The sequence below is a fragment of the Urocitellus parryii genome, chromosome 8 (genome assembly GCF_045843805.1).
Source record: "Urocitellus parryii isolate mUroPar1 chromosome 8, mUroPar1.hap1, whole genome shotgun sequence".
Taxonomy (NCBI): Eukaryota; Metazoa; Chordata; class Mammalia; order Rodentia; family Sciuridae; genus Urocitellus; species Urocitellus parryii.
In genome coordinates, this window is record NC_135538.1 from 138,451,067 (window position 1) to 138,739,424 (window position 288,358).

A 288,358-nucleotide genomic window follows, 5' to 3' on the forward strand; every position below is an offset into this window, starting at 1 on the left:
TTAATTAAAGATGAAAAAGATTTTAAATTTCAAAAGGTTATAAAACTGGAGTGTGGCATCAAGTGAAAGTGACTAAAGAAACCTAACTTTAAAATATCACTTTAATAAACAACTTTATTAATCTTAAAGAACTTTTCCAGTTTTACCTGCAGATTTTAATTTCTCTTAATTTTACTTTAATTATGACCCCCCAAAATTAATTCTAGTTGGACTAGTATTTACACAGAGAAAATCCTTATAATATTTTATTATCATAAAATAACAGGACACATTGGCATGAACTTTTTAATAATCTTTTAATAGAATGGTGCTTCTCATCATAATCCTAAACCCAGGAACCATAAAGAAAAAAATGATCATCTATTCAATTAAAAACTTAAAATATCTTTATAGCAGAAAACTTTATAAAACCACAATTTTATTTACAACATAATTACATTTAATAGTTTGATTTATACAAAATACACAGGGACATCTTTTCAATTAATTTTTAAAATATGAATAGAAAATGGGAAAAGTGTCTAAATAGGCAATTCACATAGAAAGAAATGCAAACGAACAAGAATATAAGATACAATACCAATTATCAGAAAAATTCACATTAAATCTTCACTTTTGCAAAGGCAGGTCATTATTTTTAAGGAAGCATAATACTTTGAGTTGGCTTGCAGAATTATATACATTATCTATTTTGTAATTTATGTTTAGTTTATATTATATGTAATTTGACAATTATCTGAATTATATATAGATCTATAATCTTTTCCTGAATTTTAAATTTACCATACACACTTTCAGAAGAATTTAAGTGACCTCTTCACCAATTAAAATGGCTTTTAAAAATATGGTATGTGTTAGAAAGCATGTTGAACAACTGGCTTTCTCACCCATGCTAGTAAGGATGTAAATGGTACATCTACTTTGTAAGACACTTGGATAGTTTCTTTAAACATAAATTTGCCTTACAATCCAGCAAACCCTTTCCTAGGCTTTTACCCAAGAGAATAGGAATGTTATTCCCCTAAAAATTATACATGAATGTTGATAAACACATTCATTCACAATCATTCCAAAATGGAAACCACCTCAATGTCTCTGAACTAGTGAATGCATACACAAACCATAGTAATACAACATCATTCAGGAATAAAAGGACCAAGGTATCAATGCATGTAACAACATGTGTTAATTTTAAATTCATCATGATAAGAGAAAGAAGCCAAACTCAAAGGACACAATTCCATTTATGTGACATTCTGGAAATGTCAAAATCATAGGAAGAGATCAGTGGTTGTCGAGGGTGGAATGTTGGGGCAGGACTCTTAGTAGGTAAAGCTATATTTCAAATTAATTTTCTACACAACTAAGCATAGATAGCCAAGTACCAATGGGGAGCCTGGACTAGAACTAGATAATCACTATGATTTTTTTTTTCCCTGGGTCTCAAATTTGGAGTCTAAAAGTCGAGAGAATTGTGACACACTTTTTGTTTGAAATACATCTTTGGCTAACCAAACTAACCATATTTTTTTTTCTCTCAAAGTTAATCTAAAGGCATTTGGGAAATGCACACCCCACTGTTTCTTTATGATCTATATTTTTCTCCAGTATTATTTTCCCTCGAATGAGTAGACATCAGTCTTAAACTTGGCCTGATATACTGATCCTGTCACATGATAATCCTTGGTACTTCACCAAATGATGATCTATGAACTTTTCCTGCTTTGTTCTTTTGAGATCACACTTGACTTTTGCTCAGTGATATTTAAAACTGTGGGGAGAAGAGACTTTTTGAAAAATATGGTACTGAAGCCTGCTCTAAACTTGAATATTTGGAAATCTCCAGTAAAAATAAATCCATATGGCAGGTCTAGTCTCAGCTTGACTTCTCGATGATTTGGTCCAAGATCCCTCACGAATCTCTGTGAGCACGTGTGTGTGTGCATGCACACAATTTTGTATGTGCTCTTTGTGGTGGAAGTCAATTATACTGGGTTTTGTTTTTGTTATTCTTTCCAGTGAGAGACACTGGAGTATCAGTTCTGAGTTTCAGGGTTGGGACAGGTTTTATTTTCCTAGCAGTAACCATAGCACAAAAGTGAAAAAACAATCCCTGACACAATTCAAAAATGTCTTGAAAAATAGTATCAATAACAAATGCAAACTTTGAAGAGTCCAGCCTATTTTCCAACTAATGGAAATCCCGAATTCAGTATTACGCCCTTAGATCCTTTTTAGGAAGCCCAATGGACAGGTTGCTCATTCCATCGGTGGGATCCACACAATCACACAGTTCAAACGAAGGATGTCTCCCTGCTGGGTGTGACCAGCAGTGCCACCCTAGAATTCCTTGGTTATTACAGCTCAGAAATGTTCAGAGCACTGGCTTTTGCAAACAAGGCTCTTCCTCCATTGCCTCTCTCCATCTTTCTGTGTTAGGCTCCCAAGTCAGTTTCTGGCCCCACAGTGAGAGTTTTTTTGGTTTTTGCTACTATTATTACTAGTTTCTAATTTTAGAACTTGGTACAATTCACATCTATAATTATAAACAACCCTGATAAAAGGTGGCACTTAGGGTCTACAATTAAAATCATAGAATGTTAGCGTCGGAAGTCAAATTCTTTTCATTCTGCAAATGAATCACGTACTCAATGAGAGCCCATGACTGACCTGAGGTTCCACAGACAGTTAGTGTCAGGGGAAGATTAATATCTTGGAAGTCTCCAGTTTTCCTGTCGAGCACTCTTCTCCTGTATTATTTTTCATTCTCTAGAACATTCGGAGGAAGGTTGGGATTGTCGCAGTTGGAAGCACATATGTGGAGTAGAGTTTCGGGCATTTCAGTTAAGATGTTTAGTGAAAGGGACTTATTGGATCATGCTAAAGGCCCTTGTTGATAGTCTGAGGGAGAGTGGACTTTAGGAATGGTTTGATTGGCAGGTCAGTGGTATCTTCCAAGACGAGGCTGCATTTCTATCTTTTTGTTTTGGCCTTCCATAGTGTAATCAAGCTTTTTCGTCAGGACCTACGAAGTGAGTTGAGGGGGTCATTTTGGAAGCTTCCGGAAGACGTCATCAAGGGTTCCTTCCTCCCATCTCATTGGCTTCAATGGCTGACGGTTCCCGGAATCTTCACCACTCAGCTATGGATGGGGGATCGGGTTACACAGATGAAGCTAAGCCTGAGTCCCGTGTGTGCTCAGAAGTCACATTCCCCTAGAGCCTGTGTGGGACTCTGAGGAAGGGTGGTTGGCAGAAGGAAAACCCAGGTGTTGCTGGAAGGGGAAATACAGGTCGGAGTGACTCAGTGCCTGCTAGAGCTGAAAACAGAAGTCAACCTGGATTAGCTTAAACAAAGGGTGGGGACTTGTCACACAGACACAGGCTGGTCCCCTGGGAGCTGCAGGGGGTGGGGGAAGGGGCCAAAGTCAAGAACCAGAGAGCCACCAGGAACCAAGACCTCCTCTCTTCTCCTCTCCTCTCTCTCTCTCTCTCTCTCTCTCTCTTCTCTTCTCCCTTCTCCATGGTTCCTTCTCCCTTCCCCTCCCCTTGTGTTTCCCCTCCCTCCTCCCTCCTTCCCCTACTGACTAGCAGTCTCTAGTGCCTAATTCTTCATTCCCAGGAGAATCTGGTCACCCTGGGTCTGTCGTCCACCCTGAGATCTGCAGAGTATCCTGGTACAGCAAGGTTGCCAGACCCACCCGTGTGGGGTTGTGGGGTGACACAGGGGACCTGGTGGCCGGAGGTTCCTAGGGAAGTGAGGGTAAGTCAGCACCCCGAAGGCACCACTAGAAGAGAGACTCGGAAGTCTGGAAGGGGGTGGTCCCCCAAGGTGTTCAAGGGAGGGTAGTCGATGGGGGAGATGGCTCCAGGAGGAAGACGTCGTCTTCTGCCAGCTGATCCCCTGCTCACCCCCGCAGGTTGCAGGGTGAGTGTGGAGGAGGAGGTGTTGGAGGGGAGGAAGCCGACGGCCTGGGTAAGAAGAGGATGCTCGCCTCTAAACAGCACCAATGGAAACTTGAGGAAATCCTCCTTGACAGCCATAAAACTGAAGGGAGCTAGGCCAACTCTGGTAGCATTTGCAGCTAAGCCTTGGCGACGTGAAGGAGAAGCCATCCACAATGATCTCTTTCAAACCCGAATCTCTCCATGTCCACACCGGTGACCTTCAGAGGGGCCAGGGAGCCTCCTTCTCAGGACAGCACATTCCCAAGGTCCTCGGCTCAGGTGCCCTGCTCTCTGTTTGCTCTCAGCAGCCCCACCCTTTCCTCCGGGAGCGTGAGTCACCGCGTTGGGGTGGCAGTGTCTGAGGTCTGGGAGGCAAGTCAGGGATGACTCTCTTGGGGGCACGGAGGGGTCGGGTTGTTTCAACCTTACCTTTGGGGATAAATCCAGAGAGGGTTTTTTTTTTTTTTTCCTGATTTACTGTTTTATAAGCTCCTCCTCAACTTAGAACAGAGCTTTATAAACAGGCAGGAGATCCTCTGTGTGGGCTGCAGGGGAGCAGGAGGGAAGAGAGTGGTCGGGCCTCTTAGGACATCTCATTTGGTGTAGGCTGGGGCCAGTCAGTTTGAGAAGCGGGAATTTTCAAGAGGGTCTCATCCCCGAGGGACTTGATGATTTTGAGAGGCCTCAGGCCAGCAGGAGGTATAGCGGGCGAAGGCTAGTGGAGGGTACACGGAGGCTGGCCAAGGGTGGAGGGGGACGGGTTCAGGTTAGCCAGAGTGGAAGGGTGAAGACCGGGACTAGACTCCAAGGTAGATCTTGGTGAGAAAGCAACCACAGAACTCAGGCAGCTCGACAGGAGCGGAGGGAAAAGTTGGGAGACCCGAAGAAGATGGGACCAGTGACTGACACGGTCACACCTAAACTACCACCTTCTGGATGCAGATGCTTGTTACTGGGAGCAACAGCTGCGCAGCGACTTTTTTTTTTTTTTTTAATAGTATCTTGGACCTTACAAAGCTCTTTTTTTTTTCACATTCATGTTGCTTCACCTTCACAGCCACATTCTGAAGTGTGTGTTATCCTCATTTTGGGGATGGATCAAATGAGGCTCAATAAGGTATTTTGGTCCCATGTCTCCTATTGTGTCAGTAAGTCCTCCATCACTGTGAAAAAACACCTGAAATACTCAACTTACAACAAGGAAAGGTTGTGTTTTGGCTCTTGGTTTCAGAGGTTTCAGGCCATGGTTAGTTGGCCCAGCTGCTTTGGCCTGCCTGGCCCCGTCTATCAAGGCAGAAGCATGTGACAAGGAGGCCTGCTCACATCAGGGCAGCCAAGAAGCAATTGAGAGGAAGAGGATGGGTTGGGCTCCCCACATCCCTTTCAAGGACACGCCCCCAATGACCTAACTTACTCCCACTAGGCCCCACCTCTTAAAGGTTCTACCACCTCCCGTTAGCGCCTTGGGCTGGGGACCAAGCCTTAATACATAGCCCTTTGGGAAACACCCAAGAGACAAACTGCAACACCTGTCCAGTGGGTTTTGGAGATGGAATAGAGACTCAGGTTTTCTACTGCATTATGCTGTCTTAATACTTTCTCTCCACACCACAGGGAAGCAGGTCAGCCTTGATGCTCTCATTCTGTTTTCCTAAGGATTCAGTAATACAGATTTGTCTCTAATAATGCAGATGAAGAGATTCTTGCTAAATGAAAACAACACCTAACATGTTCTGATTCCAGGCTCCTCCCAGTTCTCCACAGGATGCACACCATCTCTCTCTGGCCTTGAGCTGCCCATTCTCCTTCTGGTTCTTCCAGTGCTCCTCTCTGGTACAAGGTATTCCAATCAGAAAAGAACTCCCCTCCTCCTTGATGGCTCTTCTTACTCTCGCTCCCAGGGAGCTCTGCCTTAGCCTCTGGATCTCTGCTCAAATACGACTTACTAAGGTCTTCCTTGTTTAGGTCCTGCCCTCTGTCAATATTCTCTAGAAAGGGAGATACTCCCCCTGCGAAGAACCTCATCTCAGTTACTTTGTCAACTTTAAAAATAAATTAATTGATACACAATAATTGTAGAATTATTATATCACACAGCATGGGGTGTATGTAGTGTGATAACTTGATGCAAGTATAGCATTTGGGGTGATCAAATCAGAGTAGCATTTCTTTATAACAGCCCCAACTGGAATCAATCAAGGTGTCCGTCAACAGATGAATAAAGAAAATGTGCGTACATATACCTGGAATATTATTTGCCCATAAAAAGGAGTGGAATTTTGTCATTTGTGGCAAGGTGGATGGAGCTGGAAGACACTCTGTTAAGTCAAGTAAGCCAGACACAGAAAGACATAGACTGCATATTTCTACCCATGTGTAGAAGCTCAAATTGTTGTCAGACTTGTTCTGGTGGTTCTTTGATTCATGTCAGTCTTTCCCACTGAATTTCTGGCCACAAGGGCAGGGACAGTATCTCATGCCTTGTTACTGGCTCTTGAGTGCCTATAAGATGACAGGGAGTTAGCCAATATTTGTTGACCAGCAAAATGGATCAAGGACAAAGTGGAGTGAAAGGGAAAATCGGAGCCAGACACACCCTTGCCAACAGATCCCAAACTAAACATCACTGTAATAGAGGAAGCATTTCTTTAGAGCGAAATGGGCTTATCATGATGAACCCGAAATGATTCCTATAACGCACAGGATCTTGTTTTGTTTTGTTTTGTTTGTATTTGATGGGGGAGAGGGAGAATCCCATAAATGAGCAAGCCTCACCTACGGACATGATAGATGGCCATTATGTATTTTTTTCCTCTCCCTGTATTTTTCTTAATGGAAGCAAATGGAACTTTCCAAATATCACTGTAGGATTGGAAAAAGTGAAGCAGTGTGTAGTGCCATTTTGGGGGAAGGAGGGGGAAGAAGGGGAAAAAAAAAAGATTCTGAAAAGCGTTTATGTTTTCTAATGGAAGTCAGATGTAGGACTCATTTGATGTTGCTTAAGTAACGTGCTTCATTTTCTCCATGAGTGTTCCTGTCCCAGAATGGGATGTTCAGTAAGTCATCCCTCGGAGAGGGCCCTAAGGTACAAACGACATCTTTATACCTTAGTACCCTTCTTCCCCTTCCAGCAGGGCAGAATCGCCGCTCTCAGCAAACCCCAAGATGACTTCGAATAAAAAAAAAAAAACCTGCTTGAAAAAGATGTCCCTGACAAGCTAAATGTTACATTTCCACTCAACAGAAAGGTGCTGCTGTGTGGCCGTGAAAAGCTGGCCAAAACCCTGTAACCTTTCGCAGTTAGTCATGTTATTTTTGGTTTATGCCAACACGGATCACAGCTGTGACTCAACAGAACCACTGAAGCAAGAATTCAAAGAGTTGAAAGAACAGCAAACTCAGAAATGGCTTTTTTATTTTTTTTTTCTCCCCTCGATGGTGTCATTACGCAACGCATCTTGGAGTTTACCTTCACAGATTCACCGGCTCCTCCGTACAGATGAGCTCAGTTTGTTGTTTGGCAAAGGAGATTTCTGAGTTGCGTCAGAATCCTCCCCCAAATCCCACTGCCAGGTCGAGGATGATGAAGCTTTCCTTTCTGGGGTGTTTGTTTTACGTAAGTAGTGACTGACTTTTCAGAGGTTAAAAAAAAAAAAAAAGGAAATCTGTGTTGATATATTCTCCCTCAAATGAACCAAAAATAGGATGGGGGGGGAGTGATTGAAACGTTCCCAATTCCCCACACCAAGATGACAGAAAGCCCCGATCACCTGGTTCTGTTTGTTCTTACTTTTCCCCCAACCTGTAGGAATAAAAATGAAATCATGGGGTTAGACCCCACCAAGTGGAAAACAGGCATGGGGTTCAGAAATTCACCTATTAATATATTTATCAACCTCCTGTAGATGTTTGCCTTTCTTTCTTTCTTTTTTTTTTTTCTTTGCTGGGAATGGAGTGTGCATGCAAAGCTAGCGCTTATCAAGTGCCATTCCCTGCCCTCCTTCATTTTATTAATTATTGCTTTAATTTGAAGAATGCCCCAGTTCTCTCAAGTGGGGAAGCCCGGGAAAGGGGGATTGAGGAAAAGCGACATCGCTTATCTACTAAGTACTGACTTTAATTTAATTCAGTTTTTTAATTTTTTTTTTTTGCATTGCTGGGAATCATACCCAGGCCCAGATGTGTGCTGGGCGAACACTCAGCTGCTTAGCTGCACCCTCAGGGCTGCTTTTCAACTTGGAGGTTAGATTCAAGGATCCTAAGTACTCAAGTAGGAAGGGGTCGATCTCGTTGTTATTTGCTCAGTTCCATCATTCATGAAATGGGTTGCAAGACAAAAGAAAAAGGTGGCGCATCTCATGCATTCCTCTTTGAGAAAATGGGTCCAGCTTTCATACCCTGCTCATGGGTTAGCCTCGCCACTTAGCGAGCGGAGAACATATGAAGGGCTGCCACCGAGACTAAACTCGGCTCCTCATGTGAGAACTTCAGGTGAAAACATCATTCTGGAGCTTTCCTTCTGCTACAGTTTAGATCTGCAATGTCCCTTCCAGGTCCATGTGTTCAAGGCTTGGTCCCCGGCTTGTGGTGCTACTGGGGGTGGTGGAAACCTCAAAGTCCCCAGGGGCAAGTTGGAGGAAGTTAGTTTACTGGAGGTGTGCTCTCCAAGGGGATATTGGGGCTGCAGTTTCTTCCAGTTCCTTGATTTGTTTTGGCAGCTCTGAGCTCCTGTCATGATGTACACAGGCCCAAAGCAACAGGGCCAACCAACCATGGACAGAAGCCTCTGAAGCCACGAGCCAAATTAAACCTTTTTTTTTCTTATAAGTTGATTATCTGAGGTATTTTGTGACAGTGATAGATAGCTGACTGAAACACCTAATAGCAAAGCGTTGACCTGAAAGAGAAAATATTTCTATGGATGTAGTAGGGAACTACTTCCATAAGGGCAGTGTATAAACCTTCAGGAGCTCTGTTCAAATGCTTCCTGTAAGGGAAAATGTAGGACACTCTACTGTCTCACCATGGGTTGGTCCAGGAACTGGTTTTCTACCTATGTAGCAGCTACACCTGCTTAACTTAAACTGATGGCACTTCTGCTTCCTTCTGCCTGATCCTCTGGTTTTTAGCAAGTTTTCACTTGAAAACAATTTTTATTGGTGCATTATAATTTTATATTAATAGTGGGATTCAGTATACCATATTTGTATAGGCACATAACGTAATTTGCTCTATTTCCTTCCCTAGTACTTTCCCCCTGATCTATTTTCTCTACTCTATTGATGTCCTATTATTATTATTATTATTATTATCATCATCATGATCATCATCATCATTATTATTATTTTAATATTGATTTTTTTAGTTGTAGTTGGTTGGACACAATATCTTTATTTTATTTATTTTTATGTGGTACTGAGAATCGAATCCAGGGCCTCACACATGCTAGGCGAGTGCTCTACAGCTGAGCCACAACCCCAGCCCTCGTTATTATTATTATCAATGAATTATAATCAAATATGAGTGGGATTCATTTTTGTTCATTCGTATGTGGACAGAGCATGATTTGGTAGATTTTGTTCCCCAATACATGTACTCCCTCCCCTCCCCTCCACCTTCTCTCTCAATCTCCTTCCTCTACTCTGTTGGTTTTCCCTTCTATTTGTAAGAAATTTGAACTAGACTTTTTAAAGGAGAGACTGCAGAAACCATGTAGGTTTATCTTTTTATTTACAGATGCAGAAAGTAGCACAGAGAGGTTATGGAACTTGCCTGAAGTTATGCAGGTAATCTGTGGCAAAATTGGGATCCACATCTGAGTTTGGGATGTCCTTTGAACTACACTGTGACCTGCATTGGAGCAAATGGGTCCGTAGACGACTGCTCCAAAGAATTTGGATTCTTAAATCCTAAGACAAATTATTTAGGTTGCATAATGTCAAGAGAGAAAACTCTGGGACTATTGAGAATATTAGCATAAAAGGAAATTGTGCCTATTCAAGGAAAAATAAAATATTGCCTCTATCCCAAGGTGTACAACGAGGCTTAGATTATTTTCTAAATTGCTGAAATCCAATTTGGCAAAGCAATTAGCTTGAAAAGACTTGCTAACGAAGCCAAAGTCTTCCTGATTTTCTATAAACTAATATACACTGAAATGTTATGTCTGGAAATGAAGATCCATTTGTTCCTCCAACGCAGGGGAACTCTGTAAATATTTGTTGAATGATTGAATAAAAATCATAGTGCCAGAGAAGTTAGAAATTGATTATCGACATATTAATAAAGCGCATAAAACATAGCGTTGAGAAAATTTGCACAAATTTGCTCACTGTGTGATTCCTTTTACATGAAGCACAAAAGCAGACAAAATTAATTTAAACTTTCAGAAGTCAGGATGGTAGTCATTCTTGGAATGGGTTGCTGGAAGCTGCTGGAAGCTTCTGGAAATTGCTGGGAGGGAACCTGCGGGGCTTGTCGTGTTGTTTCTTGATCTGGGTGTTAGTTATACGTGTGTTTTCAGTTGTAAAAACTGAGTTATAAATACGTATTTTACTGTAATAAAAAAATTCAAAAATATGGATAGCATTTCATCATAGGAACAAAATAGTTAAATACTGAGCTCTTGGAAGAAATTCCTATAGCATAAATTTTAAAAGAACATGTTGGGGTGGAGCGTTGACTTTCCATAATGCGGTCAAGTTTGCAACACTCACATACTGTCACAGAATAAGTAGAACTTTGAATTTGGTTTCCTAAATTTTTCAGCCACCTCTAGACTTCTGACAGCTTTATCACATATCTGATAGTTACAAAGCAGGTTTTAGTGCTTGAGATGACATGGGGCTATGTCAGAGGGTTTATATAACCATAGAAGCTGAAAAAGTTTTGTAAGCTGAAGAAGTTTAGTAAAACACAAACCGGGATGCTCGTCAATTGGATTACTTTGCTAGCATTTTTTTTTTTTTTTTGCCTAATTCACTAAATGCATAAGGTTGATAGAAAATCTTTCTAAATTAGTAAATTACATCTAAATAAGTACCCTTTTTAGAAAGAGGATGATGTTAGGCACATTAATGTGTATAGAATACAGTTTGAGAAATAGTTGATAGGCTTTAAAGCTTATGGAAGATGAGCAAGGACAGTCTGATTTTCAAATGCCCTCCCCCACCCCTTTGGGTTAAAGCAGGAATATTCTACAAACCATTGAAGAAAAGGGAAACAGAGATCGTGAGTGAAATAGGTGTGGATGATGTTCCTGAGAAAGACTTGCCTAAATTATCAGCAGCTTAGCTAAAAAATTCCTTTCGGTGAAGTTTTTATCAGTTTCCTATCTAAGCTCTTCTCCAAGTGAAGCCGATGTGTATTTATGTAGCTATCTCTTAGGATTTAAGAAGCGTACAGTTTCAAAAATCTCCTGCAGGGAAACAGGCCCTATCGGTTTCTCCAAATACGCTGCACTTTGGAGCAGGGTACCTTTTTAGTCTAGTCAGAACAAAGGAATCCTTTCCTTCAAGAGATCTGTTCATTCAGCTTTTGATAGCTGAGCTTCTTGTCTACTGAAGTTAAAATGTAGGTGAATTCACATTCCACCATGATGGCCTCAATAAGTTAATTCAATTATTACATCAAAAAAAAAGCTCCTTTTAAATAGAGTCTGGCCACGATTTCTCCTCCATGGGATGTGCCGTGTGTATTTCAAAGGGAATTAAAAACTGGATGTAAACTAGACCCAGGTGGCTGGTGTATATTTTTGTAGTATTTAAACAATTAATTGGCTTATTTCTTTTTAAGGAAAGCTAAGGAGAGGAAAAAAAGCCTCTAAAGAATTAAACCTGGGACCATCAACATATTAATAGCTACATTTAGCTGGGACGGTGGTGCACACTTACATTCCCTGCAATGCGGGAGTCTGAGCCACGGCAATTGGGGTTCTAGGCCAACCTGGGCAATTAGTCTCAAAATAAAAAATAAAAAGGGCTGAGGTGAGGCTCAGCGGTAGAGCTCCCCTGGGTTCAATCCCCAGTACCGTGAAAAAAAATAAATAACTATGTTTACTTAGCATTTTACGGTGCACCAAAAAAAAAAAAAAAAGAATACTATTTTTTCCCTTATTTGATCCTTACAACAATTCTATTAGTATTAGTTAGGTATGATTATTGTTTTTATTTTAGAAATGAGGTAACCCTGACTCAGAGGGCAGAAGTGGAGGTGTCTCTCTGTGTCCCTAGATTTCCATATTATACAGTCTTGTGACCAGAAAGGAGAAGAATATTTTTCTGAAAAACAAATGTTTGCAAAGATATAATGGACTATAACAGATAAAATGAGAATGTTGTTTTTGAATTACACAAAGTTTCTTCAAAATAATAATTTATTGTATCCAACAAATTGATTTTATTTCCAAAACACATACACGTGCGCGCACGCACGCACGCACACGAGCACACACATTTTGCTGTGCTGGCAAAAGAACCCAAGATCTTGTGCATGTTAGGTAAGTCCTCTATCCCTGAGCTAACAATTTTTTTTTTTTCTAAATTTTCTGTCACAGTTCAGCTCCCTTTAAAAGAAAATTTAACAGATATTTGTCAAGCATCTCCTGGGATTCACAAAAGATGCTAGGTTTAGTATGGGTAGAGGGTAGAGAGAAATATACATGGTCCCTGTCCTCTTAAAGGTTACAAAGTCATTAGCAAGACATAATTAAACAGTCCTGCACAAATGAATAAATACAGTCACCCCTTCACATCCATAGGGATTTGGTTCCAGGACCCTCTTGGATACCCAAATCCTCGGATGTTCAAGTCACTTGTCCCTGTACTAGATGGCCCAGAGTTAGCAATGTCAACCCCACACATCCTCCCATGTGTTTTAAGTCATCTTAATATCTAACACAATGGCAATATTGTTAGACTGTCTTGTTTAGAGAAGAGTGTCAAGGAAAAAAGTCTGTACATGTTCAGTACAGATGGCAATTTTTTTTTCTTATAATATTTTTGATCTGCCATTATTTGAATCTGCAGATGCAGAACCCATGGACACTGACGGCAAACTAGTTAAAATTGTGATAAATCCTACCAAGAAACCATGGAGGGTGCTATGAGAGATTATTACTGAGGAATTTAATGTAGACAGGGAAGGCCTCTTGGAGAAAGTGGCATTTAAGAATTAAAGCAGGACTTAGCCAGGTGAAGAGTTGAGATGAGGAGAGGGAACAGATAGAGTGTGCCAAGTCCCTAAGCCAGAGAGCTTGGGACACCTGAGTGACGGAAGGAGTTCAGGTGTAACAAGAGCATCGAGAGTGGTGGAGAGAGACACTGTTTGGAGGCTGCAGAGGTCAGAGGGTTTTTGGAAATTTTGAACAGGGATATGGTCTTAAGATCTTCATGGCTGCTGCAAGAAGAATGGATTGGAGGGGGAGGGAGAGGGACTAGAAGGAGGGATAAGATAAAGCCAGAAAAGAAGGGTTTCATTAAAGCCAAGAGATGAGAGCATTTGGGAATGAGGCAGAGGTCAAGAGTGATAGGAGCCATGAGAAGTTTCCAAGGAAGCTCTTGGACTTCTCACAGGGGCCCACAGGGTAGGGGTGGAAGCCAGACTGGGGTGAGCCAAGTGGAGGCAGATATGTAGACCACACTTCAGGGAAAGTTAGACTTCAAGGGCAGGGGAATGTTGGAGAAGAAGCTGGAGGGAGTGTGAGATGGTGTGAATGTTGGTGCCCCTCATATGTTGAAATCCTAACCCCAAGTGACAGTTTTCAGAGGTGGGTCCTTGTCAGGAGGTGATTAGGCCACAGGGACAGAGCCCCATGAGAGGGGATTGGTGCCCTTATAGAATAGATCATATGACCCAGCAAGAAAGCACCATCATGAGTCAGAGCCCTCTCCAGATGGGTAATCTGCTGGTGCAGGTATGTTGGCTTTCCAGACTCCTGGAACATTAGAAATTAAATTGCTGCTGTTTATAAACCACACAGTCTATGGTATTTGTAAATCGCAGCCCAAGCAAACCAAGACCAGGTGAGAATTAGGAGATTAAAGGGAAGATCTTGATAGTGGAACCCACTTTGGCATTCCCCTCAATGATGAAAGGCATCTACCATTGAGGACACGGTGGTGGCGGTGATGTGCGGAGTCAGTGTCATGAAGACACATGTGGTTGGTTAACCAGAGGACTAAAGTCCTGAGAAGTCCCAAGAGGATGTGACCACAGTGTGTGTGTGTGTGTGTGTGTGTGTGTGTGTGTGTGTGTGTGTAACACTTTATATAACTTTACCCTGCTTCTGGGATGGGGTGAGAGACACTCCCATTATTGTGATAAGAGGGGAAGGAAGAGAAGATGAGTTTTTAGATTTGGTGTAGGAGGATGGAAACATTTCTTCCCAGTAGGTAGACATTTCTTTCCTCTCTTTCATGCAGCACAGAACAAGGTCATAATGAAGGGCAACAAGAGAGCTGGAGCAGATTGAGGACATAGATATCACCATTGTGTAAAAGTGGAGAGAGAGCTCGAGAGGCAAGGTCCTTTGGAAACAGTGGAGATGACCTTAATATGGGCCCGCACTCTGGGTGCTTTCCTCCTGCAGTGTTCAGCCATGCCATATTTGGGGTTCACCTAGGTTTGGGCATATATTGGAAGAGTTGTAGATTGATTTAGGTGATGAATACATTAGGCGTCCTTTTGGAGATGCTTATGGGAAGTGGATACATCCTGGAAGTGGATATGATACAGCAAAGGGAGCTGAACTCACAGGACTTTAGCTGCACCAACTTGAATTTCTGACTTCTCTAGTTTTTTTTTTTTTTTTTTTTTGGTACCGGGGATTGAACTCGGGGGCATTTAGCCAATGAGCCACATCCCCAGCCTATTTGTATTTTATCTAGAGACAGGTCTCACTGAGTTGCTGAGGGCCTCGCCATTGCTGAGGCTGGCTTTGAACTCTCGATCCCCCTGCCTCAGCCTCCCAATCCACTGGGATTACAGGTGTGTGCCATCATGCCCGGCTCTCTGGTTCTTTTATGGGGAACCAAGGCACAGATTTAGGCAAAGAGGTGGAATATAGACATTGTAAATTTCATTTCTGGCTACTGAGTTTCCCTGAAGGGTCCCACACTCTGTGAGACTGTCAGGGAAAGTATAGTAAGTCCTATGATGAGTGCAGAAGTGTACATCTCTAGAGTTCATGGTCATCAGAGGGGGCAGAACTGCAGCGAGCTCTCAGAGTCATTCTCTGGCCATTTCTCTGGAGTAAGTAGAACCACCAGGCTCCCCTCTTGCCCAAACACAGCTCCTTCCCCGACCCTGCCTCCCTCCGGAGCTTTATCCTCTCTCTTTCCTTCACAGTAGCCCTGGGACTCCTTCTGCCTTCTCCACTTGGCTCTTCCCTCACTGGTCAGCTGCCTTCCACACCAGCTTGCACCCTCCACAGGGCCGACTCCTGGCTTCCCTCTCCTCTCCCTAGTAGGTCCACCATGGAATCCCTCGCTCACTCCATGCTTGGTATGAGTCTCTCCTAGTCACCTAGCTCTCTAAATGGCCAATTCTTCCCAACCTTTTTTTCTTTTTTTGTAATTTCTTCTTTATCTTCTCACTCCTAATATGTCAGAGGTCCCTAGAACCCTGTCCCGGGGTTCCCTTATCACTCTGTCATGGAAGGCCATTCCTGGAGTCTAAACAGGCAGTTTATCTCATGAGTCTCCAACTCAAACTTTAGATCTAGACTTCATTCTCTTCTGCTCCTGAGCCCTCTGTCTTGGTAAATGTCACACTCTCCACAAGGTCCCCCAAGTCAGAACCAAAGGATCCTTGTGAATTTCTCTTTCTTCCTCTTCCTCTCCATCGTACTCATCACCAAGTCCCATCTGGTCCAGGTCCTCGACATCCCTCACCTCTGTTCTCTTCTCACATCCCAGGGGGCTTTACTCCTGAACTGAGATGTGGCAACACCCACCTTTCATTTCCTCCTACACCTAGCTGCGTCTCCAGAACCTACCTATTATTATAGTATGCAAAGTAAGTCTTGTCCGTCCTTTGCAAGAAATTCTTCAATCGCTCTGCATCACCTAGGGGTATATAATTTTTACTCTTTCAAAAGGCATAGAAGACTGGAGGTAGAGAAAGTGCCTAGCCCAAATGAGGCCCTGGGTTTGATCCCCAGTACTTTGAAAAAGAAAAAAAGAAAAAGAAAAAGGAAAAGAAAAGAGGGATAGAAGTCTGTTCACAATAGGGCCATTACTTTTGACTCAGGTCTCAGAGCTCTTACTCATTAAGCAAATGGGTCCACTTATCAGCAACCACGGTCTCTTGTGTTTCTTCCTTTTTGCATATGTTGTTCCCTTTTCCTGGAATATCCTTCAAAGATTATTTGTCACACTAAGTGGAACATTGATTGTTTTCTTGGCTTAATACTTGAGGATCCAAAATGGAGATCAGAGTAGCAATAAGTACAGTAGTCCCATCTTAACAATGGTCTTACTTTCTGCAAGTTCAGTTACCCATAGTTAAGCATGATCTGAAAATATTAAATAAAAATTCCTGAAATAAACAATTCATAAGTTTAAAATTATGCCCTGTTCTGAGTAGAATGATGAAATCTCGCACTGTTTCATTCTGTCCTGTATCAGATATGAATTGTCCTTTCTCCCAGTGTATCCACATTGTATATGCTACCCACCTGTTAGTCAATTAGTAGCTATCTGAGTTATCTGATTGATGGGTCTGGGATTGCAGAGCTTATGTTCAAGTTAACCTTATTTTACTTAATAATGTCTCTAAAATACAAAAGTAACAATGCCATTGCTAATTCAAATATGCCAAACAGAAACAATACAGTTCTTCCTTTAAATGAAAAGGTAAAAGAAAAATGTTTTCAGGGAGGAAGATCATATTCTATTATAGTGTATTGTTACAATTGTTCTACTTTATTATTAGCTATTGTTGTTGATCTCTTATTGTGTGTAATTTACATTTGGAAGAAAAATATAAAATAATTCTAGTGTTTGAGAGTCCTTTCTTGCTTGCTTGTCTTTTTTTTTTTTTTATTACTGAGATTTGAACCAGGGGCACTTTTCCCCTGAGTCACAGCCTCAGGCCTTTTTGTTTTGAAAGAGTCTCATTAAGTTATTGAGGGTCTCACTGAGTTGCTGAGTCTGACCTCAAACTTGCAATTCTACTGCCTCAGCCTCCTGAGTTGCTGGGATAACAGTTGTATATCATCATACCCAGCTTGGTGTTAAAGAGTTTCTATAAAGGAGCCTATCATAGACTTTCTCAAGTGTAAACTATACCTAAATTATACAATGAATACAAGACTAGCAGAGGAACATGAAATATTTTGTACGCTTGTACCAATATAGTGAAATATTGTCTCACCAATGAATTAGCCCCTTCAAGAAGTTATTCCAAATGTAATCATATCCATTTAAACATTAAAAATCAAGGCTATAATGAATTAAGAAGTGCTCATCTCCATCAGTAAGCAGATTAGACACCATGTATTCATGCATGTGGTAATCACACTCATTGATTACCAGCATTTTATCATTTTTTAAAAGGCAGATTCATTAAGAATTATGAAACATGCAACTTTATAATGCAGTTACATATTTTTTTCTTATACTTTAAGTGTCTTCTATAGAAAATAAAAATAGCATATGCTTCTTGTTTTGTTTTGGCAGAATTTGGAAGAACATGCTCAGAAGCAGTAGTGTTCTGTGGGATATAGTTTATGAAACACTATTGTAAGGTTTAAACTACCACTAACCCATGCCATAGACAAAATAATGTGTTTGGGGTACCTCCTTTAAAATATTAGTCAGACATTTAATAGAAGATACTGCAGGGTTACAATTATGAGGTTTTATTTTATTTATTTTTATAAATTAATTTATTTTAATTAGATATATATGACAGAAGAATGCATTTTGATTCATTGTGCACAATTGCAGCACAACTTTTCATTTCTCTGGCTGTACACCATGTAGCACTGCATGCACCATCTGTGCAGTCATACATGTACCTAGGGTAACGATGTCCATCCCATTCTATCATCTTTCCTGCCTCCACAATCAATGAGGTGAAAAGAGAGCCTACATTTTGGGAGCAGGTTTTTGCCACATGAACATCAGATAGAGCATGGATCTCCAGGATATTTAAAGAACTCAGAAAACTAAACACCAAAAAAGCAAACAACCCAATCAATAAATGGACTAAGGAGCTGAACAGACAACTTCTCAGAAGAAGATATATAATCGATCAACAAATATATAAAAAGTGTTCAACATTTCAAGAAATGCAAATCAAAGCTACTCTAAGATTTCATCTCACTCCAATCAGAATAGCAGTTATCAAGAATACAGACAACAATAAATGTTGGCGAGGATGTGGGGAAAAGGCACACTTATGAGCTTTTGAAATGAATGTGAGTGGCAACTTATTGAGCAATGGGGATTCGAGAATGCATGGTTGAATACATAGATTAGAGAAAATTCTACAATGTTTTTTCATTTTCTTTAATTTTTTTTATTATTAGTTGTTCAAAACATTACAAAGCTCTTGACATATCATATTTCATACATTTGATTCAAGCAGATAATGAACTGTTTTTTCATTTTGACTGCTTCTGAATTAGGACTTCTTAATAAAGGTTACTTAACACGATTCGCCAGTCCTAACAACACTAGTCTAAACAACTTGATTTACGTTCTTTACTATCTCCTCTGTATTGGTTTTCTCTCGCTGTGCAGCAAACACTCTTAAATTTAGCAGCTTAAAATAACAAACATTTATTATCTCTCAGTGTTGGTGGGTCAGGAATTTGGGTGCAGCTTAACTGGGAGTCTTGGATTCCAGGTCTCTCGTGAGTTTGTCTCAAGCTGCTACTTGGGCTGTGGTCTCATCTGAAAGCTTAATTGAAGTAGGATCTTTTCCAAGTTCCCTCCTGCGGTTGTTAGCAGTTTTCAGTTCCTCATGGGCTATTGAACCGAGGGCCTCAGTCCCATGTTGGCTGCTGGCCAGAGTCCTCCCTCTGTTCCTTGGCAGGTGTGTTTCTCCCCAGGGCAGCTCACGCCATGGCAGCTGAGATAGGGAGGGAGATAGGGAGGGAGGGAGAGATCCCACCAGGGAAGCCATTTTTATTTTCATAACCTAATCTCAGAAGGTGTATCCCATCACTTTTACCATTTCCCCCCCATTAGAGGCAAATGAGAGGTTCAGCCCACACTCAAATCCAGGTGAATACACAGTTCAAAAAGGCCAGAGCAGGGATCCCTAGAGGACATCTTCATAACCTCTCACCAATTCACCTCTCCTAGTCCCCACCCTCCCTCTACCCAGTGCTCCCAAGTCCCACCTGATACTGGGACTCCAGTTCTTCAGGAAAACAGATGATAATATAATTCTCACACCTTCTTTATTTCAGCCAGTTTCCCCTTCTTTTCTCTGGTCATCGCTGACCAATTGCTCTTCTTGTCCTCCCCTCTCACAAAGAGAAAGGCTGGAGGGGCTGCTAGTCCTTCTCTAGCCGTCACCTCAGGACTCTGCTGCCTTTTACAAAAGGCCTGGAACCAACTGCCTTTTACTGTCCTCTCCACACAATCCCCACTCCCTCGCTCCACCTCTTCTGCTCCCACCACTTTATGGAAATGGTGTTTGTCAAGGTCACCAAACGTTTCCCTGTTGCGACCTCCAAGGAGCGTGTTCTTGACTGGATTCAACATGGCGGGCCATTCCTGTCTTCTCTCTTGGTTTCCCAGTTCTATATTTTTTTCCTGATCATTCTAGTTACTCCCTTCTACTCTCTTTGGTAGGCTTCTTTTCAATCCAGGCTCAAAATGCTGATGATGCCTAGTTTGTGTCTTCATTTTCTCCCTCTTTCCATAAATGATCTCATCCATCCCCAGAGCCCTAAATATAATAGTTCCTTTTTTCCGTGGGGAATATATCCTAGGATCCCCCAGTGGATGTCGGAAACTGTAGGCAGTACTGTATATGTACATTTATAAATTTAATGATTTTCCATCTTAACTAAGTGCTATGGCCATAACTTTTGTAGCTTTAGGTGTGGCAGCAAAACTGGCATGAATTTCTTTTTCCTTCTCCACAACTTCAGATAGAAGATTTGTTCTTACCATTGATCTTAGCAACCACAGCATATGATTTTTTTTTCCTTATTGAGTCAAGAACTTTCACTTTTTTTAATTAAAAGAAGCTCTTCAGGACTTCTCATTGGTATATCTGAACTGCAAACATCACTATTCTATACTTTAGAGCCATTATTAACTAAAATAAGGGTTACCTGCACACAAGCACTAAGATTTTGCTCCCGTTAATCTGGAAACTGAGCCAGCTACTGAGTCATTAAAGGGTAGGCAGCATATACAGCATGGATACACTGGTCAAAGGGATGATTTCTGTCCTGGGCAGGATGGAACAGGATGGTGCAAGAGTTCATCACACTACTAAGACTGGTGTACAATTTAAAACTCATGAATTATTTACTTCTAAAATTTTCAATTTATTACTTTTATATCATGGTCGATCAAAGGTAACTCAAGTGGCAGAAAGCAAAACTGCAGATTGAGTGAACTACTGTGCACTTCCATGTAGATGAACATGGAATTATTCAGTCAATACTTTCTCCTAACTGTGGAATGATTTATTTAATTGTTTACTTGATTATTCTATTTGGATATCTCAAAGGAACCGCAAACCAAATGCCCATGATAGAACTTCTGCTTCCCAACTTCTACCTGCATAACTTGTTTTTCTCTGGAATTCCCCAACTCAGTAAGTGGAACCATCAACTATTTCTTTTGCTCAAATATGAGTCTTTGGTTCTTCCTGTTCCTCAATCCCCCATTCCAATGTATCACCAAGTACTATTTTCTAAATATAGTTCCAGTCTGTCCATTTATCTACTATGTCTGCCCCTCTACTGGTCTTCCTGCTTTTCTGCTCTGCAAAGCCACCTATTAAATGGTTTTAGAAAGGCATTGAGCTGTATTTCCCTCGGTTGAAACTTTCTGGTGTCCTCCCATTATACTTTGAAAATCGGAATTTCTCAGCCATGTGTGATATGTCTTGTCCTTTACAACCTCATGGTCATCCCACTCACCCTGCACTTATTGTGCATCAGTTGTATTAGCTTTCAACATTTCTTAAGTGAACCAAGTTCTGAAAGGCAAGTCTGCCTGGATTTTCACAAGCTATTCCTTCATTTCCCCCTCCTCCCTAGCTACTTCCTGCATTTATCCAAACTAGTAATTACAGGTTTATTCATTTTGTTTACTTATTGCCTACCTCATTATACAGTAAGTCCATGAAGACAGAGACCAAGCCTGCTTTGTTCACAGTTGTACACCCAAGCACCAAGCACTTCATAGTTGAGTAAACGAGCAATCTCAGAGTCAACGTTCCAAGTCTCAACTCGAATCTGCTTCCTTAATAACCTTTCCAGCCCAGAAGCCTTAATGACCTAGGGACTCCTTCTATACATAATTTGTAAATGTTGCACACTTACCCTGTAGCAATTGCCTTGATGATTTGAAAAATCTTTGCACTCCCATCTCCACAATAGCCATATACCCATCGAGGGCAGGGACTTTGCCTCCTCATCCCTGAAACCCCAAGCCTGCTGTGGAGTGCCCAGTGGACACAGTCTCTGCCGGACGCGTGCTTGCCTAATGGTGTGAGAGTGAAGGTCAGTGTTTGCAGCCCTCCCTGGCCCTCAGGTGGGAAGAAAGAAGCTCTTTTTTTTTTTTGGCTCAGGAACAAAACCCAGTCCCCTGACTCTTGTGCTAGGTGCCTCCTCCTGGAACTTGCAGCAGCAATCTTTGAAGCCAAGTGTTTGTCTCTGGGAAGTGCCCTTTGAGGCCCTGTGATTTTGCTTGGGGAAACATACTTGCAGTAAGAAAGAACACAGGAGTCCTAAAGATAAATCCCCTTCCTAAAAGGGAAGAGAAATTGACATGGGGCAAAGGTAATTATGCTAAAAACACTTAGCATGGGGCACACAGGTCCCTGAACTTTTGAGTGACAACACCGCCATTTGAGAAATTTAAGTCGAGTGGCTTTTTCTTTCCCTTCAGTTAACATCCAATGACATGGACAGATTTCATGCCTTCCTTAGTAAAGTGTGTCTGGGGACAGCAGCCCCAACCTGCTGGTGTCCCCCGGAAGGCTGGTGCTGGGGAGCCTGAATGTGAGACAGGTGGATGTGTGTGCATTTGAACAAATCTGTTCTACATGCCAGAAGATTCAGTTCTGGTGAGGGACGTGAAGGAAAATTATGAGAACAAGTGTCCTATTCACATGCTAGGAAAATAAATGTTTTACTAATCCTTAAATAACATTTTACTCTGAGGTGTATTGGCAAATTTTAGTTTTATTTCTGTATGAAAGTCTCATTTTTAGAAGTGTGATTTATACACATTTTGGTAGTAGAGGTGACTGCTAAAATTAGTTTCTGTCGGCCTATGCTAATGTCTGTATAGGAAGAGGATAATATAATTTAGAAATCCTGATGTTTTTGTTCTGTTTAATGAATAGCTTAGCATTTATTATCATTGGCTGTGATTTAGTTTAACTCTTGTAAAGGTGCATGTTTTTCAATGCTTTGGCTTCTTCTGATAGAGAAAATATGTGACCCAGAAGGTCCTCCATACATTCTCTTTCCCCACCCGCAGGCCCTGCAAGAGAACTCCATCATTAAACAAATATTTACTCAGCACCTTTCTATGTGCCAGGCCTTGTGCTGAGAGCGGGGATACAACAATGCCTGCAGTCTGGATTTTGGGCTAGGTGGGAGTGGGGTTGGTGGATGCTCACCTGCGCGGAGCAGACTAGCTGCTTGACACTTGTTCTGCCCCAGCTCACTTGTTTATAGAGCCAATTTGACGAGCTTCCATAAAGTAAAATTGGGAAAATAATGCCACATAAAAGCCAAACAGTAGTTTCCATTGACTTCTGGAATATATCTTACGGATCTTATTGGAGGAGATCAGGCCTATTTAATATATTTTATTAAATCAAAAGAAAAACAAAATTAGCTTGTACTCATTGAGGGGAGGAGAAAGGACAACCACTCCCATCAAGTGGCTGTGTTCGTCCTGAAGCTAAAATTTACTGTAGATCATCATGACACTTACATTTCACTCTAGATAGTCAAATATCCAGGTATCTACATGTAGGCTCCAGGGAAGCCTCTTTACCCCTGAGGGCCTGACTCCATCCCCCTTCCACTGAGGGGTGAAAAACTCATTTCCACTTAGTCTCCTCTACCTCCCCGCTTTGCAATATCATCATCTCATTGTCCTGCATATAAGATGCTGCTGCAATTTTTGTTTCAATCATTAAAAATGATTCCTAAAACTCATAATGAAAAGGACAGGCTGAGGCCTGTGCTGATATTCCCACTCCTCTGATGCTCCAAGATCCTTTCTTTTACCATTTCCTCTCTGTTGGAGAGAATTCCTTTAGCTATTCTTTAAGGGTAGGCCTCTCGTAAAAACCTCTCTTAGTTTCCCTGTGTCTGAGAAGGACTTACCCCAAAGAGTTGAAAACATATTCTCCCAAAAATCTGCACACCGGTGTTTACAGTGGCTCTGTTCATCACTGCCTAACCCTGGATGCAACCCACCTTCAGGAGCTGAATGCTTCACCCAAACAGTGAAATATTATTCAGTGCCAGAAAGAAATGAGCTCTCAAACCACGGAAAGTCGTGGAGCAAATTTAAGTGCCTATTACTAAATAAAAGAAGCCAGTCTACAAAGCCCACAAAAAATACCCAATTCCAACTACATGCCATGCGGAAAAGGAAAAACTATTTTTTTTAAAAAAAGCAAAAAGATATGAGGTTTTTTGAAATTGGTGGGGTGAGAGAGTGAGGAATGAGAAGGTGGATCACAGGGGATTTTGGAGGCAAAGAAACTACTCTGCATGATAATGCAATGGTGAATGTGTGTCATTATACATTGTTCCAGACCCACAGGACACATAACACCAAGAGTGAACCCTGGGTTGGAGTTGTAGCTCAGTGGTAGAGCGCTTGCCTGGCACACGTATTTGTAATGAAATATATATATGAAAGATGGAACCCTAAGGCAAACTATGTTCTTTGGGTGGTCTTGATGTATCAGGGTAGTAACAAAAGTACTGCTCTGGTTGGGGAAGGGTATGCATATGTGGAGGGTATATGGGAAATTTCCATACCTTTCTTCTAATTTTAATAGAAATCTAAAACTTCGTTAAAACAAAGTTATAAAAAAGACAATCAACTAACAGCAACACAGAGATCAATCAGATGTGGGAATCATCCCGAATTATCCAAATCATCAAGGATTTCAAAGCAGCTGTCGCTTCCACCGTCAATTACACATTCTCCAAACACAAATGAAAAAATAGAAAATCTTTGCAAAGAATAGAAGATACAAGCACACACACAGTGGGGTTGTGGCTCAGTGGTAGAGTGCTCGACGAGCATGCACGAGGCACGGGGTTCGATCCTCAGCACCAAATGAATGTAAAATAAAGATATTGTGTCTACATAAACTTAAGAATAAATGTTTTTTAAAAAAATAAACACACACACACACACACACACACCAAATGGAAATTTTAGAACTGAAAAAATTCAATCACAGACATAAAAAATCTTGCTACATAGGCTCAATAATAGAGTGGAGGTAACAGGGATAGTGTCAATGAACTTCAGGATACGCATTGATCTGAAAAACAGAGAGAAAATAGACTGGGTGAAAAATAAATCAATAGAACCTCAGCAACGTGTGAAAGATGTAACATTTTATCATCAGAGTCCCAGAAAGAGAGAGGCAAGAGTCAGACTGAAAGATGATTATGAATAAGTAATGGATAAAAAAACTCTCCATATGGCTTGGAAGACCCACACCTTCCTATTTCAGAAACCAAGAAAATCCCAGATGAAGTCAACTGAAAGAAATCCCCTTGAAGTTTCATCATAATTAAACACCTAAAAGTCAACAGGAAAAAAAAAATTGGAATTCAGCTAGCGAGAAGCAGCCTGTCGCCTACAGGGGAAACTAGTTGAATGACTGCAGGTTCTCATCTGAAACCAAGAGGCCAGCAGGAAGTCACACAAGTGACCGAAAAGAAAAAAAAATGCCAGTTGCAAATTCTACATCCACTGAAACTATCCTTTAGGAATAAAGGGAAAATAAAAATACACTGTCTCTCAGCATCTTTGAGGGATTAGTTGTTAATTCCAGCCCCCACACTCTTGAGTCCTTGGATGTTTGAGTCTCTGATTCAAAAATGGAGTAATATTTGCATAAAAACTATACACATCCTATTGTATACTTTAAATCATCTCTAGTGTACTTATGATACCTGATACAACGTCAATACTACATTGCTAGTTGTTGCACTGTATTGTTTAGGGAATAATGACAAGAAAAACATCTCTGCATGTTCATTACAGACATACGTTTTCAAAATTATTTTTGATCGCTGGTTGGTTGAATGTGAACATGCAGAAACTGTAGATAGGGAGGGATGACTAATTCTCAAAGAAAAACTAAGAGAAGTTGTTGTTAGCAGACCTACCCTTAAAGAATGGCCAGAGGAAGTTCTTCAAACAGAAAGGAAATGATAAAAGATCATGTAGCATCAGGAAGGAAGAAAGAATAACAATAGGAGCCAAAAGTTGGTAAAACTACAGACTGTCCATCTCCTTATGAGTTCTAGAAATCATATTGGATTATGGGAATGAAAAGTCAGGACAAAGAAATAAAGAGAAAACTTGGAAAGCAGAGGGGACCGAATAGGAGTAAGATCTTCACACCTCACTTAAAGTGGAAAAAGGATGATGCTAATGAACTGATAAGTCACATGTTTGTCAGTCACCAGAACAACTGCCTTGAATACTATACAAAAAGATTGCTCAAAAATGTCACGAACAAATTGATCACAAAGGAATCCTAAAGAAGTTCATGAAGCACACAGGAAGGCAGGAAAAGTGGATGGTAAACTCGGCATTCCCAGGAAATCCCATAATGTAGAGATAGAAATGAACTCTGGAAGAACTCAACAGAGACTGACCTGAAACTTGGGTTAGGAACAGTAGATTGGAGAGTCAAGAAGCTTGGCTTTGGATTAATAACAAATAATTAAATACCAATAAGTAAACGAAACAGTGAATAAAAGCTTAGTGATACAATGTAGCCATTACTAATCTAATCAGAATAAAGGCTTGTATTACTTTCTATGCAAAGGCGGAATCTTAATTGTTACATCCTAAGATTAAAGCCAAAGGAGTGCTTTTTCTTTGTAACATTTTTAACAGATTCTGTTGATTTTCTTGGAGGGCCTCTGGTCAGGCTTCAGGAGGGCTCTCTGGGTTCTCCCATAGCCTTGCTTTGGGCTGCTGTGGCTTGCTCAGCTTTTGCACCTCCTAGAAAACCTTGTGCACAGAGACCTTGTGGTCACAAAGCAGCAGAGCAGCCAGGTAATTCAGAGCAGTAAAGGTGTAGGCGGTCCCTAGCTCCCCACCCATCTTCTCAAAGCCATCATGGCTGTCCTGTGCAGGTTGGTGAGCATCTTTTCCTTTTGGTCATTGCTCATCCGCACACAGCATTAGTGGTCTCTATCCTCTATTCTGCATGTGTTCTTCATAACTGTGGATCTTGATGGTCAGGATCACCATTGGAGCTTCCTGGGATCTGGTGTTCTGGGTGTTTGCCACGAGTTTGTTTATAAAAAAGCTTTTGTTTGATTTTCAGCTCCTCTCTCTGGGGCGTCACTTTCAAAGGCCGGACTCCTTTCACAGCGTCATCAGCCTTCTCAGTTCCAGGGATGGGCTGGTAGTCTTTGGGAGGCGTCATGGAAGGGAGTGGGTCTTGGTCTTGCTTGGGCTGAACAGGTTTCTGGGTGGCATGTCCACCTGCTGCCTGTAGAATGAGATTTTGGAGCCATAGTCCTAACTACTTCGAGGGAGACCTGATGTTCCCTCTTCTCAGGGGGCCGGAGGCTGGAACCTGGGTCACTGCCTGGATTGGAATGGATCTCAGTGCAACACATGGCCTATGGTATACTTTTTCTTTAAAAACAAAAAAACCCAAAAAACTTGGCTCACACCTGTAATCCCAGCAGCTCTGGAGGCTGAGGCAGGAGGATTGCGAGTTCAAAGCCAGCCTTGCAAATGCGAGGTGCTAAGCAATTCAGTGAGACTCTGTCTCTAAGTAAAATACAAAATAAGGGCTGGGGATGTGGCTCAGAGTCAAGTGCCCCTGAGTTCAATCTCTGATACTAAAACAACAACAATAACAAAACTATATGAGGCTTACAGAAAAGTTGTGAAGATAGTGCAGAGAGTTCTGGATATCTCAAGCCTGTGTCTCCTATAATTATACTGCCTTACATTATTATGGTACATCTGTCACAACCAGTGAAACAATATTAATACATTATTTTAAAACTGAACTCAATTTAAATTCCACGAATTCAATATCCTTTTCCTTAATATTCTCCCCCGAAACCTCTGCCTACTCCAATATCCCCTCTAGGATACCACATTTATAGGAGTCTTATTTGGTTTTATTTTTTTTTGACATGGAATCTCACCAGGCTGGCCTCCTGTTCATGGAGTCCAGTGATGCCCCTGTTGCAGCCTGCTGAGTACTGGAGCTACAGGTGAGCACCAGGGAGCCAGCTTATAGGAGTCCTCTTTAAACTAATTCTTAATGGCCAAACTTCATATCACGGAGGAGATTATATATTCAGAAACAGAACTAGGATATTACCACCTAGGGAATCTTGTGGGAAGGCTCTTAAAGGGACTGGAGGTTTAGCCAGTGGGAGGGCATTTATGCAGCATCCATGAGGACCTAGGTTCAATTCCTAACTCTCTCACACACACACACACACACACACACACACACACACACACACGCAGGCTATTAAGAAACAGACCATTTATCCATTTTTTTTAGTCCATGTATTATAGTTGTACATAATGATGGCATTTGCTGTTCAATATTTGTATGTGCACACATTACAACAAAATAATTTAGCCCCTTTCCTTCTCCTCCTCCCTAATCCTGCTCTTTTTCTTCTCCTTACTGATGTCCCTTCAATTTTCATGAGATCCAACCCCCCACCTTCCTTTTCTTTTTCCTCTCTACCTTTCACATTAAAGAGAACACATATGACCCTTGCCCTTCTGAGCTTGGCTTATTTTGTTTAAAATAATGGTCTCAAGTTCCACCCATTCTCTTTATGACTGAATGAAGCTCTGCTGTGTGTATATACCACGTTTTCTTTATCCATTCATCCATTGATGGACACCTAGGATGGTTTCACAGTTTGGCTATTATGAATTGTGGGGCCATAAACATAGGTATGCATGTGTCACTGTAGTATGGTGACTTTTAATTCTTCGGCCTAAATACCAAAAAGTGGTGTAGCTGGGTCATAGGGTGGTTCCATGCCTAGTCTTTTTGGGAACCTCCACGGTGATCTCCATAGTGGCTGCACTAATTTGCAATCCCACTCACAGTGTGAAAATGGTCCTCTTTCTTCCGCACCCTTTCTAGCATTTATCATTATTTGTATTCTTGATGACTGCCATTCTGACTGGAGTGAGATGTAGTCTCCAGGTAATTTTGATTTGCATTTCTCTTAATGCCTTGAGGAATTCTTCGAGAAGCTATTCTTGCATAGCTAACCTCTGATTGTTTACTTTGAGTAGCTTTTGAGATCTGGGCCCTGATAGAGATTATAGCTAAAGGCCTTCTGCTGTTCCTTGGCACGATCAGTGAATTAGCCCATAATCATCAGGGCATGAACACTCCTTCCTTGGCCTTTAGTCAATTCATACTACCACTTGAGGCTCCGTGCAATGGGGGAGCCATGCTTTGCTGGCCCTTTTCGGGGGGGGGGGGAGAGGTTGTTAGCCCGGCTTGTTCTTACATGCAGTTAGCACATTCTCTGGGCAAGGGGCTGTGCCTCCAAAATGTGTCCAGAATTCAACCACTTTTCTCTGCCTCCTCTGCTTCACTCTGAACCATCATCATCTCCTGTCTGACTGTGAACAAGACTTTCCTAACTGGTCTTCCGGATTCAGCCCTGGCAGCTCTATCGTCTACTCTCCACCCAGTGACCTGAGAGATGCTGTTAAAATCAAAGTCCATTCCCACCCTGACCATCCTCTGCTTGAAACCATCCAGTAATCCCCCCCCGTTTCCTAGTTCTTTGCGGCTCCTGTTTTTCCTGTGTTTAATTGCTTTTCAATCAACATGTCAATCGCAGTACAACATACAGAAAAGCGTATGGATCCCATGAACACCACTCACCTAATTGTTAAAACTGTCCTCACTTGTATATCCAGCCCCATGACAAGGAAGCAGACTAACTCTCAGGAAGCCCCCACTTAGTTTCATTTAGTGTTATTCCCACTCTTCTCTCCAAAAAGAACCACTAACCTGACCTTTAGATTCATTTGGACTATTTTTGAATTTTATATAAATGGAATTATGGGTATATATTTTCTCGTCTGGCTTCTTTTACCCAATGCTATGTTTCTGTGATTTTCCTACATTGTGTTTTATAAAAGCCAAAATCTTCATCAGGATGTCCAGGGCTCTAAATCCTGGCCCTGTTAGTATTCCAATAGAATTTCCTACTGTTATTTTCTCCCGTTTCCTAACTCTGACCTCGTTGGCCTTCTTTCCCTTTTTCAGATTAAACAGGCATCCACTGAGGCAGGGCCTTTGCAATGACTAATTCCCCTGCCTAAAAGCTCTTTCCCCAGATATCCTCATGGCTGGTCCTATTTACTCTGCTGGGTCTTTGCTCAAATTCTTCCTTCTTCATGAAGACTTTCCTGACCATCCACAAGCTCCATAATCCCTTTCCTTGTTTGAAATTTCTCCATGTACTTGCCATTGCACTAAATATGTATTAGTTTCATCTTGCTGCTGAAACAAAATATAAATTTAGAGTCATATAATGACACAAACTGCTCTTCTCATGGTTCTGAGGGTGGGAAGTCTGATAGATGAGGCTCCTTTCTCTGTCTCGGGCTCTACCAGGCCAAAGCTTGAGGGTCTGTTGCCTTGGACTCTCCTCCAGAGACTCTGGGTAAGAATCTCCTTCCAGGCTCATTCTGGCTGTTGCCAGAATTTGCAAGGATGACCCAGATTGGTGTTCTTTTGATGTTGTCATGGGGGTTTGTTCTCAGCTTTTAGGGCCACCTGCATTCCTTGGCTTGTGGCCTCTTCATCTTCAAAGCCAGCAAGTTGAATCAAGTCTCTCTTGGGCTAAGCATTTCTCCTGCCTTCCTCTTTACTTTACTTGTGGTTATGTTGGGTTCTCTTGGATAATTGGGATAATCTTCCTATTTTGAGATCACCTGTTGAGCGATTTTAATTCCATCTGTGAAGTCCCCTTTGTAACACAAGATCCCAGTTCTATAGGTGAAACCACCTGGGGCAAAAATCATGGGGGCCAATATCCTGCCTACCACAGTGTATTTGCTTATTTTGCTTATTGTCCATTATCCTGTCTAGAATCTAGGAGGGCAAGGTCTCTGACTGTTCAAGTCTCCAGAACTCAGAGCACTACCTGGTAGGCATTCAGATTCCTTGTTGGATGGATGGATGCATGCATGCATACACACAGACTGAGCAATTAGTCTTTTTCTTCTTTGGAAGTTGAAAGCCCATGACTTTCATCCTAACTGGCTCTTATTCAGTGTGGTTTAACCTGGCCCACGTGCCACTGTTTATGGATCTGCTAGTTAAAGGGATGGGTAGCACAATATGTCATATTTTTATGTGACCTCCTGGTTGACATAAAGACATATCTGGGACAAGGGTGCAGGGCTGGACACAGAATGGAGTAAAACTCAGAGGCCAGCAAAGCCCAGGCAGCCTCATGTCTTACCCAGCCCAACCAAGCGTCCAATGCTTTCTTGGAACAAAGGTCTTTAGGGATAGTAAAACTAGCCATGGGAATGTGTTAAGTATTGTTTTGCTCAGTTAAAAAAGTAAGGAAGAAAGAAAAAGAAAAGGAAAAAAAGATTGAAGACAGATTGCATATGTTAATTGTCCAATGAAAGTTTCAAAAATGATCTAGTCATTTGGATCTTGAAATACTTTGCTGCTTAATATTATGTAGACAGCCTAAATCCATGAGATCTGAGCTTGTGTGAAGAGTTTGAAACCTATACAAGTAACAGATTTGCTATTTGGGTTACAGTGTGGAAAAAAAAAAATCTCTGGAAACAGATTTATGTATTAGTTTTTCACTCTGCCACCAGATGTCCTTCATGAGTAGGAAAATATGATGGCTTGGCTATTTTGAAGTGTGAATGCCCAGCATTTTTGAATAGAGAGTGAAGGGAGAGTGGTAGTGAATGTAAATGTACCTCAGACTTTTGAATAAGACACATATTTTGGAGATTGCCTTATAGGTGTAGCTTTCAGAAGCACTATTTATTTAACTTCCAAATTTTTATTTCTCATACTCTGCAAACATTTACTTAACATATTTCCTTTTCACTTAACTCTGAACTGATATTTTTCAAAGTTGGGCCAATTTTTATATTTTGAAATTAATGTTCAATATATTCCACTCCTTATGCTAATTGTCATAATGTAAATTTCATTTTCGAGTGGAGCTTCCTGAGGATTCAAGGAGGCCAGACTGTCCCCTGCCCCAACCCCAGACTTTTTATGGCCACATAGTTTATACATTTTTATGTTAAATTAATTCTAAAACAGCAACTTAATAGCTTTAGGAAAGTTAGTTGAATGAGACCAATGTGTAATTTAATATCAAGTCAAACTGCAGTTGTAGCTTACTGCTAATGATATAATTCACAGGAAAGTATAGGGTATAACGTATTTATCATATCAAATTAATAAGTAGTTATCTTTTCAAAATAGAAATTATTTGGTCAAGTGTGCTATAAATGTATAACGAAAACCTCCATAAGATATAAGGAGCAAGGACAACTATATTCTAAAGAATTTGATATGTGAATTCTACTGGGCTTAATAACATATGGGTACAGGATTACCACCCTGATCCCAGCACCACTGTAGGCCTGTGGTGGCTTGTGCCTCTACATGAAGGTTCCTCACTTCTTCAAGAGGTAGGGCAGGGGTGGGACAGACGACCTATTTCCAGAAACTGGAGGCCATCTGCATGAAATGTCAGCCAAGCAACCAGATGTTTGCTATGGATTGGCTCCCACATCTGGCTCCTTGAACAAATTCCTCTTCTTTTCCCCCCCAGATGTTTTAGAGACACATACAGAGAACTTAATGAAGCTTGTCCAGAGCTCCCAGAGGAAGGGGCAGTAATATTTTGGTGTCCTGCAGGGGGCGAAATTACCTCTGATTTTCTTAAGGTGGTTCACACATTCTAGCTAACTCCAAAGACAGATCTCTCCTCTCCCTTCAAATCTGTCACATCTCATCACATGTATCTTTTCTCTAGCTCCCTCTTCTAAAAACTCTGGGTAGCACTGAGATGTCAATAGGGAGTGAGTGAGATGGAGGATTAGGGGTTCCTTTCCCACCCACCCCATGTTCCAGTTGATTTGGAGAAGCAGTGGTCCAATTTTGAGCTTATTCTAATCTTAGAACTGTACCTCTTTACCCATCCCCTTGGTCCCCGATGGATATAAAGGTTTGCCTGGATGTTTGCTGACAAACGTGATGTGTACAGGTTGGGAGCGCATAGTGAGGATATCAGAAGACATCTCTTAGTTGCATGTCTCTATCCTCGTGATCATTGTCCTGTCCCACTTAACCTACTTTTCAGTCTTCTGGGTTCTTAAGGGAGATGTTCATCATTTAAAGCCCCCTCCCCCCCGCCTTATTGTAGCATTCCTCTTTACTCTAGCACTGTTCAACAAGAACTGAAAGTCCATCTTGGTGAGGGTGGCAGCCCATACCAGACCTGAATCAGAGCTTCTCATCAGAGCTTAATTGATAATGTATCACTAAATGGCATTGGGTCTTTCTCCTTATAATTCAGTGTCTAAATAGAGGGGGGAAACGGCACAGGTGTGTGTATCCGTATGTATTCTGCACTAGATTTATCCCCATAGATGCATATGTAACAGGTGGGTCACATCCTGATTTTGTGTTTCTAATGGCATAGCTCTACTAAAGTGTCCCCATCTATGTCAAGAATCTTTAAATTTTTCATAGCTTCCCTCACTGCATTTACAGCTTGGAGCTTCTTTACTTGCTTATATTTTACCAGAAGTCTTATGAAAAGAGTGCAACTAAGTTTTGTAAAAGGAGGCTGCCCTGGAGGGGATACCTCTTCCTAGATATACCTGCTGGGATCTCAGATCTTCTGGATGGAGTTTGTGTCTGCTGTGGCTAGCATGGCCATGATTTTATGCTTGTAATATGTCCTGGATAGAAGAAAGCAATGATGCAGTCTCTTGAATTCTAAGAGTCTTGGCATCCAGACCAGGCAGTGATGTTTTCTCTTTCAGGATGAAAAGAATTCCTGTAGATGTTTAAAGACTTACTTTCAGCATTGCTGAAGTTGTGTGGCCTCATATCAACAACTGTTGGACATTTGTAAAATTATAGACTGTCCTCAATGACCACTGTGCCTGTGCCAACATAAAACTAGAAAGATGAATCCAGTGGATTGTTAGAGGTTAAGACCCTTGCTCACTCAAAACAGATTCTTTGAAATAAGATAGGAATGTTTGTAAGATTTGGACCAGCAGAAACCCCATGACCTCATAAGTCCATGAATCTCATAGTCTATATTTGGTCTCACTCCCAAATACCTTGGATCATGTGAGCGGAGGCTGCCAAATCAGCAAATTGCAGTTTTTGTTTCTAATCCACACACTTTTTAACCAGGTAAAAGGACATAATTTAAAGGGAATTTACCTCTAGCATCCACAGATGACTGGGTATTCTTGGACAATGGGCAGGCAAGTGAATTTGCAGCCTTTTTGGTAAGTGTTGGTGTTGTCAAGTTCATAGCACCCTGTGTTTCAGGGCCTTCCACCACTCCCCCATTCAGGATGCATGCCAAGCCCCTTTCTTTACTGGGCTCATCTTCATTCACCACTCCTCAAGTTTTATTTTGCACTATGTAACTGTGTTGTATTTCAATAAATTAAAATGCAACATTAGCAGACAAACTGAAGAAGCATGGAGACATTTCCAAGAAGTTAGGGGTAGCTTTTCCATTGTATTAGCAGATCACACCCTCTTTGAAAGCCCAAACGAAGAGATAAGTCAAAATATTCGACCCCAAACCCTCAGGACACTGGTCTGGCTTATATTTGGCCCTCTCTGCGGCCAGTTTGTGAGCAGCTCCGTTGGAGGGTGTGTCCCAACTTGCAGCAGCTGCCTTTGAAAGCCACGTGTCCGCTAAACGCCTACATTACATCAATAAGAGAAACTAAGGAGGGAATGGGAAAACGATCATTTTTCTTTTCTTCCTCAATTATTTCAGGAATAATTGATTTAATAGCTGTGTTTACTTGTATTTAATACAACTTAGGTCTTTGACATGACATTAAAAGAGACAGGTTCGGATTGGGGAGTTGGTTAAAGCACTCTTACTAACGGTGACCTCTTTGCCTTTGGTACCTCGCAGCTCCTCGGGCGCCTCCAAGAATTCTCTGTACTTGAAACCTACCCGCCGCGGAGGCGACGCCTCTCGGGAGGGGAGGGTGAAAGAAGGGGCGGGCCTATTTAAATAGCCCGAGAGACTCGTCTCTTCATTGGCTGCCAGCTTGTCGGTTACCCAGGAGGGCGGGGAGTCCCGGGGGCTGGAGTGCGGTACCTGAGCTAGACGCGCAGCAGAAAGCCCACGTTGGCTGCTGCGGGGAGCGCTGCTCAGAGAGGCGGGAGACTGCGAATGCCGAGCGCCGACGTCGCAGCAGCCGCTCCCAGCACGGGTCCCCTTCCCTCCCGTCCCCTCGGCCAGCGGGGTTTTCTGGGCAGCTGGGAGAGCACGGAACGGAAAGCAAGATCCTCGCCGCCTCCGCTTGGGGAGGCGAGAGGGGCGCGATTTTGAGGGGGAGAGACAGTGCCCAGGCGGAGGGGCGCGGAGTTTGTGAACAAGAAGGAAGTTAAGCCTCTCGGAGAAGACTGGCGTTTCGGGACGCCTTGTCGTCACAGCCTGGGCCCTGCGACGGGGGAAACTTCATCGTGGCCCTGCGAACCGGAGAGGGGCGTGCGCTGGGGATGATGCGCGACGTCGCCTCCAGCTCGTGAGAGGCCCCGCTTCCCTGCCGCCCGGGGTCCTATTCAGCCACCGGCTCCGGAGGGCGCGGGGCAGCGCACGTGTGCGGGCAGCGAGGCCCGGGAGTGACCGCGCCGTGACCCGCCCAGGGGCTGGGGCGCCGGTTGCAGTGCAATACTGACTTGGGCACACCTGGCTTAGACTTGCGTCTCTAGAGACCCGCGCGGAGTGCGGGGCTCTAGTGATCCCTCCTTCGCCTTCCCTCCAGTTACTGGGGGCTCCCCGGACGACCATGAGAGATAAGGACTGAAGGCCAGGAAGGGGAAGCGAGTCCTCTGAGAGGTGGCGGGGGCTGTTCTCTCCAAGGGCCACAGCGGCCACTCTCCAGCCTCGCACAGCCGCTCGACGCCTCGCGGGGCCCGCGGAGGCAGCCCGGCCGGGCGGGGATGCCGGGGCTGGGACGGAGGGCGCAGTGGCTGTGCTGGTGGTGGGGGCTGCTGTGCAGCTGCTGCGGGCCCCCGCCACTGCGGTCGTCCTTGTCCGCAGCCGCGGCGGCCGCTGCTGGGGGTCAACTGCCCGGGGACAGCGGGAGCCCTATCCGTGCAGAGCAGCAGCCGCCACCACCGCAGTCCTCCTCCTCCGGCTTCCTCTACCGGCGGCTCAAGACGCACGAGAAACGTGAGATGCAGAAGGAGATCCTGTCGGTGCTGGGGCTCCCACACCGCCCCAGGCCGCTGCACGGTCTTCAGCAGCCACAGCCCCCAGCGTTCCCACAGCAGCAGACGCCTCGCGGGGAGCCACCTCCAGGACGGCTAAAGTCCGCGCCCCTATTCATGCTGGATCTGTACAACGCCCTTTCTGCAGACGACGATGAGGACGGGGCGTCGGAGGGGCACAGGCGGCACCCTGGGCCCCACGGAGGGGCCAGCTTGTCCGAGCTCCAGCAGCCATCTGCCAGCGCCGCACACACTCTCAACCACAAGAGCCTCTTGGCCCCTGGACCTGGAGGCGGTGGCGCGTCCCCACTGACAAGCGCGCAGGACAGCGCCTTCCTCAACGACGCGGACATGGTCATGAGCTTTGTGAACCTGGGTAAGAATTTGGGGTAACGTAACTACGAGAACATCTCCCTCCTTTCCAGTTTCCCAGGCCCAGGGTGGTGGTGGGTGTGAAGGGGTGGAGGACCATGCAGATCCCGCCTGGCACTGCGGGCATGCGGGGACCAGCGGGCTGCGCTCCTGCCACCTGCGCGGCAGTAGGAGGCACGTGCGCTCCGCGCTGGTCCTGGGTCAGGCTGCGATCTGCAGCCGTGAGAGACTGGGGGCGGGACTAGGCTCGCGCGGGTGCCGGGCTCTGGGAGTGTTACCCCTGGATAGCTCCTCTTCACCAGGGCCCGGGCACGTTCTGCGCTTTTCTCACTGCTGCTTGGCTGGGACCACTTTAACCCGACTCTGGCCTCCGTGGGAAGCTGAAGGCTCTTGTTTAGCACACTTTCCCCTCCGAACTGTCTGCTTTAGGCCCCTTGACTTCTGGAGTGTCAGTTTTCCCACCGCGACTTTTAGGGAATCCGAGAGGAGTTGAGAACTTTGAAAACTTGACATGAGTGTTTTAAGAGGAATCCACAGACTTGGGAAGGTAGCGCTTTGGTTCCAGAGGAAGGTTCTGCAAGACCGCGGAGGGCGATCCGGAATCCCAGTCCAACTGGGGTCATCCAGTCGGTGCCCTCGCTCACTTGACCCCAAAGGCTAAAGCTTTAATCAAGGCTGCCAAATCTACACGGACGAGAAAGGGTGCGGGGGTAGGGTCGGGGTTGGGCGCTGAGCTGGTCTGAGCCCGTTGCCAGGCAACGGAATGGAAATTCAAGGGCGGCTAAATCGGGCTGTGCCACAAATGTTCTGTGGCAACCCGGACAGAGTCATATCGCCTTGTTTGCCCTTAAGTTTTCTCATCTGTAAATGTGAAGGTTGTGAGGAAGACGCTTTGCAATCAATGCTTCTTATTTGTGCTATTCATTCAAAAACTGATTCAGTTTAGTGTGGGCAGAGGGACATAGGGGATGCATCCTTCTCAGGGAGAACTGAGGAGGCAGCATCCACCCCCCAAGTGGGTGCAGTAGCTTTGTGGGGTGAGTCTCCACGAGCATCCTGTCCCGCATGAGATGCGTGACCATGCCCAAGGCCCCACAGTGGGTTAACAGACACTTGGTAAAGTAGCACACAGGTTTCCAAGCCCTGTCTGAGACATCCGCTTTTTAATTGCATTTATTTACTTGAATGATTCCCGTGTAAAATATCTGGGCGATTTCTTTCCAACGTATCTATGATTCTCAATTCCCCTGAGCTTTGGTGGGGGAGGGTGGAGCGATAAAAAGTGAGGGGTAGGAGCGAAGGAGGAGGGGGAGGGTGAAGAGGCTGGAAGATTGGCATCCAAGTGGTGCAAAAATCCTCCTGGGAAATTCATGAAACAGAATCTCACAGGGAGTGGAAGCGCAGGGCCTGCCAATCTGGCTACTTGCACTGCCAGGAGATCTGATTGGACAAAAAAATTTTCACAATTTATTGGAAGCAAATCCAAGGTTGAGCCACCTCCAGGAAGCAGTCTAAGGAAACTCTCTCTCATGCCAGTCAATAAAATGTGGTGATGGGGGTTGGGATGGAATGGGGAGGGGCCGCCAAGGATTAGGGCTGTTTCTTATTCTAACTTTTCTGCTTCTTCTTACCTAATAAATTCTAACCCCTATTCTCTCACGCACCCACCCACCCACCCACGCCCTCATGTTTCCTGACAACTTTTGGGGAAATGTTTTATTGCTTTTAGCGGGAGAGACCTAACCTGGGTAAGGAAGACTGGTTCCTTCATGGAGCATCATGTTACAGTCTCTGAGAAAACAGTTCCTGACCTTGGACCCTGGTTTTCAGCCTTGTCTACCCATTAGCATTGCCCCAGGGCACTTGAGGAACTCTGGGGTTCTGGGGCGGCTTCCTAGATTACTTCAGAATCTTTGAGGGTGGGGTTCAGGCATCCTCCTCCTCCTCCTTCTTTTTTCTCCCCTAAGTGCCATAGATTTTTCTAATGTGCTACCATGGTCAAGAATCTCTGGAACAGAAGATCTTGATGTCTGAGGAAAATCTATGTATCATTCCCAGAAATGAAGAGCAAAACTTCCAAACATCGACTGTAGACTTACCTGAGAGCTTTAAAACATCCTAATGCCCAGGTTGTATTCCATCTCAATTCACTCAGAATGTGTGAGGGTAAAAGCCAGAATCTTTCCAGGATTCAGGAACCATTGCCTTGGGTGGTATTTGAAATTTCAAGAATGGACTTGAGGCAAGTTTGTAAAGTACAGTCATGTTTATTGTGCTTAGTGACTTCCAAATTCCTCTGGTTCCTTGCTTTTCTGACCTTTTGTGGTCTATGGGTACACACTCCTTCTGAGTCACACTGTTTGAAGCTGGTTGACAACTAGTCTTGCCAATGGGGTGGTTTAACATAGTATCTCCTTAAGGATATTATCTTAATATCCTTAGATATTAAGTTCAGACATTTAGAACATTAGACATTTTTCATAAAAGATTTTTAAAGATATGTAAGTTCCAGGAGAACTCACCAATAGTGCAATTTCAGATCCAGGGGACAGGCTGTCATGGAACTCTGACCTAAGCCCCTTATATCCTATCATTGGGCTGTGTGACTATAAGTAATACCTAATATAGGTCTAGTCCTGGACTCCCGTGTGGGTAATTAAAGAAGAAACCCTGTTTTAAGTAAGTAGAATCCAACCTAAAAGCCATGCCACCTGCCAATCAAACAGTTCTATTTCATCTTAATCCACTTAGAAGTGAGAAGGGGAAATTATCACATTTCACAAAATGTGATAAAATCTGATACCATGACTCTGAGCAAAAGAAGGACAGTTCACTTGAAGAAAGTAATTGCTTAGTAGCGTGGATTCTCTGAATAAGGATGTGGGGAGAATTCCACAGATTTCCTGATTTGTGTCAATGTCATGTTAACTGTTGTATTACAGGGCTCATCTATTAAAGAACCTGCAGAAAGACAAACGCTACAGTACTGTATTTAGAAATACTCTTATCTGCTGGGCCGAGAAAGTTGAACCCTGGAGGTATAAGGGAAAGTGTTACATAGTTGTAAACATTCCTCTTCTCTGAGACTGGAGGAATAATTTACTCATGAAATACGTTTAAAACACCCTGAGCTTTGTCATCAGCAGAACTATCAGGAAGTATGAATCAACAGGATGAATCTCTCCTAGTCCAAACGCTGGTCATTTGACCAGTTCATTGTTGTTTATATTGCCTGCTTAAAACTCCATCTGGGTGAATAGTCTGCCACTGAGACTGGTCTACAGAGTTCCCCCGTGAGCTCGTGAACTTGCATGTAATCAGGGCCACAGATGCCATTTCTGTTTGTTTTCTGCTAAAAATGTCTTGGCAGTCTAATAAGCAAGCCTGCCAATGTGGTGACCTTGGAGAGGTGTCCTGAAATATCCTTGAGGTCCTAGCTTAAAATTCACCTTCTTAGAGAGACCTTTTTCTGCCCCTCTACTTAAACTAGGGTTGCTCCATCCTGGACTTTACCACCCCAGCACCCTGTTTATTTCCTTCCTTTTGCTGATCACAAGGAGTTTTTCTTTTTTCTTTTGGAATTTGCTTACTCATTTGTTTGTGTCACCTCTAGGTTGTCATCCGTCAAAGGCTGAAGTCTCACCAATCCACCACTATAGCCTGCGCACATAATATAATGCTGACCACGTGGCAGGTGCTTAAAAAGATTGAATTAATGAAAATGGAGGCAATACCCCATATTTTTAATACAGAAGATCTGATTCTTTAGAAATACCATGTCTGATTTTTATTGAGTAAAAAGTCTGAAGTTCAGACATGTAGAACATTGAGGTTCATGGCATTTGATGCATATCATAATGTTCTATTAACTTGCCTCTTTTTTCATTAAATATCCAAGTGTGTATTAATTTGTTTTATGCATTACATGAGAGAGATGTAACAGTGCTTCTTTAAACCTCTGTATTTTAGACTTCACTTACTTACTTTGAATTAATGAGGTGTTGATCTCCAGATGCTAGGATTAAATGAAATAATAATAATAATAATAAAAACCCTCCAATCATGCTCAGAAAAGGGAATCAGTATGTCTTCGTACAAGTAACAAGAAACTTATTGTACTAAAAATACTGGCAATGTTCTTGACAAAATTACTCCTGGGAAACATAAATTAGAAGAAAAATTGAATACTCCCTACTCATATTTCTAACCAGATCCATGGTACTGTCGTTTTCCTCATCAACACAGTATCAGTAGGTACTATTTTTCATTTGAGCTGCCTGTACTCAAATGAAGATTTTTATTAGCAGAAAATAAATCCATGCCTGCAAGCTACTCACAGCAAAAAAGAGTTTGGAGAATTTGCAAGAGCCCTGTTCAAAGAAGCAGTAGAAATCCTGCTAAAGAGATTTAAATGTGAAATTCAGTTTTATTTCAACAAAAAACCTCGTACAATGTGTTCTTACACTAAGATGAAAGGGTAAGCAGATACCATTGTTTAGACCTCAGATGGTGTTTCCTTTGGTTGTCCTTCTAAGAATGGGTACAAGTCCCTTTTTAAATGTGCTGAATCATGGTTAGTTCCTCTATTTAAGAGCTCATCTCTGATTAGCTTGGAGGAGGGCTCCCCAGGGATAAGAGAATCTAAGTGGAAACAACAAAGTTCAGCACTTTATTTAGCATATGATAACTAAGTCACATCTCTGTGTCTTCAGAGTTTTTCTGTTTATATGTTAGACTTCATTTTTTTTTTTTGTGCTAGAGCCTCATGCACACGAAGCCCAAGCTCCACCCCTGAGCTACACCTGCAGCCCCAAATCAGTATTTTACATGAATATGGGTGGGAGCTGGGAATACCTGCCGTAGGTAGTTTAGCAGACTCTAAGATAAGTGCTCCGAACTATTTGTCTCTAAGAAGCTGAGTTAGAAAAGGAAAACGAAGAGGATGCAGTTTCTTGGATAATGAATCAGCTCTTTGTAACTTTTTCAGGAGAATGCTGACTTTTATACTTAGAATAAAGTCATTTTGGTTTAATTTTTCCACATGGAGCCTGATTCCCCACCTCGCTTTTCTTTTCTTTTTTTTTCCTGAATTTTAGTCAATTCACCATCATTGGTGCTTCTAGCAGTAGAAAGAAAAGGAGGAGATATTTTTAAATCAGATAATTGTGTTTTTTATGAGAAACTTCCATGCGGATCTGGTTAAAAGGAGTAGTAATCAATACAGAACCTCCTTCAGATATGAGCAGTCAATTTACAAAGTCTTCATGCTTGTAAACAGGTGTTACAGATTAACTCTTCTGTCCCACCCTCAGAGGCTGCAGTCCAAGGACCCCGGTGCCTGCCAGGAAGCCTGTTGCCTGGGCCTCAGACTGTCACCCAGGGGCTGAGATGGGGAACTTCAAGCACCCTCTTTTTTGTGTTCCTTACACAGAAGCAGTGCACTCTGTTGTCCTCTTTCTTGGTTTTATTTAAGCACATCTCTTTTCATAATCTCCTTAACCTCCAGTTCAACACCCGTCTCTGTTGATCTCTGGCCCTCTGGAGGTTTGTGAGCCAAAAAATAGTCCCAGTCTCTCTTGGAATATATGAAAGTGAAGATGGTTGTATTGAGGAGAAGAAAAACCATCATCACATTAATAGGATTTAGGGTTATTAAAGAACCAGGGCTATCAAGTTTTGAGAGCACCAGGAATTCTCAGAATCTGAGTTCCGTCTGCTTATCACAAGCATTAGAAATCTACCCATTGATTGCTAATCACTGAAACTTACTGGAATTTTTTTTTTTTTTTGGTTCAGCTACCAGGATTTTGAAGGTATTGTTTTCTATAGTTTCTTTTTTCAGTATAAATATTAGTATTCAGCACCCTAAGGATAAAGTTAGATGCCAGGGCCTGGTTGGGAAAACAGCTACCATTCACAAGGTAGTTTTTTTTTTTTTTTTTTTTTTTTTTTCTGGAGAAACATGTCCAGCAACAGATAACCCACTCTGGGTTTGTTGGTTGACCTCGTTTGGGATTATTGGTGAATTTATATTGTTCATAGAACTTCGAGCTTGAAAAGTTTTTGCATATCATCTAATCTTTTGTGTTTTCAGTTGAATTTGTTAGATTTATTCAGGTCATTTTCCCCTGAAGGACCATTCACAGACCTGCCAAGAGGTCCTCCTGCATCAAAACAATAGGGCCTTTGGTCAGGCAGGAGTGAATACTTAAGGAGTAATTACAAAAGCATGCCAGAGCACAGTCCTGGAAAAGAGGTGAGGAGATCCAAATCTTCTGAAATTTTGTTGTTTTTGTTAGTGGATATCATTCTCTCCTAGCACAGTGGCTTTGAGAAAAGAAAATGCTATGTATATCTATAAACATCCTCTTGTTCAGTAGGCCGAAGTGCTGTTGACCCCAGTGAATTGTTTTCTGCTTGGAAACTGAATTGCAAGCCACTGTGCTCTGTAGTGGCAATTGTTCCACTGATATCCACAGGCACCGATTCTCTTCCTGCCCTTCCCATCTCCATTATTTAAGAGATTGGGCCCATAATAGAGATGGTATCTAAATTGCATCAGGTAATTCCTTGATGGCTCCCCACGGTCTTGTTATCTCAAACGCAGTCCCAGATGACTGAGTCCAAGAATCTCTTCAAACATTTTTGCAGAATGAGGCTCTGGTTCCTGGTTCCGAGTGAGAGAGGCTTCCTGACTTTCAAGTTCATGGGCATACGCCCTTGATTGCTGATCCTGCTGGAGAGGCTGGGATTGTCCCGGGCCCGAAGAAGAAATGTCCTTGCTCCTCAGTGTAGGTTTTGTGTTCAGATTGTTTTCTCATCACGGGAGAGTTCTGCCCTGGAGGGGGAGGAGTGTAGATTGACAGCAGGCGGGGACAGTGCCCTGGGGGGAGGGGCCCCTCCAAGCTGACCTTTGTCATCCCCCAAGTTCCTTATTATCTCTCTGTTTCCACTTACCCTTTCACCTTGTCCTGAAAGTGACTTCCAGCCTGCAACATCTGCGTCTGTCGATTGTTGTTCCTGTGTTTACAGGCTTGTGGGTTTCCTGTACATGAACATGGGCTGGGAAAAAAAAAATTCCAATTTGTGTCTTGTCAGAGGATGAGCCGACCATGTCATCTGTGGGTGTGAGCTCTCACGTGTCCACAGGAACAGGAGATTTAAAAATAATAGTAATAATAATAATTGACTTCGCTAATTCTCGGAGACAAGTTATTTTCCCTCCCTTCTTTTAAATCGATGAGTTATATTTAGATAGTCCAAAGTCTGACTTTTGTAAATCACGAAAACGAAGGACTAAAATTTTTTACTTGATTTTTTTAAAAAACAGATTTATTTGCCTACTAGCATAGCAGAATGAGTTAACAGAGAAGCTGTATGCTTTTAAAAATTAGGTTTATTTTTTAGAGCAGTTTTAGGTTCACAGCAAAACTGGGCAGAAGTTTACAGAGGTTTCTTTTTTTGTTGTGCTAAATAGTTATACATGACAATAAAATGTGACATACATATATGCAGTATAACTTCTCATTCTTCTGGTTGTACATGATGTAGAATGACTTTGGTTGTGCAATCATATATGCACATAGGATAGTCGTGTCCGATTCATTCTACTATCCAGAGATTCCCCTTTCATTTCCCTCACCCTTACATATGCTTAGCCTTTCCTTTTATCAACCTCTGCCACCAGAGTGGCCCATCGGTTAAAATCAGTGAACCTACATTGATACATTACGATCACTGGGAGACTCTGGTTTACATTAGGTTTCACTCTGGATGTTCATTCTGTGGGTCTGGACAAATGCACCCGCCCTCATAGTGTCAAACAGAGTAATTTCACTGCCCTAAAAACCCACTGTGGAGAAGCTGTCCATTTAACAGGGAAAACCAAATCCATGAAAATATGCAAAGTTTGGGGGCAAGAATAATAAAATTCCTTTGTTGAATCATACTTTGTTTCTGGAATTTTACCCCAGTGGTATATAAAGAAGTAATTTTGATCGCCTGTGAAAATGTAGGGTCTTATTTTATAGTGCTTCTACGTGTTGACAACAAATTCATCAGAAATCCTCCTTTCTTTCTTTTTTAAAGTCTAGGAGTTAAAAATCTTTTTTTTTTTTTCCCCTACATACTTCCAGTGAGGTGTCTGTCACCATAGTACCTAGACAATCCCTCAGGCAGAGACATGAGTGATTAAATTTCTCCCTGGCTTGTGCCCGTTTGATCCATGCTCGGCAGGATTGGAGGGAGTAAAATAGAGAAGCCTGAAGAAGGAACAAGAATTATTGGAATTTTGTGCTTGTAAATTATTGAAATTGAGAGGGGTGGGTGTTAGGGGAAGAGTTAAATATATTTCCTTCCTTTTGGAAAACTCATATCGAAATGGTGTGCCTTTAGGATGGAGAAACTTATCAAAAAAGAAAAATAAAAAATCTTACTGATCCTAGAGGAAGGATCAGGGAACTTTCAAATACTTCCTCGGAGAGATTATTGAGAACTGAGTAAAACTGAATTAATTGAGATTCCATAAATTCAGAGGTCTTTGTAAAAGAATATATAAAAAAGGCTTATTTTCCTTTGAACTGTTTCCCATGTCAAAGGGTGACAAGGATTAATGGTAATCCAAAAAGAAAATACAAGAGCATGAACAAGAAACACGGTAACTCTAAAAAGTGCTATTGAGCACATAGCTGTCAGTTCCTGTGAGATATGTTGGTGATTTGGGAGCGTTCCTGGATGAATGTCATACAGGTGACACATTTTGTGAATTCTCCCCTCTCTGTGTTAACTACCCATCATAGAGAGATCCTTTCTCACTTGCTCATCTCTTATGGAGTAGCCTGGGGCCAGGGCAGTATTAGTGAGCTTGAGAAATTCAACCTTGTCCGGTACATCTGACTTGGAATATGCTGTGGTTTAATACATCTGAGTGTTGGAAGTTTAGTCAAGAAAAAAAAAAAAGATACCTAAGGACAGGGCAAAGGCTTATGGTCATAGGGGCCTTGAGGTGGAGATATTTGGTTACCTGTACTTCTCCCACAGGGCCATGGAACAGGTTTGCATTTCTAGGGGGACAATTTAGGGTAGAGCCCTCCAGCACCATGGGGAACACCTCCAACACATATGGCCCCTTAGTTACTTCATTTGCTTAATCAAAGTTGTTTGATTCTCCTGTTATACACATGTGTGTCATTGTATAAGATGTGGAGTCCAACATGGTGACAGGGATGTAGGTGGTACCCAGTGGATGTGAGTTGCTCTATTTCTTTGGCTTTCATTGCCTTCTCTCTTTTTTTCCCTCTCTGTTTAACAAATTTGGCAACCTCAACACATTCATTTCCTTTTTCATATGTTCTTTACCCCTAGTTTTGGTGTCTCTGTCACCAGCAGAGCAGATTATACACATTCCCATTGAGTTCTATACCACAGGAATGAGTCATCCTCCACGATTATGGTTAAGTAGTTAGATTTCTTGATGGTTCTAGAAAGTGCTTAAGTATAGAGTGGAGGAATGAGCACTCGATTACAATTCAGGAAGCTTAAATTGAACCTCTAGTGGTAGTAACATCCTTTTTATAATATCCAGTTCAAAACACTCAACCAAGTTTCTAGTTCTCTTTCTTTATCTATACAATTTGAATATGTGCAGTAGATCTGCATTTTCCAGAAGACGTCTCATGAACACTGTTTTTCCAAAATGTTCCAAAAAGATCACGGAAGCACTTAATATTCTATTCTTGTCTTTGAGATTTACATGTCTATCAGCATATTAGAGCTGTGAAAAGACTGGCAGGAGAGAAATTGCTAACTTGTTGTAATAGTTTTCTTTGAATTTACTTTAGCTTCACAACCCCTTATTGCTGGAAGCTTCTTGGGTCAGACCTGGCCTCTCTGCCCCCATTCTGGCTCTGGTTATTCTTACAGAGTAGGACAGTCTGCGTTTCCAGATGCCACTGCTTTCTGTGGCTCCGGCTCTTTCTGGATGGGTCACCTGTTTCACCTTCCATTGGTGAACCCTGGGACCTCTGCCCCCCTTCCTAAGGGGGAGCATGGCTTCCTGATATTGCTAATTCATGGGTTACCACTCCGTGATCTGCTTCTCCCACTACTGTGGCACCAGCTCCCCGCGTTAAATACCCTGTGTTGGAAACACTTGCAAGGGATCCTTTTCCCTGTTTGAACCCTGGGTTAGTCATTTTTCCATAACTATAACAAATATCTGAGATAATATACTTATTAAAGAGAAAAGGTTTATTTTGGCTCACAGTTTTGGAGGTTCCAATCCATGATTGATTGACCCTGTTGCTTTTGGCCTGTGGCAAGGCAGTGTATCGTGGTAGGGAGCACATGGTAGAGCAAAGCCACTCAGCTCATGGCTGAAAAACGAAATAGAAGAAGAGAAAAGGGATGGGGTCTGACTATCCCCTTTAAGGGCACACTCTCAATAACCTGAAAACCTCCGACCAGACACACCTCCCAATAGTGCCAAGCTGAGACCAAGCCTTCCACACACGGGGCTTTGGGGGATATTCTAGATATAAACTATAGCAGACTCTGAAACTCTAGCCTCCTAATTGCCTGGAACACAGTTGAGAAACTCAAACAAGATAATGCTCAGAACTCAATTCTAGGGTTGTTCCTTTCTGTGTTTTTCTGAATGTTTGTTTGTTTGTTTCTTTTTTAACAGCTCTATTGAGGTATGATCAACATACAATAAGCTACTTATTGAAAGCACACAGTTCTATGAGCTTTGCATAGGTAGGCATCAATGAAACCATTTGAGCAATCAAGATAGTGAACATCTCCTGAGCTATTCTAAGCAATTGTGCGTGTGAGGGCATGAGACCTTCCACCCAAACACAGAGAAGAGCTGTACAAAGTCCCAGCTTTCATCAATGTCATTGCTCTCTTGCTTTTATCTTTAAGGGCTTTGGCTGTCTTAAGAATGGAATGTGCTGTAGATGTTTGTGAATGGTTTTCTTGGATCAGAGAACCATAAGGTCAAGTATTCATGGGGTCAAGCCTGCTCTTTGCAGTTGTGATTGACCCTAACTCTGTATCTCACTTTACACATTTATTTTTGAACCAAACGACCCTTTTGGCATCTTGTTTCTAAATGTTCAAGTTGAGAAGCTTGGATTCTGTTGGAGAAGAGCACAAAGATGCTTTCACGGGTTTCTGTTTTAAATTTGGGCAATATTGGTAGGGCACCAGTCCAAGAACTTTAAGGAAGTAAATCCCAACCTATTCCCAACATTTCCCCTATGTTCCCCATTCTCCAAATATTCTGTGAGCTTAAGTAGATATTGCTTCCTCCCCGAGACAGCATCAGTATTGTATTTCTTTATGACCTTTTGCCTTAGAGAATGACTGATGTCACTCATCCTGTTATCTCAGAAAGGCAAACACTTTTCTTGCTGCAAATATACAGTGAGTGCTAGGAAGTTAGGGGAGAATTTGGAAGTCTTACAAGAGAACAAATATTTCAGGTGCCGTGAAATGAATGTTTCAGATAGCACCCAGTGGCATCGTAGGTTTCAAAATCATGTGGCCATCTCCCACCTGTCTGTCATTCAGGGATGTACCTACATCCTTTCCATGTCTCTTACCACCTGACTCCTGTCCCCCTCACTTTGCTGAAGTGGCTCTATTAAAGGCAACTCGTGACTGTCCCAAGTCCTTGTCCTCCTCTCCACCAGCCTCCATCACACTGATGTTCCTTTCCCCCAGCTGGCCAGCCTGTTATTTGGGGGGACAGTTTCTGAGACACAGCGAGAGGTTCAGAAGTGTGGGCAGGTGGCGGGAAACTTCCATACGGGGGCCAGAGAGGACCAGGGCAGGGGGTGGTCACTCTTAGGTACAGGAGTGGAGAGATGTGGTCATTAGGCAGGATGGTGGGCAGTTACAGGCTCTTAGGTGACCCAGCATGGAGGCTGGTGGCTGGTGGGACTGTCAGTGCAGTTATATGGAACTAGCGGTCAGCATGTTTGGATAGAGCTGGAACATCGGCTCACACATTCGATTCCCTTTTCTTATACTGACCTGTCTTTTCTGACTATTGCCCAAGGGTGGTCCGGCACCAGAACCATGCGGTGCAGCGCTTACAGTTGTGTCTCAGTGCAAAAAACTGCTTTGTTTTCAAAAAAATTTAAATTTCTACAGACTTGTACTTTTGAAAAATTGACAAAAAAATGAATTATGAGAATAGTGACATGCAAAATGCTAAACACACACAAAATCAAACCTTAGCTTTGAATTATTAGATGCCACTTGTATACATTTGTTCGTGAAATTGTCATCAGAACCATCTAAACACTTTCCATTTCCTAGGTATCAGAGTTTATGAATCAGCACGGATCTGTTAACGTGGATCTGCCCCCGACCTGGGTGGGGGCTCGGGGTGTGGGAATCTGCGTTCTAACAAGCTGTCTTGCTGATGAGAGGGGTGATTGACGTTTGAGAACCCAGTGTTGGTTCCTCAGGTTTAAACTTAATCTGGGCCCTTGTTCCTACATCCAGTGAATTGCCACACTTACCGTTTCCAGGATTTCCCACTCCCACGTTCCCATCCTCCTCCTCCATCATTCCACAAGTTCCCTAGATGAGCTCCTTGTGATGCTTGGCCTTGACTTCTGCACCGGCCTCCCTGTTGCTAATCCACCCTGCATCTCTGCCAGCTCTGTCTCTCTGTGGTGCAGATGTGATCTGTTATCCCCCTCCATCACCTTCATTGGATCCGTATGGTCTACTGAATGAAGCCAAAAGGCCTCTCACTTCCATCCTTCAGTTTCCTCTCCTCCGCTCGCCTTTAACACGTCCTATTCTCTCAGCTGACTCTGTTCCGTGATTTCGTCCGTCCATCTTGTGAAACTCTCCATTTCAATGCTCTCAATTCCACTCGATTCTTAGCTCAAGTGCCATCTCATCAGGGAAACCCTTCTTTTTCTTCCTTTCTTTTTTTTTTTTTGTGGTTGCTGGGGTTCAAACCCAGGGCCTTGCACACACTGGGTGAGTGTGCACTGAGCTGCACCCCCAGCGCTCGAGGAAGCCTGTCTGACATTTGCTCATCTGCATGCATTACTCTTTGCAAGAACATCTGGGTCCAGATGACAAGGGACGTTTCCCTATGCAGAAAGTCACAGAGCAACATTCTAACTTCAGATACCTGTGTGCAGATGACCTCTGGGTGGCTTAGAGGAAGGAGCTTGGAGCCTTGAGTTCTGTTGGTTGGCTCTGCTACCCACCACTGTGTGCACTGGGCCAGCCCTTCAATGCTGACTTTTCCGATTCCTATCCTCTAATGTTTTATCCATCTTTGGTACATTTTCCCCTCTCTAAAGTACCCAGCATCATACCTTAGTCGAGACACAGTAAGTACTCCTTACAAAGGTACTCATACACAATAAGTACTCAATTAAATCGGTATATGCTGTCTTAGTCTTATCTCTTGTCACAAATAACATCAAACATCTGGAAGAAAGAATCATGAACTGTGAAACACCTTGGGCAGGTTTGAGAGATGCTTATTGGATTCTGTGTGCACCAATGGTTATTAAAAAAAATAAGGTTACCTTCCCCTTTCGGGGCTTATGGTCTGTGACTTTCGTGATGGTTGGAAAAAAAAAATCTCCAGGAAGAAAAAATATTATTTCCCTTCTATCTGATGTCATGATGACTTTAGTAAGAATTAATAGGAGTCAGTGGTTGCTGCTGAGTCTAAATTTAAATTTCCTGCTTGTGCCAGGCAGAAGGCGTGCATGCGGGCAGGCACGGAGTCCTTCTGCAGGTGCACATGCAAAATACTTATCTTGTCAGCCTTTGCTTGGGGCTGGCTCACTTGGCTCACATTGTGGAGGTGTTAGACAGTATGTTTACATAAGGGTCAGGGGGTGACATAATGTCTTTTGAAGCAAAGCCACTTACCGTCCCACCAGGCAGCAGAGAGCATTTAAAAACTGAAAACGGATCAAAGCTGTGTGGGCTGGGCTGAGATACCCCTCCTCCGCATATGTATTAGCCTTGGGATGGAGAGAAGAATGAGAGAGGGGTGGGGGAGAGGTGTGTTGGGGGAGATGGAGAGAAGGAGAGAGGGGGATGGAGTTGACACAGGTCATAGGAGTAACAAGTCCAGATGTCTTTCACATTTTATTTGATGGAAATGGAATATGGAAATCAAATGGAAGGGGAATATGGAAATAATTTCAGACTCATATTTGTAAGTCCTATCAAGCGATAATCTTGCATATTTTATTTTGCCTTACTTTTCTGTGCTGGGGATGGAATACACGTGAGGCACATGCCACGCGTGGGCTCTCCCTAAGCTGCACCCCCAGCCTATTTTGTGTATTTTATACTTTTAAAATAGATGTACATGTAGAGGAAGGGGCATTGTGCAAGGTGTGTTCCCTTTACCTTTTCCTACCTACCCCAAATAGGATTTACCATTGTTTTATTTCTTATTTTTGGGCTGTATTTAGCAACAAGTAACCGTGTGTAGTGTTGCACTGTCCAGTATTTACAAGGTTAATGTGTCTTGTTGTTGGAATATCTGTGGCCCTGTTCTCTAGCTGGCTGGCTCTTGCTGGGATCATTTATCTTGTGTCTGTAGGAGGTGAGCCAACCACAGCACTCTGTTGTCCTCTCCGTGTTGGATGATACGAGAGATGCTTGTTTTCAGGAACAAATGGATTGAGCATCCCTTTGACTTCTTGTTGATCCAGAGGTCTTTGTTTTCGGGCCAGTTTTTCTTGATCCTTTTGTTTTGAGGGCCTGGGGACTGAGCCCAGGGCCTCACCCATGCTTAAACCCATGCTCTAACCACTGAGCTGCACGCAGCCCCTTCAGGCCGGTTTCAACCCTGGCTCCTCCTCTGGCCTGTGAGTGCTGCCCTCTCTGGTCCAGTGTTAGATCTTCATGGCCTGTCCGGTCCTTAGGGCCTGCTCCAATGCAGCTGAATTCAGAATCGAAACTTCTGAGATGCCCTCTAACATCACTAACCACAAGACTACCGGGGTAGCCCTGTAACACTACAAAAATAAAACATGTCACCAGAACATTTCACGGAGATGAGGAACATATTTCCATGATTCTCTAAGGTCAACTCTGGTACATGCTTTTTCCTATTGGGCAGCAAACGTGTTTTAACAAACTCTTACCTAAGTGCTTTTTGTTTACAATTCCACAAGGAATTCCTGGCTTCCTTTGTGTTGATTCTTGTGAATAACTTTTTTTTTTTTTTCATGGCACTGGGGATGGAACCCAGGGCCTTGTGCATGCTAGGCAAGCACTCTATCACTGAGCAATATCCCTAGCCCAATTCTTGCAAATATTGTGATTTACTTTCATGCCTCTTTGAGGAGAAAATTTCAAGTTGCAATGTGTTTTTAACTTTTTTCCATACTATTGTGAAAAACTTGTATGTAGATATCTATCAACTCTATTAAAAAATGAAAGATTTTAGAATCAATATCTGTTGACTTGGCAACTTAGATTCTACCATTAATGGTTTATTTTATCTGCTTTATCACAGATATATTTTCTTTATCCACCTCTTTACTGGTTGGTCAATTCTTCTTTTTATAAAGATGCATTTTGAAGTAAGTTGTAGGCACCAGTACACTGTCTTCTCAGTACTTCTGCTCGGATGATTAAATTCAATATACACTTTTTTTTTTTTTGAGAGAGAGAGAGAGAGAGAGAGAGAGAGAGGAGAGAGAGAGAATGAATTTCAATATTTCAATATTTATTTCTTTTTAGTTATCGGCGGACACAACATCTTTTGTATGTGGTGCTGAGGATCGAACCTGGGCCACATGCATGCCAGGCGAGCGTGCTACCGCTTGAGCCACATCCCCAGCCCACACTTTTTTTTTTTTTTAGGAAAAATTTCTATAGAATGGAGTGCACATTTCTTCATGTTCCATTTGATGAGTTTTGACAAATGCATATACCCATGCAACCCAAACTCCTATCGAGATGTAGACCATTACTAGCACCCAGAAAGTTCCTTGAGGCTGCATGCTGTCTGCCCTGGGTATGGGTGGTTCAGGGATCACACAGAATTCAGATTTCACCTCTCTGTGCCTCCCCTTCTGAGGTCCCCTCCCTTTCTGGGACGTCTCCCTCCCTCGACTTGTGGTTATTCCAGGCAGAAAGACAGTGGGACTCCTTTGGTGATCCAGCTGGGCCTCACAGTGTCAACCGGGCACACTTTACACTCTAAGTCGTGGAAATGGGGAGACCCATCCCATGCTGTTTCCTTTTTCTAAGTGTCAACCCTCTGAATCTGCCTGTTCTTGGTCAATCTCTGGAGCATTCATGTGTGTGTGTGTGTTTATTGCTTTTACCAGAGTTCATATTTTTTAGTTTGTGTGAGGTTCAGGCCAGTAGGATCTTGTCACCCATTATCAAAAATGAAGTCCCGTTAAATGTCTTAACGATTTTTGTGTGTAGAAGGCACAAGAGATCTATACATGTCCTCTATTTGGAAGGGTTTGATGTCATGAGTTTTTCAACATTACAATGGTGCAAAAGCCATTTGCATTCAGTAGAGACCATACTTGGAATTTTGAATTTGGATTTTCTCTGGGGCTAGAGATATGTATCTGCTGATGCTTGATGGGCAGCAGCAGTGACTGCAGCTCTCAGTCAGCCCCACGATCATGAGGGGACACAGCCAACGCTCTACAGTATGCTGTGCTGCTAAGCTAGTATCTGTGGTAAAAAGGCAAGAGAGATCCTAAGCATCAGTCTTTGAAGATGGAGAAGGGGGCTCAGACCAAGGGTAGTGGCCTCTAGAAGCTGGGAATGGCCCTGAGCTGACAGCCAGCAAAGAAAGACAGGGGAACCCCCCTCTGCAGACTTAGGATATTTTCAACTCACAATGGGTTTATCAGGACATGATTCCATCATAAATTGAGCAGCATCTTATTTATAAAATGATTTCACCTAATGTATGCAGAAAACAGGATAGAGGTTCTGTTACTGCACATTCCAGAAGATAAAGTAACAGCCTGTCTCTAATCAAATGGAATCGGAGGCACTAGTTAACACACCTTGAAAATGATGTTTCTTCAATTCAGGCAGGTTTTCCATATTAGACATGATGGATTTAATTTAGTTGTCCAGAGTTTATTGAGCCCTTTCAAGTCACGAGGGTAGACCCTGGCTGTAGCTAGAAGGGAGCAAGATGAGGGTACAAAATACAGGGAAATGTGGATGATGGCTTGAGAGGGGGCAAACGCATGGACCAGACCTTGACCACAGAACATGCTGGTGTTTATACTACAGATAAAACCAGAATTTTATAGGAGCACTCAGGAGGGTGAGATTGCTTTGTTGGGGGACATGACCTTCAGACTGAGTGTGGAAAGAGAAGTTGAATTTCCGCTGGTACATGGGGACAGGAGAGATATTCCTGCCTGAGGAATGCACCAGGGGCCATGGCCACGTGTCTTGGGGAATGATACACTCTCAGGTGTGTGGTTCCCAGGATGAGCTGTTGCTGGCAGTCGCAGAGAACTCAGGTAGGGAAGAGATTGGAAAGGCAGGCTAAGACCAGCCAGGGAGGGATGCAGAATCCCGCCCAGGAACTCTGAATTTTATTTTATTTGGTGCTAGGGATTGAACCCAGGGGTGCTTAAACACTGAGCCACATCCCCAGTCCCTCCTCCCCCCATTTTTAAAATTTTGAACAATGGGGGGAGGGGGGCTGGGGATGTGGCTCAGTGATTCTGCATCCCTCCCTGGCTCAGGAAGGAATATCTTTCCTGTCCCCATGTACCAGCGGAAATTCAACTTCTCTTTCCACACTCAGTCTGAAGGTCATGTCCCCCAACAAAGCAATCTCACCCTCCTTTATAATATAAAGTAACTATTCACAGACATAATACTAAGGAGCAAAGATGCAGGGGCTGGAACCCTGCCGACTGCAAATACCACCCTCTGAGGTCAAGCATTTTTGACCTCGGCAACAATAATACTTCATGAGTGTCTGAACTTCTTGCTGTCATCTCTCATATACACGGCTGTCCTTGCTTTGTAGCTAGAGGCAACCAAGTTTTGAGAATTGTACTCTGTAAATAAATATTCCATAGGAGCAAGTCATTGCATGATTAATTTGAAAGGTAGAAAGGAGGCAAGCATGTCACCTGCTTTAGTTGCCACTGGCTAAATCCAGCTCCTGGAGATGAAACCCACCTTTTATACTACCTGGGACCAGTGTGGGTTTGCCAACCGAGCAGAGACAAACCAGGTGGAAAAGGAGAGTGACCTTCAGTTGGGTCATTTTGGTTGGCTGAGCAGATTATGAACGAGACTCGGATCCCGAATGAAGTCTCTCCATGGACCAATTATCTTCACAGCCAGGAACATTCTCTGCACCTTGACCAAGGTTGCAACACACTGCTAATTCTAAGCAACCAGCTCCCAAATGGGTGTTTTTAATTGTAAGGAGAAATGAGAGAAAGAGTTCCCGGAAGACAAGTCTATTTAAATGTCTATTTAAGTCAGAACTTTTCAGATTTTAGTTACTGGAACTGAGAGTTTTTCCACAAGTTATAATCTCTTGGGTGCTATTCACAAATTCATCACCTAATTTCTCCTCTTGATTAAACCTTCTAAATTTAATTGCAGGAAAGGAAAAATGCAAACTATTTTTAAATTTCAAAAAGACCCTCAACTGCTGCAAATATAAGTTAAATGGAGGGGGTATCTACGTAATGAGGTAGCTTTCCTCATGCTGCTACCAGAAACATCTTCCCCCAACACGCATCAGTCATTCCAAAGTCTTACTAAAGAATCATAAACAGCTCCTCACCATCTACAAAATAAAGTCCAAAACCAGACATGATGGCACACACTTGTAATCCCATCAGCTTCGGAGGCTGAGGCAGGAGGATTGCAAGTTCAAAGCCAGCCTCAGCAACTTAGCAAGGCCGTAAGCTGTATTATAAAGGGGAATTATGATTGCTCAACAGTTGATCTTGAAGTAGGGAGATCATCCTGGATTAGTCATCATCTTAGAGTTCCTTAAAAAGAGAGGAAAGCCAAGAAGTCAAACGGCGCAGGTGGAAGAAAAAGGCAAGAGAGATCCTAAGCATCAGTCTTTGAAGATGGAGAAGGGGGCTCAGACCAAGGGTAGTGGCCTCTAGAAGGTGGGAATGGCCCTGAGCTGACAGCCAGCAAAGAAAGACAGGGGAACCCCCCTCTGCAGCCTCAAGGAACTGAATTCTGTCAACAATCTGAGTGAACAAGGAAATGGATTCTCCTTGGGGGCCTTAGAAAGAAGGTCATCCTGCCCTGATACCTTGATTTCAACCCAGTGAGACCCCTGTTGGGCTGCTTCTGACCTACAGAACTTTGAGAGGATAAATTTGTGTTGTTTTAAATTGCAAGCTTGTGAAGGCAGCAATTTAAAAAAAATGAATTCAGTGTTGTTATTTATTCAGGGTCTGTTCTCTCTGGATCCCCACCTGGAGGGTGATCTGAGCTGGTGGCGCTCTGGAGAGGTTAAAACCCGCACGTGCCAAATCAGTCTGCCTGTGTTAGAATTTGGGCTTGGCTTTGCAGACACCCTTGTCTCCTGGGGCTGGCGGCCATCAGTCTTGGTCAGCCCCACTCTGTTCTCATGGACTGCAAGCCCTGGGGCCGCATCTCCTTTGAGCTGTTTGCAGACAGAGTTCCAAAGACAGCAGAAAACCTTGGCGCTGTGATCACGAGAGCAAAAGGACCTGGTTACCAGGGATCCTGCTTCTACAGTTATTCCAGGATTTGTGTGCCGGCATGGTGACTTCTCATGCCCTAATGGTGGCCAGTTCACTGACTGGGAGAAATGTGCTAATTAGAACTTCACCCCGGAGTAGACAGATCCTGGTGTTTTGTTTGTCATGAATGCTGGACTGGACACAATGGCTCCTAGTTCTTCATGGGCACTGCCAGATCTGGGCGCTTGGAAGGCAAGCATAGGAAGTCTTTGGAAAGGTGAAAAAAAGACATGAAGATCACAGACGCCGTGGAGCCCTGGGGGTCCCCGAATGGCAGGCCAGTGAGATGACCGCTGGCCACAGTGAGCAGTTCTAATACGTGTGACCTGTGTCCCATCTTACCCACCAGACATTCCTTCCGTAGCTCAGGAGAGCACCCCTCCGCCCCACCTGCTTCCCATCGACCATGATTTTTGTGCTGATGCTGCAGTTCTTTGGATTCTTTACTTCTTTCCAAATCTCACCAGATTGCAGTTAAGTTTATGATTATGAAATAAAAATTGAACAACAACAAGAAGAGGAAGAAAAATGTGGGCTTCATCTCTTCTAAGTTGTGTGGCTTTAGGAAAATTGTCTTCACTGTGCTCCAGTTTATCACCCAGAAAATGGAAATAGTAATTGCACTTGGTTCTCAGGGGGGTTGCCAGGATCGATTCAGATAGTATTGGTGAAGAGCCTACTCCAACGCATGGCACCTCTTAAGTACTCAAGACTTATAAGCTCTTACTAGATTTGTTTGCAGTAAGGGGCCGTTTCAAAATACCTTCGTGTTTCTTGCCTGTCAGACTATTTAACACACCGTCTTTTTAGGCTGAGGGTAGGAAACCATCAAAAAAGAAATTGGGAAACTTTTAGGCAGTAACTATTTATTCTTAAGTTCTTCCGGAAAGCACTTCTGGAACTTGAGTAGGTAATGAGGGAAACTTCTAAAGCTAAAGCACTGTATCAGTGTAAGGTAAGATAAAGTGGGGTGGTCGGGACCCACAGTTGGGACCACAGACACCGTGAGATTTAGCTCAGTTCCTACACACAGCTTCTAGCTGGGTCTGACTCGTTTGCCATTATTAAGTTCTCCTGAGCTGAATGATGAAGATTCATTGTTGATGTCCAAGGAACCATCGTGTGCTGAGATGATTTTATAATTTTATAAAATTATAAATTTATAATTTCATAAAATCCCACAGTCCCGTAATTCTGGATTTCCATACTCCCATGATTTCCACAGCCCTGTGATATTCTTGCATCTCACAATGACCCTCAACTCTGTGATTGCAAGTGGGCTGTTATGATAATATATCCTCATCCTGGGATCAATACAGGAAGGATTTGTAAAACAAAATATCTCAAAATCCATACGCTCTTCAGTCAAATTAGGTGTCTCAATAAAGGAGGAAACAAAATCTCTAGTACTGATTGAGCATCCTTATCTAAAATGCTTGGAAACAGAAGATATTTGGATTTCAAAGTTTTAAACATTTTTCGACTATTTCCATAAATATAATGAGAGATCTTGGGGGGATATTATTAATCTATGTTTCATATACATCTTAAACACATAGGCTGAAGGTGATTTTATAAAATATTTGAAATAAGTTTGTGTGAGAAGCCAACTTTCATGGTATGGAATTTTCTACAGGCAATGAAAATGTTTTGCATTTGGGATTTTCAGATTGGGAATGCTCAGTCTGCACCACCATTTATTCTCCCACGTTGAGAGATATTCCACCCTTCAGTAAAAGAGTCTAGAACTTTCCTATAGATATTCATGATCTATTGCATGTTTCATCTACAGAAGGCAATCACGGAATATTCCTATTTCCACACCTGCTTGACGTTTATTCTGTAAAACCCTATTTTTATAAGTTATCTCAGGTTATTTTCAGAAGGAGACAGGGGAGACACAAATTACTGCTCAAGATCAATAATGAGTTGTCAAAGAAGCCACTGTCTGCTGTCAGAAGAGCAAAGGGTCCTGTGTCTGCCTCTAAGGACATGCCTTTGGGACCTCTGTCTAAGGATGAGCCTGTACCCTGTATGAGCGTAAGGCTGGGGTCTTTTGCTAAGTGTTACCTGCATACCCAGACCAGAGTGCTGATGGGACAATTGATGTCACCTGGTTGGTTCACTGTGAAGGCATCATTACCAGGTTTGATTTGACATTAAACATTCTTAAAGTGTGAACCATGGTTAATGAACATCGGAATCAATCAAGGAGTTTGTTAAAAATTCTCAGTACTGGGCTTTGCTCCCAAAGGTTTTGATTCTGTGTATCTAATGCGGGATGGAGGAATCTGCATTTTAAGAATCTTCTTAGATGGTTTTTAATCAAGTGGTTTGTGGACAGGATTTTGATAAGTACTATAGTAAATATTGGATGGGACTTAAAGAGGCAGAAGTTACATGCTCTAGATGATATTCCTAGTAGAAACAAAGGTTTAGATTATGGGTAAAGGGCAAAATGGGTGACACACACAGGCTTAAGGGTGGATACCATGCATGTGGAGAGCTCTTTCACTCACTGTCAATGCCGTTTGCATACCTACTTAAACACCGAAGCATTAAACTGAAAACATTTCAGTGTACCAATGTGTCAGTCAGCTTTCCATTACTGTAACAACATACCTGACATAATCAACTTAAAAAAGAGGACAAGTTTCCTATTAGAAACTCACAGTTTCTGAAGTTCCAGGCCATGGTCATTTGGTTCTGTTGCTTTGGGCTTGTGGTGGGGAGCACGTGGTGGAGCAATCTATTCCCTTCATGACAGTCAGGAAAGTGCAAGAGGGAGACGGGAAGAGGCTGAGGTCCCCATATCCTCTTCAAGGTCATAGCTCCAGTGACCTAACTTCCTCCGACTAGGGCTCACCTCTTAAAGGCTCCACCCCCTCCCACTAGTGCCACAGGATGGCAAACAAGCCTTTAGCATATGGGCCTTTGGGGCCTTTTATCAAACCATAGCAACCAGCTTAGGTACGAAAATATATGGGCCACATTCTTCTGGGAGAGTGTTGTTCAGAAGGATGAGGTTACTATGAAGATGCTCTGGACTTGTGCCCTATAGCAGGTACCAGGACAGAAATATATCTGGGGACACATCAACTAGGAAATGACAGGGGCAGCCAGAGAAGCCAGGAGAAAGAGTTGTTGCAAAACTGAAAGTTGAGCAGAGACTTTTGTTCTTCTGAGCTTCTGGAGTTGAACCAGGCCATGGTCTAGCGTGAGATTCCCACAGTGACTTTTGCAATAGCAATAACATTTTATTTGGGGGGAAAGTTTTCTGTTTTACCAGTCCCCCTTTTAATATTAAATGAACTAAATAAATCTATCAGTCTTGACTAGATGTATCTTGAGATTTTTTTCCATCTGGTCTGGAACTTGAAAAAAATTTTTTTTTTAAATTTTAAGTCAAAAGCCTTTGACTTTTCATCCTGCCATTCTTTGAAAGCAAAGTGAACATTCTTTATTTGAGAGATTAAAAATGGCATGATTTTTTTTTAATAAGTCGGGTACTCTTTCTTTGGAAGTCTGGTTTCCATGGTCATAGAATACGCTAAGGTTCAATATCAGGTAACATGTGGGCTCCACTCCATTTGGGTCCATTTTGGAGCCAAATGTCTGGGTTCCCATCCTCTGCACCTTGCATCCTCACCGGTGTCGGCTGTGAAGGCTGGTAGATGGATCTGCCTCAGGATGCTAATTAAGGGGCTCTAATCCAGAGCAAGAGCTGAGCGTCTCAGCCTCCTAGTGTCTGCTGCAACCCAGCGCTGCGCATGCTGTTGGATGACTCTCAGCCACGTTGAGCTCCGGGGGCCTTTGATGTAACTCAGGCAGACTTGACCAGATGGCAGTGCCTCTTGCTGATGTTTAGGTGGAAGCCAACCCCATAAAAGTGAACGTCTTTCTGAGAGAGCTCGCTGTGCTACCTGCAAACCCAGCCAAATCGGTCAAAGGAAGGATTGGCTCCAGAATCGCAAACTGCATTCCCTTGGCCAAGAAATGGAGCTCAGATCAATCTCTTGGGGCTCCCTAACTAAAATGCAATAGACGCATGAAACGTTTTAATGGGAAACTTCCAAAAAAAAAAAAAAAAACCCTTAGTTTGTTATATTATAAAAGCAATTTGGATAAGAAATAAAAAACAATGACAGATCTTTTACCGCTTACACCTTACTTCATTTCTTCATTTTTTATTTAAAACAATACCGCTGTTTTACAAGATTCTAACAGGACAGCAGGTTATTTCAGTGTATAATTGGGTTGAGGATATATTCTGTGCTTCTGCCTTCTCTATGAGATTGGGGAAAGATTTAGCAATCTGGATTACACAGAGACATCATTAAATTAGGTTTACAGATCCCTGAGGAACAATCGTGGCATGTTAAGAACTATAATGGCCACAGAATTAGACATGGCTTCTGTCCAGGAGAGTCACTCCTGTGGGCCAATTATAGAACTGGCCACCAGAAGATATGCAGGATTCCCCTTTTGAATATGCATGTTTGCTTTTAGGCTTCTTTTTATCGATAATGTAAGATGTTTTTCTTGGTTAGACAAGTGAAACTATTTTACAAGAAGTCTAATCTGGACCTCGGAGCAAATTGACAGAATGAAATGATGCAGAATCTCACAAAGTGATGGAAAGACCCCTTTGAGTGGTGCACGCATCCCCTTTATCCCAGGCCTTTGAGATCAGTCATCTAAGAGCAGCTTGGATACTGCCACCTAATGCCCTTCTATTAATCTTATAACATTTTTATGTCCCCCCCCCACTTTTTTTTTTGGTGGTACTGGGGATTGAACTCAGTGCTCTCCCACTGAGCTACACCCCCAGCCATTTTAATTTTTTATTTTGAGTCCAGATCTTGCTGAGTTGCTGAGGCTCGCCTCAAATTTGAGATCCTTCTCCCTGAGCCTCCTGAGTGTCTGGGATTACAGGTGTGTGCCACAGTGTCTGGCTATGTCCTTATCAGTCTGTTTTGCTACTATAACAAAATACCTGAAGCTGAGTACTTTATAAAGAAAAGCTTGTGATTTTGATTGTTAGAAAGTTCAAACATATGGCCCCAAGCATCTGACAGGGTGGGGGCACTTAGCTGTGTGACAACATGGAGGATGAGCATGTATCTGGGGAATGAGCACACGTATGAGAAAGTGAAAACAAGATAGCAAGCTGAGAAGACCGAATTTGCTTATAAAATCTGCTTTTTTGGGTAACTAAGCCAGTCCCCAGACACCTAACCCAGTCTTAAAAGAACTAACCCAATCTCTAGAGAAGAACATTGATCCATTCATGAAGGATCCCACATAACCACAAAAGACCCCCATCACTTCGATACCACTGCAATTAAGCCTCAGCATGAGTGTTGGTGGGTCTTACCACATTCAAACCAGAGCAAGTCCTACATAGGAGTGAGTTTGCAACTGGAATTATCTGATGTTTTAAATGTGCATATTATTATTATGGAATGCAATCTCATTTTTTAAAAAGGGGTTATTTTTATGCTGTATAAGTTTTCATGCCAGGAAACTGTAACTTCTCTGGAAGTTACATTTTTGGGTATTCTTGGTTGGGAGCTGGCAATTTGGAGATGCGTTCCCCCAAGCGCAAACTGTATCTGTGGTTCTGAATACATTCATCCTTTCAGAACTGTGGATTATGATTTTGGATGCACACATAGAATGGCCACACGGAGCGTGGTGTGTGTGGTTTTCTTCTTTCCTGACTGGCTTCTTCTCTAGGTCCAATATCAGAGCCAGACTGCTCTCCATTGGGTGGAATAAACACATACATCTAGCTCAGGGGATCAAGAAACTGGGTCAGCCAGGAGTTAGCATCTACACGTTGCAGGAGCAGGTAATATTAAGCACAGAACCAACCCCATTTTTAATATTTCACATCATATATGGTAAGGGTACTGCCGAGATATTTTTTTTTTAAAAATTACTGGAGTGAGTCCAAAGTCATTTTAGATGTTAAAAAATATAGTCTCAGAACATTTTAAGTAAGTTGCTAAAGCTAGCCCTGACCTCCACCCAGCACCTGCTATTTAATTGATTGAATGGTTGCTGGGAAGCCCTGTGTCTCTGTACTAAGTCAGTGCACCCCAGCCACCCACTGGTCCTGGCTCAACATTTTCTCCAGAGACAGGAAAGGACACAAAAGGAAGTGGAAGATTGGGTTTGGTGGGAGAAGCTGTTCCTGGTTAGAACAAGGCTCAGGTAGCCGGTTGCCTCTGTGTGGCCTGTGCCCCAGCAGCGTCTGCCTCCCAAGGGAGCGTGTTAGGAAGGCAGCTTGTGCCTTCTGATTGTGAATCTATATTTTTACCAGACCCCTAAGTGGCTCATAGGCACTTTAAGGTCTGAGGACTGTGGATCTAATTCCCAGCCTTCCTTTCTCACTAAGGTGACACAAGGCTAACTTCGTTTCAGAAACGCTGCTATTACAAAGAGTGTTTCTCTCTCTCTCTCTCTTTTTTTTTTTTCCTAAAGGAATGAGTGGACTGCTCTTCTTTCAAGGATCATAACTTATTATAGAGAGTTACTTGGGGAGAGAAGCCAGGCTGGCCGTGGCATCTCAGAGATCTACAAAAAGGAATCTTTCTGAGGCCAAAATGATCAGTACTCTCTCTCACTGCTCTTCTTTGTGTGCTTTTCTTTTCTAAATCCTTATCAGATGGTATCGATTTTCCTCAAACCACCAGCATTTTTTTTTTTTTTGACGTGTGGTACTTTCCATTTTGCATTCAGGTTCAAGATATTTTTTAAAAAACTCACTTGTGACCACCATTTGACCCAGCTATCCCTCTCCTCGGTCTCTACCCAAAGGACTTAAAAACAGCACACTAGAGTAACGCAGCCACATTGATGTTTATAGCAGCACAATTCACAATAGCTAAACCGTGGAAGCAACCTAGATGCCCTTCAAGAGATGAATGGATATAGAAACTGTAGTCTATATACACAGGAATACCACTCAGCATTACAAGAGAATAAAATTATGGCATTTGCAGGTAAATGGATGGAGTTGGAGAATATCATGCTAAGCAAAGTAAGCCAATCCCCAAAAAGCTAAAGGCCAAATGTTCTCTCTGATAAGTGGGTGCTGACCCATAATTGGGGGCGGGGAGCATGGCAAAAATGGAGGAACTTTGATTGGGCAAAGGGGAGGGAAGGGAGGCGAGGGGGCATGGGGGTAGGAAAGATGGTGGAATGAGATGGACATCATTACCCTAAAAGCACATGTATGAAGACCCAGATGGTGTGACTCTACTTTGGGTACAACCAGGCAAACAAAAAGTTGTGCTCCATTTGTGTACAATGAATCAAGATGCATTCGGCTATCGTGTATAACTAATTCGAACAAATAAAAGGAAATAATTCCCTTGTGATTTCTTTTTTGACCTGTGGATTATTCAGAAGTATGCTGCTTAATTTTGAAATCTCTGGGGATTTACTGATTTCCAGTTTAATTCCACTGTCATTAGAGAACATTTTATATGATCTCCGTCTTTTAAATATCTTGTTTTGGGGCCATACCCTGGTCTATCTTTGTGACTGTTTCCTGAGCACTTAAAAATTATTTGCTGGGTGTGGTGGTGCACACCTGTTATCCAGCTACTCGGGTCTGAGCAGGTGACTGAGAGTTCGAGGCTAGTGTGGGAAGCTTCACAAAATGCGTCTCACGACTTTTAAGCAAGAGGGGGTAGGGAGGCAGCTGAATGGTGAAGTGCACCTGGGCTCAGGCTTCGGAACTGGTTTTCTTTTTCCTTGCTCTTTGTGTTACTGAATATTGAAGTCTCTGACTATAAACATGCTTCTGTTTTCAGTGGTATCACTTTTTTTTTCCTGTGTGTGTTTTGAAGCTCCCTTAATAAGGAAGACACATTAGGAGAGATGCATCTCTTGAGAAACTGAACTTAGGAAAACATTATGAAAAGTCCCACGCTTTGTTCTGAAGTCATCCTTGCTTGAAATTAATAGACCCCAGCTTTCTTTGGATTGATGTGTGTATGTGTGCTTGCAATGGGTTTCTTGTGTATATCATATATTTAGGTCTTGGGTTTTTTTTTTAACAATTTAGTAATTTTTGACTTTTGATTGGAAGGTTTAAAACCTTTACATTTAATGTGACTGTGTTGATAATGGCTGGGTATAAATCTTGCTGTTTGTTTTCTGGGAAAGCACTTCTTCCCCAACCTGAGGAAAATTCTCTTGTATTTATTTACTTACTCACTGTTCTTTTTGCTTTTCATCCTTCTGTGTGCCTCTAAATTTCCATCCAGAACCATTTTCCTTCTTCCATTGAATACCCATTTGCTGGGTGCTAAGTCCTCTGGACTCAGGACTGCACATTTTGTCCGGAGAAGTCTTTATCTCCATTTTGGAAAGGTTTTACCTGGTTCTAAGCTAGAATCTCTTAATCCTTTGAAGATATTATCCCTTGACATCTGCCCGGAACCTCCAGATAAGAAGTTTGAATCTTTGTTCCTCTGTACATAATGGGTCTTCTTTTGTCTGCTGATTTTTAAGACTTTATCACTAGTTTTCAACTATTTGATTATCACATACCTTGGTTTTGGAGCTCTTTAGAATTAGGAGAGGCCGGGGCAGCTACACCTCATTTCTTCCTAGCATTTTTGAGTTTAATGGCTTTTTTTTTTTTTTTTCAAATTCAGAAAAAAAAAATCTAGCCATTACTTCTTCAAATCACTTTCGGTCTTCTTTTCTTCCCCGGCTGGGAATGTTGGATGGCATTATATCCCACAGTTTATTGAACTCTGTTCATTCATCTTCAGCCTTTTTTTTCCCCTCCCAGTACTCTCATTTGGAGTAAGTTCTACAATGTTGAATTCATTCCTATTTTCTTCTTCAGTATATAAATCACTACTAATTCCACCCAGTGTATTTGATTTCTAGATCTTTCATTCGCATACTTTCAATGTCTTCTATATAGTTCCTCCTCACATTTGTGGTTTTCTTTGAATCCTTGAACACGTTTTTTTTTTTTTTAAGATTCATAGTAGTTATTTTAAGTTCCTTGTCTACGAATTCTGTTACCTCTCTCATTTCTATTGAGCCTGTCTCTGTCAATCGACTTGTCTTTGGTGGGTGGATTATATTGTCCCATATCTTTGTCTTCCTGTTAGTTTTTTGGTGGCATGCTGTGGCTGGATTTTCTTATATCTCTCTAAAGAAAGTTGGATTTCATCCTGGTGGGTAGTTAAGGAACTTTTAGATCAGTTTGATGCTTTAGAGGTTTACTTGTAAGCTTCGTTATGATGGATCCAGATCAGTCCTTCTTCCAGGATTACCTTATTTTTTCAAGGACTCTACCCAATGTTCCGTATAGTACGAGGTACCTATGCACTGTTTTCAGGCACCCAAACTTTCCCCAAGCCTGTGTAGACTGTTTTTCTTTTTTTCTTTTTTGCCAGTGGGTTTCCTATAGTTCTTTTCTAGAATGTGAGCAGTTCCAAACTTAGCTAAGGACTAGAGAAGGGTCCTCTGCAGATCTTTGGGGCTCTCGGTGTAGCTCCCCCTTTTCAGGGTTCAACTCTGAGGTGTAGCTGCCCTGGCCCCCTCTTAACTCTATCTTCCCAACTCGGTGAAATGATGGGTTTCTGTTTGGAAGCCACCTCCTGGGCCATTGCCTGAACAGACTGCCGTCCCGTCTGGAGCGACCACCAGGGCTCAAGTCACTTATTTCATGAGCTTGAACAGTTTTCTAATTGTGTATGGCAGGAAAGCAGTTCCACAATGACTAGTCCTTCCTGGACAGAAGGGGAGGTCCCACTGTGTGGGATAAGGAGGTCAAATTGACCACGGTACTGTGTGAATCTTGTTTCATTTACAAAGTGTGTACTATGGTCTCTTAGTTTCCTAGGGCCTCTCTAACAAAGTACTGCAGACATGGTGGCTTTAGAAGGTCTCTTCTAGTTCTGGAAGCTGGAAGCCTGAAACTTTTAAGGTGTTGGCAGGGCTGTGCCATTTCTGAAGCATCTAGAAGAGAATATGTTCCACGCTTTTCTCTTAGCTCCCGATGTTGCTGGCAGCCCTTGGCATTCCTTGGCTTGTGGGAGCATCACTCAACATCTCCTTCCATCATCACGAGGCATTTTTCATATGTCTGTTCTGTGTCTCTTTCTCTCCTCTTTTAAGGACATTAGTCTCGTTGGATTAAGGGCCCATCCCTTTTAATGATGTCATCTTAATTAATTATGCCTACAAAGACTCTATTTCCCAATATCACATTCTGAGATTCTGGGAAGGCCATGAATTTTTGGAGGACACTCTTCGACCCAGGACATGTTGGCAACTATGAGTCCCAATGTTCCTTTGATCCTTTGATAAGGAAATTCTTTAGGCAGAAACAAGACTCGTTCCTGATATGCTGCCTGCCTCATTTCCAGCTCTCTCCCCTCGTCACACCCCACCCAGCAATCCCTCGGTGTTCTTTTACAGTTGCTCAATGCACCCCAGGCTTTATGTTCGTAAATAAGGAATGTCTGTTTCCCGGTAGGCCCTGGAGACCCCTGGACCTCAAAGCAGGGAGGCTGTCCCACTCCCCTCCATTCTCTTAGTCATGACGACAGCCAGTCTCCTCCACTCCTTAACCCCGCTAATGGGGGACGCTCTATAAGGGCTCACATATTTTAGAATCCTGCCTCAGATTATCTTTGTGATGCACTCCCTAGCAATGATGCCTATTCTACATCAGAGCTCAGCAGACAAGGAACAGAATCAGGAGAGACCGCTCTTGCTGATAGAGAAGCAAGCCTCCACATTGGGAGATCACAGATGAGATCAAATGGATGCCATGTTCCAAACACTTCCTATATTCCCTCGCACAGTTATAGCTCAGCTTCTTTGTGGAAAGGTGACGATCCACACAGCTTCCAGTGTCTTCGTGAGCTCCTATTGAGAAGGTGAATGCAGGTCAAGTAGCCGCCACACTTGCAGAGAAGAAACAGATTCTCATTCACTGTTGCATGAAGAAACAGATTCTCATTCAAGGTTGGAGAGAACTGGCAGCCTCGGGAATAGGTTCAGTAAACCAGGCACTTTTTTAAAGACCAAAGAAATCCGTCTGGGTTTCTGTTCAGTCTTTGCAGAACCTCATTAGATCCGTGTTTGGGAAAAGCACCAGACTGACAACTAGGGTTTGCAACCAAGCCTATTTGAAACCAGCCCCACAGAGCCCCTCTCTTCCCTACAGGACCTTGTGGCATTTTGCGTATTCATTTCGCCTTCTTTTGAACAGCTGTGGAGGTGGTAGCTAACGGTGCAGCTCTAAGATGCCTGAGAGGGGCCAGTCACAGGAGGCTGCTGGCCACACTTGGCACAGGAGAAAAGTGTGCGGCCCTTGGGTCAAGCGGTGCCTTGCCATTTTGCCATCCTGTCTTCTTTGCCCTGAACACACCCCTGTACCCCTCTCCATGTGCTCACATGCATAGGAGGTGGAGCCCGTGTCCCCTTCTCTGGGTGCTTGTCTTGTCCCCACTTGTGGTTTGAGGAGCAGCCGAGGGGCACAGGTGGAATAGACTTGCCCGCATCGACTACCATGAGCTCTTCTCTGCTTTCCACCAGCCCTAGGAAGCTCAGACATTGCCACAGAATAATTCCATGAGGTGTGAATTCTGCCACCTGGGTCTGTGGGTTAGCTCCAGGCAGAGGGGACCCATGAAGACGTGGAGTGGGGAAAGAGAAAAAGCAAGTGATACTTTGGCCGTTGGAACTCAGGCCTTTCCCCACAGGGTCCCCAACCACCACCTCGTTTGCAGAAATCCAGCGCACACCGGATCTAGTCCTGGTTTTGCCACTGACAACGTGGTGACATTAGAGTCACTTAACCTCACTAGATTCCAGTCCCCTCATCAGTGAAAGACATGCTCATTAAGACCCTTCTAGCTTTAAACTCTTGCCAGGAACCTGTTTTGAGGGTTTTTGTTTTGTTTTGTTTGTTTTGGTACCAGGGATTGAACCCAGGGCTACTCAACCAGTGAGCTACATCCCCAGTCCTTTATTTTAATATTTTATTTTAAGACAGGGTCTCCCTAAGTTGCCGGGGCTGGCTTTGAACTTGACAGTCTTATGCCTCAGTCTCCTGTGCCATGCACCACCACGCCCGGCCCATTTTGAGTTTTAAATAACGGACACCTTATGGGACTACACAACTCAGATTTATTTATTCCTTTAATTTTATTTATTTTAGAGATGGTTCCCCCAATGTTGTCTACGCTGGCCCCAAAACTTCTGGAATCCTCCCATCTCAGGTTCCCCAAGTAGCTGGGACTACAGGCATGTGCCCCTGCACCTGGCTCATATCCAATTTAAACAACTTGAGTGAAGTAAAAAAATATATATATTTTTGAAAGAAATACATTTAAAAGACTTACTGATTCTTTTCTTGGTTATATGTTTAAGAAGCCAGAATTTCGATTTATTTATTTATTTTATAGCTGGTATGATAGACTTGAGAAATGGCAACATGAAGTATCATGCATAGGCCCCTGTTCTGGACGTCCCTGTCTGTTTGCCTGGGGTGTAGGGAGGGGGTGGGGGTCCAGGGAGGAGCAAGGCTTCTCGCCTCCACTTGGCTGCTCTTTGGTCTCAAGTGAGCCACTTAGTTCTCTTAGACCATCATCTTTTCACATGGAAAAATGGGTGCCTGGTAAATACAATAAAAAGTCAAAGTCTCAGGTGCATCACAAAATTCTCTGTAGAAAAAGTGTGTTGCTATCTTGAGGGGCATCCCAAGTGAGCTTCCTTTCCCAGGGCCTTCCTTCGTGGGTTGAAAGTGTCCATCTGATTCGTAAACTGAGCCTCTGCCTACATGGCTCCGTCTCCCTGGATTCACAGCTCCAGCAGATCTGGACAGCAGGGCACACCTTGTTGGAAAAAAAACTGATTTAGCCCTTGTCTTATATTGAACCCCAGAGTCGCAGTGTGAAACAATATCCTCTTCCAAAGGTTCCAACTTTCTCCTCCTATTTAATGCTGTTCTATGTAACATTTCTCAAAGACTATCTTTGGATTACTTATACACACAGCTGTTTTATGAGACTATGTTGGAGTTTATGAGTCAGATTACTGTTACCAAAATGTTTGTGAAATCACTTCTTAAGTCATATATTTGCATCATGTACAACCTGTTTGACAATCAAAACATTATGCCCTTCAGCACTTGGCTGGTCATGATAGTGAGTTTTCCAGTTGAGTGTTCCAACGGAATATAATTGGGCAGTAGACAGAAAGAGCTCAGTTTATTATTTTAGCATAGAATTCCAAGGGCTTCTCTCTCTCTCTCTCTTTTTTTGTAAGATTGAGAAGGACATGCGATATTCTGTACTAGACTCAGTGTGATCTATTAATGGCATAGAAAAATTCTAGTACGGATGGGGGAATAACCAAGCCTCGAGTGGTTGCTGTTTTGTGCAGCCAACACAGGCGGAGGAATGGACTGGCCCGGGCAGAAGACAGTGACGGAGCCTCTGAAACGGTGAGCCAAGAGCCCTGCCTGCCTGTGACTGTCCCTCCATCTTAGGGTCACACTGACACAGATTCTCTTTTATTGGCTCTCGGCCAAATTCCAAGGCAACCTCATTCAAGGCAAACCTCTTGACACCTTCAAAGTAGGCCCAGGCTCCCTTCCTTCAAGTCTTGGGAGCATTTTATTGGTACTCTCTGATGGCACGGTTGTCATTTACTGTCTCATGGCTCCCCACTTGTTTGTAACCTCCATGAGGACAGGAAATGTGTTTTTACTCACCTTGGATATGTTATAAGGAAAAACGTTGTACCTTTATGGAGATGAGAGTAGCTGTGTGTCAGTGTTATTTTTCCGAGGACACAGCCAGGCCCAGCTGATGATGACTTACAGGGTGGATCCTGGAAGGTTCGCTTTAGTCACAAATCATCTTCCACCGTCGTATGAGGCACCTGCTATGGCTAAGGCACAGTGTGGGGTAATTCAAACTTTTTTTTGTGTGTGTGGTGGTAATCCTTGCCCTCTTGGAATCAAGACATGACATAAGTATGCTGTAAATGTTCACAGAATAAAATACTGAGCGCTTTCTATAGAAATGTCAACTTAGTCCATAGCTGAACTAACTTTCCTGTTCTGTGGCTGCTTTCATCTGTGACAATGCTCAGATTCGGATTTAATAAGTAGATGCAGCTCAGTGTGCCTGTCCCAAATGTGTGTACCCACATTTCTTAAGTGTTTTTCCGGTGGCCGGCCTCACAAGTTGAGCATCCCTCATGTGAAAAATCAGAAATGCAAATTGTTGCCAAATCCAAAGCTTTCTGAGCATCAGTGTGGTGACCCCGGTGGAAAATTCCACACCTGACCTCACGTGACGGGGCACGGTCAAAATACAGGTACATTGACAATATTACCTCTCAGCTACATAGATTCAGTGCCTATGAGACATATAAGGGTTTTATATTTAGACTTGGGTCCCCTTCCCAGGATATCTCCAATATTTGGCAAATATTTCAAAACTGGGGGAAATCCAAACATTTCTGGTCCCAAGCATTTTGGATGAAGGATACTCAAACTGAAATATGTCCTAGCAACATACTGATGATGCACCTGATTCTTGCATTTCTCCTTCAGCGAAGTTAGCAATATGATGGCAACTGGGCCCTGATGGTTGGCTTGGTGTGGCAGCTGCCTGGAGACACAGTTTGCAGCCAAGTGAGTTCCATTTTTGCAGCTACAGCATTCTGGGAGACTGGGGAGGGGCCTTTGGCCCGCTAAGCAATGTAGCCGCAGCTCATGAAATCGGACGGTGCAGTTGAGGCCCAGGGTTTCCACCTGATCGCTGAATGTCTGTGCCTGTGCGCCTCCGGATTCTCGGCTGGTGCTCCTGAGGTTTCTGCAAGCCTGGAACTCACAGGTTTCGCTCTTAGAAACCTGTGTCTTAAAGTACAAAGCACGCCTCTCAGAAGTGAAGCTTAGAACTTGGAGAAAGTTCTCCAGTATTTTTAGCCTTGGCTGTTTGTGGCCAACCCTGGGGGAGGAGTAACACAAAAGAGATCTCACAGAAAAGAAAACTCCAGACAGCCTGCACTTTGAAACAAGAGCACTGTTCCTATTCACTTTTAAAGAATGCTAATTTTTTTTCTCTCTCTTTGTTTGTAACAGTATTAATCCTCTTATTACTTTTATTTAAAAAAAATTAGGCGGGAGGCAATCTTAGGAGAATAAAAAGACACGAAAAACAAAGCAAGAAGAAAAAGTATTTTTCTAAACAGGAAAAAATAAATAAATAAATAAAAACCCTCCCAGGAAACATCCCTATTTTCTTTTGTGCACTGACCTTGACCCTTGTCCTTTTTAAACACCGATTTAAAAGAAAGAGGCTGATGGATTTTTGTGCAAAAAAAAAAAAAAATTGTCTGCTGCAGAGAAGGAGAATGTGCTAGACACAAAAGCGTGGTTTGTGGTTGTTGACATCCAAGTCGACTGTGTCATGTCCAGGCAGAACCTCCGATGGACTCCACAGGACTCCTCGTGGGGCTTCCCCCTTGTGTCTGCAATGTGGGGACACCGCCCCTCCTTGTAAGCAAATGCAGGTGCAGATGGTGAATGCAGGTGTGGCCACTGGCCCTGCCAAAAAGAAAAAAAAAATATCTGTCCGTCTATAGCATTTGGAGTAAATAATCCAAGATTCCCTTGCACGGCCACCTTCTCCCTATCCAGCTCTTGGCTCCCCGTGGCGGCAAGCTCTCACTGGGCTATGAGGACTAGTATATTGTGTAGTCTGGAGGGGCAGATGCCAAAAGAAAGCTCCGCTGGCTCGGGTGCATGTGTCTTGTGTTCATTTCTGGGCCTGTAAACAAACACAGCTGTTGAGTGAGGGACCCATCTTGAGCCACGGTGAAAACACAGGCTGCCCTGCCAGGGGACCGCAGCAGGGGGGCTTGTTCTGGGGGCGGGCGGGCGGGGCGCCCAGGCTGGGTTCCTGGTCCTCTCTCTGTCTTCCAGGATGAGCTGGGGTGAGGAGAGCTGCGTCTGTGTCTCCAGCCCAGGCAGATGCGGAGTTCAGGGTGGAAAGGCTGTGAGGGAGAAGAGGTCTGAAAAGCCATCTGCTCTCCTCTGATTAAACCTTGGGGTCTCATCTCAGGCCTCGGCCGCCTTCTTCTGAAGGTGACGGAAGGGAACTTTTCTTTCACCCCTTATTTTAAGACAATCTGCAGCTTCAAATAAAGAACCTGAGGAATTCGTCGACCCAGTGGCTTATAGACGGATCATTTTTTTTTTGCTAAGAATTCCTCTCCAGCCACGCGCCTGTTTCATTCTTAGTGCGGCAGAAACAGGTTTCCGATATTGAGAATAGGCCCAGAGCATGTTGGCACCGTGGGTCCATCATGGGCATGTTGTTTGTTTGTACTGATGACGTTGTGTGGAAGGTGAGACTTCTGCATTGTGGTGGGCTTCAGGCTTCTGGTTGCTGGGATGGCAGGTTCCTCAGCAACCACTGCAGCAGCAGGAGGCCCAAGGGAGGGGGGGGCGGGGGAGGCAAGAAGGGATTGGCTTTGTGCATGAAAATGTTGTTACCTTGGCAATTGATGACTCAAGGAGTCTATTCGTGTCTTCAGTATTAGTAGGCATTTTTTAAGTACTTACTGCATACAGGTAATCAGTGCCTTCATGGCCAGCTCTTTTGTCGGTCGTGTGAGTTTTGCGATAGACTTTGAGTTTGTTCATTTCCAATGATCTTCCTCTCTATTTCCTCCTTTCAATGTCATTTTCAAGGAAACCCTTCCCTTGAAGGCCTCAAACTGAAAGAAATGATGAGGAGCTGGAAGTGCTAATTACCCTGATTTGGTTATTTCACATTGTGTCCGTGTATCAGGTTACCACACTGTACTCCACAAATAGATACAACTAATAGGTCTCAATTAAAAAGTAAAAAAGGATCCCTGCCCTGGTGTGGTCCATTCTTAAGATTTGCAGGCCTTGAATCCCTCCATGATTAGTGTACGTCTGTCTCTCTGATGGCTTAGGGTGGTTGGCTGGCACAGGGGTGCTCATGAACAGGGTTGTGGATTCATTCCCTAGAAAAAGTTCAAGTTTCCCAGGGATGGGGAGTCCCAACTCATTTGACCACACTTATGACTTGCTGTCTCAGGATTATATTCTCTTTTTTCTTTTATTTCCTTTTTGTGGCCGTTTCACATTGATGAAATGGGAATGGAATCCAGGGTGTGGTGCATGCTGGGCACATGCCCTATTATTGAGCTTACACCCTCAGTCCCCCCACCCTTCTTTTTCTGAGACAGGGTCTTGCTATGTTGCCCAAGATTCCTGAGGTGTGGGGACTGTGGACGTGTACCACTAAGCCTAGCTTGCCTCTGCATGGTAGGAAGGACAGTGTCATCATGTGATGGCATCAATATCACCATTCCAAGTTAAGAAAAAAAAAAAAAAAAGACTGACCTTGCTCTTGAACTTGGCTGCTCTTTGCTTGGTCCAGTTAGGTTGACTGTGTCTACTCCCATACCTACCACTGATATGAATGTGTAAGTGCATCGAAAGTCCACACTGGCCAATGTATACTTGTTACTGTGCCACAGTATCACCTCCCAAGGACATCCCTGATTGCTGTCCCTTCATGAGCACACCAGCCACTGCATTTTAGCACATGCTGCTAGATGCCAAACGTGTTACTGATGGCTGTTGCAATGGATGACCACAGACTACTTGCCACAAGAGAACCCAAATGGATGACAATTCTGCAGAGCGGAGGTTTGACATGCGTCTCACTGGATGAAGGTCGAGGTGCCCACAGGGCTGGACCTCTGGGGAAGAACCCACATCCCTGCCTTTCCAGCTTCTACAGGTCACCTGCATCTCTTGTCTGGCGACCCCTTTCTTCATGTTCAAATCCAGCAGTGTGGCATCTCCGTCTCTCCCTGGCTCTCACCTCCTCTTCCCCCCTCACTTCTCCTCCCCCTCTCTTGTCTCTCTGATAAGAGCTCTTGTGTGGCACTCAGTCCAGCTGGAGAGTCCCCGAGGATGTCCCTATCTCAAACTCCACCACTTAAGTCTGCCTGCCTAAGGTCCCTTCTGTCATCTCTGGTAACATATTCACAGGTCCCAGGGTTTGGGAGAGGACACCTTTGTGGGGTTAGAGATAAGCTCGGGTGGCACTATTCTGGAGGTCTTTATGGTGACCTGTAGTTTCTCAGTGGGAGGTTCTTTGTGCATTTGGTGTGTGTTTCCGGTTGGTGTTTGAAGCAGATAGACTCAAGATCCTGTGGAGAATTCTGAGGACAGCATTTGGTCTGCACATCTTCGGAGTGACTTCGCAGTCTACCTCTGATGAATTAGATGAAGTGGGTTATTAGACACCATGACTTCCAAGGTCCTAGACGGTTTCCTAATGTAGACTTGTTGATTCTAAGAATTGCTCTTGAAATAACAGCAGGATGTACTTTGAAGGCGTATCCTCTATGTCTTTGTGGCCACATGAAGACATTTAAGATACCTTCCCCCGTCCTATTGTGAGTTTGCTATTCCATTTTGAAGACTGAAAAAAGTCAAGTGAAAAACAAGAACAATGAAGTACTCTGGTAGCCTCTTTGCTGCTGCTATAGAAGAATACCAAAGACTGGGTAAATTTAAACTGATAGAACTTTATTTGGCTCATGGTTCTGGGAAGTCCAAGAACAAGGTGCCAGCATCTGGCGAGCACCTTCTAGATTTGACACCACGTGGCAGAGGGTGAGAAAGCAGGTGAGAGACCCAGAGAGGGGCCAGACAAACCCATCCCAGCCATAACTTCCCCATTCCTTTGATAAGGGCATTAATCCAGCCCTCCGTCTTAGAGGGTCTTACCTCTTTATACTGTTACAATGACAATTAAATTTCAAAATGAGTTTTGAGGGGACCTTCACACCATAGCAGGTACCTTCAGCTAATTACAAATGCTTCAGCAACATATAGACCAATGTTAAGGCAGAGTGCCTGCCGGGGCTTCACCTGCTGGACTGGAAACCAGAATGGAAATTACTTGTGTCACTTGCGTTTGCATTGGGTGCTTGCCTTAGTCGGGACGGGGTCTCCTGGGTTTTTCCAGAACCCAGCAGGCCCACTGGGTTCTGTTGCTTTTGCACCTGCTCCTCTGGGTTGTCCTCTGGGGTTTGCCACCTGCTCTGAGCTGAGGGCTGCAGCCTGGGCTTGACCTCAGATCCCTCTGTGTATGTGCCCACTGCTGCCCCCGTTCTTGTTGACTCTAGTGGCTCCTTTGAAAAGTCATCACCCCAACCAGTCTGGTGTCACCTTGTGACATCTGTCCAGGCTGCAATGGGACCTGAGGGGTTTCTGTTATTTCAGCAGCTCACCCACTTAGTGCTACTTTACCCTGCATCAGCATTTCGAGGGTCCAAGAAACATTTCTCCCTCCCTTGAGTTCCCCTTACCTTTGATTTGTGCTCTCCCTGTGCTCATCACACCTCATTATGTTATGTCATTTTATAGTTACTGCCATCCTTTCCTACCATAAAGTATAAAACCAGGAAGCCAGAGACAGGGCTGTCCTCGTGGCTGGGATGCCTCTTGCCTGAAATAACACATGGCATCCAATAACTATCGTATAGCAGCTTTATTATACAGCTAGATGAAACTAGATAAGGTGTATACCACCCCACACTGTAAATACCAGTCAGTGGGTAATATGTAAAGGGAAGGAGCTGACTGCGGGGAGGATGAAGCTCGGCCGACCAGCTAGCTCTTCATAGACTAGACTTCCAAAGTGACGAGGAACTGGGAATGGCTTAGGCCATGGCCCCCAAACTTTGTTTGACATTAGAATCACTTGGGGGAGCTTTAAAAAGTCCCATGAATGTTGACCCCCATCCTAATTCAATTGTGATGCCTGGGACGGGGGGGTGCCATGTCAGGGGGCTAACTGAATGTCAGAATCTTTAAAGATTTCCCAGGTGATTCTCCTCTACAGCAGTTTGAGAACCACTGGCTTTTGCATTCAGGTGTACTGAGTTGGGGTCAAGTTCAGCACAGGTGTATTTGAGTTTGATGTTCTTCACATGACCTCTGCAAGGTTTTTGTTCTTCATTTTCTGCCTTTTATCTGAAAGATATTGACCAGATTCTGTTGTTATATTGTGTGCATGGACCAATATGTAGCAACAAATACCACCATTATGTACAACTCTAATGCACCAATATGGAAAAATAAAGACCTAACTGGTAGGATCACATAGATATCACATATGGGAAAATACTTATAGTTGTTGCCACCAGAGTTTTGCAATTTCAGAGGAAAATATGTGGGGAAAAATGATTGCAACATGTAATAATGCAAAGAGGTGGATTTCCCTGGATTTTTATGGTCTGCCATCTTCTACAAATACAGGCATTTTTTTCTTTCCAACATGCATAACTGGTCTTTCATTGTCTAGGACCTCTGTTAAATATATAATAATAGTGACCATGGGCATCCTTGAAAGTAGTGATTTATGTAAACAGATTTTCTAATGTTGAATCATTGTTGCATCCTGGAATAAACCCCTAGTCGTCATATATAATTATTTTAATAAATAATATTTAGCATCTTTGGATGTAGTCAAATGAGATTGCTTTATTTTTTTGTCCTATGCTTGTCCAATTGCGGCATTTTAGTGCCCCTTACAGAGTCCACTAAAAGAATGATCTTGGAAGCTTTCTGCCCTTCTTTATTTTAAAATGCCATGGAACTGTTTAAATAACACAGTATAAAACTTACTTAAAATAGGAAAAAAAAGAGAGCCACATCCTGTTTTTAAGTGGTTGAACATACTTTCAAGTGAATCGATAGCTAAATGCTTATTCAGTGATGCGAACGTAGCTGACATCATTGTTAAATACTAGGTCCTGGTGGTTTGGTTCAAATAATGGGGAAAAAAAAAAAGTGACCAGCAAGGAAGGATGGAAACCATATGTAACAATTGGTTCCCCTTTCCCCGGGCATTATGGCCCACTGAGTATGGACTGGGTATTCTCAAACCTGGGTTATCTGTGTGTGTCTCTGTGTGTGTCCCTGTGTGTGTCTGTGTGTGTGTGTGTTCATGCACACATACATTTGTTTTTTGTCTTTTTTTTTTTTTCCTCCTGTTTTGCCTGTCATCTAAGTCCTGGTCCTAGGATGGAACTGGAACAAAACCCAAAGGGAGATATTCCAGATCAATGAATGTAAATATGTAGACTTGAGTCATCTTCTCAACATTACTTTCCTATGGATTATGATATCACCCACATACTTCCCTAAATATGCTCCTTGTTTTTGGAAATTTTTGATTCTACACATCACCTGGGGTGCTTGTAAACCTACAGATTCTGGGCCCCATTCCAGACTCAGAGATTCCAGGAAAGGGGGCTGCAGCTCTGATGTTCAGCAGTTACCCCAGGTGACCCCGACTATTAGAGGAGCTTGGGAACAAAGTCCTTTGTGAAAATATCTTAAAGTCCATGATAGCTGGGGTTCCCAGCCTTGAAAAGAATCACTGGGGGAGTTTTAAAAATTCGGCTGTCCAGCCCTGCCCCACATGAAGTGAATCCATCTCTGGGAATGGGTGCTGGGCATCAGAATTTTTTAAATGTTCTGCCATTATTGAGAGCCACTGCTTTTTAGAATTCCTGAGAACTGAGTGATAGTCTTTTTTTTAAAAAAAACTATTATTTTTTATTTATATGTGACAGCGGAATGCATTACAATTCTTATTCCACATATAGAGCACAATTTCTCAGCTCTCTGGTTGTATACAAGGTCTGGGCGATAGTCTTTGAGATACTTTTTGATTCCTGTGCTCATTGGAGAGTCAAGACTGGTTAAAACCAAGTGGACTGTGTCTTTGCATACTAAGGAAAGACACAGAGACTTTTCATCTACTCTGATTTTTAATTTTCGCTTCCTTGTCCCGGATTTAATTCTGCTTCAATACATTGGTTAACCAAGTTAAACCTTTGCAGAAAAACAAATGTGTATGTAACGCATAGTAAATATTCAGTAAATGTTGATTACTGCTGGTAAAATCCAGATGTCAGCTACTCGCCAGCTCCCTAACTGGGAGGTGGTTAGGCAAAAGTAGGATTAGAATGCAAGAAATGATCAGACAGACACACAGAACAGCTATTTCTGCTCAGAATTCCTGAGGTTAATTCTCCTTAACTTTAGACAGTGCTTGGGTAGAACTGGTTCCTATTAGTATCTGGACCCTCTTCCTAAGGTCCAGTGACCAACAGGTGACCGGTACTCCCTTCTCTAGCTGATTAGCACATTCCTTCTTTCGATATTTTGTGGAACACTTGATCTGCTTACTCTCATGCTTTGCAGGCCTGGGTACTAATCTATCTCTTTATGTTGGCTTAGCTTGTCTTAATTGGGTTCATTATGCGTTGATTTTTAAAATTTAATTTTCTTTTCTTTTTAATTTTTATTATTGGTTGTTCAAAACATTACAAAGCTCTTGACATATCATATTTCATACATTTGATTCAAGTGGGTTATGAACTCCCATTTTTACCCCGTATACAGATTGCAGAATCACATAAGTTACACATCCACGTTTTTACATATTGCCATACTAGTGACTGTTGTATTCTGCTACCTTTCCTGTCCTCTACTATCCCCCCTCCCCTCCCCTCCCATCTTCTCTTTCTACCCTATCTACTGTAATTAATTTCTCTCCCTTGATTTTTTTCCCCTTTCCCCTCACTTCCTCTTATATGTAATTTTGTATAACAATGAGGGTCTCCTTCCATTTCCATGCAATTTCCCTTCTCTCTCCCTTTCCCTCCCACCTCTCGTCCCTGTTTAATGTTAATCTTCTTCTCATGCTCTTCCTCCCTGCTCTGTTCTTAGTTGTTCTCCTTATATCAAAGAAGAAAAATTTAATTTTTTAAAGGCAATTTTACTTCTAGTTTCTTGGAGGGGGATTCCTCACCAGAGCTTCCGTGTGCTGTTAACATTCAGGAAAATGACAGAGAAAAATACATAGGAGAACCTAACGGATCCTGTTTTCATGGGATTTTGTCCAACAAATGCCATTTCTGTACTTTCTGCTATGAGAGCTCCTGAGTAGGGCATGGAAAACCCCAGTGTGACCCTCCCTCTGCCCTTTGCCTCTGCACCCACACGGATTCATCCCAGCAACAAAGCAGTATTACTATTGATTATGGTGTTTTAGGCAAAGCCAGAGGTGTTCCCAAATTCCAAAGGGAATCAGGGAAGGAACAGAAGAACAGGCAACATCTGGAATTAGTAGGATTCACTCACCCCAATGCATTTTCCTAGAGAAGGTGGCTGGACAAGGATCTAGGAAGTTAGGGGGAATGGGGGGTCACTATGCAATGTATCTATCAGACAAGATCAGGAGCAGGGCAAGGTAGGGGACCCTCACTACACCATGCATCAGCGTACTCAGAATGAACATGCAAATTATTGAGAACGACTTCAGAAGGTGCCTGCTGGATTATTTCCATCCACATGTACTTACGTGTATTTGGAGACTTGCAGAAAAGCACCCGAAAGCCAAAGGTTTTATAATGAATGGTGATAAAGGGAAATCTGATTCATGGCTAAACTTAAGCATAGGACTTAAAAATTTACATACTAGATAATTCCAAGGGGAGCCTTCTAGTTTAGCTTATCCGTGGGCACGTGACCTTGTCAAAACAGCTGGGTAGATAGGTTGGAATTGCGCCTCGTTTCCTATCTCTTCATATTTAGGCTGGAGTTAAAGGGACAGGTTCTCTCGCTTCATTTCTCTCCTTGGGAGAGAGCCTTTTCTTGGGGCTCTTTGGAGATCTGGGGTTTTAGCATATTTACCGGGAGGTCATGGTTTCCTAGGAATGTACAAAGTGGTCAGTGTTCCTGGAGGAGGTCACTCCTGGAGTGTTGTACTGGGCACTATCATTGGTCAGGAGCTCTGAATGCTCTTTACCATCACATCTGTTATTTCCAGAGGGCTCGACATCATTTCAGTCCAAGGGAGGGCTAGTCCTGAGCCAGGGTGGGGAGTGGATGGGTGGTTAGTGGTAGAACCTGAAATGGCCCTTGCAGACTAGCTTAAGGTTCCCTAAGACACTGGTTTTGTTTGTTTTTTTTTTTTTTGTTGTTGTTTGTTTGTTTTTTTGACAAAGAGGCACACATGGTGTGCAGTCTACTCCCAGCTCCTTTAGGTCTGTGATGGAGATCACCTTCAACTTGCTACCTCTCTTTCCAGCTCTTCCCTCCCACCTGGGTAATCATATCAAAATGTAAGTAGGTGGGTGAGGCTGGTGCTAATATAGGGGCAGCTTCAAATTCTTATTTATCTTAAAAATGTAAATTGTTGGTAAACAGAAATATTTTATGACATCTGATTATGCCTCCCTGTGGTTGAAAAACAGCTGGCTTGAAGGAGGTCCCCCAGAGGGGGCTGTGACCTAGGCCACTCATTGCTCAGTTACAGGCAGCGAGAGAGGTCTGGAGAGGTGGGCAGTGGATAAGCGCAGGATGGCAAGAAAGACTGGGAGCCAGCAGAAGGCTCTGAGCCAAAGCCAGTCAGAGAATGCGGGACCATTTGCCTCCCTGCCATGAGCCTGGCCCCCGGGGAACTTGAGTGTACTCCATCTCCGCCCCTGCCTGAGCCATCCTGGAATCACCCTCATGCATATTGGAAAACTAAAGCCCGGCCGGCCGGGTGAAGTTCCTCTTTCGGCTTCCTCTAGCTGTCAGTGGCAGAGCCAGGATTTACACCCGTTTCTTTCAACTGAAATTAACCAAGAGCTGCCGGCTCACTTGGTGAAGGAATTCATTTCAAGGATGAAGGGGGATTCCTAGGAATTCTGAACAGGGAGATGTTGTGGTTTGGATCCTAAATGTCCCCCCAATATTTATGCATGGAAGACTTAGTCCCCAGGGCAGCAGTGTTTATAGATGGGGCCTTTGGGAGGTGATTGGATCACCAGGGTTCTGACCTCAGGAATGGGTTAATCAATTATGGGTTCATAGCTTACTGGGTTTTAGGGGAGGGGTTTTGTGATCAAATCTCTCTTTGCTTCCTGGTTGCCATGTGGCGAGCAACTTGGCTCTGCTACATGCTTCCCCTGTGATGTTCTGCCTCTGTGTACTCTAAAGAGCAACCAGACCAAGTGACCACGGGCTGAAAACTCTGAAACTGTGAGCCAAAATCGACCTTTCCTCTTTTTAGGTTGATCTTTCTCCGGCATTTTGTTACCGTGATGGAAAGCTGACTAACACAGGAGAGTAGAGCAGGATCTATCTCAAAAGCAAGATTAAGAAAGTGTCAGTATTGAGAGGAGGTGGGGAAGGACAGAACGTACATTTGATGACAGTTGCTAGCATTGTCACGAGACTTTTCCTGGGCAGAGTGGCATGGTTGGAGTGATGGGCATTCCAGATTTGATTTCAGCTTACTGCTGCTAGACAGCTGGTATAGTGGTTATTTTGTGGAGATTTGGGGAACCAGAAGATGGCTTGGACTCACACTGGATCCCCTAGAGTGGGGATGATTCAGGGTAAGATTGGACTTCCTGCTCCCTGCCTGCTGAAGGATTGCCTTGTGGTTGGAATGCTCTCTCTGGTCTCTGGATGCAGCATGTACAGTAGCTGGCTCCTTCATCATTGCTCCACCCTCCTGGTGCCACATCCTGAGCCTCCAGCCAGTTCCAGGTCTTGGTATGATTCACATTTCTCCAATCAGAGGTGTCTTTGGAAGAGCTGAAGTTGGAATCACCTTGGAGAGTGGGGGAAAGGCAGGTGCTCTGAGCACCCATGTGCTGGTGGTGCTGATCTTGCAAACCCAGCATCAGCTTCCTGTTTCCTGGATTGTGCCCAAGATGGCATGGGGTCCTGGGGTCTGTGCTAGGGCAGTGGTTTCCACACTGTTTAGAGAATTGTTCCTTGAGGAGGTCACTCCTGGAGTGTTGTACTGGGCACTATTATTGGAGGACCAGCCTCAAGTGTGTGTCTCTAGTACTTCCTAGGACTTGGTAAGAATCCAGTTGCCTAAATTAAGATTCTTTCTAGACTGGAGTAGGGAGATCACTAGAGCCTGGTCTCCAGGTTTCTTGAAGCTTCTGGGCTACTGCAGAGTACCAGTTGGGGACCAGAGAAGCAGGAATAGGGGCCTGGCAGCTTTGGACTTACTGTGGTACTTTAAGAACCTGAGATACGGGGGCTGAAATTTTCTGTATAGTCAACAGCTCATCAGAGTAAGAAAATAAATCAAGACTCATTCTTTCAGGAACGATAAGTTCCTGCTTTTGCATCCTTTTGCAAGGTTTGCATTATATGATAGGCATAGATGAGAGAATCCCCAAAACCTCGATTGTGTGCGTCTGGGGTGGATGGAGACGTTAGGATAAGTTTGTATCCTTGCCTCAAAGAATTTGAGAAATTGCAAAGAACAAATACACAGCACAACTTTTAAAATGTATGCATTTGGTTTATATAAAAGATCATTTCTATTTTAAGTTTGGGGTTTTGTGGTGCTAGGGATCAAACCCCTTCGAGTGTGCGAGGCAAGGGCTTTACCACTGAGCCACACCCCCAGCCCACTAAGTTTTGTTATCTGCAAACTCTGAATGATACAGACTAGTCAGTACATGGTGGTCCCCCAATAGTCTCCTGGCTTGGATTGCAAGACAAGCAGAGCATGGGGGCTCATGGTACTGTTCCCACCTTCTCTCCTCCTCTTCTCCCCAGCTTTCTTCCTACCTTTTTCTTTATATTACACACACACACACACACACATACACACACATAACCCACACACAAAGTTTTAAAAACTGAGATAAGTTCAGACTTTAACAAAGCTATGAAGTCTCTTAAATGGTTTGAACCCATTGGGTTGAAGAACTTAAAGCAGCTGTACGTGTTTTGCAACAGCCCACCCTGAAAGTGCCATCTGCCTTCCCATCTTTCCATCACAAGAAAGGCGTTTGCAAAGTACTGGGGAAAAGAACTAGAATCTACGCAAAGACCCAAGCTTGTGTCGGTGCCCTGTGATGTGCATGAAGCAGGAGCCTCAGGGGGCGTTTCTTGCTACGGTGGGTGTCTCCCTTCAAGCCACATCAGTGAAACTGCTCATCTGATTTTTGTTTTGATATTTTGTTGGTGATAATTTTGCACGAAGGCAGGAATGAAATAGGTGTGGGCATGGCAATGAGTCACGGCAGCAGGATGTGAACAGCGGGTACCTGTGCGATGCAGTGGGGAGGTGGCTCCGGAGCTCTGCTGCTGTTCTCCGACAACTTGAAAGAACGCGAGTGCGTGCTTCCAAGAATGGCTTCAAACTCTTTCACAACACTTGTAGGAGAGTGTTAGCGGCAGGTTGACAATTTAAGCAAAGCCCGAGCAGACTGCTGTATTAGGAAACACATCAGACTTGGACACAGACGGGCTCCACTTAAGTCTTAGCTCTGAAACCCTAAACCTTCAGTTGCTGTTTAATAACTCTTGGCCTTGGCGCTCTCATTTGTTGAATGATGGGGGTTGAGTGGATCATTCTGGATTCCTTTCTGGCTTTAAATGTCTCCGTCTGTATTTATGACCGACCCTGGTGGCTGCCACTCTCTCATCGTGTGGGTTGACTGATTTATTCTTGGGTGGGCTGTTGGGTAGAACCTTTGGTAGGAAGTCTCCCTGTGCGTGTGGAATTTGCGTTTTTCTGATGCTACCCCCTGTCACAGGCTGATGACAGAAGAGTCCCCACTGAGTTTGAGTTCAGGCTGTCTGTTGGAAAGGTTGAAGTTGGCCTAAATCCACTGTGTGGCCCCTAAAGAGTAATGTGTAGTGCCACCTTTGTGCTTTCTCCTGATCCTAGGGGGAAATTGATTCCTTGTTTTTTTTTTCCTGAACCAAGAGTTTGAGATCCCGGGAGAGCAATGCCTCTGTAATGGATCTTTACCGTAATTGCTGGGAGGATAAGTCCCAATGAAGGACAAAGCGTGGAAGTGCCCATGTTTCAAGTGCTACTTTGCACTTTCATTCATTCATTTATCCCTTATCTATCCTGCAGATAATTATTGGGCGTGTTTTAGGTGCTGGGCACTCTGCTAGGGGAGGCAGGAGAGGTAAAGCTCTGGGTCCCTGGGGTTAGAGGACGAGGGAAAAGGGAAATGCCAATCGGTACTTCTTAGGGCACCTCCAAACGGGGTGCACGTCCAGGAGAAGCATCCTGGCTCCTCCAGCTGACCCGAGTGTCACTGAAACCAGAGGCATTTGGCGGGCACCGGAGGAGGCGGAATAATCCCACCATCCTTGTTTGCCTTGACAAGAGCGAGAGACGGACGGGTCATGGCAGGATGAGCCTTTCACACCCCTTGTCTCAGCCCTGCTTCCCTCTGGACGGCCACCTGGGAGATCACAACTTGTCCCCGGTGCTGTGACAGTGGTGGGGAGGGCAGGGCCGACGCAGGGGTCCTGAAAAGGTCTCCCCACTCGCCACTTTCTAAACCGTGTGCTGCAAAGCTACGGCGGCTGTATTAATAGAGATTATACTTTTCTTTCTTTTTTTTCAAAACAGGATTCCAAACAGTTGAAAAGATTTATTGACTGCGAGACTTAAAGTCTTTGCACATTAAGTGGCATGTGAAATTCATAACGCTGGCTCTCGGGTTACAAAAACCAGAAGAAGGAAGGAACAAAACAGGTCCAGTCAGTCGATGCTAATTGCTCGTGGAATCAGAGAAGGCCCCTAGCGGGGCAGTGGAAGGGTGGAGGTGTGATTCCAATCAGAAGGCTTTGGAGATGGTGGGGATTTTGAGTTCATCTAGTCCAAAAAGGCAGTGGGTCCACAGCTGGCCAGTGGGGGGAATAGAGCCCAAGGCTCCCCCTTCCAGTCTACGGTAGCTTCTCCTGCTAAAACAGGGCAACATATCCTCGGAGGGCTCCTGTCTCACTCCATTTTCTGTTGCTGTAACTAACTACCACAGACTGAGTAATTTAAAAAGAATAAAGGTTTACTTGGCTCATGGCCCTGGAGGTCTGGAAGTTCAGATCTGGTGGCCACATCTGCTGAGCTCCTTCTTATGGTGGGGATTCTGTACTGTCTTGGGGCAGTGCAGGGCATCACATGGTGTTAGTTCAGGCCTCTCTTCCTTTTCTCCTAACCTGATGGATTATGGCACTGCCCTTATGGAGTGTTAACCTTTAGTTACCTCCAGAAGGCCCCACCTCCAGATTCCAAACTTGGGTTAAGTTTCTACTCTATTCACACCTTACAAGGGGAATGAATTCAACATGAGTTCTGGTGGAGACATTGGAAACAGCAGTTCCTAAGGCATAAGGGTCAACACAGCACATCTCCCTGGACCCTCAGTTTTTCTCATTGATTAAGATCTCAAGGCATTATCCCTTGATTCAAACAAACAAGGATATATCATGGAAAAAAGTGGAAGTTCACTTGACTATTTTAGATAAGCATGACATGTTAAAGAATCTGTGGACTTTTGACTCAGCTGGTGACCTCTAAATTCTCAACACTTGCTCCAAAGATGACCTTGGTGGGGAAATTTGAGGATCACAGGGCAAGCAGCCCTATGGCTCTGGAGACAAAGTTTGTGCTCTGGAAAGGCCCCGAGTACCCACAGCTGCCACCAGGATTCTGCCACCGTGGTCCCCCCGTCCTTACATTCCTCAAAGCATTGTGCAGATATTGCTTTTGCCAACAGCAAAAACTAACATTTTTAGTTATGTCTTAATGAGCAAAATTAAGTCTCCAGGAAGATGTTAAGTGCTCATTAGCCTGTGAGACTGCCCCCCTGCTGGTGGTAGTCAGGGGACTAGTTCATGTCCCCGGTTACAGGAGTCGGGCAAGGTCAGCTCTGCTTCAGTTCCCCTCCCCAAAACTTAGTTCAGTATTTATGATCTCTGATTCCAAAATCAAACATCGGAGGCAGCAAAGACGGCATCCTTCTGTCATCTTTTAAGGGAAATTGTATTTATTTCTGGTAAAGTTAGTTTGTTTATGTTAAGATGAGATAGCACTTAAGATGCAATGCTTTCTACACTTTGAAAACAACTCTAGATCATGACCTTAATTTGTTATATGACCTGGGAAGGAAATGAAAGGTAAATTTTATGATGCTTGGAGATGGTTTTACATTTTAGGGGTGATCACCCAAGGTCATTAAGCAAAATTCAACGCCATACCTAAAGAATTCAGTGGTTGAGATAATTACCTAAGTTATACATGAAGGCACTGAGAATTCTCGCACTGCCTTCCTTCCTCTGGTTTGGTTTATGAGCGTTAACCCGTTGAGCCTGGACTGGAACATCTCAAGAGATGGTGTAGCAAGTTTGGCGTACAGATGGAGCACCTCTCATCTGAAAGCCTGAAGTCCAGAAGGCTCCCAAATCTGAAACCTCTTGTGTGCCAACATGACGCTCAAAATGGTTTTAGAGTTTGGAATGTTTCCTATTTTGGACTTTCAGATTAGAAAGGGATCCAGTCAGTTTATGAAAATATCCACTGCCCCCACCAAAATCCAAAATACAGCTGGTCCCAAGTTCTTCAAATAAGGGCTACTCAACCTGTAATAAAAGATGAATTAACAGAAGAGTAACACGAGGCTTGGTAGACTGGTAGAACTTCTTTCTTGGGGCCCAGGAAAAGGGGTGGCCACTAAGGAACCTGTCCATCTTCCATAAACAGCAAGCCTCCTTCCCGAGGCCTGTCTTCCAGGGTGAAGAAGTTCATGGTGTTGGTCAACTATCTAGTCACTAGGCTTGTTTCCTCAGTTGCCTGTTCCCCAAAACTTATTCTGATGTCTCATTCCCCAACTTTACTATAGGTGGCTATCAAAAGAGTTAACACTTTGGACATTTAAAAAAAAATCAAAAATTTTTTTAAAAGTGCACTATTTTTTAGATGCTGTATATTAACCTTTTTATTACTATGAGTGGTTATGCAGGCTGCACCAAAATAAGGTAGGGTGAGCATTGAGTCCTTAGGAATACAGTCTGGCTGCCACTAGAATATTTAGTTCCAAACTTTCTCCTTGAAGATCAGGCATCCACGTTGCCACAGCGAGGAGGTGCATTTGGAGATTTATTCATGGTGTGGGTCTTACAGCCTCCCCCAGGGGTTCCATCAGGGAAGTGAAGTTCATATGCCATGATCAAAGAAGGAAGTCTTCCATTAGGGAAGGTTCCCCCCAAGGAACTGGAGGTGACTTCTGGGTCCCTGGACGTGTGAAGTGAAGGAAGTCAGAAGAGCTGGCTGAGAGGGCCAGGGCAGCCCTGGGTGCCCGCAGGTGGCTCTCATTTGCACCTCAGCCGTCAAGACCATTAACACTTCACGTGTGCATAAGTCACCCATGCACACATGGACATACCCCAAACAGGCAGCCATGGAGGCCCGAGGGAGGGAGCCAGGCACAGTGCCACTCACTGTGGCTTTAAAAATGATGTAAATGCTACGTGAACGCTTGCTTTACCAAGAGCATCTTCTTCAGGCAAGTCTCAAGCTCCTCCAGAGAAACTATGTGCCAAAGAAGAAGTGTCCCCTCTCCAGCTTCAGTGCATGCACTGGAAAAAGGAGTGATGCAGAGGAAATCAAAGGAAGTGCCCTGTTTCTTAGAAGACATCTGGCATTTGCAGCTCTGGGGAGGGAGGCAGAAGGGGGGGCCTGGGGAATGGAGCCGGGAAGGAACTTAGGTGAACATTAAAACAAACACATAAACTGAATGAAGACCTCTATCTTTTCTAGCATCATTCTGTTTTTTAAAAAAATAAATAAACAAGGAAGAAAAAGCTGAAAGTAAAGCATAAAGTATAAATAAAACCCTGGTAAACACATCAGAACTACCAAATTAGTCCTCTGTGCAAACAAACCTTTCTATTTGGAGCTGGAACCATTTTGGGGAGAGACCTTTCCCAGAGGTTGCTTGCTTAAGGGGCAGGGGTGACTCTTCCAAACACTCTTCAGGGCCCTGCCCGAGATGCAGCCGCATACATTAGTTAGTTGGTATTTTCTTTGGCTTAAGGACTGGTAAGTAGTGACAACATTACCCTTCTGGTGTTTTTAAAAACTCTTTTTTCCTTGTCCCTAAATGAGTACTAGCAAGTTCTATATAAGGGACATTACCTGTTAGTTCAGAAGTCTGGTTACATCCTCCTCGTCAGAGGTGCATCTCCTTAGGGAGTGCACGCATAACGTTTGGAAATTATTTTAAATGACTGTTTACTGACTGGTCATTAGAGCACAATATGAACCTTTGTGGGAGGAGATGTATCATAGAAGTCTTGTGGTGTCTTTTAGTATCCTCATCTCAAAGCAGTGGCAATCCACCAGACAAAAGCACAGCTGCTCATGGAGTAGCCCTCATCCAAAATGCTTGGGGCCAGTACTCTTTTAGATTTTGGAATATTTGCCTAGATTTCACAGGCCTAGGTAACTCCAAAATCGAATTGTTAGGGTTTTTTTTTTTTTTTTTTTTTTTTTCCAGTGCTGGGGAGAGAACCCAGGACTTCGAATGGGCTAGCAAGCACTCTACCACTGAGCTATATACCCTCAGTCCTTAATCTGAAACTTTTTGAGCATCAGAAAGTTTTGGTTTTTGATCTCAGACTCAGGAAGCTGAGAAAGGAGCATGGTAAGTTCAAGGCTAGCCTTGGCAGCTCAGTGAGAGCCTGTCTTCAAGTTTTTTAAAAAAATTTAAAAGCGCTGGGGATGCAGCTCAGTGGTAGAGCACCCCTGGGTTCAATCCCTGGTACTGCAAAAAAAAAAAAAAATGTTTTGGATTTCAGAGCACTTTGGAATTTGTATTTTTGGATGCCCATCCAGTATATAGATAAAAACATAAATACTCATAACAGCTAGCCTGTACTGAGTCCCTGCTATGCACTCAGGGATATATTCCATTCTTGAAGTGTGTTTTCCGTTTGATTTCCTCAATCCTTGTTATCGTTGCAATTATTCCCATTTTAGAGATCAGGAAACTGAGGCTCTGAGGTTTTAAAGAAGTTTGGCAGTGCCTTGCTGAAGGTCACATAGCCAGCTGTGGACAGTCCAGGTGTTTTGGGACCCTAAATCCCATCTCTGGCCCCAGGAGGAATTTGCCTCTCTTTAAATAAGCAAACATGGAGCTCTTCGTAGAGACATTGTTTCAGTTTTGCTGTAAACTTGTCAGATTTTAAGATTTGTTTCTCCAGATAGACTTGAAAGAAGTGGGGAAATGGGAACAGATGCTATCACCTTAGGATTTCAGACCTAGAAAAGAGTTTGAGATGATCTTATCTTACCCTCACACTGTTCTACAAAGTGACTTTCCCAAGTCACTGAGTTGGAGGCAGAACTTGAATTAGGCGTGGCACCCCACTCCCACGGATGCCATCTGGCCTTTATCTTATCCATTTGCGGGGGCATTACCTGTCCTTCCTATTACCTCCATTAGCCATTTGGTATTAGTCACCTTCCGGCCTTTCTGATGATTTTCTCCAAATCCATAGATGCCCAAGTCCTTATATAAAATGGCATTTATATAAAATCTGCATTTAACTTGTGGACCTCTTCCTGTGTACTTTAAGTCATTTCTAGATTACTTATAATACCTAATAATAATATAAACACCATGTTGATAATTATTATTCTATGTCGTTTAGGGAATAATGAAAAGAAAAAAAAACATGTTCAGTACAAATGCAGTTTTTCCCCAATATCTTCCACCTATTCTGTGGTTGACTCTGGGTGGGGAGGCTTCAGCTCTGGAGGGCCACCTTGAATCTGTGATTTTAGTGTTGCCGTAGGCAGGTCATACAACTGGGTAGCTTGGGAAAGTCCTGTTGTCTGGCTCTAGGACTGCTGGATGGATCATCTTGCCAAGGTCTTTGGTTTGAGTTGGTTTGCTTTATTTTTATTTTGTGGTGTTGGGGATGGAGCCTCAGGCCTTGTACCTGCTGGGTAAGTGCTCTACCAATGAGTTACACCCCTCGATCTGGCTGGCAAGCTTTAGATCCCTTCAGGTCTCCCTAAGGAACTAAGTAAGAAGACTGGTGCTTGCCCTAGGGCCAGGGGCTAGCCCAGCAGGTATTGGAGTAGGTGCCTCAGAAACCTGAAAAGTGGTGTCCCAAATGCCAGGTGACCTGGTACCCTCTGGATGCTCACATGATCACCGTCTCACCTGGGTGGATTTCATCTCTAATGAAATTGTAATTTCCAAAGGGTGGACTCATTAAGACTGGTATAAAAAAAAGTTATCCTCTTCCATAGAGTTTTACAGGTTCCCAACTGTCCTCAGGTACACTCTTCAGGTCCTCTGCTCCATGCTCTCCCGGGACCATTAGCCTCATTTTAGAGATGAGAAAACCAAAGTAGGGAAAGAGAAGGTACTGAAATAGCAAAGAGGTGCCATCTGAGGTCGAGAAGGGATTAGTAAGAAGCAACCTTTGACTGGCCCCTCTCGGGGCCGGCTGTGTCTTTGTGGTGTCTGGTGAGGGCTTGGGTGCTTATGGTCTTTCTCCCTCAACCACAGGCCACCGTTTAGAACCGATCTGTGGCTTTGGTTCACCTCATTCTACCTTACTTCATGGGCCACGTGTGGTTGAGCGTGTGTTTGCATTAAGGAGAATCTAGATAGTGCACACCCAGCTGTTTATTTCTGTCTCCTTCCACTTACCTGGGGTGCTAATCGGTCTTGGCTTTTTCTGGAGAACCATGATGTTCTCTTACTTGTATTTCTGAGACCCATTTAATTCTTGACCTGCTGGTGGGTGTTGCTGGTTCCAGACTGTTTCCTTGCCATGATGACACTTCTAAGTCTTTTTAAAAAGTAAGGAAGATTCTTCAAACTCTGTGCTTTCCTTAATCTTTGAATTAATCCAAGTTCTTCTTTATGCCCCCCAATAGCTTCTAACTTAGTAAGGGATCGATGGCTCTTTGTTAACGGTGAGCAAGCCGATTCTGTTTCTTAATCTGTAACTTTTGGGAACTTTCTAATCCCCAGACAGTACAATGCTTCATGTTACCATCTTTTACTAGTCCTGATGCCATCATTAAAGCTATTTCCGCAGTTACTTCTAGCTTCCTTTCATCGAATGCTTGGAATTCAATAACCAAGAAACTATGTGCATTCTACATAATCCTTACCAAATTTCTGTAGGTACAGATTGAGGATCCCAAATGCTCCAAAATCCAAAATGTTTTGAGTGCTGACACAAAGCTCAAGGTTTCCAGGTTTTGGAGCATTTAAAATTTTCAGATTAGTGGTGCTCAACCAGTAGAGTCTATGCAAATATCCCAAAATCTAGAAAAAAAAAAACCTGATTTCTAGTTCCAGTTTTTTCAGGTAAGGGATACTCAAATGGTACTCTTGTTACTTTGCTACTTTACAGATGAGGAAACGGAGGTACAGAAAGATCGAGTGCTGAAGTTTACCTAGCCAGTAAGTGATGGAACCCATACCCCCTCATATGTTTCCATGCTACTCTCTGTCAGCTTCAAGATTGCTCTTTGGCGATGTGGTCCAACACATAGTGAGCTAGTCTGTTTTCAACGTCTTACAGAGCAGACTTCAGTAAACACCCAGGGAGTACTACTTGCTATGGGGGCAGTATGTGCAGAGGTAGGAGCAGGGCCTTCTGCATTTGTTAGGTCTGGCCCCGAATTATACTCCTGTTACCTATTGGCCTAGCACATTACTTAACCAAGTCTCTCATTCTTTCATTTATTCAACTAACAGCTATTTATCAAGTGCCTGTCAAGTATCAGGAACTTTGTGCAGGGGTGCAATTAAATATAAGACAGACACAGGTGTCAACCAAATAGTCATAGTTCTAAATATAATAAAAAACTGCATTTAAAGGAGGAAAAACCATTGGCGAAGACTGGGAGCCCAGGGCGGTGTTCTGGAATGTGTGGTGCTCCCACAGAATCCCTGTGTCAGCCAGGAGTGTGTTGCTTTTGGAGAACTGGAAGGCGGTGCACTAAATGGGAAGTCTTATGTTTGGGATTCTCATGTGTAAAATGTAACTGGAAGTCATGAAACCAAGCAAGGGGATGGGAGTGAGGGAGGAGGAGTGGTGGTGGGCCTGACTTGACCCAAAATGCATTTGGAAAAGGACCACTGTGGTTTGGTGTGAAGAGCACAGAATGGAGGGGATGGAGAGGAGGACAGGGCTCCCCTTTAAGAAGCTGCTTTAATAGCTGGTGGGGGGTAGGGGTAGGGAATAGTGGTGTCTTCAGTGATGGTGGGAAGAGGGAAGTGGATGAATCTGAGAGATTTAGCTGGATGTGACAGCAGATCAGATGCAAGGGCATGTGCACAGCCTGATGCCAGGCATTCTGGTTTGCACACCTGGAAGAGAGTGTTCTTCACTGAGATGGAGAACTCTAGAAGCCCCACTCCAGGTTCACGGGGAGATAATAATAAGTTTAATCATGCTCAGGTTGAGTTGGAGCTGTCGGTGGAGTTCCTCAGGCTGGAGGAGAGGAGTGGGCAGGGAAAGGGCTTGGTACGTACGAAGTAACTAAAGCAACAGACATAGAGGAGAGAGAAGGCCCAGGACTGGGTCTGCCAAAGAAACTGAGGAGGTAGCAGGAAAAACAAAAAGGAGCACTGAGCAGAAGGAGGGGTGGTTTTTTGTATTTTGGAATATTTGCATATATATAATGAGATATCATTGGAGTGGGATCCAAGTCTAAACATGAAATTCAGTTGTTGCCTGTACACCTTGTACTTATAACTAAAAAGATAAATTTATTTAATATTTTAAATAATTTAGTGCACTTAATAATGTTTCTGTACATTGAAGTGCGTTTTGACTGTGACCGATCGTGTGAGATCAGATGTGGAATTTTCCACTTGGGGGTGTCTGGCAGTGTTCAGAGAGTTGCTCATTTGGGAGCATTTTGGAGTTTTAGATTAGGAATGCTCAATTCAGACATGAACCATCAGCATAAGGACTTGAAATTGGTTATCACGTTTTGCAACAATGAGATTATAAATAATTGGGATCCACTGGTGGAGAGAGGTAGTCAAAGGACAATTGCCAGGGGTTGGTGTAAGAACGAGAGGTGAGGATATGCAGACAGAGTGGAGGTAACTTTCACAAAATCTGGCTGGAAGGTGAGGAGAGGAAAAGGTCAGTACTGCCGAGGATGGAAGGGCGAGGGGGAGTTTGGTTAGATGGGAAGGGAGGTGTCTAGCATGTTGAGATTGTTCCTGGGAGAGATCCAGTTGAGAGGGAGGGGTTGACTGTAGCAGATCCACTAGAAGCCCAAGAGCCTAAAACTGGAAATATCATCCTCATGAGATGATTGAGAAAAAGAACTGAGATAACACATCAAGTGCCCAGAACAGCTGGTATTCCTGTCTTCTGTGACAATGGATGTTTTTCCTGGATCCCTTCCCAAGTTCCATCTTTCTGGTTTGAAAAGCTTAACTATTTTTATTTGATTCTTACATAGAAAAGTGACTTCTTATAATAACATCCTGAATTTTTAAAAGTTCAATATTTTTTTTTATTGCTTAAGTGGGTATAAATATTCTTCAGGGATTTGGTTATATCCTCTTGTATATTCTATGGAAACAGAAGGTGCTGTATTTCTAGCCTGCTTATTCTAGAGGTCACATGGAAACCAAAGGGTTCTTTTTGTCTTCCCCATTTCTGTGTGTGATTATTGACTTTTTTATTGCATCATTGTTTATGATTTATCTTCTCATACCTCTTGCTTATTATCTAAATCCATCTTCTCTATTTATCTAAGGCTTATGAAGGGAATTTTTAGTGCCAGTTTATCTTTCTTTCTTTCTTTCTTTTTTTTTTTTTTTGGTCTTTTTGGTACTAGGGATTGAATCCAGGGATACATCCTCAGTCCTTTTTAATTTTTATTTTGAAACAGGGTCTTCCTAAGTTGCTTAAGGCCTCACTAAGTTGCTGAGGCGAGCCTTGAACTTAAATCCTCCTGCCTCAGCCTCCCAACCTGCTGGGATTACAGGCATGCACAACTGTGCCTGGCTAGAGTCAGTTTCTTTCAGAATGAATTGGCTGTCCTTCAATAGAGCTCAATGGGTCTCTATGAATAGTGTGTGTGTTCCCATCATGTGACAGTAAAGTGAGTAAAGTGTTTGCATTGTTTTCACAGGTGTTATTACAAAACAGGGTTTTATTTTATTCTTTTTGTGCTGGGATAAAGTTTTATGTTAAAATTCAGCTTTTTTAAAAAAATTGACACATTTGATGAAATTTTTTTTTCAAAATTCTTTGGACTTTCAATAATAGTGTTTTTTTATGAGCACAGAGAAGATGAAGCACGAAGAAAAGGAAGGGCAGTAAGTTGACCTTGGACCAAGTACTTGGAAGTCATTGTCTCAGTTGGATGCTAACCCAGGACTTATAGGACTCTCTTCTTATCTGGGCTCCTGAGCATGGTGCAAAAGAGAAGGAGGGATTTGTATTTTTTACATTCTGGGGTTTGTTTTTGTTTTTGTTTTTTGTTTTTTGTTTTTTTTTTGTACTAGGGATTGAATCCAGGAGCTATATCTCCAGTCTTTTTTATTTTTTAATTTCAAGATAGGGTCTCGTTAAGGCTGAGGCTCACTTTTTCAGGAAGGGAAATCCCCCTAGAACTTTCCCTACTTAGCAAGTACCATAAAATGGAGTATCCCTTCTCTGAAATGCTTGGGACCAGAGTGTTTCAAATTTTGAATTTTTTCCTCCCCAGATTTTGTAATATTTGCATTGATAACAGTGATTTATCCTGGGGATAGGACCCAAGTTCAAATTCTAATTTATGTTTTGTAAACACATGATACAAATAGCCTAAAGGTGATCTTAAGCAACATTTTAAAAAATAATTTTGTGCATGAAAACAGTTTCATGGTGTGGAATTTTCCACTTGTGGCCCACATTCATAAGGGTATAGATTTTGGAAGATGTTGGAGTTTATATTTTTAGATTAGGAATGCTCAACATGTACTTGCAAACCAAGAAGAGCCGTCAAGGAGACAAGAAAGCATGGGTGAATTCTGGAGAAAACCCCTTCCTATACCCAATCTAAGCATCAAGAGTCCCCCTGTAGCAAATTAACCACAAAGTCACCCTGGAGAGCTCTTCGTGGGGATCTTCTTTTGGTATTTAGTAAAATGGTGACTAGCATGTATCTTGTACCCACAAACACACCTATAGGAGGGAAAGAAGATAACAGGTCTTACTGAGTCAGGTGTTCTTCAAAAAGGAATGTTAAAAGTGCATGGGAATTACTGCCCAATTGGATAAATCCATAGAGCTGAGAGAGGGATGGTTAATTTGCTTGTTGCCTTCATTTCTTTCCCGGTGTGACAACTTTGAATGCTCCAAGTCAGCTCCTTTGTGGTAAGTCAGAGAGAGTTCCTTGCTGTGTGAAATTCAGAACTGTCCCTACTGGGAAGAAGTGACTTGCCATGTGCCATATGACTTGATGTCACCGCTGTCTTTTTGAGCCATGACAGGCGAGGGAAGGCCTGACGTTGTGGGAGAAGGACCTTCTTTTGTGTTTCAACTCCAGTTTCTCCTCAAACTATTGAAGCCATACATGTAGGCCCTGCAAGTGTTACCATGTCTGCTGGAGAGCAGTTTAATATTTTGTTGGGTCCTGCCGACTTTTTTTTGCCTTAGAAAAAAAAAATGTCTGTTGGTGGAGGGGGAGGACGTGGCTGAGAAAACACTTGTACATAAAACAGCTGTTAAGCGAATCTCCACACACTGAGATCAAGAGAACGTGAAGAAATATGTCCTTCCGAGGACCCTTCTGCCAACTTGGAGCCTCCTTCAGAAAATAAATACAGCCACGCTACAAGTTTCTGGTAACTTAGTTACTTGAAAAATAAATTGAGCTACTTAGACCCTTGAACCTTGATTTAAAAAAAAAAAAAATCTCTGAATTCTATTACAGTGATGCAAAGGAAGCCAAAGAAACTATGCAGAATGTTCCTTCACTCTTTTTTTTTCTTTAACAAATGTACCCCCAAAGAGTCTCAAGTGCTTCAGGCAGAAGCCCAGAAGAGGGGGAACAGGTCCACGTGGTCTGGGTTCTCTAAACTCCATCCACAGTGAGAAAAGGACACCTCGGAGCTAGCTTCTCTGACTTTCTTCCCTTCTCCATGGTGACAGAGGACAGTTGTGCTCAGTGGCTTCCAGGAGCCCTGGACAGTCCCCCATGATGACACCTCTGGGCATACCTCTTTTGTACCCAACTGGGAACCCCGAGAGGGGGTTATCACTCATGGTGTCTGCTGGGAGTGCTCTTTCTGAAAAATGAGGTCCCTGTAAAGTTTCATGGTCACGCTTAGAGAATTCTGGTCGTGTGCTACAGATGTTTTACAGTTTATTTCCAAACAGCTGTTTTTCCCTTCTTTCGTCTGTTTTTTTTTCTTTCTTTCTTTCTTTCTTTCTTTCTTTCTTTCTTTCTTTCTTTCTTTCTTTCTTTCTTTCTTTCTTCCTCCTTCCTTCCTTCCTTCCTTCCTTCCTTCCTTCCTTCCTTCCTTCCTTCCTTCCTTTCTTTCTTTTCTTTCTTTCTTTCTTTCTTCAATAAAATCCCTCCGGAACCCTTTCAACTCACATCCTTGGCAACACTTCCAGCCATGACATGCTCCTGATGAGCACCTGTTACTAAGGGGGCAGGCCATCGATTTCGCAGGTTGCTGTTCTGAGAATTTTGTGTGTGGGTATCAAAACTTGTAGATTCTAGGGGCCCCCAAGAAACAACCCCAGTGACCAGTGAGCCCTACCTAGTGTTTCATGAAACAATGCAGACAGTGGGAGAAGATGCTCAGTTGGGGCATCAGATAGGAAAGCTTTATGCAGGTGACTTAGGTGCCCTGGGGAGGATGTGCCTGACTGTACCCTGGGCTGGCCATCTGTTTCCCTTCAGCCTTCACCAGCAAGCAGCCAGATGTGGATAACCTTGAACTTGGAGAGGCAGGGAGTGGAGGAATTAAGATCCATGAGTAACTCTCAAATCTTGGAGATGATTCCCGCACCCTTGTCCCGGGGAATCCTTTCCCCCAGACCTGCTGTAGGGACCGACGTTGACTAGTTGGGAGTTGAGTCTCCTTTTAGTCCTGTTGCATTCATCCTCTTGACAAAAATATCGGAGGGAAGTAAAAGTCCTATCAAAGAGAGCAGCGTCCGGGAGGGTCGAGAAGGTTTGGGAAGTCATTCCTTGAATAACTAAGTGTTGATCAACTCTGAGTCGAAGAAAATGTGTTTATGTGCCCCCCCCCGTTTTTTTTTTTTTTTTTTTGCCAATGCAAATGCACCATCTGGGCTGGAAAATGTGTGAATCTCTCTGGAAGGGCCTCAGCATGTCAGCGTCTGTGATGGAGTCACACCTCTAATACAGCTATCAAATATTTAGGGATGAGGTGCTGCGAAGCCCTGAGAGTGAAAACAATCCATAAAGGCGTGTTTGGCCAGCGCTCAAAAATCTTAGACAGTTGCAACACAGTCTTTGGCTCCGATGCTGGATTTTTCCCATTCATGCACTTTTTTGACAGATGAATTGTTGCAGGCTGCAAAAAAGCTCTAGGAGGAATCTGTTAAACTCCTCACTCTGAGCGGGGGTCTCTCTGCTTGCAGCCTTGCCGTTAGCACACCCAGGTGCCATTCACTTTGTGTGGTGTGCACTTGGCCACTTCTCAGCCATGGCTTGCCTCATCCCAGAGGGTCAAGGTCACACTCAGCACTAGCATATTTTTGTGCTAGCTTGGAATGGACTCTCAATGGAGTAGATATGAGACACTGGTATTACTTTTCTGGAATGCCTATTTCTTAACTCCTATGGAATGTTTATTACTTTCGTTATACTAATAGCAAGGTTTCTTATTTAGAATCCTACAAAGCCACTTGATCTTGGCATTTGCCCTCTAGAACTGACCTTCCTTTCTACTGATGGGTGGGTTCACAATTTTTTTTTTTGCATAATATATCCTCCTTCTAAATTGCTGACTGTGTAGGCTTTTTTTTTTTTAAAGCAAATCATTTGGTGTAATAAGCATTCTAATCTGATATCGCTTTACCTATGGCTTCACAGTTGATAAATGTGACTTCTTGGAGATACTACAAACTGATAATTACATCTAGTTACCAGAATGGTTCAGTCCCCCATGATTGGGCAGTCTGCACAACTCTGGAATTTACTTCCCGAATCACTGGAATAAGATGTAGTCCTTAATCATATCTTGCCAGGGGCTTAATTAAATAAATTTAGATCCCCCTAGTATTCTTGGGCAAAGTATTGGTTGTAATCAGTTGAGGGCATTAGTGATAGACCTTAAATTAGAAGTATAGCTCAAACCAAAGAAGAGTCCTCCTAGGTACCTCAAAGGGAAAGAAATGGGAGTCTGTGTTAGTCAGCTTTCTGCCACTATAACAAATACCGGAAATGAATTAACTAATAAAGAGAAAAGGTTTATTTTGGCTTATAGTTTGGAGGCTTCAGTCCAGGGTTGGTTGGCCCTGTTGTTTTGGGGGCTGTGGTGAGGCAGCACATCATGTAGGGAGTTCATGAAGGAGCAAGCTCCTGGTCAGGTAGTGGGTCGGGATGGGGAGGACAGACCAGCCTTTGACAGTTTCTTCAGGGTATACCTCCAGTGGCCACAAAGCCTCCCACTAGAACCCACCTCTTAAAGACTCCACCCTCCCCCGTTAGTGCCATGGGCTGGAGGCCAAGCCTTTAACACCAGGGCCTTTGAGGGACACTTAAGATAGAAACTATAGCAGGGTCAAATATCAGTTCTCCCAACCATACTCTACAAATACCAGGAGCAATTTCAACCTCAAAGAAGAAACACGGGCATATGCTATTTTATGTTGGTACAGAATGGGGGAATGAGTCTCCAGAAATTATCTCTATGTGTGAGCTCAGTGTGGGCCCATCGGTGCTTTTAAGTCAAGAACTAATGGTCTTTTAAAATGAACTTGGATAGTTTTAGAGAGTGTGCAGGATATCCTATAGACGGTAACACCGTGGTCATGCCTTAAGGGTAGCTTCATCCAAACGTTCAAGTTATGGGGTTTTCTCCTTCCTATTGGGGAAAACACCCATCAATTGGTGGCAAAGCCAGTTCTCAGGAAGCACATCAGGCAAACCAGAAGTTGTTACTTTTTTGTTTTTTTCTAATTTAAATAAACTTGTTAACACATATCCCCCAGCCACCATCTCACTTCTGTATTTAAACTTTAAAATAGAGAGAAAAAGCAAAGGCCCTGCCCTGGATTTGTCGCCTGGCAGAGAGGATTCCTCCCCACCCCTTGTGATAGCACATCTCTATTTGTTTTGAGAAGAAATGTTCTGAGCTTTGCTCTCCCAGGCCTTCCTCAGGAATGTGCTCTCCAATTACTTCTTGTGTTTGGCACCAAGAGGATTCTCCCCGCCCCCCAGCTTTATTGAGGTACATACAGCCGGCAATTAATTGGATTGGTTTTAAGCGTTCAATTGATTTGACGTAGGTATATGCATTGGGCAGTATTTACTGTGGTCAGGCTGAGCCACCTGTCCATCACTTCACAGTTACCCTTGTGTGTGTGTGGGGGGGGGGTGTATGTGATGAGACACCTGAGATCTAGTTTCTGGGCCAATTTCGAGTACGCAGTACAATATAATTAATTTTGTCACCAGTCCGTACATTGGGTCTCCAGAATGTATTCATCTTCATGGCTGAGACTTCACACCCCTTGCTCCACATCTCCCAAGACTTTTCCATGCTGGTCAGTGCCCTCTAGGGAGGGGACTAGGGGAGGTGGAAAAGCAGAAACCACCATCTCAGGCTCATCTGTCTCAGGAGGAGGAGAGAAAAGGGGGTGACATCTCTCCCATCAGAAGGGTCATGGCTGACAACTTGGTAACAGAAGGCAAGATAATAAGAGAAAAGCACAACAACCTTTTCAACCCATTATGCCTCATTGTCCCATTCATGAGACATCTAAAAATACTGAAACTGAGCAACAAGTACGCCACCTATCATTACTTTGAAATAAGAATGTTTTTAGTGGTTTTAGAGTTCTTTTGAGAAAATGGGTAAATGACTAGTGATAATATTCATTCATATTAATAATGGTAATAAATTATATGATAAGCTCTAGATTCTGATTTCCAAGTTCTTATATTGCACCTGTATCAATTAATTTCCTTCCTTCCTTCCTTCCTTCCTTCCTTCCTTCCTTCCTTGTACTGGGAATTGAACCCAGGAGCCGCACTTGCTAGGCAAGTGTTCCACCACTGAGCTACATCCCCAGCCCATGTTTATTTTTTATTTTGAGACAGGGTCTTGCTAAGTTTCCTGGGCTGGACTTAAGACTTGAAATTCTGCTACCTCAGCCTCCTAAGTAGCTGGGATGACAGGGGTGTGCCACCACGACTGGCAGACTTCTGTCAATTTCATTTTACAGACCGAAAACTTGGGATTTCATGAGTTAAAATTCTACAGGAACCTTCAGACTGAGAACCCAAGGCCAACTGTGCGTTTTTCTGGTTAGATTCCACGAAGCCTGGACGGCTGTGTCGAAGTACACCTGGACAGAAGGGTGTGAGCTGACATCAGTGACCTGAGAAGGGAGGCCAAGCCTGACCTCTCTGGTTACTTTTTTGTCCTTCAGTGGTAGCATTTCTTCCTCCTCTTTGTGGGGCATTTCCCTGCCTGGAATGGGGCCCTTATGAGCTGGCGTAGAACCATGGAGATAGAGAATTTCCGTCTGGCCAGTTGTTATACGCAAAGGCAAGGGGAAAGTTAGAGGAATATTTTTAGGCTTTTTGGCTGGCTTCGGGGAAGACTGGTTTCTTTGACCCACATTGGGGAAAAGAAATTTTGGTTTCTATGCTTTACTTGGGGAAGAATGTGGGGCCAAAGCCAGGAAGGCAGGAGAAGGTCAGAGAGAAAATTTGCTTCTGAGATCTTCACTTTGTGTGTGTGGGGGTCTTTGTTTTCTGGGCTCCAACACAGGAAAGGGTTCATACAACACCGAGTTTCCAGAAAAATGGACTTTTCAACACCAGCCATGGTAGTATCCACTCCAGATAGTCTTTGTGAACCCCTCGGTGGTTGCGTGTGCCAGGTCGGAGGTGACTGATTGGGATCGCATGCCTCTTACCAGACACACGTGGGGGAGGGGAATGTCAAGGAAGAGCATCCCCAAAGACAGTGGGAAATTTTTTTGATTAGTTACGAAATGAAAAGTATCGATGGGAAGTGAAAAATGGAGAGAAGGAGACCCCTGAGACCTTGGTTCACACAGATGGCTGAGTTGGAGATGTCCAGGGGATGTGGAGAGAGAGTCTCACAGGGTAGCAGGTGCTCTCGGGGAAGGGGGTCACTTGCTCCTAAACACCCAGTTCCAGAATGTCTTGTCAGCCTCCCTCTGGAAGTACACCTGGATGCTGATCATTGCCCAGCTGGTGGTCCTTCTTAAAGATATTCCTTTGATTGGCCTAGTAAAAAAATGGCTCTCCTGCCCAGCACGGTGGCACACTCCTGTAATCCCAGTGGCTGGGGAGGCTGAGGCAGGAGGATTATGAGTTCAAAAACCAGACTCAGCAATTTAGTGAGGTGCTAGGCAACTCTGTGAGACCCTGTCTCTAAATAGTATATAAAATAGGGTTAGGGATATGGCTCAGTGGCTGAGTGCCCCTGAGTTCAATCATTGGTACAAAAAATAAAAATGGCCCTCCTATCTTTTCAAGATGAAGGTTCTTGGCTCTGACGACCCTGGCCAGCCCACAGGGAGCCCTAGAGCTCAGGGGGCTAGCTGCCTTCCACACCCTCCACCTGCCCAGAAGCAGGGCCAGCCCTGAAGTCCTCCCTAGGTGACTCTTTCTCAGGGATACGGATCCTGGTTGGGGTGCCCGTTAAGCTGTTGCTCGGGCCGTCCCTCGTGTCCAGCATTCTGAGTGACATCCTGCCCTGTGCCTGGTGCCCCTCCCCGGAGCTGCTTGTATTTTGCCCATTACTTCAGTTGGTTCTGAAAACCAGGCCACTTGCTTGATGAAGCGGTGTGTGTCTGTGTGTGTGTGTGTGTGTGTGTGTGTGTGTGTGTGTGCGTGTGCAGGTTTGCTTTCAGGGGTCCTCCACCTGCCTCTTCCACTTGGTGATTTTGCTGGCATCTGGCGAGAGTGTGTGTCATTAGTGTTGATGGCCTGGCAGCTGTCATGGTCCTGAGGCCTTAATCAGTAATCCAGCACCAACTACCAACTTCTGTCACCCTCATGCCCTGTGCCTGCAGCAGCTGGTGCTGCCCCCCACCACATTCCCAAGCTTCCCTAAAGGAACGTCTTTCCTCCTTTGTTCTGGTCAGTGGAGGAGCTGATACTCCTTCTGTGAGCCACTTCCTGCTCCTGCTTCCTCCTGACTTGTAAATGGACTGATCTCTTTTCTCCTTCTGTGTTCAAACACCTGTTCTACAGACCCCTCCCTTGAGAACTGGAACCGGCTCACTTCTGCCTTTTGCAGATACCTCCCTTGACCCTCCCGCCCTTAGCACGTCCCCTTAGGTAAAATTCACACTTCTTCTACAGTCACTCTTCCTGCCTTTTCCTCAGCTGCCACTGCCCTCTGACTTATCCCCATCAGAGGGTGGAGGGCAGTGGTTATTTGCATGAGGAAGGGGGTTGCAAAGCTTTCTCTTCTCTTTTTGTTAAAAATTTGCAGCTTTTACATCATCCCAGCAGGGAGTCATGCCTTGTTCCACAATATTCTGCACTGATTTTGGCTTCCATAGGTAGTTCTAGAGCATTTTCCAGTAGTCCTGTCCATCACCTCTGTGCTTGCCCCACCACTTTAGTGATAGCTCTCATGATGACATTTGCTCTGCGTGGGAGCATCACCCTCCTGGGTTTCTGTGCCTCCCTACTCTTGCATTTCCTCTGCCCTCTCCTGCTCCGGGCCCTGACCACATCACCTCTCACAGCCATGCTTCTGGACTCTCAAACATTGGCATTCTCTGGGCCATGCCTTTTGGTGCTCAATCTTCGTGGTAGTCTCGCCTCCTCCCAGGACTTCAATTAGTCATTGACCTGTGTCTGTTATCACAGACTCACTCTCTCTCTCCAGACCCTCCTCTTTAACTGCCTTCTGAACATCAGGGCTTGGACATCCTGAGAGCTCCTCAAATTCAATTCTCTGTCCAGTGAAGCTGAGTCCTCAGATCTCCAAGCCAATCAAAATGGCACCATCTTGGATTCCTTCCTTTCTCTTCTTCTTCCCTACCCATTTCAATCACCGATTATATCAACTCTGCCTCCTTTGTATATTTCGCATCTACACACTTATTTGTATCCTCTCTCACCTTTTCACCTCCTACTTAAATGTCAACAACCTGGAATACCATCTTGGCCTTGCAGCAGGTTCAGTTCTTGAATTAGTCAGAGAGGTAGAACCAAATAGATGGGTAGATGCACAGTAATTTATTTTTAGGAATTGCCTCATGTGATTGGGGCTGACAGTTCCAAATCTGTAGGGTAGCCAGCAGGGTGCAAACGCAGGAGCTGATGCTATCATCTTGAGGTAGAATTTTTTTCCCCCTGGGAAACTTCTGTTTTTACTCTTAAGACTATCAACTTGATAGGACCCACTCACATCAAGAGCAATCTCCTTGATTGTAGAGTCCACTGACTGTAGATGTTAACTTTATCTGCAGAATATTTTCTTAGCAAAATAGCTGGCCTGAGTTGACACATCAAACTGACCATCGGGATTCTTCTGGTTGGATGTTCCTATAGTACTGATGTGTTCCAGTGTTGAAATGGGTTGTGTACCCAATGGACTGTGTCTTATCCACCCTATGCCCACATGAAATAGGAATACAGGTGACAATGATGCATTGATATAGGTTTCATCAACTGCAACAAATGGGCCACTCTGGTGGGGACTGTCACTAATGGGGAAGACTGGACCTGTGTGGGGAAGGGAGTAATGAGAAAGCTCTGTACCTTCTTTTCATATGACTATGAGTCTGAAAGTGCTTTAACAAATCAAGTCTAGTTAAAAAAAAATTAGTCATGCTCCACGGGGTTGCATTTCATTTATGGCAAGTTCACGTGACTTCAGAGAGGTCAGGTGGAGGATTTGTCTGTCCTTGGCTGCCATCTTTGTGGGAGATCTGGATGTTGCCTTTCCGATCTGGTCCCAGGCCCTGTCATCTCCCTCCTTGATATGCTGATATTTCTGCATATTGATCCAGTTTGGGCTGTTATAACAAACTACTGAGACTGGTGATTTATAAAAAGGTTTATTTAGTTTTGAGAAGCTAAAAGTCTAAGATCAGGTGGCTCCATCAATTCCGACTCTGGTGAGGGCCCCCTTGGGCTGTGTAACATCATGACAAAGAGCATCATAATGGTGGGAGCCCCTGGGGACATGATTACATGGTCAAAAAAGCCAGGGCAAGAGGAAAATTCAGTCCCACTCTTTTGTAACAAAGTGTGCTCCCATGAGAACGTCTTCCCGAGGTCAGCACCCCAGTCACCTCCACAGGGCCCTGCTCCTTACAGGTCTCGTCACCTTTCAGCATGGCCACACTGAAAATCAAGATTCTCACACATGATCCTTTGGGGGACAAACCACACGCAGACCATAGCAGCCTGCATTTCTGCCTGACCCTAGCCACTAGTCCAGGCCAGAATCTGCTGCCTTATCAGCTAATTTCATTCTTGACTCTATGGGGGAAAATACCATTCTCTGTGACTTTCCCAGTTGCTCAGAGAGCCGTTTCTGTTCTGCTCCTCTGACCCTTCGTGTTGTGGCAACTGTGTGGGTGTTGACGTCTCCCGGGGCTCGGAGGACAGGATCCACAGACCTATCTTGATGTTCTGTTACTTTCATTCCCAAGCTCAGACTGAGGGTGAGACTCGTCCTCGGCGCCCCGTGTGAGCGTGGCTCTTTCTTGTTCTGGGTGGTCCCTTGACACAGAGACTCATTTCCTTTCAGATGTCGGAAAGAGAGTAGAGGAAGGTGCACCTGGCTCTGCGCGTGCTTAATCAAAGCTATTAATTATGGACGGGTCCTGACTTTGGAGACTGAAAGGCCCTCGTTGGGCTGTTGGGTTCTCCTGTTCTGCGGTTAATGATTTCCCTTTGGAATCAGGGGCTGCTTTGTGTCTCGTAGCCCAAATGGAAGAGAGTCAAAGGGTAAAGAGAATCATGTGAAGGGGCATGGGAAAGTAATAGCGCAGCGGAGACCTCACCATGAAACTGCCACTCTTACAACCCGAGGAGATGGTACTCTCCCCTCCAGGTGGAAGATGAGGAAATGAGATGCGGGGTCTCAGTAGACATCACACATGGCCAAGGTCACAAGCACACGGATGGGGATTTGGATACAGGTTGGTCTGACATCACTATGTCATAAAAAGAAACCATTTTCCAAGGGCCACCTGACACAATGTGGAGAGAACCTTTTGTGGTATTTCTTACCTCTGGAAGGGCCCTCCCTACTCTACAGAGGAAAATTTCTAGACCTCAGGTTCCCAATATTGTCCTGGGAGGCAGAATAGTACTGTTCAGGAAACATTTTTTTTCCAGTGTTTATTTAACTGAAAAATATCATAATAGCTACTCTATTAAAGGGGAACAGAGCACTTTTAACCTCTTTGTCAAGGGCTGAAGATGAAGCATGTTCTGGGGGCTAGGTTTTGAGGACACAGTGGGAATGAGGCATCGTCCCTGTGTCTGAAAACTTTCATGGGGACAAGCAGAGGGGCATGTGACTTTAATATATACACAATCTGACGTTTGGAAAGAGGCATGCACAGAGCCAGCAGAAGCCCAAGGAAGGCCCCTGACTTGATCTGAGATGGTTGATCTGGATTCTCAAGGTCAGAGTCAAGTCCTAAGGAGAGAGGAGCTAGCCAGGGCAGATGACCTAGAGGATGTGGTCGAGCATGCTCCAGGTGGAAGAGATGGAGGAACAAGGCTACGGAGAGGTACAGCCGCCCTCACATTCACAGATCTTCAATACAGGGATGTGTCTGGTCCAGGAGGCAAGGTACATGTAGGGACTGGTTCGTTATGAGGCCATTTGGATCCAGTGGTGACAAGCCACTGAAGGAATTCAATCTGACTGTGTTCTGTGGTACACTACTGGGTGACAGAGAGGAGAGCGGATGGGAGAGTACTTGGGGCTGGGAAGCCATCCTGTTGCCCTGCAGAGAGATGAGGACATGGCATAAGATAATGACAGTGCAGGTGGAGAGCCAGAGATGGTTTAAAAATGCCAGGGAAGCCCACTGCTAAGTGGAAGAGGATGGTGATGGCAGCGAGTGAGGTAATAGAGAAGACTCCCAGGCACCTGTCTTCAGTGTCGGGGTGGATGGCAGTGCCTCCGAATGAATTAGAGAATGAGGAGGAGCAGTCGGGTTTGGGGTGAGATGATGTGGTCTGTTTGTGGTAGTCAGGTTTGACTACCCTTGGGGAATATCAAGTTGCGCCTGGAATGAGGTCTGTAATTGATAAGAAAGGTCAAGACTGGAGGTGTAGGATTTGGAATCTACAGCCTGAAGGGGTGGTTCAGACCATAAAAGTGGGAGAGGTTTCTTGGGGTGTGTGTGTGTGTGTATGTATGGGGGTGGTATCTGGGCTGGACAATGTACCTGTTTCTGGGATAGACTAAGAAGCAAGGGATGGAAGGGATCTTGGGAAGGAGGTGGATTGTCATCAGAAACGTGCAGAATCCCAAAGCAATGAAGGTCAGTGGGCTCAATAGTACCCCATTCTGCAGAGGAGTCTTGCAAGAAAAAGACAATGCTGTCTTGACTGTCAGAGGTCCTTGCTGGCCCAAGGGAGGTTCCTTTGGGCAGACTTAGTGACAATAAAGCCAGAATGCAGCCCTCATGGCCAAGAAGGTTCGATCTGTTGTAGGCAAGTCCCATCTGTGCTTGGTGGAGACGATACTTCTTCCGTCCTGTCCCCACAATGTGGCACTAAGGCAGGCTGAGCAGTGTTTTCCTTTCTCATACGTGGGGATATTAGTTATGGCTTTTGTCTTGATGCTGGGGTTTCTTGACTAATTTTTTTTTCGCCGAAATTGTTATTTGGCATATAGTGAACAGAGTCTATTTAGAGAAAACTATCATCTGTGTGTCTTGAATGTCTTAATTTTTACAGGGCCTAGAATTCATAGTGAAGAAGATTTTATTTTGCCAGAAAAAAATAGTGGTTTCCAAATAACATTTTCTCTCTTGTTGTTTTCGTAGACTCAATCTCTCTACTGCTTTAGTATCATCACTACATAATGGAGTTTTCATTGCATTTCAGCCAGTATTTATTCTGCAAGCAAATTGAAGCCGACTTTCTTTTTTTCTTTTAAACAAAAGAAGGTTGCTGGATTTGCAATGGAATGAAAGCTTTACATTGGTACACACGTGATATAATGCAGAAAATAATCATTCGTGACTATCCAAGTCTTTTTTGGATAATTGGTTCTGTTTTACAAGTCTCTCAGCACAGTCTGAGGCTCATAAACAGTACTCCAAGTGTATTTTTTTTTGTCGTGGGTTGGGGATTATTTTTATTATTTGTCAATACAAATTTATATCCTGGATCTATGTGTCTCCTTTAAAGAATACTTTAAGTGCTGACTATTCATAATATGTTTTAATGTAGACCAACCAATCCAAAAACACAGAGCACTTGGTGAAGCAACAGGAAACTGCAGTAACTACAACAAATATACATCATCCGGCTCTTTGTGGAGATGACACGCTGGAAATTTCAGGTGGTGCTTATTTTTAAATGTATGCTCTATTTAATGTGTCCCTAAGTTCTCAGTCTCCAAAATAAATCTAGCGAGGGCAGCAACCCCCTCTTCCATCCACCATATAAAAAACATGGTCTGTTCAGATCCCAAGCCATGAAGTGTATAGTCATTTCAGCTTTCTTCTGGTTTTTCAAGCTAAGAAGCTAGTCTTCTAACAGGTGATGTATTTTAATCTTAATAAGCACCTAAGAATTCATCGAGTGAAAAGTTAAGGTTAGCCATTGACCTTGGCAAACTGATGCTTATAAATTATATCAATGTAAAAATCGTGTTTTAGGTAAGAAACGAGAGTGGGTGTTGAGAGGGATTAATAAACCATCAAACTGCAAATGGTGACATTTCATCACACCAGTGTTCTCCCTGGACATTATTCACAAGTGTACCTTTGATTTATTTTTCTCCCTGGGTTCGTAAATCTCTTTCTTGGAGTGAAAATTGCATGAGTAGTAGATTCCATGGGCGGGAGATGGCTTGGTTCATCTCTTAGACTTTGACTATTAAATACAACAACAAGAACAACAAGTGGATGAACCTGAGTGTTAGAGAACCTCAACATGAAAAGATGTATTTTAGATTCTACTTTTTAAATATATATATATATATATATATATATATATATATATATATATATATTTCTTTGGTACTAAATCATCTTCTCTATGATCACTTGTTCCACTATGATAGGTTGAGAAACACAGAGACTGGCAGTTGAAAAGATCCAGTGTATCCATTGGTCCATCTTTCTCTTGGGAAAGGGTGACTTTGGCTTGCTATCGTACTGTGGATCTTGTGCTTCTCATTTATTCTTTCTCTTCAGCTAATATGCTTCTGGAACTCTCTGACAGTCTAATTTTGGTATGTTAACTAGTTGACTTGTTTTACTGCATGAAGTTCCAAAAAATTGAAGAATTTAATGACAAAATTCACTCATCTTTTTTTTCAAATATATTTTTTTAGTTGTTGATGGACCTTTGTTTCATTTATTTACTTATATATGGTGCTGAGAATCGAACCCAGTGCCGCACACCTGCTAGGCAAGTGCTCTACCACTGAGCCACAACCCCAGCCCTCACCCTACCTTTTACGGAAGTGTATGTCACTGTAGAGTCCATCCATCTTCTATGTGAAGACCATTGGCTACATGGCCTATAGCCCAGGTACTACTTGGCCCTTAGGCTAAGTTGGCCCAGTCCTTCTTATGAGTCTTGGGGTTGACTGGACCAGATGCAAGACCAGAGGGTGAGGACTGGGAGCCCTGCAGGAACCTCAGGGCTGATCTGGGTCACTGCCCTCACCCTAAAGAAAATAAACTCAGGGCCAAGGTTGAGGTCCCTGAGTGTTACCAGGCCTCTTAAAGTTGGTGCTGGCTGACCACCTCTCCAGCCTGGAAATCCTCCTGGTACCGTGTCCCCAGAGCTCTCAGCAAACATCCCCCATCGTTGTGAACAAGCAAACACGCACCAACTAAGGGTTCAAGTTTTATACGTTCCCAACAGTCAGTATTTCCCCGCTCCCAAGGCCACCGGCATTTTGTCAGCCCCACTCATAACAAGGGTGGTTGATACTCGGACATCCCACACCTCTTCCCTGAGCACCATTGTGGGCCACATAGTTTGGTAAGGGTCAGGGGATAAGGACAGATAGTCACCCTGTTCATCAGCGATCCTTCAAAATAGCCCTTGGCCTCCATACTGCATGTGGCATTAAGGAGATGATCTATAAACAAGTTCCCTTGGATTCAGACTTTGTAATAACCAGCTCAGAAACCAAGGAAATCCCTGCCAGGGTTAGAAGTGATTTTTATTTCGCAGATTCCATGGGGGAGACGCCAGAGTGATACAGGGAAGCTCGGAACGTGGTCGCCGTTGGGCCTGCTGGCAGGCCTGGGGAGATTGGATCATCTCATTACATCACTTTTAATTATTACCTCTTGACCTCATTCACTCACTTTCTCTCACCACAGCATGTACTGTTTTTAATTGGTCAGTAGCCGAAGAGTAACAAGCTTACTCGAACTTTCCAACCTAGAGCATAAAAACTTGGGCTACTGCGGATTCCAAGGTTTCTGGATGGCAAAATCTGGCCAGGAGTCCAAAGTGGACAGGGAGGAGAGGGCAGCTTTCTCAACAGAGTAACCTCATTTGGAGGCCCGAGTGCCAAGCTAATTGGTTAAAATTACCACACTTAGTTCTCAATTATCCATTTCAAGGATTATTTATGCGCTGGATTTTTCAATAGTCACCATGTCCCAGCCAATCAAAGCAGGGGACAAGGTCAGATGCTAAATCAGTAATTGTATATAAAGCAGGACTCACAGAAACACTAGTGGCTTGGATTACTTCAGAGAAGGCCCTGTTGAAATGATTGAGGACATTAAAGTTAAGATTTTTTTTTTCTCCCGAAGAAGAGCCGTTTGAGTCTAGTTCATTGTTATTATACGGTTACCTGTGTCTTCTAGGCCTCAGCTTTTCCATGTAAATAAGGAGGATAGACTACAGTGAAATTTTAAGGTCTTGTCTAATACCAACGTGCTATAAAAGCACAGAACGATTATTTGAAAATACCAAGGGCAACTTGTAACGAGCAAGTCAAGTAATCCCCACCAGTCAGCTTATTTAATAGATAGTCATGGTTCATGGTTCACAAAACCACCAACCCAGGTGTATTCTGACTTCTATGTAGTTACACTATTTTTTTTTAAGTCCACAGTGCTTGAAAGCCTGCAGTTGCAGAATCTTTCACACTTGGAAGATGTTTGGTTTTAGTCTCCACCCTTACTAAGAGTTAAGCTACTTCTTGTATGTAGGTTTCGACTCCACTTGTTTAAGGAACTGATTGTTTATCAGTCAGTACAAATTCTGAAGGGTCAGATGTTACTAAATACCCATTTCAAATTCATGAAGCCCTGAATTGTCAAGGTCCTCTGCAGGCTGCAGTTTGGATGCTGAACTTCCCTCAGAGACCATGTGTTACAGGCTTGCCCCCCAGGCTGGTGCTCCTGGGAGGTGGGTCCTACTGGGAGGTCCTTAGGTCACTGTGGGACTTGGCCTCTTCCTGCCTTTTGCTTCCTGATCTTGAGGTACTAGTCTGCTCCATCACCTGCTCCCTGCCGTTACAACCAGAGGGCCCACGAGAGGCCAGAAGTAATGGATCCACCAAATCTTGGACTGATACCAACAAAATTGGGAGTGAAATATAAACCTTTCTCTTTTGTAAGTTAATTCTCTCAGGTATTTTGTTGTAATGATGGAAATGTCTGATGGTACATGATGGTTTTTCAGTTACTCTGTTTTGATCTTCTCTCTATGTTTTACCAAGAGATGAATGTTATCACAATAAAGGGAGGGGGTGGTGTGAGTAGATATTGTTTTACCTAAAAGTCTCACTGAGGGATGTGGTTACTAATCTCTTCTTATCCCCACATAATCTCCTCCAAACATGTCAGGTTTACTGCAATTATTTATCTTAGATGCCTAGACTATAAAATGGGATAATCTTTATCTGTCCTACTTTGGTGGAGAAAAATGAGATAATAAATATTAACATTCTTTGAAATCTTAAAGAGAGAACAGAAAAAATACAGATTTGAAAAAGCGTAGAGTCCAGTAATTCCAGTGGAAGACTTTGTAGATGATCAATTATGTTTGTAAAATGTTACATTTGATCTCACATTTCTCTTCCATGTTGACCCATGTCTCCATATCCCAAATGTCCCATAAAATCTGTAACATTCATGCTCTGAACAAGCTCTTTCCTGCCCTCTGCCTTGCCTGCAGAGTCTGGGAAGCCAGGTCTAAACCATGTCTGTGCGGCAGGATCTCTTCATTCTGTTCTTATTAAGCTCCAGAGGGTTGATGGTAGCTTGCCCTCATGTCCTAAGGAAATATTTTTTTTTCCTCGTGTGTGTGTGTGTGTGTGTGTGTACTTTTAATTATTATGTATACATAACACACACACATATATATATGCATATATATGTGCGCGCACGCGCACACACACACACACACATACACACACACACTTTTAGTTATTATGGGATTCTTTTATTCCCATTACCCAGGCACATAGAAGCTCTTATTGTATTGACTTTGTTTTACAAACCAGTTGATCAAATTGATTTGACAAAACTTCATTAAGCATATTCTACTCACATTTTCTGGTGGCAGTGACTCTTTTCGCCAAACTGGTCAGGGTTAGGTATTCTAGTCATGGCTGTAAAACAAAGCAAAGCAGAGGTGACTACAAGTCACCTTGGCCACAGTCCGTTGGGTTAGTCAACCTCGACTGTATTTCCTTCAGTTTCATGGAAAAGAAGCGCTTGCCTTGGGTTGGAGGGAGCTGTATGTCAGCTTTTCAGAATGGAGACAGTTCTCATCTGACCACTTAATTTGGAAGAAGAAATGCTTCACAGTTCTGGAATGCAGTAATCAAGGCAAAGATGATGAAGCAAAATATTTCTAAATTGACAACCTCTCCTGCACACACAAACAGTGTTCCTTCATTTGGGTTGCTTAGCATCAACCTCTTACTAGAGCATTTGAAAACTTTCTTGCAAAATTTCCAAACTGCTCTGTTGATTGTTTTCTTGAAGACCAGTCCTCTTATTTTTGGCATTGCCTGATAGCATTGGACTTCAACCCAGCTCTTCATCACCGAGCGGTGACGCACTGAGAAATGTGATAGAGAAGCACCTGCAGAGAGCGAGGCCCTGGGTGGGCTCTGCCAGGCTGGATCTGAATCCGTCCCTAAGAACAAACCCAGGTGAACAGGAAATCATTTCCTTCTGCTTAACACGGGACTCTGAGGTCTATAGTGATCAAATGCCAAGGCCCAGGGCAGTTATGTGTGGCCACGTCATGTATTCCCCACAGCCTTGCCACCTTCTGTGACCTCAGGGGGTTTCAGGACAGCTCAGGGACTGAAGGGGTCTGTCCAGGTAATAGCACAGAGTCAGAGTAAAGCTTCCCCTCCCAACTTGGGAAGTGCATAGCAAACCAGAGTAGGTGAGAAGCCTGGGTGGCCTGCAGAATGCATAGTGCTCAGAGAAGTTTCTCTCTCTCTCTCTCAGTGGGGTCTGTGGAGAACTTTGACATGGAGGTGCCTGTCATGATTCAGTGGGCTCCTAAGCAGGTCCTTGCTGACAGCAACAGCAATGGCCAATGGCCTGCCTGACCAGTATTGGGCAGTGTGGGGTGCAGATGGTTCTCTACAGAAGCTGATGAATCAAGATGGTTTGATCCAGGTCAGGGAGACATTTCCTGCACCCAGGTCTCTAGATGGCCCTTTCAGGATGATATGGAGTGCCCTTTACTGGATGGAGACCCAGAGGATACATTCTACATCAGCTTCCCAGACACAGAGGACCTGTGAAGAGGCCATTTAGGAGGTGAAATGCTCAAGTGATTTGCAGTTTGGAGAAGAACCTGGGGTAAACCAGTTAATTCACTACTGTAATTCAGTCCATCCCTTTGTATCAGATATGAAAGAATCAGCTCCCATGTTCGACAATGTTTTAGATTTAAGAGGAAGCTGTGATTGATCCTCTTACTGAGCCTCAGGGGGAAAGTACCTTATTCAAAGTTTGCATTCAACCCATCAGTCAGTATTCATTGAATGTTTCTGTGTTCTCAGCACAGGCTGTCCCATGCTGAATTGAACAGGTGTGTCCTTGTCCTCCCACAGCCTGTGGCATCCTTTGACGGAGCCTCATGCAGAGGCTGAGGATAGCCTCAAGGGTCATTTTTCTTCTTCTTCTGGACTCTGGTGTTCCAATGTTGTGACAGTCACAAGGGATTTTTCATAAGGCAGTCAGGATTCAATTGTGACACCACCTCACGTGCCTGACTGAGATAGGAGAAGACTTTTGATCAGCTCCCATTAGACTCCATCAGGGACAGGGAAGGACAAGGCATTCACTTGACTGGCCTTTGCCCCGGCCACCACTGCCACCTGGTCCTCCTGAGCAAGGCTGCTGAAAGGGGAGGGCGGCAGCCGTGTCCTCAGAGGAACTGATAGGACTTCTTGGATTGTCACCTGATGACCAAGAGTCCTCATGCTCTCTTCAACCCAGAGGGACATTCTTAGGCCGTGTCTTCCTTCCAGAGGGTGACACCGAGTCTGCCTGGCACACTGACATAGACTGTGTCTGCTGGAGGGGAAGAGTGGGGACACCCGACAAATGCTCACTGAGCGCCTGCTTTGTGCCAGAGGCGTCAAGGGGCTGGGACACACCAGAACCTGCAAGAGATGTGGTTGGTATGTGGAAGGACTTTCTTCAAAGGAGGAAGACAAACTGAAAACGTCGCTCAGAGCCGTGAAGGGTGCTTGGAAAGAAGTCGATCATGGGCTAAAAAGGAGAATAATGGGCTTTGGTGGTGGTGGCCAGGGCAGGTCCCTCCTTCTAAGGAGCTGCCCAGATCTAGGCAGGGTGGAAGGGCCAGCTGTGTGAATATTGAGGAGAATACAAGAGAGAGCAGCATGCTCCGAGGCAAGAGGGACCTGGGCCAGCTCAGGTGCAGCTGGATGTCCAAGGTCATGCAGGAGAAGAGGTGGAATAGGCTGAGAGGGAGGGGGCAGCCAGACCCTCACAGGCTTTGCCTCTGTTGGAAAAGAGTTTGGATTTGGTGCCACTTGAATTGCAAAGAAGGGTTTGAACAGTGACATTACCCTAGATACCATCACCAGGTTCACGGTCTTTATGGGTCATGATACGACGTGAAAATCTTGAGGACCCCCCAACTTGTCTTATCTTTCGTTTTTTTCCCCATCATGCAAATGAAGCTCCAGTCTAAAGTCAACTTCTACTCCTTATACTCGGTCTCCTCGAGGGTAGGCCACTCTGTCCACCTGTTATAGGAAGCTCCCCACCCCTCCAGGCTCCGTTCCCATGGCAACCCTTCCCTAGGCCTTTCTTCCATAGTTTTCTTTAAGTTTCTCTTTCTTCTGTGGTCTCTCTCAGTGACCTACTTCTCTACCACCCCTTTGTAACTAACAAATAGCCTTCTATTTCATTGATTTCAGGATGCATGGTTTTTTTAGAATGCTACTTTTTAAAATTAAAATATATATACATAATTTAAACTTATCAATGCATAGGATGGCCCGGAAAGGATATACAAGACACATAGATAAGAGGGATTACTCTGGAGAGGAGACCGGAGTCTGACCTCCACTGAGAGGTTTACTTTTTATTAACCCATTTTCCTATTGTCCAGTATTATCAATTTCCACTAGGCATTATGTGGTAATCAGTACAGTTGCATTTTTCTCTCCTAAAATGAGAACGCTGAGCTCAGGGACCGCTTGTTACTCTTCTCTGGATCCCCAGCTCAGCACACTTGCTGACACAATGCATCTAAAGTGACAGAGGGGAGAAAACTAGTGCAGGAGACAAGGAGGACTTTTTTCCACCTGGACCCGAGGGACTCAATTGGAGCTTTAGAAGAGATGGAAATGTCCAGAGTGGTGGTGGTGGGGGGTGACCCAAATGCCAAGCTAAGGAATGCTGATCTCCTCTTAGGGATTATCCTGGCCTACAAATTAGAGGCAAAGCCACCAAGGTAGGAAATGAAAGCAGAGCTTCATGTAGCTTTCTTTTATTTTTTAGTGCTCACTCTAGATAATTTTCTCCTTGGTTCCCTCCACTTTAAACAGATTGTGTAAAAACTTACCTCCTTTTTCCCACTAGCTGTCTTTTCGTGTAAACTGGCTTCAGTACTCCATTCCCCTTGGCTTTTGTTCCTTATTATTCTGCAGAGGTCCTGGGTTTATTCCTGGTGACTGTCAGATCAGTTTTGTGACAGCTCTGTGACCACTGGGAACCGTTTCCAAAATTCTGGGACAAACTTCACAATAAACCAAGACACACGGGTGATACAGAAGCCTCCTTTTCCCTACAGTTGGAGAATCTTCACCCAACAAGCATCTAGTGCTTTCCATGCGTTGGTTGCTGTGGTGGTTCAGGGAACCCACAAAGACATGGTCCCTCCCTTCCATTAATTCGTGTTCTATACATCAGGAGTTCATGGGTGTATATGCAGAGTCAGGGAGAGGAAAAGCTAACCTAGGACTGCTGTTAAACATGTAGACCACCTTCTGGACCAGATGGATTTAAATTATGTGATTTCCATGGCTAAACTGGATGGTCCAAAAGCTATTTTCCTTCTCTATGCTTTTTGTATATGTAGCCACATTCATACATCTATGTGTATATCTCTCTCTGTGTGTGTTTTATATGTGGGTACACAAACACAAACCATGCCATTACCAGAGTCTGACCTCCACGGAGAGGTTTACCTGAAATACTGCCTGCCCCTTCCCCTCAACCTCATGCTTAAAATCTTACTCCCAGTTCATGCCAGAGTGATAAAATCTTTCAAAGAAAGAATACTACTACATTCTAAGCACTTGTGTTGTTTGAAGTTCAATCTTGTTTATACAATATTATTGTCAAGCTGATGTACATTTTATTTGCCCATTTCATTTTTTTTTTACCCCAAATATAAAGATTCCATTAGTCTGTCTATTAGACAAATAGCATTAGAAAGAATTATGAATCCCATCGAGGGCCTTTTCCAGATGAAAGCACTTTGTTGGTCTCTCATCTGCCATTCTCCCAGAGCCAAAGATAACCATGAAGCTCACTGTCGATTCCTTGAGCAATGTGGCGTTCATACGTGCTGTATTCTGGGTGATGAAGCAACACACTGACATACAGGTATATGAAGTGATCTGTATCTCTACCACACACACACACACACACACACACACACGCAGGGTTAGGATCTTGGTTACAGTCCTTTTAAAAAGCAGAATGAACTTGTATCGTTTTGAGTTGCTGAGATGCTCACACTCTTTGTGGTCTTCCGTTGTGTTTGATTAAAGATCCGAGTCTGCCCTGCTATCTGTTTTAATGGTTGGGGATGGATGGAATTTTAATTGTGTAGACGTATCAGCTACTCAGGAAGGAAACCAGATCTGGCCCCGTTAGCGTTTTGGAGAGGTTTCAGGTGACAGGAACGAATGGAAATCAGGGAGCACATATTTCACCACTACTGGGGAAAGCAACCACTGTCAATACTGGGTTCAAGAGCTCGGCAGTTTTCAAAGAGCCCTGGTGGGACCATGTGAGTTGAAATAAAACTCCACAAAGAGCACATCGAGGGTCAGTAGAGATCATAAAATATTCCCAGCACAGAAGTCAGAACGCCTTTAAAATCTTAGGTCTTTGTGGAGACCGCCTTTGAATCTGTCCAGTTGGGATAACATGTGGCCCTAGTCACATCCAGTTATGGAAGGTGTCGTTCTCTCCCACGTGAGGAGCCTGGCTGCCTTCTGAGGTGTGGGGGTGGCTGGTGTGGGTGGATGCTTCCTGAAGGATTAGCCTGCAACTTGTTTCCACAAAACCAGCTCAACACATCCAGCGAACCCCTTGGGGTCAGCATCCCAGGGGACATGTGGCAAGCACTGCTCTTGGGATTCCCAGCACCTCAAGGACTTTCCCATGGACCTCACACATGAGGGAGAGAGCCAGGTCTTCAAATGAAGGGAACACATACATTGTCACCCAGTGCAACTTGGTGAAATCGGTTTCTCTGGCTACTGATCACTTCCCATAGCAAATGGACAGCCTCGAAGTTAAATTCCCTGTGTCCCATTTCTAGGTTTGATAACCAGGGCATTATCCTATATAAAGACATCTTTACACTCCCTTACATTATGCTCATGAAGGTTTATGTAGCTCTAAGTGTAAATTGTGACTTCTTTCACATAGGAAAGAATTTTACAAGCAAATATATGGCTGTTATGGTTGTAAGAATATATTCTTTGGGCTCTTGGTATTTTCTCTGCTTCTGAGGAACCCATACTTCTGTTGGTCCAGACAATGAGAAAACTAATCATTTATTTTTGATACTGGGGATTGAAATCAGGAGTGCTTTATTACTGAGTCACATCCCCTGTCCTTTTTAGATTTTTATTTTGAGCCAGGGTCTTGCTAAGTTGCTTAGGACCTCACTAAACTGCTGAGGTTGGCCTTGAACTTGTGATCCTACTTCCTTAGCCTCTGGACTCACTGGGACTATAGGCATGTGTCACCATGCCTGGCTAACAAAGTATTCTGAATAAATTGAGCCCATCAGGGTAGTCTACATTTTCTTGTTATCTTTTTTCTTTTTTTAGGTTAGGTGACTTTGAATTTTTTGCATCCTCATGAAATTCATATTTTCCACTCAAATTTAAAATAGTTCACTTTCTCGAGCTGGCATTGGATTATTAAGTAATTTTTAAAAGAAAATGTCATTGTGGATTGAAGTTCCATGCTTTATCAAGAAGCCAATTAATCTAGTAGAAATGGAAAAATCTAGTAGGTAGGTAGGAATGGAAAAAAAAAAATTCAGCTCTCATAGGGTATAAGTGAACTGGTTAACATTCCCTGTCCAGTTTAAGTCACACCATTGAATTAAAAGTTTCCTTATTTTAATAACTTCCCGGAAGAGGGTTCTGCTGACCCTACCACCCAAGTCAATGCTGAACAACTCTACAAACATCTGAACATCTCTTGCTCCAGTTTGTTGATTCTTCCATGAATCTTAGAAATATTAAGCAGTAGGTATTGTCCTACATAATACTCTACTTAGGATTGTCACTGGGGGAGAATCCCATAACCTCATACTCCCATCTCCATCCTTTTGATACACATAGGGCAGCAGTTCTCAAAGTGCCATTCACAACGAGGCAGCACCTGCATCTCCTGGGAACTTGCTAAGTGTGTGAGTTTGGGGTCCTACCCCAGATCCACTGAATCAGAAGCTCTGGAGATGGGGCCCAGCAATATGTGTTTTTACCAGCTCTCCAGGGGGATTCTGATGTGTGCTGAGACTGAGAACCTTTCTATATCCGAAGTTGAGGAGATCAGTTACCAAGAAGAGAGAGCAGATCAAACCACCACAGTTAGGCTTCTCCCTCCTCATGCACATCAAGTGCACTGGGAAGACGGCCGTGGAATGTAGCTGTCCTACACCGCGCGCCTGTGAATGATCCCAGTTCTTTCTGGGTTACTAACCAAAAGTCTTTAAAAATTGAAAGAGAAGAAAATAGACGTGCATACAAAGAGATTACACTTTGCTTGTGCTTTTGGCTGGTAGAAGAACTTTCGGAATATTGAATGCTTACCGACAAATAGGGAAGGACCTCTGAAATCTACCTGTTAACCAACATTCACGTTTCATTTACCAGAATCTGCTCAAAGGCTGCTGGGAAAACCACTGCACACTTACCAAATCAGTTGCCTTGGAGTTGCTGTGCTGCGGGTGACTTATCAAGACCGCAAGCCGAGTTGAGAATTTTAAAATTTGCACTTATTGTTAGGAAGATCTAAAGTAGATTTAGCATACTGTTTTGTTTTTGTGTTTTGTACCGGGGGATTGAACTCACGGGCACTTGACCACTGAGCCACATCCCCAGCCCTGTTTTGTATCTTATTTAGAGACAGAGTCTCACTGAGTTGCTTAGTGCCTTGCTCTTGCTGAGGCTGGCTTTGAACTCACAATCCTCCTGCCTCAGCCTCCTAAGCTGCTGGGATGACAGGCGTGTGCCACTGCACCTGGCCTAAAGTAGATTTGGATGGTCTCTGTAACCCTCTTCCCTTTTCCTTTCCAATAGACACCAGATTTGTCAGATTTTATTGACCCTGAAAGAAATAACACAACAATAACAAATGCTCAACCACTCTGATCAGCGGCATCCACTTCCCATTGGCACTTTGGTGCCTAGAGATTCCTAAAATCTTGTGACTGTCAGGAAAGTTTAGGGTTAATTTTTTAAACCGTAGAGCTTTGTTTGGCCGGGGCCTCATTTCTCCCAGTGGGCATGTGGTACAGATATATACCCCTCTATACTGTCTAGATTGGTAGAAATTTAGAAACAGTGGCATAAACATTTGTCCTTTAAGAAGTTTTGGCCTGCGTTGATTTGCAGGGAACTTTCTGGTAGCTTCCTGCAACCTGTAGTCAACTCACTGGAATGAGTGGGAAATAGATATCATTTGTCTCCCGAGCTCCTTCCTTAGACCCATGGCCAGGGAAGAGCTGCCGTGCAAGGGTTAATGGTGATTAGGGATGTGCAAAATGTGCCTCTTGCTCTCAGTCCAGGTTTGTGGAAGATTAGCTGTTCTAAACAGAAATGGAAGAACAGCCCCGAAGAATTGGAAAAAGAATGCGTAGCATGAGCAACAGGATTTTCCCCCCTGTGTGTGGCTCTGTAGAGACGGAAAAAGATGAAATGCGGTTTAAAAATTAAATGCAGACTAACTGCTCTCCTCCTCTGAGGAATGCCAGAAAACATTTAATCCAGGGGATACTCCTGACCATTGACCGCATTCCACCCACCACCATTCAGTAGAAATCTTCTGACTCTGTGAAACAGACAGACACGGTTATTACTGCAGATACTATTTGTCAGTTTTTTAGGGTTGGCATCCCCGTGGGTGAACACTGTGTGACTGTGTTTGAATCCGTGCTACATTCAGCTTGAGAAAAAGACTTGCTATGTCCAGAGTCCCTCCGAGGTTTGAAGGCTTAGGAAATCTCCTAGCAGAATAAAGCATTATCAAAGAGCAGATTTAAGGGAAACTGGATTTGATCATAAAAATGGACTGAAATGTCTTCCACCGAGAGAGCCTCTTAGGCATGCGTTTGTCTACATTCTCTATGCAAAGTGAGAGATGATTAGCCCAAAGTCTTGAAGCTGCTTTTAAAAATAAAGAAATGTGTGTCCATACTCTTACAAACTCCTATAGTGGAATTTTATTTTCTTAGTTTGTTGTATATATTGATGGGGATTTTTTTTTTGATAAATGTTATATATTCAATTCTATTTGGTTCTCTGAAGGGTAAGAATTGAACATTTTCTCCAGGCCATAAATAGCAAAGTGCTGCCCCACAAATTGTATGATCCCCAAAGTTTAAGAAAACAGCTACATGAAAATCACAGGATTCTTCAAGCTCCAGGGACATTAGAGAATATCCATTTCAGTATTTCAGACTTAGCCTAAGTGGCCTTCACAAGGTCACGGAGGCAGCTGGTAGCACAGTCAAAATGAGGGAGTGTAAGTCCTTTTTTTTCTAGTTACATCCTTCCCAAAGAACACTTTGCATGCACCAAATTCTTATGGCAACTCACTGGGTTCCTAGCACTTAGCATTTGAAGACTAAAACAATAAATAAAAAAGAGAATCCACGTCTTTGAGTAGCTCTTTTTTATTTTGTACCAGGGATTGAATCCAGGGGTGCTGAACCACGGAGCCACATTTGCAGACCTTTTTTTTATATTTTATTTAGAGACAGGGTCTCACTAAGTTGCTTAGAGCCTCACTAAGCTGCTGAGGCTGGCTTTGAACTTGCGATCCTGGTGCCTCAGCCTCCCGAGCTGCTGGGATGACAGATGTGCACTACTGCGCCCAGTTTCTTGAGTAGCTCTTCATATTTGTGTGTCTTAGCTCTTTGTCTCCCTTGTGTGACAAACTGGGAGCTTCTGACACATGAAAGTTAAGCAGAAGGTCTGTTAGGATCCTTCAGACTGTTTTCTGGGGGATTCGTTCTTAACGATGGCATTCATTGTATCTTACTCAGGGTTTATAAAGCATTAAAATGCACTTATTCTACAGAGAAGGGAAATCTCAGAGAATGAGAGGCTCAACTCTCTCTCTCTCTTTCTCTCTCTCTCTCTCTCTCTCTCTCTCTCTCGTTTTGCTATCGTGGCAAGTGCTGATTCCTGTTGATAGGATGTGTGAAAAGAAACATCCTTAAACCGCGCATTCCTATGGGAAAGCAGTTTGGAGTCAGACTCTGCCATGGCCATACTTGGAAACTCTGGGACTGAAACAGAGTCCTCTTTGAACTCTCTTCCCCTTTTCGGAAAAGATGCCACGTGGAAGACCTTCTATGTATGTGGTGACTTCAGGACAGCTCACATCATGGGCCTGAATAATAATTCCGTTTGGTAAATTAGGAAGCGCCTGCTAAATGTGCCGAAGCTCAGTTGGTCAACCCGACTGTGACATGTCCTCCGTCACTGTAGCCACGATGCCCGACATGCGCTCTCCATGCCCAGTAACTCCTGGTTCCAGGAACCCAGGACACCCTGCGGGGGCATCGCGGGTTCCTGTCAGGGGTGTGAAGTTGGGGGTCCCGAGGATTGGGTTCCAGGAGCAAAAGTCAGCTGAAAATGGAGACCCTTGGGGGAAAGACTCAGAGCATCAGATCACGAAGACAGAAACGCACGCTCAGGGGACAAAATGGCCAGAGGAAGACTCCCGTGGTGGAAGAGGAGATGGGGCAGAAGAGTTGGGAGGAAGGTCTGATTTGGAGGGATAAACGTTGCCATGGTAACGAGTGGCTTTCCTCTAGTTGCCACGGGAGTAAACCCCTGTTGGGGCAAATGTATGTTCCCCAGAGGGAAGAGCTGGCAGGGGGAGCTCCCGACCGACCCTCTCCCTGCACGGACTGGACCTGGGAGATGGAGGTGACGGAGCTGCATTCTGCAGCGGGGTGTGAGTGCAGGGCAGTTTTCTCCTCCACTCTTCCCCCTGACTGCGACAGGAGGGGTTCTGCCGTGCACCCCAGGGGTTCATCTGCCCTAACAGACTCCTGGCCTCGTCCCTGTCCGTGGCACACACCTTCAGCCCCTCTTTATTAAACGCACGTGGGTTCCCTTTTTCCCTGGGTTCAACTTTTCCAGTTAAACTCTTGGAGAGGCCAGGGTGTGATCACTTTTGTGGTGGAAGCACTTTATTTTCTTTTTGGGCAATCAGAGCCCCCGTGATGAAAATATATATATATGGTTTTTAAACCGGTATTCTTAACACAATGGAAAGTGCTCTGCCAACGGTGGTGAGAGGACAGAGTAGGGCCTCCCTTCAGCACTTTGTGTCAACACAGGCAGGTGTGGAAATGGAGATAACAGGAGGGGTGGCAATCCCAGCACCAAATTTCCAAATTCAACATTGGGGTAGTTGTTTTCATTAAGGGTTGAGTTAAATCAAGGCTTGGACATTTTACGTACTTTGATAGAGTTGTGTTATAATTGGATTGAGAAAACGGAAGGACTTGGAGAGAGGGAATTTGTCTGTTTGTTCTCCAAACTGGGGGAGAATTCATTTCATATAATTCTTTAAAATTTCAATCTTAGAAGAAGATTCCTTTTGTTTGCATACAGAGCACTCCATTTGCTGGGTGTGGTGGCACACACCTGTCATTTCTGCAGCTCAGGAAGCTGAGGCAGGAGGATCACAATTTCAAAGCTGGCCTCAGCAACTTAGCGAGGCCCTGAGCAAAACTTGGTGAGACCCTGTCTCAAATGAAAAGATAAAAAAACAGGCTGGGGATGTGGCTCAGTGTTTACATGCTCCTGGGTTCAATCCCTGGTACAAACAAAACAAAACAAAACATAACAAAACAAAACAAAACAACTCCATTTTGATTTTTATAAATGTTGGCTTGAATCTCAGATGCATTTTGAAATTCAATAGTTAATGCAACTGAGAGATTTACAAAATTAAACCATTGCAAACTGGAAGAAAATAAAGGTGATTATTTTACTGGCCTCAGATTGAAAAATACATTTTGGGTGTACAATCATAGACTGTATTATGTAGTATCAGGAATATATAGACACATAAGTTAGATTGGATGAATAACTAAAATCTAATCATGTCTAAATATGAACAAAATTAGGCTGGGGATGTAGCTCAGTTGTAGAGTGCTTGCTAGTAAGTAGGAAGTCCTGGGTTCAATCCCTGGCACTGCAAAAAAAAAAAAAAAGTCACACTAAATACATTGGTGACATTAACTAACCCTTTGGTGTATTTATTGAACTATGGCAGACAATAGGACTGGGTAGAGCTCAATGGTGAAGCACTTACCTAACATGCAAGAGGCCCTGGGTTTCCCAGCAACACACATACATAGATAAAAATGTGATAGACAATCAACATGGCAAAAAGCTATTCTTATGTCCAGAGCCTATGCAAGTTGAGAAGAAAAATATGAAGATTGAATTAAAAATAGGCAAAACACATAAAAAAAATTGAGAAGAAAAGTAAATGTCTGGTACATTGTCCGTCCTCTGTGAATTTCACTATTAGGATCATCACTGTTGTAAAGATCTCATTCACAAAAGTGTGGCGTCCCTTTTGTAAGCAACCCCAACAAGGACTTTCTCCCAAGTCTAGGCTTTTTTCCTGGGCACCTTCTCTGAATTGGGTGACTGGCCACAGACCCTGGTTTTCGGGGCTTGCTGGGAAGGTTGAAAACCATCCTGGGCGTGGGTAGAGGGTCTTAATTATACAGGGTCTGCTCCTCCTGGTTCCATTTTCTTTCCTCTTCTCCAGTTTCCTCACTTACTAATTTCTACCTGGTTTGACTTTGGAAAACACCTCCAGTCTCTCTGGAAGGGGTTGAAGTGAATCACTATATAAATCATACAGAAACGCTCCCCCACTCACAGTGGAGTGCTGACCATTAGACTCTTCAGAAGTTGAAACCATGAGTCTAGATGGCAGGGGACCCTCCCAGCCTACTGAATCCACTGACCTCGCCTGGCAGCACAGCACAGGGCCAAGCCTCTGTGGCTGCCCCTGGGGATCAGGATCTCTGGGCTGACTATGACCTGCGGCCCACTGCTGCTGTCCAGCATCAAGAGACCAGCAGGGAATCACTTGGCCCAGGAAAAGATTGAGATTCAAAATTCACAGTTTCTACTGAAGGCGTACCACCTTTGTACTGTCATGAAGTCAAGGGTAAGTCTGCATGTCTGTGTTGAAACCCTCTACAGGTGTGTGCCCTAGTGTCTGTCTTCGGTTTATCTTGGGAATGCCCTTGATTCTGAATACCACATGTACATGTAGCCCTAGACGGATCCTCATACCCCATACCCCTTCCCTGACTCCCTTTCTTCTACTTTACCCAGAGATTCAGAATGAAAACTCAGCTGTTCCTGGATGGTGTCACCCCCTGGTGGTGAGTTTGGGGGAATGCAGCTAGCCCAATTCCTTTCAGGTTGGAATCATTCCGTTCCTTGTGGTTGTAGGACTGAAGTTCCACTTTCTTGCGGCTGTCAGCCAGGGCTGCTCTCAGATTCTAGAGCTATCCATATTCCTTACCAAGTGTCCCCCTCTTTCTTCAGAGCCAATAAGTAGTTCATCATCCTTGCAATGTCTCTGCCACATTCTTTTGGGACCAGTTTGTTAGTCAGCTTTCAGTCACTGTGACAAAATACCTGAGATAAACAACTTATCAGGAAGAAAGCTTTATTTTGGTTCACAGTTTTGGAGGCTTCAGTCCATGGTTGGTGGGTTCCATTGCCTTGGGCCTGTGGTGAGGAGTACCTGGCACAGGAAACAGTTCACCTCAGGCACCCAGGAGGGGAAGAGAAAGGGCTGGAGTCCAGCCCTTCCGGGCACACTTCCAAGACTTCCAAGGACTTCACTTCCTTCCACTAGGCGCCCACCTGTTATGGTCCTGCCACCTCCCAGTAGTGCCACAGGCTGGGAACCAAGCCTTTAACACATGGTTCTTTGGGGGACATTTAAAATTCAAACTGTGGCACAAATTCAAATTCCCAGCCCCCTGGGAATCGATTAGGTCCACATGGATGATCTCCCTTTGATTAACTCAAAGTCAACTGGTTACCAACTCAAATCACTTTTGCTATGTAATATGACATAATCAGAGTGTAATACAGTGCTCTGGGTAAGAACTCTTCGATGTCCATTTGGGAAATTTGCCTTCATCGTTGGAGGCTGATTACTCTTAGCTTTTCTTTGTTGTTAAGGTTGTATTTATTGTGTTCTCCATTTTGGTCTTTGTATTTGGTCACTAGCTTCTGCGGGTTTTTAGTTTTAGTTCGGGATGGACTTTTGTCTTTCACATGAGGAGCTCATATCCTCTGTTACCCTTTTCTGCCATCTCTGAACTCTTCACTAGTAACCAAAAAGCTCTCTCTCTCTCCCTTCCTCTTTTCCCCTCACTGTATCTCGTGTTCTTCAGGCCCCTGGGTGGTGGGAGGATGCATAATGGTCCAAGAGCCTGGAGACCCACACACCAGCTCCAGTTCTGTCCCTAAAGTGAGTCTGTAGCTCCATCTTTTGGCCCGTGGTTTCCTCGTCTGTACTAACTAACGTGCCTCCTGCTTAACCTGTTTGAACTATAAAACGAGTTGATTTACATGTCTTTGAAAACACTGAGATTATGTCGTGCCAAGCTGCTACATCTTTGCAAGGTGACTCGAGGGATCAGTTGTACCAAACTGTAAGAACCTTTACTCAGAATGTCTCCAGGAGTCTATGAACTGCAGATCTCCATGGGCACCTGCAGGACCTAAGTTCCGATAAACTGATGAACTTCTCCAAGTGTTTATTTATTTGTTTTTCTTTATTTAGTTGTAGGTGGACACAATACCTTGATTTTATTTACTTATTTTTTATGTGGTGCCGACGATCGAATCCAGCACCTCGCACGTGCTAGGGGAGCGCTCTACCACTGAGTCCCAACCCCAGCCCCACTCTCCAGGTATTTTTTTAAATGTGTGGTAACTACTCTGGTGGCAGGATATCAAGGTGGTTATTAGCATGAACTTTATGATTAAAAAAGAAAGAAAGAAAGAAATCTGGCCTCAAATCCTGGCTGTGCCATTGATAAACTTCAGGAATTGGGGCAAGTTTCTCATCGGGAAATCAGGATAATAGTGGGAGTTGTGAGGCAGGAATCAGATGTTTGCACAGAGATCATCCCTGTGTTTGGCATCGGGTGAGTGTTTAATTAATAGCAGCTACTGTTACTTTTGCCACTAGGATTCATGGCAAAGCCTTAGCTGGGGCTGAAATCACTTTATAAATGAGAAAATCTCAAAGGTTCAGACGATCGGAGGAGGGTCACACAGTGGAATCATCATGCTGACTTTTGAACCACAGAGAACACGGATGAGAGGCCGTCTAGGGAGGGAAGAAAACGGCTTCATTCTTTCCTCTCATAATTAACAATGAGGGTCCAACAGAAAAGCTGGGCTTAGTGGTAACATTTTCCTGTGTCCAGTTGCTGGACTTCCTAACTCAACCCATTCATCCAAAAATAGAGCAAGAGGAAACAGAGTGTGTGAGCACGGCAGTTGGTATTTCTGGCTGGAAATCAAGGAGTTGTTGGCGGCGTTTTGCTGATCGTGTGCGTATTGATAGGGCCAAATCAGTGCTCGCGGGCAAAATTGTTAGGATCTGACCCTGTGATGGTGCTTCTGTTCCAATATTTCACACGGGCAAGGACTTGAGGAAGTCCTGCCCTCTGGGTTGCAAAGCCATCAATTCATAGGAGGGAAAATGGCTAGAGAGGCTGTGTGCCCATCTATACCACCAGGCAGCTTTAAGAATGTCGTTCCCAACAAATAGATGGGAAGAGGGGTCAGTAGTGGGAAAAGGAGAGAAATAATTCCAAGTGGGTGAAGAGGAGGCCTTCACACGTGTGCCACACGGGGCTTCTTTGACGTTGAATCCCCTCAGCCGTCCACAGAACAGAAGCCCGTCTCTATTTTAACAGCTCAGAAACGAATAACTCTAAAAGGTCATTCTGATTGATAAGTGGTGGAGCTGGAATCTGCACCCTGGTCTGTAGGATCACAAAGCCCACGCATTTTCCACCGAGATGACTTTGAATCCCGATTGAAAGTAAATCATAATATGGAAAGTAAATCCATACTTCAGCCAGGACACTGGTGGGGCAGATGAAGTGAAAAAAAAATTCTAGAGATCCTCTTCCAGTGGAAAGCCTGGGTTGGCCTTTACTTCTGTGTTAGTCAGCTTTCTGTCACTGTGACCAAACACCTGAGGAAATCAACTTATAAGGGGGAAAGTTTTATTTCGGTTCATGGTTTCCGTCCATGGTCAGTTGGCCCCATGGCTCTGGGCCAGTATCGAGGCAGAACATCATGGTGGAAAGCAGGTGGTAGAGCAGAGCTACTCACCTCATGGCTTCTGGGAGAAAACTAGAGACGGGACTGGAGTCCCACTGCTGTCCTCCTTCATGACCTAACTTGCTCCCCATAGGCCCAACCATTAATGCTCCACACCTCTTAAGGGCTACCAAGCCTCCAGTACCTCTCAGCTCATGGTGTACTCTGGGCATTGAGTGTTCCCCAGAGATCCATTTATTAAAGGTACCTTTAAGAGGTGAGGTCTAGGAAGGCTGTAGGTAATTAGGAGTGTGCCCTTAAGGGGGTATTGAGACCCCAGTCTCTTTCTCCTTTACTTCTTGGCCATTAGATGAACAGTTTTGCTCCACCATGTGCTCCTACCATGATTTACTGCCTTGCCACAGGCCCCCAAACAGCAGAGCCAACTGATTATGGACGGAAACCTCCGAATCATGAAGCAAAGTCAAACTTTTCTCTTCGTAAATTGATTCTCCCAGGCATTTTGTTGTAGTAATGGAAAGCTGACTCACAGGTTAAAAAACTATGATGACACTAGGGGAAAGAACTATAGAGTGCTCTATCAGCAAAAACTATATATTCTACTGTTTCTGATATGGGTTTTAGCTGATGGATCTTTTTTTATTAGGGCAATAGTTCAATTACTAAGAGAAGATCCTTCAGTTAACCAGGATTATTTACTGTTCTGAACTCAACTTTGAGAAGAAGGAGATAAATTAGCTCAGAAACAAAGGTAAACAAGGACCCAGCCCTGTCTCTTCATCAATCACCATATTCACTTTGGAGAAACCAACTTTTAGGTAGATCCTTGAGGCAAGCACTTATTCTAGTTCAGGAATAAAGCCTTATCTTCAAACTTCACAGTGTGCAAAGTGTTCTGACATGTGTCAGTGAGCTCATTTGATTTTTTTTTTCAGTTTTTGAGAGGGGGCTAGCATTCCCAGGCCTCTAGCGATCACCTTTGATCACCTCTCAGCTCCTTTGTCAATAGGTGCTGACGTTGAAGTTCCATGGAATACTCAACCGGTAGAGAGTGATGTGATGATACAAATATGGAGACAGAAAGTTGTGTCATGTTTTAAAGCTGAACTAAGAGCACTATTGCAGGTGCATTGTGTTCTTTAATTTAACCTTCATCGAGCCAGAATATCAGATGATCCCAAAGACCTCTTGTGATTCTAGAAACGTAGTGTGGGGATGGGCTTTGGGGATCTTCTTTCACAACCACCTCACATCACACATTGAAGGAGCTGAGGCCTGGATAGTAATGGTGAGCCACTTGCCCAGCGTGGCCCAGCCAGCCAGTCCCACCTGGTCTGGGTGATCCTGTTGTGGGTCCAACAGGTGGACGGCCATCTCTGTGTGCACACATTGTTTTGTTTTTTAAAAAACACATTTTTAATTGGATCATTTCCTTGAAAATGTTTCAAAAGCATAAAATAGACCAAATCCATGGCTTAGACTGTTTGGTTCTGCTGAATTTTCTCAGAATTTACATAATACAGAGAATTGCAGCGGATTAAAAAATAAGCAGATACGTACAAATCAGGGCCAGGAAAGCTTTCCAGATTTCCTAATCTCACCGCTCTAGAAGCGTTCCTAAACATTTCTCCCTTTCTTGTACAACAGGTGGCAACACGTGTTTGGTTCACAGTCGTGGGACATGTTCTGTCTCACCCTGCTGGAGTGGACTTAGGGAGAAAAGGTTTTGAAGTCTTTAACACTCACGGGAGAATCATGTTATCTAATGCTATTTAATGCTGTAGCCACTCGAGGACTATTTCAGCACTTCTAATTCTGGTTTGAAGAGTTTCTCTGCCTCCCTCACCCCTGTCCCGCATCCACCCCCCCCCCCCTTGGTAGCAACTGTAGGCCATGACTGGCATTAGATTGTCCCAAAGACCCCTAGTTGTGTATTTGACAATGTGGGACTTTCTGTCTCAAGTCCCACATGGTCCAACACACAAGTGGAACAAGTCCTTTTTTGTGGTCTGGTTCTTTTAGATTTTCGTTCTAGTAGTTTAATCACAGACGAAAGGGAGGTGCTTCTAACCGTCTTGGTCTCAGACAGAGCCAGAGTGTTGGCTCAAACCCAGGGCCCTCATGGAGAGACTGGGGTCCCAGAACCCCATTCCACAGCCCTTCTATCAGAGCAAATGGAGCTTATAATTATCAGGCCCAAATCCCATTCAACTCTCAGGGTCTCCCCTCTCCAGATCAGAGGCTCACTTTATCAGGTACATTCATAATATCTACACTAGTCGGTTTTCTGTCACTATGACAAGATACCTGAGATAATCAGCTCAAAAAGAGTCAAGGTTTATTTTAGCTCCCAATTTCAGAGGTTTCATCCATGATCAGTTGGCCCAGTGGCTTTGGGCCTGTGACGGCACAGAATATCATGGTGGAAGCATGAAGCAGAGGTGGTCTGTTCACCTGGTGGAGACCAGGAAGAAAAGAGAGAGAGAAAGGGGCTGGGGTTCCCATATCCTTTTCAAGGGCATAGTCCAGGGACCAACTTACTCCCACTACACCTCACCTCTGAAAGATGTCACCAACTTCCAGTAGCACCATGGGCTAGGGACCAAGCCTTTAACACGTGGGTTACACCTACCTTTTCACACCTGGGAAACACTTACCCAAAGTGTAGCACTGTCCAACCAAGGAAAAGTTCATCAGGATCTGGGGAACTAGAGCCGATGTTGGCAAGAACTTGGCCAGGTGACATTTTCAGACTTCAGAGAGGGCAGTGCCACAGCCTAGCACACCAAGACTCAAGGACATCAATAATTAGAGGAGGAGATGTCACATGGGATGCTAAGGTGGTATTTGGGGGTGTGGAGTACACGTGAGAGTCTGTGACTGTGTGTGGGCAGGTGTGTCCCTTGCCTGTCCTGTAATCTGGGTATCTGCTAGCACCAGTGGGGTTTTGTTACAGTAGTAGTGGTGTGGCAGTAGGGTGACCAAGTTGTCCCCGTTTTCCCCAGGACTACCCTGGTTTTAGTACTGAGGGGCCAGCATCCTGGGAAACCCCTCAGTCCTGGGCAAAACAGGATGACTGGCCACCCTGCATCTTATTTAGGGTCACGCTTAAGATCCAGCTGGAGCACGGGATCCAGGGGAAATTCAAACCTGAGTGTACAGGGTATAATTACATGCGTATGTCATTGTCTCATTACTCACAGTGAGCGGCTGGAGTCCATCCAGGTCGGTTTATGTGCTAATGTTTTAGGGATTGCGTGCCTGGCAACGGGACTTTGGACTATCAGATCCAGAAAGAAAAAAAAAAGTTGTTTAAATTTGAATTTGGCAAGCTGAAATAAACAAACACAGGGAGAAAGAGAGAAATGAAAAGGAGACGTGAAGGGGAGAGACGGGGAGACAGGGAAGGGCTGGGGAAGTCCCCTGGGGCCTATCAGGAAGGTCCCGCAACGGTACCAGGCCAGCATGAGCTCAGCCGTGGGCACCAAGAAGGTGATCTGGACAACCTTGTCCGTGGTATTTAATTCCGCCCCCCCCCCCAATAACGATATGCTTCCCAAACTCAGAATGTAAATGAAGACGGTCTCTCGATCCCCAGTGCTGTTTTTCTGCCTTCCAGCTGGAGTTGAGGTAATACTGTGATTTGCAGGCACAAACAGAAGCCTCAGCTTTTGTTGTTTGTAGCAAAGTTACCATAAATTGGGCTACAGTGAGTAATCTTTTAATCAGATGGAAAGAGGCATTCCAACTATGCTCCTGGTCATCTGAGAGTATTTAACAACTCCTTTGAGAGGCAAAGTTGAGTTGGTGCGGTTGGGGCCATTAGAGGCCCATTTAAGCAATATGCTTTTAAATTTTTTTTTTCATTTTAAACAATGTAAATGTGTTTATTTTAAGTATAAACAGCGCATTGTGGGTGATTTGTAGAGATTACAAAACATAGTACAATAGAAAAATTATCCGTCATCCTTCTATCATCCCAGCTAACCAGATCTTTTTCGTTGTATATCTTTTCAGGTTTTAAGAACATAACTATATGTACTTTTAAATAATCCCATGTGCATATAAGCAGTATTGCCCTAAACACAATCTTGTGAATACAGTTGTCCCAGCTCCAATATCTGTGGCTTCTGCACCCAGGAATTCAATTGTAGGTCAAAAATATTGGGGGAAAAAATTGAGTCTGTGTTCTCCACGTGCAGACTCTCTTTATCTTGTCATTATTCCCCAGACGACATGGTCTGACAACTACTGGCAGCACTTAATATCGAATTAGGTGTTAAAGTCATCTAGAGGTGATTGAAAGAGCGTGAGAGGGTGTGCAAATTCTAGCCATTTTACCTAAGGGACTTGAGTAGGTGTAGATTTGGGCATCTAAGAGGACATCCTCAATAATCCACTGTGATACCAAGGGACAGCTGTAGACAGCCTTTAAAGGCTGTTGCTTTTCTGTGATGTAGGATGGCTCTGGATGTGGCAGAGAGTCCAGTGCAGCCTTTTGCCTAGAGGTGGTAGATTCCATCCCAGGGGGGTGTGTGGCGAGTTGGGAAGTGGTTGGACGTGCTGTGATTAAAACACAAGTCCAAAGCTTTCAGAAGCGTGCTTTTCTGGGTCTTGGGACCTGCTGATGACCACCACCCTCTCTTTTTCCTTCACATGGCCTCCTCTCTGCACCAAGAGGACCCTAGCTGGACCTTTGATAGCTCTCTGGTAGCTTTAACCTGGGAACCCTGAGCATCCCTGCATCTGCCATCTGTCCATCCCTCAGGCAGGGAAACCATCCTGAGGAGGCTGAGCTCACTCCCCTGGTCTCGGAGTTGCTCCATCTTGTCTTTTGCGTTTCCTCTGGTGCATCTGCCTGTAGACCGTGACCCCCACCTGTCTGTGGGCCATTTCTCCACCGGTTCCTTCCTGTTTTCCCTTGTCACTTCAGCCTCCTTCAGCAGAGCAAGACACGTGCCCTGGGGAGCTCTCTGCCCTCCATTCCACGCAGCTTTCACATTTGAGCCAAGAACTGGGATGTGGGACCCTATGTTTTCTTTCCTGTCTCCATCTAAGGAATGGTATCTCTTGGTCTGAGGAGGAGACCTGAAGTTTTCTTCTAGGGCTATTGAGCCGTGCACATCAAGAATGCTGAGCCAGGAGCCATCTTCTGTCCTGGGTGCTCTGGGCATGATTCCTGTGGCCTCCTGGGGACACTGTGTGTAATAATCACTGTATAGGTCTGAGGATTGGGTCCTGGATCTGCTCCCATCAATCACAAGACCTTGAGCAAGTTCTTCCCTCCTCAAGAGTCAGTTTCCCCGACTGGGCAGTGGGCACAACAGTAGTCCCTACCACCCGCGACTGTGATGGAAATGCATGCATGTCACTGCAGACTCAGCCACGCTCTTACACTCAGCGCACCCGAAGCAAGACATTCTCTGCTCTCGAAGAATGTTCAACGCTGTGCACATTAGGAAGGGGTATGTGAAGGGACTTTGGCTGTTTGGAATTTGGGGAAGGAAGTTGCTGGGAATGAGGTTGAACTTGAAATAAGATTTGAGGTCATGCATTTCCGCCATCCATGCTCCATCCACCTCGAGAAGCTGGGAACTGACTTCGTGTTGTTCTGACTGTGAAAACTTTTGCCACCCGGGAGCCTAGGTCCTGCCTACCTCCTCCCGGCCTGCCTCAGTGCTGCTCTGCTGACTGATTTCCAGGGGCTTTATTTACACCCCCCCGGGGGGGGGGGTCTGCATGGAAACATCCCCCTCCCTTCCCTCCTGGCCCACCCGATGCTAAGATCCTCCCTTCTCACTGTGTCATACAACCCCCAAGCCTCTTTTTCCCACCACCTCCCAGACTCCCCCTCCTCATTGTTCCCACTCCCCTGGGAACAGAAGTACAAAGGGAAACAAAATGGTACAAATTACCCAAGGAGTGGTGTGACTTTCAAAAGCCCCAGTTCCAGGAGTCCTTGGGCCCGCCTTCAGAACGCTGCTGATTTGATGGAATCTTAAGCCATAGCAACTAGTTCCTCCAGGCCATCGGGTTCTGAAAGCCGCAAGGGCACCTCAGCACTGCAGCGGGATGGGTTCTGTGTGTGTTGGTTCCAGGGACTCCGCCTCCCCCTTGTTTGTGGCTTGGATCCACTAGGCAGTTTCTGAATATGGAATCACATACCGCAGCAGGCTGCTCACATTCTCCGTAACAGCCCGTTTCATCCTAGATTCTCTCACATCCCGATTTTCTTTGCCCATGGAAAATGTTCGCAGTTAGGGACCACAGCTGCCACCATGATGCGGCTCAACCCGTGTTTTCCTGAACAACCATTCAGGGATCTTGTACAGGGTAAGGCTGATGGCAATTGTGAAATCTGCTTTGATCCCAGGCAGGTGGGGGAAAGGGGATGAATCCTGCTTTTCACTTTTATCATATTGTACTTTATACTTTCTAAAAGCTTCCACATATTTTATTTTATTTGATTGATTGATTGATTGATGTGCTGGGGATTGAACCCAGGGCCTTGTGCATGGGAGACAAGCCCTCTCCCAACTGAGCTATACCCCCAGGCCCAGCTTCCACATATTTTATCTCATTTAAGCATTAAGCATCTCTGCAGCCCATGATTGTTAACGTTGTTTTGCTTTGAGAAGGGAGGGCATTTGAAGGTTGCTTACTAAGAATATCATCTAATTATATACTAGAAGACTCATTCTGGCTGCTGGGTGGAGAATAGGCTATGGGGCAGACTCAATAACACAACTTAGGCGGCTATTGCAACAGATCAGACAACAGATGGCAATGGTTTGGTGCACCGTGTGCAGAGGAGATGGTGGGCAAATGGAGTCTACAGGTTGGATGATACAGCAAACAGGATTTGCGGGTGTCACAGGGGCATCTGCGAGAGGAGAGAGGAATCCAGGAAGACTTTAAGCTCAGAAACATTTAAGAAGTAATAGAATCAGTTTGAGTTGTCTGGACCTTCCAATTGACCTAGGTCCCCTAGAGACCTTTCCAGAACACTTTGTGCAGGGGTGAGTGGGGAGCAGGGTCTTCACCTGGCTTCACGGCTCCTCCCTGTGGCCATGGTGAGTCTACAACTGAGTGTCTCCTGTTGTCCCTCTATCTAACCCAGTCTTTTTTCTTTTGGGGTGCTAGGGGTTGAACCCCAGTAGTTCTCTACCTCTGAGCTACGTCCTCAGCCCTTTAAATTTTTTTTTTTTAAATTTTGGGCTGGGTTTGTGGCTCAGTGATAGAGCACTTGCTTAGCAAAGGTGAGATACTGGATTTGATTCTCAGCACCCCATAAAAAACATAAATAAAATAAAGGCATTCTGTCCATCCACAACTAAAAATATTTTTTTTAAAAAAAAATATTATTTTGAGACAGGATCTCACTAAATTGCCCAGGATGGCCTTGAACTTGTGATTCTCCTGCCTCAGCCTTCTGAGTCACTGGGATTACAAAGGTGTGTCACCCCATAGGGCTCAAATCCCCTATTGACCACAGACATTTATTGATCCTGACTGGTTGACAATAGTGGGGGGAAGTTGGTAAGTTATTGTTTTATTGTTTACTTTATTTCAAGGACCTGGGGGAAGCCTTAGAATATCCAAGTAGCCTGATTCCATTCGATTTGGGGTGTCTTTAAGGGTCCACCAGGGGCCTCTAAAATTATTTCATGTGCAAATATGCATCATCTGGAGGTTGATATGGTAATCCTAAAAGCTGGCTAGTATAGGTAGAGAAGGATGTTCAGTAAAATTTGTCAAATTTGGTGATTTGGGGTTGAATACTGAGCGTTGGCATTTTCTTTCTTTTTAATTAATTAATTAATTAGTTCTGGTTTGTTATGCATGACAGCAGAATACATTTTGATTCATAATACACAAATGGAGCACAAATTCTCATGTCTCTGGTTGTACACAAAGTAGAGTCACAACCATTCATGTCTTCATACATATACTTAGGGTAACAATGTCCATCTCATTCCACCGCCTTTCCTACCCCCAAGCTCCCTTCCTTTTCCTCCCTCCCCTTTGCCCTATCCAAAGTTCCTTCATTCCTCCATGCTCCCCCCCCCACACAACCCCCCTTATGGATCAGCATCCACTTATCAGAGAAAACATTTGGTTTTTTGGGGGGATTGGCTTATTTCACTTGGCATGATATTCTCTAACTCCTTCCATTTACCTGCAAATGTCATGATTTTATTCTCTTTTAATGCTGAGTAATATTCCATTGTGTATATATACCACAGTTTCTTTATCCACTCATCTATTGAAGGGCAGCTAGGTTGGTTCCACAGTTTAGCTATTGTGAATTGTGCTGCTATAAACATTGATGTGGCTGTGTCACTACAGTATGCCTTTTTAAAGTCCTTTTGTTATAAACCAAGGAGTGGGATAGCTGGGTCAAATGGTAGTTCCATTCCAAGTTTTCTAAGGTATCTCCAAACTGCTTTCTAGATTGAGTGCACCAATTTTCAGTCCCACCAGCAATGTATGAGTGTGCCTCTTCCTCCCACATCCTTGCCAACACTTATTGTTGCTTATATTCTTAGTAACTGCCATTCTGACTGGCATGAGATGAAATCTTAGAGTAGTTTTGATTTGCATTTCTCTAGTTGATAGAGATGTCGAACATTTTTTCATATATTTGTTGATCTGTTGTATATCTTTTTCTGAGAAGTGTCCATTCAGTTCTTTAGCCCATTTATTGATTGGGTTATTTGTTTTTTGTTGTTAACTTTTGAGTTCTTTATAAAACCTGGAGATTAGTGCTCTAACTGATGTGCATGTGGTAAAAATTTGCTCCCATTCTGTAGGCTGTCTCTTTACCTATTTCTCTATTTCTTGTGTTTTAGGAGTCTTATTAAGGAAGGAGGGGCTTTATCCGACATGATGAAGATTTGGGCCTATTTTTTCTTCTATTAGCACAGGGACTCTGATTTTAATTCCTAGGTCCTTGATCCACTTTGAGTTTTGTCCATGGTGAGAGATGGGGGATTAATTTCATTTTGCTACATATGGATTTCCAGTTCTCCTAGCACCATTTGTTAAAGAGGCTATCTTTTCTCTAAGGTATGTTTTTGGCACCTTTGCTTAGTATGGGATTTGTGGGTTGATCTCTTGCCCTCTATTCTGTACCATTGGTCTGTGAGTCTATTTTGGGGTCAATACCATGCTGTTTTTGTTACTATTGTTACTATTGCTGTAGTATAGTTTAAGGTCTGGTATTGTGATGCCACCTGCTTCACTCTTCTTGCAAAGGATTGCTTTGGCTAGTCTGGGTCTCTTATTTTTCCAAATGAATTTCATAATTGCCTTTTCTATTTCTATGAGGAATGTCATTGGGATTTTTATTGGAATTGCATTAAACCTGAATAGCGCTTTTTGGTAGTATGGTCATTTTAACAATATTAATTCTGCCAATCCAAGAACAGGGGAGATCCTTCCACCTTCTAAGGTCTTCTTTAATTTCTTTCTTTAGCATTCTGTAGTTTTCATTGTAGAGGTCTTTCCCCTTTTTAGTTGATTCACAAGTGTTTTTTTTTTTGTGAGACTATTATGAATGAGGTAATTTTCCTAATTTCTCTTTCAGAAGATTCATCACTGATGTACAGAAATACATTTGATTTATGGATATTGATTTTATACTTTGCTGAATTCATTTATTAGTTCTAGACGTTTTTCTGGTGGAATTTTTCATATCCTCTAAGTATAGAATCATGTTGTTGGCAAATAATGATAGTGTGAGTTCTTCTTTTCCTATTCGTATCCCTTTAATTTCTTTCATCTTTCTAATTGCTCTGGGTAGAGTTTCAAGGACTCTATTAAATAGAAGTGATAAAAGAGGGCATCCCTGTCTTGTTCCAGTTTTTAGAGGGAATGCTTTCAATTTTTCTCCATTTAGAATGATGTTGGCCTTGGGCTTAGCGTAGATAGCTTTTACAATGGTGAGATATATTCCTATCATCCCTAGTTTTTTAAACATTTTGAATATGAAGGGATGCTGTATTTTGTTGAATGCTCAATTTGCCTTAATTTTATTGGGAATTTTTACATCTATGTTCATTAGAGATATTGTTCTAAAGTTTTCTTTCCTTGATGTGTGTTTGTCTGGTTTTGAATTCAGGGTGATATTGACATCATAGAATAATTTTGAAAGTGTTGCCTCTTTTTCTATTTCATAGAATGATTTGGGGAGTGTTGGTGTTAGTTCTTTGTAGGTCTTGTAGAACTCAGCTGTGAATCCCTCTGGTCCTCGGCTTTTGTTGGTGGGTAGACTTTGATGACGTCTTCTATTTTATTGCTTGAAATTGATCTAACTTATGCATATCATCCTGATTCAGTTTGAGTGAGTCATATGTCTCTAGACATTTGTTGATATAATCAAGATTTTCTATTTTATTGGGGTACAAATTTTCAAAATAGTTTCTAATTGTCTTCCGTTTTTCTGTAGTTTCTGTTGTGATATTTCCCTTTTTATCCTGGATATTACTAATTTGAGTTTTCTTTCTCCTTCTCTTCATTATTGTGGCTGAGGGTTTATCAATTTTATTTATTTCTTTCAAAGAACCAACCTTTTGTTTTGTCATTTTTTTTTAATTGTTTCAGTTTCATTGATTTCAGCTCCGATTTTAATTATTTCCTGTCTTCTACTACTTTTGGTGTTGATTTGTTCTTCTTTTTCTAGGGCTTTGGGATGTAATGGTAGGTAAATTTATTTGTTGACTTTTTCTTCTTTTAAGAAATGAACTCCATGCAATGAACTATCCTCTTAGTACTGCCTTCTAAGGGTCCTAGAGATTTTGATATGTTGTATCAGTGTTCTCATTCACCTTTAAGAATTTTTTGATCTCCTCTCTGAGGTCTTCTGCAATCCATTGTTCATTCAGTAGCATATTATTTAGTCTCCAGGTGTTGGAGTAGCTTCTATATTTTATTTTATCATTGTTTTCTAATTTCATTCCATTATGATCTAATAGAATGTAGGGTAGTATCTCTACTCTTTTTGTATTTGCTAAGAGTGGCTTTGTGGCATAATGTATGGTCAATTTTGGAGAAGGATCCATGTGCTGCTGAGAAGAAAGTGTATTCACTTGTTGATGGATGAAATATTCTGTGTCTGTTAAGTCTAAATTATTTATTGTATTATTGATTTCTATAGTTTTGTTTTTAGATTTTGTTTGGAAGATCTGTCCAGGGTTTAAAGAGGTGTGTTAAAATTATCCAGTATTATTGTATTTGGTCTATTTGACTCTTGAAATTGAGAAGAGCTTGTTTGATGACCATAGATTCTCCATTGTTTGGGGTATATATATTTATAATTGTTGTGTCTTATTGATGTATATTTCCCTTAAGCAGTATGAAATGGCCTTCTTTATCCCTCTTGATTAACTTTGGCTTGCAGTCTGCTTTATTTGATATGAGGATGGAAACCCCTGCTTGCTTACGTAGTCCATGTGAGTGGTAGGTTTTTCCCAATCTTTCACCTTTACTCTGGAGACATCTTTTCCTATGAGATGAGTCTCTTGAAGGCAGCATATTATTGCATCTTTTTTTAAAAATCCAATCTTCCAGTCTATGTCTTTTGATTGATGAGTTTAGGCCATTAACAGTCTGGGTTATTATTGAGACATGGTTTGTATTCCCAGTCATTTTTGTTTATTTTTGGTTTTTAACTTGACTTGGTTTCTTATTTGATTGGCTTTTCCTTTTGTGTAATACTTCCCTTTGCTGATTTTCATTGTCATTTTTTCATTTCCAGCTCATGGAGTATTTTGCCGAGGATGTTCTGTAGTGCAGGCTTTCTAGTTGTAAATTTTTTTAACTTTTGTTTATTGTGGAACATTTTTATTTCATCATCAAATTGAAAGCTTAATTTTGTTGCATATGATTCTTGGTTGGCATCCATTTTCTTTCAGAACTTGGTATATATTATTCCAGTTTCTTCTAGCTTTGAGGGTCTGGGTTGAGAAATCTGCAGAGATCCTAATTGGTTTCCCCTATATGTAATCTGATTTCTTTCTCTTATGGCTTTTAAAATTCTCTCCTTATTCTGTATGCTAGGCATTTTTATTATAATGTGCCTTGGTGTAGATCTGTTGTGATTTTGTACATTTGGTGTCCTGTAGACCTCTTGTATTTGATTTTCCAATTCATTCTTCAGGTTTGGAAAATTTTCTGATATTATTTCATTGAATAGATTGTTCATTCCTTTGGCTTATAATTGTATGCCTTCCTCTATCCCAATAATTCTTAAATTTGGTCTTTTCATGTTATTCCATAATTCTTGGATGTTCTGCTCTTGTGTTCTTATCATCTTCACTGAGTGGTCAACGGTATTTTCAAGATTACATATTTTGTCTTCATTATCTGAGGTTCTATCTTCTAAGTGATCTAATCTCTTGATGATGCTTTCTACTGAGTTTTTAATTTGGTTTATTGTTTCCTTTATTTCAAGGATTTCTGTTTGATTTTTTTCAGAATCTCCATTTCCTTATTGAAGTAAACTTTTACTTCCTATGTTTGCTTATGTAGCTCTTTATCAAAATAATCTTTTGCTGCCTGTGTTTGCTCTCTTATATCATCCTTTAATTCACAGAGCATTTTAATTAGGTACATCCTGAACTCCTTCTCTGAAATTTCTTCTGCTATGCTAGCCATGATTCTAATAATGTAGAATTATTAATTAATAATTAATTAATTTAATTAATAATTATAATTATAATTATTAATAATTCTTGGTTTGCTTGGGGCACTTTCTTCCCTTGTTTTTTCATGTTGTTTGTGTGTCTTCCCTTCTAGCACTGAGGATCCAAGGTGTTACAGTTTTTACCCTGTAGACTTACAGTGCTGGGTTCCAATACCTCTCCTTTAAGAGGGAAATCAATATTAACAGATCCCAATACAAACAGTAGGCAGCCTTAAACCAGATAGCTCCTATTAAGTTGTTCACAGTTTTGTCACAATAGACAGAAATAGTGAGTTCAGTTTTTATCTACAATATACATAGTAGGTTTGCAAAAAGGTCTACAGTTTCTAATAGTGGACAAAGAGAGAATGGGTTGGGGTGGGTTGTAGGATGAAATGTTAAGAAGGTAGGAGGTGCGGATATAGATTTATTAGATCTTAGGAAGCATTAAAGAGAAATCAAAAGAAGTTGGCTAGTAGTAGGAGAAAATAGAGAAAGAGATTTTGGGGAGACCAGTAAATGGGAAGGTAACAGAGAGCGTACAAAAACAAACATAAAAATTAAGAAAAAGATAAAGTTCAAAAATAAAAAAAGAATATACAACACAACTGTAATATACTATTCAGACATCCCAGCCCTCAGTAGCCTAATGCATGAAAAGTACTTGGTTTTACAAATGTTGGAGATGTAATGGCGGGCACAGTGGGAGAGAGAAAAAGAAAAAAAAATCTTAAAAGACTGTTTCTCTTGGAGTTCAGCATCTTTCCTGCTTCCCTTCTCATCCAGTAGGTGGGGTTGTCTGTCACCCTCAGGATGGTGAAGGTTATAGGATGGGAGGGTTGCTCTTGGAGGTGGAACTCCTAGAGGTGGGCTATAGCACTTGCCGGTCTCTGGTGGAAGATTGTGATGTGGGCACCTGGCCTTATCTCTGTATATCACCTGTAGACCTCACAATTCCTGGTCTCTAAACTGTATCTCACTCACCCCCTTTCTACTTCCCAGTCAGGGACCTCTCTCTCTGGAGGTCTTGTGGGCTGCACTCTGTGTCCTCTGTACCTGTCACAGAGAGCTGTTTTGCATCCAGCAGGTCAGGACCAGGCTTTGTGAGCTATGGACTGGCATGTAGCTTCAAGCACTGTGCTGGGTTAGTGGCTGTGAGGGAGACGGGAGAGTTGGGGGACTCTAGGTACCTTGATATTGCTTCTAGGCCCCAGCCGGTGTCCCAAGCTGGGAGTTGCACCAACTAAAAATGGCGATGGTGGTAGAGAGGATAACCCAAGATGGGGACAAAGGTGTCCCAAGATGGAGGCAGCTGCTTTCAGAGATGGGGCATCAGGGTGGGCCAGGCAGTGGCATTGTGTGGCATGCTTGGAGATGCAGCTCAGTGGTGTGCAGTGCTATGACGGGCAGCTATCTCCAAACCCTGTCAGGTGTCCCCAGGTGCAGGCTACCACGTGGAGGGGACTATGGCAGCAGTTGAAGGTGTCCCAAGATGGAGGCCCCTGGGAGAGCCCCATGTTGGTGGAAGGGGTTCATACAGGAGCAGCAGTCGGGTGTCTTGTGCAGAAGCAGCTGTCAGGAGTCCTCTACTAACTCTCAGAGAAATCTGTACTCTGATGCTTAAATCCTAGGTCACAGAGCGACAAGGAATATAGCCTCCCTCTAGCCACCATCTTGGATCCTCTCCTTGGCATTTTCAATTTTCCTTCTTATATTGTGATGAGGGTCACAGCTCGCTTCCAGGTGGAATTAGTTTGCAGTATTTTTCTGAAAACGTGAAGAAGGGAGACCCCTCACCAAGCCATTTGGGCCCATCACACAGGAAGGTCCTCTGACGGGGTGACAGGCGTTCATGTCTGGATTCAGTGGGCAGACTTTAATCCACCCTCGCCTTCTAGGTTTCTCTTTGGCTGGCCTTTGGTGACAGTATTATGGCAGGATAAAATCTGGCTCTCTCTGGTAACTTACAGAAACTGTAGTGGTCTAAAGAAACTGAGTGTTTTCCAAGTTGTTATCTGAAGGACATGCTGTTTCTTCCACCCACGGATCAGAGGCTCTACTGTGATCAGGTGGCAGCCCATCAGAGAGAATATTCCCCAGGCTGCTCATTTTGCCCTGTCAGCATTTTGTTTGAGACCACACACACACACACACCCCCACACACACATACACACACACACACACCCCACACACACAAAGGCAAAGTAACTTCAGACTCTCTTAAGGTAATTCCTCTGTTGCATACCTCTGGTCCCTGTATCCTGGGCCCAGCCTGGTCACTCACATAAGGTCTCTAGCCAAAAGCAGGATTGGGCATGATCTGTAGGGATGAAGTGGACCCCACTTATCCTGGACTTTGGGACCACAGTCCTCCTATAACCTGCAGCTACGCCTGGGTTGGCTGGTGGTGGTGATGCTCCGTCACCTGTCACTGTGTCCAAGCCTAGGTTGGGGGGCTTCTTCCTTGGTTCAGAAAGGCTGTCAGAATCAGATTTCTCTTTTCCACCAGGTCACTTCTAGCCAAGTCCAGTCCTTTCCTCAGGTCTCATCCTCCCTTTTTCTTGTTCCGACTGCTCCGTGTGTCTACCCCTTTGCTGAGTGGGTCTCCCAGGGGCCTTTCTCCTTGTCAGGATGCAGCTGAGCAGAAGGGCAGTCTCATCACACACCTTGGGGAGGGGGCTTGAAAACCCTTTCTGTCGACCTCTGAATGACCCGAGGGCTAGTTCTGCTGTTCATGGTTTATTTTGCTGAGGGCTCATTCCTGCCAACTTCGGGCCATTTGAAAAGAGAAAAACGAAAACTCAGTCAGTTGCACTGATTACCAATTGCTTTGCTGGAAAATCCTGTGGGTGAGAGTAATGGCCAAAGGTAGTTTGAAGAATGATCTGTAATTGATTCTCATTCCTACTGTCTTGACGGCTCATTGCTTATACAAGACGGGAAGAGAAAGGCAGGACCAAGAATTGCAGGCAAAGATGCAGTACCAAGCATACACAGGCCACCCTGTCACCTGTGAAGTTACAGCAGTTGCTCATTAAGTGGGGAGTAGGCTCCAGCCTCTGCCTGCCTGCTGATCTGTGCACAGCTGCATAGTGGATGTCTTTCTTAATACCATGCTTCTGACCTACCTGGATGCTCCTTGGCATCGTGAGCAGCCCCCTTTCCCTTTGCTCTCCCTTTGATTCCGTTGCCTATTTTATTTTTGCCCTCAGAGTCATGACTTTTTAACACTTGGTGCTCTTGTGAGGCTGGAACCTCGACCCTGATTCATCACAACCTGAAAAACAGAGGCAGATGCTGCCAATGCCTTCCCCCAAGTCTTTAGCCTCTCTCCCCTCCTTTCCCCAACCTGCGGAAACGCCTGCTTGCTGATGTCACCCAGCTGGGATCTGAGAGCCTGGAAGATGCAGTATCTTGTGACTTGGAGAGCCACCCACCAAGTGGAACCCCCGGAGCCCTCTGTGGACCTGGCAAGCTGCAGCAGAGGGTGGCGGGGATGGGGGACAAGGGAACATTGAGTGGGCAGTTTAGCTTGGTCTTCATCTGAAGGCAGATCAGTCCCTTCACATGGAGATATCCCTACCATTGTGTTCTCAGCAAAACCAAGTGAATCACCAGAGCAAGGAATGTGCTGTTTGGTGCTGCCCCAAGAAGACTGCATCGTGTTTTGAATTAGAGGAGGGAGAGAAGACAACTGGGAAGCCTTCGCCGGTCACTTGGTTGTTATGGCTTTGGCTGCCCCCCCCCCTTTCTAAGATACATGCTTGGATAAGGCTTTTCTGCTGCAGCCTGCTTTTCCCTAAACTCAGTCCTGCAGTTGAAATGACAAGGCCACGTTAGACATGGAAATTACTGCCGAGCAGCAAATCCAAGACTATTATTTCACCGAAGGCCCCAGGAAATGGAGACCAGGAACCTCTGAGAGCATACGCCTCCAACTCAACCCAAATATGTTTTCCTTGCCCCACTTGTTAATTAGTAAATCAAAACCAAATGAAAAATATAAATAAGTGCATACCACCAATCTGTCACACTTGAAAGTTTCCCAGCGACGAGTTCAAACACCAGAAAGTACCCTATAGAGCAACGTCATTTGGGGCCATATAAATTAAGACTGTTTAAGGAATGACCTGGTTCGGGTAGGGATGATCTGGTTAACTCAGTAGTCACGATTTTTTTTCCATTTTTTTTTTTTTTTGAAAGAACAGAAAGATGGAAGCAATGGACATGATTCCCCCACTCCTTTTAAGCTCTTTGTAGGTGTTTTGTATTTTGTTTTGTTTCAAATCGTACATTCAAGCGCTCAGGCCTGGTGAGTTTCTTGGCTTGGTTTTTGTAATTTAGGAAGCATCACTATTCAGATAAACACTTAGAATCAAATAAGGCTCAACTAGCACTAGCTCAGCTATGGCTCAGAGGGACCAGGAGGCCTTATTGCCCCGGAGACGGCCGGATGTGCTCTGAGAGCTGTGCTGGGAGAAGCATTTTGTTGTGTTTTTGCAAGGATCTGGGGATCCAAGTTTTTCCTATTAAAGGAAAGGAATGGGCCTGTTCTGCTTGTGTGTTCAGATCCCACGGCTTTCCTGGGGAGACATCTGCACCACCCCCATGGTGTTTTTCCAGCCTCTTGTTTAGCCCCCCGGGGCATGAACACACACGCACGGCCCTCCACATCCCTGGTCCTATCTTGGATTAGAAATGTGGGTCTTAGTTTGACCAGGAAAGGTTCCAGTGTCTGTCCCCTGCTGCTGCCACGCAGGCTAGTACTTGATAAGTGCAGCTGTGTGGCTCCAGGGGTGGCTGTCCCTTCATTCAACAAATGCACGCTAGCCACCTGCTCTGTGCCAGGTCCTGTGGGGGGCCCTTGGGCCACATGAGGGCATGAAATAAGATTCCCTGCTCTTGTGGGTCAGGTCTTGGAGGGGAGCTCCAGCCCCCAGTGGGAGCATGACTGGGTTTCGTTTGTCACTAGGCACTCGTGCGAGTGTGTGGAGGTGAGGTTGGGGGCGCCACGTACCAGATGCCTCTGATTGGGGGTGTCATGCTGGCCTGCTCCCTGGAGCTCCAGCCGGCCTCCCACCATCACCCGGAGAGGTTGGAAGGGATCATGAGAATCGGCTCTCCCCACATCCCGGTGTTTGGCACACACGGTGCTGTGCCACGAATAATAATAATAGGTCATCTGATGCGGTGTAATTTGATAGGAATATGAACCCCTGGTAACCCTGGGAACCAAAGCAAGGAATTGGCCTCTCGGTTCCTTTTTTTTTTTTTTTTTTTTTTTTAACTTTCAAAACTTGAATGTTTCGTTAAACCAAATAGTTCCATTGTCATGGTCAGAGGTCCACTGTGAAAAAAGGCAGGATTTAGTGTTTATTTAAGCTGCCACCCAATGAGAAAAACTGTTGCCCAACATAGCTCAACTCTCAATTATTCAAGGGATGATTTTCTATCTTGAGGATTCTTTTTTTCCTCCCTCCTCTGTCCCCAGAGGTTTCATGAAAGCAGTGAAATTTATCAGCAGGTCAGAGGGTATATGAAGAAAAACCTCAATGACAGGTAGCCTGATAAGTAAGCCCCCCCCCCTTTTTTTGATGCCAGGTATTAAACTCAGGGTGCTCAATTCCTGAGCCACATCCTCAGCCCTTTTTATTTTTTTGTTTTGGGACAGGGTCTCACTAAGTTGCTTAGGGTCTAGCTAAGTTTCTGAGGCTGGCTTTGAACTTGTGATCTTCCTGCTTCAGCCTCCCACGCCACTAGGATTATGGGTGTACACCACCACGCCCGGCCACAGTAAGGCTCTTACTAAAAGGAAGCATGGATCTTCTTGCTTCTGTTACCTTGCAGGTGGATATTCTTGACCCAGGTGAAGATACAGCATCAGTAAACACAGGCAAATCCACGATTAGTGGGTTGTGGGTGCCATATCCCAAAACATGATAAAACTGTTACTAACTTCATTCCCAGATTTCATGGCCATTCTGTAGCCACCTCAAGAGACTGAAAATGTCACTGGACATGGCTAAGAAGAGTTAGTGCTGCCTCTTGATCTCCATCTTCAGCCTCCTGGTCCCGAGTCTTTCCTGCATGCTAGGCTCCCCAAAAAAGAAAAAGACAGTAGCTATTTGATTAGAGTTCCTTGCTTTTCACCTGTGCCAGGATTTCTTTTGGCAGGATGTGCCCTCTCTTGTCCCTGCTTATCTCTGGCCTCCCTTGTCACCCTTCCCACGGTGTTGATCTGGGGTATCCTTTTCTCCTCTCCACTATCAGTCGGCAATGCCCGTTTCTCCTTCTCTGAGTCTTCTCTGTGATTCCCCTGGATTAACCTCATTTCCATGCAGGTTCGGCTGACTCTCACTAGGAGCCTACTGTGTGTGGGCCACGGGGCTCGATGCTCGGCCTGTTCTTGGGTGACATCAACTCCCAGCCTCATCCTCTCAGGTGTCTTGGCAGTTCCCCTGGGAAGAGGGTGCAGCTCATCGCCCCTGTGTTTAGTGGAGACCATGCATAGACTCTGAGGTAGCCATCAGCTACTTTAGGTTGACACTGGGGATTAATTGCTGAGGAGAGACGTAGAAGAGCAGGAGAAAGAGAAAGAGAAAGAAAGAGATCAGTGCCGCAAACTGAATTACATGTAAATGCGTGTCCATAAAAACACTATTCACAAGGGCCACATGGTAGAAAGGGCCTGTGGCAGGGCAGCAGGCCATGGCAGGACACAATCCCTCACTTCAGGGTTGGGAAGTGAAAGAGGCCAAGGGGCTGGAGTCCCACAATCCCCTTGAAGGCCACACCCTCAGTGACCTAAAGACCTCTCATTAGGCCCCACCTCTTAAAGTGCCCACCACCTCCCAGTGGCTCCATACTGAGGGCCAAGCCTTCAGGGACTTTTGGGGGACACTTAGGATTCAAATTATAGCAGAAGACTTCCTGGAATTCAGTCTTAAGGGAAGATTTAAAATATTACTGTATTACTGAAACAGACTGAATGTTGGTGCCCTCTCACCCAAATTCACATGTTGAAATCTGATCCCCAGTGTGGTGGTGGTAGAAGGTTATCAGGCCATCAGAGCAGAACCCTGATGAAGAGGGCTAGTGCCATTTATTTATTTATTTAGATACCAGGGATTGAATTCAGGAGCACTTGACCTCTGAGCCATATCCCCAGCCCTATTTGGTATTTTATTTAGAGACAGGGTCTCACTGAGTTGCTTAGCACCTCACTTTTGCTGAGGCTGGCTTTGAACGGCCTCAGCCTCCCAAGCCACTGGGATTACAGGTGTGCGCCACTGCACCTGGCCAAGGGTGAGTGCCTTTCAGAAGAGAACCCACGGGGCTGAGAGCATAGCTCTGTCCAGGAGCTCATGTTTAGCATGTGTAGATCCCCGGTTCAATCCCCCAGCACCACACACTCACACACACACACACACACACACACACACACTCACACACAAACACACACACACAAATCATCATCATCATCATCTAAAGGGCGAGTAGATTGGATTGTTTGAGAAATACAGAGGCATGAGGTCCTGGGGAGTATGGCCAGAAAAATAGAGCAGTTTAATGTCCCCCCAAAATAGAATTTAAGGCAAGAAAGATGTGATGACCCTGGAGATGCTCAGAGGACAGACTAAAGGGCTCTGCGTGGCCACAGTTCAAGTCGGGTGTGTGAAGAGGGTTAGTGCGATTTACTTATTTATTTAGATACCAGGGATGGAACTCAGGAGCACTTGATCACTGAGCCACATCCCCAGCCCGATTTTGTATTTTATTGTGGTGCTGGCGAGGTGCGGAGCGTGGACCCCGAGGGCTTCTCTGAAGGCTCTGCCCAAGGACAGTGGTAGTGGAGAGAGCCCAACAGGTGAGCTTGAGACCCTTCTAGAGGAGCGCCATCCAGGAGAACTTGCTCTTCAGAACTGTATCCACCAGCCACGTGGGGCTATCAAGCACTTCAGATGTGACCAGTGTACCCCGTATGATGTCGTCATCCTGGATACTTGTCATACATTTGTCCAAATTCATGGCATGCACACTAAAGGGGAACCCTCATGTAAACTATTAACTTTAGTTAATAAATGTATCAGTGTAGACTCCTCAATTGTAAACAATGTGCTCCTGCATGAATGCAAAGTGTTAATAACGGGGAATCGGGAAGGGAGATATGGGAACTCTTTGTGCTTTCAGAGTAGTTTTTCTAGAAACCTAAAACTTCTCCAAAATATAAAATTAAGCCAGGTGTAGTGGCGCATGCCTGTGATTCCAGTGACTTTGGAGGCTGAGGTAGGAGGATTACAAGTCTGAGTCCAGCCTCAGCAACTCAACAAGGCCCTAAGCAACTTACTGAGACCTTGTCTCAAAATAAGATATATAAAGGGGCTGGGAATGCAGCTCAGTGATGAAGCACCCCTGGGTCCGATCCTCAGCACCAATAAATGAATAAAAGAATAACTAGATAAAAATAAAAAGAAATGCAAAGGAATTTAAGTGCATAATAAAAAGTTGACTGTTCACATTGATTTCTCATAATACTCATGACGCGATTGTGTTCAGTTTTTAGGACATCGGAAGACAAAAAAAAAGTTAAATGTGGCGATGGTGAGGAACTGAGTTTTCAATTTAAGTAATGGCATGAGGCTCTGGCTACTGTATTGGAGAGTGAGGTTCTAGAAGGTAAAGTCAACAGGAATTGGTGATGAGTTGGACAATTTGGAGTAGCAGGTGGACAGAGGTAGAGTTACAGGGACAGGCTGATAGGGAGAAAGCACGTTTAATTTTGTGGATTTTGTCCTCAAATGCAGGGGTTCTGGAGGAGGAAGGGTATCTTCAGAAAGAGCAGTGGGCTGGAGCGGGGTGTTGGGGAGGTATCAGCATAGAGAGAACAGTTGGAATCAAGGTAAGTGGCGTGGGGAGGCCACACCACTGCCACTGGCCAGGTTCCCGTTGACTTGATCTGGCGCTGCTTGCCCGGCCCACCTTCTGGGACTGTTCTGGGAAACGGATGAGATAATAACGTGTGTGAAACTGCTTTGTAAACTCTTCGGACATTAAGCCAGTTTTCCAGTATCTTTAGGAGTTGAGAGGAATGTGTCCCAAATGTTGTTTCCCAAACATAAGAGATAAAAACTGAATTCTGGAAGCACTGCCGAGCAGATAATCCAGGAGGCCTCCTGCTAGAATACAGCAGGATCCAGGATCAACAGGCCTCAGGCACCAGAGTCTCTGAGACACCCCTGAGTGGGTTCCCAGGAGCAAACAAACACAAAGGCTGCGTTTCTGGGTGCAGAGACCAAGGCTGTGGATCCTGAGTCCAGCTCAGGGCCTGGGATGAGTGGGGGAACTGCCCCGGGGCTCATGCATGAAGCTGAGACTCTGCAAGAGGATCAAGAGATTCCAAGTTGGCAGTGTTCCTCACGAAGGCAAAAGTCCTCTTTCTTCTCCTCTCCTCCTGCACCTCCTCCTTTTTCCTCTCCCCCTTCCCTTCCTCTTCCTCATCCCTTTCTCTTTTTTTCTCCTCCTCCTCCTCCCCCCTTCCTCCTCTCCTCCTCTTCCTCCCCTCCTCCTCCTCCTCCTCTTCTTTCTTTCTTTTTTTAACCAAAGAAACACTGATTTAAATATTAAGGGTGGATATCAATCAGAAATTACCTATAAACAAAACAAAAAAAATCCCCAAACACTCAAGAAAACACACCACCCAAATGAGCATCATCAGAGGGACAGTAAAGCCACAGGGCTGAAGCACCCCAAGGGTTTCACATATTCGAGAACAGACACCAAGTTAGATCGAAAAAGTGAGACAATTATGTACAAATACAGAAAGGGATAATAGTATAACAAATACTACGGGATTAAAAATTATGAAGAAGACCTAACAATAAGAAGTAGAACTATTAAAAAAGAATTTAAATCTTTAAAATGAAAAAAAAAAAAACCTAATAGATGGCTTAAACTACACATGAAACATGGTGAAAGAGAGAATTGGTGAACTTGTAAACACACCTGAAGAAATTTTCCAACCCCGTGACCAGGAGACACATGATGCCAACAAGCCGTGAAGAGATGTGGACGTTAGAAAGTCTAATACGCATGTCACTGTCATGTTTAAAGGAGGCATTAAAGAGAATGGGGGAAGAGGCCATAATGACTGCGCTGATAGAATTTTCCAGAATTGATACAAGGTAGGAATCCACAAACAAAACTATAGCATAATTCAGGTGGGATGAATGAAAAGAAACGCAACGGGGTGTGTTGTTGTCACGCTGCAGCATCTCAAAGACAGCCACCTTATCAGATCACTCAGAGAATTGGGATATTTTGTATAAAAGAAGTGCCAGTCTCAAGTCGTGAGCAGGGTTTAGTTTCTTCTCTCCCTCACAGGGAGGACGTTCTGCCCATTATGGTCTGCTGTGGAAATGGGTGTTGTGGGGAGGGAGTCTGTGCTTTGCTTTTGGGCTGTTCCATCTGTGTTTTGACCAAAGATGTTTTAATAACTTTTTCTCAGTTATGAAAAAAAATTCATGTTAACTATATTGATTTTTATCAGATGTGGTCCGATTGCTCCTTTATCTCAGTCTTTGTAAGTGGGCAAAAAATGTGGTTATTGGACATTAGTTGCATTCTGTGATTAGTAAGTCTTTCTTCCTGAAGTATGTTTATTGATTAAATATGGAATGCCTTCTTTGATGATCACTGAGATCAGCTACTCATTTCCCCAGTAGGACACGTATAGTGTTAGCTCTTGAGCACCTTCCAACATGAAATGACGTTAGTAACTATATTTGGGTATGAAAATGATTTTTAAAAATGTTTTAAAAACAATAAATGACTTGGTTTACTCCCATTACTAATGACAATATGCAAATGCTTAATGTCAGTCCTGAGACTCTTTATCATATATGCACTGCATCTAGTCTGAAGAATTCATTGGAATAAAAGTAGAGCCCAAAAGATTCCTTTGTGGTGACAGAAGGGTCCTGGATCTGGATGTCAGTGGTGGTCACATGAACCGGTCATGTGATGTCATAGAATACACACAGACCAGGGCACGCACACGGGAAACCTGGTGAAATCAGAGCACGTGTCGCCTGGTGAAGGTGTCGTGCCAATGTTCTCTCCCTGATACTGATGTTGCACTCTGTTGCGTAAGATGTCACCATCTGGGGAAGCTGGCCTGAAGGCATCGCTTGACTCTTTTTGCACCTACTTGGGGGTCTATAATTACATAAAATAAAACATAAAGCATACTACACGAATGGAAAGTTACACTCTATGTGTACACAATATGTTAAAATACACTCTTCTGCCATGTATAGCTAAGAAGAACAAATAAAAAATTTTTAAGAATTTTAAAAAGTAATAAGTAAAGCATTTAAAAAGTCATTTGGAGTACATCATCCAGGGAAATAGATTCTTGACATCTTTGATTCTCACGAAATATGAACATTGATAAGCACTTGGTGAACCCCAGAAAGTGAAGTCTTATCTCACTGTGGTTGAAAAGTGAGTTGGAGAGTTCCCCTTAGTGTCTGTCTTGCTATTCAAGGTCGTGTGCATGTACAGTTTAAAAGTCCAAAGGCAGCTGTTGGTACAACCCTTGGAAGAATGACCTGAATTGTCCTGTTGCCTGAAATTAAATGAATTGTGCCGTCATGTGAAAAACTGCTCACACTGGTCAATGGAGTGAACTTTAAAAAAGAGTTTTGAGTTTGTTGTGTAACCGTCAGAGAAACAAAATATTTGTAACATGTAGAATTTACTGGGAATTAATATAATTGCCTTAGCTAATTAGACCAAGTTACCCAGAGTGTAGTCTAGTAAATGAGGAATAAATAAAATAAATGTTTTAAGTAGATTTTTGGCTTCTTTTTCTCCTTTCTCATTTCCTTTTTTATTTTCTCTTTTGTGTTTGCAATTTAAATAGTTGGTGTCTTTATTTTCCTCTAGACAACATTAGTTGAAATAATTCAGATTTAATGGAATGCTATTAGTAAAATACCACTATTATAATGCCTTTATTACAGTCAACCAATAGTGAGGAAAAAAGCGACCCCCCAAGAAGATCAGTCAGGAAAAAGGAAATATGCAAGTAAATACTATTAGGAATGGAAAATAGAAATAGCCATTGACAGAGCAGAGATTGCATAATACTATGGAAAAAATTCATAGCAACAAATTTGAAAAATTAAACCAATATTGAGAAACCTGTAGATAATGCACACTGAGTTAAAAAAATAGCTTGACTATTTCTGTAAAAAAGACACTAGTATTGCTGTATTGTGACTGCATGACCCATGTGATTCTGCAACCTGTACACTCAGAAAAATAAGAAATTATACCCCATTTGATTCAAATGTATGATAGGTCAAGATCATTGTACTGTCATGTGTAACTAATTAAAACAAAAAAAAATTTAAAAAAAGGAAAATAAATGAATCGTTAAAAATCTTCCTCCAAACACCAGACTCAGATGATTCGACAGATAAGTTGGCTGGACTTTGAAGACGGAGATCACTTTTTGAAAAGAGAGGGGTTGCAACAACAGATCCCACTATTGCATTTAATTATAATTTTTTTAAAAAAGCATATGAGAGGACCAGTCCCCAATAGATTCCTGAAGCAAGTCTAACTCGAAGCCTCACGACAACTCGGGGGGTTTGTGTCCCTGGCAGTAAGTCCCAAGAGTACCTACAGATGAAAGGTGGCAGAACAGGCAAGGCACGGTCAGTCAAGGGAGCCGCCACTGAGCTTGCTTCCTGGGCCCACAGCTGTGGGACCTGCCCCTTCCTGTCCGTCTTGGAGTACTGAACCAGTCTCCAGGTTTTAAAGGCAGCTTGAAGTGGTTTGAATGGGTCATCATTAAAAATGTTGTTAGTTGTATGGTTCTTTATTATTTTGGAGCTAATGGAGCTCTTTAAAAAAAATTCTGATTGGGTAGGTTTAAAGAGACTTCAGGGAAAATGGATAGAACTAGAGATGTAATTTTTTTGGCGGGGGGTGGGTATTGGGGATTGAACCTAGGGGTGCTTTACCTCTGAGCCACATTCCCAGCCCTTTTTATATTTTATTTTGAAACAGGTTCTCACCGAGTTGCTTACAGCCTCACTAAGTTGCTGAGGCTGGCTGAGAACTTGCAGTCCTCCAGCCGCAGCCTCTCGAGTTGTTGGGATTACAGACATACACCACCGTGCCTGGCTAGAGACATAATTTTGAAGGAAATAAGTCAGACTCAGAAGAGTACCATGTGTTTTCTCTCATATGTTGAAACTAGAGGGGAAATGAAGGAAAAAGGGACCATGAAAGTATAAGGGTGACGGTTAGGGATGAGGGAAGGGTCACAGGAAGGGAGGACAGAAGTATTTGGAAGAGATTGATCAAGTTATATTGTTAGGTACCTATGAATTTGCCACAACAAACCCACTGTTCTGTATAAACAACAAGCACTAATAAAAATGAACTTAAAAGACAAAAACAACCAAATATAATGGGTCAACCCTATTAGGATCAGGATCCTGATCCCACTAAACCAAACATAGAAAGATGATATTTGAGATATTTCAGGAAATTTGAGGATGGATTGGATATTAGGGGATGGTGAAGAATTGTTTTTAACTTAGATACAATCATATTTTAAAAACTGTTTATTTTTAACAGGTTCTTAAATTATGGTCCATATGCATAACATAAAACATAAAACATTTTAACAACCTTAAGTGAGCAGTTCAACAGTATTAAATCCATCTGTACTGCTCTGCAGCAGCACCACCATCTATCTCTAGAACTTGATCTTCACACTTTGAAACTCTGTACCCATTCAATAACTCCCTGTTTCCTCTCTCCAGTCTCTGCAACCCCATTCTGTTTTCTGTCTATGTGAACTTGATTACTGTAGGTGCCTCATTTAATTATTCCATACTGGTCCATTTGTGACTGGCTCATTTCACTGAGCATGATGTCATCAGGGTCCATCTGTGATGCAGCATGTCATCATTTGCTTCCTTTTTAAGGCCAAATAATATCCCATTGTTGTATATATATATATATATATATATATATATATATATGTGTGTGTGTGTGTGTGTGTGTGTGTGTGTGTGTGTGTGTCTCACATTGTGCTTATCCTTTCTTTTATTGGTGGACAGTTGAGTTGCTTTCAGCTTTTGGCTTCTATGAATATTGCTATGAATGTGGGTATAGAGATTGTTCAAAGACTTGCTTTCAGTTCTTTTGCAAATACATTCAGAAAGATAAGGTAATTCCATGCTTAGTATTTTGAGAGCTTCCTAACTGTTTTCTGCAGTGGCTGAACCATCTTACAAACCCACCGGTAATGCACACGTGTTCCAGTTTCTCCACCTCCTCACCAACGCTTGTGAGGAAGCACTCATATTTTTAATATTCAAGATGGGCGAGGACTGAGAGGTCACCCCCATTTGCAGAGCAGCCCCGCTCACCATGGAACTTGAACCTGATGGGCAGCCTGGCTGGCCTTGAGGGCTCCCTCTTTGCTCTGTGACCACGCCTATATTTCTACACGGGCCTGAACAATTCCCATCGCGCCTGCCCAGGAGAGGCTTTAAGGAAAACAGAAAAACTACACACTGTAATTTAGTGATTCACACGCGTGTAGTAGAACTATTCATTTTTTTAAAGCAAGGTCATGATCAACACTGTTTGACACAAGGTAGCTTTGGGGCAGAGGCGGGAGGGGATGGAGAGGGAAGGTCATGTTCTGGTGTTGAAGCTCAGTGCCGGTTACTATAGTCATCTGAAGTATTTAGGAGTAAAATTGGTCAAATTACGTTTTTATGTACCTGGGAACATGCCGCAGCAAAGTCCACTACCATGTATAGATGAGTTATTAATCCTCAGTACCTTTTGTGAGGGAAGCCATCTGTGAATTATATGAGGGTCTTCTCTCGGTATGGTAGCCAGGGAGATTTAGGTTTGGCATTGTGCACTGTCCGGGGTTCTCCCGTGGCAATAGATTGCCCAATGCACGTGACCTATACCTCTACTCTGCTAGGAAGATACTGATCTGGAGATGGGTGCAACCCGTTGGGAACTGAACAGCCCACCTTTAACCTTTTTGGGTGAAGAACATTCTATGGAAGGTCTTTGATATTTCCCAATATAAATAAAGCAGGCCCAGGCTCCATTTTGCCAGAGTCTAGAAGCTCCATATGAGGTCAGATGGGCTTGCCCATCCTGCCCCCACTTTTGAAACTACTTTCTGTGTCATGTGTGTGTTTTTTTTTTCGTTGTTCTATTTTTCTTAGTTTTTATTTCTCAGCCAGCCGGTTCCACCAGGAGGAACCCCATTTCCACCCCCTGCATGGGACCCCGGCGAGACTTTTGTATGTATGATGTTACATAATTTACCTTTTCCATCTTAAACCAGTAGCTTTGATTCCTTGGGCCTACAGTTCCTACATATTGGCCAAAGATCTAGGACTGACCTAAAACTTCAACTGGAAGGGAGGGTCTGAAGCCAAAAAGAGAAAGGGAGATTTATAAAGCCAAGTGTTTTTTTCAATTTAGAGGGTGGTAGTGTATTCTTCAATTAGGTCCTTTCTGTTTTATTTGGTATTAAAAGGATTTCTAGAAATGAAATCATAGCTAAAGGAATGCCATTTGTTGTTTTATTGTCCTTACAAAGAGCAGACAGAAGATGTCAGTGACCTTGTATGAGGTCATCACCATTCTTTGAAAGTGTTTCAACTTGTCCTCGAAATTAAATTCTAGGAACTCTTGCCTAAGAGAACGCAGCAGCACCGTTCACTAGCTGAACACCAACAATGCCGAGATTTCACTGTGCGTTTTGCAGAATGCATTGTTCCAAAGCCAGTTTAGGGAAAGTGTTAATTGGATGTGTGGACTGAGGAGTGAATTTGAATTGCTCATCAAAGGCGCACTCTAAGTCCAGAGGAGCTAGATTCTCAAATAACAGCCAGTGGCTATCACAACTGTCATTTATGGAGCACTTATGCCATGCCACGGGCTATTGATGTAGAATGTTTCACGTATTCTTCAGAATTCTTCCCACTTAACTAACCCTGAAACTTTTGACTAATATCACATACATAAAGGGGAAAAAAATAAGGGAGCTTGAATTCCAAACAAGTGTCACAATTTGTCACTTCCTTACCATCTTGGTCCCTACTTGGTTGTATACCACATTGGCACCACCATTGAAAAGACGAATACTAGGGTTACAGCTAGGTACTAAGACTGAATTCAAAACTTGGCCCTTGTTCTTTCCCTTGTTTTCCTACTTACTGAACTATTTGACATTTAAGGAATCCATAGTCCTATAACTTGAATTGCTAAGTTCACTGGAAATGTTACCATTCTCCCATTGTGGCCTTCAGATGCATATGGAAGTAGTAACCACATTGTGTATATTTCTATTAACCACATTGTGTTAATCCCCGTGAGACATTCGCAAATGCATTGTGCAAATCCTACCACAGGCAAAAGAGTAGGGGAGAAAGGAGAAGTTCCAGAGAGACTTCAGGGATGGTGGCTGAGTTGTCTGGCAGAGTGGGGAAGGCCTTCAGTTGGGAGCTGAGAGACACCAACGGGGCATTCAGAAGACCCAGAGTAAGGGGTAGGTTGAAATCAGAGACGCGAGGGGCAACAGAGATCATAAGCGTCCCCCAAGAAGGATCCAAGAAAAGAATGTGCAGAATGCCTTGAGACTGTCTTGGTAGAGGAGAAATGGGAAAATGCCCTTAAAAGGCAGCGGGTTCTAGTTCGCATTGTGATAAAATGAATGCTTTGAACTGGGCTTCTCTTTTTCACATTTTTAGGATCTTTATCTCTTTGCATCTGTGAGAATTTGCCAGGATTCCTCCTTAGTCATACACACTGCCTTCCAGCATTGCATAATCCTTATCCTCAAGAATTGCACACACTCTTCCCCTTCCTAGCATGGTCGGATGCGCCTGCGCTCTCCTGCTCCCTCTCTTAGCCTCTCCTGTCATCTCTTCTCTTTTTGTGTTATCCCGTTGTGACTGCAAAACAAATCCCCCCAAAACAAAGTGGCTAAAACCAGCGATGCATTGTCATCCCTCACAGTCCTCTGAGATGATGGGTTTACCTGGGCCATTCTTGAGAAAGGTTGCTCCTGTAGTTGCAATCAGATGGTGGGAACCAGATGGCCACTGGACTTGATGGCCCAGATGACCTTTTATAACATGTCTGATGCCTCTGCTGAAGTGTTTGGCCAGTTTGTGGTGTGTTCGTTCATATTCTCTCTCTCTCTCTCTCTCTCTCTCTCTCTCTCTCTCTCTCTCTCTCTCCTCTTCTCTTCTCTTCCTTCAACCCTTCTCACTCTCCTTCCATGCACTTCTCTACATGGCTAGCTTGGGCTTCCTCACAATATGGAGGTCTCTGGGTAGTCCAGCTTCTTACATGGCCGCCATCTTTTCTCACACAAGTGTGGAAGGAAGTTCAGTACTTACAGCCTGACCTAGAAAATGGCTGAGTTCCACTGTTGCTGCATTCCATGGTCCAAAGCAGATTATGGATCGTATTACGGGACCACTCGAGTGTATGGACACAGGGAAGGGTGATTTATTCTTGGAGGTGCACCTGTCAAAAACTAGCTACCACATTCCTCATATATGGAAATTTTTGTATCTTGAATCTTTGTAACTGAAAAGTCTTAGTTACTATCCTCTGTCTCACTTCACATCTGTATTTTTTTCTCCAACTCTTGATTCATAGTAAGAGAGATTGAAAGACTTCTTATACATGCTCTCTGTATTTTCATGTAGCAATGTTGAAATTAAGTATCCAAAAGACTCTATAGAAAAGCTCTGGGTTTTGGGTTTTTTTTGTTTGTTTGTTGTCTAAGAAAGACTCTTTGGGAAATCAGATTTGATTCAATTTTTTTAACCAACAGTGATAACATATCAGACTTAAAAGGCAGATCAGTTTTGGGGAAAGTGATACAGTGTCCCATGTGCGCGTCCTTGGGTGAACTCTTTAACAATATTGCTTTTCATGCTCGGCCACTAATTAGAAAACCTGCTGTCCTGTTGGGGCTGAACTGGGGTGTGTACTCTCTGGTTGGACCTCTTTTTACTTTACATTCAAGTGCTTGCAGAAGCCAAAGCTTGTTCTTTTTTGACCCCCAAAATTTAAAAAAAAAAAAAAGGAAAAAAGGAAATCCCAACATTAAAGAATCGTTGCATAATGACATGTCCATTCCAGAAGTTCTCTGTTTAAAATCTTGTCCCCATAGAAGGCTCCTCTCTCCTTAGCTTCTGCAAATGCCATCAAGGACGTTGGGTCCTCTTGAGAGCTCTTAGGTGTTTCGGATTTTTTAAAAAAAATATTCTGAATCTTCACAACTTTTCTTTGATCGTGATAGGAAACAACACGTGGGGAGGAAGTCGAAAGTTCAAGGTGGCCAATGATTTTAGCTTTGTTTTCTGCCCACGAGCCCCAGGAAGGCTCTGCCATCCAGGGTGGATCTGCTCATGAGGTTTCCTCCCGGTTGCCACTGAGAAAAACCTAACAGGCACCGAGGGGCGGGAGCGTTTCTCGACTCAGGGGACAGAGTCAGGGCTAGTGGTCGCAGAACCCACCTTTTTTCCCCCTTCATAATGACTCTGAATTAAACCCTGAGGTTTCATGTCGTCTCTCTCTCACACGGGACTTTATGTAAACATTTGAGAGCTGAAGCTGACTTCAAAAAAATGATAAATCAGTCATTGCAAATTTCTGTGTTGGTTTTTTCATTCGGGAAAAAGATTTCATTTAAAAAACTTATTTTTCTAGTTTTATCAAAGTGTAATTGACAAAAAAATATGTATTTAAGGGATATAAATGTATGTGTTTTGATACACACATACATTGTAAAACGATCACCACTGCCAAGCTAAGTAAGGTCTCCATCCCCTCACAGAGATAAGATGTTTTCATTTTATTTGTGTGTGATGAGCACATTGAAAATGTACTCTTTTAAGAAATTTCAAGTATGCATTATGGTATTATTAGTCACCATGCTATAAAATAGATCTGTGAAATTAATGCAAAACTGATCTTTGGACCCTTGGACCAACCCACTTTCCCCAAATCCCCACCCTCCCCTTATGCCCTAACCCCTGGCAACCACCCTTCCACCTCTGCTTCTTTCTTTGAGCTTGACTTTCCTCGATTCCATGCATCAGTGAGAGCCTATGGGGTTTGTCTTTCTGAGCCTGGCTTATTTCTGTCTGCATAATGTCCTCCACATTGTCACAGTCAGCACATATCCTTCCTTTTTAATGGCTCGGTAGTATTCCATTGTGCCTACACCACATATCCATTCATCCACGGTTGGAAAACTAACATCATTTCAAATAATTTAAATTACTTTTAGACCTAATCCTTTTCCAAAGGATTTCTTTCAGTGTAAACCATTAGAAAATAGTGAACGATACCATTGGTGATTCCCTCACACGTACTCGTTCTGCTTGGGATCTACTCACAGATTAATCGGGGTTCCAACAGTTTACCAGGGCAGAGGGTCCCCCCCACCATCATTCAACCCCCAGCTTCCCCCAGCAGGTGGATGGCAGGGAGCCATATTCTACAAAGCTCTACCCTCAGTAAGAGTCTCCACTGAATAGCAGGCAACATTTGAGTCTCCTTTGACCTTCAGGCCCAGGGGAAAATATGCTGCCCTCTCCCCCCACCCAGGGCTCTCACGCCACCCCACTCAAGTTCAATGCAGGGCCACCTTGGTCATGCCAGCGGCAGATGGTGACCTGTGAACAGAACTGAGGAGAGAAAAGCCCTGGGAGGGACTCGGGCTGGGAGGGTGTGGCGGTCAGGATGGGAGTTCATTCATTCTCCACCTTTCCCCACAAAGTCAGACTCTCCCTATTTTCGTGGAGAGTCATTGCATGACAGTTAGTTATTTAGACCCTGAAGCCGAGGGCCTAAAGAACTAGCTGTCATGCAATTCATCGTACCCAATACTCAAACCAAAGTGTTGAAACTGCAAACGGCCCAAGAAGTTCATGTGGTGCTGAGGGGCTGCGGTGAGGGTGAGCTGGGCTGTCTGACCCTGTAGCCAGCGTCCTTCCCCCGACCCCGGGCAGGAGGCGAGCCTGTGGCCCTTAGTCAATAACAATAGCTGTCACTCTCTCTTGTTTAATCCTATAGTGGAGTACGACAAGGAGTTCTCCCCTCGCCAGCGACACCACAAAGAGTTCAAGTTCAACTTATCCCAGATTCCTGAGGGTGAGGCTGTGACGGCTGCAGAATTCCGCATCTACAAGGACTGTGTTGTGGGCAGTTTTAAAAACCAAACTTTTCTTATCAGCATTTATCAAGTCTTACAGGAGCATCAGCACAGGTATGAAGGCTCAAGGAAGCCCCCAAGGTGGGCCCGGCCCCATTTCTCACCCTCCGTCGTCACATGGCCCCAAGTGTGTCTGTGGAAGGTGCTTAGCAGTGGAGGGACAGCCCGTGAACTTGAGGAGGTGGGTGTTCTCCAGGGCGATGTTCAGCCGAAAAGATTTTTTTCCCCCAATAATATTGCTGATTTCCCAAGTACTTATCTTTTCCTGAGCAAGCCAGCTAGGAGGACTTACTAAGCACCTTTTGAGAGAATTGGGGATAAAATGTTTTCCATTATTGTTTGGTCCCCACGTTGAATGACGGGCAGGGGTGGCTAAAATAAATGCACACATTAAATTCATATAATGATGCTTATAAATGATACTAATTCAGATGACAACAAGGTTATCTGTTTGTGCATTTAATAAACACACATGATTTCACCTTTGAGTAAGTGGGTTTAATGTATTTTTTACCATTTGGATATAAGGGAATGATAGTTTTTTTTTTTTCCCCAATGTGTCTGTATTATTCTTGTTTCCTAAAATGAGTCTAGACCATTTAAAAAAAAAAGCTGCAATGACATATGTTCATGGAGCTGCCTAATAATAATAATAATAATAATAATAATAATAACTTCCATGGAGTGATGGTTGAAGAACTGGGCAGAAGGATAAAGTGTCGCAGCAGGTAGTTCAAATCTGTAGTGCACGGAAAAGCAGCCAATGACTTTGGATTTTGCTTGGTACTTAAGGGTTCAGTCCAGGGAGAATCAAGCACATAATGCATAGGTTAGCATCACTGTGTATAGTTCTCAGTGTGCACAAGGTCGAAATTAAGCCAGTGACATAATATTCTGGCAATTGTATGGTAGATAAAAAGGTAAGAAAGAAAAACAGTGTATTGGAGGGCAGGAACCCTGCACTTACAGGCTTTCTAAAGAATTTGTCACCTTTGGTTTTATAACATGCATCCAGATTCTTGCTTTTGGTCTTGGAAGACTATTGACTTCCCAAGAATTTCCAAAGATTTAGGAATGACTTTGGTTTCTTCTGAACTTATTGATCTGTGTGTGGGTCTTTCACAAATGTGCATGCTGAAATCCTTGGAATCATGAACTTGACCTATGAAGGGTTCACTTTCGTTTTGAAAGCACCAACAGCATTGACCCCTTGTACGTGTTCAAGTCTCTAACGAGGTGAATGGAGCAAGACGGAGTGATGGCCGGTGCTGGGAATTCGTCATGGTGTGGAGTATCCACTGAGGGTTGTAGATGAGTTCCAAGCTGGGACAGCTAAATAATGACTAAACACAGCCACTGTGGTATCTTTATGATGGATCAAAAATCAGAATGAAAAGGGAAGGTTTCCAAAGCCTGATTGTCACTCCTAAATAAAAGCATATTCGATGGCTTTGCTGTTGGGGGGGGGGATTCTTTGGGGAAGCAAATTATTCATCGCTAGATATTCATCTTTTGAGACTTTGGAGAGAATTGGCACTCAGCAGTTCTCTGGAATGGCTTTACATATAGATTTTTCAATCTAATTATTCCATTACATTTCTCTGGTGGGAATAACTTTTGTACTGGTACATTTTTTTGGTTCAGAAGTTTGTTTGGGAAACATGGTTTTCTCTGTCCTGGGGGAAAAGCATTAGAGTAAAAACACTAAGCTGGGAGTTTAGTGACTATGGGATTTTTCAAAATAATAATAATTATTATTAAAATTGTAAATTATTATTATTAAATAAATACAATTATTAAAATAAATATTATTATTATTATTAATTATTTTAAAGGAGCTAACAGAAACTTTGTAAGGTTTACACTGAACTCGAGCCAAAAAACAACAGTTGCCTTGTGCTTCAAATGGCGGCGACATACTTCTCGAGTCCAGCAGTGAGTTTGGAAAACAAAGTACCCGAAGGTCCCCACCTTGGATGGCTCCCTATCAAAGCAGAGAGCTGTCATTTCTTGGTCTTCTAGGATGGGAGCATTTGGCGTTTGGATTGTTTGATTTTGGAGCACAGGAGAGGGGGATCCTGGGGGAAAGGGAGACGCTCCTGCTTTTGAAGGGTTCCAGGTTGGCCAGATTTCCTTATCTGTGGGCCGGGAGCCCAGGCCCCCCGCTGCCTCTCGTGTTCTTCCAGAGGCTCCAGGTCTGACTGCAGGACTCCTGGTGGGGGCTGGTTTGATCTCCCCATCTGTACTGTCTTGGGGTGTCTTGGCTCGAAATCCCTTTCCAGGCTTGTGAGGAAACTTGTGTGTCCAAATCTGTGTTTGAGTGACATCTGTAACCCTTGATGGGTTCACTTCATGTAAGAAGTGTTTGGGTGGCAAAATAGTTGGTATCCTTGAAAAGGGGGGTCGGGAGTCAGGTTTTCCAATGCTGAGTCCTACATTCTACTGAGGACAGAAGAGGGGACGACCTGGGGTTTCTGACACGGGAGGCAGTCAGAAAACCTGGCCCAGGGAGGGTTGGGGAAGATTCTCAGAAGGTAGGTCTCCACTTTGCACTGTGCAGAAACGTGTGTTTTAACTGATAAGAGACAACGGGACCAGGTAAGTTTTTTGTTTTTTTTAAAGTGAGGACTTTAAATAGATGGTGCTTTTAGAAATATCAGGGAAGCACTTGATATCTTACTCAAAATTTGAGAATCAGCTCTTAGACAGAATCCTAAATCATGGAAAGATCTGAAACAACCCCATAGATGAGAGTGAGATCATCAACTCCTCGGTCGGCACTAAGTTCAAGTCCAAGTTGCCCCTTGCATTTTATTTATTTATTTTTTAAAAAATTTAACTCCATGGGCTGGGGATGTGGCTCAAGCGGTAGCGCGCTCGCCTGGCATACGTGCGACCCAGGTTCAATCCTCAGCACCACATACCAACAAAGATGTTGTGTCTGCCGAGAACTAAAAAATAAATATTAAAAATTCTCTCTCTCACTCTCTCTTTAAAAAAAAAAAAATTTAACTCCATGGTATTGGGTGATAATTCCATTTTAAAATGAGTTTGGTGGGCTAGGGATGTGGCTCAGTGGTAGAGCATTTGCCTGGCATACATGAGGCCTGGATTGGATCTCCAGAACACCCCACCCCCACAAAAAAAGTTTGATGTCAATTTCGATAATTGTAAATCATGATGCCCTCATGATGATGCTGATAAAGATTTGCATTTACATAGAACTAACAGTTTGGGGAGAGCCTTCTCTAAAATTCTCAAATTAGGATTTTACAGTGACGTGGGGACCATCTCAAGATAAAGGTGAGGTTCCACAGAGGTGAGCAGTCTCCCTATGGCAGGCCCTCCCACTCCGTTTTCCACGTCTCCGATGGGGTCTCTGTCTGAAGGGCCAAGAGAACATTCCATTGGCAGCTAAAATGTGTTTGTGAGAATTCAGGTCCTGGGACTTTGATAGTTGAGGCCTTCCTGCAGGAAACCTTTGCAATTCTTTGTCCCCTTGGTCAACCATTGATCTAGTAACAACTTTTCTAGAGGAGGGGGTGTGGACAGGAAGAAAGACTAAATTTTCCCCAAAGTCTGAGTTCTTGTCCCGATTCTGACACTACTGTCCACTTACTTCTTTCCTATAGTTTTCTGTGTGGCTCCCACACTCAGCTGTCTTCACAGTTGGAGGACAGAGTGCTCCGAATACCTTTTGACTTTTCATCCTCCTGTGAAGGAGCATGATGGCACCACGTGGCTCTTCGAATGTTCTTATGACCTTTCTTTCTACAGCATCTTTAGATGAATGGTGCAATCCTGAGGCCTAGAAAGACTATCATTTTCATCTACATTTCTTGTTTGCTTGAAGGCAGGTCTTTAATGTTCTTAACTGAACTTTGTATACTTAGAAGTCAAAGAGAATCTCTTGGAAGTCAACCAGAAGTTTTAACAGAGAGCATGTTTAGTTTCTGAATCATGGTCCTCTTTGGTTCATGAATCGGCCATACTCGCCTCTGTTAGTTTAGACATTCTGTGTTCTGTATTTCGGCAGTTGTGTTGTTTTGCAGTGATGGTCTTATGGTGTCTTCTGTGTCTGTGATAACTTTTCCATGTTCTATCAAGGTACAGTTTTTTGAAAGACATTTAAAATTATAACTAATTACAGATTTAAAATGTATATCATCCTGGCATAAGCAAAACAAACTCCTCTGTTTGAAACAAAGATGGATGGATGGATGGCTAGACAGATTGGTGTTCATTTTTTGTTGTTGTTTGGGGTTTTTTTAAGTTTCATGTTGCATCCTAACTTCAGAATCCTCAGGATCTGAACAAACACATGTTAGAATCAACATGTTAGGCAGTGTTGCTTTAGAGTTGATTTTCAAAACTTGTAGAAAGATTTTCTTAGGTTAACCAAGCCAATTCTGGACTGCTGAATCCCCCAGGATTAATCCTAGACTAACTTATTGCCTTAATTTTTTGACAAAATTCACAAATTTAGACTCATTTTATGGATAGAACATAATTTTCCCAGCAGAGAAAATAACCATGGAAGGTCAAAGACACATTTTTTTAACAGAGTTTTTAGTTTGAAACTCTGAGCCATTCATAATAAGGAATGCAGGAATAAGTTAAGAAAGGGGAGTAAAGATGAGTTCAGGTTTGGATATGTCTGAGTCATGGTGGGGACACCCAAGAGGCAGCAAGATGTAGACACTTTGATTTCAGCAGAATGAGCAAAGCTATGGTAGGGTTTTGAGACCACAAGTGAGATAATGAAGTAGATTATTAGATAGGCCTACTGTACAAGAATTGAAAACTTAATTGACTCAGTACCATTTATTGGAAATACTGGCCTTTTCCCATGTACCTCAAGGGCACATTATCTTATATTAGGTGATTGCCCAGGTGTGGGTCTATTTCTGGGATCTTTATTTTGTTCTATTGTTTTTTTTTTTTCCTCTTGCACCAATACTACACTGTCTTAATTCTTTTAGATTTACAATGAGGATTGATATCTGGTGTGTAAGTTTTCCAAATTTGTTCTTGAGACTCTTTTGGATACTAATGACCATTCATATTGCCACATAAACTTTAAAATTAGTTGGTCAGTGTCCATAAAAAATGAAACAAAACAAAAAAAAAAACTTGCTGGGATTCTGATTGGAATTACATTAAATGTAGAGTTCAACTTGGAAATAATTTACATCTCACCAATATTGAGTGTTCCATTCAAGCATATAACATTTATTAGGCTTTCTCTAATAACTTTCAATAATGTCTAGTTGTTTTTTGTGTGTCAAACCTTCTTATTAGATTAATTTAGGTAGTAAAGTTTTATAATTTTATTGGAAATGGCATTTTTAAAAATTTCAGAGTTTTTTCTCCTTACATATATAAATACAACTGATTTTTGTATATTGGTCTTATATCTAGTAACCTTGAATAATTTCATGTTAATTCTAATTTTTTTTTTCTGTAAAGTCTTTTGGAATTTCTAGATTTTTTCTGTAAAGTCTTTTGGAATTTCTAATTTCTTCTTTTATTGTCCTGGATAGGATGTCTAGTACAGTGTTGAAATCCACTAAAATATCTGTCAGATTTCTAATGTCAGGGGAGGGGTGTAGATTTATTATTACTATGAAGGATGATGAATTGTTGTAAATGTCTTTATAGATACTTTTTTAGATTAAGGAAATTTTTCTCTATTCCTAGTTTTATAATAGTTTTAATTTAAATTAGGAAATAATGTGGGAAAAATGTTGGTGGTATTAGACATTGAACCCAGGTCCTTATGCTTGCTAGGCAAGTGCTCTGCCCCTGAGCTGTGTCCCTAGCCCTGAGTTGAAATGTTAATCAAATATCTATTCTGAACCTTTCGGGATGATCATTTGATTTTTTTTTTCCTTTATAGTGTTAATATGGCTACCATATTAAAAGACTATCAAGTGCTGAGCCAATTTCACAACCCTGAGAGAAATTCAGTTTGTGATTTAGTATTAGTTTTATATAAGACTCATTCAAAGATTGTGTCTGATAACTCTCCTCCTTGGGTCCCCCTATAGGTCTATTTCCATTATCTTTTTGTCCCCTTGATCTTATTCCTTGGCGTGCCTGATAATTTTGTGTTTATTAGACCTTGGAGATTATTTAATAAAACATTTCTAGATACCGTTACCTCTCTCTAGACTGGATTTATGCTTCTTCTGGAAGTCAGATACACGGCAGGCAAGTCACCCGGCTCTTTTTGTTCCCTTGGAAGTTTCGGGATCTGCTATGGGCTCATCTGTTTCTGGTTTTCCATTTCTCCCCCAGACTAGCCCTTCAGGGTTTTCTGCTGAATGTCTAGGACACTTACCAGAAGCCCTCTGCCTTGGTGGGCTCTGAACTCTACTTTTTCACTCCACAGATTCATGGGACTGCCAAAAACTCTGCTATGAAGCCTCTCAACATTTTCTTTCTGCTTGTTTTCTCCACTTCTCATCCCATGTATACGTAGCTAATCTTTGGCCAATATCTCAAATGAAAATCTTGGTGTTCAAGGTCACCAGATCTGGAAGCAGAAAAAGGACTGCCCAACTTGGGTACACACAAGGAGTGAGTCCAACTCATAGGAGGTCACCTTCACACATCCGCTTCTGTGGAGCCTCTTTCCTCTGGGACCTTTGCCCTTCGTGTCCTACCTGCCTTGAACTCTAATTTTTATCCCTAGCCAGTGATACTGCTCCAGACTCCAGGCCCCTGCTTCTTTCTCTTTGGTGCATGCCTCAGGCTGGGAATTAGCAAATTCTCTGGAATGAAAAGACAACCACAAATGCAGGGCTCACCTCAGTGCATTCCCTGGTCTCAGAGGTCTTGGTCTTGACCCATGAAGGGTCGCCTTGCCAGTTGCTCTAAGACGATTTCAATCAGGTTTTTATTTTGTGGTTGTTTTTCAGCTGAACCATTATTTTTAGTTGTTCTTGGTGGGAGTGTTAGTTTGCTGCCTCAGGGCAGAAGCGTAAGTCTCTGAAAGACAGTAAATTTTTTTTTTTTGTGTGTGTGTGTTTTTTTTTTTTTTTCATTTATGAATCTTTTTTAACAAATTCCTATGAATATTGGTGTTTGCATCATTAGCCAAATGTTGTAGTTCTGTAAGACCTGGACCCAGTAGTTGATCCAGTTCCAGGATCTAGGAGAGTAGTTTCTTTAGAAAAGCGTTCACAGGCTGTTCTTTGAATTCAGTTGGATTTTCAGTGCTACCTGTTGGAGAGGAGATAAAAATTTAACCTTTTTAGACAGCTCAGATGGGTTTCCTTTTTCAAGGGAAGGGCAAATTTGAGAAAGCCAGGGTGTGAGAGGAAAACCAAAGCTTTTATCACCGTGCCCAGCCACACCTGTTTCTCTTATGCCTGGCTTTCACAGCTATGATCCTCCTAGATAGTCTTTGGCTCCCTCAGTGTGGGGCTCATACAAACAATGAACATTTCAGCATTTGTCCCTTTGCCCCCCAAAAGGGGATGATACAACTGAGCCACAGCTCAGGTTTTGTAACTTGTTTCATATTCCTTATCCAGAATGATGTGCCTAGAAATGAAAGAACCCACAAAATCTCAAGAGGCTTCCAAACTTTGTTCTTCCACTTATCAGTGTTCTGTTATTTCTAAGGTCCAGTTATCCAAAAATGTAACTACTCAGAAGAACGCTAAAATGTTTTACGGTGGAGGGGAATCCGGTGGGCCAGTCACCGAGGACAGGATTCTTTGGGAACCGCTTATCCGCTTGGTAAACTATGATGACAGAAAAGCAAGTTTTGGTTTTTGGATACTGTGTCCCATGTGTTATTCATTCCTAGAAAACAGTTTGCTTTGACTGCACACACCTCTGTGCAAGACTTTCTAGCTTGGTGGGAGGCAGCCCATGTTCGTGGTTAAGATTATTTTGCGAGACCACTCTCTCTCTCTTAAAAATCACAAATCAGCAGTGTTTTTGTTTCATTGGTCGAGGATGTGGAAATGTGGGATTGGAGAAATGACAGAGGTAAGATTTGGATGTAACATGTTGAAAACCGGGTGGCCATCTTTCCCCAGCCTGAGCTGGTCACTAGGGTAGTTGCCATGAATATGTGTAAAGCAACTATCAGCTCTGCCCCTCTTTCCATCTTGGACACATAGAATTATGTCTTCAGAAACACTGCTACTTTGGATTTCTCTTTCCTTCGATTCTGTTTATTAGCCTAACCTGATAACTCCCCGAGGGTTAAGCCAGTCACACATGTCACACATGTCCCTGTGGAGCAGCTTCCAGGTGGTTTGCACTGTTTTAGGGAGAGAAGCAAGACATCTTGAGAGCAGATGGCTTTCAGCCGTAAGTTTAAAACACAGAGAGAGGTGGTACTATCACATCTAATGAAGAGGTGGTGTGCTTTGAATCCCCAGCTCATAAAGAGTGCTTTCCAGACCAGCAGAATTGGCATTAATGCAAGTTCTCAGGCCCCAGCCCAGGCCCCCTGAACCAGAAGCTCCAAGGTGAGAGACAGAACTCTGTATTAACTAGTCACTCAGGGGAGTCTGACCAGGCTAACCTGGAGGACCACTGGGATGATGGTTAAGAGCATGCATAACACTTGGGCCAAATGGCCTGGGCTCAAATCCCAGCTCTGCATTTTACTAGCTGTGTGACAGTGAGCAGGCTACTTACCCTCAGTTTCCTCACCTGTAAACCTGTGCTGGTATTAACAGTATTGATCTCATATGGTATTTGTGAGGTGTTGACATATGTAAGAACACTTGGAATAGTCACCAAGTAAACACCACATTAGTGTTGACTACATTCATATCCTAACACAAAGTGATTTACACTGGCTTGTTAAAAATGAAATCGCATTTAGAATCTAGATAACGAGGTGATATTTAAATCTTTTAACCATGTGAGCATTGGGGTAAAAATGGAGTAATGCCAAGTGGCATGAAATCAGTTAAGACTTAACCAGTTATATAGTAATGTTTGTTCACCCTTGCTCCCCATATCCATGAGTGTGTGTGTAGCAGTTTACCAGGGTGCAGAATACTTTATTTTCCAACGTCCTGTTCATAGAGAAGCCAAGATGGTGGGGGTGGAGGAAAGCTGCATATTCCAGTTTCTCCGTGGCTCAGAAGTACAGCAGTGGGAAGACTGATTCTCAGTGACGGGAGGTGGATAACTGAGAGGATCTACTGAAATTCAGTATTGGACAGTCAGAGAGTCAGAAAGACCTAGAAATTCTGGTGTGTTGAAGAGAGGGCAAGAAAAGAGTACATGGGGGACAAATCTGTGTGCCATGTTCCTCCTTGGTGGCCCTGCCCTGTGACTAGAGTTCTTGGGATGTGCTGGAGAACCAGGTACACAACAGAGATCACATGGGCCCATCCCAGGATGTGTTGATCTAATCTCTCTAGAACAGATATCACCCAACTAAGTTCCAATCAGAACTAAATGGCAGCCACCAGAACATCCCATTTACAACTCCATGTCTGCCCTGCCCTGGGAATGCAGCTATCTATCTGTCCAGAGTAAACAGCAGTCGATGGTACTTTCCAGTCCATCCTGCCTTGTACTTGCCAAGAGCCATTTGAACCAGCTTTGATCCCAGGTCACTGCACATGGCAGCCTGGTGAGTCATACAAAAAGAGGAAGGGATTAGTAACCTCTAGCCATTACTCTCCTTAAGGAGTGCATAGCTCAAGAAGAAACAGAAAGAAATGAAGACTGGCATAGGGAGTGAATATCCATTCTTGTCCACAGTTTCAACCACCTGAGTGGAGACAGTCCTTTTAATTTTTTAAGTAAGACTTTGTTTTTGCTGATTGGTTCATATGTATGTATGTATCTAAGAAACTTTGTATGTATATATATATATATATATATATATATATATATATATATATACATAAGAAACTATAAACAGAATATACAAAAATTGGGGGACAATATTAAGAGATCTAGTTTAAAAATCATAGATCTTGAGAAAGGAGAAGAGATACAGGCTAATGGCGTACAGAACCTAATCAGTAAAATAGTAGAAAATCTCCCAATCCTTGGGAAGGAAATGGACACTGGAGGCATTTAGAACCCTGAAGAGACAGGATCAGAAAAGAACCTTTCCATAATACATTATGATTAAAATACCAAAAATTCAGAACAAAGAAAGAATTTTAAAAGTTGCAAGAAAGAAATGCTAAGCCATTTATAAAGGCACACCAATAAGAAAATAGTAGATTTCTCAGCAGAAATTCTAAAAGCTGGTAGAACTTGAAATGATGTGTTTCAAGCCCCCAAAGAAAATAACAACCAATCAAGATTGTTATATTCAGCAGAGCTATTCTTCAGAATAAAAAAATAAATAAAAAGAAAAGAAAAACATTCAAAGATAAACAAAGAGATTCGTGACCACTAAGCCAGCATTGCAGAAGATATACAAAGGAATCTCATTAGATTAGTAAATAAGAAAAAATAGTTTAAAAAATAGTAAAAAAAGGAATCTCATAGAATAGTAAATAAATCTCATTAGAATAGTAAATAAACAAATGAGGATTAATAACAAATCAAACATCAGCAATAAAATAAAATGACAGGAAGAAATACATAGCCTCTCTATAATAACATTGACTACGAATGTTCTTAATTCTCCAATTTTGACACAGACTGTCAGATTAGATTAAAAAAACAAGATCCAATTGTTTCTAAGGAACATACCACCCAAGCAAAGGCATTCAGACTGAAAATGAAAGAATGGAAAATGGTATTTCATGCAAATGGAACCTGAAATCAAGCAGGAATAGCTACTCTCATATTAGACAAAGCAAATTTCAAACAAAAATTGACAATGGTAAAGGGAACAATCCAAAAAGAAGATGTAACAGTTGTGCATATTTATGCTGTGAAAGTCAGTGCACCTAATTATGTAAAACAAATATTACTCAAAAATTACTCAATACAAAAGGACCCTAGTACAATGATAGTGGCGGACTTCAGTAGACCACACCATACTCACTCACAGGTCATTCCAGGCAGAAAGTCAACAAAGACACATCAAATTTAAAACTTTCATTTAGAAGTTAAGAGACATCTATAGAATATTTTATTCAGCAACAGCTGAATACACTTCCTTTTTGGCTGCTCATGGAACTTTCGTTAAAATTGGTCATATCTTAGGCCATAAAGTAACTCTTAGCAAATACAAAAAAAAATTGAAATAATATCTTTCATTTCTTCATATTGCATTCATGAAACTAGAACCAACAAGAAAGACTACAGAAACTATACATAGAGATTGAACAATATACTTTTTTGATGAGTGTGTCATTGAAGAAATTAAGGGAGAAATTTAAAAGTTCTTAGAATAAAAAGAAATAGAGACACTATACCAGAATCTCTGGGATATAGCAGAGGCAGTATCTGAGAAGAGGGAATTTTATAGCTTTGAGTGCCTACATTAAAAAGATCTCAAGTAAACAATGATATATCTTAGGATTTTAGAAAAACGAGAACAAGCCATCCTAAAATAGAAGGAAAGAAATAATGAAGATTAGAGATAAAATTAGCGAAATGGAAACTAAAAGAATAATACAAAAGATCAATGAACCAGAGTTGGTTCTTTGCAAAAATAAACAAGATTGATAAGCCCCTAGCCAAACTAACCAAAAGAAAGAAGATCCAAATGTAAAAAATTAAAGATGAAATGGGTTTATTAAACAGATACAACTGAAATCTAGAGGATCATTAGGGACTATTCTGAAAACTTAAATTCCAACAAATTTAAAAATGTAGATGAAATGGGTAAATTTCTAGACATATGATCTACTGAAACTAAACAAAGAGAATATAGAAAACCTAAACAAATCAATAATAATGAAACATAAGGAGGCTGATTCATAGTGGGGTAGGGAGGGGGAGCATGGGAGGAATAGCCGAACTCTAGATAGGGCAGAGGGGTGGGAGGGGAAGGGAGGGGGCAGGGGGTTAGCAAGGATGGTGGAATGTGGTGGACATCATTATCCAAAGTACATGTATGAAGACATGAATTGGTGTGAACATACTTTATTTACAACCAGAGATATGAAAACCTGTGCTCTGTATGTGTAATAAGAATTGTCATTTATTTTTTAAAAATCAATTTAAAAATTTTTAAAAATAAATAAATAAAAAAGAAAGGAAAAATGGGGTAGGAAGGAACATGAAAAGTAGAAGAAAAAATGGTAAAATAAAGCATGTAATATTATCATTTTAATAGCTGATAAAAACCTTGCCTAAATTTTAAGAGCTTTAAAAAAATAAAAATAAAAAGAGAAGCCAAGAACCAGATAGATTCACAGATGCATTTTACCAGATTTTTAAAGTAGAACTAATGCAGTATTCCTCACATTATTCCATGAAATTAAAAGAGAAAGAATGCTCCCAAACTCATTCTACAAATCCTATATCACCCTGATGTTGAAACTGGATAAAAGTATGTCAAGGAAAGAAAGCTACAGATCAGTATTATTAATGAACAAAGATGCAAAATATCCTCATTAAGATATTAGCAAACATTTGGTGAATTTAAGAACACATTAAAAAAAATCATACACCATAAAGTTGGTTTCATCCCTGGGATTCCAGAATGATTCAACATATGCAAATCAATAAATGCAATACACTACATAGATAGAACCATGAACAAAAACCATGGGATCATCTCAACAGAAAAAGCCTTCAACAAAATTCCACACCCCTGAAAATAAAATAAAAACCCTGAAAAAACAAAGGCTAGAAGGAGCTTACCTATATCAAAAAGCTCTATATGACAGAATAAAAGCCAAAATCAAACTGAGAAAATGGAAAGCATTTCTCCTAAAATCAGGAATAAGACATCTTCACCTCCTATTCTATATAGTACTTGAAATTTTAGTCAAAGCATTTAGGCAAGGGAAGAGGGATGGGGGGAGGATATTAATAGGAAGGAAGAAGTCAAATTATCCCTATTTGCTGATGATATCATAAATTTAGGATACCTTTAAGGATCCACCAGAAGATTTCAAGAGCTGATAAATTCAGCAAAGTGGGAGGATGCAGAATCAACATACAGAAATCAATAGCTTTTCTCTATACCAATAACAAATCTGCTGAGAAAGAAATCAGGAAAAGAATTCCATTCAGAGTAGCTTCAAAAACGTAAAATGCCTAGGAATAAACCTAACCTAGGAGGTGAAAACCTCGACAGTGAAAATTATAGATCATTGAAGAAAGTAATTGAAGATGATGCTAGAAGATCGAAAGACCTCCCATGTTCGTGGATAAAAGGGTTAATAGTGTTAAAATGGTCATATCATGAAATGCAATCTACAGATTTCATGCAGTCCCCATTAAAGTAAAATGAAATTCTTCACAGAACCAGAAAAGAAGCAACCCTAAAATGCACAAGGAAGAACAAAAGACCCAGAATAGCAAGAGCAGTCCTGAGCAAAAAGAGCAATGGTAGATGAGGCATCGTGATAGCTGACTTCAAATTAGACTATAGAATTATAGTGACAAAACAACTTGATGTTGGCATAAAAACAGACTTGGAGACCAATGGAATATAATAGAAGACACACAGACAAATCCACACAGCTACAGTTACCTGCTTCTTGACAAAGGTGTCAAAGCATGCATTGAAGAAAAGGTAGCCTCTTTCACAAATGGTGCTGGAAAACCGATTATCCCTATGTTTCACCCTGTACAAAACTCAGTGTAAAATGGATCAAAGGTCTAAGCATAAGACCAGAAACTTTGCAACTGTTTGAAGTAAGAATGGGTGAAATGCTTCATAGGCAAAGACTTCCTGAAATGGAAGGAGCTTTATATCTCAAGAAATGAGAGCAAAAAAAAAAATTAAATAAATGGTATGGCATCAATTAAAAAGCATCTGCACAGCAAAGGAAGCAATTAACAGAGTGAAGAGACAACCTACAGAAGGGGAGAAAATCTTTGCCAGGTACTCGTCCAACAGAGGATTAATATTCAAAATTTATAAAGAACTCAAAAAAGTCAACACTAAAAACCAAATAACCCAATCAATAAGTGGACAAATGAACACACACTTCTCAAAAAAAAAAAATAAAAATGGCCCGCATTTGCTCAACGTCTTTAGCTCTAAGAGGAACGCAAATCAAAACTACCCTGAAATTCCATCTCACTCTGGTTAGAACGACAATCATCAAGAATACAAATAACAACAAATGTTGGCATGGACGCTGGGAAGGAACTCCTATACGTTTTTGTTGGGACTGTAAATTCGTACAGCCACAGTGGAAATCAGTATGGAGGTCCTTAAAAAGCTAGAAATAGAACTACCATATGATCCAGCCATTCCACCCCTTGGTGTATATCCCAAAGAATTAAACTCAGCTTACTGTAGTAATACATGCATACCCATGTTTATCACAGCACTACTCATGACAGCCTAGTATGGAATCAGCCTGAGTGTCCATCAGTAGATGAACGGATAAAGAAAAATGTGGCATGTAAGCACAACAGTTTTATTTGGCCATAAAGAAGAATGAAATTGCCATTTGTGGGAGCATGGATGGAACTGGAGACCATAATTTTGAGTAAAGTCAGTCAGACTTGGATGTATGCGGTGTCTCCTATGTGGAAGCTGGAGAGAAAAAAGTCAGGAAGAAAAACAGAGTCTATGAAAGTAGAAGGGACACACCCCATCAAAGGAGGGGGCAGAGGATTCGCAAGGATGGTGTAATGTGATGGACATCATTATCCAAGTACATGTATGAAGACACAAATTGGTGTCAACATACTTTATATACAACCAGAGGTATGCTGTGTAAGTGTAATAAGAATTATAACGCATTCCGTTGTCAGTTATTTTTTAAAAAATCAATTTAAAAAAAAGAAAATAGAAGGGAGACCATTAGGGTAGAGGAAGGGATTCGGGGTGAGGTTGAAAGAGGGGGTTGGGCCGGTGTTAGGAGTGAAATCCGTCAAGTATATGTGTATATAGATTTGCCACAATGAAAGCCACTATTCTGTATAAATTATATATACCAATAAAGATAATTATAATAACATCCTGTTCATTTTGTATCTTTCTAGTTGTAAAAGTTTAAATTCAATCTATAATACCTTACATAAGGGAAATGTAAAAAAAGCAAGAGCTTGATTTATTTCATTTCCTTGAATTATTTTTTACTTTCAGTTTTAAAGCTCAGTTTTCCTTTTTGCATAATGAAATATATTCGTCAATATATAAATGATGTCTCATATCTTAATTTACCATTGAGTCCAGACACATGCATGGCAAAGGAATGTGTTTTGAAAAAAAGAACAGGAGATAGTCACCTTATCCAATATTTCTTAAGATTTTAAACATATAAATCTTGTGAGATTTATGTCTCACACAAATTTCAAACTTATAAATCTTCCTAGTAAAATGGTAGGCGGGAAACAGTTGTATTTTGACCAGGTGGTGTGATCTTTTTTGTGATCCTGGGGATTAAACCAAGGGCTTTGTGCATGCAAGACAAGCACCCTACCAACTGAGCTATATCCCCAGCCCCAGGGTGGTATGATCTTAAGGTTGCACTTTATCACAAAGGATTAAACCCAGCCACCAGAGCTCAGGTGCCTGTGCCCTTCTCAAAGGACAAAGAAGACAAAAACACACTGAGTTTGGCCCATGGTGCTCTCAGCCTGTTGGAGTGTCCCGATGTGGGCAGGTGCCTTGGATTGTGTGACAGGAGGGAGCACACTGAGATAATCACACCTACCCAACCCCAACTCTGCAAGTCTTGGTGGGTGGCATGCTGGTCCGTAGACTTCAGCTATAGGGTAAAATTTAAAAAAAAAATTTTATAAATCTTATCCAGTTAGGCTTATTAAGAATTTCATTTACTGGGATGATTTTTCAATATGAGAAAAATCATGCCCTAGATTTGGGATAACATTGAGCATTCTCTGAAAGACACTGCCCTGCATTTGGAGATGGATACCTTGTTCATCATGCGACATGGGGTCTTGAGTTAGCTGAGAGCAAAATAATCAACAAATTCATTCCACGTCGTATCTCTTTTGCCGGGCTAAGGGTACTCTCCTGTAATCCCAGCAGTGTAGGAGGCTAAGGTAGGAGGATCACAGGTTTGAGGTCAGCCTCAGCAATTTAGCCAGACTTTCGGTGATCCTGTCACAAAATAAAATATAAAAAGGGTTGGGGATGTAGCTCAGTGGTAGAGTGCCCCTGGGTTCAATCCCTAGTACCAAAAATAAATAAATAATTATATATATCTTCTTGTTCAAAATTTTTTTTTTTATGGTATACTAACTTAATAGTCCAGTTGTAGTGGTGATTTGGCCAGACTAGGATTTTAGTGAAATATATCTTAGATGAGAACATCGCATCTCACCTTTGCCAAAGTGTGATTTAGAACAATCAGATGCATCATCTTTGCAGCCTGATTATTTTTTCTCCTTTTTCGAAGTGCTGAAATAGAACCCAGGGACTCCCACAGGCTAGAGTGATTTCTAACCCTTCACCTGCGGGTTGAGGATCTTAATGTAATTTCTGTGTCCACCTGACTTTGGCATTTATATGCAGTGGGTTTTGATCTCTTACTTTATCTGAGCCCTTGCTCCATATTGTCAGCCTGTACTCTATAGACCTCTTAACTCTATCATTTATGTAGGTGATGGCTAAGAGCCGGGCTCTGATTAATTTCTGATTGCCTCACTTAACACCCATGAAAGTTGTCCGAAACAAAATGGAGTCACTTAGGTCAAACCCTGACATAGTAGAGCCAGGAAGCCAGGAAGAAGGAGCCCGAATGCACATATTCCTATGGCAAGAACTATCACAAGGAATCCCTGTAAACTGCAGTATTCCAGAAAAACCTCTTGCACAGGGATACTTGCCTGACAACGGCTGCCTCTGCCCATGAGCTAACACCAGCTCCAGCAATAAAGTCCCCATAACCAATGGTCTTTGGTTCAAAACAGCTTAAGTGGACTACTCCATTTCTTTTAAATCCTTCCTCTCTTCCCATCTTCTTCGGATGCACCCTGGCTCCACCACAGTGTGCATGTCTCAAATTGCAATCCCCTACAATTCCCAAATAAACCTTAGCTCTGAGAGTCCGTATCTCGGTTGCTTATTTCAAGTTCGCACACCTGTGTAACCTTGAGACCCTCTCTACTTGTCCTGAGGAGTAAAGGACACCATTGGCACCATGCCCCATGGATTGAAAGCACTCTGTAAATCTTGGTTGTTCCTCTGTCCCACTTACTTCATGCACCACTTCCTCCCCAAAAGAACTGAGCATCCTGGGTTGAGACATCTGAATTCAGACCACCTCGCTGCCATTAAACCAGAGAGTTTAAATCCTTCAAGGCCCAGCTGTTCGACTGCATGCATTTAACAGGTCTCTTAAGCAATGAGAACTCTGGCATGATCTCAGGGTACAGTCAGAAAAGTGTGCCATGGATACTGCATGATTTCCTGGGGGCCCCACCATGACTCCGTAGCAGAGTTGGGAAGGAAACTCAGCTCCCCCCTGTCCACTGGTCACCATAAACCTTGTAGATTTAATTTTTTCCATGTCATCATTAATCTTTCTCAATTCTGCCCCAAGTTTCACTTTTGATTCACGTTCTCCGTCTTGCATCTACACCCTCTTCTCTTTTCTCTGCTTTTCTCCTTTTTGGATGGTGGTTTCTCCTATAATAGGCTCCCATTTCCTTTATCCTAAACCTCACTCTTTAAAAATAAAAAAAGTTCATTCCACTTCTTATTAGCGGGGCCACACTCATCATTTGGATTGCACTTCTCTGCATCCTTATTACAATTCCTTAAAAAGGAGGAAGCCGTTGCATCTTTGAAGCTCTGTAAATAAAAACTGATCCTCAGCAGGAGCTCCTTGCAGGCCTATTCCTGGCTCTCGGGGGGCACCTGACATCAGAAAAGTCTCTCTGGGTCTTGATTCCTGAGAGTGCTGGCCAAATTCAGCCCCTCTGACATGAATCTGTCCTGTGCTTCCTTTGGGACTGGGGCTACTTTTCCCACAGTGCTGTTCGTATGTCTGTGTTATTTCTGGATGCGGGTCTTCAATGACCTTCCAGAATGGAATTTATGTGCCTCCACATCTGAACTTCAAAGCTTTGGACTGGCGATCCCCTCTTGCTGTTTTCCATGAATACCCCTCATCTCCTGCTCACAGTTGTTGCCCCAGACATGGGGGGTAATTTGTCCACAGGGGGCGTGACTCATCCATGTCAGAGACAGCTTTAAAGAGGACAGGCCTGAGGGTGACCCCCACCAATGCTGCTAAGCAGCTGAGTAAACTCCCTGTAGCTGTACCTACTGTTTATACTTGGGAAAGATGACAATAGAGTTTCCTTCTAACTCTAAGCAGCCAGAGAAGCAGGAAAGATGGTCTGTTTCCCATTTTAGAAATCTAAGATTTTTACCAAAAATGTTTGCTAAACTAGAAACGAATTTCATTCCTTTGTCACGGGGTTGTCTTTGGTAATCTCAAAAGGCAGTGTGTCATTATGGAAAATTTTTTCCAGTCAAAACTAAGTCTCTCGCCTTGTTCTTGTACCGGGTTCTCTCACTGTTAGTGTGTGACCTGGTCACATGATTGTCACTGAGACTCCAGAGTCTTGATTTCCCCAGTTGTAAAATCAGGTAGTGATACTGCTCTATCTAGCTTTTAGGATTCTTAGGAGGACTGATTAAAAACAACTAAACGAAAGCACTTTGTACTTATTTAAATGTACACTGTTAGTACTGTGATGCCCATCTTTGCTTAGGGTGAGCATCTCTCATCCAAAATGCTTGGGGCCAGTATTTTGGATTTAGGGATACTTTTACTTACACAATGAGATTTCTTGGGGATGGTTCCCAAGTTGAAACACAAAGTGTATTTTTTAAATTTCATAAAAACCTTATACTCATAGCCTGAAGGTATTTGCAGGCCTTCAACAAGACAACAAGTGCCTAAATTCTATACAGAATTTTTGATGCACCTGTGTTTTGACGGTCAGGTGTGGAACTTTTCCAAATGTGGTGCATGTAATGGATTGAAAAGTCTCAGATATTGGAGCATCTTGGAGTTTGTAATTTTGAGGTTAGGGATGTGTCAACCTGTTCTCAATTATAGTAAGATATTTCAGTAAACTCTTTCAAGCACCAGAGGATTCGAATCATTCCATGGACCAAATATCCCTCCCTGTGGTGGGAGAGAGACCCCAGGAGGTGAACTCAAATTGAGGTTATCCCTGAAATACTCAAAAGATGACTGCCCCCAAATCTGACCTCCCAGGACAAATAGGGGAGAAGAAAGAAACTGCACACCGTCGTCACAAAGCCCCTGGAGTGATGTTAGTTGAAAACTGAAAAATACAACACTATTCTGCGTGGTGGTGCACATCTGTCGTCTGGGCTATCAGAAGACTGAGATGGGAGGATCACTTAAGCCAGGAGTTCAGGGCCAGCTCGGGCAACTGTCTCCTTTAAAAAACAAAAATAATAATAAAAAAGATTAAAATTCCCTTTGGCACCCATTGGAAGGAAAGGACTCGAAGAAACCCAGCTGTGAGTTGTGCCAGCATGAGTTTAAATGTCACTGAACATATACCCGAGTCACACTGTCCATCTGCAGAAAGACTCAGTGCTCACCCTGCAACATTCTAGGGGGTTAACTAAAAGAGAAGGACAGATGACCACCCAGAATTGGGATTTTATAGGCAATAACAATCACGTGATGATTTTCAGGTCATAATTTAAAAAAAAAAATATAAGCAAGTCACAACTTTGTAAATGCTCACATGGATCCTGATTTTAACCTCATCTTAATCCAATTGCTCCCTGCTACCTACTTTCTTTCTGAAGAGTATATTTGACATAAAGGAAGTTATTAACTAATAAATAGCTTCATCAATAGATGAAACAATGCAATCATAGACTAAATGAATATTGAAACAAATGAGATGATATCAATTTATAATTTACCCTAATTCCAGAAAAGATCTGACATGGCGGCAGCTGGAAGGCTTTCGGTGAAGTTGAGGGGCCTCCTCTGTTCAGGTGACTCCTGATGTTCCCGCAGAGCCTTATCCCATGTCATGCTTCTCATAATTGTACCATGCCCATATCCTACAAGGTGTCACACCAATGACTTTGGCACTTTTTTTTTTTTTATTATTACAACACTATGACAGGACAGAGTGAGCTACACAGGACAGCTCTCGAGTCACGGGGCCATTTTGTCTTTCTTTCAGAGACTCTGACCTATTTTTGTTGGACACCCGTGTCGTGTGGGCCTCCGAAGAAGGCTGGCTGGAATTTGACATCACAGCCACCAGCAACCTGTGGCTGGTGACACCACAGCATAACATGGGGCTTCAGCTGAGCGTGGTGACTCGAGATGGTGAGCTGTGATTGTCCTACTCCCCAAATCTGGCCCACATTCGTCATTCCTCTCTTGTCCAGCAGATATGGTGGAACCCTGGTTTCTAGTCCAGTTCTTGGCTCCAGCATCCTCATTTACTGTTCCCTCATGGCTGCTATGAAATACCCAAAGCTTCCCCTGCCATGTAGTAAGAGCTTGGAGACAGGCTCAGGCCATGTTCCCCAGGGTTCAAGATACAGAATGGGATCAGCTTTCACAGGGAGAGGCACATGGGGGGACGTTGAGACAAAGAAGGGCAGGACCTGTCATTGAAATAAATGCTAGCTGTTGAGTGGGCTTGGGGGACCCTTCAGGTACCCTCTCCTCCTGCTGCAGCAAAGCTTAGGAGCCCTGCTGCTGATCCAGCCCATGCAGTAGCCTCACTAATTGGAAAAGAAATCAGATCGGAAAGAAAGAGTGAGCTCGTTGAATGACGAGCAGAAACGGGAGAGCCGGGCATCCACTCCACTCTGTGTTTGATTGTCATCTTTTTTGAAGGAGCATCTTGATTTTGCCCAGCCACAGTGAGCCATCTGAGGTTGGAGAATGCACATTCTTTATTCTTAGCATGCAGGAGGCGGGGAAGGGTCCCTTAGTTATGTAGCTGCGAAGCTATGGTTCCAGGACATGAAGAGTGGCGTGCTTTGGTTTGCATTAAAGGACTCCACATCAACCCCCGTGCTGCCGGCCTGGTGGGCAGGGATGGCCCTTACGACAAGCAGCCCTTCATGGTGGCCTTCTTCAAAGTGAGCGAGGTCCACGTGCGCACCATCAGGTCAGCCTCCGGGCGGCGCCGACAGCAGAGCCGGAATCGGTCCACCCAGTCCCAGGACGTGTCGCGGGTCTCCAGCGCTTCAGGTAGGTGTGACTGGGGGATGTGCTTTGGCCTTCATGACAACAGTGGCCGTGACACCTGCTCAGATGTTGAACAGCTTCTACTTAGAAGATAGAGTGACCTGTGGGTGACCTATGGATGAGGGTAAATTGGAATATCTAAGTGGGTTCCCGGGCACTCAGTGCAGATCACTCACTTGTTACCCAGAGACTCGGGCTTCAGGCATGGTGCCTGTTTATCCATGGAAGCCTCTTGTGGTTTGGTTAGACTTCTCCAGCCCTATTTTTGATTCCCATCAAAATCATGGAAGCACCTCCATTTTTATTTCAAGTTGCATCACACCTGGGAGCTGCAAGGGACAGGTTGAGTATCCCTCATCCAAAATGTTGGGACCAGAAGTGGTTTAGATTTTTTTTCAAATTTTGGAATATTTGTGCATACATAATGAGATATCCAAGTAGAGGGGACCCAAGTCTAAATATAGAATTCAGTTTTATCAAGTAGCCTGAAGGTAATTTCATACAATATTTTTTTAGGATCGTGCATGTTTTGACTGCAACTTGTCATAAGAGGTCAGAAGTGGAATTTTCCACTTGTGTCATCATGTTGGTGCTCAAAACTTTTTAAGTTTGGGAGCTTTTCAGATTAGGGATGCTCAGCTTTTACAAAGAAACTTCTTTTGTTGTTGTTCACTTGTGTCCTATGGACTTGCTCTTGGCTGGATGTGATGGGAAGTCAGCTCTTAGAGCCTTCTTACAGTGGATTTTATCAGCTCACTCCACCGGGAAGTACAGGGGATCTAGTTTAAGGCATGGCTGGTTCTATGGGGCTCTGATGATCGTGGCAATCAATCAATCTCTCAATCACTCTATCTTGTTTTCTATTTTCCTTTGCTGGTGACATTTTCAGAAACACTATATACATTGGCCAGGAAGGTGACACACACTTCCTGGATTTTATCCCCCTTAGCAACCTCCATCTCAAACACCGAGTCCCTCTCTTGTGGTAGTTTCTGCAAAAAGCCATGTGCCCCTCCCGCTGAAGCTAGGGTATAGTCAACCTCACTCTGCACAGAACACGTGAAGTCCAAAGGGCAAGAGAGGGAACAGCCCCACTGCCCGGGTGTCAGTTCTGTGGTCAGTAAGAAACGTTGCTTCTGAGGCTTTGCCCCATTTGGTGTGCCATGGAGCTCCACTTGTGGAGACTTGGAGGAAAGGGGGAGCAGAACTTCCCTCCCGACAGCCAGTCACCTGGCTTTAAGCAGTGTCAAATCCCAACCCGGACATTCCTTGCTCGAGAGCCAGGTCTTGTAAGTTCTGGGTTTTCTTTGAAAGTTTAAATAGCCCCGGAATCAAGCATGAAGTTGAAAATGTGCAGAAGGATTTGGATTTGCAACCAGAGAACTGAACTTCCCTCATTGCTACCCTGTGACTTGGGACTAACTTAACTGCCTCTGCTTCAGTTTGCTCATCTGTGAAGGGGAGATGACGAATACCTCGTAGATTTGTCAGGATTAAATGGAACATATTAGATCTGGTTTATCCTAGCACTCAAAGATCAGCTACATCTGTCTGAAGGAAATAGGTACTTTGAGCATATGCTGGGATCTCTTTCAGCAAAGCACTGCTGGAAGATAGATAGATATTTTCCAGGTGGCTGTTTACAAATGTCACTTAAAGTGCCCAGAAAGAGTTAATACACTTTCCTAAAGTACCCAATTTTTCTTTGGAAAGAAGTGTCCCCTAAATTTTAGGCTGTGACCTAATAAGCCGACTCTTTTCCCAGTCGCTTGGACGTGGAACTTGAAGATCCACCACCCAGTGTGGTGTGACATTTTGTTTCTTGTCATCCTGGTGTTTCTTGGAAGCATCTCACAGCATGGGTGTTCCTGTGTTTACCACTGGAAACAGTCAGGGTTGGGGTTTTGCAAAAAGAAGAAAAAGAACTGCCGCCTTCCCACTCTCCTCTGTGCACTTCAGAGGCGGCCTGCTGGATGGAGTTTTGCTTCGGGGCATGGTGACGGAGTCTGCCATGGCAGGCTTCAAGTCATTCATGAACTGTGGTCACTTTGGTACCCGGGACCTCAGACATGGAGGCATCTTTTGAAATGCTGATTACTCTTTAAAATGAAAATTTCATTTGATTGATTCAATGCAACCCCCTAATACAGACACCAATTTTTTTTTTTTAATTAAGAAAACATGTTGTCCCTGATTGGGTTTTAGCAATGTCACCCAATTATTATTTTTCAAGTCCCTTTCAATGTTTTTTTTTCCCCCGATTTGATGCATTGAATTTAAACATGGATATTAAAGTTGATCTAATTTATAATAAGTTGCAAGTGTCTCTGTTTTTTTCCTTGGTCTCCTCACTCCCAACCCCCCCAACCCAGTACTTCCAAATTTGCTCTGCTACTTTCAGAAGTCCAGGGCAAGACAGTGTAGACCTCCTGGTGTGGTTTGGATGTGAGGTGTCCCCCAAAAGCTCACGAGTGAGACAGTGCAAGAAGGTTCAGAGGAGAAGTGATTGGATTGTGAGAGTTTTAACCCCATCAGTGAACTAGTCCCCTGATTGGGATTGACTGAGTGGTAACTGAAGTGGTGGGGTGTGGCTTTGGGGTATACATTTGTATCTGGTGATTGGAGCCTCTCTGTCTGCTTCCTGATTGCCACGTGAGCCACATCCTTCTGCCACACTCTTCCACCATGATGTCCAGCCTCATCTCCAGCCCTGAGGAATGGAGCTGGCCTTCTATGGATTAAGACCTCCCAAACCGTGAGCCCTCAAGTAAACTTTTCCTCCTCTACGGTTGTGCTGGTCGGGTTCTTTAGTCACACGTGTAAAAGCTCCGAGAAAACATTGCTGCAATAAAAGCTCCTCTCTCCTAAGACGCTCTTGAATGATCCGAGGAACCGCTCGCGTTTGGTCCCCCGAAGTGCAATTTTATGTGTTCGGCTCTTTATTCTATTATTGAAGTGAACGTGCAGAGGAAGAGACTGCACTGCAAGAAGGGTTTTCCAGAAAGGTGGCCTTGCGCGTGGGGAAATTCCAGGCTCCCCAGGGGTAAGGTGGGGGCAGAGGTTGCTGAACCTTTGTGAACCAAGTTGCTGAGATGGAGAAGCTGCTGACTCCCACAGGCTTTCTCCCTGCAAATCTTCTGGAAGGTTGAAGGAGGAGATTCCTTGGCCTCTGCTGCCCCCCTTCTTCCGCAGTGTGCTCTCAGAGAATTGGTACTTCTCCACCAAAGCAACCACTTGCAGAAGCCCACCAGGGATGGTCTCGTGTCTGGAAACAGAAGTGAACATCGCTCCTCAAATTGCCTGTCCTCGGGGTGAAACATGGCGAGGAGATCAGTGGCTATTTTAGGAAGCGAGTTGTGTAGGCTTGGGGTGGCCAGACGGGTCTGCAACAAGGGAGTAGCCAAGAGCCCATCTGCTGCCTCCCGCCACCCATCAAACTACTCTAACATTTGTTCCTGGCTTTCAAGCTGGGCTTTGCAGGCACATGCACTGGACAGGGAGTTAGGGACGTCTCCCTGTGTGGTTTTCATGTGTCCTTGCCTCCTGCAGCCGTCTGCTCCCCATGACTGATGGATGCTGGTGCAGTTGCGCTCCTCCAGAGGGCCTGGAGAGCTTCTGGACAGTACCATTTACTGTCCTTATGCATTTCACTAGTGCCGGACCCAGCTGCCCCGTGCCGCCCAGTGGAGACGCTAAGGACCCTGGCAATTCTTTTCCAGCCTCCAGTCCTTAGCAGCCTTCTGGGCTGTGACACCCCACCTTTGGGTTCTTGAACTCTGGGCTGGGTTCTCACTCTACTTGCTCTGTTCTCCCTCTTCCATGGTCTCTCTCAGGGTTCAGCATTTTGTCTCCTGGGTGACTGCGTGATACCAGTCGGCCAATCCATCCCAAGGACCATGACAAATGGCCTTGAAGGATGATTCTGTTTGGTGGTTCTAGGTTCGTATCTAAGCTACTTTTCAGGATCTTTCCAAGGCTTCTCTGAGAAGGAGGAGGTAGTTAATGCTTTTTCAAGTCAGCTTGTGAGGCTGAGGTTTTCTGCCGTGTCAATCAAGTGGCTGCTGACACTGTGACTTGGAATATGTCATTGTCTGGTCAGATGGTAGTTGAAGATGTTATCTGTCACTTTTTTTTTTTTTAACAGTGTGTTCAACTGGAATCATCTCTTTTGTTCTTGATGTTTATGTTGTTACTGCCCAACTCTGCCAACTGTCGGAACCAGCAGCCCATCAAGACTCTATGTGGCTAGGTACAGTGGTGCACGCCTATAATCCCAGCAGCTCAGGAGGCTGAGGAAGGAGGATCACAAGTTCAAGGCCAGCCTCAGCAACTTAGTGAAGCCCTGAGCAACTTAGCAAGAACTTGTCTCAAAAGAAAGGGGAGGGGATTGTGCTGGAGATGTGGCTTAGTGGTTAAGCACCCTCAAGTTCAAGCCCTGGTACAAAATAAATAAATCCTATGTGTCCCTTGGCTTGTCTGTCATTGCTCTGATGCTACGTGGGAGCATTTCTTAGCATCTTAAGTTCTCCCATTTCTTTCCTACCCACTGAAACTTGTATCTTTAAGGTTTCCAGGGAGAACTGTGGCTTTGGTACAGTTGGGTATGCTGTTGACCTTCTAGTTGATAGTTCATCTCCTATTCCTTAATATTCCCAGTTGGGAATGTTCAGTATGCTTCCCATGTGAGAAAGAGCTGGAAGTCATCCCTTGAAGAACTCTTCATGCACTTGATTATGACTATGCAACCTTTTGCTATAGATTTCAAGGATCTGTAGTAATCCACAGACAGGATCGCAGTCTTACAGTGTCCCTAGTACTTGGTCATTGGCTCCCATGGGTTAGGGGTGCCAAAGCTGAGTGGGTCAGCCCACCATGGACATCCAGGGCTTGGGAAGAATAGACATGGTTTGAGACTACAAATTATACCCTTTAGTTCATCAGAGGAGTTGGGAATTTTACTTTGTCATTTTGATCTTAAATTAAAAATTTAGAGCCTGAAGCTTTGCCTCCCAGAGTCCCGGTTAAGAAATAGAGTCTTGTTCATATCATTCTAAATGAGATCAAACTTAAGTTCTCCGTGGATATAAATAAAGGACAGATGTGGAGTTGGCGATTCGAAAGGCAAAATCATTTCAAACCCCACGTTTATTATACTAAACTCTCCTTCACCCTTAAACCTCTTTAGAATAAGAGGAGTAAAACGGACTAGAACATTCCTTTCTAATTCCTCCCTAGGTGTATCCTTTGAAATTATGAAAATGACTTACAGTGTTGAAAGAGCATCCCTAACCTGAAAATCCAAAATCCAAAATTGTTCCAAAATCTAAAACTTTTTTCAAAATAATCCTTATTTTATTTATTTATTTTTATGTCGTGCTTCGGATGGAACCCAGCGCCTCACACATGCTAGGCGAGCGCTCTATCGCTGAGCCACAACCCCAGCCCCCAAATCCAAAACTTTTTGAGCATCATGCCAACACTCAGAAAGTTTCAGACTGGATTTTGGGATTAGGGATACACAACTTGATAAAGACTATACAAATGTTCCCAAACCTGGAAGACTCCCAAATCCGAAACTCTTCTGGTTCTAAACCCTGGAAAAGGGAGACTTAGCCTTAAAGAGACATAAATGGGTGTTGTAAGATGCCTAAATAATTCACCAACTATGACCAGCACCTGGGAGGGTCCGGGGGCCAGGTAATAACTCATCTAGGAAGTGACAGCAAACAGAAGGTGCTTGGAACACACAGGGCTTAGAGCTCCCGCTCTGCATAGGAAGTGTTTGGCTGTCCTTAAGGAGATTAGTTCCATAGAATTTTATGATCACAACAGAAATTAAGGAGACACCAGGGTCCCACTAGGACTCACGAGAGCCCCCTGACGTCCTGTTGCCTCCAGTGCTCACCTTCCAGGTCATAAAACAAAATCTAGACTCTGAGAATCAAGCTGTGCCCACAACCTGTTATGAGATTATTGACACCAGAAATCCACCCCCCCACCCAGCCCGTGTGATCCCCTGGCCTCCCCTAGTGTGGGTGACACCAGGAGCCGGCACCTCCTTCGTGTTCCTCAATAGCCGCATTGATTCTGCAGGGTCAGTGGGAGCCAGAGACTTGTTTCGGATCAGATGGGGCTGATAAGGCCCAGAGATGTGGAAAGAGCAGCCAGACCAGTGGAGACAGAGGTGCCAGTTTCACAGCCGCTATTTTGTCCTTGCCCTTGTTATTCTAGGAGAGGAGAGAAATAAAAGTAGTCAATTGTTCCCTTTAAAAAAACAAGCTTCCTTTGGGGAGAATTTCTTGTCTGAGCTCAGAAAAGCTGAGAAAGGCAGCCTGGAGCATGTCACTTTGTCCCGAGATCTCTCGTTACAGCGGGTTGTTTGGCTGGCCATGTGTGACCTGCTGAGCTGGGACAGCTCTGCTGAGCTGGTAGAATCTGAAGGGTCAGCCCATGGTGGCCCACGTAGCCCCTCTGCTTTGAAAGCACAGCAGGTGGGCTGCCCAGGGGCCTGGGACCTGGACTGGGCCTTTGGCTGCTGGGACTCAGTGTGTCTGCTTTCCTGGAGCTCCCCCCAACCCCGTGACGTAGGGGGCCTGGTGGCCCTGGGGCACGCAGTGTAGCCTCCCTACCTGTCGCCTGCTTTAAGAGTCAGGGTGGTTGCTGTGCCCTTCTCTGCTTCTACAGGGCTCATGCCCCTGAGGACTTCCTGTCCTTGGGTGACAGGAAAAACAGAGCCTTTCGCTGCAGCTAAGGATCTGGCTTTGGAGATAAACCAACAGTCTGAGCTCTCCATCACGTGGCTTCTTTGTGTGTGGGGATCTTCAGGAGGATCGGATACAAAGAAGCTGGAGAATTAATCCAAACAGCCCCCCCCTAGGGCTGCGGGATACAATCCTCAGGAATCCAGGGTACAGACAACGTGCAGTTACGTGGCTGCCCTCGGGGATGTGGATTCTGTAGGGAGATGCTGCTCTTGCATCATCAGGAGCCCCCCCACCTGTCCACACTGGGAGACAGGGTCTCTCTTTGTCTTTTGTTTGCTGTGACTGGGGCATCCCCCACTGTCGTATGGACTCAGGCACTCCACTTGTATGCTCCTAAATCTGTCCAGAATTCCAACTGGGCTGCTGGACACCCACCCTGCCCTCCACTCTCGTAAGACAATTGTGTGGAATGATCAGAGGGCCAGATTTCTCTTTCTGCGTTCAACATGGAACAAGCCAGATCCCGTGAAAGTCTGTTTTAAGATCAACATGGGGACTTCATGCAGCTGTGTCCCAGGGATGCCTGGGGAGCCCTAGGGTCCAAGGACAGACTTTGGATCTGAGTGAGGTAATGGTGTCACTTGCAAGTGAGCGTCTCAAAGGCCGCAGCTCCCATTCTGATGTCCACAGACCCCCCTGGACAGCCGGCAGCCTGACTCGGGGGCTGCGACTTGGGGCTCTGGACGGTAGTTTAGCATGACACTCTGGAGATCCCAACCATTTGGCCCCAGACCATCCACAAGTCAGGCACGAGAACCACTGCCCTCGGGATTGGGTCACTGGTGCTGGGGCTGGTGTTGCTCTAAGTTTTCAGTTATTTTTGTGTTTTTGTTTTTTTGGCTTCTCTCCAGTTCTCCAGCTTCCGCTCTGCCCTGCCCTCAAGTGGCGCACCCATTGGGACAGAGCTCTGTTAACTTCCTTTCTCCCACCGAAGGGGATGTGTGCTTATTAAATTTTGTGTGCACACAGACTCCCCATCTAAGCAAATATCAAGGGAGGTGGAGGTGAGAGGGAGGTCTATTGGCCATCTATGAAATGACAAAAACAAAACAAAACCCAATGTGGCCCAGTGTGAGAGCCCGGGGTACCCACCCTTGACCCCCGGAGCAAGCCTTCCGAGGAGCATCAGCCTTGATGGATATTTACCTTCTTGGCCAGATCTTACCATGGAATTATAAGGAACTTAAGCATGGCCTGAGAGTATCTGTAGGAAGAAAAGAGGAGAGTTGGATTCCTCCCTTTCCTCTCTCTCTGACCCAGTCCTTGCTTCATAACAAAAAATGCCCAGGACAGTGCTAACAGAAAGAGCTGCGCTCCCTGAGAGCGCTCACCTCGTTGGGGGCGTCAGCTCGGCGGCAGGTGCACACAGCCAGATCTGCAGGGAAGTTGGAAGCAAAGTCCTTCGACTCTCCATCCACCAGAGAGACACTAGAGATCCAGACACAAAGAGTCTGTCCTCGTCTGTGTCCTGAGGAGGATTTTCCAGCATCACCTGGGTGCCCTTACAGCTCAGTCCGATTCTGACACAGGCTACCTGGAGTTGGTGTGGACCCACAGGTTAAAGAGCGAGGTCCCCAACTGGCTGTCCACAGGAGGGGTCCTCAGGCCACCCACACTTACGTCTGACTTTCCTACAAATGAGGGGGTTTCCATGACCCCCCTCCTTCATGTTTCAGAATTTGCTAGAACAATGTATAGAGCTCAGAAAAGCTCTGTACTTAGGATTACAGTTTCATCATAAAACTGTTCATGAGAAACAGCCAAGTGAACAGACCTGTTGAACAAGGTGGTGGGGATGAAGACTCAGAACTTCCACACTCTCCATGAACACCACTCTCTCCGAACATCAAAATGTGCACCAACCTGGAAACGCCACCGAGCCTTGCTGTCCAGATCTTCATATAAGGTGTCTTGGTCCATTTCGTGTTGCTATAACAAAATATCATCCATTCATCCATGGATGGACTGGATACTTCACAAGAAAAAATAGGGTTATTTTAGCTTACCATTTTGAAGGTCCAAAAGTCCAAGTACAGTTGGCCACGTCTAATGAGGGCCTCACGCTGTGGCATAACATGGTGGATGTCTTCATATGGTGGAAACACATCCAAAAATAGCAAGAGCTGCATAGAGCAGAGACCAAACAGCTGGGGTGGACTTGCTTCAGAGTAACTCATTCACAAGGTAAATAATCCAGTCCTGAGAGCCCTAATCCTCTCGTGCAAGAGGGACATTAATCACTTAATGACCTCCTACCAGGCCCCATCTCTCAGTACTGTTAAGTTGGGGACCAAGCTTTCAGCCCATGAAACTTGGGAGCACAAACTATCTCCAAACCATTGCATTGGGGTTTCATCACTGAGTGCAACTGATTAAGTCATTGGCCACATGATTGGATCCAGTCTCCAGTCCCTTCCTGTCTTCTCGTCAGAGGCAAGGCTGGCCCAAGTTCTAACTCTAACCCTCTAATCATTGCCCCTGTCCTGAAGCTACCTAGGGACTGACCATGGACACGTGTCTAGGGACTTCACTGGCATAAAAAAGTCCCTTCTATGGCTCAGGAAATGCCACAAATTTTCAAAGCTCTGTACCAGCCACTGGGGACAAACCTATTCTTTGTGTTTTGACACTGCCCATGTCTGCCTGATCTCAGATGGAACGTCTTTATAGAAATCCCTGCTTTATATGTGGCTCATAGTTCTAAGTTTGACTTCAGGGAGATTTTGGTCCCCAGCATAGAGAATATTTTGGGAGAAGCTCATCTGAGGGGAACGCAATGAGTTTGGACAAGGTTATTCCAGATGAGACTGTAAATAGGGGATCATATAATTTATTATCTAATCCAGGACACCTTCAAAAGTAGAAGGGAACCAGGCCCTCGAAGTCCTCAGCAGATTGGCCCCTGCACCTAGCAGGCAAGAGAGGGAGTGAGTGGGTGGAGGGCTGGAGGGGCTTCTGAGGAGCAGGCCTGGAAGAGGCACTCTTCCCTTCTCCCCCATGTTTGTGGGCAGAATTCAGCCACCCCTAACTGCAGTGGGAAATGTCACCTGGCTCTTTGCCCAGGAGGTGCATAGAGGAGGTGGATTTTCAGTGCACACTTAGGCAGCCTCTACCAGAGCCTTCCTGGGATGTGCCAAACAGGCTTCTTGCCCAGGGCCTTCACCTCGTATTCCCACTATATGGACCATGCTCACCTTGCTCCCGAGGTTCCTTCAGGACTCTGCGTAGAAGATGCCTTAACAGAAAGCCAAGTGGTCAACCTGTATGAGATGGGGAGCCCACTCTTGACCTGTGCTCCTCCTCTAGTTACTAAATAATAACTTAGCTAATCGGGCTTGTGCTAGAGTTCCCAGAGAAATGGACCAAGATGGTGGATGGATGGATGGATGGATGGATGGATGGATGGATTATTGTAGGATTAGGTTCATGTAATTATGGAAGCCAAGAAATCCTACTACCTGTGGTCTGCAAGCTAGAAAATCAGGAAAGCTATGGGGTCATTCATTCTAAGTCCACAAGCCTAAGAATCAGGTCAGCTGATGGTGAGTCCCAGTCCAAGGCCAAATACACACCAATGAAACAGGGCCGTAGGTATAAGTCCTGGAATCCAAAGGCCTGAGAACCAGGAGCTCTGATGTCTTCAAGCAGAATACAGGTGACTCATCTCAAAAGGGAAGAGAATCTGTCTTTCCTCCAACTTTTTCCTTCCGTTTAGAACATTGGTGGATTGGCTGATGCTCACCCCCATTGGTGAGGGTGGGTCTTCTTTACCCAGTCCATCCATTCAGATGCTAATTTCCCCCCCAAACATCCTCACAGACAATTGCATCCCCTAACCCAGTCAAGTTGACCCAAAATCAAACATGCTCCTGATTGCATGTAATAGTCATTGACTCCAACTTACAGATACCTGGGAATTCACCCAGTCAACAAAAGAGCTGGAAAGACCAACCGGAAATCAAAGCCCATCTCAGATAGAGTTACAGGGACAACATGCGTTGGATACGAGCACTGGGGCCATCACCATGGACCCTGGCTGCCACGCCACCCATTCAGGATTTCGCCTTCAGATCGCTTCCTCAAGTTATGTACTCCAGGGCGGAGGCATCTGGTTGGCTTTGACGCAGGCATGAGCCTGTGTTCCAGCGGCTGGGGGACAAGGAGGAGAGCCATCTGTCATGAGAAAGGGTGCTCTGATTCCCACCTACATAGGAATTCCTCCAAATGAGAAGTGTTCCTGAAAACCGGGCGATGACAATAATCAATGCCCACCACGACCACCCACAGCTGAACGTGAAATTCTATTGATGGCAAGATTTTTATGGTATTATAAATTTAAACGTGTGTTTTTATATGTGTTGCTGTCACTCTCTGTTCCTCTGTAGGTAATTTTCTTTTGATCTCTGGGTTACTTTTCAGACCTTCTCTGTGTTTGATAACAATCTCACCAAACGGGGCTGGATGGGAATTTATTTGTTCTTCCCAGAATGCACTGTGCCTTTTCATTCGAAGATATTGTCCTTTCCTTGGTTCTAGGAAATCCCCAGCCATTATGGTGGTGTCAAATACTACTTCTACCTTGTTATTTTTTTTTCCAGAAATTCCTGTTAAAAATATGTTGGACTTTTCATTCTTTCTTATCATCTCTTTACAGATAGTCATGTTTTCTGCCAGTTGACTCTGTGCTGAATTTGAATATCAAATGCGTTGACCAGTTCCTTCATTCTCTCTCCAGTTATACTTAATTTGATGTTGAATTCATTTCATTTTTATTTTCAGTGGTTATGGTTTTTAGGAAGTTCTATTTGCTCCTTTTTCACATCTGCCTTTTCTTTTTGCATACCTGCCTTGTCCTTTTTCTAGCCCTTTGATTGTCCCCTGTTATTTTAGATCTTCTTTCTTTTTAACTTTGTCCAGAGGCAGACTCCTGCAGTCCCTGCATCTCCTCTCCCTTACACTCCAACTTCCTTCTCTTAGGTCTATTTTTGTTTTGTGTGCTGAGTCTCTTTTTGTTGAGGGGTTATTTTTATTTTTTCTTTATCTTTTTATTCTAATTTGTTACATATAACAGCAGAATGTGTTGCCATGCATATTATACATATAAAGCACAATTTTTCATATCTCGGGTTGTATATAAATTATATCCCCCACCATTCGTGTCTTCATACATGGACTTAGGGTAGTGATGTCCGTCTCATTCCACCATTGTTTTTATGCCCATGTCCCCTCCCTTCCCCTCCCACCCCTCCGCCCTATCTAGAGTTCTTCTATTCCTCCCATGCTCCCCCTCCCAATCCCACTATGAATCAGCCTCCTTATATCAGAGAAAACATTCGGCATTTGGTTTTTTGGGATTGGCTAACTTCACTTACATTATGTTCTCCAACTCCATTCATTTACCTGCAAATGCCATGATTTTATTCTCTTTTATTGCTGAGTAAAATTCCATTGTATACATACACCACATTTTCTTTATCCATTCATCTACTGAAGGGCATCTAGGTTGGTTTCACGGTTTAGCTATTGTGAATCGTGCTGCAATAAATATTGACGTGGCTGTGACCCTGTAGTATGCTGTTGTTAAGTCCTTTGGGTATAGACCGAGGAATGGGATAGCTGGGTCAAAAGATGGCTCCATTCCCAGTTTTCCAAGGAATCTCATTACTGCTAAAATAGAAAAAGCAATCATGAAATTCATCTGGAAAAATAAGAGACCCAGAATCGCTAAAGCAATCCTTAGTAGGAAGAGTGAAGTAGGTGGCATCTCTATACCAGACCTTAAACTATACTACAGAGCAATAGTAACAAAAACAGCATGGTATTGGCACCAAAACAGGCCGCTAGACCAATGGTATAGAATAGAGGACACAGAGACTAACCCACATAAGTATAGTTATCTTATATTAGACAAAGTTGCCAAACACATACATTGGGGGAAAGATAGCTTCTTGAACAAATGATGCTAGGAAAACTGGAAATCCATTTGCAACAAAATGAGGGGTGATTTTTAACAGGGGGTCTTTGTCTTGCCCTACAGTGGGGGTTTATACTGAGAATCCCTGGTGCCCTGCACTGTGAAAATTTCCTTCTAGTGTGGTTTTGCTTTTTCATCTCCTAGGTGCTTGGCATTGAAGTTAGGGTGGAAGGCAGTGGGAAGACTGAATAAATTTAGAAATAACAAACCACCTCAAAGTGTTGGCCCAAGTCTCTTCTCTGTATAGGTGACCGGCCCGAGTTGCTCCTGTTTCTTTTCCTTACAAATCTTGAAATCTGCATGCTCTCTCCTGATTCAGGGCCAGGAATTCTGGGAGTATGCGTGTAAGAATCCAGTTCAAACAGGCATTTGAAAGTTAGGTGATTTATTGGCTCACGTGGTTGACAAGGGCAGAGGTGGCGTGTCCATGACGTGGGCTCTGTAGCCACTGAAATGATACCAGAGGCAGAAACTTTCTCCGATGTCTTTCCCTCACCATGCATCTCTGCCCTCTCTAGAACTGTCACACACAGCTACCAGGTTGATGGAGCCTTTAGAATTACACTCCTAAATATTCTCTAGCTGTGCCTTGGTAAAATAATCATCATCATCATCATCATCATCATCATCATCATCATCATCCAAATCATTGTGTTTTAATCTGGCTCACTCATGTCTCCAATTTTTTCTCCCCGGACTCCCCTTTGCAGATCCTCAAATCCATTCCAACAGAGCTACACTTTTCCTCTCCCTTCCACCCTGAACAGTTCCTTCTCTAAACCCCAGTGGTATTTACCTATTGACATTGACCTTATCCATGCCTTTTATGTTCTGAGTCATATCTGAACGACTGGTGTACGTGTCTCACACCGTCCCTTTGATTCTCCAAGTTCTCAGAGGATGGAAGTCATGTCTGATTTATCTCCCTACTTCCTATGGTGCCAGGCAGCAGGCATGTCACTGAAGGGCTGCTCCTATGGGTCTAGATGAGTGAAGATGCTCAGTCCTCTCGCTGGCCAATCCAGGCTGGAGGTTCCTGAATCGCGTGGGGCAGCTACATGAGCTTCGGCAGGTTCTCACCAGGAAGCACTGGCTTTGGAGTCATGGTGTTAGTGCAGTGTAGGAGCTCAACCCAGCTCCATCCTGGCAGTGCAAATGGAATACAAAACAAGAGAGCGTGCCCCCTGCACAGTGTCTCCCTGTCCCCTCGCCCATTCCTGGGCCTCCTTGTTGGGCCCCACCCCCTAAGACTTCCTTCAGGAGACCCTCCTGCCCAGCAGCTCTCATCAAAGACTCAGGCAGCTTCAGGATGCTGCATGTTTGAAACACAGTGAATCCTACCTGGCTGTCACCTGCTAATGAAAATACCATGCCTTCCAAGTCCAGTGGGCATCTTGTCACATCTCTCTAGAGGCCCTGCATACAGCAGGTGCACCACATACATCTGTTGCTTTAAAGTGTCCATTTGAGCCAAGAGTATGCCCAGGACTGACCCCAGATTGGAGAAAAGGAAAACAAGTGGGAACCCAAGGGAGTCATTGAGTGACCCTGTGTGTCTACAGTGGCCTGGTGCAGTGCCTGGCCTGTCGCAGGCTCTCTGTGTCAGTTTTCAAGTGAAGGAATGAATGAGTTAATGGGCGCATCTTCTGATCTCCTCCAACAGATTACAACAGCAGTGAGTTAAAAACAGCCTGCAAGAAGCATGAGCTGTATGTGAGCTTCCAAGACCTGGGATGGCAGGTGAGTCCTCTGGACAACAGGGAGGGCCAAGGTCCAGCAGCCATCACCATAGTCCCGGAGCTTCATGGGTGAGAGGACTCCTCTGTAGAAGTCCTAGGAGCCCTCGCAAATTCTCATGCTTCTGGAGTGAGACAGAGGTGGGCCAAGCGCCCACTGATACCTTTCTGGGTTCCCAAGCTTTGTGATCCCTCGGTTTCAATGCCCATATTCTCCCACACTCTTACCTCCTCCTTTCAAAGCCTACAGGGCATAGATTTATTTTAGTATTTAAGCAAAGTGTAGCTGTTTTGAAAGGGGGTTGGGAAATTTTATCTCATAGTTAACTTCTCCAATGGCTATAAATAGATTCACCCCAACCAGCCAGATGAGCACCTATGTTTGGCTCCACGCCCAAGAACCACCACTAGTTTGTAGGAAGCCAATTTAGTTACAGGTGATGGATGGCAGAAGGTGGCTTTTATATGAGGGTGGCATCCTTGCTCAGCCAGGGTGCTCTGCAGGTCGGGGGTGTTGAGTGCATTTCCATTTCTATTTTCAACCTACAATGGCTGTTGGGGATGCCACCCTATCATTAATTGAGGGGATCTTTACCTAAAGTTGGCTGCATGTGCAATCCCAGGCTTAAAGGGCGGGTTGCAGCTGAGGTCCTGTGGGGCCTGTGGAAGGAGTGAGGGATTGGGAGTCAGATTGACCAGGTTCACACCTGAATGTGAACATAGACTCATACCTGAGCCTCCCTGCCCCAGTCTGCTAAGCCCCGCAGCACGGGCACTGCCTCCTCCCGGGGTTGCTGGGAGCACAGGTGCTGCGGGGTGTTCACCTTCCGTTGCTTCCTTTTGCTTTACAATCAAGGACTGGATCATCGCACCCAAGGGCTACGCCGCCAACTACTGTGACGGAGAATGCTCCTTCCCACTCAATGCACACATGAACGCCACCAACCACGCCATCGTACAGACCTTGGTGAGTTCTCAGACCCTTCCCTGGGGAACTGGGATGGAACCCAGACCAGTCATCATTTCTAACAGGACCCTTCCCCCCACCCCTTTCCGTTTTGGAACAGGTTCACCTTATGAATCCCGAGTATGTCCCCAAACCGTGCTGTGCACCAACTAAACTGAATGCCATCTCAGTTCTTTACTTTGATGACAACTCCAATGTCATCTTGAAAAAATACAGGAACATGGTCGTAAGAGCTTGTGGATGCCATTAACCCAAACCAGCTGCTGCGTGCACAAATCCTACTGTAGACCCCGGGATTACATCTGCCTTAAAAAGACCAGCAGCAGGAGTGGGAAGCCGAGACCGTGACACCGTCTCATGCTGGTGCCTTACTGCTCTAGGAGGATTTTTAAAAGGACATTAATAATCCGCTCACTTCGTAAATGCCATGGGTAGTTGTTGGTCTGTAGGAAGCTGAGTCTGTATTTGCAGCATGAGGTCTGACAAGTGCAGGAACCTAACCCTGAAAGGCACCTCCCCCTGCCAAGACAAAGAACCCACCAACATTAGCTTTGCTTTAGATTGTTTGTGGTGCCCGTGAATAAATAGGGGGAAATTTTTTTTGAAGGAGTGGCGTATTGTTGGCTGAAGTATGAGCTGGTGGGATATTAGGCGTCAAAGGTAGATTGCACAGAGGTAGTAGGAATGGAGGGGGAGGCCTGTATTCATAGATCTCAATCCCATTTTCATAAGGGATCAGCAGCCAGGATGGGAACCAGAGCTCCAGGAAGGTGCCTTTTTAACTCCATGGTTAACTCTTCACGTTTGTGCCGGAGCTTGGCTGGAGTGAAGATGTCCTTATTTCAGTCAAAAGAAACCACACCATCTCCACCCAGCTCCCCGCTAGAACCAAAAGGAGATGGCTCAGCCTTTGAGGCGAGGCTGCAAGTTGGGGGGGAGTTTTAACTACATCTGAAAGCAGTCCCCACCTCTTCTTTATCAGACCGGTCTTTGAAAAGCTCGCTAACTTCAGGAATGTTGGCTCTCCCATCCCATCTCCTTCCTGAGCGAGGATCTTTGCCTTTCACTCTATGGATACCGTGTTACGGGGTTAGCACCGGGAATGGGGAACCCGAGGAGGAGGGAGCGCCTGACGTTACGCATGGGTCTCGGAGACGGGCATATGCTGTTTATGAACAGAGATCACAGTTTCCTTTTGTAGAAAGTTAAGACTCAGATTAAATCTTAGAATATTTTTTAAATGTCTTTTTCGCGATCATGTACCGGGAAACCAATTTCATACTAAACTGATTAAATAATACATTTATAACCTTTGACTGTTTGCACCTACAGCTTTTTTTTTTTTGTAAATAGAAACTATAATTTATTGCCTATTTTATATCCATTCTGCTGTAACATTTAAGAAAAGACCAGACTTTAAAAAAAAAAAAAAGTTTATTTAGAAAGTAGAGTGTAAACAAATTGTACCACTTTGATTTTCTCTGAATACAAGACTCATGATGCAAAGCTAAAGCCACTCCTGGTGGCCGGGCTTTTCTAGAAAGCTGTTGGGTATTTTTTTTTGAAGGATATCTGTGAACCACACCTGATGAATAAAGATTTCCTTTGAGGCAGAGGCTGGCGGAGATGCTGCTTTGTTACCGTCTGCCTCAGACAGTAGACGCGGTCTTGCTCCTGAGAGTCCCCACGCCAGCTGCTCTGCGCTACCTGGGGATGACGCCCTGTGCTTGGGGTGGGGGAGGGGGCCGGTCGCCAGGTGGTCATCATGAGCCGCGGCTTAAGGGAGCTCCATCCCACGGGTGCTCATGTCCAAGGGTGCTGGGAAGGACGTCCAGTTGCCAAGCGTGGCCTGAGTTAGGAGGGTGCTGACCCTGACCTCTGGGCACGCGGGGGCCGGCGCAACCTGCCGACGTCAGTCTTTGGTCTCGAGGTCCCTCCGTTGGCATATTAGAAAGCCGACCTCCTCGAAGGCAGACAGCACATGGCAGGTTCACAGGAGGATGACTGAGGAACAGAATCAGAAGCCACTTCTCCAGGGGCTCCAGAGTGGAGCTGCAGGCCTGAGAAAGCCCCTCTGGTCCTGTCGCCCCAGGTGGTAGACACAGCCAGCATCTGCCACTGGCTGACAGGGCAGCTGGGACCAGATGCGTGGGACTTTCCTCCCCCCGCACTTTGTACGGAAGACCTGGAACCCTAATGTTCACAGGGACCCTGGCTTTGTGTTCACACGAGCGAGCGGATGAAACCTGGTGCCCGTGTGAAGCAGACAGGAGTCCCCCGTGACGAGAACTGCCCAGGGGGGCATCGGATGACGGGCTCGGCACAACTGCTGGGGCGCGGCCCACGGTGCCACTGCAGTATTATGGGGGACTTCCGCCCACAAGAGAAGTCAGTCAGTCCCCACAGAACAAGACTCAGCAGTGGCCACGAGGGGGGTATTTCCCAAGGGGACAGGTGTGTGTGTTGAAATCTGCTCCAAGGTACAAACCAGCCACATGATTAACAAGACAGTTGTGACCTTCAGGTCAGAGAAAATATCAATTCTGCCACAAGGCCACCTCTCCAGAACTCAGGGGCAGTGCAAAGAACTATTTTTTTTTTTTTGGATGATGCTTTTATCAAAAATCACTTGGGAGCCCAAAATAGTCCAGTAACTTCATTTCCCTTGACTCTTTTAGTCTCGGGGGAAACCCCTTTAATTTCATCAAGAAAAGGGTGGTGGGGGGTGGATTGCCACTGAGAACATTTCACTTGCACAGTGACCATGAGTGACACATTGGCTTAGAGGAACTTAAGAATCCGTAGAGCGAGTTGGCTTAAAAAAAACACGTGAAGAAGACACCACAAGTTCATACATTCAGCTTTCTGGATAACCATCCCTCGAACCCTGGATGTCCGAACGACGTCGCTCCTGTCCACCGGGTGTCGGGTGGCCAGGCAGGACAGGAGACTCCCCGGAGGCGGGTTTTAGAGTTCGTCTTTCGCCTGGCGCAGGACGAACTGGTGTAAGGACTCGAGGTCTCGACCGCCGCTGTGCTCACCGACTTTTTTGCCTCCCCGGAAAAGCAACAAGGTGGGGTAGCCTCGTACCTTTAAAAGGGGGGGGTGGGGGGGTGGGAAAGATTGAAAACCATCGAGCCGAGTCACACACAAACTGCGTCTTAAAACCAGACTGCCTGGGAAATTCCATGGCCGGAATCTGAAACTGGACAGACCATGAGAGGACCAGACAGTGTCGAAGAAAGCACTGCCTGGAGGGCTCCATACTTACTGTTTAGTCCAAATTACATGAAGGGCTAGTGTCAAAGGGACGGTTTTACCCTCAAGTGGAGACTCTGAATCTTTAAAGTGCACCGGGTTGCTGCCGGGCCTGGCGTCTACATTCCTAACGTGTAGGGGGAAGCCGTGCTCCTCTGCGCAGCACCCAGCCATGCGCTTTCCAGCTGCGGCTCACCCCTTTTCTCTTAAAAATTTCCAGGCCCAACAAGTAACTAGCGTCTGTTAATGACAAGTACACTACGTCCACCTAATGAGGTCATAAGCCTCCGAGGCTCCAAATGTTAATTTAAGGAAGATCCCGAGTTCCAAGCCAGCCCCAGCACCAGAGAGGCGCTCAGCAACTCAGCGAGACCCTGTCTCTAAATAAAATACAAAACAGGGCTGGGGGTGTGGCTCAGTGGTCGAGTGGCCCCGAGTTCAATTCCCAGTACCAAAAATAATTAAATAAGAAGAAAAGGAGTCGGAGGCTGGGGCTCCGTGTAGAGCACTTGCCGAGCACACACCCCTGGGTTCAATCCCCAAACCTTAAAAAATAAATAAATAAACACCACCAACAACAACAAAAGAAAAATGTAAATCCCAAATCCCCTGGGTCATTAGATTGTGTGACCAGCTGGGAATGAAGGTAACGGTTCCCCCAGCACAGGCCTGGCTCAAGGACTTCTTCAGCTCAGACACTGTCCTGCAGGTGCTGGATATGTCTGGAGACAGAGCCCCTCGGGGGTCCACCAGCACCAGCAGTGGCGCTGGTATTCTCAGCACAAAAGCCAGGCAGAGACCCCTCGCCTCCGAGAGTAGCTTCTGCCCCTCGCAGCAAAACATCTCAAAAGGGCCCTCGCCATGCTTTGTGGGGATGAGGGCAGAGGGCACCATCTCCTGAGCCCCCAACTCCACAGTGTGACCACTGGGGACTGGCTCCCAACTTCTGGAGGCCCCAGGCCTGGTTTCACCCAGGCCCACCCACCCCAGGTGCGGTTTCAAGCAGCAAACCCACCGAGTACTTGCTGCAAACGTTCCGCTCCACGGTGCAGTCGACCTCAGCGATCTTGACATTGGCCAGACCTGGGAATTCCTTCTGAGCGAGTTCCTCCCACGTGGGAGCCAGATTCTTACAGTGACCGCACCTAGGAACAGAGCGTGAGAGCTGTGGTGAGGCCCTGGGTCAAGGTCACTCACCGCCAGGGCTTTGCTGCTTCTGCCTGAGATGGTCAACAGTTGCCTAGAAACTTCCAACATGTCAAATTCTCCCTTGGGTGATACTAACTCTTCCCTCCTCACCTCCTGCCCCCCATGCTGAACAAGGAATTCCGTCAATTCAGATAACTGGAGAGAAATGAGGCGGTGTGAAAAGTGTAGATTTGGAGACCATTTCCGTGCTAAGGTGAAGCTGGGGCTAGCTGGTTTCATGAACTTAGGAGCACAAGGGTTTGGACAGGAAGGGAAGCAGAATCTTAAAAATCACTTGAATTCTGAGAATATTTTAGATGCGACTGCTAATGGTCTTAAAATTCCAGAACTTCAAGGCTTCCTGGACACTTCAGCAATTTGTAAAAGGCCACTGCAGAGTTTAGTGGGAACCCTCCCTTGTTCCCCTTAGTCGACTCCCTCTTCTTCCTGACCCTCTCCCAAGACTTGGGTGGCTGGATGAAAGGTGATGTTCTTGCCTCAAGCATGATCTGTATCGCTTTAGGGTTTTTAAAAACAGAACGCATTCTTGAGGGCAGTGTGGACGAGCGTGTCTAGTCTTTAAAAATCACATGGGTCAGAGGAGTCCTGTGCTCACTTTCTGCCCCTGACACTTCAGGTTCCTCCCAAGGACCTGAACAAGCTCCGGGCCAAGTGACATCGGCGCCCTGCCCTGTGCAGGTCCAGGTGGAGTCTGCCACCCTCCTGGCCCGACGGAGTGTTTGACTTGTGAAGACCAAGCACTGCTCCCTGCTGACCGCTGAGGAAACAGGTTCCGCGGGGTCAAAGGACATGCAGAGTTACAGTGGGTTAGGGTTGGTCTCCTGTCATCCCCGCCCCCGACACTGTCAGGCTGTCTTGGCCTCAGATGATTTGCTCTCCATTCAACTCTGGTCCTCAAGGACCCTGGGACAGGAACGTTTGGGTAACTGGGTCACATACTGAATGGCTCTAACAAGAGCCGAGCTCCACTGGGTCTCTCTATCCCATCGTTTGAAAGAAAAAGAGGAGCAGAGCGACCTGGTGATGGTCATTGTCTAACTCCAAAACCATCAGTCTGGAAAGCACCCAGACGCCAGACCGTGTTTTGTGGGGGCCATCGTAAATCACCTCCATTTTTGTAGACGGAGCTGTAACTAAATTAACCTCTTTCCCTATGAACCATGGTGAGTGCCACCGAACTTCAGTGTATTTGAATCGAGGGGCACGGTGAGAACATCTCCTTATTTCCCGTACGACCTTTGTGCCAATGTGGTATCTGCCCAGTGTCAAGCCTGGGGGGTTTGCTACTGAGGGGGCAGACTGTGACTTGAGCACACAGGAGGAAGGATGTGCTGATGAAGCAGCCACTCACCACGGAGCATAAAACTTGATGAAGGTTATTCCTTCTGCAACGCTGTCGTCAAAGTTCTTCTCAGTGAGTGCCAACACAGCGACCTTCCGGGAAAGACAAAACCACAGTTGAAACACATCACTTCAGCTACAGCAGGGCAGAAATACAAGATCCGTCCCTCCTTGAAAACGCTGTTCTGCGTGCTCCAAAGTCACCCAGAAATATACACGGAACTTGCACTGCACAGAGGTCATCACAGGGGCAGCCATGACGAGGTGGCTGCTGTCTTACAGGGATTGGGACAGGTGGGAAATGCCAGGAAGACACCCTCAGACCTCGGTCCTGCCCCCCAAGTCTGCCCAGGGCGGGGCTCAGGTGCAGACTGCACCTCCCAGCCTGGGGCGGGGGGAGTCGAACTTGTCCCCTCACCAGGTGACCTGAGGCTTCCTCACATGCTGCCTCCTGTCTGTCCCATCACCCCTGGGAGGCTTCATCTTCTCTGTCACAGAGGGAACCTGGCCCAGCCAGGGCAGCAACACGGGCAACGCCGTGTTGACACAGAATCGGCGTCTTCCCATTCCACGTGTGAGGTCAACGAGAAGTGCTCATCGGAGCCGTGGCAGGGGATTTCCAGGGAGGGTGCCCCACGGCAGCCCGCTGCAAAGCAATTCTACCCAGACTGTCCTTTACAGCATTGGGTTTGTGCACGTCTCCAAAAATGGCTCCAGGACCCTCTCCTCACACCGAGACTGGGGGCGAGTTATCCTGCAGCTCCGTGAACCAGGGCTGCTGTCAGGGATACGTGTCTTACGTCATCTCTCAATGACTCTTAATAATCCATTGCAACTGCCACGTAAATAGTTGTGACACTCTTGTTTAGGGGACAAGAAAAAGGTCGGTACCCATTCAGTAAAGGTACCATCTTTCTTCAGTTAGTTTTCTACCAGCAGCTGAGCCATGGAAATAGTGTTGGCAGACGACAGGGAAATCGAGGCACTGACCCCCTGGGGAGCACACGGGAGACTCCTCTTGAATAATCTCACTGGAGCCTTTGGCGTCAGTTTCCAGGGAAAGCTGACAGCCCATGGCCCCGCTCATCTGTGCAGACCTCCTGCCGTGGCTCCGGAGTCCTGTAGGTAACTGTCCACTGAGCATCTCCACCTAAACACGAGCCCTGGACACCAACACCCTGAAACCAAACCTGTCGCCTCTGCTCTGGTCCTTATCTGTGCTTAGACGGTCCAGAAATCAGACCCCTCCAGCTGCTCCCTAGAGCAGGACCCTTATACTTGCTCCTCCTCAGTCCTTGGTGTCACACCTTAGTTGGGGTCTCATCTTTCATGGCCTAAGGCAACAGCTCAATTCACACCTGCAGCCGTAGGTTGTCTCTCCATGTTTCACAATTGCTTGAAACACTGTGGGGACACCCTAGAAATTTAGGGAGCCCTGAGTTGGCTGTGTCCCCTGCATTCCAGCTCTGGCCTCACCTGAGCCTCCTCCAGTGCACCCACGGCCTGTTTCCACCTCAGTCCTCCGGGCACCCTCAGGCCCCACCCAGAACACACTGGCTGATTGACACACCGGGTGACTGACAGCCGCACCTCTGCTCCGGGCGCCTCCCCTGGTAGCCCTGGGAGCCCTGTCCTTCCTGCAGACAGAGCCGCCTCTCCCTCCTCTCCAGCTAACCTGGCTGCCCCCACACTGGTCACAGTCCATGACACCAGCTTGTCCTGTCTCCCCCACAGACCCGGTGCCCTTCTCAGGCACAAAGTGGGTCTTAATTTTGTTCCCTGGCAGCTAAGACAGGACCTGAAGTGGCCTGGGGACAAACGCAGGGTGAGTGGATCTTCAGCCTGGCACTGTCTGAAGGAGGACAGCACGCTGGCCCTCCAGAGGCTGCCCAGACAAAGCAGGCATCCTACGGCGGCTGGCCTCCTCGCCCCACCACACCCGACCTCTCTGCCACAGTTTCTCTGGGGCCTCTGCCACATGATCACAATCGAGGGACTGCAGCCAGGTTGTCAAGAGACCGGAAACGGCAAGCAGTCGAGACCCACAGCCAATACCTCCAAGTTCCACCAAAACCGAACGCTTTCCTAGATGACCACACCATCCCCAGATGCGGCTCACATCCACCTCGGTCTTTTAAAAGGGAAGCTTTTGTTCGCTTTCACCCCTTCAAGCCCGTAAGAGGAGATGGAGAAGATGCTTCCTGTCGAGAGGCATCTCAGCCAGCTCCACGGTGTCGGAGTGCCCTCCCTGTCGGGCAGGTGGCCGTGGCCCCTCTCCATCCCTCCTGAGAGAGTGCGGACACCCACCTTGTCGCCTGTGGGCTCCGCCGCCATCGCTGGTGCCTCTGAGGGCTCCACGGTCTCTGGGGCTCCCGTCTCTGGACCCTGCAGCTGCGACTCCACATAGTCTCTCAGTGACTCCAAGTCCCGCTTTCCCTTGTACTGATCGACCTGTCGGAGACCAGGGCCACTCGGGCCGTGGTCAGCACATGTCAGCACTCTGTACCACTGACCTCCCCGGCCCCACTCGCCCCATGGGGACCCCCCCAGGTGTCTCAGCTGTGCACCCTGAGCAAGCTTTGCCTGCTCCCACTTTAATGGGAAAGGAGAGACTTGAAGCTTGGCGTTGGTGACAGACTTTATAGCTCCAGCGAGCCCTCATGCTGCCTGGGGAACCATAAGAGGATGACCACGTGCCAGGCATGGAGGGGGCAGAACCCTACCGAGAGCCAGCACTGTCCCTGCTCTGAGGCCTGGCCTGTGTCTGTGGCCACAGCACAGTTAGCCTGTGCCTCTGGGCTATTCTCATGACAACCTGAGCCCCTGAAACACTTCAAAATAGTAGAAGGGCTTCTCCTAACTCTCCAGATCTCCTTAAGAGAAAGACATGGGTTCCATGGGACACGTTCCTGGAGGCCAAGGTCCAAACAGCTGACCGTGGCCGTTCCCCGCACCTGTCACCCCCCTCAGCAACTCCACCCTCTGCTGCCAGGAGGAACTCGGTCTCCTCACCAGGAACCCAAGACCTACCTTCTTACCGTCTCGGAACCAGAGAAGAGTAGGATAGCCACGGACCTGGTTGTCTGAGCAGAGTCCGTAGTGCTGTGTGCAGTCCACCTGGAAACAAAGCACAATCATGCTCCTGGTCAGTGTCCTCATGTCCTTTTGGCTAAAGGGAATGTTAGACACTTTGTACTTAAAAAAAAAAAAAAGACTGTTTTTTAAAGTTCAGGTTCTGTAGCATCTACGCCAGCAAGCTGCAGTTTTTAGAGAGACTTTTCCTAGAAGCCACCCCAAGATACACCTGAGCTAATGGAGCAGAGCAACAAGATTTACTTTAGAGACAGGATTCACTTGAACCAGTTGAAAAATGACGACGTTTAGGAAGCGGCCTTCTAACTGGAACAGTTGGCGGCTGGAGTCGGGGCCCGGCCTGACATCTGGGAAGGGGGCGTGAGCCAGGCTGCCATGAGCAGGGCCTGGACAACTCAGTGTCCGTTTGTAAACCTGCTCTCCTGCTCCCACTCACTCAAGCAAGGAGGCCTCGGGACGCTGCTCCAGGATAAGAGTGTGTCCTCAGCAGGCACAAGGCCCTGGGCTCCATCCCCAGCACACGTGCACACAAAAGCAAGGGAGACGACAGTCGGTTTTCACTAGGAGTACCTGGCCCATAAGAGAGGCAGCTCTGTTAAGATGTCCAACTAAGATTATAATCTGTCCTTAATTCTATAAACTTAATTTACCAGTGATCTCAGCTCTTCAAGTCTTTTTATTTAAATCTTTTAAATACTTTCATGAAACATTTTGCTCTGAATCCCTTCTTTTTTATTTTCCATTGGCATAAAGTTGGCTTAGCAGCCAGGCACAGTGGCACAGGCCAGTAGTCCCAGCTACAGTGGAGGCTGAAGTAGGAGGATCACTTGTTCGGGGCCAGCAATGGGCAACTTAGCAAGACCCTATTTCAAAATAGGAAAAAGGTCTGGGGATGTAGCTCAAGGGTAGAGCACTCGCTTAGCGTATAGAAGACCCTGGATTCCATCCCCAGCATTGGTGGGCGAAAAAATTCAGCAAGCAGCAGAACTAAGTTGTTTTTCACTATGTCAACAAAATAGGGTGAAAATATTATTTTAAGCCATAAGTCTGTAGTGAGACAGCAGTGAATGGGTTATGCTGAAGCAAAGGAGCCTCAAGCCAAGTCTGTGGAGGGGATGAGATTTTCCAAGGGTCCAGTCTAGCCCAGCCGCGTGCACTCAGAGATGGGGGCCCCCGCCCTGCTCCCTGGGCTGATGTCTTCACGTGTCTGGTTATTCTAGGAGCTTCTACTAAGATACACTAAAAAGAATTATCTCCCATAAGAGTTCATGAAATAATCTAAAACAAGGATATAAGAAATGGGCTAAAGTAGAAGAAGATTATTTTATAATCACTTCTATAAAATGTTCAGTAACATAAAATCAGGATCATAACATGGGATCCCAACAAATTATTGAAAGTAGTTAACAGGCAGAGGTGAAGATCCATTTAATAATAATAAAAATGGTGACAATGCCCCGAGCAGGTGCTGCACCCACACATCATACCAAGCCGTGTATTTTCATCTTCACGACCAGACACGGCGGACCCTATCTCAGTTTTGCAAATGGGGAGACGAAGGAATGGTGAAGTCTCACCTGAGGTCAGCCACCCAGGTGTATTCAACCCCTCAAATCATGCTTTTGATGACCTCACTGTCCTGAGCAGGTCATTCTATTAACTATCGCTCCCAGACCTGCAGCACCACTTCGGTATACAAATGAACCCGTGGCAAAGTAGGAAAATGAGATTTTTACATAATGACTCCATGCAGGATGTCTGGGGGTACCAGAGGGACGGAAGAGATTAAAAGGACTCGATGGCCCAGGAGCTGCTTTGGATAGTTCCAGAAAATCCGGTTATACAGAAGTTGTTAGATATCACTTCTGGCTCCTCTGTACAAAGTGGGAAGGGCTGGAAGGGATCCCAGGCGGCGGCGCAAACTGCAGCTCGCTGTGAAGAAGGGTCTTTTGCGAGCCCCAGTGAGCACAGAGTCGAGGGCCCTCTAGGAAAGAGCTCTTGGGTGAGCTCCAAGGACGTCCAGGGAACATTCTACAAGGCTCTGCCCCGTATCTTTGCAGAACGGGCTCTGGGGCTGCCAATTCAAAAATTGGCCGTCTCTTAGAAATAAACAAAGCAGCCAAGGCCGTAATTTATCTCGGGGCCGTGGAAAAGCCAGCAAACTCGAAACCAGGCTGCCATCTGTGAAGGTGAAATGAATTATCAAGTGGCACACTCAATGGAATTAATAAATCAGGTCTGTGACTTTGCACACAGAATGAATAATGGGCTCCTCCGCTAATTAATCCAGCCCCCCAAATGGTCTATTTCCAGTTTAATAAGGGCCTCCACTTACCTTGCCAATCTTGACAGTTTCGGAATGTTCAAGGCCCAGAGCCAGCTGCTCCCAGGTCGGAGCCAGAGCTTTGCAGTGGCCGCACCACGGAGCGAAGAACTTGATAAAGTGGTCGCCTGCAGAGGAGGAGAGGGACGGGGAGAGGGGCGCCTTCGTTCACGTCACGCCCGACCGGAGGCCCAGAGAATCAGATCTCTGTCCTCGTGTCTGGCAAATCCCAGTTGGGACGGAACCTTGGACTGTTAGAGTGACTCTCCCACGTGTTTCTCCCCATGAGTTCATAGCGACACCGGTGATAAAACCCAATCTGCCCTGTTTGCAGGATAACAGGGCACCAACTCCTGCAGTCCAGAAAACTGTCCATAAAGGAAAATAATTGGGCATGTGTCCAGCCTGCCTCCTTTATAAACTATTAACACGGACGAGGCAAGTAAATAATGAGAGTGAGTCTCTCTTGCTCATAAAATAAATACATAAATCGACGAAGGAAGACGGAATGCCTGAGTTAGAGTCAGCGGATGACCGTGAGTGCGTGGGTCCAGGCAGTGACCATTGGGGATGCTCCCTCCATGAACGGGGACTACCAGACACTGGGGGCAACTGCCAAAGGTCTTCCTGTACCCCCGAAAAACAAAATGAGACTATCGACATAGATCCGGCCATCAATTTACAGGCAACAGAGAAACCAGGGCAGCGGGTACACCTATACGACGGGGATTTAATCAGCAAAGTCCAGACTGCAGGGAGCTAACTGTACAGGTCAACAAAATGTCCCCTCAGCAAAGAGAACACAAGAAAGAGAGATGTCGGGGGACGCGCAGTCAGAGGAGCCTTGAAAGAGAGAAGTGCAGGTGCTCCTCGACTTACAATGGGGCTCCGTCCTGATGAACCTGTCAAAAAGGACCCTTGATAGAAAAGTCATTAAATTGAGCCATTGTAAACCAGGGGCCATCTGTAAAAACAAAAAAATACCCAACTAGGGCCAGGCTGAAGCTCAGTGGTGGAGCGTTTGCCGAGGATGCGCGAGGCCCTGGGTTCCGTCCCCAGTGCCACTAAAGGAGAAGTTTAAAAAGACCGAGCTGAACTACTGTGCCTGGGAACGCACCCTTCATCCCCGAAACCATAAGGAAAAGGAACGGTCCCCACAGAAGTCGGGAAAGGGCCTCCTAGGGGGGAAAAGAGGGCGGAAGATAAGGGCCGGGGTTTAGAGGAGACGTGAGAGGCTGGCAGCTGGGCCGCTGGGCCTGGGCGGGGGCAGCAGGATGACCGTTTCCCAGGCGCCACGTTTGCTTCCTGTAATCTCTGTTCTATTTTGCCACAAAACAGAAGGTTTAAAAAACAGGACCACCCTTTTGGCTAAGGAAAAGAAAACCCCCGACAACATCATTCTGTAGACACTGAAGGGTTTTATCTGGACGGTTCTTTGATGTAGGGCTGATGCCAACCCCAAAGCAGGCTGGGGCTGGGGAAGATCTAGCCAACGCTGTGACGGGGGCCTGGCCTCCCCGCGGGACTCCCCCACATCCGTGCTCAGCAATGGTGCATTCATAAGGAAATGGTGCGACACACAGTTAGAAACTGAGCACCTCCTGTGCAAGGCGGGAACGGAGCCTGTGGACAGGTGGATCCCTAACCTCGGGGGCCGGGTGGAGCAGGGTCTCCAGGAACCAATCAGGATCCTGATGGGAAACCAAGGAGGGCAAGAAGAGGCAGTGTGGCGTGGGGCCTACAGAGTGCCGCCCTGCAGCAGGGACGTGTCCAGGGCCAGGCTGGACGCGGCTCCCAAGGGACCATCTAGGACAAGGTGATTTGGGTAGCCCCTTCTGCAGGGAGCCCGAGTCAGTCTGAACCCACAGTTTATCTCCCGCGGGAGAAGACCCGCTGAGGTCCCACTCCTGGGGGCGCTGGTGCACCTTAAGTAACAGCAGAAGGCCGAAGGTGTCACCGTTAAGTCATTTTAGCCAGAGCGCAGTGGCCGAGGGGTCCGGCTGCCAGCGGGCTCGGGCTGTGAGGTCAGATCAACTCCGAGCCTCTCACCCGAGGTTTCCCACCCTCTTCCCCAGGACCTCTCTCCATGGCAGCGCCTGACCCTGGCGGCCAGCAAGGAGGCTGCGTTTACATTCCTGTCACCCAGATGGAGATGGCTTTCCCGAATAGTGGCCACGTGTGAACACAGACGGATGTGTGGTCACTCACACGGGAGGCCGCAGGTAGATCACTGTGATCTTTGGGGGACCATTTCCAAAATGTGAGATATGCTACAGAAAGATATTTTAGTGTGGAGACACCTGATTCGATTCGCAGGTCATTATGGTCCCACTCAATCCTGCTTTAACAGGTAGGGGAGGCTGTTGCTGCCTCAGCATGAATATAAACACTTATCCAGGGCGCACCAGCAGCTGGGGCACCTCCCGGGTACACCTATGCGTGACCCCAACTTTCAGCGCCCAGGACTTTAGCTTTGCGTGAGGCCTGGCAGGTCTACAGGGGCAAACACGGAAGGAAAAAGAATGTCCAAGAGCGATCCTGCTGGGTCCTGGAGAGAGACCCCTGGTCAGAAAGAAGCCAGCGGGTCACGTGACGGGGTCAGTGTTCCAGGAATCCCGCATCCCCACCTTACCCTGCGCCACGTGCAGCGCGAAGTTGCTGGCCGAGAGCTCGTAAAGGCCCTGCTTGAGCTCCGGGGCTCTGGGGGGTTCCGCTGCTGGCTCTGGTGTCTGATAGGAGAAAACAAAACAGCGGTCACTGGGCTTGTTCGTGCACACAGGGAAGCTGACGAGGGGACAGGTCTCTGTCTAGGGCCTCTGCAGACGCCCTGGCTCCCAACTCCCTGCACCTCTGTCGGTGCCACTGGGTTGGGCCAGGCCAGGCTGGGAACTGCCCCGTCCATGCTCTGGGTGTGTCAGCTGCAAGCCCCTCGCCAGCCTCACCCTACAGGACCGAGGCTCCCAGGCAGCCGGTGACAGCTGTCCCCCACTGAAGCACCCACCCAACAAGGCAGACAGGCTGAAGGACAGTCCTGCCCCAACTCTGCTCTCTTCTCTGAAATGTGTCCTGAAGTTTCACACAGGGGACAAAATAAAACTCCCGATGGGCTTCCTGTGCCGGGGGCAGCGCCTCAACACACAGAGGCAGAGGATGGACGGGACTGAGAGTAGAGGATGCCAGGGAGCCGGGGCCTGCTCCCCTTCACTCACACAGGAAGGAAGGCCAACGGTCAACGACAAATCAGAGACAAGAGGTGACGAGAAGAAAATACCCGGGGAATGGAAGGAAGGGAGGAACCTACGGTCGGGTTCACAGGCTGTGATGGTCACTCACGTGACCAGAAGGGCTTTTTAAAAGACGCTCCTATCAGCCCGGCAGTCCCCTGACTATCTGCACGGGTGTGTGCCAAGGCCCCCAGTGGGTGCCTGAAACCGCAGGTAGTACCAACCTGACAGATCTAGTTTTTCCTGTCCATACGTCTCTATCTTAAGGTTCAAGTTATAAACTAGGCCCAGCAGGAAACTAACAGCAGCAACTAATAATGAGAGAGAACAATTAGAACCATGTGCTGTAGCAAAAGTTACTCAGAACTAATGAACTGCTTATTTCTAGAATTTTCCATTTAATATTATTGGACTGCAGGTAACTGAAGCCACAGAAAGCAGGAGCCACAGGAAGCCAAAGGGTAAGGTGGGCTGGGGGCGGGGGTTCTGGTCCCCAGGAGCCACCAAATCACCAGGGTCCTACACAATTTCAATTCCTGTTTTCGAGGCCAGGTACAACTCTGGCTTCCAAGTGACCAGAAGGGGAGAGACCACTGGACGCCTGAGCGGAGACGCACGGTGCCCACTGCTGCAGTCTCACCTGGCCGCTGACCTCTATATGGAAAAGAACATCCAGGGTAAGTCGTGCGAGGCCCCAGGGTGACGGCCAGAGCATGCAGAGTTGCAGCCAGAGAGCATCTCGGAGGGCCCTTCCCATCTCTCAAAATGCCAAGAAGGACCACAAGCAAAGGATGGCGGGAGGACAGTCTATGAGCTCAAATGACACCACGTGCTGGTCGTCATCCTTCCGGAGATGTCCAAAGGGCTTTCAGAAATAATACGTTCCTGTGAGGCTCACTTCTGTGCCCCCTGGGGACACCAGAGCAGTCCCCACCATCACGGGGACACCACCACATATGACAGACACAGCTACCGCCTCTCCCTGCTGGTGACGGTGGAAACTGACGGGACTCTGAGGGAAGCAGTCGTCAATATTCACCAAGAGCCATAATTTTTTTCAAGTGTATTTATTTGTTTAAAAAATTATTTTAAATATTTTTAAATTAATTTTTGACATTTATTTTTTAAGATACTTATTTTTTTTTAAATTTTAACTTGTGGCTTTGCAATTTTATGTCTGGAAATATATTCTTAAAACATCACTAAAAAAGAGGAGGAAAGACAGAAAATTTGGAATGGAACCACCATTTGACCCAGCTATACCACTCCTTAGTCTATTTCAAAGGACTTAAAATCAGCACGCTACAGTGACACAGCCGCATCAATATTTATAGAGGCTCAATTCACAATAGCTAAACTATGGAACCAACCTAGGTGCCCTTCAACACATGAGTAAAGAAAATGTGATATATATACACAATGGAATATTACTCAGCCGTGAAGAAGAATGAAATATGGTTATGGTAGTTACCAGTAAATGGATGACACTGGAGGCTATCATGCTATGTGAAATAAGCCAATCCCAAAAAACCAAAGGCCGAATGTTCTCTCTGATATGTGGATGCTGACTCACAATAAGCAGGGGTTCACCAGATAGGACAGGGTGGAGTGGGGGTAAGGGTGAGAGGATGGCAATGGAAAAGACAATAGAATGAACTGGACATAACTTTCCTATGTTCATATGTGAATATACGACTACTGAAACTCCACATCATGTACAACCACAAGAATGAGAAGTTATACTCCATGTATGTATGATATGTCCAAATACATTCTACTGTCACATATAACTAAAAAGAACAAATAAAAAAAAATTTTTTAAAGAGGAGGAAAGAAAGCTCTTCAAAAGATTAACATGTTGTTTATGTCATTTCTGATGAGAGAAGAATTTTATAAACAATCTAAATATCCACTAATAGCAGAAGCATTAAACTATGGCAAGTCCACATGATATAGTAACATAAAATATTCATTATAGAAAGGGTGAAACATTTACATGATTGTAACTGTGTTTTTAAAAAGCAGAGTAGTAAACACGGAAATATAAAAAGCAGGGTGCAATATAAAAATGGCATAATTTCCTTTGAAATATTATCATAAAACTAAGGGGAAAAATCCCAGTTTGTTATGCAAAAATATAAAAATGTATATATTAAATTATTTAGGGCATAAGTACAGATTAAGAACTTTAAAAATATATCTTTTCATTTTAAAAAGCTAAGTCAAAATTGAAAAGACTTTCTGATTTTCAGTACAGATTGAGCATCCTTACTCCAAAAACCCCAAATCCAAAATGCTCCAAAATCCAAAGTCTTTTGAGCACCAACATGAGAACACAAGTGGAAATTTCCACCACTGACCTCACATGACAGGTTGAAGTCAGAAAGCCGCACACTTGGGGCTGGGGATGTGGCTCAGTGGTCGAGTACTCGCCTAGCATGCACATAAATGTAAAATAAAGATATTGTCTCCAACTAAAACTTAAAAATAAATATTTTAAAAAAATAAAAAAGAAAGCCAGCACACTAAAAACGTTGTATTAAAAATTACCTTTGGGCTGGGAGCAGCTGTGCATGCCCATAATCCCAGCAGCTCAGGAGGCTGAGGCAGGAGGATCCCAAGTTCAAAGCCAGCCTCAGCAATGGTGGGGCACTAAACAACTCAGTGAGACCCTGTCTCTAAATAACATACAAAATAGGGCTGGGGATGTGGCTCATTGGTGGAGTGCCCCTGAGTTCAATCTCTAGTACCAAAAAAAAAAAAGAAAGAAAATTACCTTTGGGCTGTGTGTATGTGTGTATAATGTATATGTTACAAAAAAAAAAAAAAGGGCATAAATCCATCTCAGGTTTAGACTTGATATCTCATTATGTGTATGCAAATATTCCAAAATTTGAAAAGAATGTGAAATACTTCTGGCCCCAAGCATTTTAGGTGAGGGGTACTCCACCTAGACAAAGTTTCCATACTTTAACTTTTGCATGATAACACACATTGTCACTGTCATTGTTTGTGGCAATGATCTGAAAACCTCGTTGCTTGGAGACACTAAAACATGGAGGTTAGGTAAGTGGCTTCAGGGTGACAGGGGTAAATTCCATGCATCCAGCGTCTCCAAACCAACCCTCAGAGCATCTAGGCCAAGCCCTGCTCACTGCACCTCCTCCCTGGCCAGGTCTGCAAAGGGGAAGCCGGGCCCTGGCAGGACATCTTTCCAAGATAAAATTGCCCGCACATCTCACATTGGCTGTTAAATAAAACCATTGCAGAAAACAGGCTTTTGGGTACAAAGTTTACCTTAAAAGTTTTTTTTTGTTTTTTTTTTTTTGAGGCTACTAAGTGCTCTTTAAAGTTATTCTCCTCCCACTCCCCATACCTGCCTCCTCTCCAAAGAACATTTTCACACAGCAACAATGTGAAGTTTAATCTGTGTGAAAGTTGCACCTGCTCCACCAGCTTTCTCACCGTGACAAAGATGCAAATTTACTGTCCGAGAGGTCTGTGGTCTTCCCGTTTCCTATAATTAGATAAGTCTCTAGTGGACCCTGATGCTACAGCACTCCTCCCCACGAGGTTACAGTTTGAAATCCGAGCTATGGGAGGGTGGAGGAAACAGCAGAGTTTCTGATTAGCTGTGACAGGACAGAGTTAAGAGCCGCAGGCACACCCTGGAAAAGGCCATCGATAAGCAGCGGAGCTTGATTGCTGGGTTGCAGGTGGCCACAGACCACCTTCAAGTCTCTGGACACCTCCTGACACACAGGCAGTCTGAAGTTAACTGGTGACACTGAAGTCACATTCAATGACTTTAGATGCTCCTGATATTCCCCCAGAGACACACAGCCAGGGGCTGAGGGCCACTGTCCCATCCTGCTGACATCACAGCACCAACCAACAAAGTCTAGCCCAGCCTCTGTGGGCCTGGGCACTCGGCATCGGTCAGAAAGCACCACACACGAAGGAACAGCTGATGACCACTGTGACCTACCACCAAAGGAAGACTGTGACCTCAGGCAGACGAGAGGAGAACACATTTCCTTAGTCACCTCCTTAGAGCACCCGTCGTTCCCTCATACAGGGAGGTCCAGAGAGACACGAAGGGCACTTACTGGTATTAAGTGGGGGCTGAGGACGGAGATGACAAGGACAGACCCGTGCTATGGGTACGGTTGGCAGGGGCAGGACTGAGTCAGAGACTGTGGGCGGTGAAGGTCAAAGGCCCTGGGGAGAAGGGAGGCGGTGGCAAGCCAGCTGGGCTAGACGCTCTGCCCTGGGCCCCAGGTGGTCAAGAGTCCATCTCTGATGCCTAAGAGTTGTTACTCCTTGTATTCCACGTGTGAGTGGCAGGGGTCATGCTGAAGGGTGGGAAGGGCCTGTCTGAGATGGTATGCTGGAATGTTCACCAGTGACACGCTCCGAGGACGAATGTAGCCAAACAAGTGACAGGGGACAGGAGAGAAAGAGAGAGAGGTGGGTAAAACGCTGACGACCGCTGAAGGTGGGAGTCCGCTGGTTAGATGTTCCTCTCTACTTTTGTGCATATCTGAATATTTCCATCAAAAACTGTTTTAAGAAGTTAATCTTTACCTACAATAACAAAGAATGATAATGAAGAATTGCTTTAAAATGGCAGGATTAATTAGTCACCTCATCTGGCCTCTGCCCACTTACACAGGACCCCAAAACTGTAGGAAAGGAGGAGGGAGGGAGGGAGGGAGGGAGGGAGCACTCACGGCCGGCTCCTCGTTCAGCGTCTGCAGCATCCAGTTCTCCAGGGTCTGGAAGTCCCGAGGGCCCTGGTATTTCACGGCTTCTTGGCCAGGCTTAAAAAACTTGAGGCTGAAAGAAGAAGGAAGGATCAGGCAGAGCAGACGCGGAAAGCCTTTCCACTGCTCTAGCGGAGCGCCTCGTCTTATCAGGGAGCAGATGAACTGCGCAGGGGCTGCCGCCAGGCAGCAGGTCACTGCGGTTATGTATGTCTAAATCAGGACGACGGTGGACACGGCACTGTTTTGCAATACAGGCATTGCAAAGGTACCTTAGCGGGTATGTGGCTCCCACAAATAAACGAGCATCCAGTCGTGGTGAAAATTCCAGTTTCCACCTCTAAGGACACCCCTGACATTGGCTGATCCAGTCCCATTCCCTCACTTCCCCCTGGAGAAGAGGCCTTCCCGCTCCCGACCCCCTCCATAGGTTGGTCTCTGAGGGATCTTCGGGGGTCGTGGGAGCTGTTCCCTTCATGGTGAGCTAAAGACACTCCCACAAGTGACACTGGCAGCTCCTGGCCCGGATCCCTCCCTGCAAACGGGAAACTGCACAGAAAAAGCCCAGAGGGTCGGGGACACGTGGCTACTGCCAGAGAGAAAGGAGGACAGACCGGCATCCGCTGGGAGGCTTGCTCACCCCGGTCACCCGACGTCCCCACGGCACGTATGTGGGTTTTGTGTGTCAGTGGCCAAGGTTAGAATCAGGTTAATAGGTCAATATGGGGGGAAATGGAGAAGAATAGCGTGACCCTAGATTGGTGGAGGGAAGTGGAGGCGGGGGGACGGGAGGAGGGGACAGCAGGGACAGTGGAACCACACAGACATTTATATATATATGTGACTGCCTGACCCGCATGATTCTACAACAGGGACACTCAGAAAAATGAGAAACTATATCCCAGCTATGTATGCTAAGTCAAAGTGCATCAATGTATTCTACCGCCATGGATGATCGATTAAAGCACATTAAAAATTAAAATTAAAGAAAAAGTCAATGGATGTCAATGGATGCTGAAGTCAGACACAGAGGTTGAATTGGTGCCTCGGCCTGTTTGGGCTGCTGCAACAGAACACCATTCACTGCCTGGCTCATCAGCAACAGAAGTCTGTTTCTCGGTTTCAGAGACTGGGAGAGCAAGATCCACGGGCCCGGAGACTCAGTGCCTGGGGACGCTTTCTGGCTTATCGATGGCACCTCCTCCCTGTGCCCCCACATGGCAGGTGAGACAAGAGTTTTCTGGGGCCTGGTGAATCAAGGCAAAAATCCCACTGATGACGACTCTGTCCTAATGACCTCCCAAGGTCCTCCCAAGGTCCCACTCCTAACGCCACCACACTGGGGTTAGGATTTCAACCTATGCATCTTAGCGGACACAAACACTCCGTCCATAACAAACAGCTGACTTCTCTCGACAAGACGGCCTTAAGGGGAAGTCCCAAAGTCTCATAGCTGCACAAGAAAACCTCAGTTACATTAAGGCACGGAAGGAGGAAGTGTGCACTGGCCTGACCACGAACCTGAGACCACGTGAAGGGGCTGAGCTGAGGTCCCCAACGTGCCACCCGTAAAAAAAAAATGACGCCTGGTCACAGCAGCTCGTACAGATGCCCCTCAGCTTACGGTGGGGTTATATCCTCATCAACCCATCATAAACCGAAAATATCCTACATCAAAAACGCACTTAGTACATCTAAGTGATCAAACGCCATAGCTTAGCCCAGCCCACCTTAAACATGCTCAGAATACTGACACTAGTTTACAGAAAGCAAAATCACCTGACACACAGCCTCGTGTAGGACCAAGGACAGACCACCTCATGGCTTGGATGTCTCCCGTACTTACTGAGCGTGGCAGGGAGAAGGGTTGTATGGGGATGCTTTCACCCCCGTCAGAAAGTCAGAATGTCCCAAGTTCAAATGCAATTGTCAGGGACCATCTGCACTTTTAGACAAAAAGAGGAAAAAAGCCAAAATAGAACTAGATTTGTAGATGTGCCTCCAGCGATGAACAATGCACCTGATATTATAATGGTGGCGCGTGCCTGTAGTCCCAGTGATTCTGGAGACTGAGGCAGAGGATCACAAGTTCAGAACCAGCTTCAGCAACTCAGGGAAACCCTGTCTCTAAATAAAATACAAAAACAGGCTGGGGATGTGGTTCAGAGGTTAAGCGCCCCTGGGTTCAATCCCTGGTACCAAAAGTAAGTAAATAAATAGAAACAGAATCTTTATGCAGGTGGTCAAGTTCAAAGGAGGTCATTAGGGTAGGCCCTAATCTGGCCCAACAGGTGTTCTTGTTAGAAGGGGGAATTCCTACCTGGACACACGCACACAGGGAGGCCGTGTGAAAACAGGGGGTCACAGTGGTCCACATATAAGCTGAGGAATGCAAGATTACCAGCTGCTTTGGCTTGGACCTGGAATATCCCTCATGTTAAGGGGTCATTTCCCAGTGGGCTGCTATCAGGAGGTACTAGAACTCTAAAGAAGAGGGTTTAATGGAAGATCTTGGGTCATCAAGGATTGTGACCTTTATGGGGACTGTGAGACTCTGACCCCATCTCTTCTCTTATTCTTGGCTTTTTGACCACCACGAGGTAAGAAGGCTGCTCTCCCACACTTCTGCTATGATACACTGCCTCACCCTCATCCCCAAAGCAACAGACTGTGGGCTGAAACCTTCAAAACTGTGAGCTAAAGTAAACCTTTCCTCTTTTTAGGTTGATTATCTCAGGTATTTTGTGACAGTAACACAAAGCTAATACACAGTAACCATCAGAAGCCAGGAAGAGGCAAAGATGTCTCTTACAGGTTTCAGAGTGGCCTGGAAGACTCCTTAATTTTGGATTTCCAGCCTCCAGGACTGTGAGACAAGACGTCTGTGTTGTTTCCAGCCACCCAGGTGTGTAATTCTTTGTTTCCGCAGCCACAGGAGACTGCTGCAGATGGTGTGACTCCCCTCCAGTCCAGCCCCTGCTCAGGGTTTCCCAGACATGATGATTCTTTCCTGGCTCAAGAAGAAGCCCTGAAAACATTTTCCTGAGCAGAGTCAGCCATCCCTAGAGGCTCCGAGAGCCCAAACTCCCTCCCACTCCGATCTTTTACTCGAGTTAAATAGATCAGGGAAAGGATGACGTAAAAGCTGCTGTTGACACACACCCTGGGACCAGGCATCGACATTCATCATCTGGTTCAGGCTCGGGATGCCTCTATGAGGGTCATGTTTAGAGAAAGTAAATGCTCACACAGGTAAACCTACAAATGCCTCAATGCCACCACACACCGTACACAGCGCTGTGCTTCCTGCTCGCTGCTAAGAAAGAAGGAAACAAACTCACAAACTAAAATAAAGCCTCTTCTCGGGCACTTCACGGAGGCTCCCTCCCAGCCCACACTCACCATAGGGTGAGCTCCTTTTCCTTCTTTTTAACAACATAAAACCAGTTCCTGGTTAACCTGGGGAGTCCGGATCTTCTAAATCAAACTCAGGACACACGATCCCAAATGGGTCTTGTGAAGTCTGTGAACAGCATCTACGGAGCCACTGGAGTGCAGTCGATGGTGTTTCCAGCCAGTCCAGGGGGACGCCTTTCCTTCCCTCTCTGAAGCCTGGTAAGGCATCTCTCTCAGCCTGGACAGAGTTCTGGTTCAGCCTCCCTGTAGCATGGTGGGTGACCTACGCCGTCCCCCCTCGGTCAGACTGGACACACGGGTCCATCTCTGCTGCCCCTGCCTTTTGGAAGTCATGGGTTTCTACCAAGCACCAAAGACCCAGAGTTCCAGAGTCCTCTTCCTCTCGCATTGAGCCAGCACGCCTCAGACCAGTGTTCACAGGCACATTATCCTGCTCAACTCCCACACTGAACGGAGGGTGCGATGAGCGTCACCGTCCCACCGAGGCTAAATGACACAGACCTGTGTGGTATGTGAGGGTGGAGCTGGGATTCCAGCGTGGCTTCTGTCTTCAAGCCCAGGGGTCCAGGGAACCCTTTTCCACGCTGCCTCTCAGGTTTGGAGATCAGCTCTGGTTTCATCCTGCCTCCGTGGCCCCCCACATTACTCAATTAAGTAAAGAACTACATAGGACTGACTTCATTCCCCGACTGTGGCAAGTACGCAGGGATCTGCAGGGGCCAGCCCTTCCGCCTCCTGTGGAGACAGCATCGTCCCTCCTAGTGAACTACCTTTCCCTCCAGCCTTCCCAGTGTGGTCTGAATGGGGCTGCCATCTTCCCAAGAGCCTGCCTCCCCCGCCACCATGACCATTCCTGGACCAGACGCTCTATTCAAGCACGGCCGTCAGTCACAGCTCAAGTCTTTCCATGGAACAGAGAGATGCTGAGCTAGAAAGTTCACTCACCTAAAGGGAGCCACAGCAGAAACACCCCAATTTCCCTGAGGCTGAGTGTCAGAGCACCCCCCCACCCAGCCTTTTAATTCACCCTCTCTACCATGAGTTGAATGCCCCCACCCAAACTCATGTTGAAATTGAAGTCTCCATTACACGTATGAAGAGGCAAAACCAGGTAAGACCCTGAAGAAATGATTAAGATCAGATGAGTTTGTGACAGTGCGGCCCCCAGCACTGCATTCGTGGCTTGATAAGAGAGACCCAAGTGAACAAGCAAGCTGTCTCAGCGCAGATTGCCCTGGGCCACCTGGGGATTCTGCATCATCCCCACCAGCAAGAAGGCCTCACCAGACACAGCCCACCAGCCTTGGACCTCAGTGCTATGAGCTGAATACATCTTTATTTTTCATATGAAGTACCAGTCTATGGTATTTGGTTATAGCAACAGGATACAGACTGAGACACCGTCTTTTGTTTAATAAGCCACTGTGTTGGCGTATTACTGTAATGGATACCTGAGATAAGGAGCTTATAAAAAGGTTGACTTAGGTATTGATTTTAATTGGTGCATGGTAACCATGCAGAATAGTGGGATTCACTGGAAAAGGTTCACTGGGCTCATGGTTTCGGTCCAAGGGCCCCTGGGACCCACTGCCTTTGGCCCACGGCGAGGCAGCACACCACGGGGGCAGCCGTGTGTGTGGGGGGTAACTGCTCATGGGAAGTGAGACACAGAGAGAGAGAAAGAGGAGCCTGGGCCCCAAAGTCTCCCTCCAGGGCACACCCCAACAACTAACTTCCCCCAGGCCCTACCTCGTAGAAGTTCACATTACCCCCAAGGTGCCGCACACCGATGACCAAGCCTTTAAAACAGGGAGCTTTGGCAGGCATTTATCCCAACCCTGGCAGCCAACTACAACTGGTTTAATAAAACCAAAAAACACCGCCGTGAGGGAGTAAATAGCAACTCCCTCGAGGGCAGCGTCAGCGTCAGACCACTGTCCTCTGGTCTGTCACCCTTCTTCCCAGCAGACACAGTCTTTGTGCAGTGGGATGTCACTCTAGAAAAGGTGTTTGAGAATTACAGCGTCACCAACTATTCACACCCAAGCTGGTGACAGTGTGGACGCTGTCCTGGGGAACACCGCAGGCAGCAGGATCTCGGGCAGAACCCCGCTACTGTCCCCTGAACACATCCCCTCATAAGCAGAAGACCCTGATGCTGATTAAAGGCCTTCTCCAAAGTACAGAAACAACCTCTAAAACAGACGCCGTGTCAAATATCATCTTCCCCTAGCCACAGGGCGGCCTGCTTAACTTCAGCCTCTCCTCCCTCCTCCGATCTACAAAGGAAATGACCAAAAGCTCAACTTGGCCTTGCCTTGAGTGGAGGGAGACGGCCCTTTCCGAGATGCGGAAAGCCCAGCGCCGCGGGGTACGTGCCCTTCCTCCCTACTCACGTGGGGTATCCTCGCACACCCTGGGCGGAGCACACCTCCGAGTCGGCCGTGCAGTCCACCTTGGCCACGTACACCTTGGCGTCCTCCATGCTGTTGTACTTGTCTCCCAGGTCATTCCAAGTCGGCTGCAGCCGCTGACAGTGTCCACACCTGGAACAGGGTAAGAGGAGGAGTCGGACAGAGCACCAGCTCAGGGGGGTCGGGCCCACCACCTCGGCCCTTTCCACTGGGCAAGGGGCCCTCTGTCCTTTCTGTACCTGCCACAGCCAGACAGCTCACAACTACTCCAGGACCCAACTCCCCCCAGGACAGTGCCATATCATTCCAGGCCCTAAATCAAAACTGAGCAAGGCACGTGCCCAGATCTCCCTATCTGACCTCCATGCCAGAACCAACCCACCTTCCCTTGCAGTCGAAACCCTACTACAGCATTTGCCGTTTTTTCAAAAGGGTCACGGCTTGGCTTCCCCTGGGGCCTGGTACCGTCTCTCTCTCCCTGATGCTTCCTCCCTCACCTCCACCTGGCCGACTCCTATTTGCTCTTCAGGTTTAGCTTGAGAGTCACTTTCTCCAAGAAGCCTACCCTGCCTCCCAGGCTGCTGAGTAGCCATTCTGTGGTCTCCTGGAAATCTCTCCTCTCTCCCAGTACAGCAGCAGCTGAGCACTTCTTCTTAGAATTGCTCCTTTATTAGTCAGGTCTCCCTGTTACACAGCCAGATATGCACAAATCAAGGCTACCTCAAAATCAAATCAATTCTGCATTTTCTCTACTGAAAAGCTAGTAATTTTTTTTTTTTTAAAAAGGAGCTTGTGACCACTCCATTTTCCAATATGGATAAAAATCAAACATCTATTTGTAATACTCATTGTGTGAATTTAGTTATATACAAATATTTTTAAATTGACTATCATTTAAAATAATCTGTTAGCTGGGATCATGGCTTCCCACCACTCTTCACATTCCATGACAGCATCCGTATCTTCCGGTCACTAAATCCGCTCAGAGTCACACAGCTGATGGTCATCTTGTATTCTTAGCTGCCTGCAGAGTCGCACTTGAATTCTGAATGAGACCACACTGGAAACTTTATCCCAAGCTTCAAGTACAATCACACGGCATTATGGCACGTGGGTATTTTTTATTTATCTAGTAAGTATGGTGTTCCTGTCTACGATGTAACCACTCACTCTATTGCTTTTTAAAGTGATCTTAAAAACACAACAACAACAAAAATTGCTCATGAGAACACCCAGCCCTTTCAATTGTGAGTTCTTCCTCAAAATAATTTCTCAGTAAACTCTGTTAAGCCTCTTGGTCTGTTCTGCAGATGACCCCAACAATAAACATTTAAAGGGACCAATGAAGAAAAGGTGTCTTCCCTGAGCAGCCCTTCCTTGGCCAGCTCAGAGAACCCCTGCTTCATAAGAGCTTCAAACACAGCATCATTCCTTCCTTTCAAGAAGAACACTGTGAGGGAAAACCTAACGTTTAAGTATCAGGGGCCCAAGTTCCGAGAAAGCAAGCACTGATGGCCTTCCCAGAACACACCACAAAGCACCTGATGGTTTCTTAGCTAAATGAATAATAAAAGGAAAGGAAAGAAACACAGTGGAACTGTACTTGTGGATTCAGTTTCTGGGGAGCCAATGAGGGCTTGGCAAGGTCGGGGGAGATAGGCAAAAGGCCAGGTCCACATTCCCCCCAAAGTGTACATGCAATGGAAGATATGAAATTTTGGTTCCCTGGCTGTCACTGGCTCCAGCATGTTCCTTTTTATGGCAAGAGCATCTTATCACACCGAGTGTGATGCTGTCTGAAGACACAGATCTGACAACCAGTTCATTTGGTGCTTAATCTAAAAAGCCATGATCCACTCTGATGCTAGAAGAAAAACTGGCTGTGAGGACTTAGTGAGGGACAGTGGGGTGGTCTCCAGCAGGGCACCCCTAAAGGGTTTTCAATGGCAGTTCTGACTCCAGGAAAATTTGGTCAGACATGCATCCTTGACAAGTTTTCTTGTGAAAACACAAACATGAAGAACAAGCTTAAAGAGTAAGTTCACTGGGCCAGGCACAGTGGCATATAACTGTAATTCCAGCAACTGGGGAGGCTAAGGCAGGAGGATTGCAAGTTGGAGACAGCCCTGGCAACTTGGCAAGATCCTGTCTCAAAATAAAATTCTTTAAAAATGTCTAGGAATGTAACTTAATTGTAGAGCACTTGCCTAGCATATGCAAACCCCTGGGAATAAGTTCATTGGGCACTAAATCAAAACAGACCATCCTGAGCCACCACCAGGCTAGCCAGGCATGCTCCTCCCACTCCCTCCTACTCCCACAGCAGCTACAGATTAAGCCACAGGAACCATCTAGCCAGAACTTCTGGTTTGGGGCCCTGTGGCTATATCGACCCACCTCTGAAACAGCCAGCTGCATTCAGAGGGTAGCCTGTGGTCAAGTAATAGAGCAAAGGCACCTGATCCTAATCTTGAACTCCATGTCATCAGGTTCACTGTGACCCACACTGGCCACAGAGAAGCTGTGACCTGATATTGGCACAAAATCTCCAATAGTTGACCAACCCTATAGCTGCCAAGTTCAGGGCAAAAGTACACAAATCCATGTTTTGTTACATGGTGTCCTTGCCCCCAGATCACATTTCCAACATTTCCCAGCCTCTGAAATGGGAAATAAATGTGTGGGGGTGGGGAACAGTGTATTCTATTTGAGCTCCAAGTTACTCTTAAAAGCCTAACTTTTGAAGGCTATCACAGAAACCCACACATTCCTCTATAAACAGTTGTCACAGACTTAGTAAGATGCAAACAAATAAAAATGTAAATTGTTCCTTCTTCCAAGAACATCCATCTAGATATCCATAACCTACATACAATGAAAACTGTATTAGCTATTACTCAGACAGACTGTACAGGCTTCCTTCTCAGTCCAGGACTAGCTAGTGCTTATTGCAGAGATCTGAAAATTAAAACTACATTAGCACTAAAGGAGACTCAACTATGTCTATGTGTCAATTTTTCTTTAAAAGTAAGGAGAGAAGAGCTGGGGTTGTAGCTCAGTGGTAAGAGTGCTTGTCTAGCATGTGTGAGGCCCTGCGTTCAAACTTGAGCATAACTTAAAACTAAATAAACAAACTAAAGGTATTGTGTCCCTCTACAACTAAAAGTACTAAAAAATAAAATAAAATAGAGAAAACCAGATTTATTCCACTGAAATCGGCTCCAACTAAGCACAGTAGAGTATTTAATTGGAATTGTTACTGGGAGACTACTACTGCACAAAGTAACTATTAACATCAACTGAGGTTTCATGCTACAATGTATTTTCCATACCATTAATAGTTGTAAAAATTCAAGAGGTTTTCAATACATTGAAATACAATGTATCCCATATATACATTATTAATAGTAATTATGAGCCAGACTAAACCAAAACAGTTGCTTTAACACCAAAGGAGCTGAAATATAACCATAGCACTACTATGAAGTTAAAAAAAAAGTTTTTCCAACTTCAAAAAGGCTTCATTTCTGAATAAGCCATGTTTAGGTACCTGACTCATCCTACATCCCTTTTCCTAATAAGCCTCTCTGAGCTCTGGGAAACAATGTAAATTCTGCAATAAGCACAGCAGGAGCACATCTCAAACTTGTGCACTAAGACTGGGGGCTTTCTGCCCTGGCCTATGGAAACTTCCTTCCTGGGGTAATCCACAGCCAGGCCCCAAGGAGAGCACTGGGTGTGCTTGTGTGCAAAATAATTCCCGGGGTAAGGGTCAAGCAGGAGGTGTAACTTCAACCAGCAACTTTCCCACCTCACAATTTCCAAATGACCTGGCCCCCAAAATAGGGAGAGGAGGAAGTGACAGCCTTGGATTTGTGGGCCGGCAAGAGCAGGGCTCACATCCACTCCAGGCTGCAGCGGGACACTCAGAATTTGCAGGACTGTCCCTTACTAGCGTGGTACAGAAGTCCCCGTCTGCCGTCCCCGTCTACCCCTTCGTACCCACAAAACGTATGGTGAGTTTTTATTTTCCAGTTAAACTTTCACGAAGGTGATTAGCCAGACGTCTACTTGGCCAGCTCGGCCCGGAGACAGGCTCCTCCCGGCGAGTGCACGTGTCCCCCGGGTGCCAGCCAACCCGCAGCCCGCTGCGTCCGGAGACACAGGAAGTTTGGGGCGCTGGGCAGGGGACCGGCAGGGTGATGTCTGGGCTCTGGCAGCCCTGAGCAAAGGGACCCCAGTCTTGCTCTTCAGTCCGGGGACGGGAGGGGGAAGGTTCGAGAGCAAGGGGCAGGAGAGGGGCGGCCTCTTCCAGGCTCCCCGGGTCGGGAGCCGCCTCCTCCTTCGGCACCGCCCCGGCTGCCGAGCGCCACGTCAGCTGCGAGCGTCCGAGTCGTGGCGCCCACGCCCCCCGGCCCAGGGCCCCTCGCAGGCGCCCCCCGCCTCCTGCCCCGAGCCCGTCGTGCCCACCCCACGGCTGCGATTCCCAGCTACCCACATCCCGGCCCGACCCCAGCCGGGGTCCCCGCGGCGCCTACGCGCTCCACGCCTCCTGCCCGGCCCTGGGAGCCGCTCCCGGCGCGCGGAGTGCGGGGCTGGAGCCCCGAGGAGGGCGACGCGGTCAGTTACCAGGGCGCGAAGAACATGACGAAGTGCGCGGCGCTCTGGATCCCGTGCGTGAACATGTCGGCCGTGTACAGGTGCTTGGCGTGCGGGTCCTGCCCGTCCCCGCCGTCGGCCGCGGGGGGCCTGTCCGCCGCCGGCTCCTGGGCCCGGGCGCCCCAGCGCCCGCCGCCGCCATGGCCGAGCAGCAGCAGCAGCGCGGCGAGGCCGGGCAGCCGGGCCAGCGGCGGGAGGAGGCGTCCTGGGCGCGGGGGCATCGCGGCGGGGCTGGGCGCGCTCTCGCCGCGGCGGCCGGTCCCCTCACCCGCGCCCGCCTCCAGCCGCCCGCCCCGCCCCGGACACGCCCCGGGCACGCCGCGCCCCCTCCTCGCCCCGCCCCGTCCCGCCCGCGCGCGCCGCTGCCCGAGTCTGGGTAGGCGCCGGGAGCGCGGGGCGGCGAGCCGAGGCTGGGGCCCTGGGGCCGGCAGAGCCTTCCGAGCGCGGCCTCCCGCACTTCCTCGGAAAGTTCCGGTTCATCCCGCGAGGCTCCTGCCCCTCCCCAAACCCGGGGCCCTCACCCGCCTTTCCGCTGTACCCACAGCGAGGATCAACTCCCATGATGGAAGGAGAAGGCCAGGCAGGGGAGCCCCGGAGGGCAGTGTCAGCCTCCACGGTGCTAGGCACACACAAAGACCCCGGGATTTCAGGCCAAAGGAAGAAAAGAGCTGCTGTCAGCAGAACGCAGGGATTGGGCAAAAGTGGGTGGGGTTTGCACCTGTCTGAGTCAGATTCTTGGCCAGACCTGAACTGTGATTTTGGACCTGGGCTCAGACAGAAGTGTGATGAAACCACGTCCCAAGTGAGCCCCTGGCCTGTTATCCCTGCCCCGCCTTAACTCGAGGGTGAAATGGAGAAGAGGCCAAAGAGGCCTCTGGTCAGGATTCCTCCTGGGAGCACTGGTTGTTGTCCTAGTGTGCCCTAAATCACCCTGGTTACAAAAATGAATGACAACAGCCGTGCTCTAGGTGGACTGGCTTTGTGGATGGCTGAGCGGTATCTTCTGGGCAGTATCCTACTGTGGTATCTTACTACGCCCACACGTACAGTGCTACAGTGGGCTCACTGCACTTTAGGACTGATGGTAATCAAATGTTCCAGCCCTGCCCCGAGGATCTGAAGCTAAATTAGGGAGAAAATCACCAGCTACTTCCTGGGATCCTGCTAGGTCCCTGCTTATCCTGAATCCAGGAAAACCCAGACTGTTACCTTGGTTTAGCAACAGGGGACACACCCATTGACTCACCTTATTCTTCCTCGGCAAGTGAACATTTAACCAAGGTTTGCCAAACAACAAACCCATCATTTTCCTTCCAAAACCTATTCTTCAAACTTCTGAAGTTTGAAATATGTGAGACATCTCCAACTTGCTCCTTCATTTCCCCATATCCCTAATGTCAATAAAATCACATTTCTGGTGTCGCTTATTTCTTTCCACCAGTCTCAGTGTTCATATGCTAAACAAACTCAAAGCCTGACCTATTGCAATAGCTTTCTAAGAGTCTCCTTCTTTCGCATGGCTCAAAAGTTAATTTTCCTACAGTCTGCCTTTAACCATGAGAATTTGATGCTCAAAACTGGGCTTAACACACCACTGCCTCTGTGGTCTTGGCATAGGGGGTAAAGTGCAAATTCCTTGGATTGCCAATCAAGATCTTATTGATGTGGTTCCATCATGTCTGGGATTCCTGTGGAACTTACCTGTTGCTAGAAATCCCAGGATTTTCTCCAGTAATCTGTAATTGCCAGACTTGAATCCTTATGTTCTCTAAACCTCACACCTCCATACCCTTCTGTGGTGAGCCGTTTCTGTGAACTGTGGCCGCCATTACAAGATGGCGCTGGTTTCCCCTGTAGTCTGTGACAAACAACTCCTTATCAGAATGAGTTGGCACGCTGTGACTTGGCACCCTATGAGAAAAGTCCACGTGGCAGTTGTGCATTGGGGCTTTATCTGCTTTATTAAGGCTGGGGCACACGGGAGTAGTAGTAGTGGCAGTAGTAGTAGCAGTAGTAGTAGTGGCAGTAGGAGTAGTAGTAGGAGTAGCAGTAGAAGCTAAAAGACATGTCAATACAAAGGCCTGAATAAACAGCTGAAAGAAGAAAAAGTATCAAGGACCTGAATAAACTGCTGAAAGAAGATTCCTGAGTTGCGTCTTCCTTGCGGGCAAGGGGTCGCGACACCCTTCCATTGTGCTACTGGGAAATTCCAACAAAGGATCACCACATGCTCTTCTTATAGCACCAAAGTTATTTTTCATCTTAACAAAACATAGCTCTAGGAACCCTCTCAAGTGTTGGCTGCTTGTTCTTTCACACCTTGAGTTCCTCCAGACAGGAAGGAAGTCAGTCCCTGTTCTTGTTCCCCATCTCTCTTTCCAAACCATTTCTTCCTACGAACCCTCAGCTCCTGATAAACGGATGTTATTAAGTATGGTACCCTCTGCCCTTCCAGTTTGGTCATTGTTCCAGGTCACTTTCCCTCATTCACTGAAGACTGTGGTTCCTGGCTCTCAAAATTCCTTGCCATACTTTTCTTGTTTTTATTCCTGAAATTATCAGCATCTAGGTGGATGGTCTATCTGTCCCTCAGGAACAACTTCTTAAAGGGAAACCCTAGAATTTGTCACTGCCAGAAGATACACTGTCTCCAAAACCTAAAGTGAAAGTGTTATGATTTGGATCTTGAATGTCTTCCAAGTGCCCATGTGTTAAAGCCTTGCTCCCCAGGAGGACACTATTGAAATCCTTAAGAGGTGGGGCCTACTGGGAGGTCTTTAGGCCATTGGGGGCATGCCCCTGAAAGGGATTGCAGAACCCCAAGCCCTACTCTTTCTTCTTTGCTTCCTGGCTTTGTTCTTCCCTCCACACCCTGCATGAGGTACTGCCTCACTGAAAGCCTAAAAGGAATGAGACCAGCTGATCATGGACTGGAACCTCCAAAACATGAGCCAAAATAAACCTTTTCTCTTTTTGAGTTGATTACCTCAAGTGACAGAAGCCAGAAGGCATCCCAGCCTGCCCAGGCCTCCTAGGCTTACAGTTCACTGGCTCTAGAAACCTTACCTGCAGCACACACCCCTTCCCTTGACACCTGAGCTGCTGATGCAGCCACTTACCCAGAGTTCCTCAGGCTGCCACATCTTCCCTTGCCTGTCGACAAACTAGATCCCATGGTTCTCATCCTTTGCTTACAGCCTTGCCATGTTCTTCCCAGAAACACGGGTGAACTCTGGTTTTAATATGTGGCCAAATTCAGCTCAGAAATATCGCAGTGTTCATAAAATAAGCCTTGGATCACTACTAATCCCTGCCCTGAAATGGACTCCATTTCCCTAGACAGTTCGATGGACTGTTTTTTGGATGCTTCCGCTTCCCCTCTACTCCCATCCCCATACCACTCAGGTCACCATCCCTCTCAGCCGTCAGTGTTTGCTTCATACTTTTCTCAGCAAGGCCAAGCCAAAATTATGAGTCTTCTCATCTTTCCACTGCCAGATCTATACACACGTCCATGGCTACCTTGCCCCTCTTCCCAGGGGAGTCAGTGTTCCCTGCCCAGCAAAGACCAGATCCCCAGAATCATGCCTCCCTCAGGTATCCAGATCCTGATTCCTAGCACATCAGGCTGTTAACGTTAGATGACAGTGGAGACTTTGCAGATGGGATTAAGGATCCTGAGATGGGGCAAACACTCAAGGTTATCTGGGTGGCCCTGAAATATGATCACAGTGTCATTGTAAGAGAGAGGCCAGGAAATTTGACTACAAAGGAAGAAGCAAGGTAACAAAAGCAGAGAGATTTGAATATGCTACACTGCTGGATTGGGGAAAGGAGGAATGTGCAGTAAACAGGAGCACTGTTCTCGGAAAGTGCTGGAAAAGACAAGGAAGCAGATTCTTCCCTAGAACACCCAGAGGGACCTTCAGTGCATCTGACAATTTGACTTTAATTCTGCGAAACTGATTTTTGGACTTCTGACCTCAAGAGCCGTAAGAGAATAAATGCAGGTTGTTTTAAGCCACCAAGTCTGTAGGTATCTGTTATAGAAGTGACAGGACATTAATCCACCATCCCAATGATGCCATTTTGTTGCAGACGTATGTGTTTGGCCCAAACACTTGGCTCCTTCAAATACCCTTTCTTCCCTGCATGAATCATCTATCACACTCTCCTGTAGGATCATTTTGAGCAATGCACAAATATTCTTGAGTATATCCCAACTCCCAAACTTTTTAAAGTCCCTTGACCTCACATTCTCCCCACCCGATTACTATCCCCATTCATTCGTTTTCCTTCCCAGCAAAATTTCTTTCAATAATTAACTGCATTTTATTTTCCATTTATCCTTTAACACATGCCACTTGGATTCCAGACGCACCATGCACCAAGTCTGCTCTTCCAAAAGTCACCAGGGATGTCTACGATTGCAGATTGGGTAAAAGCTTCGCTCGGCTACCCTACCGGGCTTCTCCGCAGTGTTGGACCAATCAGCGCTGTCCTTGCCCAAACCCACGTCCTCTCAGCTTCTCTGATCGACTTGTTACCTGCTCATCACTCCCCAGGCTCCTTGACACAACCTGTCAATCTTGTTTGTCCAGGATTAACCTCCAACTCACTTTTCTCCTTCTACAAAGTCCAAAGGCGCATATTTCCTGGGTGACCCCCACTCATAGCCAGGATTTGAACATTATCTGCATGCTGACGACACCGCAATTTGAATTATCTGCTGAGGCCTCTCTCCAAGCTCTGTCTACTCGATCCCTTCTCTCTCGTCTGCCATACAGGCTGGGCCAAAACCAAGCTCTTGGTGCCCCAGGGCGATCTGCTCATCCTTCGGTTTCTGTACCTCAGTAAGTTGCTTTCTTACTGTTTGTTCAGGCCAGAAAGCTTCATGCAAACTCTATTCCCCTTTTTCTTATTTCCTCCACCCCCCCTTTATTCCTATGCAGTGTCTTGATGCTCCCAGGCCCCAATACCCGCATCAGCAAGCCCAGTCACTTCCAAATGGCTTACTCCTTTCTCCTGCCACCTGCTGGCTTCTTGTCCACTACGGTAGTCACCCAGTTGTTGAATCTTTCAAATCCTTCCCTCATAAGACACTGGAATTGATCATCACACTTCTCTCAATTTTTATCCGTGGCTTCCTATTCACATACAATAGAATTCCAACTCTTTGTCTTGATTTCAAAGTCCTCGAGGAAAAGTGCCACCTCGACCCATGCTCCCCTACATGCTAGTTATGTAGGATGTTTTGAAATCCCTGCAAGCATTTCCCTCCCCAGTCCCTTTGCACTTGCTGTGCTGTTTGTCCCCCTCCCTTATCTTCTGTGGCTGGCCCTATCGCACCTCCAGGCCTCTGGCCCCCACATCACCTCGGGTGCCACCTCTCTGCAGCAGCCTCCCTCTGCCCACTGAGCTTCTCTACCACTGCACAATTGAGTTTCTGCCTGGCCCGTTTCATACTATGATGCCATGTTGTTGCAGATGTATGTGTTTGGGTGGTGAATTGGTCCTCTTCCCCATCAGGAAGCTCCACGAAGGCCAGAGGGTGTCTGTCATGCTCCCATTCTTTCCCTAGAACCCAAATGTCTGGCACATAGTGTATGCTCAACAAGCACTGGGTGTAGGACTTCCTCATTCTAATCATATCTCTTTCCCAAACCTACTTGGGGCTGTTACCTGACACAGCCTTTACCTTCTCCAGACCAATCGGTGTGCTTTGTTCCTGCAGGACCCTCCAACTCCCTCTTCCCAACGCTGCCCAGCGTCATCTCAGTGGACCCTACTCTTCCTCTGGACTCTCAGCCCTCACAAGAGGCTGATATGCATGTGGTGGTTGCTACAAGTGGCCCTGCTTAGATACGTGCCTTTGAGCAGCCTAGTTTCCAAGTTTCCAGCTTAAAAAAAAAAAAAAAAAGCACTAAAAATAGAGAAACAACTGAATTTTTATAGCAATGGAGTAAATACAACTTTCTCAGCAAAGACTTCTCTGACCTCAGCAGGGCTTGGGCCTCCCTGCCTTCATAATATCATACTGGTTCTCTCCATTCCTCTTAGTAGAACTGTTTGTTGTTGTTTTGAAGCATCAACTTCCTCTGGCCTGTGAGCTCCATGCGAGGAGGGGTGGGGACATGAAGTCTGGCACACCCCAGGTATTTAGTACATGCTTGTTGTGTGAGTGCATGAAGGAATGAATCAGAAGTCGCATGTCTGCCCACCGAGGGTGGCTTCCTTGAGAAAGACCCCTTCAAAATCACAGCCCTGTTCCAAACAGATAACGCAACCCGTGTCGGGGTCGGTGTGGTCTTTTACCCCCCAGTGTCACCTCACTGCCCAGCGGCACATCCAGACACTTCAAGGAGCTGCACCCCTAGACAGCAGCCCTAGAGGAGAACGGAGAAGACCTTTGTTTCTAAAGCTGTCTGCATCCCCGTGAGCATCATGAGAGCCGAGGCAGGAGGAACCGCTACTGACTGGGAAGAATGGCTGCTTTCATTTTCCATCTCCTGAGAACAACTCTGAGCCCTGAGGTGTCATCACTCTGGAAAGGGGACCCCACAGAAAATTCAGAAACAGAAATGCCACCGTTGGAACCACACTAACAGGTGCATCCTGAGTTGTTATTATTGGGCTAAAAAATGCTAATTTTAGGCAGATGCTGAAAGTAAATACATCCTGTTGTTCTAACTTTGTCAGAACATTCTGGAAGGTGCCTCTAAAGACTTCTGTGACTTCTGTGACTGTTCAGATGTGATTGTTGAGAAGGAGCAAATGGAGTAAAATTGCTCTCATCAGGAAAAAAAAAAAAAATCTAAAGAAAAAGACCAAAGCCGTTTCTCAGCCTGGAGTCACCCAGGCAGCCAGGGGAGTAGAGCTAATATCAGTTTAAAATGGCTAATGGCAACTTGATATTTACTCACTAACCACATAAGCTCTTGGACAACACATCTTACTAAATAAGTAATAGGCACCCAAAAACACATTATCACATAATAGATTCAGGTGCTTGGGAGATAAAAGCTTTCAGAATCCATGTGGGATCTATGCAGGACAGCAGATGGGGAGATAGAGATTTGAGTTCCTCCATGGAGTGGATTGTGGCCAAAAAGCTGAAAGATTTGTATTGTTTTTCAAAGTCCACAGCAAGCTGGCTCTAGTTCCTCACCAGCTCAGGCAGGGCTGGCTCTTCTCCTTCTCCCCCACCATTCTCCCAGCTCTGTCGGCTGGACGCGGTTATGGGAGCTCTTCTGTCCTTCTCCCACAGAGTCCGTAGTGCAGGGCCAACAGCTTGATGCAGAAGCTCACCCTGAAAAGCACCTGAGAGACGACTTCCTACGGAGGATGAAGGCTGTTCCCTAAGCAGTTCCACTCTGCTCTTGGCCATGCATTGATGGCCTTGGCCATGGGTCTTATTGGCTGCCTGAATCCCAGAACACTGTTCCAAATGCAGAATGCAAGAAAATGGTCTAACTAACCAGGCAGTTCTCAACTCTGGCTGCCTATTGGAACCATTTGGGTCTTGAAAACTGTATAGATGCCCTTGCCCGAATCCCAGTGCTTATAAGCTCTGGCAGTAGTTGATGCATAGCCAGGATCTCTGTCCCTTGTGTTCCCGGAGAAGGCCACAGCTTGATCCAAGAGTATAAACCTGGAGTTGACAGCTAAGGAATTCTGGGTTTTGTTAGAAGTTAATAGGTATTTTCCTGAGAGAAGGGTTCTGACTTGTGTTTGGCGAACACTGAGTTAAACAGCCAGGAATAGTCCCCAAATTACACCACAATACTGCTCAGATGGAGCCACACTGCTGCTACTTCTGGGTGCAAAGTCTGTCCCACTTCCGGTATAGGACACTGGACAGAACTACCAGGACTTCCAGCCTGCCACCAACCTTGCAGGAATAGGGTTTGCCTGAGCTTGCTTCTACACAAAACTAGCTTCCCATGGAAGTCTCACTGCCTTAGGGCAGAGTGGTCTGGGCTATATTCCAACTCGGAAAGGTTAGGTGGGAAGTACCACAAACACAGGGAAGATGTGCAGAGAGGCTCAGCAGCAGCAGGAATGTCAAATATTGATACAAGGGATCTTGAAGAATGCTTAGCTGTTGACCAGTTAAAGGGGGAATGGGCGTAGAAAAAAGAAGATACAAGTTTATTCATTGAAGTGTTTCTCAGCATTTTATATGTGAATGCATCCTCTGAATCACCCCAAAATATCCAAACTTACTTAGTCATGGATTCTTTTTTCTTCATGATGGCTCGTGTGTTGTAGATGCTCTGAAGAACATTGTGGGAACTGCTCTGTGTAGGCTGAGTCTTATTTTCCATGAAAGTCTAAACGCCTGCTCTCCCTTGCTTGCTATGTAGCTGCAACATCTCCCTCCTACATATTTAATTGCAAGGTAATTCACTCGAAAAAAATATTTATTGGATGTAGTTTGTGTTGGGCACTGTTTTGGGTGCTGGAGATTCAACAGCGACTAAATAAACAACCCTGGCCCTAGTGGAACTTCAGATCTAGGTGGGGAAATAGTCAATAAAGAAGATGAAGGAGATGCTCTGTCAGTGGCCAAGGCTAAGAAGAAAACAGGCAGGGGAACATCAGGGTTCTGATGGGAGGTCAGGGTGTGGAAGGGCTCATTGGACTAGGAGTAAAGATGAGAAGAAAGTGGGGGGATACCACATGTGGATATTGGAGGAAGGGTGCTCCAGCCCAGGGAATAGCAAGGGCAAAGGACTTAGCCAAATGAATGGAAGGGAGGGCAGTAGGAGAGGCGGTGAGAGGTCAAGGGCAGAGAAGGAGGCAGTTAGTAGCAAGAACCTTGGCTTTCATGCATGAGAAGGGTTGTCGCTGGAGGTTGTCAGCAGACTCATGACATGATCTGGCTTCCATGTCAGCAGCGTCACTCAGAGCTGTAGTGAGGACAGATGTCGGTAACCAGTAAGGGAGCAGTCACAGTCATCTCAGCCAGAGATGCCGTGACTCACACAGGGCGGAGGTACAGGGTGGTGACAAGCAGTCAGATTCAGCATCTGCTTTGATGTAAATGCCAACAGGATTTGCTGATGGAGCAGATGAGGCCTGAGGGTTGTGAGACAGAGAAGAGTTAAGGATGACTTGGAGGCTTTTCGTCAGAGAACTGGGCAGACCGGGTTGTCATTCACTGAGATGAGAAAGAAGCAGCGTGGAGGAGATAGTTGACTGCCCAGCACTGGACAGAGTACATCAGAATCGTCCACAGATACACAGGACAGGCACTTGGGTATTGGAGTCCAGAGGAGAGACGTGGGCTAGATAGACATGGGAGAGTCAGTAGCACGTGGGTGGTAGTTAAAGCCAGGAGGCAGGAGGAGATCACTAGGAGAGTGTACAGAAGAGGTTAGGGCTGAGCCCCGGGGCATCTTACTGTTTTGAAGACCAGAAGATGAGGAGGAACAGGAGAAAGAGACAGACAGGGAGAAGCCAGGCAGGTTAGAGGAAACCCGTGACTATTGTCCTAACGAGAGAGCACAGAAAAGTTTCCAATAGGAAGAAAGGAACAGCTGTTTCAAATCTGCTGATAAATCTTGCTTTTCCCTGGATAATTCCAGGGTACCTCACAGAGTTAGGTTGATTGAATATGATTTGCAGGAAGCCATAGTTTGGGACTAGGCACCTGTACTGGCCCAATAAGCCAAACCCCAATGTCAAGTTTATTTACAGACACAGTTTTGGCTGCTTGCCGTTAACTAGCTCTGTAGCCAACTAACTAAGAAAAGTCAACATATTGGGGCTACAAGAGGAAGAGGGAGAATTCTTGGAGTGATGTCCCCACGTGTTAGGGGTGTTACCAGGTGAGTAGGAAGCCAGGTTAGCCTTCCAAGGAGAAGGGACAGTTGTCTGTGACGAACGCAGGCGCTGAGGGAGAATACAGATCCAGAGAGGTGGGTGGATAGTGTGGGGGGTGGGAGATGGCAAAGGTCCTCTGGGCAGCTTCCATTTTATCACTGTAATGGAAAGCAGGATTGAGAAACTGACGTGACTCCATTTTTGAAAATAAATCACAGCAGCTTCTACCTCAAGTCCTGTCCTAAGGAAGGGGGCATGACTCTTGTCCTTGAAAAACCCACAGAGCCTTTCTAAGCAGATAACCACCCTGCTGAGTTGATTGTCTGCAAGGAACAGGAGAGGTCTACACAGCCAGGTGTCCCTGACTCAGTCAGGCTAGGTGGGGACCCATAGCCACCTCCTAGCAACCACCATTCAGCATGGGACAGGGAAAATACCTGGGATGCCAGATGACCCCCCAGTAGTTTATGGTGGTTGATAACATGTTGGGAGACCATGTAGTTTAGCACGTACACCCCTCGTGGCCTAAACCAATCATTTCAAATAAATCCCCCTCTTGTACTAACCAATTTCCCCTACCCAACTTGTTCCCGCCAGTGAATGTACTCATCAATGTTAAGAGTTGTTGTTTGACTTTCCTGCAGTGTGGAATGATTTGCTGTGTGATGTTGTGACACATAGAGAATCCCCCCAAAACCTATTAAATATCACTGGACAAAGGACTGGGGCTCACTCCCTGGGACCGCTGCATCTGGAACGGTTGTGAGTCCAGGCTCAAGCTTGCAATCAAGACTCTTGTGTGATTGCATTGGATTCGGCTCCTGGAGGTCTATTGGGGGGTCCCACGAATCTGGCATAACAGTGTCATGAACTGAAAATGAAGAGGGGGTCAGTATTGGAGGTTTGGGGAGAGCACACACAATTGAGGTCTAGAAAACAGTAGGAGAGTGAAGGGACTCAGTCAGTTTAGTGCCACTGCCTGGTGGCCTGAAGTCAATGGGGGCTACATGGTATGTTCTCCTGTGTGGTTCAGCCACAGAGCAAGCAAGGAGTCAGATTTAGCCAGGCTTGTGATTTGACCAAGAGAGGTAACAAAGACAGGGAAAATATGTAGGAGGGGGGGAAATGATAATATTTGCCAATGAAATTTTAAATAATAAACCAATTATCTTAAGGAGATTTAATATCTATGTATACCTGCCCTTCACAAGTTCATCGCCTCTTTGATCTGTTAATAATTTCCAATGGGTCGCTTTTCAGTTAGTTTACTGAGAAGTCATATTCCATGTATATTATTCAGCTTTCCATTACTGCAAATGCCTGGGATTATTTACTTAAAAAAAGACAGTTTATTCTGGATCACAGTTCAGAGGTTTCAGCCTGAGATTCATCAGCCTCATCCCTCGGCACACCTCATGGCAGGAACCCACGGTGAAGGAAACCCACTCACTGCATGACTGGGAGGTAAAGGGGCTGGGGTCCCACTGCCCCCTTTGAGGGAGTATCCGAGGTGACCTACAACCTCCCACGAGGCCCCATCTCTTAAAATTTCCACTACCTCTCCACAGGGCCACAGATCAGGAACCAGACCTTTAACTCATGTAACACTGGGGGACCCTTAAGATTCAGTCTGTAGCCCCACGCCCTCCGCTCTAGTTCCAACACCACGGTGTGTCTCAGGGCTTCTCCACTTCTGACCTGCATTATCTCCTATGTCTTGGCCATGACTCCTGGTTCCATGTTCTGCCAATTGAACAAGGTGCACCGACTTTGACCAGGGTCGTCATCTTGAGACAATAGGCTTATCATGTCACTGCTCTCCCCCGATACAGAATCTCTCTGTATTTCTAATTATATGTCCTATCACAGATCCTCAGTTTGACATTCCTAGCTCCCTCTGCTCTGGCAGACTTGTCTCTTACTTGATGTAAGTCTGCCCTGGACAGGCTTATTTCTTTATTGCCCCCAGCAAATGTTGTGTTATCTTCATCTCTGCCTGAGCTCAGGCAATGCTTTCTACTTGAAAGTCCTCCCTTCTCTGCCTTTCAAAATCCTACCTACCGTGCATGTGAAACAGCAACAGCAGTTGGTACAGAGAGAGGAGTCGGATGGGAGTAGACCATGGCTAAGGACACACACAAGTATTTATGCATGCACAAACAACACACAGCTAACATTTGCATTTCAATTTTTGTGACAAGCATGTCTTCGTATCACTTTTTTAAATTTTTTACTTGAGAAAATTTTAAATTTAATTTTAAAGGATAGTCCCCAGCTGCTATTTGGTTGTGGGTATTTTAAATTTAAATAAGTATACTGTTGGATCCAAGGAGAGGTCCAGAAGCTTATATTTGGAAGATAACTTCACAATTTCATTTCGGCATTGTGTATAATAGCAAGTCATTGGAAGCAAACTAATATCCTCTAGGAGAGGACTGAGTCAAAAAATATGGCATATCTAGACCAGGTTTAATGTGCATGGTGGTATATTTCAGGGGTTCCTGGGAAGCCATGACCATCAGACTACCTAGGTTTGAAGTCCAGCTTTAGCTTTTGAGTAGTTAAAAGTCTCTGTATTTAAGTTTCTGCATCTGTTAAACAGAGACCTCAGAGATTTATTTTAAGAAACAGATTATTACATATGAGGCATTGAAAACCATGTTTAGTTCCCTCCAAGATATGGAAAGCAAGAAAAATATTCCCCCTTTAACAATAGCAACGTCAGGCATAAACTACAACAGAGTAACAACAACAGAGAAAAACATAATTTCTCATGCATTTACCATGAGCTGAGACCAGAGGGCAACCAACTATCTTGAAATTCAAGGAAATTTAGGAACCCCCAAGGGAAAGATGCGTTCCAAGCCGTGGTTCCCCCGTGGCAGAGCACCAAAGGAAGAGATGCTTGGAGCACATGAGGTAGGAGGTAGGAAGACCTCAGCTAAATTTTCTAATAAAATGGCAAGTGTGGTTGGCCTGAGAGAACAGGATCCCCGAAAGCTGTTCAGATGAAGGGTGTCTGCACTCACACACAGGATCTTCGGCATGAGCCTCCACTGGCTGCTCAAGGTAGGGGCACAGGGTAGGAGACCAAGAAAACCTGCTTTGGTGGTGCAAACAGGGCGGCTGACATAGGAAAGATACAAAGTCCGGATGGGATTCCCCTCCCCTATCAAGACTAACATTAGGTTGATAGAGCTCCGGAGAAGTGGAGGCAAGGGGAAATGAAAACTACCTTCCCCTGGAGAAAGGGCAGAAAAGAGTTCTGAGTCCAAGATCAAATGCAATGTGAATACTGATCTTCTGCACCTGGGGAAGGGGCAAGGAGCAAGGCATTGCTTCCCTAACTCAGAGATATTCCAGAACATTCTACAGTTACTCTGGAGAGCTACGAGCTAGAAAGGGTAGAAACTAGATTAGGCCAAGGCCACCTGCAGGATGTCCTGCAGTTATATAAAGTTACCTGTAGACCTTCAAGCTACAGTTACTAAGATTGGATTCCATGGTGACTTGGTTGGAAGGTTCACTACAGTCCCCCACTGTGGCCTCTGATGAGTTTCACATTTTGATCGATTGCTTGTTTTACTAAAGCAGTCCTTTCTCCACTTCAGTGTGGATGCAAATCACAAGGAGATCTTGTTAGACTGCAGATTCTGACTCGGTCTGTCTGAGGTGGAGACGCTGAATTACCAACAAGCTCCCTGGTGACGTGACTCCGTGGGATGGTGGAACACACATTGAGTAGCAAGAGACTGGTCCTCTGCCTCCGGCCCTTCCCTCCATGAAGACACGTGGATGGTGTATTCACGGGTCTGTGAGTCTCTGAAATATTTCTCTGCTCTTGACAGGTGAAAGACAGCTTGGCCATGTAACAAATGTTGGGTCACAAGTGTTCTCTCTCAAAACTTTAAAGGTATTATTTAAAAAAAAAATAGGGCATCTATGTTATAATTCTGAGATCAGTCTGCATTTCCTTTGCTCCCCCACCCTGCTTTTTCTTTTTCCATGTAAACTTCTTTTAGGGTATTGATAGAGTTCTTCATTTATACATAAATTTCAGAATTTTATTTACATGTACATTTTGGTGTTTGAATCTCCTCATTTTGTCTACTGCTCAGTGGACTATTTTAAAAATTGAAAGATTTAGGTTTTTAGAGAATTTTATGTCTTTAAGTTTTGCTTTTTTTTTTCCATTTGTTCTGGAGTCTTCTTAAAAAATATTAATTATCCACATGTAGGCTATCTGTTGTATGACCATGAAATCACCCACATTATTTTTTGCTTTTTTTTATGTACTATGATTATATATATGTATATATGTATGTGTGTGTATACATATATACATATATATGTGTGTATATATACGTGTGTATATACACATGTATATATACACACACACACATATATATACACACACACACATATTGCATGTATATCACATATGTCATGTATGATTTCAAAGCTATCTTCTGTATTACTGAATTAATTTTGGCAGGATTGATCCTGCCTGCTGTTCTAATGTATTTTGAAAATCGGATGCCATCTGCTTAGTTCTAAAACATGTCTTTGAGACCTTGTTGATTTCTCTTTATGGTTCAGGTCACTCTTCCTCTCAATCCCTGTTGTCATCCTGAAGTCCATCTTATTTTATGGAGACGCTATTTCTGGAGTGTTCTTGAGAGTAAAAACCAGTTGCAGTATGAAATTCATTGTTGTTGTTGTTGTTTTCTAAAAAAGTTATCCAAAGCAAATTATTTCTCTGAATCTTACCATGGCTTGGTGATAAAGAATCCTTGTGGTAAACATGCTGTGCCTGTTTCTTCTTGCTCACGGATGGTTATCAGCCCAGTGATCCAATGGCAGAGAGCATCCGAGCCACAGGCCATGCTGACTGTGGGCCTCTGTCCCTCTGTGATTCCTCCTCTGCTGACAGTGAAGCTGCTCTCTCTGGTCCCAGGCTCTTTGCCACCAAACCTGCTCTTCTGTCCATTTTTTCTACATAGCTGTTACTGTGTCCACAAAGACAGGCCCTTTCCCTTGGCCCCCATCCAGGGACGCTGTTCCCACCACCCGAAGCCCCCTCTGGTAGTGGCCCTGCTCCCCCTCTCCAGCCCAGCTATACCCCACTGCTCATCACCACAGTCGTGAGCACCTTACACCATGGGAAACTTCTTTTCTGGACTGCAGAACCGCAGTTCTTCACTGGTTGTAGCCACCTGGACCTCTGGATGCTGCACTGACCATGGGACCCTAGCAGGCCACACAACTAGACAGGCTGCACGTGGCACTTCCTAGGTGTCCTAGTACATGCAGACTGCTATAACAAAAGGACATAGGCGGTAGCTGGTACACAACAGAAATTTCTTGCTCACGTTCCGGAGGCTGAGAAGTCCAGGATGAAGGTGCCAGGAGATTTGGTGTCTGATGAGGCCCACTTTCTGGTTCATGGACTGCACCTTTGCCCAGTGTCCTCACATGACAGAAGCAGTGAGGCAGATCACTGGGGTCCCTTCGAAGGGCACTCATGCCAAGGATTAGTGCTCCACCCTAATGAACTAATCATATCCCAAAGTCCCACTACCTGATACCAGCTCATGGTGATGAGGTTTCCACATCTGCACTCCAGAGGGACCCAAGCGTGCGATCCACACCACCAGGTTTGCTCCACACCCATCCTTCCCTCCAGAGCTCAGCTGTCCAGACCCCTTGGAGGCCAGAACTTCACTCATTTATTTCCAGGGAGACCTTATCAAGCTTTGGGAAGGGTTTATCTCTCGTTTTGATGAATTATTTCCTTAGCTTTCCATGTAGATGGATGCGTTTCCTAATTTTAGATTTCTTAGATTACTTATTTAGGATTGGTGGAGAATGAGGGTTTTGATATAACTTATGTCCCAGAACATTTTTTTTTCCAAAGGAGAGCACACTGTCCAGGTGTAGTAACTGTAGCAGCTTCTTTGTTCTTAACCAACTCGGCCCTTCCAAGTAGCATGTTCTACCCTTAAACTATTAGAACCTTCATTCTCTTTCTGAACTACAGATTAGATGGATTATCAATTAGACATTGCCTACACAATGAAAGAGAATCTATTTGAGAGTTTGTTCACCTTAAACCAAGACGTTCAAGCCGTTGTTGTTTTTTTTTAATTTTATAAATAGATGATTTAGAAAGCCTGTGTTGCTTATTGTACTGATTCAGAGTAAATTAGCAACTATCTCTACAAACTAAAACTTCTCAGTGATATGCATTCACATGTGTAAGGAAACATCCATTTATTCCTCTTGAACCTACTTCATTTACTGAGCTCATCCAAACGTCCCTTGTTGGAGTTCAAATTTCTGGTACCTAAGGCAATGAAATTAAATTTGTTTAGAAATAGGACCCCGTAGGGAAAAATTTGAAAATTATTAAGTAAGAATAAAAAACGTACCCAAGTACATATTCTCTTCTCTTTAGATTTTTTAGTTCATCTGTGTCTCCGTGGAAATTAAAATCTTATGAAAATTTTTAGTTCCATATTTGATCCCTTCTGTTTATGTCTTTTTCTTGATTTTTCTTTTTAATCCATATGTGTAAAGACCAAAGATGAAGCCACTTTAAGAAGTGATTGTATTAAGATAATGAAATCAATTTAAGGCCATAAGACTTACCAATAATGGAAAAATTGTGAAATCATGCACCTTTTGGCCAATATCATAAGCCCTGAATGCCTAGTTATAAATTCTTGCTCAGTGTTTAAACGTGGAAGCGTCCACAGCCTTACACATAGGTGGGACATGACATAAAACATGCTGAATGTATTTAATGGTGGCAAACCTCAGTGCGGTAACAAAAATCTTTCTGCTCAATTAAAATATCCCTGTGTTTTTCATAAACACAGTGGCATGGTTGCTGCAGGTCCAGTCCAGACCTGAGACCTACTGCATCCTCCCTTGAGTATCAAAGGTGATACTAAAGGTATTGTGAGGTGTTGGGTTGCTGAATGCACCTGGGCAGCTGCTGGGGATCCCACCAGAGACAGCTATGTGACAGCAGAGATAGCTGCTCATATCTATGTCACCAAGGCTCAAAGAGGCAGAAATTTCTGAGTTACAGGGCTGTCTCTGCCAAAGATTTGCTGGCAGAATTTTTTTTTCTTTTTTTCTTTTTTGTCTGCAAAATAGACACAATAATGAGGACCTCATATGGATTTTAAGAAATGCCTTATGCCCTGGAAACTTCTGTTGGCAGAAGGGAAGGAAGAAATCCACTCTTGCCCTGGGGGTGGGTGGAACTTTCTATAGCAGTTCAAACTTTGCCTCTTGTGTAACATAATAAGAACCGTTTCTTAAAGGCAAAGAGGACTGTTGGCTGAATCCTACAGTAGAGCTCTGCAACTAAATCTTCATGGAAGCATCCTTGGGATTCCAGTGGGGTCTATTCTAGTCACATCACTGCCATCCTGCCCACTTGGGCTGACAGTGGGACTCACACAGAGGGAAGATCATGTGAGGCCACAGGGAAAAGGTGGCCATCTGGGAATCAAGGAGAGAAGCCTCAGGAGGCACCAATCCTGCCCATACTTTGAACTTGGCCTTCCACCCTCCAGAAGGGTAAGAAAAGAAAGTCTGGTGTTTATCCAATCTGTGGTGCTTTGTTAGGACAGCCCGACCAAGGTAACCCACTGGCCAAGTCCTCCCTCACTTGGTGACACTGGGCCTCAGATCACCTTCCATTTTGGAAGGAGCCACGGATCCAGGCACAGATGTTCACTGAGGTTGGCCGATGGCTTCTGCCTGTGCATACGTAGCTCTTTGAAGGAGGTCTGTTACCAGGGTGAACTTTTTCTTATTTTATTCTCTGAGCCTTCTGAACACAACAAAAGACAATGAGACCTATGGAAGTGGCTAAGAGAGTGGCTTCAGCCACTCTCCTGTCTGTCTGTGAAAGGAGACACCTGAGGCCTCCACTGCTCAGGACCCTGACACTCTACAGGCGAGTGTCCCAGGGCTCTCAGGAGACACATTTTGTGCAGAAATTATGGGTGAAGTCACTTTTGGTAACCACCACATGTGCATTTCCTGTAAATTCTGTATACATGTTTTGGCATGTACACAGATGCATGGATAAAGAAAATGTGTATATATACCCAATGGAACATTACCCAGCCATAAAGAAGAATGAAATCATGGCATTTGGAACATATGGTTGGAACTGGTCACGCTAAGTGAAATAAGCCAGTTCTCCCCAAACCAAAGGCCAAATGTGTTCACTAAAATGTGGATGCTAACCCATTACAAGGGAGGATAGGGAAGGGAATTATAGAAGTTCATTGTAATAGAGGGGAATGAAGGGAACAGATGGGGGATGGGAATAGGAAAAAACAATTGAATGCATCGGAGGTAACTTTCCTATGCTCACATATGAATACACGACCAGTTTAACTCCACATCACCTTCAAACACAAGAATGGGATCAAAATTGTACTGGGCCATCATGTATAACTAATTAGAAAAAAAAATTTTTAAAACGTGTAATAGGTTGCACTCCATGTATGTATAATATGTCCAAATGCACCCTATTGTCATGTGTATCTAAAAACAACAAATAAAAATAAAATAAAATAAAAAGAAGAAAGGAAGTAAACCTTACTTTGGTCCATATTTCAATCCACATCAAGTCATTTCCAATCCTTCCCTATCCACCTGTGTAGCATTAGCTGGAGCTTATTGCTAATACCAGGAATTTTTTATTTACTTATTTTTTGCCCTCTTAGGGAGCCATATTGTGCATTTGGTTTCATTTATCTGTTGTGAAGTTTTCTTAACAACTAGTTGTTCAAGGGACTCAAACTTTCAGACCTTGACAATAGTTATAGTAAATATTGTCTGTAGACTGTGAAATTAACACTCGATACCTCTCTTGCTTATCAGCCCCAGCGCCAGCCCTGATGGTGTGGATGAAATGTAGACTAGCTTGGAGGATCGGAATTTTCTCCTGGGCTGTCCCTGTCTACCTAGCCTTGCAGTGGGGATCCACACAGGAAACAGGACAGGAGTCCAGTGCTGATCTCTTGGTACCTCCTGAGCTCCTGAGCCTTCTCCTGGTTCACTGGTGGCAGAAACCTGTGACATTATTATTACTTTTGGTGGAGAGGGGAGGACTGGGGACTGAACCCAGGCTTGCTTTATCCCTGAGCCACAGCCCCAGTCTTTTTTTTTCTTTTCTTTTTTTTTTTTATTATTTTGAGGCAGGCTCCTACTAAGTTGCCAGTCTGACTTTGAACTTGTGATCCTTCTGCCTCAGCCTTCCAAGTACATTTTTTATATTACTCTTAAAAGAGCAAACCAATTAGTGTGTGCCTGGAGGATTGACCACGCTTCCAGCAAAATAGGCCTTGTTTTCACAGCTGTGCTCCTCCGCTTCCATGATGCCATTTCAAGGGAGACAGCATGATGTAATGTTGGTGACAGCACGATTGTCATCCCGCTGAAGAGAAGAGTATTGTGATCTCAATGGAAAAGGAAAGTGGGAGTTTCATCTGCAAGCTCAGATCCTAGTGGCCGCAATCATCTCAGCTTCTGATCAGAGCCGGGAATGGAAATTACTCCAAGCTGCTGACTACAGATGACATCACCTGCCACCCACAAATGTTACGGGCTCGGCAGCCCAGAGGATGGCATATGCTGGAAGGAATGCAACTCCAGCTAAGTTGACAAGTTTGTAAATCTTTTCATCAAAAGCTATTCTCTTCTCCATTTTCTCTTTTGGTTTGGAAACCACTACTACCATGAAATAACCACCAGGACAAGGAACAACTACCTGTGGAGTCATGATTGACAGGTCCCTTTGCACGGAATGATGGGGGATCTGTGGCCATTTCCTATTAGCCCCTCTCATCGTGGGGCTCTGGAGGCTGGGATGGGAAGGGCGTGTGCATTTGTGCTGTTGTGCAATTTTTCCCTGTTCTTGTGCTAGTCAGAAGGGCTTTCCGAGCGGCCCCTGGAGCTTGTCCACACTACGTATAGACTGAGGTCGTCGTGGGTCATAAAGAGAGAGTTCCTGCCTGCTCCTTCTACAGCTGTCCTGGTGTGTTTGGTGGAATGCTGGACATATTCTTCCAGACTCAAATCCTCTTCCACTAAAGGACACACACCTTCTTTATATGACCTGGGGCTGCTTCTATCAGCAACTCTAGAGTCACCATCCACTCTGGTTTGAATGTGTGTTCCAAAGCTCTTGTGTTTAACTTCAGCCCCAATGCAACAGTTTTCCCCCAAATAATAAGGTCCTTACCATGGGAGTAGTTACTGATCACAAGAGTGGACTTGCTATAAAAGTCAACTGGGGCCCCTCTGCTGTCTCTTACAATGTTCCCCTGACCTTCTGCCTTCTTCATGTCTCAGCACAAAGGCCCTCACCATAGGCCAGTGCCATGCTCTAGAACTATAAGCCTAATAAACTCTTGTTTGTAATAAATTACCCAGCCTCAGGTATTCTGTTGTAGTAGCAGAAAATGGACTAAGACACCGTCATTCTCCATATGCTGTTATATCTATTTTGTGGAAATATAGAGATAAAAGTGGAAATAAAAGGAAAACCAAACAATTACAAAAGCAACAGCAGCACCCAAACCGTAAGGTACTCTGGACACAAATAAGATGTGGGAGGGGAAAAAAAAAATCCCTGTGTGTTCTCCTTAACTCATTCTCAGGACTTGGTCTAGCCTAGAGAAGGGGTCATGGAAAAACTGGTTTTAATTACATGTCAATCATCAGTTTCTTTCTTCTATTCTCTTGGCTTTACAACCAAAATGTGTTTCAACATCAACCACCAAAAAAGTGGGGACAACTAACATTTGGGAACCCCTGATCTGGGCAGTAAGTCCCCTCTGCCACAGCGCCACCTCTGGTGAGGAGGACTCCTGATTGTTGCCCGCCATCATTAGAGATGACTGGCTTGCCAGGTCTCAGGGCTTTAGCTATCAATGTCTCATCAGCCAGGGATCATTTTGGGAATGCTAATTTCACAGGGCCCCTTAGCACTCAGAAAGGATGTCAACAACACACTATATTGCTTAGAAAGAAAAAAAAGAATTAAAATATCAGGTCTTTAAACAATTTTTCTCTCTCTCTTCTTGCTCTCTAATTATAGTCCTGTTACAGCACTGAGCTTAACATAATTTGCATTAAATTTAAATGGAAATCTATTTACCACTATAGAATGAAATCCTTGGGGGACATTAATCATGGCTTTATGTTCCCCTACAAAAAACCTAATCAGTAACTGTTGGTTCTATGTTCAAAATAGTAACTGAATTTGAGATTCTTAGATTTATCTTGACTAAATTTCTAGAAAGAGACACCAGAATACTGGTTTTATACATACATTTCATATGCATATCCAGGTATGGCATTCCTTATATGAAAACTTTGGGGTTAAGAAATAATATAATTACTCAAATTTTCAAAAATAATATTATTCTAGTGCAACGGATTATGTAACACTTATCAGTATGTATATTTATGAAAAGGATACATGAAGAAATAAATAATTAGCTTCACACTGGTTTAGGGTATGTTTTACCATGAAATAAACTTGCTAAAAACCAAATTTTAAAAGTCTGCTTTCAAAGCTTTTGGGATTTCAGAATAATAAGGGATAGTGGAGAAATATTCCAACGGAAAAAAAACAAATGAGTTCGTTCTCTTACATCAGATTCCCATAAATTCCTCTTACAAATTACATAGTTTCATGTCTGTACTTTTTCACTTCAAAAAAATTTACAAGTGACCTATGAAGACTTGCTCGTTACTTAAAATTCCAACTAAATAAGAGAAAGCAAAGGTCCTGGATGATCCCCCTCCCACCTGAGTTCTCCTCTCACTCTCTCAGCCACCTGGAAGCTCTGTGCACACAGAATGGTCAGGAGTTACCTGCTCCCTCTTCTCCCTTGGCCCTTCCTTATTACACCTTTGGAGGCACAGAAGGAAGAACGTACTATTCCCAGGGTTTAGAAGTGAGGAAAATCAGAGTTAAGAACATCAAGATTCTTGCTGAATGTGATGGAACCTATGAGTGGAAAAGAAGAAAAGAACCTAAAAGTTCTGACTCTCCAGGTTCTTAACGTTTCTGCTATTACAACCCCAAGTCTACCATGAAGCAAATTCCTAATACCATGTCTAGGTCTGGGGGGGACAAAAGGGGCCATTGAAGCCTAGGCGAGTTTTCACTTAAAAAGCAGCCTCCTGCTGGGTGTGGTGGTGGCCCACGCCTGTAATCCCAGTGGCTCAGGAGGCTGAGGCAGAAGGATTGCCAGTTCAAAGCCAGCCTCAGGAAAAGCAAGGCACTAAGCGACTCAGTGAGATTCTGTCTCTAAATAAAATACCAAATAGGGCCAGGGATGTCGCTCACTGGGAGCTTCACAAATTCCTAGGAGGTCTCAGACACTTTAATAACATCAGATGCCATCTCCACAGTCGCTTCTCCCCTAGACATTTCACATACTCTAAAATTCTCATTTCATTCTCCTTAGGGCAGGCCACGCACCCATTTTGGGTCTCGAAGAGGAAGGGGTAGGTATTCTTGTTCTTCCTCTGTGTAAACATCCTGGTGCACAATCTGTGTCTTCCCATTCCGGAGATACATCTGGTCAGCAATATAGAAGGCCTTTCCTGCACAAGAATAAAGTTTTCTAAATAAAGGCAGTCCTTCCCTACCATGGGCTCTGCACCCTGCCATCAACTCCAAGTCCAAAACGCCAGGGGGAAAAATTGCCTCTGCTCTGAACAGGCAGGTACAGGCTTTTTCTTGTCACTATTCCCTCAACAACAGTGTGAGCACTCTTCCCGTAGCGTTGACATTGTATTAGGTAGCATACGTGACCTAGAGAGGATTTAAAGCATGCACGAAACTGTGTATATGTTGTAAATCTACATGATACTATGCCAATTATACAAGGGATTTGAGCCTCTTGAGTTGTGTCATCCATGAGGAGTCCAATCACCCCATGGATAACGAGGGGGAAATTATATGTTCTGAAGTATAAGAGTTTTCAGGCATAACAGCTTTGAGCCAGGTAAAAACAGGTGCTTAGGAACAAAGAGTTATCATGAGAGGTGAGAGCCTGTTTTATTAATCTGGTATCAAATGCCATCTGTTTACAAGGAGATGAGTACATATGAACTGAATCTGGTATCAGCTCATCCCACCCACACACAACAATTGAAGAGTAGTATTAGCCATACTGTCCTCAGGAAGCTACTCCTCATTTTAATAATCTATATTTAGAATAAACGAATGGTGTAGTATCTTTGAATTAGTCGCCTTATTTAAGAGCAATCCCTTACAACCATTTTATCTTAATAGAGAACGCATAATAACTTTCTTATAAAATCAGGATGACTTTTTTTTTACAAGTCTTTTGAAGACATTGAAATATTTTAGCTTTTTCTTTGAGGGAGGAGTGGGTAGGCAGGGAAGGACAGGTAGCTTCTATATTGGATATCTTAGAGGAGGAACTACTGTTAATATATCTCACTGTGTTCTAGACAATGTTGTTAACAGTTCTGTGATTAGACCAATTTTTACTAAACTGAAAAATGGTAAATTAAATTGTTTATTAAAAAATCATCTTGTTCGAGCCGTGGCACGTGGCTGTAATCCCAATGACTAGGGAGGCTCAGGCAGGAGGATTCCAAGTTCAAGGCCAGCCTGAGCAACCTAGAGAGTTTCTGTCTCAAAATAAAATGTAAAATTAAAAAAAAAAATGTTGAGGGCCACAGCCGAGTCGGGATGACGCATGGCATTTTTGCCAGAAGTAGTGGCTGAGAGGTGATGCCAGCCAGCCATTAAGATGATGACTTTTGAGTTCTCGCGGAGTTCCCGTTGAGTTCCGGTTGTTGAGTTCCGGTTGAGCTCTCGCGGGGATTCCTGAAGAGTTCCCATTGGTTGGGGAAGTGCTGGAGGAGGGATTTCTGGTTGATGGTTCCGGGAGGAGCCGAGTGGTTAGGGAGAGTTCCCGGGAGCGTGTGTGGAGTGTGCTGGTGGAGTTCAGAAATAAAGTTTGTTCCTGCTTGAGTGGCTCGTGATTTGTGCCCAGCCAGACTGCGGCAAAAATAAAGTGAGGATGAAGCTGAGAGGTAGAACTCTCATGGGTCCAATCCCCAGTACCACAAGTAATAATAATCATAATAATCTCCCAGGGCTGGAGGTATAGCTCAATGGTAGAGTGCTTGCCTAGCATGTATAAGGGCCTTGGTTCAATCCCCAGCCCCAAAGAAAGAAAGAATGAAAGGGAATGAATCAACCCTAAACATCATTAATATTTTGTTTAAGTGACATCTTCAAAGAATTGAAAGTAGTTAAGTCACATAAGTTTTAGTGTCTCCAAGCTGTTTATTCTTAGCATTGATCAGGGCAGACAAGAATTTATTTATTTGTTTGTTTGTTTTAATATTTATTTTTTAGTTGTAGTTGGACACAATACCTTTATTTCGTTTATTTTTTTATGTGGTACTGAGGATCAAACCCAGGACTTTGCATGTGCTGGGCAAGTGCTCTCTCTACTGCAGAGCCACAACTCCGGGCCCTCTTTGTTTGTTTTGATACCAGGGATTGAACCTAGGGGCGCTTTACTACTGAGCCACATCCCTGGCACCTTTTTAAATTTCTTTTTTTTTTTTTTTTTTTTTTATCTTGAGACACTTCTCACTAAGTTGCTGAGGCTGGCCTTGAATTCACGATCCTCCTGCCTCAGCCTCCTGAGCCACTGGGATTACAGGCGTGCACCACCACACTTGGTGCCAACAAGCATTTAAAGATGACAGATGGCAGGAAGAAGGGACATAAGCACAGGTGAATCAAGACCTGAGTCAAAACAGCAGCGTCTTGAGAGAAGATTCAGATTTGGGAAGCTCTCGGGTATCATGAATGAAATTTGGTGACGAGGAGGAGGTGGAGTGGAGGCAGAGGGAGGCTTTGAGCAGGGTCCTGAGGTTTCCAGGTTGGAGGCCACTCTGAGAGAATACCTTGGGAGGCCGAGGAGGTCGCTCAGTGGGACATGGCGTGCTTAGCGTGTATGAGACTCTGGGTTCCATCCCCAGCACCAAGAAGAATAACTCGGGAGACGGAGAGCCAGTGAAGGATGTGGGTTGGCAAGATGGAAGAGTCCAAGGGCAAGTAGTCTGGAAAGCCTCAACTGTGGGCTGAGCACCATGTGGGCTCCTAGCCTATCCACCCAGCCTCCTCACGGATTCCCAGATGCCTCCTGGGCTCCCCCCTTGGCCCACTAGCTTGGCTGGAACCTGGAGCCTCCCCTGCCCCAGTGCTGGTGCTCACCTCCTCCAGCCAATCTCCCACCACTGGCCTTGCCCCCTGTCCACCTCGACGGTCAGGATTCCACCAGAGCCTTGCCAGACACCGGTCAAGCCTTCCCACTGTCCCAGAATAAAATCTGGACCCCCCATCCCCAGCCTCTGCCTTCTTCACCTCCCAGCCTCACCCCATTTCCCAGGGGTACCCCCAGCTCCCCGACCTGAGGCAGAGGCCCCTCTCACTGCCAGCTCTTCGTGGAGGCTGCTGTCCACAGCACGCCCTCCTTCTTTGGCCAAGACCATTGGTGAGGCTCAGGTGAGCACTTCCTCCAGGAATGGACCCGATTTCCTGAGCTTCCTCGTCTCGGGCAGACGCTTCTCCGCTCACTCGCTCTCCCCTGTGGCTGTCTAGGGAAAGCATCTTGTTTTCTTCACTTTCGTTTCCCTGAGACCTAACACCTTCTGGCATCCTCGGTAAAGATGTGTGAATGAAGGGGGAAAACCCCCCATAAAACACAGTGTGTTAATGAATGACAAAGGTGACATGGCTCCCATCTCAAAGGAAGACAAGGCTTTTGCTTGCGGGTACAAAGTTGGCTTCTAGTTCACTCCTTGCCCTTTTCCTTGTTGGAAACAGCAGCCAAGACCAAGGAGGCCTCCCACCCTCCTCCCCTCACCATGGAGAATGAGCAGTTTTCACATGAAAGTGACACAGAAGAGAAAGGTACTCAAGGAAGAAGGCAGAGCCTAAAACCTGGACACCTCCATTTTTAAATTTTCTTATTTATTTATTTGCAGTACTGAGCACTGAACTCAGGGGCACTCTGCCACTGAGCTACATTCCCAGACCTTTTTATTTGTATTTGAGACAGGATCTCACTGAATGGCTGAGGCTAGCCTCAAACTTGTGATCCTCCTGCCTCAGCCTCCCAAGTTGTTGGAATGACAGGCAAGCACCACCACACCCAGCTAAAATTCTAGATTCTTTCAATTACCTTCATGGTCCTTGCAAGTCCTAGTGTGTTAGTGAGCCTTGGATTGCTATAACAAATGCCTGAGATAATCGACTTCTACAGAAAAAAAAGGTTTACTTGGGCTCAGGTTTCTGGAGGTTGGCCGTGATCTGTTGGCTTGTTGTTTGGGACCTGTGGTGAGGCAGCCCATCATGGCAAGAGCACATGGTGCAGCAAAAACACTTAAATCATTTTCAAGAGAACAAAGGGGGAAGAGAAAGGGGTCAGGTGTACAATTCCCTTCAAAAGTCTGGCCTCAGTGACCTAAAGACCTCCCATTAGGCCCCGCCTCTTAAAGGTTCTACCTCTAGTACACACTGCACTGCGGGGACCAAGGCTTTATCACATAGGCCTTTGGGGGACATTCAACATCCAAACCACAGCACCTGGTTTTATATAGTCAAATGTAGGTATCTTTAAAGGAGAGAATTTGGAAGAAAATTCATCAGAGAACCAAGAACTCTCATGAAGAAGTGCTTGCAACCCCACTGTCACATCCAGAGGCACGGCATGGCTCACAGCCCTGGAACACATGAGCAACCTAGGGGAACTGAAGCTAACGGAAAGACCGAGCGCACACGTGTGCACGCACACAGTCGACTTATTAGTTCAAAAGATGTTAAGAGGACAGTGTTAAGAATTGGGAAAACCTGCATGAAGCATTTCCATGTATCCTGAAAACTGTTAGCTAAGCTGTCTTTAGAAACAGAAGTACCTGCAAATAACCAAAGCAGTTTTAAGTGTCATTCTAAAGCTGCATGCTTAATCGCCATTGAAAAGGGCCAAATGAGGATTTTTCGACAGTTACTCTTGTTCCCACCGGAGTAGGATATTCCTAAGGACTTGGCATAGGGTAGTATTTGACACAAGGTTGATAAATATTCTTATTGAATGTATGCCAATCATGCTTTCTTTTTAAAACATTGTTTTCAATTGCAAAAGACAAATATGGCATTGGTAAGAGTAAAAAGTTGAAGACTAATAACCATTGCTAAATATTAAATATAATCACTTTATTTACATCACATTTTGAAAGTTCACACCTGCTGATTCATGTCTGACCTAAGGGGATGGTTGGTGGTTTTCTATAAAAATTGGTGAGAAAATAAGTCTGTGCTCAATTTATCATCATTAACTTTCCTTATAAATGTGTAGGTACATCCCAACTTTTGATATGATTAGGGCAACAAAAAAAAAAAAAACTCATAGTGAAGGAGGAGACAGATTTGAAAAAGTCACACTTTTTAATGGAAACCCTGTTTGAAAAGCTGCATCAATATTTATAACTCAATGTCTGATGTCGAAACAAAACATTATACCAGGGATTCTATTCCCTTGAGCCTTACTGTCCCTATGGAAGCTGGAAATGTGTCCTACTTTAAATTAAATTCATGAATTTATTTCTATCTCAAGGCAAAAACTTATCTTCAAACCACAAATGTATCAAAGGACTTTTATAGCATCCCATACGTTGATAGCACAAGATATTTTTTTAGCCTTAAAAATATTACCTAAGAACATATTTCTAAGCGACTCTGTGTAACTTTTTAAAAAATATGTAGGTAGAAATGAATTCAGGAGTCCCATGATAGATGACTTGAGAGGAACACAATGTGGAACAAAATAGGACTCTGATAACACCCACAGCAGAACCAAGTAAATATGTGGTTTCTTCCCCACCTTGTAAACTAACACAGGGAGTAGAACCGAGTGTTTCAAAGTACTGATAAGCCCACTAATGTGCCGGTGGTAGTTCACTATTTTATCACAGCTTGGTTCTGCAAAGAGGAAGGACCTATATTAGCCATCACCTACCAGTTAATTTCTCTTTTGAAGAATCCATAGTGGGTCTAATTGTTTAAGAGACAGAAAAAAGATTCTCAAATCATTAGTTGTTTTTTTTTTTAAAATACCTACCTGCATGATATTTTTGTGAATAAAAAATTTAAGTTTCTAATTATGCTACACTTTTTTATCCTAAAGGGAGGAAGCCAAGACATGAATGTGATACTAAATGATACCAGTCAGAATAAAATTTTCAGAATAAAATCCAAACCACGAGGGAGCCCGGGATGACGAATGGGGGGAGTCTGGGGTCAAATGTGCATGACCAAACTTTTTCTTTTTGTCTTCCTAGATGGGAATTTTACAGTTATGCAATATGTATTCAAAAGTGGCATTTTCTTGGGTCTTAAAAGATGTATAGAATGTCCCTTCATGTCATGGGTTGTTGTGGTTGGAATGTGTTCCCCAGAAGTTCTCGTGTTGGAAATGTCATTGTCAAATTCATATGTGGGTGGCATCTGAAGGTGCATTGGGGAGGTCATTGGGATTAGAGGAGGTCATGAGGGCTTTATGAGAAGAGGAAGTCACTGCGTGGTACCTTCTGTCATGTTGTGACGCAGCAAGGAAACCCTCGCTAGATGCCAGCACTTTGCTCTGGACTTCCCAACCTCCAGAATCTTGAACTGAATAAACTTCTATGGTTAATAATGAACCCAGTTCATGGAATTCTGTTATAGCAATGTAAGACAGGCTAAGCAAGGGTATGTTAATATCCTCACTATTGACATGTGATCTTGGTACTATTTTAACAATTATAAGACACTGGCAAGAATACATAAGTGATTTCTTTGATGCCAATGTTGGGAGCAACCAGAACATTCTGGGGCTTTTTTGTAGAGCTGATAGTGGATATTGTGTGTTTCAAGACACCCAAAAGAATAAAATTCCAAGATGTGTTCAAACATCCCCACACTGCTAGGCTAGGTGTACCTCTCCCTATATCCTTTCTTTATAATTCCTCAGACACAAGTCTCAAAATGTGGATGTTATGGTACTAGGAAGGAGCTATGGGAGGGGAAAAAAAAACCCTTTCAATGTGGGTTTTTACCTGTACAAACCTTCATCAAGTGTTTAGGCTCCCAAAACTGATGAGAATCCATTTCTTCGAACTGAAAGGAAGACAAAAGCATCCTCTTCCCCAGTGTTGTAAGGAGGCATCCTGAGCCCAATAAAGCATCCCACGAGTTTGCCAGACCAGCTTCCAACTTCTCAATCTCTGAAGTTGCTGATGGACTGGCTGAGAGGGTGGGTGAGTCAGCTCTGGGTCACTGAGATCATCCTCTCTATTATCACAGTTTTAGAGGTTTCAGTTCACAGTGGATTGACCTCTGGCTTTGGGGCCTCTAGGGAAGCAGCACATGGGGTGAAGCAAACTTCTCATTTCATGGTCCAGACGTGAAAAAGAGGAAGAGTCTGGGATCCCACAGCTCCCTTCAAGTCATGTCCCCCAGTGGCATAAGGGCCCTCTGCTAGGTCCAACCTCTTAAAGGTTCCTCCATCTCCCAGGTGCACCACCCTGGTGACCAAGCCTTAAACGCACAGGACATTGGGGGACAGGCCAGATCCAAATTATAGGAAGGAGTCACACTGTTCACTCTGAGTCCTGTGTTAACTGTTCACGTCAGGGGAAAATATCCAATAATCAAAAAGTCCATTTTGTTCTAAAAACATAAACATTGGTTGCAAAAGGAATACTCCATTGGCAATATCTATTAAAAGCCCCTAAAAATTCGTCCAAGCCTTTGAATTCAGAACCTCATCTAAGGATTTATCCTTAGGAAATAATCTTGGAGATAAAACGTTTTCTTGCTTGTTGAGTTTTGTTTTGTGTGCTCTGAAAAATAACAAAGGTTCATCACTGGCATTTCTTACCATTAGCAAAGCAGTTTCAAAATGAATAATTTGGTCAGATACATCTCTTTAAAATCAATCAAGGGCCTAGGTTGTGGCTCAGTGGTAGAGCGCTCGCTCGCCTGTCATGTGTGAGGCACTAGGTTCGATCCTCAGCACCACACACAAATAAATAAAATGAAGATATTGTGACCATCTACAACTAAAAAAAAAATTTAGATCAATTAAAATCCTATTCAGCCACTTAAAATGATATCTTAGTGGAATACTAAGCGAAAAGAAAAATATCATACTATTTATTACTTTAAAAACTTCCAGGAAACACATGCAGGATCTGAGCCCATTTATTAAATAAGATAGTTTATGTGATGGCCTTATCCACATGCTGGATGTGAGTTATTGTTATATATATACTAAATCTTTATTTTATACACACACAGACATATATATATATATATATATATATATATATATATATAATAAAATGCTAGAAGATATATACTGAAACATAATAGTGATCATCGTTTAGTTATAGGATTCTGAATAATTTTGGGTTTTTTTTTTGGTTTGTATATTCTAAATTTTCCACAATAAACATGCAAGAATGAAACACTAATAAAAAAATCACTATTCCCCAGAACTACATACTTATATGGAACAACCAATAGATGCCTTTTTTAAAAGTACCTGGGATTCATTTATATATAAAATTTTGTCTCTCTGTGCATAATGTTAATCAGAAAAAAGTTTCAGAATAGATATTTACTGTTTATTTTACAAAAGCTGGAGAAAGGATTTTGATATTTCCAAAAAAAGGAAAAAATAAAAAGCTTACTTGCAGAACTGTGTAAGAATAATTGAATTTTTTTTTAGAGAGAGAGAGAGACAGAGAGAGAGAAGAGAGAAAGAGAGAGAATTTTTTAATATTTATTTTTCAGTTTTCGGTGAGAATAATTGAATTTTATATGAATTTAGATTATCATTTTCCTCCTCAGAGAGTCTCTATCTTCTGAACAACTCAAACTGCATATTAATTTATATTGTGAGTTTTTGGAAGACAGGAATGATTTTTCTTTTTTGGTCTTTAGATTCTTAGAAACTGGTCCCAAACAACTACTCTATATGGTGAAGTGAATAGCCTAACAAATACTTAAATATATTTTCTGCAATCTGCAGGATGCCCCACTGTGTAGCCCTTGAAATACCTTCTGCTACACTGAGAGACATTTCTCTCTAGAGATGAGCTTGAGGGCTCAGAGGTAGAGCACTGGGTTTGATCCCCAGCACTGAAATAAAAAATCCTGTTGTTTAGAAATAAGCTTGAAAGTTAGTCAAACCAAGAGGATAGTATTTACAGTGAAACAGTATTCAAGCTCAAAAAAAAAAATGCTGCCATTTGTGACAGATGGATGAACTTGGAGGACACTATGATGCTACCACTTTTATATAAACTCTAAAAAAAGAATTCAACTTAAAGCAACAGTACAATGGTGGTTGCCAAGGGTTTGGGATGTGGATAAATAGGGAGATGTTAACCAAAGGGTACAAACTTCCAGTTGAAAGATGAAGAAGTTCTGGGCAGCACGTTCAACAGGGTGGCTGTGGTTAATAATTGTGCTTTGTGTATTTAAAATTTGCTACGAGAGTAGATCTTGAGGGTTCTCCTCACACTCTAACTATGTCAGGCTAAACATGTGCATATTAACTTGCTCGTGGGAATCATTAACAAGGAACTTAGACCCCAATACCATGTTGTATGCCTGAAATATACACAAGTTTTATCTGTTAATCATATCTCAATACATCTGGGGGGAAAGATCGTATTTGGAAAGTGACTTCTACGGGCTGTTTACCATTGTCTCCTTCTATAGCACCAAGAATGGGTAACAGAATGTTAAGTGTTTGAGGTTTAGGTGAACTGGCCAAAGGCCATGCTTGTGGCCACAGGGAATCTGAGCAAACTGGGTTCCACTAGCATGGTGCTGTAACCAGCCGAACCAACCGAGCAACCTGCCAGCACCTTGTGAGGAGTGTGTTCTGAGCCAACAGGACATCCTGGCTTCTGGTTTCCTGCATGCTTTTGTTCGTCCTCTAGGAGTATGTGCACGAGCAGAATCCACACAGGTGCAATCCTGGTGAGGCTCAAAATCTCCTCCCAGAGCCGGAAGTTCTTGGGTGCTGAATTTTTCAGGTAAACTTGACACACTAACCATCAAAAGGATGTGGACGGTGTCCAGGTTGCTTTCTCATTGAAGAGCCCAGCATCTCATAGGTCATCCCGACTACAAATGGAAGAAGAATAGTGGTGATTTCAAATAAATTCAGATGATTCGGAAGTTTGGCTCTTCCTTCTAGAAGTTAATCATTCAATGCATATTCCCTCTCCTAAATAAACATTAACTTTCTGACATCTGGTGTTGGAGCTCTTACACACACAGATCCGGCTCAGTTCCTGGAGAGAGCAGAGTTAGTTACACAGGTGAGTTATTAGGCCACGCCTCGCAGGCTCCCCTCTAGGATACTAACAAAGGGTGCAGAGAAATCTCACAGATTTCCCTTCAGTAAGCAGTGCCATGAGAGGAAATAATGATTCTTAAATGAGAATGTCAGGGGAAAGTTTTCTTGTTAAATTCAGTTTTGGTTTGGTTACTCTGAAAGCGATTCAGCCCCAAGTCTATTAAATGATAGCATAAAGAAGAGATTTGTATGTTGAAGAGCCTCATTTACAACCAAAGCTTCCACAGGTTCTCACTTTCTATGTTTTTTTTTTTAATAGCTCATTTTCCTTTCAGGTCTTATGGGTTTCCCATTTGAGGGAAATTCTTCAAACTTTCCTGTGATTATTTTTTTTTCTAGTGTTCAGGGAAGGAAAATGATCTTTGGAATTAGATAATATATACAGTTGAATTCTGAAACCAACAGAAGTCTGAAGAGGTCAGGCATGAAAGGAGTTAAGGATTTACACTGGGCATTTTTAAGACAGACTACACTTAGTGTTACAAAATAACAGGAAAATTGTCCTTAAAGAGAGATTTTATTGACTTTGATTTTAACAAAATATAGATTTGAGAAATTTAAAGCAAGAAAACCTCAATTTTAATTTTCTTTAAGAACTGTAGTGGGTCATTTTAGTTGCAGAGAGTATGAACTTAGCTTTTGATTGATTCAACAGTGAGTACCTGCTGAGTTCCCAGGATGCCCTAGGCAGACTTGGCAAGCAGCAGAGACCACGCCTTTGATCTTGGGGTTTGCAGTCCATCGAGGGAGACTGTTAATACACAATAAGGAGGTACAAAGCCTCATCGGACAGTGCCAATTGTTATGAACAAAATCAGCCAGGCTGTCACGAATTTGTCTAGAATGGTTGCTGTCTTGACACCCAGCTCGGGGCATGCGTAAGTTATTGGAAACTCAGTTCTAACTCATCATTTTTGGTCAGGTTGAGTTTTTCTCTCCCTGTGGGGTCAGTTGTGATCTGTAGCTCACTTATTCATCATCCCTACACCCCCAAAACCAACACACCCTAGAGTTGGTGGCCGTGATAAAGCAGAAGGGTCACCGCCAAAGATGGTTAAGTCGGTTAAGTAAGTCCCCCTGTGCAGGTCACCGATCCACACCCCCACAGGGAAGCCCAGGGGTGACCCTCATGGACCTCCATGAAGGTGCAGTCCTACAGATGCCCGCCTCTCGCCTTCCAGCTGCTGCCTTTGAACTTCCCAGGGACGTCCTCTGGGCACCCCGAAACTCTCGGGGACCTGTGAGCAATATTTCCTCTGTCTCCGGTATTTCTGTTTTGTGTCCCACCTGATTGACACCCCCAGGCCCGACTCCTCACTCCTGCCCCCACTTATTCTATGGCCACTCTCCAGAGAGAGACCTCAGACCAGATAAGAAAGAACACCCAGGACAGAATGACAAAGTCGGGAGAAGTGCTGAAGGGGTGAGGGAGAGGCGGGCAGGGCGTTCCCCCTCTGGGGAGGTGAAAGTAAGCTGAGATACGAACGACCTGACGGAACCAGCCCTTGTGTACTCACGGAATGAAAGGACAGGGTGGCTGCACAGGGAGGGACACAAGAACAGTGGGTGACCAGATGAGAGGGACAACAGGGGTAAAATTATGCAGGACCTAAGTGACCTTGGTGAAGGACTAGGATTTTAACTGTAAAGAGAAGCTTCCTCCAGGGGTTTTTGATATAATTCTGTCTAGAGGTTTTAGAAGGAGTGATGTGGGTGGGAAGGGTGGTACATGCCTACAATCCCAGAGACCCAGGAGGCTGAGGCAGGAGGATCACAAGTTTGAGGCCAGCCTTAATGATTTAGGAAGAGCTTGTCTCAAAACAAAATTTAAAAGAAAGGACTGGGGATGGAGATCAGTAGTAGAGTACTTGCCTAGCATGTGCAAGGCCCTAGGTTCAATCCCCAGGGTCTCTCCCTCTCTCTCTCTCTCTCTCTCTCTCTCTCTCTCTCTCTCTCTCTCTCTCACACACACACACACACACACACACACACACACACACACACTGAAAGTCCTATCCTCCATAAAAGCAATGAGAATACTGGCAAAATGTGTACAAGTCAAAATTCCAGAAATTAACCAAGGATTTACAACAATCTGGAGAGCATTGTCTCAAGAAAAATGCCTGAATTTCATTTAAAACAGCAAAACTTGGAGATGTTTTAATTTGCTGCATGCCTGTTCTCCTCTATCTCCTCCACAGTCATCTTGAAAACCGACAGTGCCACAATTCCAGTGAAAACCAGTAGCCAGGGTCCAGCAGCCAGGCAGCCACTAAGGGGGCACACAGGACTGGGGATCTGAAAGACTCTGCTCCTACAACAGAGCCACCCTTGGACCTGGAGGCAGTCCCCTGGAAAAGCTGACTCTGAGAACTTGTCTCTATCTGACTTGTGTCAGAGCTCATTGAAATGAACAGTCTTTTCTCTGAGCTCTGGGGGTATTTGTGAAAAACAATCCACGGCTAATAGTTAACTAGAGTAAATAGCAGGTCGGCCACAAAACTAAAGAAAGAGAAGCTGAGAAATGAGATGTCTGTGGAGATTTTTTAAATCTTGGACAAAATTCTGGGACTCTGAAAAGCTGGGCACATGCTCAGAAGAAACCTGAGAAGGCCCCGTGTTTTCACCAAAGAACTAAATAAAAACACGAGAATGAGGTCTTACCAAATGGAGACGCCAATGAGACAGAAATGATAAAATAGAAGAAAACAGACATCCTAAAACTGAAAAGCACATCAGCAAGAATTCTTAAAAAATCTTTAAAGGAGGTCCACAGCAGGTTTGAGGAGGTAGAAAAATAATAAAGATTAAAAACAAGAAAATTTGAAAAAAATAAAAAATAAAAACAGGTCAGTTGAGATCCCAGTCAGAGGAACAAAAGAAAAGAAAGAAAAAAAAAAAAAAGAAAAATAATCAGAGCCTGAGAGACCCTTAGGATGTCAATAAGAGTGAAATGGTGTGTGTGTGTGAATTATTATATATTATATACTATAGTATATAATACTATATAATATATATAATACTATAGTATATAATACTATATACCATAGCATATATTATAATTAATAAATAATATAATTAATTAATTATATAATTAATATAAATCAATTGATATATAATGATATATAATCTAAATTAATTTTTATTAATAGATAATACTATAGTATATAATATACATTTATTATATATTATATAAAATATATGTTATATATAACATGCACACATATATTATATATGAATATCATATACACTATAACATGCATATCATATATACTACACATTATATATTAGTGATATATAGTTTTATAATCATATAGTTACACATTATACAATATAGTACACAATTTATATATTCTTATACATAATATAAATACATAAGAATTTTTATATAATACATTTTATATAATATATAGTATACTGTATGTTTCCTATATATTATATATAATATAATATATTATTTTGTATATTATATTATATATATATATATATATATATATATATATATATATATATGAAAGAAAGGGGAAGAAGGAATATGTTGAGAGCCACAACCAAGTCAAGATGGCACCTGGCATTTTGTCAGAAGGAGTGGTTGAGAAGTAACACCAGCTAGCCATTAAGATGATGATAATTAAGTTAAGCTGTGTATAATTATTAAGATATTGACTGATTGCTGTAACTGGATGATGCTAAATTGAAACAAGCTGCGTATTCAGTTGTGTATATAAACCTCTGCTGTCTGGCAATAAGGCGGCTCCTGCTACCTCGGGTGCCTGCTACTTTTGAGTTCCCGTTGGGTTCTGGCAATAAAGTAGTTCCTGTTTGAACCTACAAGTGGCTCGTGACCTCCCGGTTATTTGTGCCCAGCCAGACTGCGGCAGAAATAAGTGAAAAAACTCTGGCTGGAAACTTTCAAACTTGATGAACAACATGAACATACATATCTAAGAAATGCAACAAACACAACATGAAATAAATTCAGAGATTCACATCCATACATATCACAGTCAGATTGATGGAAGTCAAAGTTAAAGAGAGAAACTTAAAAGTACTAAGAAATACGTGACTCACCATGTACAGGTGATCTTCAATAATCTTCAGTGTTGGTCGGTCATCAGGAACCAGGAGGTCAGAGGGCAGTAGGACGTCATATTCAAAGTGCTAAGAGAAAAATGAGAATTCTACATCCAACAAAGCTGTCATTTAAAAGCTAAGTACAGATTAAGACATGCCTTACAATATGAGAGAAATGTCACTGGGAGACCTATTCCAGGAAATACTTTGGAAATTGGGAGTCTTGTAGGTTGGAATAAAAGGACAGCAGATAGCTCAAATTCAATACGAAAAAGAAAAAGAGTTCCAGCAAAGATAACAACACAGGTTAATATGCAAGATAGTATAAATGTTTTTCCAAAACCTTTTTCTTCACATGTGATTTAAAAGATAACTACATAAAAATGCAACAATTACATATCTGTGTCGAGGTGCATAGGACAGGTAAAGATGTATGTGAAAATAATTGCACAGAGGAAGAAGAGGGATTTATGTAGAAGCAAAGTTTTATTCTCTACTAAAATTCAACTGGAATGAATTTGCACAAGAACATTATAAATTAAGAGGTGGATTGCAATCCCCAAGGCAATAGGAAATAACTAAACCTAGGAAATAACTAAAACATACGTAGATACTAATAAAAGATAAAAATGGCCCACTGGAAACTGTTTAACACAAAAGAAGACATTAATAGAGGAATAGAGGAACAAAGAAGACACAAGGCATATTTCTACATAATACATGTAAAAAAGAAAGAGAAAAATGAACATTTAAATCTTATCAAAAATTACATTAAATATAAAAGTACAAAATACTAAAAATGCAAAGGTTGGCAGAATGTATAAAAACAGAAACATGACCCAACTACATACTATTTCTAAAAGATATCTTTTATATTCAGAGACATAAATGGGTTCAAAGTGAAAGGATGGGAAAATATTCCATGTAATTGATAAAAAAAATAGAGATGGAGTGTCTACACTATTTTTAGACAAAATTGATTTTAAGACAAAAATGTTATGAGAGGCAAAGAAAGATATTTAACAAAAATTAAAGGATCATCTTATCAAAAAGATATAACAGCAGAGACCCAAAATATATGGAAAAAACTGGAACTGAATTCCAATGATAATAGGTACAGACTTTCAATAGCCTACTTTATTGATTTTACTTATTTATTTTGGGTGGTGCTGGAGAGCAAACCCAGATCCTGATGCATGCTAGGGAAGTACTCTACCTCTGAGTAACACCCTTGGCCCTAGCACAGTTTAAATAATGAATTAAAAAATGGACAGAAGGTTATTGAGACTTGAACAATCTTAGAGTGAACATATATCTATAAAACACTCCACCCAATAACAGAATACACACTCTTATCAATTGCACATGAAATATCCAGATAAATAATATATTATGCCATAAAACAAGTTTTAAAAAGCTAGAAGTATTGAAATCAACAAAGCAAGTTCTTTGACTGCAATGCAATGAAACTAGAAAAATCAATAAAGAAAGAAAATTTGGAAAATTTATAAATATGTGAAAATTAAACAACATTCTCCTTGAGTTAAAGAAGAAGCCAGAAAAATCAGGAAATTCTTAGAGATAAATGAAAATGAAAACCTTAAAAATTATGGGATGCATCTTAGAATGAACTCAGAAAGAAAAATCTATATGTAGAGTAAAATGTATAGTTTTAAACGTCTGACATTTTTTTAAAAAAAGAAATTAATTAATAACCTTAAGAGACTGGGGGGAAGATAAAACTAATGCATCACGAGCAGAAGGAAGGAAATAGCAAGAGCAGAAATTAATAAAATGGAAAATAGAAAAACAATAGAGAAAATGGGCAAACCCAAAAAGTGGTTCTTTGAACTTAAGATCAAGAAAAGTGAAAAACTTGGAGAGAAGGTTCAGATGACTAATTAGATGTGAAAGGGGACACATGGCTACTTATCTCACAGAAATAAAAAGGATTACAAGAAAATGCTATGGATTATAACTACGTGTCTAGATAAAAATGGGCAAATTCCTAGAAAGATACAAATAACTAAGACTGACTTGAGAAGTAATATTAAGTCTGAGCACACCTGTAACAGGTAAGTAGACCATTGGAATCAAATGACTATCCACACAAAGAAAAGGCCATAATGAAATTCCTTCATTAGTGAACTCTGCCAAACGTCTGAAGAAGAATTAGCACAATCTCTCACAAACACTTCCAAAATACAGACGATGCAATATCACTTCCCAGGTTACTGTATAAGGCCAGAATTACACTCAAACAAAAACTTGATAAATGCATCAGAAGGAAAGAAAACACTGCAGGAATATGGATAGGAAAATGGATAAGGAAAGCTTCAACAAAATACTACACACCTAATCCAGCAACTTATAAATAGGATCATACACCATGATGAAGTGAGACTCAAGCCAGTAGTGAAAATCACATGAAAAATTAATATATCATATAAATAGAAAAAAAGGGACAATAAAGCCACATGATTATCTCAAAAGATCCAGAAAAAGCATTTGGCAAATTCCAACACTTTTGCAAGATGATACTCAACAAACTAGGAATAGGTGGGAACTTCTGAAATATGCTAATGAGAATCCACATAAAACCCACATCAAATATTATATTAATGAAACATTAAAAACTTTCTTCTAATATCATGAGCAAGATAAGGACTCTGTTCTTCTGACATTGAACTGGAAGGCAATTGGGTAAGAAAAACAAATAAATGGCACCCACATGAGAAAGGAAAATGTAAAACCAACTCTATCTGTAGAAGGCTTGATTTTATATGTTGAAAATCCTAAAAGAATCTAAAACTACACAAGTTAAGTAAATTCAGCATGGCACTGAATGATCAATATACAAACATCAGTTGTAATTTTATAATCTATCAATGAACAATATGGAAATAAAATTAAGAAAGGATTCTATTTAAAGTAGAATCAAAAGAATAAAATGCTTACAAATATATCTAACCAAGGAAGCATAAGACTTGTACACTGAAAACTACAAAATATTGCTAAAAGAATCTTTTTTTAAGATTTGTTTTTTTAGTTGTAGTTGGACACAATACCTTTATTTTATTTATTTATTTTTCTGTGGCGCTGAGGATTGAACCCAGGACCTCAAATATGCTAGGGGAGTGCTCTACCGCTGAACCAAAACCCCAGCCCCAGCTGAAAGAATCTTAAAGACCTAAATCCATGGAAGATATCCACATTCATGGATTGAAAGACATAATCTTGTTAAGATGAACGAACTTTGATTATTACCTCTGGATTGAATTCCATCCCTATCTAAATTGCACCTGATTTTTCTGAAGTTCCATTCTTCTTAATGACTGAGTTGAACTCTATTGCATAGATACACCACATTTTCTTTACCCATTCTTCCATTAACAGGTACCTGTGCTGGTTTCATAGCTTGGTTATTGTGAATTGTGCTGCTATGAACATGGAGAACCTTGTGTTCATGAAAATAAGCCAGACTCAGAAAGTCAAAGGTCATATGTTTTCTCTTATATGTGGAAGTTAAAGAGAAAAGGGGAGGAGGGATCTCATGAAAATAGACGGGAGATCAGTAGAGTAGAGGATGGGGATTGGGAGGAGGGAGAAGGGGAGGAAAGGGGGATGTATGGAGGAATGAGTTAAACCAAATTATGCTGTCTGTAGGTATGAATGTATTGAGATTTTTAGAAAAGAAATAGACGAGATGATCCTAAAATTCATACAGATTGCAAGGAACACTCAATGGCTAGAACAGTATTGAAAAAGAACAATGTCATAAGTCATACATATTCTGATTTCAAAAATTATTTCAAAGCTACAGACATTAACCTTATTCCAGTACTATGTAGTACTGGAATAAGGTTATACATACAGATCTATGGAACAGAAAAAAAAGAGCCCCAAAATAATTCCTTGTATTTATGGTCAGTTAATTTTTCACAAAGGCTCCAAGACAATTTAATTGGAAAAAAAATAGCCTTTTCAACAAACAGTCCTGGGAAAGTTAGATTTTCTTATGCAAGAAAATGAAGGTGAACACTTCCCTCATACCATGTAAAATAACTCAAAATGGAACAAAGATGTAAGAGTTAAAATTATAAAGCTCTTAGAAGAAAGCATAGGCATACAACTTCATGACTTTGAATTAGGTAATGGTTTCTTAGATATGATTCCAAGAAGGTAAAGCAACAAGATTTCAAAATTTGACAAATTGGATTTTATTGGAATAAGTTGCTTCAAAAGACATCATGGGGAAAATGAAAAGATGACACAGAGAATAGGAGAAAATATCTGTGACATATCTGATAAGAGATTAGTATCCAAAATAAATAAAGAACACAACTCAACCAAAAAACAACCCAATTATAAAACTGGCAATGTAGCTGATAAAACAGTTCTCTAAAGATGCAGATGGTTAAGAACCACATGGAAAGATAATGATGTTCAACATCATAACCTCCTAGGGAAATATAAATCCAAATCACAATGAGATACCGCTTCACACTGACTGGGATGGCTACAATCAAAAAGGCAAATAATAGCAAGTGTTAGAAAGGATGTGGAGAAATTGAAATCCTCATTACCAGCAGGTGGGAATGTAAAATAATGAAACCATCTGGAAATAGTTTGACAATTCCTCAAAATACTAAAGAAAGAGTCACTAGGTGATATAGCGATTGCAGTCTTAAGCATTTACTCAAGAGAAGTGAGGGCAGGCAGGCACCCAAACAAAAACTTGCAAATAAATGTTTATAAAAACATTATTTGTAATAATTAAATAGAAAAATTCAAACATAATTCAATTAATGAATGGATAAATCAATTGTGACTTATCCATACAATGGAATATTATTCAGTCATAAAAATAAATAAAGCACTGATACATGCAAGATGGATAAACCTTGAAAATATTACATTAAGGAAAAGAAGTCACGAAAGATCACATATTTAATGATTCTATTGATACAGTATGTCCAAAATAGGCAGATCTATAAATATAGAAAGTAGATGGGCAGTTACTCAGAAAATAGATTAACAGGAGCTTTCCTGAGGTGAGGGAATGTTCTGGAATTAAAGTAGGGCTGGTTGTATAACATTGTGAAGGTACTCAGTGATGAGAATTTTTATAGTTAAACGTGGTTAAATGGTAAATTTTATGTATATGTACACATATCTATATGTATCTTACCACAATAAATATAAATAATGGGCAATGATGTTTCAACTTAACTGAAACCAAAAAAGAAAGAGACAACAATATTAATTTTCCCCCAGGAAGAATTCAAAAGGCATTAAGTAGAATAAAAAGTGCCATTGATACAATATGCACCATGCAAAGAGGAAGTCATGACTACCACCAATCATGTTCCTTCCACTTCACTCAAATAATTTCATTTAATCCTTCCAATACATGAAACAGAAATTATTCTACCCTGGGTCATAAAAGAAGGAACCACATGCCTTTCAAAGGGGATAAGGTGTCAGTTCTACGAGATGATTAGGTTTTGGAGATCTGCTGCATACCATTGTGCTGTTGGTAATAAGACCACATGTGCCCTGGAAACCTGTTAAGAGGGAAAATCTCTTGCTCAGTGTTTTTGCCACACACAAAAAAATGGAATAATCAAAATTATGAAGCATATAGGAGAACACTTGATGAAAGGTAAAGAAAGTATCAAAAGATAATTATATGACAGAATATCTGCATAAAGGACAGTAGACATTTATTTCTTTCTACATAACGAGCTAACCCCCCAAACTTAATATCCATATGGTTTGGCTCTGGAATGTCCTCCAAAGGCTCATGTGTTGAAGGCTTGGTCCCCAATGCAGCAATGTTTAGGGCTTTTGGGAAGTGACTGAATCATGACGGTTTTGATCTCCATTGATGGATTAATAATTGGATAATATTAGTGGGAGGTGGTGGAAACAGGAGTAGGTTAAATTAATCTTTCCTCTTTTAAGTTGCTTTTCTGAGGTACTTTGTCACGGTGATGAAAAGCTGACTTAACATAGAAGATCTGTGCTCTCAGTTTCTGGGAAGCTTTCCTTAAAGTCTTTGGGGGCTTTGGAACAGCCAGATGTAATAATATGATTTAGAGTAGGTGAGGTCTGGCTTTACCAGAAAGACCAACAGTGGGGTGGGAGCCAAGAGACACTATACGGAAATCAACCAGGCTTACAAAGTGGGATCCAAATAAAAATCCTGACCATTGGGGCTTGTCATTTGTTCTGGTTGTCAGTATTCCATACACACACACACACACACACACACACACACACACACACATTGACACTGAAGAGAAGGGGGACAATGGAAGCTCTGTTTGCTACTTCCCCAGACTCTGTCCTATGTGTCTCTTTCCTGGGTTGATGTTAGTCTGTATCCTTTCCTTGGGGGTGGGCGGGAGGAACTGTAAAAGTGAATGTAACAGAACAAATTATTACATTAAAGAGGCAAGTGAAGCTCAGAGAATATAAGCCATGGTCACAAGCAACTTGCATGGTAACAAAGGTAGAATAAATATTTTATTCATGATAATAAAGAATCAAAAACATACATAGAAACATTTATTTAAAAGATGCAAAGAAAATTTAGCAAAAATCACTTGTAAGACCCATTAACCTACCTATATTAACCTTAATGGCTCAATTCACAAAAATATAAATTAGTATGTGAGAAATACATAAAATAGGGGGTTATGGGGGTAGGAAAAACTGTGGAATAAGATGGATATCATTACCCTAAGTGCATGTATGAAGACACGAATGGTGTGACTCTACTTTGTGTACAACCAGAGATATGAAAAATTGTGCCATATATGTATAATATAAATTGCAATGCATTCTGCTCTCATACATAACAAATTAGATTTTTTTTAAAAAAAGAAATTCATAAAATATAAAAATGAAATCAGTTGGGCATGGTGCTGCACGCTTATAATCCTGCTCAGGAGGGTGAGGTAGGAGGACTGCAACTTCAAAGTTGGCCTCAGCCACATAGTGAGACCCTTTCTCAAAATAAAAAATAAAAAAGGCTGGGAAAGTAGCTCAGTGGTAAAGCACCTCTGGGTTCAATTTCCTAGTACAATAAATAAATTAATAAATATGTAAATTATCAATCTCAATATAAAAAGTCAAAACCTTAGTAAGAAAAGTTGGTCAAAAAGAACAACTTAAACTTTAAAAAAATTACCTCCCAACTAAGAAGTGGCTAAAGAGAAACAAATATCATAATTACAATTTAGAAAAAAAGTAAGGCAAAATGTAAGAAAACATCTTGGTAGCAGACTTCAAATTGGCCATTTTGTTAATCATCTGTTAATCATCTTCATCTTCATCATTTGGATAGCCAAATAGCTAATTTATATCTCATTTTTCATCTTCTGTAACTTAGTAACCAGTGACCACGTGACAAAAATTTCTAATTAGAACGACATTGGTTCACAATAAGGCAGGCCTGTCCAATTTAACCTTAATGTCTGAATATTCACTTAATGAAACTCAGATGAAAACTTTTTACATGCCTCATAGGATAAATGTCTTATGGTCAGTCAAATCATAAATATATTTGCTACACCAGAGTAAAATGCTGCAACTAATGCTGTTTGTGAAAACTATATTTATGTACAACAGAAAATTTAAAGTTATGTAAATAGAGAACAAGAGTGACAATTGGCACAATTATATAAGAGACTCTATCAAGTAGGTTTTTTTAGGAAAACTATCAATCCATTTTTAACGGACCCATTTTATAAGGTTTTCTCTAATAATACAAAGCAAAAAGTAGGGATGATAACTCTGTTCTTTGTAGAAGTGGTTTTTATATGAATATTTATAATATTAAACAAAGTATAGGTTCTTTAAAAAATTCCACCTGGTCTCTTTCATGGTTTGGGTCTCCAAGCTCTCCCTGAAGCTCAGGTGTTGAAGGCTGGTTCGTCCTGGGCAGTGGTGCTCAGAGGAGGGGCGGTTGGGATGGAACTGGATCGTGAGGGCCCTGACCTTGTGAATGGATCAATCCATGGACGGATCCCCGGCTTAGTGGGTTTGGGGAGGGACTCTGACAAAGCTCTCTACCTGCTGCCTGGTGTTGTGAGGTGAGCAGATGTGCTTGGCCAGCCCTCCCACGTGATGCTCTGCCTGACCACAGGCCCAGAAACATCGGAGCCAGAGACCAAGGGCTAAAAAGGTGAGCCCAGAGAAATCTGTCCTCCGGTAAGTCCCTTTACTCCAGAATTGACACAGCTATGGAAAGCTGGCTTAACTCAGGCCAGAAACCAAGGGAAAGTCTCATTTAGCAATTCTCGTGTCTTATGGAGATGAACGAAAGGCAAAATGTCCAATTTTCTACCTCAGGACTTTTTGTGGTTGTTGTTTTTGTTTTTTGACAAGTGTTTGAACCCAGGGATGCTCTTCCACCAAGCTCCAGCCCCAGTTCTTTTTATTCTTTATTTTGTGACAGGGCCTTGCTATGTTGCTGAGGCTGGCCTCAAAACTTAGATGCTCTTGCCTCAGCCTCCCCAGTTGCTGGGATTGCAGGTGTGCACCACCTGGCCGGGTTCTACTTCAGAATTCTAAGAAAAGAGACCCTGACTCAGGTCCACTACCATCCTCAATAGATCATATTTGAACCAGATGCAATATAAAAAATGAAGAAGGCAATGTGGGGGTGGCAGAATGTTCCCCTTCCAAGTCTCCACTCTTTTGCTGGCCTCATTTAAGGAGTGAGTCCACTTTTATTTCAAATATACATCGTAGTGACATAGAGCAAGGCTGAGAAGCCACGGAACTGCTACCTCCAATGTTTCCAAAACAATGTGACAAACTAGAGTGTGTAATACCAAAGCTGTGCTGATAGGAAATATCAAAACACAATGCACAATTCGGGGTACAGGGGATTCTTATGTCCCCCTTATTATGTCTACACCCCTTCAACAACCCTGCGCACAATGCACCGACCCTGTCTTCTGTGGCTGTGTCAGGGGTCACTGTTCATCTCTTTGCCCCCTTCTCTGTCTTTCCTTTAATGTAGCAATTGGGCAGGAAGCCAGTCCTTCCCAGTGTCCTGGGGCAGGGAGCTGGGCGAGCTCAACGCTGGGCGCTGGACCAATGCTCTCTGGGGTCCAGCTGCTTTTCTGCTGGAAGTTGGTGTCTGGATCCTCCTGGTGGAATGTGACACTCTCACTCGCTCTGGTTATGACATCTTGGAGTGACCAGGGCGCGTCCTGCCAGCGCCTCTTTTCAGCTGGCACTCAGTTGCCTGTCGTTCAACACTGCGGCTCTGAGTGAGAGTCACGTCTGTTGCACTTTGGTCTTTGAATTCCTTTGGGGTCTTTTCAGGAAAGAGAGCTGCCTGGGCCAAGGCCAGATTTAGAGATTTCTGGGTTTCCAGAGTCAAATCATATATCAAAACAAACTTAAAATCATCTCCTTCTATTCTGTCAATTTCGAAAAAATAATTGTTGATTCTTTTTTTTTAAATGGTTCTTTTAGGATCCATTTTAAGATAATTAAAAGCATGGAATACATCTTGTTCCAATTCAGTCCCCAGTACCTCCCCTCCTCGCCCACTCTTTGCAACAAACTCACTGAAACAGAAAACAATTCTTGGAAAAAGGGTATTAAAGTCAAAGAAATTATGAATACCCCAAATGTCAAGAAAAAAAAATTTAGATAATTTTAAGAACAATTCTCTCAACAGGTTCTAATATTTCTACAGGTGAATTTTATCCAACTCATAGGGGAAAAAAATATTCTACAGTGGGTCAACTCTTCCAGAATATAGAAAAAAGTACAGAGCTATTTGTTCATGGCTGTAAAGCAAGCATAACACTAATAACAAAATCATGGCTATTTTTGAAAAATATATGGTAAAAATCATTGAACTTCATTTTGTAAATGAAATTAATTTTTATTTCCATGAAGTTTAGTTCCAAGGATTAGTTTGCTATAGTTTCTTTCTCAGAGGGTTGTGTTCAGTAGCTTGCAGGTGCAATTAAAATAGAAAAGTATCAGCAGGTTAAAGTTGGTAATAAATCATATTCATCAGGATGGCTGCTATAAAAAAACTAGAAAATAACAAGTAAATGATATGGAAAAACTTACCCACTGTTGGTGAGAATTCTTGCTGTGGGAAACACTGGAGAACTACTCAAAAAATTAAAAGTAGAATATATTCTCTCAATCTCACTTCTAAGTATAAACTCCAAAGAACTGGAAACAAAGACTTGAAAAGATACCTAGAGAACCTATGTTCATAGCAACATTATTTATAGTAGATATAAAAAGTAGGAAGATGGCGGCGGGGAATGAGTGAGCTGCTCTGTACTCCGCGCCACCGCCACCGCAGCGTATGTTGCTGCTTCTTAAAAGAAGAAGTAAAGATCATCAAAGGACATCTGTCGACAAGGATTCAGCACCGTGTCAAGAAAAGGGCCTAGATGGAGTGAATCCGCCACGACTTCAGCACGAGCAGTAAGGCTGCAGCCCCCGAGCTGCCGGGCTCCCTGGGCCCCTTCTCACTCCCCTCTCCGCCTCTCCGCTTCGCTTCTCCCCCGCCATCTCTCCTCCCACGCTCACTCCCTAAATCTAGATCTCAATCTCTTTCCCCCACCCCACCCGCTCTCTCGCGTGCCCAGTACCCGGCCCGCGCGGGCCCCGAGGCGCTGCCTCCCCTCCCCCAGCCCGCACCCCCTCCACGGGGGTCCCGAAGGCCACAGCTTTGCCGCCACCACCGCCGCCGCTGCAGCCACCGCCGCTGCCGCCACCGCTTTCCGCGGAGCACCTTAGAACAGACTCTTAACCGAGTAAAATGGAACAGCTGATAAGATGAGTGACAATTTAAAATCTAAATGATCCAACATGGCGGCGGACGCGGAGAGATCAAGTCTCTAACCCCTTCAGCTGCACAGGCATAGGGAGAAGTAAACTGTCAAAATACTGTTCGCTCAGGACCACTAGGCACGGTTGAGCTGAAGTGGACCCCGGGCGAACGGTCTAGCCTTCTCAGAACACACCGAGCCCGAATTGGCTGCATTCTAGCTCAGGTTCGCCTGCTTCATGGACTCAACACTAATGATCCCGCTGAAATAACTAGTCGGCCCGCCTGAACTCAAAGAGGTAAAAGCCAACTGAGCACCACAGCCAGACCCAGGGAATCAGGAGTGACGCAGGACTAGCGGCGCAGGACTCCCAGCTATTGCTATCACCAGTGCTGACAACAGGTCCCTTGCACCAGCTATCAGGGGAGTTGCTGCTACCTGAGGGCAAACAAATTCGCTGGGGGCCCTCAGCCCCAAGCCCTACAAACTTAGGGTCTGACAGAGGCAAACAGAAAGGGTGTGCCCAGGCACCCATGAAAACAGGGCTCCCAGGAGCAGCAGACCTGGCGTGTAGTCAGTATTGTGGTGAGTGTCACAGGTGAGCGGGGCCTGGCTTGAGGAACCACAAGAGAAGGCCCTAGGCACTCAGGATTAGAGACCCACACAGTCTGGGAAGAAGAGCTGGGGCACAGTGATTGGTTCCCACCTATCAAGAAGAGAAGCCTGGCCCAGCGGGCATAGCTCCACCAACTGGATGAGAAGTTAATCGAGCTATATGACTGCATTTATTATTATTATTATTATTTTTAATGATTATTATTAGTATTTTTTTTATTTTCACTTTTTGTTGTTGATGTAGTTGTTGTTCTTTAACATTCCTATTAATGGTTTCAATTTTTTTAAAATTCTTTTTATTTTATTAGTATTACTATTATTTTTTAAACTTTAATTTCCATTTTTTTACTATCATTAAAAAAAATTTTTTTTTTCTTTTTTTTTTGGTTTTAAATTTTTATTTTTTTTTCGTTTCTTCTTTCTTTCTTTTCACTTTTTTTTTCTTTTGTCTTCTCACTTCTTTCAACTTTCCTATTCCACCTTCCTTGAATTCTACCTCCTACACTCATTCTCTTTAGTGACTTCTTCCCTCCCCTTCTAATATCTCTCCTCCCCAGTATCACACTAATTGGAGGAGGATCACAGCCACTACCTGCCCTGAAAGGGTGATTTTTCAACTATACAAGAGCAATATAATTAAATAGAGGGGGAAAATATCAAAGACACAACAATTTCACCAAGCAGAAAGAAACGCGAGCAGTATGAAACGACAAGGAAAGAAAGGACCACAGGCAATGCAGGTCAACTCAACTTTAGAAGAGGTAATAGCTGCAACAGATGGAATGTCAGATAGAGAGCTCAGGACATACATGCTTCAGATGATCTGGAGTCTCAAGGAAGACATGAGACAGCAAAATCAGACAATGAAAGATCATATTGACAAACAAATCCAGGAAGTAAAAGATCAATTTCACAGGGAGATAGAGGTAATAAAAAACAAACAAATAGAAATACTAGAAATGCAGGAAACAATAAACCAACTTAAAAACTCAATTGAGAATACTACCAGCAGAGTTGATCACTTAGAAGATAGAACATCAGACAATGAAGACAGAGTATTTCAACTTGAAAAGAACATAGATAGCTCAGCAAGTCTACTAAGAAACCATGAGCAGAACATTCAAGAGCTATGGGATAATATCAAAAGACCAAACTTAAGAGTCATTGGGATACAGGAAGGCACAGAGCTCCAAACTAAAGGATTAAGCAATCTATTCAGTGAAATAATACAAGAAAACTTCCCAGACTTGAAGAATGAGACAGAATCCCAAATCCTAGAAGCCTACAGGACGCCGAATGTGCAAAATCATAAGAGATCCACACCTAGACACATTATAATGAAGATGTCCAACATACAGAATAAGGAGAGAATTTTAAAAGCTACAAGGGAAAGGAAGCAGATTACATTTAGGGGTAAACCAATCAGGATAACAGCTGATCTCTCAACACAGACTCTAAAAGCTAGAAGATCCTGGAATAACATATTTCAAACGCTTAAAGAAAATGGATTCCAACCAAGAATTGTGTATCCGGCGAAATTAAGCTTCAGATTAGAAGATGAAATTAAAACCTTCCACGATAAACAAAAGTTAAAAGAATTCGCAGCTAGAAAACCATCTCTTCAAAAAATCCTTGGCAAAACATTACAGGAAGAGGAAATGGAAAATAACATTGATAACCAACAATGGGAGGTAGGACAGTAAAGGGGGGAAAGTAGTCAAAGAGGATAACAAATCAGGTTTAGTAACATCAATAAACAAATATGGATAGAAGAACAAACCATATCTCAATAATAACCCTAAATGTTAATGGCTTAAACTCACCAATTAAGAGACACAGGCTAGTAGAATGGATCACAAAACAAGACCCAACAATATGCTGTCTACAGGAGACGCATTTGATAGGAAAAGATGTACATAGACTGAAGGTGAAAGGTTGGGAAAAATCATATCACTCATATGGACCAAGGAAACAAGCAGGAGTGTCCATACTCATATCTAATAAAATAGATTTCAAGCCAAAGCTAATCAAAAGGGATAAAGAAGGACACTTCATACTGCTCAAGGGAACCATACACCAACAAGACATAACAATTATAAATATATATGCCCCAAATAATGGTGCAGCCGTGTTTATCAAGCAAACTCTTCTCAAGTTCAAGAGTCTAATAGACCACCATACAATAATCATGGGAGACTTCAACACACCTCTCTCACCACTGGACAGATCTTCCAAACAAAAGTTAAATAAGGAAACTATAGAACTCAATAACACAATTAACAACCTAGACTTAATTGACATATATAGACTATACCACCCAACATCAAGTTGCTACACTTTTTTCTCAGCAGCACATGGAACCTTCTCAAAAATAGACCATATACTATGTCACAGGGCAACTCTTAGACAATACAAAGAGGTAGAGATAATACCATGCATCTTGTCTGATCATAATGGAATGAAACTGAAAATCAATGATAAAAGAAGAAAGGAAAAATCAAGCATCACCTGGAGAATGAACAATAGGTTGCTGAGTGATCAATGGGTTTTAGAAGACATCAAGGAGGAAATTAAAAAATTCCTAGAGTTAAATGAAAACACAGACACAACATATCGGAATCTATGGGACACATTGAAAGCAGTTCTAAGAGGAAAATTCATTGCTTGGAGTTCATTCCTCAAAAAAAGAAAAAACCAACAAATAAATGATCTCATACTTCATCTCAAAATCCTAGAAAAAGAAGAGCAAAACAACAGCAAAAGAAGTAGAAGGCAAGAAATAATTAAAATCAGAGCTGAAATTAATGAAATTGAAACAAAAGAAACAATTGAAAAAATTGACAAAACTAAAAGCTGGTTCTTTGAAAAAATAAATAAAATTGACAGACCCTTAGCCATGCTAACGAAGAGAAGAAGAGAGAGAACCCAAATTACTAGCATACGGGATGAAAAAGGCAATATCACAACAGACACTTCAGAAATACAGAAGATAATCAGAAATTACTTTGAATCCTTATACTCCAATAAAATAGAAGATAGTGAAGGCATAGATAAATTCCTTGAGTCTTATGATCTGCCCAGATTGAGCCAGGAGGATATAGACAACCTAAACAGACCAATAACAATAGAGGAAATAGAAGAAACCATCAAAAGACTACCAACTAAGAAAAGCCCAGGACCGGATGGGTATACAGCAGAGTTTTACAAAACCTTTAAAGAGGAACTAACACCAATACTTTTCAAGCTATTTCAGGAAATAGAAAAAGAGGGAGAACTTCCAAATTCATTCTATGAGGCCAACATCACCCTGATTCCGAAACCAGACAAAGACACTTCAAAGAAAGAAAACTACAGACCAATATCTCTAATGAACCTTGATGCAAAAATCCTCAATAAAATTCTGGCGAATCGGATTCAAATACATATCAAAAAAATTATACACCATGATCAAGTAGGATTCATCCCTGGTATGCAAGGTTGGTTCAATATACGGAAATCAATAAATGTTATCCACCACATCAATAGACTTAAAAACAAGAACCATATGATCATCTCGATAGATGCAGAAAAAGCTTTCGACAAAGTACACCATCCCTTTATGTTCAAAACTCTAGAAAAATTAGGGATAACTGGATCATACCTCAACATTGTAAAAGCAATCTATGATAAGCCACAGGCCAGCATCATTCTGAATGGAGAAAAATTGAAGGCATTCCCTCTAAGATCTGGTACAAGACAGGGATGCCCTCTCTCACCTCTCACCACTTCTGTTCAACATAGTCCTCGAAACACTGGCCAGAGCAATTAGGCAGACGAAAGAAATTAAAGGCATAAAAATAGGAAAAGAAGAACTTAAATTATCACTATTTGCAGATGATATGATTCTATACCTAGCAGACCCAAAAGGGTCTACAAAGAAGCTATTAGAGCTAATAAATGAATTCAGCAAAGTGGCAGGATATAAGATCAACACGCATAAATCAAAGGCATTCCTGTATATCAGCGACAAATCCTCTGAAACGGAAATGAGGACAACTACTCCATTCACAATATCCCCCCAAAAAATAAAATACTTGGGAATCAACCTAACAAAAGAGGTGAAAGATTTATACAATGAAAATTACAGAACCCTAAAGAAAGACATAGAAGAAGACCTTAGAAGATGGAAAAATATACCCTGCTCATGGATAGGCAGAACTAACATCATCAAAATGGCGATATTACCAAAAGTCCTATATAAGTTCAATGCAATGCCAATCAAAATCCCAACAGCATATCTTATAGAAATCGATAAAAGAATCATGAAATTCATATGGAATAATAAAAGACCCAGAATAGCAAAAACAATACTAAGCAGGAAGTGTGAATCAGGCGGTATAGCGATACCAGACTTCAAACTATACTACAGAGCAATAGTAACAAAAACAGCATGGTACTGGTACCAAAACAGGCGGGTGGACCAATGGTACAGAATAGAGGACACAGTAACCAATCCACAAAACTACAACTATCTTATTTTTGATAAAGGGGCTAAAAGCATGCAATGGAGGAAGGATAGCATCTTCAACAAATGGTGCTGGGAAAACTGGAAATCCATTTGCACCAAAATGAATCTGAATCCCTATCTCTCGCCGTGCACAAAAGTTAACTCAAAATGGATCAAGGAGCTTGATATTAAATCAGAGACATGGCATCTGATAGAAGAAAAAGTTGGTTATGATCTACACGCTGTGGGATCGGGCTCCAAATTCCTCAATAGGACACCCATAGCGCTAGAGTTAACAAATAGAATCAACAAATGGGACTTACTCAAACTAAAAAGTTTTTTCTCAGCAAAAGAAACAATAAGAGAGATAAATAGGGAGCCTACATCCTGGGAACAAATCTTTACTCCACACACTTCAGATAGAGCCCTAATAACCAGAATATACAAAGAACTCAAAAAATTAGACAATAAGATAACAAATAACCCAATCAATAAATGGGCCAAGGACCTGAACAGACACTTCTCAGAGGAGGACATACAATCAATCAACACGTACATGAAAAAATGCTCACCATCGCTAGCAGTCAGAGAAATGCAAATCAAAACTACCCTAAGATACCATCTCACTCCGGTAAGATTGGCAGCCATTAGGAAGTCAAACAACAATAAGTGCTGGAGAGGATGCGGGGAAAAGGGCACTCTTGTTCATTGCTGGTGGGACTGCAAATTGGTGCAGCCAATTTGGAAAGCAGTATGGAGATTTCTTGGAAAGCTGGGAATGGAACCACCATATGACCCAGCTATTCCCCTTCTTGGTCTATTCCCTAAAGCCCTAACAAGAGCATGCTACAGGGACACTGCTACATCGATGTTCATAGCAGCTCAATTCACGATAGCAAGACTGTGGAACCAGCCTAGATGCCCTTCAATAGATGAATGGATAAAAAAAATGTGGCATTTATATACTATGGAGTATTATTCTGCATTTAAAAATGACAAAATCATAGAATTTGGAGGGAAATGGATGGCATTAGAGCAGATTATGCTAAGTGAAGCTAGTCAATCTTTAAAAAACAAATACCAAATGACTCCTTTGATATAAGGGGAGTAAACAAGGACAGGGTAGGGACGAAGAGCTTGAGAAGAAGATTTACATTAAACAGGGATGAGAGGTGGGAGGGAAAGGGAGTGAGAAGGGAAATTGCATGGAAATGGAAGGCGATCCTCAGGGATATACAAAATGTCATACAAGAGGAAAGGAGGGGTAAGACAAGATAATACAAATGGAAGAAATGATTTACAGTAGAAGGGGTAGAGAGAGAAAAGGGGAGGGGAGGGGAGGGGAGGGGAGGGGGGATAGTAGAGAATAGGACAGACATCAGAATACATCAGACACTAGAAAGGCAATATGTCAATCCATGGAAGGGAAACTGATGTGATACAGCAATTTGTATACGGGGTAAAAGGGGGAGTTCATAATCCACGTGAATCAAACCGTGTAATATGATGTATTAAGAACTATGTAATGTTATGAATGACCAATAAAAAAAAATAAAATAAAATAAAATAAAAAAAATAAAAAGTAGAAGTACCACAAGTGTCTATTGACTGCTGAATGGACAACCAAAATCTGCCATCCACACCAAGAATATTATTCAGCCTTGAAAAAGAAGGAATTCTGACACATGCTGAAACTAGGATGAACCCAGTTACACAAGGACAAATATGATCTCACTTATATATGATGTACTAGAGTGAAATTCATAGAAGTACAAATTGGAATGGTGGATGCCAAGTATCCGGGGTGAAGGGGAATGGAGAGTTATTGATTAATGGGTACAGAGTTTTAATTACCAAAAACGAAATGAAAGAGTTCTGTTGATGGTTGAATGCACTTAATGTCATTTAACTGTATGCTTAAACGTGGTTAAGAATAGAGATTCTATGTTATGCATATTTTTATAACATTGATGGACCTTTGTTTTATTCATTTATTTATATGCGGTGCTGAGAATCAAACCCAGTGCCTCACACGGACTAGGCGTGTGCTCTACCACCGAGACACAACTCCAGCCCCTATGTCATGCATATCTTGCCACAGTGTCTTAAAAAGTTTCTCCTGTGGAGTAAGGACCCAACTTTGGGGTTCCAGAGAGTCAAGCTGTCTCCACAGGCTGAGTGACAATCCTAACAAGGTTTTAGTCTCAGTGTCAGAATATGCTTCTCAGAATGTCATATTTATAGTAGTTCTGAGAGAAGATATTCCAGTCCTTTGTAAAAAATGCTTATATAAAGGGAGAAAGTAGTTCACTCATGAAAGAAATCACATCCTCTCGGATAAAGATTATAGGAAAAATAAGGCACACTAAAATAGAATAAAAACAGATGGTGTCCTGAGAAAACGGAAGCCTGGTGTTCTGCTCTCTGACGTCTATTCTCCAGCTAGGGAATCCTGCCGTTGGGTAGGGCTTAGAGCAGTGGAGGATGCAGTGTGTGGCCGACCTAGAACCCAAGGCACCAGAGCCAGCAGAAGCATCACTGTGGCCTGATTCTTGGGTGACCTGCCAGAGAAAAAACAATCCCTGAGATCATGAATCAAGAGATCAAATGAACGAAGCATATTAAAGTGGCAAGTCATCAAACCTCTCTCCAGGCTGCTATGACGTATGACCTATGGGATAGCACCCTTCCCCCTGCATGCCTGCTTCTTAAAGATGTGGCTCACTGGGGTTGAAGGGCAGGAGCTGGGCGTGAAGAAGCGCTATTTCCATGATCTAGCACAATAGGGTTAATAATGCTTATTATCTCAAACAAGAAAACACTTTAAAATATGCCTTAAGTTAAAGTGTGCATTAGTGGTGTTAGTGCATTAGTCATTCTGCAAGGACTTATTAAGGACGCTCTAGGTGGCACATCGCTTGTGGATATTTTTCCATCTAGTGACAAATAAGAAATAGTTACTCCCCCCAAGTGGAGGTGGGAAAGAGTGGACCACAGTTCTGATGTGCTGTGCTCATTCAGTGATGAGAATAAGCCTAGAGAGAAAATGCTGCATTGTGAAGGTCTGTAGGGACCTCGAGAAGGGTCCTTTAACTGTGAAGAAAGAGCATGAGTCAGCTAGGAGAAGGGCAAGGGGACATCTCAGGCAAAAAAAAGACAGTATTTGTTCAAGAGTCAAGAGTCCTTAGGAGCAAGCACACCAGCTTACATGGGTACATGCAGCATAAAGAATTAAACTTAAGTAGAACAGATTGTTCAAGCATAAAATGCTGGTAGTGTGGTAGTAGATAAGATTGGAGCATACAGGGCAGATCAACCAGGCCATGAGAGGCCATTCGTTCCAAGTATCTTTGCTAATACTTGTTATTTAAAAAAAACACAAGAGGTGATTTAGGCTTCTGACCATTATAGAGAACCCAGAGTAATCTTCTCTTTGCAAACAATTACAAAGCAGGACAAAATATACAAAGCAAATGCTTTCTGGCATTGGACTAAAGGTAGTTTCAAGGCTGTGATTCCTGAAAGAAGAGAAATTAATGGGGTTCACTTTTGATTGCTTTGGCTATTTCCCAGGGACAATTTCCTGATTGTAGTACAGGAAGCTGATGTCCCCACGGAACATGGCAGACCCCTGAGCTATGGAACAGGAGATCAAGAATTTAGTGTCGGGAAAGTGGTTGGAATCTATGGTAGTAGGGCACAAAAGAAGAGGAGGATACTGAGGGTCTGAGTGTTTGTCAGGGGAGGATGTTAATATCAGTGTGAGAGTTTCCTGCAGGTCCTTTGCTGAGGGTAGGACTGTACATACAGAATCAGACTACACAAGAATTTCCAGACAGGAGCTGCCATAGGGTTGAAAAACACAACTTTCCAAAACTCACTCAAGGAGAAATAGAAAACTAAAATAGTCCTGTGTCTACTAATGCAATCTAATAATAATAATAATAATCTCCTCAGAAAGACAACTCCAGGCCCAGATGTTTCACTGGTGGAATCTATCAAACATGTAGGAGAGAAATAATAACACTCCTAAGCAAACTCTTCCAGAAAATAGAAGAGAAGTCTTCTTATTCATATAATGAAACCAGCTTAACTCTGACACCAAGATCTGATAAGAGATTACAAAAGGATTACAGAACACAATAAAACATAGATAGATAAGACATAGATGCAAAAATCCTTAGCAAAACACTAATAAATCAAATCCAGCAATAGAAAAACAGTAATGCATCATGACTCTACGAGTATTTTCTCAAATATGAAAGGATTTGCTTCATATTAAAAAAATCAATCAATACAATTTAATATATTATGAAGCAAGGGAGAAAAAGTCATTTTTTAAGGAATGCAGAAAGTCATTTACAAAGATAAACATCCACTACTCATTTTTAAAAAGTCTCTAAGCAAATATGGAGTTGAGGGAACTCATTTATAAAGGGCATCAGTGAAAAACCTGTAATAAGCGTGACTCATAATGGTAAAATATTGACCAATTTTCCCCAAAGAGTCATTAAGCACAAATGTCTACCTTTACCACTTCTTTTCAATAATGTATAGGGGGTCCCCCAGTAAAAAAACGCAAAAAGTGGAAATAAAAAGCATAGACATTGGAAATGAAGAAGTAAAACTCTCTGCATTTACATATGATGTGATCATCTTCATTGAAAAATTCCTAAAAAATCTGAAAAAAAAATTTGGTAAAATTAATAAGTAAATTTATCAAGGGCACAGGATACAACTTCAATATATAAAAGTCAGTTATCTTTCCATATCCTAACAATGTTATGGTTTGGATAGGAGGTGCCTTCCAAAAGCTCTCATTAATGTAGGAATATTCAGCGGTAAGATGATTATGAGAGCTGTAACCTATTGAGTCCATCCTAGTTTGAATGGGCTGACTGGAGGGTAATGGAGGTAGGTGGGGTGTGGCTGAAGGAGGCGTGGGTCACCGGGGCCTGCCCTACAAAGGTGCATCTTCCCTGTGGTCTCTTGTCTCTTTCTCTGCTTGCTGACCTGACCATGAGCTGAGCAGCTTCCTCCACTGGATCCTTCCCCCATAACGTGCTGTCTCCCCTTGGTCCCAGAGCAATGGAGTTGGCTGTCTACGGACTGAGACCTCTGAAACCATGAGTCCCCAGTAGACTTCATTCTCTAAGTTGTTCTGGTTGGGTATTTTGTTCACAGCCATGCAAAAGATAACTAAAACAGAAAGCGGTCGTATAAGTGTGGCTATTGCTGTAATTAATCTAACCATGTGGTTCAGAAGCCTTTGGAGCCTGGAGGTGGGAGGAATTTTGAAAAGTTTAGAGATGCAAGCTGGCAAAGAATGTTGTACATGCAGTTTAACGGGCAGTTTAGATTGAAGCTCAAAAAATCAGAATGCTGATAGAAATGCAGACTGTGCTCATGAGGTTTCAGAGGGGAATGAGGGCTCACTTGGGACTTGGACTCCAGGTCACTCCTGTTATATTCTGGCAAAGAACTTGGCTACATTTTGATGTCCTGAGACTTTGTGGGAGGCTAAATTTAAAGGTGATGGACTAATCTGGCAGAGGAAATTTCAAGGCAGCATAGCATTCAGACAGTGACATGGATATTCTGGACAACTTTTAGCCAGGATTGCTGTGAGAATTTGGAAGCAGAAAACGGTGCCAATGGATTTTAAAAACTTGCAGTTTGGTGAGATAAGTGCATGTAAAAGTGTGGCCAAGAAAGGAGTGGTGGTGGAAGAGATGAGAGCCACTAAAGCGTTGCTAAATATTTTACACAGAGACCATAGGAAAGATGGCTTAAGGGCATCTCAGGAATTGGCAAGACCACACCCATTATAGGCTCAAGGATGTAAAAGTAAAAAATTCTTTGAGAAGAGAACATGGGGGCACCCTGCTTGCATGGTGTCGGGGTGACTAGAAGTTGTTTTAGGGTACTCAGGCACCCAGACGTTCAGTCCTAATTCCAAGGGCACCAGGTATTACATGAGCTGGCTGCAGACCGTGGCATCATTCATGTGGGGTTGGTTTTCCAGGAAAGCAGGCTCCTGGAGTTAGGGGGTCCTGGAGGCTTCTGCCAAGATTTCAAAGAAAGTCCTGGGAAGCCTACAGGGTCAGAGACCTCGCAGGATGCCCCTGAAAGGGTGACGTGAGAAGTCGTAAAGGTGAAGCCAAAGCTGGAATGGAGGTCCCACGAATTAAGAGATGCCAGTAAAGTCTGCCCAGGAAAGCTGCCGGCTGTAGAGAGAGCCAGGCTGAGAGCCCAGCTGCCCCCCCACCAGCAAGGACACAGGGGCGGGGCTGCCACAGCCCTTTGGAAATAACGTCCTGCAGCCTTTATGTTCTGGACGCTTCAGGTGGAGTTGGGAACCTGTTTGTCCAGCTGGGTTTCGCTCTTCCTTTGGCACACCCCTTCTTTCTATGCCTCTATGCCTTCCTTTTGGAATGGGAATGTTTACTCTGTGCTATGGTGCATTGGATACATGTAACTTGCTTTTGATTTTTACAAGGGCTTGCAGCAAAAAGTTTGCACAGATGAGACTTTGGACTTGGACTTTGGGGTGATGCTAAAACTGTTAAGACTATGGAACTTTTGGAGACAAACTAAATGCATTTCCCATTTTGAGATGGACCTGAGCTTTTGGGGACCAGGAATAGAATGTTGTGGCTTGGATATAAGGGGTCTCCCAAAAGCTCCTGTTGATGCAGGCATATTCAGAGGTAAAAAGAATAGATTGTGAGAGTTGTAACCTAATCAGTCCATCCTAGTTTAAATGGATCGACTGGGTAGTAACTATAGATGGAGGGGTATGACTGGAGGAGGTGGGTTACTGTAGACCAGCCGTGGAAGGGTGCATCTTCCCTGTGAGTCTCAGTGTCTGTCTGTCTGTCTCTCTCTTCTGACTCCACCATGAGCTGGACCATGACATGCTGCCCCATCTTGGGTCCAGAGCAATGATACTGGCTGTCTATGGACTCAGTTCTTTCAAAGTATGAGCCCAAAATAAACTTTTCATCTTCTAAGTTATTCTTATTGGGTATTTTGGTCATAGTGAAGCAAAAGATAAGTAAAACAAGCAACAAGTGGTGACTTTAAAAAATACATTTAAAATAGAATCAAAACCATACAATAAGAATAAATTTAATATCTACTCACAAACAATTATTAAGAGAATAAAATATTTATATAAGTAAATTGGAAAGCTTGAATAAAAGAAATATACCACGTTTATGGAATATTAAGATATCAGTTCTTTCCAAATTGATCTACATAATCAACCCAAGTCCAAACAAAATTCCAGCAGATGGTTTTTTTCTTTAATTATTGAATCTAGCTCTAAGATTTTTTGTTTGTTTTTTCAGTGTCGGGAATGGAATTGGGGCCTCACACATACTAGGTAGGTGGTCTACCACTGAACCACACCCCAGACCTAAATTCTATAATTTCCTACAAAAAAATGTAATAATTCTGAAAAAGAAAAGTTGAAGGTGTTATATTTTTAATTTTAATATTTACTATGAAGCTGTAGCAACTAACACAATGTGGTACTGATGTAAGGCTAAACATGTAAAATCGGTGGAATAGAAGGGAGAGTCCAGAAATAATTTCATACACACATGGTCAATTTTTGATAAAATCACAAAGGGAGTGTAATGGTAGGGGATAGCATTTTCAACATAGTGTTTGAAGAACTGGATATTCATGTGGGGGAGAAAATGAGCCTCTCTATCACAAAAGTTAATTTATGATGGTTCTGTGACAGTCCAAAAATATAAAATTTGTAGAAGAAAGCATAGGAGACAAATTTGGCTCTCTTAAACAAAGATTTTCTAAAATGAACATAAAAATTACCATAAAAGAAAAATCTGATAAATAGGATTTGGTCAAATTTAAAAACTTCTGTGCTTCCAAAGGAACTGCTCTTTTGGGCACAGGTGGACATGATCATCATCTTGATTTATGGTGATGTTTCAGCAGCATCCATATGTTAAAACTCATGCATACTTCAATGAGGGTGTGATGGAGAATTGGAAGTAAAGGTACTGGGGCAACTAAATAAAATTTGAACTAAAATGCATTATGGAAAAAATAAACTGCCAACTCATTTATTATTGGTAATAAATGAATCTAATAAAGCACTTCTATCTGGGACATATAAAGAACTCTTACTACGCCATAATGAGACAAACACCATAGCATAATAGGCATTTCTTAAAAAAGGATGCACAAATGACCAAAAATAACATGAAAAAGATGATGGATATCTTTAGTCATCAAGAAATGCGACTGAGAACCACAAAGAGATCCTGTGACCCACACCCTCGAAGAGCTTTAAAAAAAAAGACTACCAGTAGCCCTTTTGGAATCTAAAAAAGGTCCACTCATAGAAACAGAGAGTAGAAAGGTGGTTACCCAGGGTTGGGGAGTGGGGGAAGTGGGGAGATGTAGGTTAAAGGGTACAAACTTGCAGTTGTAGGATGAATCAGTTCTTGGGATCTAATGCACACCATGGAGTATACTTAATAGTAATGTACTGTATACTTGAAATTTGCTAAAATAGTAGATCTTAAATATTCTCATCACACACACACACACACACACACAGTATAATACATGAGGCACTGGATATGCATAACTCATATTCAATTTAAATATATATAATTTGTTAATTTTAGCTTACTAAAGCTGAAACAAGGTTAGGGGTATAAAATATTGATATGTACAAGAGTATGAATATGAACATAGATGAAAAACAATATTTTTTGTACCAGGGATTGAACCCAGGGACACTTAACTAGTCCTATTTATATTTTATTTTGAGACAGGGTCTCACTAAGTTGCCCAGGATGGCCTTGAACTTGTGATCGTCTTGCCTCAGACTCTCGAGTCACTGGAATTACAGGATGATA

At 43.8% G+C, this 288,358-nt stretch overlaps 2 protein-coding genes across 2 annotated transcripts; one reads left to right on the forward strand and one right to left on the reverse strand.

Annotated features, from left to right (window-relative positions):
- Nucleotides 1-34,766: 34,766 nt before the first annotated feature.
- Bmp6 (bone morphogenetic protein 6) lies at nucleotides 34,767-198,676 on the forward strand. The gene is made up of 7 exons (XM_026384642.2): nucleotides 34,767-36,255; nucleotides 160,551-160,743; nucleotides 180,940-181,088; nucleotides 181,770-181,967; nucleotides 196,366-196,442; nucleotides 197,295-197,405; nucleotides 197,506-198,676. The coding sequence occupies exons 1-7, from the start codon at nucleotides 35,610-35,612 to the stop codon at nucleotides 197,653-197,655; spliced, it is 1,524 nt and encodes a 507-aa protein (XP_026240427.2). The 5' UTR covers nucleotides 34,767-35,609; the 3' UTR covers nucleotides 197,656-198,676.
- Nucleotides 198,677-198,818: 142 nt separating this feature from the next.
- On the reverse strand, nucleotides 198,819-227,330 carry Txndc5 (thioredoxin domain containing 5). The gene is made up of 10 exons (XM_026384643.2): nucleotides 227,080-227,330; nucleotides 222,433-222,582; nucleotides 216,587-216,692; nucleotides 211,262-211,358; nucleotides 208,642-208,757; nucleotides 206,244-206,330; nucleotides 205,521-205,664; nucleotides 203,224-203,306; nucleotides 201,679-201,808; nucleotides 198,819-200,495 (listed from the first exon to the last, which is right to left on the reverse strand). Exons 1-10 carry the CDS (start codon nucleotides 227,328-227,330, stop codon nucleotides 200,373-200,375), a joined length of 1,287 nt encoding a protein of 428 aa, XP_026240428.2. The 3' UTR covers nucleotides 198,819-200,372.
- Nucleotides 227,331-288,358: the final 61,028 nt, after the last annotated feature.

What these genes read in the sequence shown, in the direction of transcription:
- Txndc5 (XM_026384643.2), bottom strand. Translation starts at nt 227,330, where the DNA reads ATGCCCCCGCGCCCAGGACGCCTCCTCCCGCCGCTGGCCCGGCTGCCC. An exon ending in CGCTGAACGAGGAGCCGGCC is followed by an intron (nt 211,359 to 216,586) that starts GTGAGTGCTCCC and finishes TTCTCCTATCAG; the next exon opens with ACACCAGAGCCAGCAGCGGA. An exon ending in ACGTTTGCAGCAAGTACTCG is followed by an intron (nt 200,496 to 201,678) that starts GTGGGTTTGCTG and finishes CCCCTTTTAAAG; the next exon opens with GTACGAGGCTACCCCACCTT.
- Bmp6 (XM_026384642.2), top strand. Translation starts at nt 35,610, where the DNA reads ATGCCGGGGCTGGGACGGAGGGCGCAGTGGCTGTGCTGGTGGTGGGGG. An exon ending in GCGGGTCTCCAGCGCTTCAG is followed by an intron (nt 181,968 to 196,365) that starts GTAGGTGTGACT and finishes CTCCTCCAACAG; the next exon opens with ATTACAACAGCAGTGAGTTA. An exon ending in ACGCCATCGTACAGACCTTG is followed by an intron (nt 197,406 to 197,505) that starts GTGAGTTCTCAG and finishes GTTTTGGAACAG; the next exon opens with GTTCACCTTATGAATCCCGA.